Here is a 271,032-nt window from a genome sequence, read left to right as displayed (position 1 = left end):
ACGAATGTAACAGTGCATGCGCAGCACGGATTCCAGCTGCGGTAAGTTAGTGCAGACAGGGAAAAGTATCTGTTTCCTGAAAAGCTGTCATCGCAAAAATGACAGCTTTTTTCGGAATAGATAGTTATGGAGAGGAGGAAAACCTAATTACCTCCATCGAGTTTTAAGGTATGATGAATAGGCCCCTCAATCTGGTATCTACTTTTTAACAGTAGACTTGGAAGAAATAAAACTGATAAGAATTCAAAGAGCAATTTATCTCCTTACTAGCTGAAGTACCCGGCGTTGTCCGGGTTTAAATCTTCAAGTTATTATGTTTTATTATGTAATGTCATCCTAATCCATCCAGTGGAAGGCCCAGAACAGGCTCCGTGGGACAAAGCTCTGCCCGGCGCACTGTGCCGTAAGGTCTGACCTGGACCCCAAACACTCCATAAGGCAATCCAGGCCTATTGCCACCCCTCTGTGAAGTTTTTGTCCAAATCCATCTAGTGGAAGGCACAGAACATGCTCCCCAGGTCAAAGTTCTGCCCAGCATACACCAAGGACTGTCCAGCACAGACAGGAATTCTTTTGTTTACAGGTGGTAGCAGGATCATAGCATCAAGCAGTTGCCTGGGAAGCTTAGCAGAGTATAAAGGCATCTTGTTAAGTGGATATGGGCCAGTTACAGTATGTGACTTGTAATCCACTCATGTGTCACCATCTTTTTTAGGTACACCCCTACTGCTGCCAAGATTTATAGATGATGGCATTAAATAATACAATTTGGATGTGATATCCTTTCCCTTTAAAGAAAACCTTAAAAAACAGCCTACATATTTTCCATTTAAAGGGACTGTGATCTTCCCATTTTTCCTCGCTTAATTTTGTCCAGCACAGGAGAATATATCTGGACAAGGTTTTATGTTATCTCTCTATGTAGGCTAGGGCCATAATTAGGGGTGTGAGCAGTGCCGCCGCCCATGGGGCAGGGCCAATGGGGCAGCACCAACACTCACCCGTGGCACCAGTATTTGGCTTGCATTGTGTCTGGAACGGTACCCTGCAGCCTAGAGGCCCACTCAGAGCATCCTTTGTACACTCTGGGCACCACCACTGATCAACCCGGAATGTCCTGCTATGGGGCCCGGCAAAAGGTGGAATTTTGCTGTGCTATGGCCCTGAGGAAGGCTGTAAGAAAACTTTAGATGTTGTGTCTGCTAGTCCTTTACCTTCTCTCTGTCATATTTATTGTGTCTTTTATGGACCTGGCCACACTCCTCAATGATATAGTTCCTTTATATCCACGCATTGCCATTAGCCCTCACCCATAGATATCTGTATAGTGAGATTATCATTACTCAGTTATACTGACAGAAGAGTTCTGGAAGGTGTTACAGAGATAGCAGAACAATGGAAATGTAGTAAATGGTAATCTCGGCAATCGGCCTTAAGTGGCCCATACATCAGCAGTCTCAAAAAAAATATCACAGATTCTGTGAACTATTTTCCAAATTTAGAGATTCCCCAATCCACCAATCTGCGCCCATACATTACAGATATTTTCCAGTGATTTGCAGATTAATTTCAGCAAATCACAGATCTGGCCATCTTGAAAGGTTCATAATTTTACTAGTAACAATCGGCAAATCATTGCCATACACTAGCAATCTACAGCCTCGATTGAGCTCTGAAGTTAAACATGTTGGACAACCTGATTTAGTGATTCCGATCACTTTTTGAAAGGAATCGGCAATTGGTGAACCCCTATACATTGCTGATTTTTTGGAATAATCATCTGCAAAATGCCCCAATCTGCCCTTTAGTAGCACCTTCATAGACATTACATAGAGAGCCTGATTCTGAGATGGATGCAATGCCAATGTTTTCGCAATGGACAATTTTTAAATTACTGTGCATGCGTCGCAGTCACATGGTGCATGCGTCCCGATAAATTACCGTTTAAGGCAGAGCTGTAACTAGACTTTTTGGTGCCCTGTGTCAGAGAGAGCATTGGTGCCCCCCCCCCTTCATTTTTTTTTAAATAGGGACACCTGAAAAAGGGCCATGGGGAAGGGCCAGGGAAGAGATAGGGGAGGCCAGGAGATGCTGGGGATAAAAGAAGAGGAAGCTACACGTGAGAATGATAATAAACAGGAAAATTGACAGGCCCAAACAGCGCCCCCTGCCCTGCGGTGCTCTGTGCGGTAACACTGGACGCACTACCCTAGTTACAGCCCTGGTTTATGGCCGCAGTGAGAATTTATTTGCAGTGATTGACAGCCAGGGACTGTTTGTGGGCAGCAATGTCGGGGGTGACTCAAATGCAGGTGTGTCATGTGTCAGCATGCTGCTGTGATCACATACGTAGTTGCAAAGACTCCGGCTTCACAGTTCTGTTGGCTATTAAGCGCAACCATAGAGTAATCCAAAACTTTCATACAACTGGACTGTGTCCGATGCTGCGTCTTTGTACGCAATTGGTTGTCTAAATACTGTCCCAGCGGCTGCGACATTTGTATATATTCGCACAGTTGCTGCATAGCAGTTGCTGCATACAAAGACGCAGTTGGGACAGAATTTGCCTCCAACTCTAAATTGGGCCCAAAGTCCTGTAACAAGAATATTTGAATACATTCATCCTTTAATAGTTATCAAGGGAAAGAAATACATTGTTGGGAAAGAAATACATTGTTGACCCTAGTTACGAGATTGTAACCCTTACCACAGTGCAATGTTATCACATTTCCCCGAGGTTAGTAATCCATGTGGGTTTCATACAAATATTGAGTTTAACATCTTCTGAGAGTCACATAATTCATATAATTTTTTTATTTATGGTTTATTCTTATATTTCGGTCAGATTTGTGTTTATTATTGCAAAATGTGACTGGTTCCTCTTTTGATATTTTCCCCTCAACTCACTTGTAAAGGAGAAAAGTGGATAAAAGCAATTACAGTGTAGGACAGCCGTTCCCAAAGTGTGCGCAGCAGCACCCATGGGTGCTGCGGTGCTAATGCAGGGGTGCCGCGGGTGGATGGTCCGACTGCAAGTTAGATGGTCGGGCCGTGCACTGCCTCTATAAGCAGCCATGGCCATTTACACAGTACAGCCGGCCCCATGCCATTCTGCTGACACTCACTGATTGTGAGAGGCCTGCGGCCCCTTCCTCCACTTCCTGGTTTCTACAGCTCTCAGAGTGGCAGATGTATGAAGCTCTGGAAAGTGATAAAGTGCAGAGTGATAAACGACCAACCACTCAGCTCCCAACTGTCATGTTACAGACTGTGAGCTGTATTCAGTTTGAGCAGACCCGCGATACTTTTCCGGCTCCTGGACTTTTCGCCTACATCGCGTGTTTTGTAGGTGGAAAAGTATTGCGCGCGTGCGCGCGTATCCCCTTATTCAATTTGAAAGTAGGCGAAAACGGGACCCGGCGAAACTTAAACAAGCGGAAAGTACTGTCAGATTTGGGGAAATCAGCCTGACACCCACCAAAAGATGCTCTGACATGGGGGTTAGCTATGGTTACCCCCGATTTGGCTTGATGAAGGTATTTGGTGTTTTTAAACGGGCTCAGTAGCTGCTAAATAGCGTTTTTCTATAAGTGGTGCAGAATAGTATTCAGGAGCTTTTTGGAGTACTTGAAAATGGGGGCCAGCATATTTGAAAGTTGCTAAAGTTAAGTTTAAAAAATCGTAAAAAATCCACCTGCCGCAAGCCCCTGCAATGAAAAAAACACCTGGGGCATACTTGGGAAATCCCCAGAGTCTAGTTCGCTAGTTTTTAACTTTGTCCCCCAACATTGTTTTTTTCGCCCCCAAATTCAAAGTGACTTTTTGGGGTCTTCTTAAGTGTTTTTTTTTTTTGACACAGTTTACCCTTGGGGGTCTGTCTGAAGGCTGCACAGGGGCTCCCGCAACGTTGCACCCCAAAACCCAATTCTGCACTTTTTTCCACCAGCTATTCATAGGTGAAACTTTCCGCCTATTACATTGCATTGACTTTCCACCTAGGCTGAAAGTCTTTCAAATTGAATATGGCGATACTTTTCCGCCTGGCGAAATGACGTCATCGATGAAACTTTTCCGCAGATTCCGGCTTTCGCCTCAAATTGAATACGGGCCTGTGTTTGAAAAATGACAGTTGGGAGCTGATTAGTTGGTCGTTTATCACTCTGCACTTTGGGCCTGATTCAGACCCCTTTGCAAGCGCTGTGTGCTCGCAACCAGGTCGATGGTGGGCCATCGTGCGCATGCGCGAGACCCGGATAGTGACGGGCACTCCGTCGCTCCGGGTCTCGCAACAAAGGGGACGTGCTGTCGATGTTGAGTGACAGCTCGCCCCCTTTGGTGGGCGGGCCGGGGGAGTGGCTGCCCAAACGGAGGCGTTCCCATGTGAATGCCTCCGTTTGGGGGCGGCCCCACTGACATCACGAGTGATGTCAGTGGGAGAGATTTCAGCTCTGTTAGAGCCTAAATCTCTCTGGGGCTTGCGGCAATGAGACCCTACTACAAGGGTCTCGTTGCAAGCCCGATGGTCGCGATGGTCTTGACCATCGCGACCATCTTCCTGGCCGCTCGCTATAGCTGTGGGTGGTTACCCACAGCTATGCGAGCGGCCAGGAGGCCGTTCTAAAAAAAAAAAGACTGGCCCTGATTTAGAGCGAGCGCTCTGTCAGAGCGTCCGGCTCTGAATCAGGGCCTTTATCACTTCCCAGAGCTTCATACATCTGCCCCAATGTGATAGGAATCCTGTGATATCTCCAGATAATGTTAGGGACAGTCTGTGGCACATTGTCGGAAGCCCTGAGGTAGTGTAATTGTTAATATCAATTAAAATGTAATATATTTAATTAAAAAAAAAATTGTTATATCATTACATTTTTGATTATCAAATAAGCTGTATATTGAGCACTGGGTAGGGTGGAAGGGAGTATTGCAGACCATGATAAAGCTATTATTATATTTTAAACAGAGATAAAGTGCATAAGTATTTTATGCACTTTATCTTTATTTAAAATACCTATAACAATGTAATAATGTCATTACCATGGTCCTCAGTACTCCCTTCCACTACACACCAGGGCTAATATACAGCTTATTTGTTGCTGTATCTGGGCCTGAGTCAGTGATGGGCGCTATAGCACAGCCGCTGCGTCTCTGAACGCAGCAGCTGTGCTAATATATGCAAAAGCTGCAGGAGGCGTCTTGTATAAATAGACGCCCGCTGCCGGCTTTTGTGATCTGATGCTGCGTCCGATGCTGGTCTAGGGGTGCTGCGGAAAGACTGATGAGGCACTAAGGGTGCCATGAAGTAAAAAAGTTTGGGAACCACTGGTGTAGGACCATATCCCTGATTCTGTAATCAGCAATTTATCATCTGTATATGATGTTGTTATTGACCTGCAATTATTTCTTACTTACATACAAATATAAAGTTTCCCTACCAATTCTTGATCACATATTCCTGCATACTTGCCTACGTTTTGAGTCTCTCCACCGGGAGCAGCACAGAAGAGAGACGCAGCTGATTTGAGGTGGGGGCGGAGCCAGGTGCTATGTGTCACTAAGCGCCGCCCCCTCACTTGAAATGCTGCAAATCGCGGATTAATCGAGTGGGGACGGGGCCAATATGACGTAATTTTTTTTAGAAACACGTCATATTGGCTACGCCCCTTCACTGTTTACCCGTGATTCACAGGATTATCCTCCCTATAGTGCCCACTTTACTAGGAAGTGGGTAAGATATGGGAGGGCTGCCTACTCTTCCAGGGGTGCGGGGGAATGCCGGCAAATCCGGGAGACTCCCGCAACTTCCGGGAGAGTGGACAGGTATGTCTTAGTGGCATTTATCCATTATTATCATTTCTCCATAAACCCTTATATATATTGTCTTCTCTGTCTCTAGGTTCTCAGCCAACACAACTCTCACCTTTTACAATGCTTTATCTAAGCTGAACTTTCATTCTATCAGCCCCCCATAACTACATTACTTTCCATTACCAACTTATATATCATTTACCTGACTAGGCCTCACTCCTGCCCCTTCACATTTCAAGGGAATTAATTTAAAAAATAAAGACAATGACAAACGAAACATATTTAAAAACATATTTATTTTGAGTATTTAACACAAGTAAAATGTAACTTAATTTACTCTGCATTATAAAATAGGGAATTCTGGACCACGATTCGTTCAGGAATCTTGCAAACTTGTCCTGTAAGAGAAACAAGATGTTTGAAGCCTCATGACTCACAAAGAGTCATCCTTCAGCGCTCAGAAGAGGAAAAACCCCCTGTGGGGGAAACCTCTGGGGACCCATGGCTGAAGAATTGCCCGTCCCTCTAGGCATTAGGAGGCCATGCAGAGTTTGCTCAGGACACTTACATTGTGCCCTTCCCCCATATACAGAAACCGTTTGTAGGGTAACATTGTCTGGTGAACACAACTGATCACCAGACAATAAGTTATAAGAGGCCCTAATATTTGATAGAGGTTATCCCCCTCTTTCTAAAATGGGTGCCCCTTAATTATTTGTACCCAGGTTGGGTGAGATAATCACCAATGCCTGGACTTCATTATATTTCTGTAGCACAAGGGGTTAATGTATGGTTATCATTGTGGTCACTAGACATTAGCTTTTAAGTGGGTACAATGTTTGAAAGAAGGGAAACCCCTCTTTCATATGATGTGCCCCCATTCGTTTATGTTTTATGGTGAAAGAGATTATTAATTTTCTTGTTTTTCAATAGTTCTAGATCTACCAGTAAGTAGCAGCTGCATTTGGACCAATTGGGACAAAAGGGGAGATGTATCAAGCTTTACAGGGTGGGATGTACTAAAGGGAAAAATGCGGTAAAACCCTGAAAATGCCATTTTCAGGAGTTTTACTGCATTTTTCCCATTTTGTGGATTTTTTTTATTTTTTGTGTACTTTTTCAGTTACTGTCTGATCATTACCAGACAATAACTACTAAGAGTTGTTTGAAAGAGAAGACTTTTCCCTTGCAAAAATGGGTGCCCACCCTGTTATTATGAAGGTGAAAAGCCAAATAGGGTCTGATTTAGAGTTGTACACTAGTCTGATGTTTATGCAGAATATCGCCAATTTGCACATGCATCTAAGTTGCACAGCACATGTGTCAAGGTACATTACCGTAGCCTGTAACAGCGAGTATTTACTCACATTGTAATTGTCAGGGAGCGTTTGGGGGAGGTAACGGAGTGGCGGCAAAGAACGCAGACCTGTCGTGACCGTTTTCAGGTTATGTCACAGCCTGCGTCTGCAATCTGGTATGCAGTGAAAGTGGCTCCGGCATCTGAGTACACGCAGCCATTCAGTGCGATCATAGAGTCACTCAGAAGTCTGATTATCCGACCGATGCAGCGTCTTTGAATGCAGATGCTTAGATATGCAAAGCTGCAGGTGGGCATCTCAATACATTCCTCAGCACACATCTCTGAATCAGACCCTTAATTAGGAGTACAGGGACTGATTCAGAAATGTATGCTAATGCCATCGCGGCTGCGATTTCGCACACTACGAAATTGCGAAAACATGGTAATGTTTCCAAAGCTTGCCGGAGCAAAATAACGCCCACTATTGCCTTCTCATATCCGTCTGACATCGCGCACCAGCGTAAACATCGTTAACATTGACGCAGATCGGGCAGCCATGCAGCATATGCGGCAAGTCTGTCTCAAACACAGCGCCTCTCCTGACACAGAGAGCTCTCATGCTGTGAAGGAGACCGCAATGGCTAATTTATGTATGTCCATGAAACGGCATTTAAACAGTCTCAATATCATCCCCGCTATGTCATTTGCATATTTTCGCATAGCAGCTGCGTACGGGATCATAGCTGTGGTGGCAATAGAGTAGAACTCTGAATTAGGCCACTAATTCCCAGTCGCAGCACTGTTCCAGTAGGTGTGAGATTTTGTATAAGTATTTATCCAATACTCTTCCGTCCTCAAGTTCATAAGGTCATATATAATAGTAGTCATGCTCCAAGTAGCTCATTCATACCCGGACGGTAAGCTGCGCTCTCTCGCAGCTCAAAGGGGCATCCTCTATGTCTTAGAGAGCGACGGCAGAGCGAACGCACGCCGGTATATAAAGACGTCCACTTAACACACGTCATCTCCAGGAAGTTTATGAACAATCGGAACCATCGAGAGCCATCGGAGCTGCATGCAGCCCTTGAGGTAGACCTTACCCCGTCGCAAGCACTGCGATCACTGAAATACAACCAAGTGACGTTACAATGACGCAACTTTGCTAATTATGCACACCCATAAAACTCAGTTTTGACGGCCAGACATGCCTGCGTTCACAGCACCACTCCCCCGTTCACAAGCACCTTCCCCTGTCACCACCCACAAACGGCACTGTCACTCAAAATAGCATCCAATCTGTGTACTACGAGTGCACGATTACTGGATGCAATGACTGCTTCGCGTATGCGCACTTTGACGCATATGCAAACGTGCGATAATCGCCCATAGCGTGCGTCCACAGCTTATTTTTTTTCTTAAAATTTTTCCTGTCTTAGTTTAAACTAGAATTATACGTTTGCCCAACAAGGGCTACCATTTTTTAAAATAGACATAAATAAGGGAACCCTTTTTTATTTGAAGGAAGATCTGAACTTTAAACCCCCCTATTTTGTGGAAAATTTTATTTTTTGTGTACTTTTTCATTTATTTTCTGGTGATCACCAATCAATAACTACTAATAGAACAGGCTGTTTGCAAGTGGAGACTTCCCTCATTCAAAGCAGTTTAACCCCACGTGTGTGTATGTGGGGCAGTATGGAGTTATACGGTATTGCTGTGCAACACCATACAATTAATACAATTTGCTAATGAAGAAGGAGGCGTCTGAGGTAAAAAGACACCTCTTTACAGCATCGCAGATCCGAGTGCTGCATCCTAAAATGCAGCATCAGATAATCTGCGAGACCACTGGCCATCTGAATAACCCTGAGGTTATTCATATTGCACCATGCAGCTCTGTAGCCAAGGACAGGAAGTCTGCGTCGGAAGATGCAGAACCTGGCCTCAGCACTCCCAGAGAACGGGGGCTCACGTATTCTGGAACCACCACGCCCCCAAACAGCCATAGCCTGTCAATCTGTCTGCAGTTCAGGGGGCAATGCGTGCGACGATGCAGGACCAGTTCTGCACATGGGATCACACAGGTGATCACCAGGCAATAGTTACTAACAGGGGCATATCATTTGATAGAGTGGACTTTCATATGTGGGTAGCCACACATTTACAGATACGCACATACTGTATATGGAAAATGCTTATTTTCCATATCGCAGAGTATTGCTGGCTGGTGATCACAGGTCATCACCAGACAATAGTTATTAGAGGGCCACATAATTTGAAAGACAAAAAATAACCACAAACGCTCTCCTACGGTTATCGAAGTGGTTAGACTTGCCAGATATCAGCCAAAAGGTCCTGATATCATGCAGTAATGTGGGCATTCTCAATAATCAAACCATATTCCCTACAAATTTTTCTGATTACCTCATCCTCCTTGTGGGCAAACATATGCAAATTATTGATCTATGAGCCTGGAAATCGCCAGCTTTCAGAATATCAGGACCTTCCACAGAAAAATCATGCCGATTGTTCGGTCAACCAATAAAAATTGCATAGCGTGTAGCTGTACTGTAGCTTAAGCATGCAGACACGTTGAACTGCACTGTTCTTAGGGCATACTTATTTAGCAGCTTTTAGACCCGATATTTCTAATTCCTTATTGCTGCTATTTGCACCACTAAGAAATAATTATGTTAGCCTGGATGTATTAAGAAACACATCCATGTGTAGATTTACACCAAAAAATCTGCATTATGTCATTTATTGCTAATTTTTCCAGTCTCAAATTATCTCACTATTGGGCCTACTCATTATGTTAATTAGCAGGGTCCCTGATAAATAACACTCCATCTCGCCACGAGCACTGGAGCAATTCATCATTGATCCGGTGCGGAGACAGCTGATCCGTAATTCAGCTGTTTCCCTGAAGTGTTTCACTGCTCCTTTTGGAGCAGTGAGACAAGTGCGCATGCGTGATCTACAGGCCACACATGTGCATAAGAGCCTCAACGTCCAGCAGAAGGAGCTGGACAGGAGCGGAGGGATCCGAAAGGGAAGGAGTGGGTTGCGATACACAAACGGGAGCAATCGGCATCTGAAGATGGCGAATGCTCTCGCAGTCAAGCTCCAAAAGTATTGTATTTTCAGAGTTTGATGAAGTCTGTCCCCATACTAGTATATGGGGACAGCGGACCATTCCGCAAGAGGAAGGTAAGCAGCAGATATCTGTGATATCTCATGTTTTAATAAAAGGAAGGGAAAAGGGAAATGGGAAGTGTCACCGCACAGGTTTGTATTCACATTGTATTAGAATAATTAGTTATATGGAATATATAAAGTTGCTATAAAGCCACTATGTAATTAGTTGTACCCCTCAGGGTGTATATTAGAACGTGGAGGTGCTTCTCAGAGTAATGTAAACATGGAGAAAGAAAGAATGTGGGAGGTGTTACCAACCACAAAAGACTATATAGAGAGCATATAAATTAGCAAATTATCACCAATTATTAAAGCTTAACCTTTAATGGAGTTAATGTAGACCAAATAGAGTAAAATAGGGCTCACAATTACATTTAACAATAACTAACCAATTTAGACAAATTGGAAAAAACTACAGTGAACTGAGATCACCGTAGTTAACTGGTCATACTGTAGGCGAAATAATACATAATTTACATAAATAATTCATTAACAGACAAATTAAAAATTTCTTAGTATAAGAAAAACCAGGTTCAGCAAAATGATTCTGTAATTGGTCCTTATATAGGACATTAAATGACCACTGTCACTGTTTAATCCATAACAAAATGGAAACCTCTAAGAAAAGCAATAAAAGTTGGGTGTATCCAGTAGTGCAACTAGGCTCTGCTGTTCCCTCTCATACAATGCAGAGGGGAGGGAATGAGAGATTTGCTAGTGCAAGCACCCCTTGAAAAGAAGTCAACAGTGATCCACTTCATCATCCCCAATCTCTGCTGTTGGTTGTCTTGCCATACGTATTGGACAAACAATGAGAGGATTCTCAGGTCGGTATGGGAATCACTGGGAAATGAGAATATTGGCATAATAAAGTCTCCAGAAAAATATAGAGAGAAGTCTGGGATAAAGATTCTGACCACAGGCTCTGCTGCTCCTTGAGAGAGAGAGAGAGAGAGAGAGAGAGAGAGAGAGAGAGAGAGAGAGGAGGAGAGAGAGAGAGAGAGAGAGAGAGAGAGAGAGAGATCTCCTGTGCACATTACAGTAATCCCTTAGAAAACGTAAGTAAAGCCATGGTTATTCCTCATCAGCCGAAATCTCTGCTATATAGTGTCTTGCCAAATGGTATAGGACAATATAAACGAGGGTTGAGGAGTTAATATATAACCACTGAGAAAATGTAAGTACAGAAAATGAACAGTGATTGAATAATCACTCTGTGAATGATAATTATCGATTGTGTGTATCAATGCAGTTCTATATTCCTGTATTAGAGGTATTTGTTTGTTGTGGAACAAGAGTACTGTACTTCATAGGTTAAGTATATCATAGCAATATTATTACAATTATAATATGCAAACCAAGAATTTGTTAGAGTATTAGTTGTATGCATAGCCAAGACCAGTAATTATATTTGCTGAAATCAGCTGATCTCCGTGACCAAGCCACACACAGGCAAAACACGCATCAGACCCGGGTGCCCCGTGACTGCGCAGTACGGGACACCCCAACACTAGGTTCAGTCACACCGTTCTTACACTGTATACTCCACGTATGGAGCGGTAATTATGCACAGAGATATTTCATCATCTGTTAGAGTCTAGAGACGATACACACGCTTTCTGGGGTTTGTTAAATAGGATACACCCCTTGGTTTGTGTAGACTCAGAGTATGTTTGCATGATTTCAGCAAATATAATATTCAATTAGGTGTTATGATGGCAAGAATCCCGCACCTGCGAGGCTTTTCCTGCAGGTGCAGGATTTTTGCTATTCAATTAGGTGCAGGGTTTTTTAGATATTGAGCGTCGGGAGGTTTTTTCACGCACCTCCAGAGCAAGTCTGATTTTTTAGGAAAAATCAGCGGAACTCAGGGACCCTGGCGGCACTCCCCCTGAGGACTAATTTAGCAATTGGAAGTTTCCAATTAGCTTAATTAGTCCTTAATTACTCACCTTCTGCAGCACTGTCTTCTTCCTCCAGTGTCAGGACCCAGTCTCCTGCAGCAGCGGTGAGTATGTCAGTGTGTGTGAGTGTTTGTAAGTGTGTATGAGTGAGTGTGTGTGCATGAGTATGTGTGTGTGCGAGTGACCCCTGGTGTATGTGACCCCGCCCATGTGAGTGTGCGCCTCCCAGTACAGGGCGCTGGGAGAACTAGATCTCCCTGCAGCCCTTGCGTCTTCCAGCACCCCCGGAGGCTTCCAGCAGCCCCCTTCTCAGTGACAAGAAGGAGGGGAGCCCACCGGAAGCCGTGGAGACCATCGGACACGTAAGTATCTTTTTTTTTTCCACAAAAACCCAGTGACCACTTTTTTTTATTGGATACCGCGGGTATCTTGAGCACACCTATAGATGGCATTGTCTATCGGGTAGAAGCTTCGAAAAGTTTTGCCTTCTGGAGCTTGACGCATATGGGGAATGCGGTCAAATCTCAGAAAACTGCATTTTTGGAGATTTTCATCATATTTTTGGTGTTGATGCATTCCGCATATTGTCTGGTGATCACAAGACAATAACTACTAAGAGCTTCCCTCTTTCAAAGCAGTTTAGCCCACGTGTGTGTGGGGGCCAGTATTAGGGAGATAAGGCACAATGTGCCATTCTGCCTTCTATGTAAACCTTTTTTTTCTGTAATGCTGGCCAATGTTGTCTGGTGAACACAGGTGATCACCAGACAATGGGCCTAATTCAGCAAGGATCACAATTGCAAAGCTGCACGCAGGCAGATTTGCAATTGCGGTACTTGCTGTTATGCATATGCAGCAAGACGTGGTTCACCATCGGTGGTCGATGGTCGCGAAGGTGGATGGAGCTGGGCCTCTGGTCAGCTGAGTAAGCCTCAGCTTACTCAGGCTGGCCGGCTTGCGAGCCCAGGACACTGCGTTGATCAACACAGATTCTGGACTGGCCACTCCCGGAAAATGGGGTGGACACGCCCCCATTTCCTGGAACGCTGGCCGCCTCTGCACTGCCACTTAATGAGTCCTGCGCACGTGTGTCATCACTGATGCAATCACTTTAATTTCTGCTGCTGGACCCAATGCCGTGCTACTACACATGCGCGGTCATCTGACTACACAGATGTGAGCAACCATTACCATGGAGGGATCCAACAGAGGGCCTGATTCAGAGCCGGACGCTCTGAAGGAGCGCCCGCTCTGAATCAGGGTGTTTTTTTTTTATTTTTGGTGCGTCCTCCTGGATGCTCGCATAGCTGTGGGTTACCACCCACAGCTTATGCGAGCGTCCATGATGATGGTCGCGATGGTCAAGACCATCACCACCATCCGGCTTGCGACGAGACCCTGCAGTAGGGTCTCGCTTCCGCAAGCCCTGGAGTAATTTTGGCTCTATCAGAGCCAAAATCACTCCCACTGACATCACTAGTGATGTCAGTGGGGCCGGACCCAGACCGTAGGCGTTCCTATGGGAACGCCTCCGTCTGGGCAGCCACGCCCCAGCACGCCCACCAAAGGGGGCGTGCTGTCACTCACCATCGACAGCACGCCCCCTTTGTTGCGAGACCCCGAGCGACGGCTTCCCCGTCGCTCGCCGGGTCTCGCGCATGCGCACGACGGAGCTCCCTCCGTCTTGCGCATGCGCATTTGGGTACCATCGACCCGCTTGCGAGCATCCTGCGCTCACGAGCGTGTCTGAATGAGACCCAGAATCCTTTCCCGGTAAATATTTTGCAGTTAGGTTACAACGGCAAACACAATGTAAATATGGCCTTAGCTACAGGGGGCAAGCTCTGCTGGAGCTTGGTAAATTCCACAATATTGAAGACCCCCAAAGAACTCTATGATAGCAGCTATTGTGATTGAAAATAGGGAAACCACTACGGATATCTCTGTTATCTGCTGCAGAATTGCAGAATCCCCATCACATTCTGAGGCTGATGACATGTTCTGGGTTTTCCCTGAAAATGTCAGTTTTCAGGGGATTTCCCACAAAATTAGTTTTTTTTTAAATATGCCACCTTTCTTTGTCGAGTTTCTAACCTTATGTGAGTAACTCTGACAGTGAGCTGTCCCTTGTCGTGCCCCAGATGTGTATGAGAGAGGCAGCAACAGCAAAGCTCTGATACAGGCAGTTCCCATTATGATATCACAGTATGGCCTCACTTACCTCACCAGACAGGCCACGACTAGTTATTTCTGGTTTGAGGCTTCTCTTTGGCATGACTGACATAAGGAAAGTGTGGGGGCAATTTTCCTATTTAAAACTATTACATTAACATCAAGGTATTATAAATTATTTTTATGGCAGGGTTTCCCTGTTAATCACTGGATTTATATGTTATGAACACAATTTTTACTACGGTTGCATTGTTTTTTAATGTTGCAGTGTGTCAGTAATCACCTCGATTAATGATAAAACACTGTTTATGGCACTGACCTCCCCCAGAAGTATTGGCATACTTTTAATTAAACATCATATTGGCCATAAAGCCCAACACCACATTCTCTCCATTCCCTGTTAGACCCTACAGAGCAACTGTAGAAAGTGTTGTCCAATTATCAATCAAACACAATTTATGTATAAAAAAAACAACAGCAATATATTAAAATAATAAAATAATAGTTGTCAAAGCCACAAGGGCAGCAAGTGAACAGATATAAAAAGGTCACCAGAGGCTGGGATTCAGTCACAATATATAGTTTCAATGTTGTGCTTTTGTGTCCACTGGCTGCGGCACTAATACACTACTGTCCATATTAAGACACATAATTGTTCACACCATCAGAGATTGCACCAGCCTCAAGGTGGATCAAAATCTCAGTTTGAACATGGCCACCTATGTCAGTGCAACTGCATCTTTAGATGCAGTTGCTGACCGTGACACGCACGCGACACCAACCAGGATGGTTGCGAGGTATGCCAAAGGCGAGGTCTCAAAAGAAAGGGGCATGGTCACACAATAGTTTCCCCAATTCAAACTAAACCACACAGTAGCACAATCTTATTCACATTACACCGCACATATGACCTAATTCAGACCCGGTCGCTAAGAAGCATTCGCTCGTAGCTGGCCGATTTTCGCATTCTGCGCATGCGTATGCATCCCGGTGCACTTGCGCAAATCCGTGCGAAAGTTCGGGAAGCGTTCGCTCGCCGGGCATAGACAGCCCAGCAGAGTGAGTGACAGGAGAAGCCGTTTGTGGGTGGTAACAGGGCAGGACACTAGAAACGGGGGAGTGGAGGTGTGAATGCAGGCGTGCATAATTAACAGGCAGCGTCATAGTACACGTCACCTGGTTGTATTTCACACTGAAGTGATCGCAGTGCTTGCGGTAGGGTATAGTCAGTGTTCGCTTCTGATGGTACCCAGTGTACCGATGGTTGCATACACTTCATGGAGATGACGTGCGCATGTGGGCGTCTTAAGGCAGGCTGCCCCCAGTAGTAATGCCCCTGTAATAATTGCCCCCAGTCGTAGTGCCCCCAGTAGTAATGCCCCTGTAATAATGCCCCCGTATAATTGCCCCCAGTAGTAATGTCCCCTGTAAAAGTGCCCCAGTACTAATGCCCCCTTTAAGAGTGCTCCAGTAGTAATGCCCCCTGTAAAAGTGCCCCCAGTAGTAATGCCCGCTGTAAAAGCACCCCCAGTAGTAATGCCCCCTGTAACAGTGGCCCCAGTAGTAATGTTCCTGTAATAATGCCCCCAGTATTAATACCCCTGTAATAATGCCCCCAGTAGTAGTGCCCCCAATAGTAATCCCCCCTGTAAAAGTGCCCCAGCAGTAATGCCCACTGTAAAAGTGCCCCAGTAGTAATGCCCCTTGTAAAAGTGCCCCCTTTAAGAGTGCCCCCAGTAGTAATGCCCCCTGTAAAAGTGCCCCCAGTAGTAATGCTCCCTGTAAGAGTGAATTGTGGCTCGGCAGCGGTGGCTAATCACAGCGCCCTCTGCTAGCTGGCGCTCTATGTACCTGCGTAGTCGGCGTAACGGGCGGGCCGGCCCTGCATGTGAGTTTGATTAACCACCCCCAAATTAACTCCCAGGAATGCCCACTGAAATCCCTGGCTACTTCATCCAAGTTTGTTCTCCGTCTACCAGTGGTAACCATTGGGACGCACTCGCCCCTTGTAAATGTGCCCCCAGTAGTAATGCCCCCTATAATAGTGGCCCCAGTAGTAATGCTCCTGTAATAATGCCCCCAGTATTAATACCCCTGTAATAATGCCCCCAGTAGTATTGCCCCAATAGTAATGCCCCCTGTAAAAGTGCCCCAGCAGTAATGCCCACTGTAAAAGTGCCCCCAGTAGTAAGGTCCCCTGTAAAAGTGCCCCCTTTAAGAGTGCCCCCAGTAGTAATGCCCCCTGTCAAAAGTGCCCCCAGTAGTAATGCCACCTGTAAGAGTGAATTGTGGCTCGGCAGTGGTGGCTAATCACAGAGCCCTCTGCTGGCTGGCGCTCTATGTACCTGCGTAGTCGGCGTAACGGGCGAGCCGGCCCTGCATGTGAGTTTGATTAACCACCCCCAAATTAACTCCCAGGAATGCCCACTGAAATCCCTGGCTACTTCATCCAAGTTTGTTCGTCTACCAGTGGTAACCATTGGGACGCACTCGCCCCTTGTAAAAGTGCCCCCAGTAGTAATGCCCCCTGTAATAGTGGCCCCAGTAGTAATGCTCCTGTAATAATGCCCCCAGTATTAATACCCCTGTAATAATGCCCCCAGTAGTAGTGCCCCCAGTAGTAATGCCCCCTGTAAAAGTGCCCCCTTTAAGAGTGCCCCCAGTAGTAATGCCCCCTGTAAATGTGCCCCCAGTAGTAATGCCCCCTGTAAGAGTGAATTGTGGCTCGGCAGCGGTGGCTAATCACAGAGCCCTCTGCTGGATGGCGCTCTATGTACCTGCGTAGTCGGCGTAACGGGCGAGCCGGCCCTGCATGTGAGTTAGATTAACCACCCCCAAATTAACTCCCAGGAATGCCCACTGAAATCCCTGGCTATTTCATCCAAGTTTGTTCTCCGTCTACCAGTGGTAACCATTTGGACGCACTCGCTGTGCACCTCGAAACCATGAGCAGTACATCCAACATCAATCATTAGTCCACAGCCTTGCGTGCACTCAGTGTGCTGCTCTGAATCAGGCTTTTTCTGTTCCCTTATTTTTATAGGCAAAGATCTGGCAAAGCAATCATTCAGACCTGAGGCGAAGCTTATTGCTTTATTGCTCCTCTTAGCATTTATGTAAAAATACAATATTTGAAATATCCACAGCGAGCTCACTGTACAGCTATGTGCCCATCTACAATAAACAGGACAGTATGCCTAACCATCAATGTGTATGTATCGAAAGCAGCATACTGTATGTAAACCATGAATGTGTATGTACCATAAGCAGCATATGTGTGCATCTGTGTGTTTGCCTACAATGTCCATATTTATGCTAAATTAGATGTCACTAATGCTGTGTTAGCTTCTGTCATGTTGAAAACACTATGGGCCTGGATCACAGCTGCATGAAAGTCGATGCCATGCGCATTCAGTCAATGCCTTCATCCGAGTCGCACTGCACATGATGATTAGTGTAGAAAGAAGCAGAACGAATTTGGATGCAAAGAGGCAAGTTAGGTGAACATTCCTAGGAGGTAGTAGATGGGTGGCTAGCCAGATCAGTTGTGTCATGGCCAGCGACTATATCTTTTGCTGCAGTTGCACTGGCATTGGCAGCCATGTTCACACAGACATTCTGCACCTCCATAGGACTGGTGCAATCTCTGAAGGTGAGACCAATGGTGCATCTTTGTATGCACAGTGTTGAATTAGCACTGCGGGAAGTGGGCACCTCAGTAGGAAGCTGTGGCATTACTATAAAGACGCAGGTTGACTGTGGCAAAAGACACAGTTGTGGCTGCAATAGCATGCACCTCTAAATTAGAGTTGAGCCGTTCGGTCTTGGCTTGGATCCTCTCGTCAAGTTTGGATCTCGTTTTGAGATAAGAGCCAAAACCAAACTGCTCATCTCTACTCTGAATCAGGCCCTATGGCCATTTTTTGTGGGTGCTTGGCCATGCCTCTCCCTCAGTTTCTGTGCCCTAGGACGCTCTCAGCAGCCCTGTTTACAGAGTTGACGTATAAGCAGATGCTTAAACTTGTTCTTTCTGATACAGTAAGTCACCCTGTGTCTGCTGAGGTGCAGCTACTGTATCCTCTCCTAGCTTATGCAGAGGCAGCTTTTGTTTACATAGCAGTCTGATATCTATCTGGCAGGAGTGAGAAGATTGTTGTACGGTCACGGTAGACTTTGGGGTTTCTAGGGGAGTAAGAATTCTGGAATAATATTTACTTAATTGAATTTCACCCAAAACTCTATTTTCAGTTTAATGGTGGAACTAGCCTATAATTACTTGCCTTGCCTGTGTTACGGTTCTCGCACGGCTGTGTAAGACCTCTAGAGCCTCCACCAATAACAGCCACCCGCTGTTTCCTTAGTGATTTATTTACACACCGCTACTTAGACGGCCCCCTGGATTTACTCCTCCAGCAGTAGAGGCTTACACAACCGACGAGAGACCGCAGGACTGCTGACCAAGAACATAACAGGAATATGGAGTGGCAGTCCTTCCACTACTGGTTCTAACTGGAGTGTGACCGTGGGTGAATGGTACAAGAATTGATGATAAGAACTCAGTACTCAAGCAGCGACAGATGACAAGATCTCAGGAATGTCTTGGGACTATGGTGCAACTGGGTTGTTTAGAGAAGGAGTGAGGTGACAAACAATACAGGCTGCGCAGCAGGAGTGACCTGAACTGTGATACTGCAGGATTTAGACAGGACTAGAGCAGACAGGACTGGCAAATGAGAAACATAGACTAATCAGGCAAGATAACGACAAGGACAAAACAGGCCAATAACAGACATAAACCAGACATACAAAAAACAAACAAGGACTAGGTATAAGAGGCAGCCTTGAGGGCCGAAGTATGACAGAAACAACACTGAGCGGCCTTGCAGGCCGAGGTACGGCTATGACAGCCGAGATGTGACTTGAGAGCCAATAGATGTACAGGCAGTGATGCTGCCTAGCAGGCCAAGATGCAGGAACCAGATGGCAGACAGGAGCATTCAGACGCAGCAGGAACACAGACTGAAGGGAGCGAGGTAGAGAACACTGCAGGTAGGAATAGCTGGAACCAGACCGACACGGCAGAAGCGGCTGTGGCATGGAAATGCCGCGGGCAGCAGAGAGATTAACTGCAACTGCAGAGTAAGTGTTTTGGAGAGTCCAAACTGTGAGGACATAGACAGATGGATACATGGCTGGAAAACACACTGGCAGGTACAGATCCAACAGACAGGTACAAGATACCAGAACTGCAGAACTAGGAAGACCGGCTAGAACTCAGGCTTCTGAGAACAGACCAACAAACGTAGCATATCAGACAATATAACTGGCATGGAGTGAAGGACTGGCTGTAACTTAAGGAATACAGGGTCCAATCAAAGCCATTTCCTGCAGAGAGCTATTCCTAATCACAGGCTAGTGTGCACCTGAGCTGCACACAGACAGATGGTGATAAATGAGCACCTGAGACAAACACACAGACAGACAGGAATGACAGGCTATGAGCTAAACACAGACAGGACAGGAATCTGGCTGCCTGCAACAGCCGGAACATGGATCAGGACAAGAAGCAGTGTCCCAGTGACAAGTATAGCTGGGACCTGCCACCAAGATGATCCGCTGTTATGGATCCTAACAGCCTGTTCGCATTAAATGCAACCACACCAAGCTGTGCTTTCCCTGACACGGGCACACCTCATGATTAGCTTCCAGCAACTGCCGGGCTCAGCCCACCTGGCTGGCCCCTCAGTTGCAGTGGCAACCGGCCCTAGCGTTCTCTTGCCGGCCAGGGAACAGAAGCCAGTATTCCTGCAACCCAAACTCAGGGGCCTCAGAAAAGCTGTGGCTTCCTTTCTCTCACCAAGCTAAAAACACTTCCGGGGGATGGCTGTGACCAACAGTCCTGATAGGAATGCCCACCAGCTTGGGCTGACTGAGCTGCAGCAGCCCCACCTCTACTGCTCCCCCCTTCCTCGCCAGCAGTGTGTCATGGGCTATCCTTAGGATCACCACATGCTGCTGTGGCTGCTCTTTTTGCAGGAATGTGAAACAAGAGTAATTATGTTTTATATATTTGAAAAAAAGTTAAATGGTATAAAAAAATATTTTTGGACAGATTTTGGGGACATAGGACCTGATTCAGACCCGCTCGCTCTGAGCGATTTTCGCCCATCTGCGCATGTGTATAATTTGCAGTGCGCGTGCGCAAGCCATTCGTTGCAATATGATTTTGGTAGCTCGTAAGCCACTATCAGGTCGCTGCATTGAGTGACAGATAGTGCCATTTGCGGATGGTAACAGGGGAAGGTGCTTGTGAACGGGGGAGTGGATGTGTGAACGTAGGCGTGTCTGGCCGCCAAAACGCCGTTTAAATTAAAGGGCGTGCATAATTAGCAAAGTAGCATCATTGTACACGTTACCTGCATGTATTTCAGCCAGTGCTGATCGCTGTGCTTTCGGCAGGCTAAGGCAACCCCAAGGGCTGCGAGTAGCTCCGATGGCTCATGATGGTCCCGATTAATCCTTCATTTCCCGGAGATGACGTGTGTTGCGAGTGGCAAGGGGGCATCTTCAGACATTTGCGAGCGCACTTTGCCGTAGCTTGCTAAAACATAGTGGGTGTCCTTACGAGACGCAGTGTGAGTGCTTAATTTAAATATCCGGCCCCTTTTTGCCAGCGAGCGATTGCATCTTGCTAGCGGGTCTGAATGAGCTCCATAGTTGGAAAAAATATTAGTCAGTTAAGTGGTTAAATGAGTACCTGACATCACCTGTACTGAATGTCTTCTTACAGAAATGATGATCTGAATACATTTATATTTTGATGTATTTTGTTATGTCTTGTTCTGCTTAAAATCTTTAAATGTTTATGGTTGCAGGGGAGACTTCATGTTACAATTTGTGTAACCAGAGACAATCATGAGTGAGGGGTGTTAGTGAGGAACACACTGAGCTGCCTCAATGTCATACTTGCCGACATTCTGACAGCCCCCTCCACTTCTAAAAACCCACACTTTAGTAAATATACCCCTAGGTCTTATCACACCATATATTTTTTTCCTACTTGTTATGTGGGACCCCCACATACTCTCTGGCAGAATCTAAGAGTTATTGCAAAAAATTAAAAAAATGTTGCCCTCCTACCAGAGAGTGCTGATATGTAAAGTGTACTGACATGCAGACTGCTCATGTAAAACCACATGTATCACTTTAGAATTAAACAAAAAAAAAACAATTTCAGAAATTATATATGCAGAAACTACACAATTTATACCTTGTTTTCTCAGTGTACTTGTAACCTAGAGAAAATAGCATTAGTTTGCTTATTACGTATTACTCCTCGCATGGCATAACCAATGTATCCAAAATAGACAAAAAAGTTGTGAGAACCAACAATCTCCGACTTCACAGCACGCTGAATTGAATAGCTCTGGGAGCTCCCTCCTGCGGCTATTCAACATCGCATTGAATCGAATCGTGCTCCATGTTTGATTCTTCTGGGAACATCAGGATCATGAAATCAATGAACATCATGGCTGTTTCCATAGGCACCAGAGCAGGGGTGCAAGGGTGCGACTTGGCCTCCCACAACATTTCAGTGGTGCGCCAGTGGTACACTGAGTGAATTGCTGGGAGCTGAGTAAGTCCCATAAGACTTAGCACACAAGGTCAGAGAGGCATGTGCTGATTGGCAGAGCTCATCACATGCTTCTCTGAGGAGATTAGCAGCAGTCTCATGGGAGGGATTCATCAGAGCAGAGCAGCAGTGCATGTTGGGCATGTGTAATGTTTGCTGAATGCTGAAGAAGAATGGAGTCCCCTGTAATGAACAGAAGCAGTGAGGTATTTATTATTTGGATAAACATATACAGCTGTATATAACATGTCTGACTTATTAGAGGATAAAGTTTAGGGAAAATTAGTTTGCGATTGAGGTGCACGTGTTATGCAAGGTCTCAGAAATGTCTTGAAAATGTAATGGGCGTTCCTGGGCAGTGGCTTAGCAGATGCACAGAGATGGTCTCTCTTATAAGCGTGTTATGGGAGTGTTGCAGGCTTGTCACTGAAAGCAGTTGCATACAGAGAACCCCAACCGCTCACATAGGAGGCCATACTTGGATGGAGAAACTACAACTACCATAGGGCTTATGCAAGTTTTGTGCGACCGATGGTGCCTCTAGAGAGGCACCAATCAGTTTTTCAGCATGTACAGACGTTGACAGTGGGCGTCTCAGTCCTTGCACATTCATACGCACATCAGGGAAGGGCTGTGTAGCGGCATTTGCAGAAAGTCGCAGGCGGGAACAGTCAAAAGATGCACACAAGCAGGTGGCTGGGTCTGATTCAGCCCCTAAGAGACTGCTTGGCAATATGCAGATACGAGACACGTTCTTTAGTAATGTGTTATAGTCTATCAGCAGGTCACATGACGTGACTACGAATGGAGGCTGGAGGGGGTGTGACCATGTGAGTGAACATGAGGAGAACAAGTGGTCACCATAAAATCAAAGCAGTAAAATTAAACCAGTATATGTATAAAAGGTAGATATAAGGAAAACAAGGTGCAGTATTAGCTATTCTAAAGCAGTACTAATAGACATCAGAGAAAGGGAATAGAGATTTTATATAGCTAAGTTCTAGGCCTGTCACCAACTGGGAGACATAAAGAAAAACTAAATAATGCTTTAAGGCAAATAACGAAGAGCAAAGAAATTTTCAATAGAGCCAGGTACAGAAAGAGTAATGACGTTGCAATAAGCAATTGTACCCTTGTATGCCTGTGAGGTAAAATTGGAAAGCTACAGTATACAGTATAATGCTATGAATCAATAAAACATAGCCAGAGGCATTGGCAGAGCTAAGAAACACAGAGGGGTTGTAAACCCGATGCTTCTGATTGTGTTTATGCCCGATATTTAAAAGGGCAATGCTTTTACTCGCTATGTATTGCTAGTAAATACTGAGCATAAACATGATCAGAAGTACCAGGTTTTACAACCCAACTCTTCGTAAATAAACCCAAACTGGTTAGCCCAGGCCTGGAAATCCCCAGAAAGTGGTGACCTAAAAAATAAAATGGGGTTCCTCCTTCCGAGGATCAGCCAGCTGGGCTGTGTGTCTCCCTGCTATGGCATTACCACCCCGACTGGTTCAGCCTGGTGCTGGTTAATGGAAAATAGGGGGAACCCCACGCTGGTTTTATATTACTGATCTGTGCTGTGCTTCTCCCAAACTCGCTTGTCTCAGGCAGGTCTGTTGTTTGGCCAGGTTTACCGTAGATTTTTAGTAGTTTTACAAACCAACCGTTAGCAAACCTCCAGTTTCTATAGTTGTCTATATAAAAATATTGATTGTTGGTCCAATGTTCTAAACTGTTCTCTAGTCGGATTTTTGGTCAGTTTTGACTGTAGTAAATCTCCAATTCGCAAACTAGACAGCAAAACGTACAAAAATGCAACATCGACCATTAGTAAATTTAACCCTCAGAATCTGTAAAAGCGTCAATTTTGCAGATTTAAAGCAGGAATTTTTTAAAGGGAAAACCTGTTCTTTTTAAAAGTGATTTATTTTTGTTGATTGTAGCATCTTTAAAATAATTTAGACTGATATTTAATGTTTATTGTATAATTTCCCAGTGTTTCCAATAACATTATATTCTCTATTTCAACCTCATGATGGCGATGTTGAGTTATTTTCTAAGGCTATTAATATTTCCATGAGTGTGGGACAAGTGTTGTTGGGAGGAGTTTATGACATTGGTGTGCTGCAGACGATAGCATAGCCTTCTGTCAAACTACCAGGCCATCTTCCTCTGATGAAATATAATGCCCATTATATTACAGAATACAGATATACTGTATAATTCTTTCTATTATGTGTGTGTGGTAGCGTGCTTCTTGGTGTCTTTTGTTATATCTAGAATTTGTAAAGTAAATAACTAGCTGTATATTTTATTTTCTTATTGAGTTACATAGCATGAAGTAGAAAGACCAGTTCAAATTGCTTTAAACATTCTGTGTTTCCTTCAAACTCATACTCCAACAATGGATTCATAGTGTTATAAAGATAAATGTATGCACAGAGGGTATGATTCACTACCGATCACAACTGCGTTTACAAACGCAATTGGCCGATTGTTGCGTTCTGTGCATGTGCAAAGACTCCACTACGATCGGGACTGCGATTGCAGTGACTTGTAGTCAGTGCAATCGCAGCATGGGACTAAAGATAGACTTCTAAGTACCGATGCCTATCATTAGCTCCACAGCGAAATCCCGATGCCTGGCATACCCAATGTAGGTAAGTCGGGCATCTGGAGCTCTTAGCCGCGTGGGGGGGAGGGTTAGGTTTAGGGACCCCCGGGGGGACTTAGGGTTAGGCACCCCCCTGGGAGGGTTAGGCTAGGGGAAGGGGGGGTTAGGGTCAGGCACCCCCTGGGGGAGGTTAGGGTTAGACACCCCCTGCTCGTTCAGTGCAGGCTCATCACAGACTGACAAATGACTGCACGATTACAATGTCGTAATCGTGCAGTCATTTTCAGATCTGCAAGTGGATGGGCACCTTAAGTCTCAATTAGGCCCACAGTTAAGGTGCCCATCCACTTGCAGATCTGAAAATGACTGCACGATACGACATTGTAATCGTGCAGTCATTTGTCAGTCTGTGATGAGCCTGCACTGAACGAGCAGTCGTTCAGTGCAGGGTCATCAATCATCTGCAAACATGATGAATCTGACGATATCGTCAGGTTGACCAGCATGTTTGCACGATGATAGATGTCTAAACGACCAGCGGCCACGTCCATTGCTGGTCGTTTTAGACATTTTTGCAAACGATTTGCAAACGATTGAAAGATCGTTATCGTTCAATCACTCAACTTAATCGTCTAGCAGATGAGCATATGACCGATTTGCAATCAACTTTGCCTCAGGCCCATGATCAGCAAATTATTAGCTGTGCTAAAAGAGGAATTATAAGATGTGGGATGATGAAAACTTATACTCCACATTGCAAGATAAGAAAACGCGTACAGTAATTGCATCCCTTAATGGAGCTCGGCCTATGGATGTTTGATCTGCCTAGTAACAGATAATTCTTGATTGATGTCAGCAACTGTGAGATATATTAAGTGTATTTGAAGAGTTGCATTTTGTTAATGTCTCCTTTCATGAACTGCCAAGGAGCAGCTCTCCCTGACTTTGCACAGCCTGATTCTGTTCCTGTCCTTAATTTTTACCATCGCAACATCTTCATCTATCTGTTTTTATGTTTGTTTCAGAAGCTCCAGCTTGTGGACCAAAGGGATCTGAACTGACAACATTTCACTGGAAAGGATGAAAGCGTGAAAATGATCAAGAGCAGCGGCTCTTCTCTGATCATCAGGGCACCACTTTGATAGAGCCGCCTGCTCTAGTCCCGACTACAATGCTCCCATTCAGGCAATTCCCGGGCACTCATAGTCCCCTTTCTGATTTTCCTTCTGTCTCTTCCTTTTTTCTTTCACAGGCTGTTAGTAACAGTCAGGTCCTTCCTGAAGCATCCTATTTGTGTTCTCGATCGTAGCATAATTAACTTTGGTTTATCCACTTTTTAGTAATACTGCCTTCTTCTGTAGTACAAGAGTAAATGTTATCTCTAACCTGATTTATGTGGAATTGTATTAACTCTTTATACATATATATAAAGGATACTTACAGTCATGTGAAGCACGCCAGCAGAATAGTCTCTGTCCACAGAGGGAGAGCAGATAGGGCATAATGAAGACAAGACTTTACACATAGAGGGCTCAGCATGATGCTGGTACTGTGCTGGAGGTACTGTAGATAAGGAGAAACTGGTCAGACCCTGGTACCATATGGGTTTAGGGGGCTAACAAAAGACAAAAACCTGTTGGATAAGAGCATAAACCATAAGATCTCCAAGCTTATTCTTTTATTTACTGAACGTCAGGAATGCAGTCATATACCAATGCAAATGCTATATACATTTAAAGACAAGGGTATTTTGCACCCAAGTTATTTCCTCTACGTTATCATCCATTTTTCTAAGTAGATGACTTTGATTTACTGTATGATTGTAGTGTACATAATTCTGCTTTCCTCCTGCTCCTAGTACTATAAGAGATGGCCCATTACAGAACCAGTTGATATGTCAATTACCAGAATAGAATTATACTAAACAGATGACAATTGGTGCAACAGAATCATTATTATTATTATTATTTATTACATAAAAAAATATACCAACAAATGAAAATCTCTACATCCAACTATCAAACAAACAGATTTTTACATTTCTTTCTCTAATTCACTGTACGTTGAGAACCGCTGAACAACATAACCTCTTTACGCATGAGTTGTGTCATACAGCATAGTAGTGAATCAAGTTTATGTTAGGTGAAGTGTTATATGGGTGAGTGGATGTACAGTACAGGCCAAACAATTGTTCATAACGGGGGATGATGTAGTGAGGCTTAAGAACAATCCTGGTGCTAATGAACACAAACCATTCTTTTCTCACCCCATCCAGCCTGCACGCCTCCTCCCGCCGCCTCCTCCTGTCCTGGCATCTTTGTCAAAGCCTTAATGAATTCAGCACTTTTATCAAAACGCTTGGGAACTGTCCTTTCCATCCCACAACCCCCTCCTGTGGTCCTGGACACATACAGCTTTGCTAACCATGCTGGGTATTGTTTAACTGTCATCTTCAGAAGAGGCAGAAGTGAGACAAAAGCAGAGGGGAGAGTGAATATACACTAACAGAACATTGCCCGCAGAGAGATAGAGAGGTAAAGGGAAAGAGTGAGGTACTAATGTGAGCAGCCAGTATATAAGAAACAGAAAAGAATAATAGATTTAGAGGGATAGTGAAGGCGAAGAGTACACTCCTCATAGGTACAGTGGAGAAAAGACAAGGGGGATCATCTGAATGAAGATTGGTTGTGACATCAAGAAAGATTTGAATCAAGACAGAGAAGCACAAAAAGTTTCCATTTCAGGTAAAAGAAAGTTGTGATGTATAGAATGCAGCTCCTTTCCTGGACTGTGCTGGCAATGGCATACCTGGCACATCAGCAGATGTACTGTGCTCCCGTGAGTAAGGATCTATACAGATTTCCAGCCAGTGTCCTACAAGGTGAGTTATGGGCAGTAGATGTAGTACATGGAAAGTTCTACTGTCTATGCTGCTGTTTATATAAAAACCCGAGGTGAATTCCATGCTAAGACTGGGCATGGTTATTATGCTCTGTATTAAAATTTGAGGATCAACTTGAACCTGTTTGCTAGACCTACTTGAACATCTTTATGACCTAATCACACAAATGTTTCGGTATCCTAAATTAAGGATCTGAGTGGCGTGTCATTCTAACATTCTAAATAGATGATGATGGGTATATGTTCATCATGACTGCAGCATAATTGACCATATGTATGGTATAAAGGTTTGATGTTTATTTTTAATCCTTCACTATGTGCCTCTCATGCTCTTTTCTCGTCAGCAATTTCCAACAGAGGGACTTTAATTTTGGAAGCTGCCCTTAAAACAGCACTGGAGGCTTTGGATGAGGCTGTTAAAGAAAAGACTCGTCATGAACAGGAGTGTTTAGGATGTGTCCCCTGTCTATTCCCAGAGTGTACCAGCCTAAGTGCGCAGTGTAGAGGTCAGTTCTATTATTTGTGCTATATACACTATCCCAGGAGTTCTCAGTCCTAATCTTCAAGTACCACCAACAGGTCATGTTTTGACCTGTTAATGGTATATGAAATTAGTGGCGGAGAACCATGGATTAATCGTTTAACAGCATCCTAGTAAGTAGAGTGCATAAGTGATATCTACTCAATCTATAGATGTTCTTCCATATGCCAATAATAGAAGAAAAATATGCATAGTGTATACCGTGTATAGACAGGTTCCTATAGTCATGCAATGGTAGCACTCACCTTTTCAAATAATTATAAGCTTCTTGAACAATATTTCAATGGTTTGATGATAAACTATCTTCTTATTTAATGATAGAGTTAGGTGTGCTTTTGACATTTATTTCAACTCCAATGTATGTTGGTGTAAAGGTATGGTGAGCAGTACCCACCTGGTACCTTTTCAATGGAGGCACGCATCTACAGAACAGCATGTTCTCTAATGAAAGTATGAAGTAAATATACTGACATTTTGGATCCAAGGACCTGTTACGTGTTTTGTCATAACTGAGGAGCTTATTCAGACCCAGTCATTAGCTCTATGAGCTCGCAACCGGGTCAATGTTGCTCCAGTGCGCATGCGCACGATGGAGCCGGCTCCGTCGTGCGCATGCGCGAGACCTGGCTAACGACGGGTGATCCGTCGTTAGGGGTCTCGTAGCAGACGGGGCGAGCTGTCGATGTTGAGTGACAGCTCACTCCGTTTGCTGGGCGGGCCGGGGGCGTGCCCGGCCAAATGGAGGCGTTCCTGTCGGAACGCTTGCCATTTGGGGGCGGCCCCACTGACATCATCAGTGATGTCAGTGGGGAGCTTCCTGCTCAAACAGAGCAGGAAGCTCCCTGGGACTTAAGGTTGACGAGACCCTACCTTAGGGTCTCATCGTAAGCCCCGATGGTCGCAATGGTCTTGACCATCGCGACCATCACCCTTAGCGGTCGTTAGAGTTGTGGGTGTTAACCCACAGCCTAACGACCGACATGGAGGTGGCCGTTCAGGATGCAAGCGGCCGCCCTGTTTCAGAACGACCGCTTGCATCCTAAGACTGCCTCTGAATGAGGCCCTGAGTGCCACCCTCCTGCTCATCTACATATGCATTCCTCTATTGGGAAGGCACTAGGTGGGTACTGCACACCATATCATCACAGCAACAGATAACGGGATTGAAAGAAATGTCCAAAGCGCACTTAAATATATCAAAAGATGAGTGAATATTTTATCTGAAAAACCGTCTTATTAAAATTGGTGAATTTCTACTGTTTCCAATTTCTGTCCTTTCCCTGAGCATCTGTTATTACTGAGACATCAGTAAAAGACCAGATTTTCTAAACAAATCACAATGTTGCATTGTCACCTGCTGGCGAACAGCTCTGAAATATTGTACAATGTGTTTCTAATTAATTTAAATAGTGAGTTGTACCATCTCATGACTGTAGTAATTTAATTGTCTATAATCTGTATACACTGTGCACTTTTTCCTTCTTGGCACATGGAAGGACATCTATTGATTGAGGTCAAAAGGTTTGGAGAGTCCTGAGTTATCCCATTTCTTCATATACTGTAGCAAAGAACTCTGGGACTTTTCCAGCATCGATGCTGTGTCCTTGGATGCAGCAGAAATGCTAACATATGCTAATACAGCAGGAGGCTTCTGGAGTAAAAAGAAGATGCCTCCCACATGCTTGTGAGAAGATGAGTAAAGTATGTTCTCTGGGCCTAGAACTCTTAGGAATAACCAGAAAATTAGGAAGGTTGGTAATTTTCCTTCCTCCAGTCCAGGTGTTCATTGTACCTCCAATCAGAAGTACACAGATAGGTCACCTATGCTGAGAATAAAAATGCTTTAATTAAGAGTAATAGAAAATCTGAAATCTGAGGGTGTGATTCATTACCGATCGCAACTGCGATTCCGCACGCAATCGGCCGATTGTTGCGCCCTGCGAAACCGGCCGCTGCGATTGCAGCGACTACGCAGACCCAGAGTGATTGACAGGAAGTGCCGTTTGTGGGTGGTGATGGGGGGGTGATGAAACAAAGGCGTGCCAGTGCGTTTGAACGCCGTTGCATGGGCGTGCATAAATTAGCCACTGCGATGCCGTAAGCAGCCTGAGGTCTCATAGCGTGCAATGAAGTTAGCAATTTCTGAATAAGGTCAGAGCTTGTGCAAATGGGCATGATGCTGCGATGGTACTCGATTGTATCAATGGCTTCGCAGTCTTGCTAAACATTACGGATGTGTGTAAGGTAAAGTGGGCGTCCTTATGTTGTGCTGCGACGGCATAGCGATCGCAATGGATTAGCATACTATCGCAGTGAGACTGTGTGCGTGCAATCACAGTTGCGATCAGTAGAGAGTCAGGCCCTGAGTTGTCTAATCATATAGTCTTGAACCGGAAAATAAATGGCACCTGGCACTAAAGTAATAACTTTAGGAAATTAATAATGTTTCCAAGTTTGAAGCCTAACCCATGCCAAGGGTAGGTGAGTGCAATGGCGTGCTATTGCACTGGCAACTACCTTTAACTTTAAAGACATCAAACGAAAAATGCTTTCTGTTCTCAAGATGGTTTGTGCCCATACCTCATATAACTCTATGGTTTTTTACAAGTCGAAGAACCTTAAACGTAATTTTTAACTCAGATTGAGAAAAGTATCTCTGTAAAGTACAACAGGTTTAACTGCAAACTCAGAGAAATGTGTTGGGAGCTGATTGGATTTGAGCTCCATATCACATACATGTATGATAAAAGTTGTTAATAAATGGGCCGATAGTTATCTAATAATCTGTGCTGGATTCCCTGAAATATAATCTGTGTCTCTAACCTTAGAGCCCTCAAATATACATAGGATTCACTGAGAAGTCCACACAACAACAAAACACATACTAGAAGTACTGTACAACCAACATGAATTTATTCTGTCCCTTAACCACATTAACTGTAGATTTACATAGGAACAGGTGTCCAAAATCTGAACTGTGCTTTCCTGGAGACTCTGGAGTCTGCTTTGAATGATCCTGCTCTACTCCCCCTCAGAGCCGGATTTAGACCTCATGGGGCCCTAGGCAAGCTACCGATTTGGGGCCCCCCACCCTCAAACAATCCTTTGCATATATTACAGTAGATGTCACTGGAGCAGGATACACACATCAAATTATATACACACATCATAATTATATAATATATCGAATGTAGTTATTATACTGAAATGCGGCATCCCGGCGCCAGAATATCCCTACCTGGCTACAAGACCGGCGCCGGAATCCAGACAGTAGGGGACATCTTGATACCAAAATCCCGACAGCCAGGATGCCGAATGTAAGTGTAGCTGGGCTGGTTAGGACTTAGCCGCGGGTGGGGAAGGTTAGGTTTAGGCGTCACTTTGGTGGGGGGCTAAGGGTTAGTGTTAGGATGTAGAAACAGAGGGCTAGGGGGACAAGGGGGAGGGTAAGTATACTTACCCGACCCTTGTCGGTATCCTGGGCATCGGGATGCTGCTGTCGGTATATTGACAGCAGGCACCCTGACTGCCGGGTTTTCATACCAATTCCCAATATATCCTGTGTATGTATGTATGTAGGTATATATATATATATATATATATATATATATATATATATAAATGTGTTTAACTTGATCCAGTGACACTACTGTAATATATGCAGATATTAGCATGGCAAAACATCAAGTATGACAAAGATTCAAACAGCGGTAGAGGGGAGTAAAGGGGGAGCAAACAGAGGTAGAGGGGAGTAAGGGGGGGCAAACAGAGGTAAAGGGGGGGGACAAACAGCGGTAGAGGGGAGTAAAGGGGGAGCAAACTGAGGTAGAGGGGAGTAAAGGGGGGGCAAACAGAGGTAGAGGGGAGTAAAAGGGGGGGACAAACAGGTAGACGGGAGTAAAAGGGGACAGATAGAGGTATATGGAAATAAAGGGGGACAAATAGAGGAAGAAGGAAAAGGGGGAATAACAGGTAGACTCAACGAATTTTATATATATTATACATACAATTTAAGCAGCATATACACACATACAGTATATAGTATATAATATATATATATATATATATATATATATATAAAAAACAAAGGTAGAGCGGTCAAGGCTATTTAAAACAATAGGAATTTTTTTCTCTTCCATTGAAACTTACCCAACTCTCTGTGTCTTAGCTGGGTCTCTCAGTTGGAGGAGTGGATGTCTCCCGCGGTTCCCACATCCAGGGATGCCGGAGGAGGCTGTCTTCTCCATGGAGTGAAGGGGGGGGGGAAGCAGCTTGCTACATTGCGGGTGGGGGGAAGGGGGGGTTCTTGAGAGCAGGCAGCTTGCTAAATTGCGGGGGTGGAGAGGGGGTCGATGCTGGAGGAGGGGGCTGTCTGCTACACTGTGGGGTGGGGGTAGGAGGCAGCACTGTGGGGGGGGAAGCTGAGGTGGTCGATACCGGAGGAGGGGACTGTCTGCCACACTGCGTTGGGGCGGGGAGAGGAGGCAGCTTACCACACTGCTGGGGGGAGGTCGAAGCCGGGGGACGCATGCCACACTGTGTGGAAGGTGACTCGAGGTGGTCGATGCCGGAGGAGGGGGCCATCTGCTGCACTGCGGGGGGGAGAGAGTGAGAAGGTTGCTATACTGCAGGGGCTGTGGTAGAGGAGGATGGCTGCCACTCACTGTGTGACTGCAGCGCAGGCTGCTTGTAGATTGGTTGTTGGGGTAAGAAGGGGCTGGCTAGATGCTAGGGGTAGGGCCTTGGAACATGCTGCTGCTGCTGCGTGTGCCAGCAGCAGTTTAACTTGTTATTAACTCAGCTCGGCACGGCAGGTTCACTCCAGGGCCGGATTCCGAAGGGTGGGGGGCCCGGCCACGGGCGCCTTGGAACCCGACGGGCCCTAGGCGGGTGCCTAGTTTGCCTAATGGTAAATCCGGCCCTGCTCCCCCTCCCCTTAGGTGAGCGTGATACCATTTTTAAAAGATGGGGTGGATTTTTACTTTCCAGTAATCAATATGTATGCTAAGCAATGTTACAGTCCCCATAAATATAAGTACTTAAGCCAATATGGTCACCTTCAATATTAAGATTAGGCACCAACTGAATCCAGATTGGCCTACATATATGTTGGTAACTTTTAATACTTGTACTTCTCTGCCTTCAATATTTAATTTATTTATAAGTAGATGGTTGTTTAGCAATACTGTGGCTAGCCTGCACACAGCTCCCAATGCACTGATCTACCAAATTACGGCCAGCTACTTACATCAGAATGAGCAAGGCTTTGCAGATGTTGCCATCTTGATGTGAAAATTTATGAGACTACCCATAAAAATTGCCACAGATGTTCAGAAATGGATGCTTGATGCCACAATACAATGGCGTGCTACATTTGTGTTGCATCTCTGAAGATTTCCATATTCATATGTTACCTTATTGCCTCATTATATTTAGTATTTGCTTGATACCTTATATTCCTGTTGACATCAACAACAGTATAAACTCATAAATTACTAGTTATCCTGCAGAAGACATGACTAGTTTTGTCTTTTATGGGGCTTCAAGAGAAAAAATTGAAAATTCCAATATAGTTTATTTCTTTCCACTAAATTCCAATATAGATTATTTCTTTTCACTATTAACATTCTTATTTTTCTCATTAAGTGCTGTATTTACTACAATCCACATATTGAATACAGATTGTAGTGTGACATTATCGACTGAATTCGCATTGCGAATTCAGGCAATATCACAGGGATTTACTACAAATCCCTTGCATGGGACAGAGCTTGCGACAAAGCTCTGTCCCTGCGAATCCCCTCCGCACACTAGTCATGGTATTTTAGCAAAAAATACCGTGACAAAGTGCCCGCGCATGTGCCGACCGGCCGCTGCTGCTACCCCCCCGGTGCTAAGCCCCACCCCCATGATCGCGGACCCCCCTCCCCCTTAATAGCACTTACCTGCATGATCCGGACCTCCGGTGATGTCCTCCATGCCTCCGATCGGGTGATCTCCCATACTGCACTGGGACCCGATCACCTGATAACCGGGCCACAGTGCACTATGGGAGACCAGCTGACCGGAGGGGAGACATCACCGGAGGCCTGATCACCGCTCCCTGGAGTCAGGTAAGTAAAAAAAAATTTTGACAAATTTTTTTTATTTTTTTACAGTAATCAGCTTGTGGTCTGTTTAGACCACACAGCTGATTACTGGGACCGTCTCCCGGCTCTGCTATCCCCGTTAGACCAGAGTAGGAGGCCAGTAACCGGGGGAGACCCTGGATAACGCCACCTCCAGGTGGCGTTATTATCACAGGGCTTTCCCCGATATTTTTTTACAATTTATTTTTAGTAACTTTGGCCAGATCATATTTCCCATTACAATTATGGGAAATGCGATCTGATTACTAAAAATAAGTGATACTTAGGGGTTGGAGTAGAATTTTACGAATTCTACTCCAATTGCCCTGTAATAACTATAGGTGATACTAAAATATTGTGAAAAGGGTGTGAAAACACCCTTTTTCACTTTATTTTAGTAAAAATAATGTTAATAAATAGAGACCTAAAGGTTTATTGATAAATCTCTAATCATTGCTGATATGGTGCTACCTCTGCTTAACATCCTCAAGTGCTCCTTGGTAGAGCTCTCAGATTGTAACTCCAGTATTCCAGCTTTCTATAAATATATATGGAATCAGGAAAACTTTAAGTACAGTTTGGTGTAAAACAGTGAACAAATGACTTGCATAAATGTTTTATATATAAGTTATATAGCTCTCAAGTAGTAAGATGATAGCCTAACCCTAAGGCGTACTTCATCCTTGCAACATACATCTCTTTGCTTATCTCAAAATATCTTCAAGCTTGACATCTCCGCTCTGAACAAGATCTGCATCTCTCATCCACACACAGTACCTGCTCCCATTCACTGTTACAATACTTTTTTTGAGCTGCACCCACTCTGTGGAATGCCCTCCCACGGACAATAAGACTTTTCTCTAGTCTCCAAACCTTCAAGCGTTCCCAGAAAACTCTGTAGACAAGCTCATCAAATTTCAGAACCACTCACATAACCTCAATAAGCTACTCTACCCAATTACATCCCCTCTACACAGTCCACGCACAACTTTACATATTTTAATTTTCTTAACTCACACATCCCACTAAACTCCAGGCCACCATTCCTGTGTGACTGGATCATACAGCCCACCAAGAACCTGTGCAATATGGCTACACCTATCCTTGTGTATCAATACCTATTTTTCTATAGAGTGTAAGCTTGCAAGCAGGGCCCTCTTACCTTTTGGCCATTCTACTGCCTTTGTCTTGTACTATACAGAATAGGGCAGACAATTAAAATTAGATGAATGTAAGGTTAATAAAATAAGTGTATTGTTATGCTTTACAATTACTGACTATCGTCACATACTTTCATGTCATTGCCTTTCCAGTAATCTGATAAGGAAAAATCTGCTTAATTCATCCTTATGCTATATTATATGTATGATTTATGTTTTATTTTAGAAAAATAGGTTTTCAAAAAAGCATGATTTTTCTCTTTAAAATGTTTTACTATTTGATACTAAATTACAAGAATTTTCTTGTATCATTATAAATTTATTATATTTCTTATAATGCTAATCACATTCAGGTCATGCCCCGGATGTATTGTGTCTTTTGTGTTCTTTGTAGGCTGACTGGGAATGAGGTCATTACTATGTATTTGGAGGCAGACTGTTCTCTACCTTATATTATGCATTCAGTTTATATTCTATAACTACTTCGAACTAATGGACATAAAATAATAAGGAAAAAAATTACTCTTTATCAAAGACTCATTTTAAAATTAGGAAAATGTCGTTATTTTAAATAATAAAACTCATTCTGTTTAAAATTATATTCCAGGATTTTTTAATGATGGATTCCCTTAACAGTTGAAATATTGTTCTTGAAAGATTCATATGTACAGTTTCTCAGACCCGTTTGTTTAGGAAGCCCACAGCTGTGATATAATTGCAGATATTCTTTATATATGACGTACAAACATTTCAGTCTGTTGTATAAGTGACACTTGTTTATGCCTCTTGCAGAGACAGACAGGGCTGCAGAGACGGAGCCATCGTGTGAAGTTATCCTGAAAGCAGGAAGTAAAACTGATCCTGTGGAAAGAAGTTGGGCTCTGAGTCGGGTGTGTGGCTTTTACCGGCGGTTTTGTACTGAAGTGGAACACACATCAGAGATTTGTATCAAGGCCACAGCAGGACAGTGCCATCTGAAGCTGCAGGAGTGCAGTAAGCCTGAGACTTTAATACAGCAAAAATACCTAGTAAACCTCCAGAAAATGATTATTTAGAAGAACTTGACTGTATAGACTAGGTTTCTATACCATCAGTATTTTACATAAAATTATGCAGAAACTGCAGTTTCTGCACAATGTTATGTATTGTTCCTACCTATATACTAATAGCACAATGCAGGAGATTTCACAGAAATCTTCGGCAAAGTGCTAACTAGCACTGCAGATCGTGGTCCCCATTATTATCAATGGGGACTACGAACTGACCCCTATGTACTAGACTCCAAAAATCTAAGCCCCGGTAGTTTACACCATCTTCAGATGGTGTAAACTACTGTATGTCTATGGGGTCTCTAGGGGAAGGAGAGAGATCTTTCGACCTCTCCCCCGTAGTCCCCGGCCGGCCCCGATAGCTGACGCTGTGCACATGTGCAGTGTCAGCTTCCCCCGGGGAAGTGTATCACTGCTGTGAAAGACTTCTCCTAAATGCCGGGGATATAACTGCAACCGCTGACCCTGCGAGTTCCCGGTAGTACATAGCCCAGATATTTTTATTAAAAAATATTCCCGGTGAGTTGAACCATTAATAATCGTGGCAGTACTGCGATTATTAATACATAGACCTTTAAATGTGAAAAGTAAATAAAGTCAGCAAAAGACAATTAATATGATGTCGCAGCATGAGAAAGCAAATCCCATGCTGATGTGGACATGCCTATAAGGTAAATACGAAACACGTACAGCCTTGGCAATATTACTGATCTTTTAACATAGAAGCATCCATGGGCTTAGCTATAGTGGGTGCAGGGGGTGCCATTGCTATGGGCTCCAAAGGCTTAGGGGGCCATGGACACAGGTCATATAGTTGTCTACCAAGTTCCCAGAATTGGCTTGTAAGCAATTATGCCTGACCCATTGCCAGGCCTAAGTGGGGTGACATTCCATTTTCCGTGAATGATGTGTATAGTGGATGTTATGTGAAAGAGGCCTCTAAGGTGGCATACTCTGAAGTGGATACTGTAATGTGGTATAATATGAACTGGATGGCACTGTAATGTTACATTATATGAACTAGGGCACTATAATGTGGCACAATATAAACTGGAGGCCTTATAGCATGACATAATATGAACAGACGACATTATAATGTGGTATAATATGAACTGAGGGCACAGTAATGTGGTATAATATTAACTGGGGCACTGGAATGTGGCATAATATGAACTGGGGCACTGAAATGTTGCACTATATGAACTGTAAGCACTACAGTGTGGCACAATGTGAAATGGGGGCAATACAATGTAGCATAAAATGAACTGGGTCCACTAATGTGGCATATGAACTGGAGACATTGCAATCTGGCATTATGAACTGAGGACCATTTAATGTGACATAATGTGTACTGTGGACACTATAAGGCATAATGTTGGGGCACTGTGTGGCCTAATGTGTACTGGCAGCATTACTACGTGGTGTACTGTGAACTAGGGCTCTACTATGGGGCATACAATAAACTAGGGCACTACTATGGGACATAAAATTAACTAGGGCACTAGTAACGGGCATAACAGTAACTAGGATACAACAACTAGGATACATACAGTTATCTAGGGCATTGCTATGGGGCATAAAAAGAACAATTGCTGCAGAGAAAGATGTCTATCTAGAAGCAACAGTACAATGTTGCTATGGAGTCCTCAAAGTTCAAATGCCCCTGTGAGCATCCTATATTTTTTTTTATCATTTTGCTTGATTGTTGTGTATGCATTTTAGAAAGTATTTATCTCCCACAAGGCTCAGCCAGCTGCTCTCCATCTTTATGTGGGAAACTATCCTGTTCTCATCTGGTTTTTATTTTTGGCAGAGTTAGAGAGTGACATGGATTACCTGAACACCTCACCTGAAGATGAAAGTCCATGTGAGTACACTGTGCATTTAGGCATTACCTTATATACATAGAGGATAACCAACTGGTAATGAGATAGTTATCTGTTAAGAAAAAGAAGCAAAGCCACAAAGTTGAACTGCTGGATCCAAAAAAGGCCAGTTACTTAGGATATGACATTGTTATCTCACTGCATGAGGGAATCAGAACTTACAGTACTTGTGTGAATGTTTTAACTGTCTCTTAAGATTAGTTTAGTTGTAACTTTAGCAATATCTCCAGGCCTTCCTTAGAATGTGCTTAGAGGTCAGGCCTGAGTTTTTCTCATTCTTGTGAAAGTGTGCAGGTTGCCATTTTGTTTTCTTGCTGGTACAGTTTCTGAATAGGATTTTGCACTGCTGATTCCCAATCTGTAATGTCAGTGAAGTACCAAGGAGATCAGTAGGCCCTCTTTATGGAGTTTTGGAGGTAACGTGTTAAAGTAAAAAGAATACAGAATAATTGAAATACAGATTATTTACAGTGCTTTTTCTATTATCAGTGATCTGTGGGCAGACCAAATCACCCATAACCAACAAGACAGAACCCAAAGGTCGCATTGTTGGAGGAAGCATTACATCACCAGGCTCTTGGCCTTGGTTGGTCAACATTCGACTTAATGGGGAACTTATGTGTGGAGGAGTCCTGCTAGGAGATGTGTGGGTCTTAACAGCTGCTCATTGCTTCAATGGGTATGGAACAAATTATTTTGGTTCTATTACATGGTCACTAGAAACATTCACTGATTCTATAAAGTCGCGTATCCACTTGCAGATATAAATGAGCAAAATCGTTATCGTTCAATCGCTCATTATCGTGCATAAATTGGGCAGATTAATGTCGGAAACGACCAGTAATGCTCGCTCCCGCTGGTCGTTTCCGACATCATTCATCGCCTGAACATGATGGTCAATCTGCCAATAACGACAGATTGGCCATGTTCAGGGATGAGGGAGGGTGCCCGCACTGAACAACATATCATTCAGTGTAGACACTACAGGGGATGAGGAATGACTCTACAATTACAATGTTGTAATCGTACTGTCGTTCCACTATCTGCAAGTGGATACACGGCAAGATTACAAACCTTGTTTTCCGTTAGCTCAGTGACTTTTATTTATTGCCCAGAAAACATTTTCTATCAGATTGCAATGGGCAAATTGAGACATTTGCACTGCCTAGCATTACTTTGAATCATTTTTGCCAGCTGGATTTACGCCTCCAGCAGTAGAGACTTACACAACCAACGAGACACTGCAGGATTGCTGACAGAAACACGGCTGAGGAGTGGCAGTCCTTCCTTTACTGGTACTAGCTGGAGTGAGGCTGCAAGTAATAAGTACAGGAACTGATGTGAGTGACAGGATACTCTAGCAGTGGCAGATGATAGGTATCAGGAACGTCTAGGGACAATGGTGCAGCTGGGTAGTCAGGCAAGAAGCGAGAGGAAAAACTAAGCAGGCTGCACAGCAGGAATGACCAGGACTGTGATACCGTAGGATATCAAGACAAGACTAGACTAGACTAGACAAGAATGGACTGTGACAAGACTGACAGAAAAACAAACAAGGACTGGACAGGCAAGATACATACAAGAACTAGACAGACAAAATGCAGACAAGGACTAGTGGCTGAAGTAACAAAGTTCAAGATGCAGCCTTAAGGGCTGGGGTGCAAGTGGAACCTTAACGATGCGGCCTTGCAGACCATGGTGTGGCTATGACAGCCAAGATGAGATGCAGGCTATGATGCAGCTTTGCAGGCCGTGATGCGGCTATGACAGCCTAGATGAGATGCAGGCTATGATGCGGCTTTGTGGGCCATGGTGTGGCTATGACAGCCGAGATGAGATGCAGGCTATGATGCTGCCTTGCGGGCCATGGTGCAGCTATGACAGCCGAGATGCGGCTTGAGAGCTGAGATGAAATGCAGGCTGAGGTGTGTCTGGAGCAATATGGCAGACAGGTGAACTCTGGCACGACAGGAACACAGGCAGGAAGCAGACTGACATAGCTTGGCTGGACTGGTATGAAAATCCCACAAGCAGCAGAAGGGTATATTTCACAGGCTAATACTAAACAGACAGGCAGGTGCAGGACATTAGAGGAATAACTCAGCATACAGGAACTGTGGAACAAGGTAAGACCGGCAAAGATTCAGACTTCTGAGAACAAACACGCTTCGGACGTCAGACAATATAACCGGCATGGAGTGCAGGGATGGCTGAAACTTAAAGGAAGCAGGGTCCAATCAGAACCAATTCCTGGAGAGAGCACTTCCTAATCAAAGGTATGTGTGCATCTGAGCTCTGCACACAGACAGCTAGTGATTAGTGAGCACATGATACAAAACACACAGACAGACATGACTGACAGGCTATGATTTAAACACAGACAAGGCAAAATTTCCAGCTTCCTGCAAAAAGCATGAACAAGGACAGGACATGGTGCAGTATCCCAGTAACAACTATGACTGGGAACTGCCACCGAGATGATTTGCTAACCGCAAATCCTAACAGTGATAATAATAAAGGAACATACAATCTTAAGGTGAGAGGACTATGCTTTCCAGCAATGTCCTCCTACCTGTATATCCTCAAGAATCATCTAGCATTGATCAGAAACATGCTCTCATTTTTCTTTAAACGAATGGGCTACAAATATTTTCATGAAATAGCGTTGTCTTATGCTGGGTACACACTGCACAATGTGTACCCGGACAATATGGCAACTAACGGGCCGACATATCGTAACCGCAGGTACACATCAGAACGGTGTAATGAACAACGGAACGATCCCTCGTGCCGTCCTTCATTACCTTGCACGGTTCCGCATGCAATATAGTCCAGTAAGCTGTGCTGCATGTTTGACCTGACTAAATCACATGTGACCGAGGAAGCCCGCAGATTGTCCGTACACGCTGGCCATTCCGGATGATATGTTGTACCGATTTGGACTGAAAGAACATATTGGGCTGACATTGTCCTAGTGTGTACCCAGCTTTAGTGTCATTGCCCTTGTGCGGGACCCTCACGTGGTTACAGTAGCAACAACATGTAGTAAACAAATGTGTCAAAGTAGACTATTTGGATAAGACTATTTTCTTCATCAAGAGAGAACGCATATAGAATAGCCTTAGAGATTACATACTGCAACTGATCATCACATGTAATAGAAATCATCATGAGATATTGGGGGGATACATTTGGTATAAAATTTTAAGATTTCCCATAAGAAAGGTTTTGTCTATGGCCAACTATCTCACTACAGGGCCAGATTAAGAGCCACAATGACCTGGAGCGGAAAATCATCAAGAGCCTATTGTGATATGCGGAGGAGGTGTGACCAGTGCGGTGGGGGGGGTGCATACTGCGCATGTGTATGAACCGCATGTCGCCTGTGCAGGAAAGCATTGTGATCGCACTGCGATCACGCACACTGACAGAAAGCCATGGCAGAGTCAGTGACGGGACGTCAGTGTTTGGGGTGGTGAGTGGTCAGAGAAACGCAGGTGTGCCAATCTGTTTGAACACCATTTCCTGGGCGTGCATAAATTAGCATGGCATACGCAGCTCGAGTACTAACTGCATGCAAAGAGACTTGCAATTTCTGAGAAAGGTCAGAGATGCTGTAATCGTGTGAGAGGGGCCGATGTTCTCTGATGTTACCGATGTATACGCAGGATGCGAGGTATTACGGATGTGAGAAGGCAGTACTGGGCGTCTCTATACTGGCTGAGCAGTGGCAGACTTTTTTATTATTATTACCAGTTATTTATATAGCACACACATATTCCACAGCGCTTTACAGAGAATATTTGTCCATTCACATCAGTCCCTGCACCAGTGGAGCTTACAATCAAAATTCCCTACCACATGCACACACACTGACACACTAGGGTTAATTAACCTACCAGTATATTTTTGGAGTGTGGGAGGAAACTGGAGCACCCGGAGGAAACCCACACAAGCACAGGGAGAATATACAAACGCCACACAGTTAGGGCCGTAGAGGGATTCGAACCCACGACCTCAGGGCCTAATTCAGACCCGCTCTCGAGCGCTCGCAAGCGGGTCGATGGTGGGCCAGTGCGCATGCACACGACGGACCCGGCTCCGTCATGCGCATGCGCGAGACCCGGATAGCGACGGCCAAGCCGTCGCTATGGGTCTCGCTACAAAGGGGGCGTGCTGTCGATGGTGAGTGACAGCACGGCCTCATTGGTGGGCGTGCCGGGGGCGTGGCTGGCCAGTGGGGCCGCCCCCAAACAGAGGCGTTCACATGGGAACGCCTCCGTTTGGGCAGCCACCCCCCATCCCGCCCACCAAAGGGGGCGTGCTGCCACTCAACATCGACAGCACGCCCCCGTTGGTACGAGACCCGGAGCGACGGAGTGCCCGTCGCTATCCGGGTCTCCGGCATGCACACGACGGAGACGGCTCCGTCGTGCGCATGCGCACTGGCCCACCATCGACCCGGTTGCGAGCGCACAGCGCTTGCGACCGGATCAGAATCAGGCCCACTATTCATACAGCTGAGATCATAGTAACCATGAAGGTCTCTAAAGATTGCAGGGAATTATTTGAGGAGACTATCATTGCTATAAAATTAAAGAAAAACAAGAGTTCTTGTATATGGTGGGTGATCCTTGAGGAGATAAACAGAAACATATCGAGCTGCAACATTACTACTGAGAAAAACAGTAAATAACATGCAGACTTCAGGCGTAAGTGAAAGATGTTCATTCATTTGTTAGTCTTTACTATCTGAGCCTCATGTGCAAGGCATGTGACGTGTGCACTGCAAAGCACCTTAGTATCTGTGTCAGTGCACCGTGATGATCTGGTCAGCGCTTACCGAGGGGATATATGAACTGTTTTTACTATATGAGGCAATTTTTTTCTGCATGAAGCTTTTTAACATATTACTTGGAGTGCTGAATGCCGGCAAAGGATTCATGGCAGGTGTCAAAATACTGACGCGTATCATAATCCCGACGCCAGAATCCAGGAGGACACGTGGCCGAATGAGGTAAGTACGTCCCCGCGTGGGGGGAAGGGGGGGTTAGGTTTAGGGCAGTTAGCGAGGTTAGTGTTAGGTTTTGAGGGGGGAGGTTAGCATTAGGCACCCCTAGGGGGGAGGGTTAGGGTTAGGCACCCCCAGGGAGAGGTTAGGGATAGGCACCCCCCCGGGAGGGTTAGGTTTAGGGAGCGGTAAGGGGGGTTAGGGTTAGGCAACCCCGGGGGGAGGTTAGGGTTAGGCACTAGGGTGGTCTGATAGGAACATCACTCCACTGAACTCCTCCCCTTGTCCTGTGCATAAGTCTGCTCCTCTGCAAGCATGCTGTTGTACTTTCATCTGCTGCAACTGTTACATTGTTTGTAAATATTGTAATGTTGTGCTAAGTATGTGTTTGTTTCTGCATTACATCTGCTACATTTTACTGACTCAACAGTCACTCGTGATTTTTGAGATTTATTATATTGCAGCTGATCTTTTTTGTTCATCAGGTTTTATGAATATGTACCATCTTTGATACGGTGATGGTACCAGTGATTGGATGCTTGTGCTTCAACAATAATACAGATGCCCCCAAGGGTCTTTATATATATATATATATATATATATATATATATATATATATATATATATATATATAATATATATATTAATGTAAGTCAGTTCTTAAAGTGCTTGTGTGCCTAATCACACCATGGTTTATGCTGCCTTTCTACAATAAAGACTTGAAAGTGATAGATTTCCATGGTAAATCGCCCCATGTTGGATGACGCCTTCATGACAAATACAAGCACAACAACAATAAAAACCAGGCAGGTTGCATTCTCTAGAGCCTCTGATCACATACAGTAGGAGCCACTGACCAGCTCAAGATGACACTTTCATAACAGCACATCAGAGTGTTGTCTAATCATCACATACTTTCTTTACTAGGAATACCAATGAGCTGCAATGGACAGTTGTAGTCGGACAATATGACCTCAGCAAAGAGGAAGATGGAAAAAGAGTCATTCAAGTGAACAGGATTATACTCCATCCCAAGGTATTAAATTAAAAAGAAAATAGTATTTCAATGATAGTAGGTAGATACCTCTGGGTAAATCACATTATTCAATACAATCAGCCAAGAAGGGTTCAGCAACAGAGGGGTTTGTCAAATATTATAGCAATTTTAATAACAGAAATAGTATAAGAACAGGTAGAGTGATAAACATTAGATGGATTTATATCACTGGCATCATGGTTATCATAGTCCTTCAGCATTTACTTGCATAAACTAGATCTGAATTACTGGGATACACTATATGTCCCACTGGGCAAGGACAGTATTCGTTTTTGCTAGTAATCACATAAACGTACCAGTCTTCTCCCAGGATATTAGCTTATTTTACATGTATGGTAGCATGGCAATTAAAACGCAGATAACTGTTATGACCTGATTTATAACAGTAATTAATCTTTGTAGTGCTCTCTTGCAGCAGTGTGCATACTAAGGGGCAGATTCAATTATCTGCAAAGTCTGTATTGTATAGTCCTGTGTTAAACTTCCGCACATATCGCGTGATATCTGATTTCCGTATAGTTCAATTAGCAACAGCATTGAGCTGATGCTGTGCATTAACTCTGCATTGTGTGACCTATGAAACAGTGGGGAATTAATCCTGATTTCTAAAAAAAGGGGCAAATAAGAAGGCTGTTAGTGTCCATAAGCAAAGTATTGGAGGCATGTACTGTACTGTACATGGTGTCAAATGGTTATTTTTGGAAACTTTTAAAAATGATGGAAAAATAATAGCCAGCAAATATAAGTACCTATAGTATAGAGGGGTGTCCGTATAGTGATGTTTAACTGTGTATATAAGCCAGAGCCGTAGCTAGACTTTTTGGTGCACTGTGCCAGAAAGAGCATTGGCGCCCCCCTCATTTTTCAAAGGGACATGATGCACTCAAAAAAGGGGAATTGCCTCATGGGGAAGTGCCAGGGAAGAGATAGGGGAGGCCAGGAGATACTGGGGATGAAATAAGAGAAAGTTATAAGTGAGAATGATAATAAACAGAAATTTGACTGGCCCAAACAGCACCCCCTGACCTGTGGTTCCCTGTGCGATGGCACCGGCCGCATACCATAGCTACGGCCCTGATATAAACATATATAGCCCACATCATTTAACCCATTACTCTGCTTTTCAGAGCAAATGACATCAAAAGAGGCATGTTTTTATTGGTCATAATTTACTTTTACAAAGCTCTAAATATAAGCTCTCACGAGCAGGTCCCTCTTCCCTCATGTACTTTTCCTTCCTTTACATATATTATTATCTACTCTATACTCCTTACAACAGCACCTAACCCTTGACTTCTTCCATCCTGCTACTGTTGCAGCAATATTTATACTTTATATATCATGTACTTGCCCTGCAATGTCTTGTACTGTATGTCACTGTTTTCTTGTTCTGTTCAACTGTTTATGTACTTTGTTAGGTGCTGCAGAACCCTTTTGGTGCCATATAAATAAAAAATAAAAATCATAATAACAATAATAATAATAATATTATTATTAATTTGGGAAGAGTGTCCCAGGGGTACTGCACGGTGTCCTGTCATTTTAACATTAAAATAAGATTTTTTTCCAACTAGTCTGGAGGGTATGTAGTTAGTAGACCGGCGGACGGAATGCCGCCGGTCTGAATCCCGATGCTGGAAGTCCGACACGGGGCTTAAGATAAGTGTTGAAATACCGACGCCTATCTTAATCCCGATGCCGGAACACAGACAGAAGCCAGCCTGAACCAGGTAAGTCTGTGGTGTCTTAGCTGTTAACTATGGGGTACCATGGGGTTAGGTTTAGGTACCATAGCAGGGTTAGCGTTAGGTTTTGGGGGGGGGGGTTAGGGTTAGGCACCCCTAGGCGAAGGGTTAGGGTTAGGCACGACTGGGGGTGGGGGTAGGGTTAGGCACTAAGGGGGGAGGGTTAGGTTTAGGCACAATGGGAGGAGACTTAGGTTGAGGCACTAAGGGGGAGGGTTAGGGTGCGGGAAGGGTTGGGCTACAAGAAGGGAGGGTTACGGTTAGGGAGAGATGTGGGGAGGGTAAGTATATTTACCCGACCCCTGCCGGGATACCATCGGGATGCCGCTGTCTGTATTTTGACAGGAGGCATTACAGACCGTTTCCGTCTGGAGCTGCAAGCTAAGAACTAACTCCCACTGAGAACTACATTACCTTACCGTAGATTTCTAATTAAACTTGCGCGTTAAGCAGTTTAGGGCTTACTTATGGCTAATTAAAATTTGGTCCTCAATGTTTGAAAAAAAGTGATGCCGATAGGTACAATGTAAACAATTAGTATGTGGACAGCGTAATGCTGATGGTATAATGCAGGCGCTGTACTAATGCTAATTAAAGCATTTAAAACATGTTGGCATTAGAACTTTAAACATGATGGAGTAATGTTGAATGCACAAAGACTTCTGACTATTTGGGTGTCAGTTATTGAGACTGAGTAGATATCAGGAATGTCTAACCTGCATCCACAAGAAAGCTTATAAAGTGTGTCAGATACATTACCTCTGTGAGATTTGGTGGTAAACAGTTCAGATCATTCATCATATATATTTCTCTATAGAGATCACTCACCATATATCCATATATCTTTTCCTATAGTTTAACCAGAAAACATTTAATAATGACCTTGCAATGGTGGAGCTGAGCAGCTCGGTGGCAGTGTCTCAGAGAGCAATACCCGTGTGTCTACCTGCAGTATCTGCTGATCCAGCTCCCACCACCAACTGCTACATTGCAGGATGGGGCTCCCTTTACGAAGGTTAGTCTAGTAATTTCTTCTTCATCCACAACATTTAATACCTATAACTAACCATCATTAAGCAGTCTTATGTAATATTCATCAAAAATATTATATAGCATTTTTTATTGTGTCCCAGTCATAAGAAATAGAAATGTTAATTAGATTCATAAATTAAATTTTTCCTACAATTATGGTTAAAAACAAAGAGGAAACAATCTGATTTCTATGGTGGAGAAATTAGTATAAGTAAATGTGCACCAGGATTTGCATGGTATGCCCTCCTTGGCTGCTATTGCAAATCCCCATTATCGCTACAGAGCTCTGTGCCCCTATTCTTAATCACCATGTCCTATCAGTAGGAAACAAATAAAGTCTTAACGCATAATGTAATGTACATAATAGAGAAATGCCCTCTCCCTTCATTGACACCAGAAGTACAAGATACATACACAATAAAGTAAAGGTGAGGCAGCCATACACATGTACAATTCTGCCACCCTTTGTTGTTTTCTACAAAAACAGGTCAGTTCACTGATATTATTCCTATCTCACTAATAACATTTACAGCTACTTTTACCTGTTCTCTTCTGAAAACAGATGGTCCTCCGTCCGATGTTCTAATGGAAGCCCGTGTTCCGCTTCTGACTCAGGAATCCTGCAGGAGCACCCTGGGAAAGGACATGCTGACCAGCACCATGTTTTGTGCAGGCTACCTGACTGGGGGCGTAGACTCTTGCCAGGTAATGTCCGCTAACATCTTTAGAAGAGCAGGGAGACTGATTTCTAGATCTATTACAATGCAGGACATTTACATGTGGATCAGAATGTCATGTACAGTGAAAACCAAAGAGAAGGCATAAATAAGTCTATGATTTTTGTCTAGTTGGCCTCCGCCTGCTGTATCTTTTATGAATAAAGAAAGTGTCAGAGTAGGGTGTATTGGGTATTGGGCGTAGGGGAATAAGTATGTAGAGTGCACAAACTCCCCAATGCTTATGTCAGCACAAAATCTATATAGAGCCGTGATGATAAAAATAGATGTGTACAAATGAGACAGTTTTGGACACATACAGACACAGCTAGGTGCACTGGTGAACAGGTAGTGGTGTAAAAAGGTATTAGAACAACCACTTTTTTCTAGTACAAATAACTTTTGCAGTGTCTTTTAAGATCAAAAGTCTGGTTCTGACAGATTACAGCCATAGGTGTATCTATAATGGACGCACCTATCATTTTTACTTATCTCCTGGCCGTCGCGTACGCAGATGTCTGGCACTAGCTTCGGAAATATGGCACCAGCGCCATATTTCTAGAGTTCTCAACAGAAATATAGCGATGGCGCCTTGCTTTAAAAGACTATGGAGATATGCGCACAAGACTATGGCGCAGTTTCTCATAAGCCGTGCATGCATTGGCACCTGGATTTTTTTCCTAGTGGGAAGGGTCCCACAGAAGTCCACACACTGACCCCTCCCATTTTAATAGACCCCTGGTTACAGCAACTGTTCTGTACAGTTCTCTTAGTGTTTGGTTTCATAATGTAATCCCAAACCGACAGCTCACACAACTGTACACATCATACCATATTGTGGCGCTCTGGTAAATGAATGGTCAGCACCTGCTGCTCTCTTCTTGTTTTCAGATAGGGAATTCTGCTAAATTTCAAAAGGGGAGAGAGAGGCGTGGGGCACATCCAAATTGCTAGCAGTGTGCGTCTCAGCAGCCCCGCTGATGGTAACCTGTTGGTGAATTGAGAAAAGCATTTTTTCTGATGAAAATAGCAGAGAGAGCTTTTTTCAACTTAACAAATATGTGTATGTACACAAGCTCTGGCAAGGTTATAGGGCTAGAAACAGAAGTACATATTTATTTATCTATACCAGAAATATGCTGGGACTACATGTTGTTCTATGATCTTTTTGGTGGTAAAAAAGGGAAGACAAGGCCATTGATAGATGGACAAAAAAAATGTGGAGGTTTACACACAGACAGACTGTGACAGGAGTGAATGGGGGTTAGGGATACTAGGGAGAGGGCTTGGCCAGGATCCATTGCAAATACCAGGGACCCTCTGTACACTCTATGTACTGGCATGCAGCTGTGGGGAGCATACATGTACCTTCTCAGGTCGGAGCCCCCAGATAGGCCTTGGTTCTTTGTACCCACCACCCCTTCCGTCAGCACCCCTGAACCTACACCTTATTTCTGAAGTACAGACAGTCTCGATAGAATTTAACATAGCCTCCTATACATTTTGGGCCTGCAAATTAGCTGATTTGCAGACTTGATGCATAAATATTATCCACTAAATCATAAAGGGTTGTACTGATAGCAAAATGATAACAATGGTGTTATGGATGCTACTTGCAGAGACATTTAGCATATTTCAATTTACCATAATTCCTAATTTCTCTTATATCACAGGGAGACTCTGGAGGACCTTTGACCTGCCAAGATCCTTCCTCTAAGCAATATGTAATATATGGGATCACTTCCTGGGGTGATGGTTGTGGAGAGAGAGGAAAGCCTGGAGTGTACACCAGAGTAACAGCCTTTATTGACTGGATCAGAATTCAGATGAAAAGTAATGAAACTCTTTAATATGTATACAATACATACACATCCCACCTAATGCAGCACCCAATATACTGTAACAGCACTCTCAGCTTTTAACATCGCAGCTTCCTTGTACATTATCACATTGTTTGCTGGACAACATTGACATGTATCACTAAGCTTTATCATCAGTATTTGTCACAAAGGCACCTGTGTTACTGCCTTGTGCCTACTGCCTTGTGACAGGAGCAAGATTTTTTAGCCCCTTCTAGCTTGATTCATAAGCACCATACCTATCTGTACAAAGAACACTAAAAAAAGGCACATGACACAAAAATGGTATTTGTGCTACCTGACAGTACCGTCCTAACATTGGGCAGCTGGGCCAGGGGCATCAATATGGAGTATGCCAGATATCCACGGAGCGTGCATAGGGCAGCCGGCAGAGAAGATGCTCCCTGGCCACTCAGATTTTGTATTTTAAAACAGAGAGCGTCCAGGCAGCATTCTCAACCTGCCTCCCGGGCTGCAGCCAGACAGTGAATGGCTGTCAACATGCTGATTGGTGGATGGCTGGAGCCATCTACCAATCAGAGTGCTGACAGCCATTCACAGTATGGAAGCATGTGAAGAAACGGCATGGGAACGCAGGAGGGGTAAGATATGATTTTATTTTTTTAATTAAGGGCCGGATTTTTTAAAATGTATTTAATGGGAGGGGGTTAGTGGGTGGATTTTATTAATGGGGGGGCAATAAGTGTCTGAACTTTTTGTTTTTGGTCCCCAGAGCATTGCTTTGCCCAGGGCCTACCATACTGTTAAGACGACCCTGCTATCTGACTGCATTTATACAGCTCCACCTTATGACCCTTTAAAGATTATTAGGTATTTTGTCATTAAATGTTTATAAAATGATTCACATGAAACAATTAAGCAGAGTCTGGTAAGGCAGTACATATAAAAGATAGACGGACAGGATTGCACAAAAGCTGGTTCTTGCCATTGTGAAAGCACACTTGAAATGCAAGAAGCAAATCTGGAAACTTTCTTATTAGCAAAATGTATTGTCATCAAGCCCCTTATTTCCAGTTACACTGAACATATATTACTATTACTATACACCACATACACTAAACTTAATTTGTTATCTTATAGTAGGGAATCTTGTTTCTTATACAGAATCCACTCTAAGTCGAGAACCATCATGCTTTGAGCTGCGTACAATGACTGACATAAATCTAAGCAATACAAAGTCAGAAATTAGAACCCTATGTTCCTTCTACAAGCAGTCCTGTCCAGCTCCCCTCAGCACAGCAGCCTGTACGCGTTTCGCAGAGGAGAAATGCAGACAGAAACAGAAAAGATGTGGTGAGTATGCACCAAATTTATGGATGGCCAGGCCATTAACCAAAGTAGTCACCATTGAAGTAGGAGGGCTGTTGAGTGGATTTTGCTTGTTATGATGCTCCTTGCCCCAATAAGTCTATGCGAATAACATATATTAGGAGAACTAAGTAGTAACACCAGTGCTTCTTTTCTGGTGGTACTCAGTGGTTTGCAGTACCGGCATCTTTTTGATGGATCTATTTATAGGTCTTACAACTAGTTCCAGAAACAGAAAGAAATAAGTTACCAAATGTCCGAAATTAATTAAATATGCATCAGAAGACTTTGCTCAGACTATGGAAACTACTATAGAACTTGTATCAACTTGCGATTTTAGGTGAGTGCCAACAGCTTTTTTCATAGAAGAAAGCACCGAGTTTAAGTTTTAAAATCACTCCCTGAAAAGGGTAGTTGTATTTTTCACCAATTTTTTTCAACTTTTTGGAAAACTATGTGTATAGACATGCAACCTGTATTATTAACCTCAATAAAGTATCAGTTTTCATAATTATTATTAGGTCCGCCAAACTATACTTATGTGTGCCGGCACTGCAGGGTTCTCCACTTCTGGTTCGTCCCATCTCAGTAGCTGCGGTGGGAGCCATTTGGGAAGGGGAGCATGAGTGCGTGCTGTCCTTGTGCATGACGGAGTTGGGACAAGTCATAGCACATTATTAAATAAATTCAGATAACCTAATAATTTTTAATTTCATATAGTTCCTCAAATTATTGAGGATTGGAATTCATTAAACTGGTTACAGATCTTAGATCGACATAAATATTAGCAGAGTAATAACACAGATTACCTGGGGCTCAGAACCTATTAGCAGGGTGCTGGTGGTCTGGGCTGGATGTGCAGTGGATGTGTGAGTGGAGGTTATTCCACACAACAAGTAACTTAATCAGGTGAAAGGTTTATTAACCAAGTAGAAACAGGTGGCATTAGACACAGGGTTTATCACAGATACAGGTCATAGATATACTGTAGGGGGGAGATGTATCAACCCTTGGAGAGAGATAAAGTGAAGAGAGATAAAGTACCAACCAGTCAGCTTCTAAGTGTAATTTTTGAAACTCAGGGCTGAATGTACTATGCATCGCATTATGGATGTGATACTTCCCGCCATTTATCAGCTACATACTGGCATTATTAACGCAGGTATTTACCTAGAATTGAGATTAAAATAGCAAAGGACAGCTCTTTCGAAAAGAGCTATGCTTTGCGATGGTTGGACTTTGGGTTTATGACCCAAACGTCCCTTGGGAGTCCCTCTACACATGCATAGTATGATGGGTGTGCCACGAGGGACACTGGGAGGAATCCGACTGGATCTATTAATGGCGTTGCCTAACGGGTCCAAGATCCAGGAAGTGTCACATTCCGTAGCTTGGTACATATGGGGAATACAGCCAGAACTCTGAAAATGGCAGTACATTCCGTCCACATCCTGTAATATGGCAGTTAGAAGCTGATTGATTAGTACTTTATCGCTCTCTCTACTTTATCTCTCTCCAAAATTTGATACATCTCCCCCATGGTGCCAGATGGCACATATACAGTATGCTGGGTGTTGTAGTGCACCAGCTAGTATTAGTGCGTATGCCCAGGTGTGTAGCGGCATGCTCCCTATGGTAAGCAGTGGTGGCACAGGCTATTGGTGCACACTGTAGAGTCTTCTATGGCTCTGTGGAGTGTAGAGTCTCAGGGGCGCATCCCTACAGCATGGGCTCCAATGAAGAAAGATGCACAGTAAAGGTGGACATGTGCAGTATCGCATGTTGGAAGTCAGACCTCCGGGATGAACCATGGCGGGTCCTCATCTAACAAAAAAAGTTTACATCATAAACATCACATAGAATTTGTGTATCTGATTTTCAATATAAATTTGTATTTGTAACTCGCACCCTTTTTTTCAAGTAAGATTTGTAATTACCATCCATAAGAAGTATAAAAATGGGGTCTAAATTATAGGTTCTACAAGGTGGAATGCAATATATTCAGTTATATTATACCCTATAAACCTATAATTTTGGGATGTCAAGATTAATAGGCTTATATATATTAAGGTATTCCTATAAAATTCTATAAGTCTTGTCAGCTGTTCATGGTCCACTTAATTTGATGGTTTTTAACTAGATTTTTTCCCCAGAGGTTAATTGCCACTTTATAGAACATAAAGTCCGGTAGTCAGCAGTTAAAGTGTATGATAATAGTAGCCATTATGAATAATGTAAGAGAGCCTAGTTACAAGTCAGAAACTGAAATAGCGGTGGTAAAGAAGGCTATAAAAATACTGTATATTCCATTAGCATGACTGTATAAAGAAGACTGAGTTCCTCCTTAGAACTCGGCTGTATCAGCTGAAATAAAGCAAGACGGATATCAGGGACTCTCTTGATATTAAGCCCTAGGCTTCCACTACATGTCCCTTACATTACCCTATTTTTATTATTGCAGAGCTCCGCTCTTATCTGCAGATCCTACTGAGCTTGATGCGCAGGGCAGACGGCTTTTTACGTGACAACAGCGATTTCTCATTCTTCACTCACACAATCCCACAGTACATGGAACAAATGTCCAGCGATATGTTTCCCTCTAGAATTCGCAGAGACATCCCAGGTAACTCACTTTGGTACACAATCTAAGATTGTCTTTTACAGTGGCCGTTAAGTAACTCTAAAATGAATGTACTGTAGATATACAACTCCTGGCGGAGTCTGACAGCCAGCATTCTCCTATTGCAAATTTGTAGATGTAGTTTAAGTGCTCATGGGACCTATGTAGCAATAATCATGGCAGTGCCGTAATTATTACCTATCCTGGTCATGTCAGATATGGAATCGGTATGTAATCCCTGCTGTTGGGATGCCTCCTGTCAGAATACCGAGAGCGGCATCCTGATAGCTGGTATCCATTCTTGTAACCTAATCCTAACCCTCCCCATCCCGCACCCTAATGCTCCCTGTTAGTGCCAAAACCTGTCTCCCCCCTTCATGCCTAAACCTAACCCTCCCCCTTTGTGCCTAACCTTAACCCCCCCATTGGTGCCTAAGCCTAACCCTCCCCCCTAGGGGTGCCTAACCATAACCTCCCCCCCTAACCCTAACCTCACTATGCTCCCTAAACCTAACTCCCCCAACCCACGGCTAACGCTAAGGGCTCCCCGGACTTACCTCATTTGGCCTTGCGCCCTTCTGCGTTCCGGCGCCGGGATTAAGATAGGCGTTGGTATTTCACCCCTTGCACCTATGGTAATTACACACATCCACACAGGGCCTTATTTAGATTTGGCCCCTATGTTGTGTTCTGAACATACACCTAAATGGACTGCCATTGATATGCAGCTGCATCACAATATGCTTTAGGCAGTAAAGATATGACAGTCATCATCATCAACAGCTTTATAAGGATGACTGCTCTTTAAGTACAAAATTTAAATAAATTATAATGGAGGGATAAACACATGTCCCTCGTCCTTACTAGTTCTCCTCCAGTCCAGTGCTTATAACTTGGGCTGGAGACCTCTAATGTGGGGGTACACATAGAAGAGGGTCTCCCAGAAAAATCAGCTACTAGTAAAAGATTATGGGGTATATGTACTAAGCCTGGGAAAAAGCTAAAGTGGACAGAGATAAAGTACCAACCAATCAGCTCCTGTCACTTTACAGGCTGTGTTTGAAAAATGACAGTTAGGTGCTGATTGGTTGGTACTTCATCTCAAATCACTTCATCTCTCTCCAAGGCTTAGTACATCAGGTTGAGCATATTATATATATCACACAAAAAAAATTCATATTGAGTGCTAGTCGTTGCCTGGTCAACATGGGGCAAAATTTATATGGAGGTCATGGGCCTGCAAAAAACAAAAATTAAAACCCTGATTGGTGCTAGGAACCTGCTGCTAGCAGAGCTACAACAAGCCAAACGAAAGAATGGAAAGGGGCATGTCCACTGCTAGCCAACCAAAACAGCTTGCCACTGATTTGCTGGAATGTGAGAAGACTGCTTTGATTGGCTGTTGATGTATTGACACTTTGTGACCTATGGAATTATATAATTCCTATTGACAGACAGGTATATCAGGTGTTAGTTTTCTCCTTATTCAAATTATTATTGTACTACTACAGGACAGGAAAAAATAAAAAAAATACATAACTCATTTAGGAACACAATGAAGTGGAGGATTTGAGGATAGGGACATTAGTTATAATATTTCCAGGCTGGTTAGTTTTTTTAATTGTTTTATTTTGTGGATTGAGTGGGGTATGTTTTGTTTTTAAATTATTATTATAATTTTTTTTAATCTAGTAAGGATAGATGCTAATGATGATATCTTCGTTGGCACATAACGTATCTGCATGTCTGCATTAATGTCAAATACTGAAATGATGATATCACAAAGCACCTTTTTGTTGGGTTATGATGTGTGGATATAATTCCATTTGTCATATAGTAAGGTTAAACTCATAAAAGTTCTTACATTCACACAATATGTTGTTCAAGAGTTTACTCTGGAGAATTAGATAACAGACAACCAGGGCCATAGCTAGGCTAGTGCGGCCGGTGCCATCGCACAGGGCACCACAGGTTGGGGCGCTGTCTGGGCCTGTAAAATATCTGTTTATTATCATTCTTGCTTGTAGCTTCCCCTTATATCATCCCCTGGCATTTCCTGGCCTATCCTATCTCTTCCCTATCCTGGCCCTTCCCAGTGAAGCCACAGCCCTTTTTGGATGTATTATGTCCCTTTGAAAAATGAGGGGGACGCCAATGCTCTTTCTGGCACAGGGCACCAAAAAGTCTAGTTACGGCTCTGCAGACAACAAACCAATAAAATAAAACTGCTTATTGATCGGTTAATAAAACAAGGAGTTTATATACATGCATTATATAGTTATGTATTATTTGTTATTCCTCATTGAAAAGTTAGTGAGTGGTCCTTTAATTTATTTTTATAATCTTTGTCAAAGAGCAGAATCCAGAGATGGAACTTTTGGATATAGAAAACAAACAAATTAACTCAGGAGAACCTAAGAGAACAGACAAACAGATTGAAAATGACACAAACAGGTAACCTGGATTTTCATTGTCTATATGGACAGTATATAATGAACAGTATGGGGATGATTTAGAGGTGGACGCATGGGAAGGCCATCGGCCATTGATGGTTAACAATCATTGATGGTTTGCCTCCGATGGTTCTTCACCATCAAAGGCAGAGTGCACAGCGGATGGGTTTTTTCCTTCCCTGATGCATGGTGCACAGAGCTTAGCTCTGCCCCCAGATGCAGCATGCAAAGCGTTGCCACTTTCCTTGCTTGGCCCGCCAAGTCCTGGCTTAGCACAGTGTAGGTGCCGCTGCGCTGATGGCCTTCGTTGGTGGAAACCATTGATGGTTTTCTGTAAACCACTGATAGCATCAGTGATGGAAACCTTCTATAGTAGACCCACTGATACCCATCCCTAGGACACATTTCTTCTAGGGATGGCCATCAGTGAAGTTAAATGTGTATCACAAAAATGGCACATTAACATTTTTATTTTGAGTTGCACATATCCTACAATCTGTCCGAATAAAGATACATTCAAAGACACCATCCATCATCATCAACTGAATGATGATGGGTGTCATTTTAATGGTAAAAAAAATCACTTACACCCCATTTTTTGTTTTCAAGGTGGAACTAACACAGCACATTAGATAGAAGATAGGACCCTTGTTGGTACCCAGTGCATGAATGCTGTCAGGAACACTGTGTGGACCTCAGTCGTGTTTATTATTCTAACTTGAAGCCCTTTTTAAGCAGTTTCATTATTGAAATCTTTTCTTCTCTCATACGAATATAATCTAAGCAGCAATGTCAGGCAGGGATGGTCACACTATGACAATGAAAAAAAATTTGTATGTAACAATTCCAGGCAGCCATAACTGCTTGGGTAGTCTGGCTCTATAAGACCTACAAGTGCAAGCTTACCCATGGCTGTCAAGACATGCTGGTGCTTGTAGAACTATATGCATTAGCATCCTCTGGCATAAGATTGAGAGACACATGTTGAGCAAAAAAGACGCTTGGCGCTGCCAAAAGGGGTTATTTGGCACACTTGAAACAGTAAATAAAGACAAATCTGTACTTGTTTTGAGCTACCTCCTCTTTACTGCTAGAGATATTTAACATATCAGTTACTTGGACGATCTCCTTTAGAAAATTGATCATTCTATTAATGATTCTAGTACAAAGCATTTTGCCATCTAGGAGTAGATAACCCACCACAAGGACCATAACTAGGTATGTGCGAACAGTGGCGCCGCACAGCCCTCTGTGGCCGCTCACCCATGGTCCCACCTGGAGCATCCTTAGTACGCTTCAGACGTGCACACTGCTGCTCTTAAAGGCCTTCCCCCGGAGAATTCTGAGGATCATCCAGGCATTGCTGTCATTCCAGGCAATTGTGACCCCGCCCCTCTGCATGACATCACAAGGGGGTAGAATGCACCGGGCGCACAGTTACGGCATTCCCCACTACCAAAACATACAAGGCCAGGGGGACTGATAGCAACTAACCAATACAGATAGGTGGTTTATTGAACCAATGTATGAATTTATCAATGTTAATTATCTGTATAACTTATATATATTATACACATGATCTGTATACATGGGCAGATGATACTTTAATGTGTACTGGTACTAGACTTTGCCAAGAGGCTGTGTAGTGTTGTCACTACACTTATACGTCCCTTCACTTGTCTTTCAGAGATCTGCACAACACACAATTTGCATTACTGTTTCCAGACCTGGGACCGAGCCTAGATGACTGGGTCTCTCTTCTTCACAGCATAGTTGACCCTGAGTCTGTAATTTCACTAGAGGAGAACCCAGCAGAAAAAGAGAACATGGGTGTGGAAGAGCAGCTTTTCCTGGAGGTAACATATAGAAATATATGCAGTCTCATTGTCCATAGTGTATACAGGGAATGGCTATTTTGCACTAATATTTATGTCTTGTATAACAACTGCATTGCAGCCAGTGTGATTAAATACAAAATGGTCCAGACAGAAAGCCTGACTTGGTGAGGGAGTGAGTTCTAGAGGATATGGGCAGATCAGGAGAAATCTATGAGGCGAGCATGAGAGGAGCTAACCAGGGTCGTGTGGAGGCAGAAACTGGAGGAAGAGTGGAATGAGATATAGATTGTGGACAGAAATGGGGTTGGAGATGTAGGATGGGGCAGAGTTATTGAGTGAGAGTCAGGGGTTTAAATGTATGTAAATGTATTCTAAGGAGAATAGAGGGGTTGTAGTTAGGATCCCCATGGTGACCATCCCAACGGTCACAATACTGTCAAAAGAATCCCGATGGTCAAAATACCATTGAGTTTCGACAGAGCGTGTTAGGGTTAGGTTTAGTGTTAGGCTGCTGTAGGGGATGGTTAGGGCTAAGCTGCCATAGGGGACAGTTAGTTAGGTTGCCAAAGGGGGTGGTTAGGGTTAGACTGCAGGAGGGGTGGTTTATGGTTAGGGTTAAAATTCATCGAGATTTCAATCATCGGGATTCCGCTGCTGGTATTATGACTGCCGGGATATCCTACCCAACCTGAATGGAGAACAGTGAAGCAAGTTACAAAGGGGCAGCTGATGTAGAGATGTAGAAAGGTTAGAAGGGAAAATTAGATGAGCAGTAGAACTATATTGAAGTGGAAAGAGGTGACTAAGAGGGGGGGGGGCAGAGAGGAGCAGGGAACTGTATATTAGGAATTAGTTGATTAGTGTTTTGGTTTTGGTGGCATCAGGTGTGATAAAAGGCCAGATCTTACAGATGTTTCAGAGATGGAAACAGCAAGAATGAGATATAGATTGAATGCATGGGATGAAGGCTAGGGAGGAGTCAAGAAAGACACCCAGACAGCGGCCATGGAGAAATACCGGAAGGGAGATGTTATTGACATTTATTTGTATCTATATCATTGCCTTCAAGTAATACAGCACTGTTTAATATGGAAAAGTGCAGTAAATACTCCATCAAACCTTAGAACAGGAAAGTCAGGGCAAGCTTAAACACTGCATTATATAACAATTATACTGAATGGTCTATCCATACTGTGTTATAGAACAACAGATAACATGTCAAAATACTGAAAGAAAACAATGCAACTAATTAACAATTTTCAGAATTATCTATCAGACCCTTAGGCATTAAGGGGTCTATTTACTAAGCAGTGTTAGGATACAGAGTGAAAAGTGATAAGAAAGTGATAAGGTGCCAACCAATTAGCTCCCAACTGTAATTTTTCTAACACAGCCTGTGAGATGACAGTTGGGAGCTGATTTGCTGGTACCTTATCACTTTCTTATCACTTTTCACTCTGTCTCCTATCACTGCTTAGTAAATAGACCCCTTACTCTAGGTACTTTGCTGCTGGCCCATTATTGCTGCCAGCAATTAGAAAGTAAAGAAATTATTGGAAATGTACTTTCAGGCATGTTGACATATTGTTGTAGTGGTATGTACTGGTGGAACTACTGTAACCCAGTAAATGGAGGCTGTGTTTTGACTCCTTTGGAGCTTGCTTTCTGTCTCCAACAATATATAGTTCTGTAATTAATCTTATGGCTTAAACCTTGATTCAGAATATGACTACTCTCAGCACTGTAAGGCTTTATTCATCCCTTGTGTGCAGTGTTCCCCACAAATCAGTTAGTAAGTCATCTTTTATGGAAGCTAAAATGTTTCTTTCTTGACGTTCCAGAAGAATGATGGTGCAGTGGAAGAACTCAAAGAAGAAGGATGGCAGGTCATTCACAGCCTGAAGTCACAGCTCAGAAGTGAGGGAATCTTCACCGACGACCCTGCAATGTCAGATTTAGGTATAATGATTACTCTGTCATATCACCACGTAACCTGGGCAGTTCCATACAGTATTTACATGGTTGTAGCCTTAAGATAGGAGTATTAAGATACTTTATTTATTCTGAACTGTGTAAATTCTGTAATGAGGTGTAAATCAACAGCTCACATTTGGTGGCACCAAACCATTACTTTATCAACTTGTGTAATCCTATTTAACAGAAAAGAAGTCAACTCCGGGTCATTCCCAGCCACAGAAGAGAGACACCACAAGTGTTACTGGAGAGGCAAAAGAAAATGTTCAAGGTATCACCTTACAATGAGTGGCATATATAACCTGTGCTTATGATTGAAATTGGAGAATTGCTATTGTGAGACTGCTATTGTGACAAATGAATCAATTATATATTGTCATGTATTCTATAAGTAAGAGGTTTTACACTACAGATAATTTAATAATTTTAAGAAATCCCTCTAAATAGCTCATGTTAATGGGAGGTGTTATAGACAAATTAATTGCCAGGTCCATCATGATTATTATTTTACTTCCCATGTAATTATTATCTTCCCCCCAACTTTGTAAGTTAGTGAACAAGATGTCGAGCCGTAGCTAGATATTTCAGTGCCCTGGATGAGAGTGTTCCTGCCCCTATCTCCTGGCCTGAAACAATCGGAACAACAAAATAGTAAAATCCCTTATATCAGAGATTCCAAAACACGGTCCTCAAGGCACCCCAACCGTTCAGGTTCTAGAGCTGTCCATGACTGAGCACAGGTGGTTAAATCAAATTGACCTAGATACTAATTAAGTCACCTGTGGTAGAGGAATGATTGGCACCTGTACTTCTTCAGCCTCTTATTAATTCAACTAGATGGTTGAATAAGGTAATGAGGTTAGTGGAGAGTGCTTATAATCACTTTTACAATAGTAAGTGCTTCAATTAAATTTGATCTTTTAACATTGTGCTCAGGGTGTCATCGTCTTGAAGAGGCACTTAATAAAGTTCAGTCCATTAAAGAGAAGTACAAATGGATTCTACAGGTACCCGAGAGAGAGCTGTCAATGAAGTTCCAGGAGGTGAGAACAATAATTGATAGCATCATCCAGTAAGCTGTTAGCTGATGTAAAAATTATAACGTATATAACTATATATACACATTACATTACCCGAGGGGTCACTTTCAATTGTGCTCAAAAGTTATAATGTACCTATTTATTCCCAGGGATAGCACTGCAATGTAGAGAAGTATACTATTATATTTTTATATTGCTATATAAATATATATCCACATTTTACCATATTCCTGATATAGATAGAGTTCAGTTTAAAAAAAGGATGACATTTCAGACTAAGGTATTCAATTACAGGCGAAAAGTCGGCAAAGTTTCTCCTGTCCGACTTTCCGCCTCATTTGCCTGTTTCAGAGGCAAAATCGTTGCGTGCGCGTCCCCTCTTTTCGACTTATTCAATTCCAAAACAGGTGAAAACGGAAAGTGGCGAATGCGGAACAGGCGAAAAGTACTGAAAGAATTGGGGAAATCAGTCTGTACCCCAGAAAAAGATATATTAACCTAGGGAATCAATATAGAGGTGTACTAATAGCCCTAATAAAACTATTCTGGGTACTTAAGTTGAGTTGTGTAAATTGCTAGCTATTAGCGTCTTTGTAAAAGTGGTGAAGAATGGCATAAAGCAGTATTTTTGGTGAAAATAAATAGTCCAGTCAAATTTGAGGTACTTGAAAATGGGTGTTAGCATATTTTTATGTTTCTAAAGTGAACTTTGAAAAAAAGTGAAAAATCCACCTGCTGCATGCACCTGCAATCCCAAAAACATCTGACCCATCCTTGCAGCCCCCCAAGAAGACAATTTCCCTAGTTTTTATGCTTGTCCCCCCACTTTTTACTTTTTTGCACCAAAAATTACATGTCTTTTTGGGGTGTTCTTAGGTTGTTGTTTTTTGTATTTTTTTGGGCTGGTTTGTCCTTTGGGGGGCTGTTCCAATGGTTCTGAGTCGTTTCCCCACATTTGCACCCCAAAATAAAGATTTTGCACTTCTTTTCACCTGCTGTTCATTGGAGAAACTTTTTGCCTATTACAATGCATCGAGTTTCCGCTTAGGCGAAAAAGACCCGGAATTGAATTAGGAGATAAATCGCAGACAGGCGAAAGGCGCCAATAGACAAAACTTTTTCACCGATTACGGCTTTTCGCGTCTAATTGAATCCAGCCCTAAGGGGCAAATTTATTATAGTATATTTGCAGAGTATCCCGCGAAAACACCGATTTTCAGGTGGTATCTGGAAATATTAAGCATCCCCAGGATTTAAGAAGGAAGAACTGCAGCAGATAGCTGTCTCAGTCTGACACATTTCCGACCACAAAGCAGCCTCTATAGGTTTCTATGTGGGCTGCTATACTGTCAGGGTTACCAAGCTCCGTAATGCGAAGTATTCTGGAGCTTGGCCCCGACCGTTAATGCCATCTGAACATAGGCAAATGCAGGGGGGGGTTTCCGTCTGCCTGGAAACTCCCCTCCCCAGCCCACACCATGACCACAATAGAAATAGTAATGTAATAGGATTTTACTAGTGCTGCATGCTCTTCTCAGTATCACAAATGAAATAATTAGCACCACATGTAGATCTTTTAACAGATCTTGCTGCTATAGAACCCAATATGTACATATATGTCCAGGGCAGTGCTAGGTTATTCTGCTGCTCCCCCAGACTCCCGGACTTGCTCCCATGCTCTGGAATGGTGCCCACATCTAAAATAAAAACATTCAGCTCAGACACGATGGCCCTACTGTCACATCTAATGGCTTACTGTAATCATTGGTCCTGTATATGTTGGAATTATGACACACAATATACTTTGTATGACGTATATTAAAGCTGGTTAAGTGCTAATTCTACCCTCTTCATGGACTGGTGACACTCGCTCTAAAATCAAGCATTTGGAAACCCCCCTCTAGAAATCCTGCGTTTGCCACTGCTGAAGATGGTGTTAGCCTATAGAAGCCTATAGTAATGGATATTATTTCAGAGTGTAATCCCTGGCCAACACCAGTGCATGCAGATGGCGAACACGGAAGCAGAGTGATAGCTCTTTGTCAGGACAGGCTCTTTTGTCTTAGCAAAAAGTTGTTACTAAATTTGCATAAAAATTTTATTTTTGTGTTGCGTATATATAGGCAATATTATCATCTGCATGTAAAATGCAGGATGTGATAAATGCGGGATGTTATGTTTTATATATAGTATCTGTTTGTGGCTTACATGCCAGTGCAGGCTTCCAGTGATATATGCAGTCACCAGCTTCAGCTAATGCTCCAGCAACAAACATAGGAGACAGTCCCATATTATCTGACTTTTTAGCTGGATGTATTTAGATGCTATAATATAAAAGACAAAAATTAAACAAGGTAATCCTTAAACTTCACATGTGCACCCCTGTTCCAGTCAGCCTTCCCTGCTTTATGCCCGGCCCTTGTCTAGTCAGCCTTCCCTGCTTTATGCCTCCCCCCTTTGTCCAGTCAGCCTTCCCTGCTTTATGCCCCCCCCCGGAGGTTAGGGTTAGGCTAGGGGAAGGGCGGGTTAGGTTTAGGCACTTAGAGGGGGGATTAGAGTTAGGCACTTGGGGGGGAGGTTAGGGTTAGGCACCCCTAAGAGAGGGTTAGGGTTAGGGCGGGAATTAGATTAGCATATTTACCTTAATGGACGATCAGGATTTCCACCTCTGTTGTGCTGTCACTGTCAGGATTTGAACTGCCGGCCATGCCGCCGGCGGTAAATCATGCCAATTCCGTCCAGTCAGCCTTCACTGCTTTATCCCTCTGTTACAGCCTTATCTGTCCTGTGTCCCCCCCCCTAGTTCAGCCAACCTTCCCTTCCCAGTCTAGCCAGTCTTCTCAGCCCTGTGCCTCCCCCCCTAGTACAGTCAGCCTTTCCTGTCCCCCTCCTAGTCCAGCCAGCTTACACTTAGTCCAGCCAGCCTACCCTGCCCCCCTCCAAGTCCAGCCAGCCTTCCCTGTCCCCTCCCCCTTGTCCAGCCAGCCATCCCTGCCATGCGTCCTACACTTACCCTTTCTTCTGGCTTTTTATGTGGCTCTGGCTTTTTTTGTGTATTTTATGTGGGTCTGATATATATATATATATTGTGACACAGTTAGGTTAGGGGGTCCCTCTCCTGGGTAGAGGACTCCTTCCTTACACACACACACAGCAGCAGGGAAGCAGCACACCAGTCTGGATGCAAGTACAAGCTGGTCGGCGCCAGTCTTTATTGTACAATGTCAGAAACATAAAGAAAACATAAACGTAAATCCTAGCCCTGTCGGGGCACTAACTTCACAGGTAGTTCCCTCACTACCAGAACCTGGCAGGGCCTAATGCCCTCGCCAGCAACAAAGCACAGCACACTACTCACAGATAGGTTTTCCAAGTGTCTCTGAGCAAACTCCCTGTCTGCTCTCCCAGGTGAGACAATCAGCCCTAAACACACTAGGCTTATATTGGCCACTCTCAGGTGGAAACCTTAACAAGCCTGTTACCAGGTTGCAAGGCCCAAAACCTGGAGTGGCCGTGGGTGGAGCCCTCCCTCTCCTCTCACCCACAACCCCTAGGTCCCAAACCGGCTTTTCAAAAAGCCGAAACTCAAGCCTGCTATACTGCAGACTTTCTCCTGGGGATTTTAAACACATAGGACAGGAATCTGGGATAAATGTCCCTGTCACAGACCACTTTATCAGTGATCCTATCACATATCCCCCCCCTTTGTTTCGACCTATGGGGCGGAACAACTGAAGCCCCCAAACAATGAACGCGTGACAACGCGTCCGCTTTAGACAACAGGCCCCCTGGCCTGTGTTCCACCTAAAATTTTAAAGTTTGTAACGCCCACTTTATGGCCAACGCCTCCTTCTCCACTGTGGCCCCCGGGTAGGCATCGAATTTTGAAACACTGTTCAACTTTCGGAAGTCATTGCAGAAACGCACACTCCCGTCGGGCTTTGGAATCAACACAATGGAACTTGACCATTCACTATGTGATACTTCAATAACTTCTAACTCGAGCATATTTTTAATTTCTTTCGACACCGATGCTCTTTGTGCTACTGGTAACCTATAGGGCTTTAGATTAACCTTAACCCCTGGGTCAGTGATGATGTCATGTTTAACGACCGAGGTTTTCCCAGGTACGTCAGAGAACAGCACCCTATTTCTAACCAGAAACTCCTTGACCTCTCGTTGTTGAATTGCCGACAGGGTTTTTGCCACTGTCACTTCGGGAACTAAGGGCCCTGGACTTACTGGAGGGGCTCGGACGGCCGACAGTACCGTTCTATCTTTCCAGGGCTTTAACAGATTTATATGGTATATCTGTTCCGGCTTTCTTTTCCCCGGCTGGTAAACTTTGTAATTGACCTGTCCCACTCTTTCTAAGATTTCAAAGGGCCCCTGCCATTTGGCCAAAAGTTTATTTTCCACAGTGGGAACCAACACTAACACTCTGTCCCCAGGAGCAAAGCTGCATAACCGAGCATTGCGGTTGTATACCCTCTGCTGTGCCTGCTGAGCCTGTTTCAGGTGCTCTCTCACTATTGGCACCTCTACAATAGGCAATGGAACTAGTGGACCCTTAAAACGTGGTCTGGGAGCATGATACTGACACTCAGGGCAGGATAAATCCTGACACATTGCCATGTGGGGATAGGACAAAGGACTATCAGGGTCTACGGGTTTACCATCAACTACCTTTACATTCTCCCTGGCTTTTACCAAAGTAGGGTCATTCAACTGCTCCATGGCAAAGACCTCTCTTCTGACCTCTAAATTAGGCAGACGATCCACTGGCCCAACAACACTTCCCACCTCAATGGGAGGCACATCAGTTGGTGGGCCACCGTCACGCTCCGCATTCTCTAGTTCGCCAACCATAGTAGGAAAAGGGAATAACTCTGACTAAGAAGAAACTCCCTCCTCCAATATATCGACAACCTTCTCAAGTGGACCGGGGTTGTTCACTTCTGGAACAAAACGGCTTTCCCACAATTTCCAGAAGTGAGCAAAGTCTCTCCCCAATATTGCATCGTACATCAGACCAGGCACCAAACCCACAGAAACTATAGCAGAGCCACATGGTGTCTCGATGTTCACCTCGGCAGTAACATAATATCGATTATCCCCATGTATGCAGGTCACACCAACAGTTTTCCCCTTATGCCTCAAGGGGTTCACCAGCTCAGCTTTTATAAGTGTCACCAAGCTACCAGAGTCTAACAGTGCCTCTACTCGGTTGCCATCTACAGTGAGTACACACATGTGCTTATCAGTCTCAGCCTGCCGGTCAGCCGTACAGGCTGTCTGTGCAAAGAAAGACCCCCTGCGGTAGACATGAGCAGTATCACATTGCATAGGTTCAGTTGTAAGTGAACAATTAGCGGAAATATGGCCGAAGTCACCACACCGGAAACACTGAATCATATTAATGTTTAGTCGTTTATGGGGCAAGAACCTTCCTGGCCTGGCAGGCCTGTCTCCAGGTTCTACACCCTCAGTCTTAGGTACATCCCACCGCCCAGCACCCTTCTCCCCTGGAACAGTCTTACCAGTGTCAATGGGAGTTCGCCGGGGCGCCATCGGGGCTTGGTGGGGCATACTCCTCAGCTCCTCAGCTGCCACATACCTCTCCACTAGCTCGACCAACTGGTCCGCGGTCTTAGGGTCTGCATGGCTCACCCACTTGCGCAGAGTCGCGGGTAATGATCGCAGGTACCGGTCCATCACGACCCTTTCCACAATCTGTGGTCCCGTCAGCGTCTCGGGCTGTAGCCATTTTGAGGACAGATGGACGAGGTCCTGCATTTGTGAACGTGGAGGCTTGTCCATATGGAACTCCCAGCGGTGGACCCGTTGGGCACGAACAAAGGTGGTGACTCCCAAGCGAGTTAGGATCTCCTGTTTTAGTTTTTTATAGTCCTTGGCATCAGCCAGGCATAAGTCGAAATATGCTTTTTGTGGCTCCCCAGACAAAAAAGGTGCCACCAGACTTGCCCACTGCTCCTGGGGCCAACTCTCCCTTTCGGCCGTTCTTTCAAATGCGGCGAGATAGGCCTCCACATCATCGCCCGAAGTCATCTTTTGGAGGAAGTGACTGGCTCGTACGGAGTGAGTGGTGGTGGGAGGACCAGTATTAACATCCCTGGGCCGGGCGACCAGGTGCTGTACCACCTCTCTTAAGGCCTGGCGGGTTTCCTCAATGGAGACCTGTTGGAGTCTGTTAGTCTCCTGCTGAGCTGCTGTAGCTTCCTGCTGAGCCCTGGTAGATTCCCGCTGAGCTGCTGTAGCTTGGAGCAAGGCCTTAATAATGTCCTCCATTTTGTCCTGGGGTGTAGGTTGGAAGCTGAACCTTGCCTCTCTGAGCATTGGCTGACGCCTCCTCTATGGGACTCCAAGGACACAGCGTTATTTCCACACTCACAACTTGGGTGTCTGTCCCTTTAATTTTTAAACGGAAAGTTTTCCTCTTGCTGCAACTTTAGTGTGTGTGGATGCCCGCATTCTCCACCATATTGTGACACAGTTAGGTTAGGGGGTCCCTCTCCTGGGTAGAGGACTCCTTCCTTACACACACACACAGCAGCAGGGAAGCAGCACACCAGTCTGGATGCAAGTACAAGCTGGTCGGCGCCAGTCTTTATTGTACAATGTCAGAAACATAAAGAAAACATAAACGTAAATCCTAGCCCTGTCGGGGCACTAACTTCACAGGTAGTTCCCTCACTACCAGAACCTAGCAGGGCCTAATGCCCTTGCCAGCAACAAAGCACAGCACACTACTCACAGATAGGTTTTCCAAGTGTCTCTGAGCAAACTCCCTGTCTGCTCTCCCAGGTGAGACAATCAGCCCTAAACACACTAGGCTTATATTGGCCACTCTCAGGTGGAAACCTTAACAAGCCTGTTACCAGGTTGCAAGGCCCAAAACCTGGAGTGGCCGTGGGTGGAGCCCTCCCTCTCCTCTCACCCACAACCCCTAGGTCCCAAACCGGCTTTTCAAAAAGCCGAAACTCAAGCCTGCTATACTGCAGACTTTCTCCTGGGGATTTTAAACACATAGGACAGGAATCTGGGATAAATGTCCCTGTCACAGACCACTTTACCAGTGATCCTATCACAATATATATATGTATAGATACATACATACATATATTCATTCATTAGAATCGAGGGTAATTTTTTCCTAAATATATACATATATATATATATATAAATATAATATATATATATATATATTCTGGTTTTGTGTGTGTAAATTAACAGCAATTTTAGGTCTACGCACCAATTGATGTCCCACTCCCCGATGTATCTCCGCCCACCTCTGTCCCATCTCCCAGGGGGGCCCTGCCTATTTTGTCATTACTGGACCCCACAATTTCTGATGGCAGCCCTGTTCCTAACTCCTCAATTTGCACATTACTTGGTTGCTGACGTCCTGCTGCTTGTGTTATGCAGCTATGTGTATAAACCATGTCCTTGTCCTGCATTGTTTTATTTTACTAATAACTGTTTTTCTTGTGTGCTCATTTATGTACTGTGTAAGGCGCCGCAGAACCTTTTTGGCGCCATATAAATAAAGGATAATAATGAAAGGTGCGAGTTGTCGTTTTCTCTGTGAATTTATTTTGCAATCCAATTAGCAACTGGCATTGAACCAGTCAGAGTAAACTCGCATATTTCCATTCGCACCTCCCTGAGGGTGAGAGGTAGTAGGGAAATATTTATTCTAAGGTTTTAATGTTGGGACACCGTGCAGAACGCCTTGGACACCCCCCGTCCTAATGGCTAATTAGGCATTTGGAAGCTTCCAAATGCCTAATTAGCCATTTGGAAGCTTCCAAATAGCTTAATTAGTCCAATAATTACATGTAATTTTTGGGGTGTAAAAAAACATTGTCTCAAATTACACCAAAATCATTTTTTTGTTGCTTTATATACCCCAAATTAAAGTATTTATTTTACATAATTGCCTTTTATTTTTTTACATTTATTTAAAGTCATCTTAAAGTACCCCAAAAGCATATTATTCCAACTTTTTATCCTTTTTTTTTTTGTATAAAAGTAAATGAAAAAAAGTTAGCTTTTTATTCTTTATTTTTTTATTTATTTTTTTAAATGAATAAACCAGCCATTTAACACTGTTTAACAACTTCCAGTACTTTTCATATGCCCACTAACAGCCTTCTGTATGATTCTGCATATGAAATTGACAGGTTTTTGGAGTCCAGGAAGGTTACCCCACTTTTTTATGCACCTCTCTCATATTGCATTTGGCTGACAATTCACATCCCCCTGCTGCAAGTACCGTGAATAGACATTTTTAATTGGATTGGAAAATTCTCAGGTACGCAAATTCATGCGAAGTCTGCAAGTTTCCTGATACAAACTTGCAACTCGCTCCTAATTGGATTGACCCCCATAGTGTTTGTTTTATGTTAATGCTGTTTGAGGGATTTCTTGTATCTTTAGCAGCTGAAGAAAGAAACAGAACTAATTGATGCACAGCTGCGCACGGTAGCCCCGATACAACAACTTGCGATGCTGGCAGGATGCGATGTGCCGTTCCAGAACGTCACATCTCGTTAATTGTGGGAACTGGATGCTCTTTTAGGCATAAAATTAGAATGTAGACGTAATATTAGTCATACCAGTAATACCTGGGTGGGTGTACCATCCAGTTTATAAATGTTATTTTAAGGGGAGTACCATGCAAAGTCCTATGCAATGTAGGCCCAGGGCAAATACCCCTTCGACTACTTGACAGGTAATTAATATAGTATAACTGTATTTATTTTTATTTAAATATCACAGATCTTGGTGGACTTGGGATCAAAGAATGGAAAAGGTCTGTACAAATCTCGAGTTCGAGTGTGCGTGGCTGGGAAATCCACATCTTTGATCAGCCTGGTGGGCCTGGCGAACAGTTCTCTATACCGTACTATGCCAGGACTCATTGCACTCTCAATGGACACACTGAAAACGTAAGAAATTAGCAAGATCACCGAATGGCAAAGATAGAAAAGATCAACAAGATCAGTATGAATGTGGATGCGGGGTCACCAAAAATCCTTATTGTTGTGTTGATCAATCAAGGATCTTAAATGGAAGACTCATATGTCTATGACGACATCCTGCCACAATATGGTGGTAACTGTGGCCAGCGTGATATTACTAAATACACTCACTGGCTCAAAATACATTCTATGTAATGGGGCTGGTAAAAGGGCCTGTGCATTTAAATGAAATAGAAGATATTTCATAATTAAACCAAAAGTAATACGGTGGAAATTGGTATGAAAACTGTATTCTTTGTGTATATCAGAAGATCCCATTGTGATCATCATCCCATCCCATCCCATGTTTTCACAACTATGGGAAAATACTGTGACTTTGTGCAATTTCCCATTTGAATCCTGTCCTCGTGAACAGTAAATCTACACAGATAAATACAATTGACTCTATGTAGCAAGGCAAATGTGGAGAAAAGAGCAGTACAGTCCCATTCTATCCTCCATATTTGCCTTTGGGTGTTGTTTGGTGGTAGATATGTCAGGGGTAAGGAGGGAGGGCAGGTATGCGTGCTATAGATATTGACATCAACTCTTTTCCACTTTGGCCTTCATGTCAATGCTGACGTCTAGTATCTCTCACAGTCCTGTCGTTTTCATCTTAAAAATATTTCCAAGATTAGACCCTTTCTCACTCAGGATGCCACTAAAACCCTCATACACTCACTGGTCATCTCCAGACTGGACTACTGTAACCTCCTCCTATCTGGCCTCCCCAACTCCCTTCTCTCCCCCCTCCAGTCTGTCCTCAATGCTGCTGCTAGGCTAATTTTCCTCTCAAAACACTGTCCATCTGCCTCCCCTCTCCTAGAAGCTCTGCACTGGCCCCCTTCCCTTTTAGACCCCAATTTAAGGTTCTCACACTCACTTACAAAGCCCTCAGCCATTCCTCTCCCATTTACATCTCTGATCTCCTCTCCCTTCACTCTCCTGTTCAACAAATGCACGCCGCCTCTCATGCCAATTGATTTCTTCTTCCCACTCCCGCCTCCAAGATGTTGGCCGCGATGCTCCCCATCTTTGGAACTCTCTCTCGCTTCCCATCAGACTCTCCACCTCTCTTCAATCCTTCAAACGGGCTCTCAAGACCCACTTTTTCATCAAAGCCTTCCAGCTCTCTTCTTAACTTGCTGCTACATACTCCTTCCTCCCTGCCTACCCCATCTGTGTCAACCCCTGTTTGTCTGTCCCTCCCCTTTAGAATATAAGCTCCTATGAGCAGGGCCCTCTACCCTCTTGTGCTTCTCCTTACTCCACCTTCATCTACTTCTTACTCTCTACCAGGGCGCGTAACGCTTGGTTGCTTTGCATTGCTTATCTGGGTGTTATGGTCGCGAATGTAGCAATGTACATTATCCTTGTCCTGTATTGTATTGTACTGTAAGTCACTGTAAATGAACTTATTTGTTTATGTACTTTGTAAGGCGCTGCGGAACACTTGTGGCGCCATATAAATAAACGATAATAATAATAGTGTTAGTGTCAGTAGTAGCAGTCACCACTAGAGGGCAGAAGTCTATTTCGGTTTTGTATTATATGCTACACCACAATATTGCATATTTGTATGGCTCTGCTTCAACAATGGAGCACTGGGGCTCTATGTGTGTGAGTATATAAAGTTCAATGTGGCTGGAGAAACAATGTTGTAAAATGCAATTCAATAAACTACTGTTATCTATTTGTAACCATTGTGTAACCATTATGTCATTATGTGGCCCCATCCTGCATGTGTGACCAAATTTAACATCTAATTATCATTGTAGATGGGTAATATTATATTAGGCAAAACATCAATATAGCTGGATTTTCCTTCACCTCACTAAACAAACAATAATTAAGTAATACACACACATTAGTTTGATGGGATGTTCTGAAATATGTTTACTATTTGTTTTTTAATATCACCAAACCTTTTATACAGGAAATGTATATATTGCTACTGAACTACAAATGCCATTAAGAGAAAAATAAAATGACAAATGTAAGTGTACACCATATACAGTCTGGTCTCACTCCCTCACACCCTCACTCCCTCCCTCTCCAAAAAAGTCAGCACAGCTGGGATCTACGTAACCACTTCCCAAAAGTTCTGGGTCTTGCAGCTGTTGTCCGCTGAGTGTGACATAGTTGGTGGAAAATGTTCTCCCTTTAGTACTATTCTCCCCTGATCTTCAGCACTGACCAAATACAGTATTAAAGCCCTCTATGTCAGTAGCCGGTTTCAGCAGTGGCCGGCCTCTTTCAGCTCAAAATGCTTCAACTACAATATAAAAATATACTTATTTATCTTACAAGTAATATGGCTATTACAGTATACAAGGTGTACAGACATACATTCCAAATGATGGGGATGATACAGAGTTGAACACAAGCCTGTTTTGTGAATGTATCTTGTGTATGTTCATTTTCATTTGGAGGTTTTTTTATTCCTTTGAGTTATTTATCCACACAAACGCTAGGGGAGCACAGCCAGAGTATCTATCCTTAGTTCCTGCATCACACAGGCTGGATTTTTTTCTCTGGTTAAAACATTGCAAATACACTTTTCTAGTTAAACTTGTGCATGGCAACTACATACCCTACAAGCATTTTCATTTGCGTATGCTCCGGGGGCCAAGTGCATCTATTGGATAGTGAGAGTCGTACGCAACACCGTCACATCTCCACTTGTAGCTGATGGTAACTGGGTGGTAATGGGGCGTTTGCACCTAGGCAGACTTTAGCGTGGAAACATTGAAGGGATGTCCATATAACTGCCGGCTATGTAAAGTTGTGCGTTCACATAGATATTCCTGTTATCAGATGTATCTTTTGCACCAGGGATAGTGCTGGTGCCAGTACGCACTGATAATGATGACGGCTATGAAACCAAGGGTATAAGGTAGGGGTGGTGCGTGGAACATAAATGCTTATAGCTCAGCATATAGGCAAATAGCCCAAATTTTCTCCATGCATGCAATGCGCTAGCAGTTACTGCCAACTATGCATCAGTCCCTATATGAGTAAATGTTTTCTTGCCTTGTCAGAATCCAAAGATGCGTTTTCATACTTGTTACACAACCTCCTTCATCCACTATAAACAATGTAATGGTATGACTGGATGTTGCTCATTGCTTAAATAATAATATCAAAGCATGAAAAAACGTTTTAAGAGTAGGACATTCCAGATGTACGTTACTCATAAATAAGAGTGTATATGCCACATAGACCTAGCACTGTACAATGAGCAACTTAGAAAGGATGTTTAGAGATTTATTACATTTGCAGTCAATACTGTGAAGCAGGGGAGGTTATCAGTATTACTAATTTAGAGGCACTTTCATTTTAGCTGGCCTGGAGATCTGCCATTATAGAGAATGCTAGCTAGATTTGTCATAAATACACACTGTATTTAAGATGTCCGTAGGATAACCTAAATCAGGGCCTTCATTTTAGGGTTGGGTAAACTGGATAATTATTATCTAGAGGCCAAAACTTATGGGTGTTCTCAACATCAAAGCCAGTACTATTATAACCTGTAGAAAGTAAACTTAGTAGTCAGCATACTAGCTACTAGAGGAGCAAATACTTTATGTAAAACAGTCAGGTCCAATAATATATAGGGAGGAATTAGATAAGGAATCATTCTCTCATTATTGTCCTTTAATCATTATCAATTTTTCTTTAAAAGGTTACACAAAAGCTTGCAATGGCACACATTTCAGATTAATGGAGAAAGTGAGACAGGGTATGACCCTTATCGCGAGAGTTTACAATCTAGAATAAGGGAGGGCAATAATCGCCCCCCCCAGCTGTTGTAGAACTACACATTCCAGCATGCCCTGCCAGTTTTCCTATTTGGCCATGCTAAAACTTTTGCAAGGCATTTTGGGATGTGTAGTTCAGCAACAGCTGGAGGGCCTCTTATTGCCCACCCTTGATCTAGAAACTTTATAACCACACACATAAGGAAAGGTCCTTAATGCATGTGGCAGGCAAAATAGGTAATTGGATCCTCTAGGTATATTTATTTAAGAATATGATAATGTTATTCCTAACCTGTTAGAATTATAATTTGTGTTTGGGAACTTTACATCTAGTTGTTAGTGGACAAGGACTTGATGATAAGAAGGACCAGGACATGTTAGTCAGAAGAACCAGGACCTGACACTTGAGATCCTTCTTCATTCATTAATGATTTTTGCAGGTCAACCTGAACATTTTTATTATGGGATAATGCTCCCAATTTGTACCAATCAGTGACTATATGCCAGTGCTATATAGTTTATGATTACTTAGCACAAAAGGTCAGAGAGGCATGTGCTGAGCTCTGATTGGTGGACCTCATCAAATACTGTTCTGACCTGTGGTAAAGATCAGCAACAGCCTCATGGAAGTATATCAGTTGGGAACCAGCAATGGTTTCATCCACCATTGTTCGTCTCTGGTTTAATTCTTGCTGGGCAGCAGGCCAATTAGGAAGTGTGGATGGGGCTTTTGTGGGTCATGTCAGGAGGCAGATCTAGTCTCTTTGTCCTGAAACATAGGTGGGGGAACATTGCGTTGCTCTGTGCTAATGATGGAGGAGAACATTTGAATCTATGTCATTGATGGCAAAACCATCGGCCATCATGGTGGTTAACCATAGATGTTTTTTAACCGTTGATGGTTGATAGCCATACCTAGGCAGCTGTGCCTGCAAGACATGTATAATGTTTGCTGAATGCTGAGGAAGAATGGTGCCCCTCGTAATGTAACAGAAGCAGTGAGGTATTTACTATGTTGGATACACATATACAGCTGTATATAACATGTCTGACTTATTAGGGGATAAAGTTTAGGAAAAATACATTTGTATAATTGTTTATTTTTTACCATATTTGCAAACTCACAATACATACTATTGACACCTCCTATAGTATTAGGACTAAACAAAACCAACTTAAATATGCAACTATATATATCCTACTGAAATCTGTGGGTTTGTTTTTCTTATAAGAATTATTTTTGTTGTTGTTTTTAATCATTATAAGGTGAAGTCTGAGCATGTCTTCCTCCTCTGCGTGTAACCAGCCCAGCATAGTGTGTGTAGTGGAGTCTGATAATAATTTCCATGTGTGGCATGAATGCAATGTGTACTGCACCTATTGTGCTAAATTTAATGCATTATTAGTTGTTGCATGAATGTCACAGTGCGCCATACCCCGGCTTCCACTCACCGGGTCCGGCAGCACTGGAATCTGCAGCGGGCAGCAGGCGGGGAGTACCCGGCGCACGCTGCCATGACTTCTTCTCTGGGTCCCCCGCATGCGGGCTGGAACTGCAGGCGGCCGTGGCTCTCCTAGGAGCGTGCGCACCGTCCTGCAAAGTAATTTAAAGGCACAGGCGCGTCAAACGTGAATTCATGTTTAGCGTGAGATTTGAATTTCCTCTATAAGAGGAAGTCTCTGGCACCAGACAGGTGCCAGAGTATAGGCTCCATACCATACTCCAGCGTTCACAGAACTTACCTGTTATCCTGATCTTGACCTTGGCTTGTTTGTGACTCCGATTTCGTCTGACCCCTTGTACTGCTCCTGATATCTGGTTCTGACCTCGACTGCTTCCTGTGACACGTTTTCGTCTGCTCCATGGTACCGTCTCGTCTGTTTGGTTCTGACCCAGCCTGTCGACTACGTTTATTCTTCTGCACCTGATCCTGTGTCCACCAGTACCTGTATAGGGGAACCTAAGTTGAGGGCCGCGACCTGTGTGTTGGACACAGCCAAGTCCATACCTTCTTGCGAGGGTCCCTGGTGAATACAGCCGGCACATTAGACTCCGCCCCTCAGGTATAGGTCAAGCCAATTCCCTAAATACGGGCCGCATCCACATTCCATCCGAGAGTTGTGACAATGAATTTCTGGATTGGAGGGACTGGGAGTCCCTATGTCTGTATTTGGGGAGAGGCTGTCACTATATGTGTGTGTTCATGTGTGTATATGGGGTGCCAGATGGAGCAAAGTTTGTTGCGTTTGATATGTATATTTGTTTTTCATTCTTGATTTTTTTTTATGTTTTATACATATTTGCAGTGGTGTTTGTATAGTACTATAGTACAGGGAACAAAGTGCATATTAGGTGCAGTTAGGGACCTGCGAGCCATTCTCATTGTGAATTTGCATTGCATGATGGTCTTTATAGTCTAAAACGCCAAAGAAGAAAAAAAGCGTTGTCCTGTTTGGCGCACTATTATTAGTGCGCCAAACAGGACGTTTTTTTTCTTCTTTGGCGTTTTAGGTCTTATGGTTGTCAAAAGGCTGCACCCCCTTTAATATACACAAGAATTTGTGGTGAACACTAAGGGGCCAAATCTAATTGGTATAATACTAACAGTGTTGGACTTGTGCAAGGATCCATTATTCCAGTTTTCCCTTTTCCCTGAATTTTGAACCTGGTCTTTATAGTCCTAGAGCAAGGTTTAGTGCACTCTAGCGATAAACACCTAAGCCTCGGCCAAACTACAACTCCCGGCAGCACACAGGTAACAGTCACCTTCTTCTCCCAGTGCTGGTTAGATAACTTTTCTGTACAGGGATGTGCTATCGGCAGCATGTGTTCATGGAGCTGCACAGTAGTGCTGTGTCAGTGTTGTGTCTGTGTGTGAGGAGACTGGGAGAGAGCAGTGATGTCCACTCCACATACAGAGGCGAAATCAGCAAAAGCAAAAACCCCTCAGGCTTACTGATCTCTGTCATCAGGTAGGTGGTGTGGCAGGTTACTCCAGCTGCCACTAAGCGGCGGCATTCAGTGATTTAGGGGCACCATTATGAAAATATATCTTGACCCTCTCCCCCCAACCTAAAAACGTTGTGGCACCTCTTAACGTGACATCATATTAATCTTTTATAATTAAACATGGGTTTTTTTACATGCATGAAAAAACAGCATGGGCATTATCTTCACAAATCTTACTTGAGTAAATAATGACAGGAACTACTGTAAAATGACTCTTACACTGACACTGACAGGTGAGTCAGCTGTCACATGTTGGTGCCTAATACTACAGCATTGCACCAAATGTATCTATTGCTCAATCCCTCGGCATTCCATATAGTGTCCATTAAGCTGCCCACAACTTGTCTGAGAATTTTCCTGGTTTCATATGTGTAACAAATATTATCATCATGATGTCTATTTTTAGTCCACCCGGAGAAAGACATGTACTGTAATGTTCTGGTCCTTATTGCACTAGGTCACATACAACTGCAATTTGTGTAACTTTCTTTACATATAAACCTCCATCCTATCTTTACATATAAACCTCCATCCTATCATTCTAGAAATGTACCCAGGACTTTTGTTACCATACTTTCGATAGTTTTTCTAACATATATATCTGATGATATCTGCAGAAAGGACCCTATGTATAATGAGTGACTTGCCCTTGTATCCAACGAGGCCTCCATGGGTCTTTTTTTCAATGTATTCCTGGCATGTTATTTATTTCCTCGTGTGTTGCACCTGTCTCTGTCTGTCCGCAGTGCAGGGTCACATTTCTGTTCCATAGTCTCTTCCTTAATGGTGGTGGAGGGAGGGCAGCAGTGAGGAGACATTATACAGGCTGAGGAACAGCAGTGGAATTGGGAACTATGGAGTGGTTATGGATCATTATCACACTGAGCTTAGTTTTCTGCTGTTCAGGTAAGATCGTGTTGCACATTACGTCTTCATCTCTCCACTATCTCTGCTTGAACATTTGTTTTCTACCACAGTTCTGCCATTGTCATTAATACACTAATTTCCAGCTCAGAGGGAAAAGTAGAATACACTCCCATCAGTAACTCCCAGAAGTGTTTGTTTGGCTTCTAAATTCAATATGTGATTGTGTTCCCTGCGTTTTCATCTTGTGTATTTTGGGCTTGTATGACATATGTGTTACTTTATATGTGTGTTGTGTGCTCTCTAAAGGTCATTTATGAATATGCAAAACATGCAGGAATGCAGAAATCTCCTATTTGTCTACATATCACATATACAGTATATTATATAGGTGAACAATCACATCCCAGATTTTGCATCTGGAAAATCAAATGCCACCTACTTTTGTGAGTAAAACTACAGATCCAAATAGAAATTGTGGTGAAAGGATCATTTCAAAGTTCAACTCATTGGGTGTGATACAGAGTTGAACTCAAATTGAACGTGTGTTCGCTCATTACCATTACATGTACAGAAATACATGCGTGTTTTCTCCTGTATAGTCTACCTGCCCCTATCCATACACTTGGGGCCCCATTTATTAACAAACCTAAATACCAGCATCATATTTAGTTTTGTATCGCAGTGATACAAACGAATATGCCACTGGTATCCATCACTACTTACCCCTCTGGCGAGGTCCAGCTATGTCCTCCTCGTCGTTGGGGTCCTCAGTTCAGCTGCTGGCAGCCTATCGCTAACGGACTTCTGTGTCATGTACATGCACAAAGGTCAGTCTGTGCATGTATATGGCTGTTTAACCCGGCGGGCACCCGGTAGTGCCTGGAAGGCTTCACTGATGCCGGAAAGCCTGCTGCCGGGTTCCCATTGCTGGCAATGGGGGCAGGGTTGTCTTAACAGCAGTGTGGGCCCTGGGCAAAGCAATGCCCTGGGGCCCCTACCCACCAATTCACAGGAAAAATATGTAAATGGTCAATAAAATTAAACCCTGCTGCATGCCCATCAGACCTCCCACACATGCAGAGAGTCTCTGTCTGACTGGTCTAAAGCCGGCGGATGAAGTGAAACTGGGACTGAGGTGAGTACTCGTCAAGGGGGGGGATGGGGTGGGGAAGGTTAGATTGGAATACAGTGCAACGGCGGCCGGCTTATGAAAATATCACAAATTTACCAACTTGCCGCGGCTGCAGGGGGGCGGGTTGGTGGGCCCCTAAAAGCTTCAGGCCCTTGGGTAACTGCCCAACAAGCCCAGTGGAAGAGATGGCCCTGAATGGGGGCCACATCGCTCTCGCTATCTAAAGATGGTGACAGTGATGCATTGACAAACAGCGGCAATCTTAGATTACAGCTGTTTGTTAAATGTTGAAAGGAGAACATAACCCCTTTAGCAAGTGCTAAAGGGGGATATGCATCGTTGTTAAATGGGGCGATTGGTTTGCTACTCATCATCAGTGTATACTTGCAACAACTTATACTTGATGAAAATGATACACCTCCAAATATATATTCATATGCTGACTCCGAACATTGTATACAGACGTGCCCACTTATACCTATCCTAAAATAACGCCAAATAGCCCAGTTTGGCACGCCGTGGACTTTGCGACTAAGCTGCACCATATTTTCCCCAAAATATTTGCATTGTAACACTCAGGTAGTGAAGTAATAAACAAGGTGCGCTGCCCACAGAAACTCACTTGAACAACCTTGATTTTCTCTTAACTCCTCTTGACCCCAGAGAGGAAAAGACCCCAGGAACAATGGGCCTGATTCAGACCCACTCGCGAGCGGCTGTCAGCTCGCAAGTGGGTCGATGTTCTGGACTGAGCATGCGCACGACGGAGGGAGCTCCGTCGTGCGCATGCGCCAGACGCGACGAGCGAAGGAAAGTCCTTCGCTCGTTGTGTCTGATCAAAGGGGGCGTGCTGTCGATGTTGATTGACAGCACGCCCCCTTTGGTAGGCGTGCCGGGGGCGTTCCCATGGGAACGCCTCCGTCAGAAGCCAAAATCACTCCGGAGCTTGCGGTTGAAAACCTCAACCGCAGGCTCCAGCTCGCAGTTTCGATGGTCGCGATGGTCACGACCATCGCGGCCATCAAAATGCATGCTCGTATAGCCTGTGGGTGGTGACCCACAGCTATACGAGCGTCCAGGAGGACGCTCCATTTTCATGGAGGCCGGCCCTCATTCAGAGCGTGCGCTCTGCTCAGAGCGTACGGCTCTGAATGAGGGCCAATATGCACTAAGGCCACACAGAAATTGCGGATACTACTGAATATTAAATTGTTTCCTTATTAATCAACTACTGGGGATTGTTCTAATATGAACCTAAAAAGTTCTGCCAGTTTTCTTTAAATTAACATTGCGTTAACTCATAGGTGGAGCGCAGTTACAAGACCAATACTGAAATAAAGTAAACATGTAAGAACCCTTTCCTAACACTATGTTCAATAAATATATATACAGTATATTAAAATAATTGTTAGTTAAAAAACATTAAACACCTAAGAACTGAATAAATATGTAGAAGATGCTGCACCTATACACTATTCAGATCCATAAATACCTGTAACCGTTATATGTTATTAACTAAATCATATATATGTTGTGGTTCTCTTCAAGACTCTAGTTAGTAAAACCATGCATATGTACATTTGCAAGTGTAAATCAGTTTGGTACCAGACTTGGGGTGGTGCTCATAATGTCTTCAGGATGTAGTTGGCATCCTGGAGCACAGAGCGCTTAGGGGTTACGGTTAGGCGCTAGGGGGAGAGTTAGGCTTGAGCTGCGGGGGGGGGGGGGGATTTAGGGTTCGGCTTCAAGAGGTGAGGGTTAGGGTTGGTCTATGGGAGAGGTTGGTTAGGGGAAGGATTAAATTACTTATGTCCAGGTGTCAAGATTTCAACTGCTGGGATATCAGTTCCAGGATTCTGACTGCAGGCATTGTATGCACCGGGATTGTGTACCCAACCCTTGTCTTCTTTTTGGTGCGACTGGTAATACTTGTTCCTCTAAAATACACCTAAGTACTTGGCAGGGCCATCAGCCCGGACAGAGAAGGGGCCTGCACCTGGCTCCTACCTAGAGACCAGCCTGGGGGCCAAGGAGATATCTGCCTCCTGGGCCGGTACAATTTTGTTAGTGGGAGGGCAGCCGGCCGCCAGAGACTAATGGCTCCACTCCCTGGCTGTTTGGCCACTGCCATGCTAGAGGTGCCAGGCGATTGCCACGATGTATACGTGAGCTGTGTGCCCGGCTCTCTCTGTCTCCCCGAGTCTCTCCTCCTACGTCAGCGCACTCTGATGCTGAGGGGAGTGAGACGTTAAGACGTTGTGATATCGTTCCGAATCATACACCAGCTAGAATAACAGTAGCCTACAAGAGGAGTCAACACACACCTCCCTGGCCAGCCTGAGCCGAGCCCTAGTAGTGAACAGATGATGAGAAGAGAAGGAGGAGAGGAAGAAACGGAAGCTCTGGTGCTTATAGCACATTAAGCTGATGCAACTAACTGCTGAGATACAAACCAAAGTGTGCTTGAAGCACCAGAGCAGAGAGTGGCACCCCAGGCAGGAAAGAGGAACTGCATGGGGTGTGACAGGTGCAGGGTGCTCACGGGCGCCGAGAGGGGGTGGGGGGAGTACTAATTGCCCAAGCTTGCTGGAGGGGCCTGGTGGGGGCCCGGGTTCGTCACTGCTCCCCTCCCCCCTCTTACATCACAGCAGCTCAGCACACGCGGCTGTGTGCTGGGCTGCACTAGGAGACTGCTCGTGGCTGCTAAGAAGTAGTCTCCTATGCCTGTGAGGGGGAGCAATCCACTGGTTATACGCTGGGCTGAGTTGGCGCCTCCCGTGATTAGGTCACGCCCCCTTTTACCCGGGCTCGGTGCGGCTCTTGGCGGGCCTGAGGGTGCTGCAATGATCACTACCATCTATGGTGCCACGTATCCTTGTGCTTTATCTGCGACTTTATATTAATTATTTTGATACAAGCATAGCAATCTTAAGTGCCCGGGACATTATAATATAAAATAAGTCTGTGAATCACCACCTGTAACAGAGCGTCTAAGTGGCACCAGGTGTCTCATCCCATATTGAGATAAGTGTATCAGGACACATTCTGTAGACTGTAGTTCAGTCATCAGGGCCCTGATTAAACTTTGCATATGGGAGAACTCCCTGCTACAGCCCTGTTACACCTCCTCAGTCGCAAGTGCGATTGAAATACTAATTACTCTGCTTCACCTGTATACTCATTTCCAGATCATGCGCAGTGTGAAAACAAGCAGATACGTTCCACAAACAGTCATACATTCATCTCCACATCAGTCCCATAATGTCTTAAATCAATCATGACATTGGTTCTGTGTTTATTTTGTTACTTTTCTGTGTTTCTCTCTAAAAAGCACTTAAAGGTGCCCTCCAACCAATGTAATAGAAAGCATTCAAAGTTCACCTGTAGGGTGGGAAAGATGTCTTATTGAAAGTATAGGTCAAAGTCTGGTTTAAACAACTTCCACTGATGTGTAAAATGAAACGGCTTTTGTGAGGCTTTGGTGCCCTGTTGAATAGGAATCTTATTTAAAACATTTTGTCCAACAAGCCAAAATTTCTGTGCACAGACTGGAATCAGCAGTGACCAGCTCTTCCTATGAGAAGATGCTCATTTTGCACCCCTGCCGCCATAAGCTGGACGTACACTAGACCAACTTACATCCAACTTACATCCAACCATCCGACTAGTTGGCTGGTTGAGATACAAGAAGAGAAATAGAAGATTGTCTCTTTGTTGGCGCACTGAGAAAATCAATAAAATATAACTTTTATTAGATGAAATTAAAATGACATGCCTCTCCAGTGAAATATTAAAAGCATTTTATTGTATAAATAATAATCGTGAAAAAAGCAAAAGAAAATGTGAATAAAGAGAATTGAAAATAAAGTAGATCTCGCTGTCCAGTGATTTCTTTCTCTATATGTTTCCAATTATTCAGCCGTCGGTATTTCATACCCAACCAGTTCCAACTGTCCTATTTTTGTCGGAACAGTCCCATTTTTTTGAGGACTATCCCGCAGTCCCACAATCAGGATGAACATCCCAAATCACAAGGGTTGGGGTTTATGTACTGTTATGGAGCATACACACGGTCAGATTTGTCAGACTTGTCAGATTTGTCAGATGAACGATTGAACGATTAAACGATTTGAACGATTTGAACGATTTTACCAAAGTTTTGAACGATTTGAACGATTGAACGATTTTTGACTGCATTAAAATGAATGGAATCGTCCAAGTCTGACTGCAAACACATCAGATGTCAGAAATCGTTATCTGACCATCGGGAACGCGCATCGTTGATCGTCCATCGTTCAGGCATGTCAGTTATGAACGATTTTCCTTCAGATATGAACGACTGAACGATTTTTAAATCGTTATCGTTCATATCTGAAGGAAAAATCTGACCGTGTGTATGCACCATTATACGCTGTGAAGCAGCAAGCAGCATAAAAAAGGCATTTTTAGAAAAAGTAAACCGGGGATGAACAATAATGCCCACCAGGGTGAGACCATGGCCAATGTATATGTGTCCATGCCACACAGTGAGCCACGGACACTCCCTCGTCCCGCCGACGAAACCTCCAATGTTAGGAGATGTGTGTATATATAGAAATATAGGTGCAAATGGCATATTCACTGCACATGATTTGCACTGTGAATGACACTGTAATGTCCTATGCTACCACTCACTCTGTTACACCACACATCACCTGTGATTTTGAAGAGACCAAAATGAATCCGATTTTGAGAATTAAGACAACACAGAGAAAAAATTGCAGATGTTGAAAATGAAATGTTTGTCATTTAGTCAGAAAATACTTTTTAATGTACCACGTGGTCTGAACAGTGGCGTAACTTCATCCCAGTCACACAGAGGCAAGATAGATGTTGCCCCCCCCCCCCCCGTTACTCTCACAGTTACAATGGTGTCATACTGCAAAACAAGCAATAAACTAGGGACAGATTTCGTTTTATGGGTATATCCATATGGGATGTGACATCACTGTGAAATTTGCTTGGTGTACTTGAGTGTTTTACATAAACAAGTTTCTGAATGTTTTTACATTTTCCAGGCTCCAGTTCGGAGAGTGAAGAAGAACACCTACTTAGATACCTGTTTGAGGAGAAAGGCTACAGGAAGGATCTGCGCCCAGTTGAACATGTAGATGATACAGTGGATGTGTATTTGTCAATGACCCTGTCTAATCTTATCTCGCTTGTAAGTCTATTCTTTATTAATATATTCTTCTCAATCTAGGGGCTACTCTAACTCTTTGGGGGGAATTCAATTCAATGCGATGTTGAATAGCGACGGGAAGGAGCTCCCGAAAGTATTCAATACACCTCGCTGTTTGGGTGGGCTAAGGATTTCTACTCGCACCCCCCTGGGTATGCGAGGAGAAATCCTGCGCAGCTATTTTTCTGCATAGCGCGGCGCTAACAGCCGCGTGCCCGGCACTTTGGTCAGAGAATGCCAGTTACCGTGCCTTTACACCCTTGTTAAGGCGCAATAACTGGCATTCTCCGACCACACAGCGCACTGAATTGAATAGCTCTGGGAGCTCACTCCCGGCGCTATTCAATTCGCATTGAATTTAATTCCCCCCATTGTGAGTTAACACAACTCATCTGTTACAGCATGTGAAAGGGCATTAAGCTTAGGGCAAAATATTTATTATCTGGTCATAATTTATTTATCTCATGATCCCCTCAATGTGTAACACTGTGTAATATGTCCATGCTTTATAAACAAATAAGATAAATAAAAGGAGTGGCTACAATTGTGCAAATAACATACTCAATATCACAATAATATAATAAATCTACTTTGCTATTACAGTATATTTAAACAAATAGCAATACACTCATATACAATATCTGACAAGACAAACAGCTGTTAAAAAAACCACCGTCATATGGGGGGAATTGTATCACACCTCCTAAAGAGTGTAGAAGTTGCCCATAGCAACCAAACACCACCTGCTAGCATTTATCAAGTACACTCTTTAAACTTATGGGTAGAAGCTGAGTGGTTGCTATTGGCAACTTCTCCACTTGTCCTCTTCTCCACTCTTAAGAAGGTTTGATACATTTCCCTCTATGGGGAAGATGTATCAAATCTTGGAGAGAGATAAAGCAGAGAAAGATAAAAGGCTCTATTTAATGTCAGATTTCCCCAGCGGTGCCCTTAATTAGTGCACGTTTCGCTTCCCTATACACTAGTATGGGGAAAGAAGCCTGCTGCAATTCAGAGAAGCTTAGCTTTCCGTTTGTCAGTCTCCAGGATCTATTGTCAGGCCAGGATGGTGTAATGAGCCTTGCTGTGGAGAAAAGCAGTGAAGATAGTCGACTTCCTGCCTTTCCTGGTCATTGCCCAATAGCAGAGCTCCCATTTCTCACCCCCTTCCCCTCATTACCCATCTCCTGCTTCTGGTATTTATAAAAATCTGATCAGCACTGATCAGAGTGCCAGCAGTGGTAAGACTGGCTAGTCAGGGGGGGGGGGGGGGGCAGGTAAGACTGGCTAGTCAGAGGGGAGGGGGGGGGGGGGCAGTGACAGGGAAGCAGGATCTGGGTTTAATCTCACCTTTTGACAACAGACTGAGGTTCCACTAGCCAAACACCAGTGTGAGCTCCTGACTTTTCTGACATCTGCACGAGGTCAGAGCCAGCGCTGGGTACTGGGCAGAGAGCAGGGAACTGGGTACAGCGCTGGGCAGAGAGCAGGGAAGTATTCAAATTCTCCGCTCTTTCGTTTCCCAGCACAAATTACGATATCCTGAGATAGCGTAATCTGTACACTGCAGAGGATCTTATGAATTGCACTCGACATACAAAAGTATGGTGATGATGCGATTGATCAATAGAACAGGGGTGCCGCTGATGAAGTTAATGAACTTCTCCATAGTAACCCGCTCTGTGAATAGCAGTAAGCAAAGAAAAGCCCTGTTTACCACAAAGCACAGCTTTTCTCTGCTTTATCTCTCTCCAAACCTTGATAAATCTCCCCCCTATATGTCTAACCTTAGTTATGTAAGTATAATGTCATACAGAATAAAATGTCACTGAACAGCTTGAATGATGGGAGACAGGAGATATATCAAACCTTGGAGAGTTAAAGTGGAGAAGCTTCCCATAGCAACCAATCAGCTTCTGTTATTTTAGAGTCTGTGTTAGATAAACGATAGTTAGAAGCTGATTGGTTGCAATGGGAACTTCTCCACTGTATTTTTCTGGAAGGATTGGTACATTTCCCCTATGGGAACATATAAACAATTAATATTTGCAGGAAGACGCCCATTTTCATTTCAGGGGTACATACAAATACTACGTATGACCCTACGGGGGACCACAGCAGTTATCAGTGCTATCTACTGCCAACCTCTGTTTTTGATCACAAAAGCAGCCCCTATAGAAACCTATGGGTGCTGCTTATTTGCCAAATTTACTAAGCTTTGCATTCCTGTGCTTGGCCCCGGTAGCTAACACCATCTCCAGATGGCGCTAGCTGTTGTAGCCTATGGGCTACATTCCGCAAAAAATACCGTAGACTTTCCACTCGCACATGCAGACTGTGCTTACACTCCGGGAGGGGGCAGCTAGGCTAGCACAGTGGGGGGACGTAGCTTGGCATAAGGGCGTTGCAGGGACTTGACACGGCATTGGGGACGGAGTAGGGGTCGTGACTGTGCGATCATGTTATCGTGTCCCATCCCCTCTATACAATGCTGAGATTAACAGTATTGTGAAGCGGGGGGCCAGGCCACAATGATGCGATTCAGCGCAAACTGCATCATCGCCTATCGCTGCATGGGTGTGTGTGGGGGGAGGAGCGGCGTGGAGTATCCGAGGGAAGGCGGCCAGCCAGGAGATTTACCCACTTTTCTGGGCATCCGGGAGTGGCACCCGATTTTTGGGAGCCTGCCGGCTAAGTGTAGGTAAGTATGGCTGGCATTAGCTTTTGTAGCCTATACATTTTTCAGACAGTTTCACAGCAGAGTGATCACTTTCCAGTGACCTATCCAGCTTATACTGGTAGTACTTAATCTGGGTTGGAACCCGTTAGTAAAGTTATATCTTAAACTCTAACTTTACTTTTAACTCTGTGGTAGGGATGGAGGGCTCTAATCATAGCTACTGTCCCTGCAAGAAAATGTTATATGTGCCAATAAGCATTGTCCCTTTTCAGGGCTAAATTAAGAAGGGTCATAACTAAATCACATAGATGTACTTGCTAGCTCAACTCTAAATCGCTGTGTAAAAAAAAAAAAGCTGCCTAGTATTTGTGAGCAACATGCCAATGCACACAATAATTGTTCTGAAATCTGAATGCAAAACAATAAATAAATAAATTTTTGCATTTGTAACATTTATATCTCTTGTTTATTAGGTGTAAATTTTCACCTTTTAGAAGGGTTTGCTCCTAACCAGTGTCGGACTGGGGCATGAATGCAATGGCAGGGGCCCACACAGGCGTGACCAGCCATTGGGTAGATGTAATAATCAACTAGAGGGGACATGGTATAATTGTATAATAATAATCTGTGCCCCTTTTAGTCTATTAATATTTGCCCCCTTTATTAGAATTGTAATCATATGTGCTCCTTTTTAATATTTAAACATAATGGGCCTGATTCAGAGGTACACACCAGCCATATGCAATGCTGGTGTTCACATAATGGAGCGCATGCACAAACTGTTCTGAAAACCCCTATGCCACATGCAGTACCCTAAGTGTACGAATAATGCACTGTTCCATACGGGACCACTGGTATTAGAAATGGGGCTCCTGGGCAGTGACTGGGAGGTTGCCTGAGGTGAACGCAAAAAAAAAATTGTCTCGTGGGTGCGTGTTATCGGAGTGTTGTAAACATGTCCGTGCATGCGGCCACATTATCAGACGCACAGCCGCTTCCAGAGATGCCATGTTCAGACAGAGAAACTGCAACTGCCATAGGGCTGATGCAAGTGTCGATAGTGTACATGATGATGTGCCAATGATGGCGTGTCCAGAACCACCGCCAGTGTTACAGTGTGCACAGGCAAAATGCAGAGCCACAGCAATAGAGCCCATGTTTAGCTGAAGTTCACCATAGCCTGGTGCAAGTGTCGATGGTGGATGCAATAGTCTTCAGATATTGGAGTGTTGACAAGCACAGGCAGAGTTACACTGTCCAGTCACATTGAAAGTGGGCGTCTCAGGGCTTGCACATTCTGGCGCATGCTACACAAGGGGGAGGCTGAATCCAGTATTTGCATATTGTCGCTGCTGCTGTCGCTCCTACGAAAGATGTTAGAGCGTACGCAACAGCGTCTACCTCTGAATCAGGCCCAATGTGCGTCCCAATCAGTTTAATAATAAATACAATGTCCCCTTTATCCTCTCTATCTATATATAGCTAAGTGGTACTAAAAACATAAGTCACCACATGGTGCCTACCTATAAACTTTAGAAAAAATACCTCACTCTGCCCAACCCCCCAATACACATATAAAATATTCTTTCCCCCTCCCCACACATACGCACACACATACATACACATACTGAGCTACACACTGAGCTTCTGAGACAAATTAAATCCACACAGGTACTGGTTACCAGATGGGCAGGTGCACAGTTGCACACTGAGCACATTGAGATGCCTGTGTGCATCTGCCCAATGACAGTGTGAGTGTGACCAGCACACTAACTGATTACGACAGGACTGAGGAGGAGGAGGTACTGTGTCGAGTCTGGCAGAGAGTAAAAATAAGAGACATAAGAGGTAGAAGACTTAAGGTGGGCCGACATATCGTACCGCAGGTACACATTAGAGCAATGTAATGAACGACGGTCCTTCATTACCTGCAATATCGCTGCATGCTCTATCGTCCAGTTGGCCGTGCAGCGCAGCCAACCGGATGACATCGCATGCGACCGCGGGATCATGCAGATTTGGCTTACACACTGTACAACCTGGCCGATAGGTCGTTCCGATTGGGCTGGAAACGACATATTTTGCCGACATCGTCCCAGTGTGTACCTAGCTTTAGGAGCAGGCAGGACAGAGAAGTATAGGAGAGTGACAGGGTGGAAGCAGCATGACATAGAAGGGGAAGAGAAAGGGGAATATATAGAGAGTGTAGCAGGAGAAAAAGAAAGCAGGTAATACAAGTAGACAAAATGGGAGAGAAAAAACAGCGAGGATTGTGAGATACAGAAAGAGAAACAGACAGAGGGGAAAAGAGAGAGATGAGGAAGTAATAGCATGGAAAGAGAGAGATGAGGAAGTAATAGCATGGAAAGAGAGAGATGAGGAAGTAATAGCATGGAAAGAGAGAGATGGAGTAAGAGGGGAGGGGGAAAAAACTGCACTTCAGAAGCACCTAAAAAATACATTGCCCTTGTCAGAGTCTTCTCTTGCTCGGCTTCTCCTACTCGCAGCTTGCCCCTTCCTGGCTTCTTCTCTGACTGCTTCTCCCGGGAGGTGCTTCCCTGTGGTGTCTCTCTCCTGTCTCACTCAGAGTCTCATGCTGACTAGTATGAGCCCGTCCCATGGTGTTTGCACATGATGTCAGGACGAGATCTAGCCACGGGTTGGGTATGGGATAACAGGGTTAGGATACTGACACCTGATGGTAAGTACCCTAAGCCTACCCCTAAACCTAACCCTCCCTCCCCACAGCCTAAACCAAACCCTCCCACCCCCTGCAGCCTAACCCTATCCCTTCCCTAGTGTAGTAGTAGTAGTAGTGCCCATTGGGAAATTACCCAGCTCCTCGGCAGCCCAGTCCGAACCTGGACTGCAGTGCTCAGAGTCATAGACTAGAAGAGCTGCAATGCAGGCTGACAGGCACAGTGACATTCAAGCTGGAAGGGTTATGATTAGGCAGCAACCCACTGGCCCCGCCACCCCACCCTGAACGCAACCTGCTAATGCCCTGGCCCCTTACAGAAAGGGGCATAGCCTGAAATCAGTAGGGCCCCCCGGTAATTACCCGGCTCCCGGGCAGCCTTGTCCAAGCCTGCTCCTAACTGTACATGAGGCCAAAAATAATTAAGCCAACTCTTTTATACATATAAAAATTCTTTATTGTGTAATTTAGCCAATAACCATCTACGGGTCAATCCTATTGGCCGCAAAAGGGACGAGTTGCCATTTTAATGGCGTAGAAAAGCGCCAATCTCTCTGCATCTCACCCCTGTTGTGGCCCAATCTCACCCCAGAATCCCTTTGGACTATAGACAAAAATCTGCAAGTTTGGAGGTACCATAAGTGCGGTATATAGCTGCACTTACTGGAACTGAGAGGGAGCTCACTGATAATAGGACTGACCCCTAAGCTATTATCTAGATACTTTCCTACAAACAATCACAAAGAAACATTTATAAAGAAACACTGGTTTCATTTCTGATTACAAATCACTGATATTTTTATGTATACGTCACCATAATAATAATAACAATATTAATAATAATATTTTATATTATACTTGTATTGCAGAAAGAAGCAGATGAAACTCTGACTACAAATGTCTGGGTTGAGCAAGTAAGTATTTTCTTAATAGCCATTGTTTATTGAAGCATTATATACGATGGTTGCACCAATACTTATCTCATAGTTTTGCTGCTCATAGAGGTCGTAGATTAGAATTGGTGTTACAAATATATACCATCCTGAAAAAGTTCCTTTCACAACCTGTATCATTTTTTGTTAGCACTATAATATTCACATCAATTAGCTTAGAGGCTATTAGGGTGGATGTGGGGTGTCCTATGTTATGCTGAGTAGTAGTTTTCCAGGTATGAAACATACTCTTATGGGCCTCTAGTCATTGGGACCACCAGTGGTCTAAATAATGTGTCACAATATCTCACCTGCACATTCTCTTTACAGGGGTGGTTTGACACAAGACTTTCATGGAACATGACAGAGTTCTATGGCATTGACATACTCAGAGTTCCTCCGGACATGGTGTGGCAACCAAAACTTATCCTGGAGAACAAGTGAGAGTGGTTAGCAGCAACAAGTTTTAAAATTACTGACTATTACTCATCACATTATCATCCTGAAAAGATGAATGTGATTTGGTAATTCCCCTCATGGGTGTGACATTCAAAGCAGGAGATCTTATCTTCATCTGCAGCCGGCCTGTATCGGGGTTGTAAAGCAGCCGGCCTGTATCGGGGTTGTAAAAGTCCCTTGTCTGTTAACTATTCAAGAGGCACACACACTTATGAGGCACACACACTCATGAAGCACACACATTCATGAGGCACACACACTTATGAGGCACACACACTCATGAGGCACACACATTCATGAGGCACACACACTCATGAGGCACACACACTCATGAGGCACACACACTTATGAGGCACACACACTCATGAAGCACACACACTCATGAGGCACACACACTTATGAGGCACACACACTCATGAGGCACACACATTCATGAGGCACACACATTCATGAGGCACACACACTCATGAGGCACACACACTCATGAGGCACACACATTCATGAGGCACACACACTCATGAGGCACACACACTCATGAGGCACACACATTCATGACGCACACTACTCTATGGCGGGACAATATAAGATGTCAGTTGCGTTTACAGAAGCACTTGTATAAACACGTTCTAGCCTTCCTCCCTAGCCCTCATCATATTTCTCAGGTCAACGGAGGTCATCTTAAGTTGCTTTGCAGAACTTGAGACATATATTAGTAGACTGAGCCATTGAGATTTGATAGGCACATTAGACCTTATCCACGCACAGTCAATAGCTTTCCTAGTGTAAAACAACAAGTGATACTAAAATGTCTCTTTCTATAGAGAGCCACATGTAGCCTGTACACCTAGCAGACAGACATCTGAGACATTGGTGCTGGACACACTGGGCCTGATGTTGCATGCATAGAAATAAATGTGCATCTTAGCCTGTATGTGCAGTTGTGTGCATCTTTACTTTCTAACCAGCCCTATCCGTACACTTGGCATCAGGGCGCACATGCACCAGCCTATCCTTAGTGTAAATTATATGCCAGTTAACATGCGGATTTAGACTTTCGTCTAACTATGAGCAACCCCAAGTTGCCTCAACACACTCACACTGAGCAATTAGTCACGTACCATCACTGGAGATTCATGTGAAACACGTAGGTCTCTGCATCACCCAGATTTTCTTACACTTAGTTCTGGAGCATGTGCAATGCAGAAATACATAAAATATGCTCTGCAGACAGGCGTACGTTCAACTCAGCATCAGGAACACGATATCACCAGTCTGTAAGGAAATAGCTCTTCTCAACTCTACATTTGAAACATTAATTTGATCTGTGGATAAGTATGGACATTGAAAGAAACACATTTACATTTGTTTACCTCGTGATGAGATGACTGTGGATAAGTAAGAATCCAGAATCTAGTCAGAGTCATCCTCCATTAAATGACATTAGCTTATAGTGCCGTACATGTTTGAGAATTTATTTTGACATTGGGGTAACATATGAGAGACTCTAGAGACCCATGTATAGTAGGAGGAGTAGGTTTAGCGAAGGTCCTGCTGGGGCTAATGGCATTTTACTGTTCCAGAAAACTATTTCATGCAATAAAATTAAAAGTACATTCAGGGCCAGATTAGACGCAACATAGGCCTGGGGCTGTAAATGATCAAGGGCCTATTGTGAAAAGTGGAGGTGTGGCTAATGCTGGGTGGGTGTGGCCAGTGCTATATGGGCGTGTACATGACCTATACTAAACTATCAGCTGCAATATCTCACAACATTTGTAAAAGTAGAATAATTGCATCATTTTGTGAGGAAAATATACATGCTATTTCAATACTTTTTTATGGCCCATACAATTTAAACAAGTGTCATTAAATAAATCTAATTAGTATCCAGTGTTGTACATGATGTCTCGCAGTTATACAGTAACATTTCTTGTTTTCTAGCAATGATGGCAACTTTGAGGTGGCATATTACAGCAATGTCCTGATATCATCTCATGGCTTTATGTACTGGCTGCCTCCAGCCATTTTCCAAACTTCTTGCTCCATCAATGTCAATTATTTCCCCTTTGACTGGCAGAATTGCTCTCTCAAATTTAGGTAATTATTGTGCGCAGCTAGAGTGGTACCAACTGTCTCATTTATTTTTTTGTGAAGAACTAACCTGATATCTGGAAATTGGAAAACGTTTTAAGCAAATAACAAAAACACAGTTAAATCCCTAAACACACTGACATCCCCTTACAGTGTCTGTTATAGTAAAACTATTGCATAGCTTTCCAAACAATTTGCAACTGGGTAGCAAAGAAGAACCTTTCTTTTCCTATCTTTATTAAAGCTCAGTGCTCTATTTATTAAAGGGGGAAAATTCCTATCTTTGGTGAAATTTGCCATTGTTGCTGGTGATAGGGCTATGAGCGGGTTGGGTACGGGAAGCCGGCACTCAGGATCCCGACGGTCAAAATCCTGATGCCGACATCCCGACAGGGTTAGGATACCGACACCTGCCGGTAGGTATCTTGACCCTCCCTGCTCCCTACCCTAACCCTCCCCCCCCTGGTGACTAAACCTAATCTCCCCCCTAGTGCGTAAAACTAACCTCCCCCTCCCCAGACCCTAGACCTAACCCTCATCCCTAGTGCCTAACCCTAACCCTCCCCCTAGTGCATAACCCTAACTCTCCCCCTAGTGCCTAACCCTAACCCCTAAGCCCACCAGTAAAAAATCCTGATGCTGGCATCCTGACAGGGTTAGGATACCGACAGCTGTCGGTAGGTATCCTAACCCTCCCCCTCTCCTAATCCTTCCTCCCCAGTGCCTGAACCTAACCCTCCTCCCTAGTGCCTAACCCTAACTCTCCCCCTAGTGCCTAACCCTAACCCCTAAGCCCACCAGTAAAAAATCCCAGCGCTGGCATCCTGCCAGGGTTAGGATACCGACAGCTGTCGGTAGGTATCCTGACCCTCCCCCTCTCCCTCTCCTAATCCTTCCTCCCCAGTGCCTGAACCTAACCCTCCTCCCTAGTGCCTAACCCCCCCCCAGTTCCTAACCTTAACCCCGTAACTCTCACCCCAACCCTGCTACTTACCTTGGGGGTAACGGCAGTCAGGATGCTGGTGTCGGGATTCTGACAGGTGTCTGGATTCCAGCGTCGGTATTCTAAGCTCCAGCATCCCCTGTGCCGGGATACTGAAGGTATCCTCGATGGGCCATACCTCAATACAAGCAGAACTAAATAGGTTTCACCGTCAGTGGCTTCTGATGCAGAGTAGCCACAATATTGGTTCTGTTATCACCATCTATGTATAGAGATGACAGAAGAAATTTTATCAAAAATATACTTTATGTTTTGAATAACCATTTCAATGGTCAATATGTTTACATATTTTTATGTGTTTATGTTTACATATTTATATCTATTTTATTATACAGTTATTGCTGATATAGCATTTCCCTTCAGACTGGTCTGGCTAAGCAGTAAGCTAACCCTTACTGCTCGGGACCAGTATCACAGACGCAGCTGAGTATCACTCATACCCCTATTGCCTCAAATTAATTGTAAATTTCAGCAGTAGTGTATTTTCTATATTTGTCAAAAGTGGCGAGAGTAAATTAGTCTTATTGATGCACTTTAATAAATAGGTCTGTCAGTCCTAACCCTTTTCCGTTTGTGCTGCCCATTAAATATGTATCAGGAGGGTACTTAGGAACACCATGGAGGGATAGCTGGAGAGGTTCCCCATCAGCTTCTAGAATGTACTTGATGAATGATACCTAGAAGCTGATTGGTTGCTATTGGCAACTTCTCCACTTGTCCTCTTTAGAAGGTGTTATACATCACCTATTAGGTTTCTTTCAGATAATAAATATTGCATTCTAACTCAGAACCTCCTGTATGTATATTCTAGCTCAGCTATTTATTTCACTATTACACCAAGTTAATGTACATTTTAAAGTCCTGGTTATCACTTGAAGCTCTGGGCTCTGTTGTGTGACAGAGAAACAGTGTTTCCAATTAATCTGTCTGTGACAGAATTGGCCCTCTTGAGAGATTTAAGCTGTGTATACACAGAGGCGTCACTAGGGTTGGTGTCACCCGGTGCTGTAATGCACGGTGACACCCCCCTCCACAAAAAAAAGTCGGGACAAAGGTGCGCAGCTCCGCGAACTCTGCCCCCTTACCAGTCTAGCAGTCACACTGTGCTCCTCCCAGAATGCAAGGCACACCCGGCGGGCGTGATGATGCCACGCCCGATATTCTGGGTAGCAGTGCTTAAATTGGTCCTTGAGACGTGGTGGAACGACCCCCTCCCCCCTCTCCCCCGACGATTTATCAAAAAAAGGACAGCGTGCGCCTAAGGCCTGTGCCACAAAAAAGGGGCGTGATCTCGAAAGAAAGGGGCATGGTCACACAATACTATCCCCAATTCAAATTATGTCACACAGTAGCACAATCGTATCCACATTACACCGCACATAGTGCTCCTGAGTCACATTACACCATCAAGTAGTGTCCCTTATTTATGTTCTGGCACACAGTAGTGCCCATTTTACACAACACCCACATTATTGACACTTATACACAATGCCAACAGTAGTAGTGCCCCTTATACAATGCCCACAGTAGTAGTGCCCCTTATTCAATGCCACCTGTAGTAGTGCCCCTTATGCAATGCCCCCTGTAGCTGTGCCCATTATGCAGTTCCCCCTTTAGTAGTGCCCCCTATAGTTGTGCCCAATATGCAATGCCCCCTGTATTAGAGCCCATTATGCAATTCCCCCTGTATTATATCCCTTTATGCAATGCCTCCTATATTAAAGCCCATTTTGCAATGCCTCCTGTATTAGAGCCCCTTACGCTGTGCCCCCAGTAGTGCCCCCTTATGCAGTGCCATCAGTAGTGCCCCTTATACAATACCCCCAGTAGCTACTCTTATGCAGTGCTCCTTATACAATACCCCCAGTAGTGCCCCTTATGCAGTGCCCTTATACAGTACCCCCAGTAGTGCTCTTATGCAATACCTCCAGTAGTGCCTCCAGACAGTAGTGCCCCCTTATACAGTACCCCCAGTAGTGCCCTTATGCAATACCTCCAGTAGTGCCCCCTTATACAGTACCCCTAGTAGTGCTCTTATGCAGTGCCCCTTATACAATACTCCCAGTAGTGCCCCTTATAGACTATCCCAGGAGCTCCCCTTATGCAGTGCCCCCAGTAGTGCCCTTTTACTGTGCCCCCTTTACATTACCCCCAGTAGTGCCCCATATGATGTGCCCCCAGTAGTGCCCTTATACTGTGCCCTCTATAAAGTACCCCCAGTAGTGCCCCTATGCAGTAGCCCCAGAATGCCCCCAATAATGCCCCTTATGCTGTGCCCCCTCCACTGTGCATTACTACTTACCTTTCTTGAAGATGTCCAGGCTGGTTTGCAGTGAGGTGTCCGGGCGCGGTACTCATCTTCTCGGCTTGCCGCATGCTTGATGACGTCACCGCGACCGGCGTCCGGAGCCACACACAGGCACAGAGAGATACTCTGTGCTTTGTGCCTATGTGTGGCTCTGGACGCCGGCTGCGGTGAGGGAATGAAGTGATCCCCGGCAGCGGCGGCATTCAAGGCCATGATCGGCGGTGGTGCCGGGGAAGGGGGCAGACGTCTCTGTGGATGGGGTGCGGCCACGGGTGTGTGTGCTGCTGTTTTTGGTGTCACCCCCTTGAAGGGTGACACCCGTTGCGGGCCGCACCCCCCGCACCCCCCTTGTGACCCCACTGTGTATACACTTATAGTGCATACACACGGTCAGATCTGTCAGATGAACGATTTGAACGATTTTACCAACGATTTGAACGATTTCAGACAGTATTAAAATGAATGGAATCATCAAAATCTGACTGCAAACACAGACGATGTCAGATATCATTATCAGACATGCGGGAACGCGCATCGTTCATCGTTGCAGACCCACCTGTCAGATTTTCTTTCAGATATGAAAGACTGAACGATTTTTTAAATCGTTATCATTCATATCTGACAACAAATCTGACCGTGTGTATGCACCATTATACGATGATGCGGCCAATCAGCCATCACGCAGACCGAGAGGACAAGTGGTAAGCAATACAGACTTACCAATCTGATCAGACATCAAAGCTGGGCGGACATTTAACTTTGCCAGCCCGGTTGTGATGTCAGTGTCGGCGGTCCCTGCAGCCAGTGTACGCCGGGTGGTCAGCGGGTCACCTGTACACACAGCCAACATTCCAAATTGTACTCACTTTTTACAAATAGATGGTTGCATGAAGCTTCTTTGGGGACACAAGAGATAATGTAGGGCCATAAAATTGATTGATAATATAGTGTGAGGACAAAGAGAGTCACACTACTGTATGCTTCTTCTCTATACATCAGACACACACACATTAAGATGTAAGAAAAACTGTGTAATACAAAATAATTTTTCTTACGTGTGCAAGTAAAACATTGGCATAAATAAAAAAAAACAATATACTGTTGAGTTAAATTCTTTACCATTAATAACAGATGTGATAATTATCAGTATGCTCTCTGAGAAGCAGCCAGTCATTATACGGGTGACGCTGCTTAGCTTGTGGGACCAGCTGACAAGCTCTGAAGGTGACAGAATTATTTTGTACAGACTGCCTCTTGAAGGGTTATTCAAAAGGTCAGGGCAGATAATATCAAAGCAGGTTTGACCATTATCAGATCCTGTAGTAATTGTCTATAAAATGTGGGTCCTGGCTATAGATATCTATAAAAAAGTGGAACAGTTACTTAACGTCACTTCACTTGCAGTAGAAAGTAAGGATAAGACTGATCTATCATAGGCAAACGCAGGGGGGGGTTTCCGTCTGCCTGGAAACCCCCCTCATCAGCCCACACCATGACCACAATAGAAATAGTGATATAATGGAATTTTACTAGCGCTGTATGTTCTTCTCAGTATCGTAAATGAAATAAATAGCACCACCTGTGGATCTTTTAACATGTATCAGCCAGTAATAAATACACCTGTGCACGAATTAGTAGATTTGGAAAACATGCACTGTTAGGGATATGTACATATATGTCCAGGGCAGTGCTAGGTTCTTCTGCTGCTCCCCCAGACTCCCGAACTTGCTCCCATGCTCTGGAATGGTGCCCACATCTAAAATAAAAACATTCAGCTCAGGCAGGATGGCCCTACTGCCACATTTAATGGCTTACTGTGATCGCTGGTCCTGTATATGCTGGAGTTATGACACACAATACACTTTGTATGATGCATATTAAAGCTGGATAAGTGGTAATTATGCTCTCTTCAAGGACTGGCCACACTCTAAAATCAAGCATTTGGAAACCCCCCTCTAGAAATCCTGCGTTTGCCACTGTCTATGTATTTTATATTTATGCTTCGGCTATGAAAATGTACACTTTTGTGTTTACTTGGCTTTTATTTTTTTCTCTTGGCTAGACTCAATATGGTTTATATGCATTTATAGCATGCACGTTTAGACAAACCCTTCTATGTATGGTTGCAGCTCCTTGACTTACAACGCTAAAGAGATCAACTTGCGTCTCAAGGAGGAGCAGGATGATGAAACTAAGAGACAATACTCAGTAGAATGGATTGTCATTGATCGGGCAGCTTTTACAGGTACTGTGTCCACCAAGCTGTATTATACCCTATTCCAGAACAGGAGACTATTATTATGTATAGAAGATCCATCCTCTAGTTATCTTGCTGCAGGACCAGACAGTGTGATTCTTTTTCTGTGTTTTGCAGATAATGGAGAATGGGAGATTGTCCACATTCCAGCCAGAAAGAACATTGACAAGAGTGTGTCTCCCGAGAGCACCAAGTACCAGGACATCACATTCTACCTCATTATTAAAAGAAAACCCCTTTTCTACATTATAAACATCCTGGCACCATGTGTGCTTATTGCTCTGATGGCTAACCTTGTCTTCTATCTGCCAGCTGACAGTGAGTACCACACTAACTACAGATAGGAGCCCGGCATGGCACGATACATGGGATGCCTAATACAGGGGGACTTAAGGGGTGCCAGAATGAAATGTAACACTTATTTCTGCATTACTGATTGATTTGTCACAATCATGTTGGTTAAATGGTTTGAATAACTATAACCACCTATATAATGAAATGACAAAGTACAAAGAGAATTAAATGCAAATCTCAGTCAGTTCTGCTGGAAACTGGTCCTCCATCGGACATGAATGGTCAGGGATCACAGAGTCAGCCTTTGGTTTCACACAGGTACCACACAGTGGCCCTGATTCAGAGCCGGACGCTCTGACAGAGCGCTCGCTCTGAATCAGGGCCGTCCCTCCTTCATTTTGGAGCGGCCTCCTGGCCGCTCGCATAGCTGTGGGTGACCACCCACAGCTATAGCGAGCGGCCAAAATGATGGTCGCAATGGTCAAGACATCGCGACCATCAGGCTTGCGACGAGACCCTGCGGTAGGGTCTCGCTGCTGCAAGCCCAGGAGTGCTTTTGGCTCTATCAGAGCCAAAAGCACTCCCACTGAGATCACTAGTGATGTTAGTGGGGCCGGACCCAGACGGTACGCATTCCCATGGGAACGCCTCCGTCTGGGCAGCCACGCCCCGGCACGCCCACCAAAGGGGGCGTGCTGTCAATCACCATCCACAGCACGCCCCCTTTGGTGCGAGACCCTTAACGACGGCTTGGCCGTCGTTATTCAGGTCTCGCGCATGCGCACGACAGAGCCGCCTCCGTCGTGCACATGCGCACTTGGGCCCCATCGACCCGCTTCCGAGCGCTCAGCACTCGCGAGCGGGTCTGAATCAGGCCCAGTATGTTTATAGAGGAGCATCAAATCACATGATGACAGCAAAGAATCTATCTATGTTTAGGTAACCAATGCTCGGGCTGTGTGAAGTGGGTTACCTAAACTTCAATTGGGTACACACCTGAACGATGTAACATACAATACGATGTTCATTCCAATTTTACTTACAATTATACGATCCCAAGACATGGCATATGATTTTTAGTGTACACACAATGGGCGTAACTACCATAGGTGCAAGGGGTACAGCTGTTATGGGGCCCAGAGATTAGGGGGGGTCCATCTTTCTTGTCAAAGTTACATATGTTATATACATTTTTCACCATTGGGTGGTACATAGGGGCTCTTACAAACTTTTGCTATGGGGCCTTCAAATACCTAGTTACGCCCCTTGCACACACTGGGCCTGATTCAGAGCCACTCGCTATTTGCGGTCGTTCGTTCTAAAACAAGGGGTGGCTATTCAAATGAACCGTTCGCTGTTTGCGGTCTGTTCACGCCTCTATGTCTGAACGAGCGAACAAAACTTGCGTTCGTTTTTTTGAAAAATACGCCCCCTGGCCGCTCGCATCCTACGTCATGTCCGCTATTTATTAGATTAATCGAGTACATCGACAAGGGTATGAACTGCTCGCTATTCTTGAGGTTGGTGTTTGCTACCACAATTTTGCGAGCAGTTCTGACTATAAAATAACCCAGTGACGTGGTCAATGACGCTGCTGTTTTAAATATGCACACCCATAAAACGCCCGTTTTGACCTTTAAGCACGCCTGCGTTCTGATTTCCACTCCCCATTTTCAAGCACCTTCCCCTGTTACCACCCACATACGCCTCTTTCTGTCACTCAAAATAGCAGGCATTCGCTGTTTTGCGAGCACATGAATTTCGGCCGCACTGACTGGTTAGCGCATGCGTATAACGATCCGTACGCATGCGCAGTTGGGCTAACATCGCTCGGAACGAACGAGCGGCCGCTTAGGAGCGGCTCTGAATCAGGCCCACTATGTAATCTTCGGATAGACGGCACAAATTATTGTGTCAGGTGATTGTATCCACCTAATTATTGATCCTGTGCACTATGGGCTTCATTCAGCACGGCCGCCTCGATGTTTGCCCAGTGCGCATGCGCACGAGGGAGCCAGCTCCTTCGTGCGCATGCGTGAGACCCGCTACGGCCGACAGCGCCAGTCGTAGCGGGTCTCTTTCCAAAGGGGGCGAGCTGTCGATGTTGATTGACAGCTCGCCCCGTTTGGAAGGCGGGCCAGGGGGTGGCAGCCCAAACGGAGGCGTTCCCATGGGAACGCCTGCTGTTTGGGGGAGGCCCCACTGACATCACTAATGATGTCAGTGGAGAGCTTCCGGCTCTGACAGAGCCAGAAGCTCTCCGGGGCTTACGACAAGTGAGACCCTACCCTAGGGTCTCGTCGTAAGCCCCGATGGTCGCGATGGTCTATGACCATCGTGACCATCACCCTAGCGGTCGTTAGAGCTGTGGGTGTAAACCCACAGCCTAACAACCGAAACAGAGGCGGCCGGTCAGGATGCAAGCAGCCACCCAGTTTCTGAGAGACCGCTTGCATCCTCCAACCGCCTCTGAATGAGGGCCTATATGTAGTTGTGAGTACACACTACACGATGTGCAGCACATCATACATCACATTGTCCCATCATTGTCCCATCTAACGTGCAGCACATCATACATCGCATTGTCCCATCTGACGTGCAGCACATCATACATCGCATTGTCCCATCTGACGTGCAGCACATCATACATCGCATCGTCCTATCTGACGTGCAGCACATCATACATCGCATTGTCCCATCTGACGTGCAGCACATCATACATCGCATTGTCCCATCTGACGTGCAGCACATCATACATAGCATTGTCCCACCTGACGTGCACCACATCATACATCGCATTGTCCCATCTGACGTGCAGAACATCATACATCGCATCGTCCCATCTGATGTGCAGCACATCATACATCGCATCGTCCCATCTGACGTGCAGCACATCATACATCACATCGTCCCATCTGACGTGCAGCACATCATACATCGCATCGTCCCATCTGACGTGCAGCACATCATACATCGCATCGTCCCATCTGACGTGCAGCACATCATACATCGCATCGTCCCATCTGACGTGCAGCACATCATACATTGCATCGTCCCATCTGACGTGCAGCACATCATACATCGCATTGTCCCATCTGACGTGCAGCACATCATACATCGCATCGTCCTATCTGACGTGCAGCACATCATACATCGCATTGTCCCATCTGACGTGCAGCACATCATACATCGCATCGTCCCATCTGACGTGCAGCACATCATACATCGCATCGTCCCATCTGACGTGCAGCACATCATACATCGCATTGTCCCATCTGACGTGCAGCACATCAGCTGGGATGATGCGCTAAACGCTGTGTGTAACAATTGATTGGGTGTATACACTATACTGTGGTCATGCAGTTTGGTTGCGGATCACATGATAAGCACAATATATCGTATAGTATGTACCCAGCTTAGCTAGACAAGCTAGTGACTACAACAGTACATACCTGTGTTAATTCATTGAACATTGTTACATCAGAATCGGTAGGGAAAAAAGGGACGTTACTTTGGTCAGGAGGGTTGCATGTGGTCACTTGGTCATCCTTTCCCCACAACTGGCCTAAATCTTCACTATTATTATTATTAGTTTTTAACAGTTTTTTTGTAATACCTACATATATTACAAATCACTTTACAGAAAAGATATAATCATTCAGATCAGTACCTGCCCCAGTGGAGCTTAGCCAATCACCCTACTGATAAGTTTTTGGACTGTGGTAGAAAAATTGAGTATCAGGAGGAAATCCATGCAAACATGGGGAGAAAATACATACTCCACACAGATCCACTGTGCTGCCCATAGATATTTAATGACTTTTGAATATATTGTGCTTAATGACTTATGTTAAAGTTGTCTTGTTACATAACCAATAACTATGCAAGAAAATATACAAGAAAATAAAGTATTGTGCCACCAAAGCCTTTTTTAATAAATAAATATATTATAAAACTAAACATATAGGCCCTCATTCAGACCCACTCGCAAGCGGGCGCACGTACGTTAGGCGTACGTACAAAAATATTTAAATTCAATGGCTCGCTCGTATTTTCGTTCGCATCTAAAATTCCTCCCTAAACTCCGGCGACCCCTCCTCTAACTAACGAGCGTGCGAAATAGCGAGCGTACATCCCCGAAATGGCTTGAAGGGAACGCACGCACAAGTGAAACCGGAAGTGGCCTTGTCAGATGTCGATTACCTGCTCCTTTATTCTGCCTACCTCCCTCAATCGTATCATGCCAATCAATGTATCAATTAGCTTAATTGTTTGTTTTTTTTCAATACAATGCAAGAAACTTTACTCTTGTCCGTGTTTGTGTTTACCCGCAGAATACGTACGGATGGAACATTCGCTTTTATTGTTCAAAAAACATGTGAACCACAATTAAACAATTGTTCTATTGCTGTGGATCCCCGCATATTTTCCGGGGTTCATTTCTTTATTTAAATTTGCAAACGCATGTCACTGCATCAAGCCTATCATAACTCTCCAGAGATTTGTGGCCCTGTTGAACACATGACTCATACACTAACCAATAAAATTGCTCCTGTTAATTTCCAAAATACATTAGCCAATCAGAAATTTTGGCCACACTTTATCAAAAATGTTTTGTATGAAAAACTCCATTGCCATCATGAGAGCCTCCGCATTCACCAGGCGCGAGCTGCTGGTGCTTACGGAGGTGATGGATAGGCGGATCACCAGCCAGCCTCCACCCATCACCAACCGGCAGAAGCGCTCCGCGTATGCGGAGGCACGGTCCCGCCTGCGGTCGATGGGTTCACGCCGCAACATCGGGCAGCTTGAGCGCAGGTGGTCAGACCTGCAACGGCGAACGCCCCGCTTGCTGGCATGCTTTCGCATGCAGATCGTTGAAAGTAAGTGTTATGTATTGTGGTTTTCATGTTTGTGTTTGTGGGGCAAACTGCGTGTGCATGTTTTCCTGTCTGTCCTATTAATTATTTGTCCTCATATCTGCGTGTGCATGTTTTCCTGTCTGTCCTATTAATTATTTGTCCTCATATCTGCGTGTGCATGTTTTCCTGTCTGTCCTATTAATTATTTGTCCTCATATCAGCGTGTGCATGTTTTCCTGTCTGTCCTATTAATTATTTGTCCTCATATCAGCGTGTGCATGTTTTCCTGTCTGTCCTATTAATTATTTGTCCTCATATCTGCGTGTGCATGTTTTCCTGTCTGTCCTATTAATTATTTGTCCTCATATCTGCGTGTGCATGTTTTCCTGTCTGTCCTATTAATTATTTGTCCTCATATCAGCGTGTGCTTGTTTTCCCTCTATTTCTGTTTTTTTCATTCTACTCCTTTTTGCATGTTTTTTGTTGCTGGTTTTTTTTTTTTAATTTGGGCCCCGGCTTTGCCCAGAAACTAACCTCAATTTGTTTGACATATTTTAGGAGGACAGCCAAGACTACGCCGTCACCGTCCGGCCAGACGGCGTTCCCGGCCACTATCCCCAACCCCCAGCCAACACTCCACCCCAAATATTTCCCCTATACCCCACTCCTCCCCAGCCTTCCCAGACCCTCTCCCGGAACTGTCGGGCCTCCTTCCCCTCCGTCCCACTTCCCCCTCTCCTCCACCCACCCCTCTTCCAATTACCCCCTCCCCGGAGTCCATCATTACCCCTCCCCGTTCTTTGGGGAATGAAGGCTCCTCCGAGGAGGAACATGGAGGGACTTCCGGAGCTCCCGTTTTGGCTCCCGGTATGTTTTTATTTCTCATTTTTTTTAACCACAAACTGTTTGTATGTAATCATGTGTCGTGCCTTTATTCGTGCTTGTTTGGTTTACTTTTGGTGATTTAGCAGTTTGCCTTTACCTCTTCCTGCTGATTTCAACATACACATATCACACCTGTGTGAATTTGTACATAGGCCTTGTATTTTTGCCAGCACCCCCTTTTTTTTTTTTTTTTTTTTTTTTCGGTTTAGGAGTGATTTCGTTGTGTTTTTGTTTTTTTAATGTGGATTCCCTATTGTTTTATTAATCCACACACTTTTCTCACCCACAGAGGAACAGAGGCGTCGTCAAGAGGTGGAGGATTGTGTTGGCCAGATGCGCCAACATGTAATTGGCCTTCTTGTGGCCCTTGACCGGCTGTCTGGCATCCTTCGCCAGTAGTTTTTTTTTTTTTTTTTCGTTTTGTAAATAAATTTTGTAGTTCTAATATACGTTCTGGCTCATTCTTTTTTTCTAAAACACAAATAGTTTTCCCTGACATAAGTAGACTGTTCCTGCACGGATTTCCATTTTTTAAAAGTTAGATTGTATTTTGTATTTGTATGTTAAACAGCCACAAGAAACACATAACAGTAACAATGTCATTTCCCTTTTTGGGTGTAGTGTCAATTAGATATTTCGCCATTTTACAGGTTCCTAGTTGGTGTGCAAGCTGCTTAGGCCAATCTTCAAAATCCAAAGGTTTGGACAGGCTTCCTTTTGGTGTGGGTTGGGAACCTGCAAACATATTTCAGTTTACATCAACTGGTGTCAGTACTGGATTACCCCTTAGTCAATTGTAAGGTGTGTTAACCTGGTTCCACTTGCTGTTAACGTCCAAAAAAAGGAAGACCATTTCACTCTCCAAACATTTATTCACAACATAAATGAGAAATCAAAGTGGTCAGTCCCAAAACAAAAAAACAGTGATAATCTCAAATACAACACATACAAATAAAATATTTAATTAAAAAAAACAATCAAGAACTGGTTGACGAAGGACCATGCCAACATGATTCCACAAACATGGCGTTGCGATATGGGTTCCAGAATATATGGACAAAATCACCAGATCCAGGTTTGGTAAGGGTAGCAGGAAGTAGTGAGCGTTGGAGTGGCAAAGATTATGTGAACAAACAGAAGATGGTGAAAAAATAAAAAAAATAAGATGTTCGCAAACAAACACAAACACATTAGGTATAAACACTGTAGTTTGGGTCAAACTTACCTAAAAAATCTGGCCATCACATCATCGCGTTATGCCCCCCCACATACTGACCTCCGACCAACCTCGGGGGGGCCATCCTCAGGTAAGGCATCCTCTGGCTGCATTGGGACACCACTCCTTATGGCGATGTTGTGAAATATCCCACACAGGACCACAATTTTCGACACCATATCCGGCAAATACATGAGCTCGCCACCAGAGCGGTGGAGGCATCTGAATCAGCCTTTTAAAAGGCCGATACAGCGCTCCACCACTTGCCTGGTGGCTGTAAGTGCGGAATTATACTCACTTTGTGGGCCTGGTGTGGGAGCCAAATAAGGAGTGAGCAGCCAGGACATGCAAGGGTATCCACTGTCTCCTGTGAAAAATAAGAGACAACATCAGGAACACTGTGTATCAAGCTTAACATTGTTATGTACTAAAGGTCTCCACTTACCCAGAAGCCACGCATCACCAGCTTGTAGGTTGGTTAATTTCTGCCATATCCCTGATTGCCGGATGACGAAGGAGTCATGTGCACTTCCTGGTAACTTAGCATTCAGGGACAGGATCTGGAGGGAGGCATCACATACCACCATTACATTCAGGGAGTGATAGTGTTTCCTGTTTCGAAATATTGCCTCCAGCCGTGCTGGAGGCTGAAGTGGTATGTGAGTACCATCCACAACCCCTATGATGTGTGGGAAGCCAGCTATTTGGTAAAAATTGGCCTTGGCCACACTAAGGGCACCCATATCCAAAGGCATTTGAATAAAATGATGGAGGTGCTTGAAAAGTGCCTCCATCACTGCCCTCAGGATCCGGGAAAAGGAGGATTGGGAGATGCCCGCCACTATTCCCACCGTTGTTTGAAACGATCCTGAGGCACAGAAATGTAACACCGCCATAAATTGCGTCAGTGGTGGTATTGCTGTTGGACTGTCAATTTGCCGCTCAAGATCACTTTCTATTAATGAGAGAGTGTCTATGATGATTTTGGGAGGTAGACGGTAGCGTCTTAAAACCTCATCATCGGGCATTCCAAAAAGGGTGACACGTGTTCGAAATATCTGGGGCCTTGCATGCCTACGATGCCTACGCCTGGGATGAGATTGAGGTTGGTCGGCTTCCGGGAGCATGGCCAGAACAATCCTCCCCAGATCAACCTGAAATTCCAAAATTTAAAAGTAAGGCTTTTGACCCACCCCCAAACTATATTAAAACAACTTAGCTTGATGATACCATCCATTGCTGCTTACATGCCGGGGTATTGTCATGATACGTCCAAACTGAAAATAAACAACAAAATTACTTGACACATTTCACTCTGTGCATTTTTGTGGATACATTTTGTGCTAGACCAAAGTTCAAATATGCCAAACACCCATTTAGCAAAACCGCAAAGCGACATTTAACACAGTACATCAAAACGGGTCGAAATGTTGGCTCAAAAAGCGAAAGCTAAACCATCAAAAAGTTAGAATGATTATTAAGCTGTTTAAAATGCGCTAATTAGTTCGCTAATACAAGTCACAAGAGTAACTACTAAAAATGTGCTAAAGTTCGCTAATACAAGTCACAAGAGTAACTACTAAAAATGCGCTAATTAGTTCGCTAATACAAGTCACAAGAGTAACTACTAAAAATGTGCTAATTAGTTCGCTAATACAAGTCACAAGAGTAACTACTAAAAATGCGCTAATTAGTTCGCTAATACGAGTCACAAGAGTAACTACTAAAAATGTGCTAATTAGTTCGCTAATACAAGTCACAAGAGTAACTACTAAAAATGCGCTAATTAGTTCGCTAATACAAGTCACAAGAGTAACTACTAAAAATGCGCTAATTAGTTCGCTAATACAAGTCACAAGAGTAACTACTAAAAATGCGCTAATTAGTTCGCTAATACAAGTCACAAGAGTAACTACTAAAAATGCGCTAATTAGTTCGCTAATACAAGTCACAAGAGTAACTACTAAAAATGCGCTAATTAGTTCGCTAATACAAGTCACAAGAGTAACTACTAAAAATGTGCTAATTAGTTCGCTAATACAAGTCACAAGAGTAGCTACTAAAAATGCGCTAATTAGTTCGCTAATACAAGTCACAAGAGTAACTACTAAAAATGTGCTAATTAGTTCGCTAATACAAGTCACAAGAGTAACTACTAAAAATGCGCTAATTAGTTCGCTAATACAAGTCACAAGAGTAACTACTAAAAATGTGCTAATTAGTTCGCTAATACAAGTCACAAGAGTAACTACTAAAAATGCGCTAATTAGTTCGCTAATACAAGTCACAAGAGTAACTACTAAAAATGCGCTAATTAGTTCGCTAATACAAGTCACAAGAGTAACTACTAAAAATGCGCTAATTAGTTCGCTAATACAAGTCACAAGAGTAACTACTAAAAATGCGCTAATTAGTTCGCTAATACAAGATAAAAAATGGACTTACCAAGAGCAAATATCTAAGATGCAAAATCAAAAGGTCTTTGGGGTCGAAAATAAACAAAATCTAAAATAGAATAAATTAGGTATCCAAAAATTACAAAATATACAAAACACAATGAAACAACAATTGAACAAAAGTTAGACTTCACAAAACTTACCAAATCAACAAACGAGGTCCCAAAAATATAAACCAACAAAGATAACGGAAAAAAAAAACGCAAATCTAAACAACAAACGATTCTCCAACCTCCAACTCCTTTCTACACAATCAATAAACTCCAGCCAAGATAACCTCCAACAATCCAAAAACGCCACCTCGACTTGAGACACACCAAGCCATAAATAGTGTTTCGTTTCCCGCACAAATTAAGGAGGGATCATAGGGCCGCACAATCAATGATGCGGCCGCAAAATAAGGACGCATGTATAAATATGTCACGAAAACACATTCAAATTCTGGTGTATTTCTTGTTTGGACCGCAGACATGGCGACAGACCAGGGAAAAAATGCCAAAGAGTCAGGCGGTAAGTCTTTCATGCATTTTCTATCAACGATTAATTTGAAACATAAGATGAGGCAAGTTGTGATTTTGTGAATTCTGTAAATTTACACAAATAGGTGAGGAGGATGACATGGAAGAGGCTGCTGGGCCCAGTATTCCGGCCAAAGCGGCCAAAAAAAAAAGGCAGCCACATTTCACAAGAAAGGAGATGGAGGTTTTGATCCAGAAGTGTGTGGACATCCTGCCACAGGCAGACAGGAATATGAGTCTAAGCCAGAAGTGGAGAATGTGGGAAGAGGTAGCCGTTGCTGTCAATACGGTGGGTGATTATGTCCGTCTAGCCCGGGATGTCAAATGGCGGTAAGTAAACCCTTGCCCCCCCTAAAAACAAACCCCATTTTAAACCAAAGGATAATGGCTTCCATTTTTCCCCACAGATGGGGCGACTTCAAATATCGCCTAAAGCAAAAACTCGCGGACAGGGCTAGGCATGCAAGGGGGACAGGTGGGGGTCCCACCCCTGTGTCATTGGAGTTGACGGATTTAGAAGAGCTGGCACAGGGGTGTGTGCAGCCTGTGGAGGTGTTTGGCGTGTCCAACATGGATACGGACATGCCAGACTTTGCGGCTCCTCATGTTGTCCCAGGTAAGTATTGTGATGTCACCAACTCTGAAATGCTATTGTGCCAATATGTAGATTCTAATGTGACTCTTTTCTCATTTTTCCAACAGAGACACAGGCGGATGAGTCTGCTCCAGAGGGAAGCCTTGGCCGCAGAATTTCTGCTGGCTCTGCAGGGGAGGAACCAGTACATCCGGCTGAGGACCCTGCAGAAGCCAGTCCAGGGCGTGCCCCCTCGCAGGCAGTGGGCCTCCTCACAGAACTCAATTTCAAATCGGATTTCCATACGGAGATTCTGCAGAGGATGGACGCCAGTCTGCTACGGGTGGCTGAGGCCCTGGAGCAAAATGCTGCGGCCAACGTGACCATTGGTCAGGCCCTGGCGGAAAATACCAGGGCCAACATCCGCATCGCCGATGCCCTGGAGCAGCTCGTTCGCCAGCACATGGTGGAGCCGACCTCCCTTCCTGCCGGAACATCTGGATCCTCCACCTCTGGCACAACATCAGCCAATCCTCCAAATGTGCCTAGCCCTGTGCCTAGTCCAGAGGCCACAACATCTGCCTCTGGACAGGCCAGCCCGATGGCATCCTGGACCCGGTCTGGCGCCCACCCTCCCCCATCCAAACGGGCGAAAAAACGGTGACAGCAATGGCGACTTTTCCCACACTCCTTCTGTGCTTGGCTCATATTCCTTTCTGGTCAAAACTTCCCTCTCCTTTCTTGTGAAATGTTTTTAAGTTATTTTTGTACGTTTATGTTATCAGTTATTGATTTTTTTTTTTTGATAAAAAGTATCTTTGGCAGAAAAACAAAAAAAAAATATTATGCCAATTGGTTTGTGTTTAAACAATAAACTTATGAAAAAAATCTGACATTGTATTGTGACATTATTGGACAAATGGGTTACATTTAATCCTGGCCCTAAAGGCAAAAAAGGACACCAAAAACCATTTCATTTGTATAAAAAAAAGGCCTCTTGAAGGAACGTTTAAAAAAACACATAACGATGCAAATTGCACATTAAAAAAAAAAAGGGGAGCTAATTAAAACATGATGACATTATTGTCACAATAGGCCATAAACAACAAATTGAGGCCAAAAAAACCCCCAAAAAATGTACGCCAATTGATTGTGTAATCCTGACATTAGCAGGTATGATTTCCACCTGCGTACGGTTTTGTGCTATCCCAATAAACTGCTTTCCAAACACATACCAAGCCGGTTTTCAATACAACACTAATTGCTTTTGTGACCACCCGCGATTAATCGCTGCAACATCGTGGAGTCCCGGGACGGAGGAGAAGGCCATCGCCAATGTGGTCGAGTAATCCAGACCCTAAGCTGTGCGAGCATTTTGAAGGGAAAGAGGATGTTCCAGTGACGTATGTGACGGTCCGAACACATTTGACGTTCGCATCTGCTAATGTATGTACGCCCCAAAAACGCCTCGCCACGCCTGCGTTTTTCCATCTCCACCCCCGTCAACACCCAAAAACGCCCTGTTCTGTCAATCACATTTGACATGTCACTTCCTGTACGCTATTTTAGGAACGACAGATAAAAAGCTCGCAAACTGCCGTACGCACATGCGCAGTGTAACACCGACGCATGCGTGGTTAGTCAACATCGGAACGCAACGAGCGTACTGCTGTTTGCGAGTGGCTCTGAATGAGGGCCATAGTTATGTATATAAAAGCATACAGGCTAAAACCTTGATTCTTATCAGGACTTAGTACATGCTGCCTTAATAATTGCATTTTATAAATCATTCTCTTTCTTGCTAGTTGATTTAAGTTGCATTTTATTTTCAAATCAGCATTAGAGTAGCCTGTGGATAACATCATATTTTCGGCAGGTGGGGAGAAGATGACCCTGGCCATTTCAGTCCTGCTGGCTCAGTCTGTCTTCTTGCTTCTGATCTCACAACGCCTGCCAGAGACCTCCTTGGCAATCCCACTCATCAGCAAGTAAGTCTTTCTCATGTGGTTCATAGTACTTAGTAGTAGTACAGTTCTCTGTGGGCCTGATTCAGCAAGGAACGCAGTTGCTAATACGCACGCAATTGGGTGATTGTTGCATACTGCACACGTATCACAGTGCATGTGCACGAACCGGCTGCTGCGATGGGTCTGCGTAGCCGCTGCGATCATAGTCCCCAAGATTGACAGGAAGTGCCGTTTGTGGGTGGTGACTGGGGGTGGTCGGCAGAACGCAGGTGTGCCGTTGCAGGGGCGAGCATAAATTATCTGCTTCGATTTCATACACAGTGTAAGGTCTCATAGCGTGCGTGGTTGTTAGCAATTCTTGAGTAAGGTCAGAGCCAGGGCCGGCTCCAGGGTTCGGAGCACCCTGTGCCAGCCCTTCAGAAGGCGCCCTAACAGACCAAATTTTGGGGTGTGGCCTAATTACCATAGGCCACGCCACCTGTGTGACGTTATTTTGAGGCGTGCCCGCATGGCACACCTCCAAATAACAGGCTGGGGGTAAAGCCCAGCACTCCGTCACTGGCTGGGCTTGCACCAGCCCTCTCCCGTCAGTGAATGGTTGCCGCACGCATGCGCATGGCTTCCATTCACACTCCGGGGGTCCGGTACCACCGCACAGCTGTGGCGTGGGGGTCCCCAACCTCCCGATTTGACCACCGGCGGGCCACTTCGGCCCGCGGGTGGAGCAGCGGGACAGTATTGTCCCGCTGAAATCGGGATGCTGGGGAGGTGTGCCGCCCCTCTACGGGTGGCACCCTGTGCGACCACACTGGTCGAACACCCCTAGAGCCGGCCTTGGTCAGAGCTTGTGCAAGTGTGCGTGAGGCTGCGATGGTACTCCATTGTACTGATGGTTTCGCTATTCTGCTAAGCATTACGGATGTGTGTAAGGTAAAGTGGGCGTCCTTATGTTGTGCTGAGTTTGCATTGCTAGCGCAGTGGGTTAGCTTGCTATCACAGTTGAACTGCGTGCGGACACAATATTGCAATCGGAATGAATCAGGCCCTGTGTCACTAGGTGCAGAATGGAGCAAACCAGCTTTAAACATAGTGTGCAACCAAAGACTAATGTGTGACATTGCCAATTAGAAACATTTACACATTCATGATTATAAATGTATAACAGCAATAATTTAGGAATTCATATTAATTCGTTTCCATATATACACTAAATAGTTAATACATAGTAGCTAATATATAATTAAATAAGTACTGATCTGTTCAGGGGACAACAAATAAATTTTTGTTATAGGTTACACATTTATGTTTTGTGATACACGGGTTGGGCATGATATCCCGGCTGTCGGGATTCCGCTGGTCAGAATACCGACTGCAGCATCCCGACAGCCAGAATCCCGACACCCATAGAAACGCACGTAAATATTTTCCTAACCCCTACCCTAACACTCCCTCCCCGGTGCCTAACCCTAACCTTGCCCTCCTAGTGCCCCAAGCTTAACCTCCCCATCCCCGGTGCCTAAACCTAACCTTCCCCTCACCGCACCTTAATCCTAACACCCCCTCCCCGGTGCCTAACCCCAACCCTCCCCTTAATGCCTAACCCTAACCCCGCTGCCTAACCCTAACCTCCCCCTAACCCCCCCGATATTTACCTTCGGGATGCCGACGGCCGGGATACTGGTGCTGGGATCCCGACCTGTCGGGATTTCGTCGCCGGTATTCAAACTGTCGGCATCCCGCACGCCAGGATGCAGACTGCATCCCCTGACGCACATTGGGTGTGACACTGTATTGCTGCTGGGAAGGCTGTGCCAATGGAGGATAAATCTTTCCAAATTAAACAGCTTTTGTTTTTAATTTTCTTCAATAATCATGTTGTTTTTTACTGAATAATTCACTAATTAGCTTTTAATTGCTCTTTTTGGTACATGTTCTGGGTACTTTTTCTACCTTTTTAGTATTTTGTAATAGCACATTGATTGTAGAATTATATACTGTAGGTTTGAATTGCACATAAACCTTTGCTGGCATTTGCTCCTGCAATCAGCTTCAATCAGACATTTGCAGAAACCTGTTTGTTTCTCTTAATACAGTAACAATGGATTTTTTTTGTGCTACCATCACACAATTTTCACAAATCTTTGGTACAGTCTTTAGATATGTACAATCAAAATCTTTGGTTGGGGTAAATATGATCTATTAAGTGTAACCTATTAACATAGAATTGCATTGTGAAAATAATGTTTACAGTGTGTGTGTGTGAGATTGACAGATCACCAATTAAATACAAAAATAAAGATTGTAATGCATGGCTACCATTTGTCAATGAGAATCAATGTCTTATTGGTTGCTACTTTAGGGCAGATTTGTGCCATTAATAAATGATAGTAAATAACGAATACCATGAAACTGATATCGATCATTTGATTACAAACACATATATGTCATAATAGCATTAGCTGGTATGACAATAACAGGGGTATTCAATATGGGTGCGATAACATCGTTTTTGCGTTAATATCGCACCTATGACATCATTATCGCAGGTTTTACTTTTACACCCTATTCAATTTCAAAGACTTATCGCAGTTTTGAAATGTCTTTGATAAAAAATGGTGATAACTTTTCCCCATTGAATAGGTGTCGAAAAAAAGTGCAGAATTGGGGTTTAGGGGTGCAGGCTTAAAAAAAATAGCCTGCACCCCTGAGAATGACATTTAAAAAAGAACTGTGTCAAAAAAAGTTTTTTAAAAAAATAGGGACACCCCAAAAAATTTATTTAAAAATTGGGGTGCAAAAAAAAAATGGTAAAAATTTGTTAAAAAATAGGGACATAGGTTCAGGGCTATTCAGCAAGTATGCGGCAGGTGTTTTCTAGAATAGAATTATAGCGGCAGGTGCACAAATGCAGAATTTTTTAAAACTTACTTTAGGGACATCAAAATATGCTAGTACCCATTTTCATGTACCCCAAATTTGATGGGACCACTTAAAAAAACGAAAAAAATAACCTAAGTGCTCTTCTGCATCACTTCTTCAATGTCGGGAAAAAAACACCTGCTGCGGCTATTTAAAGCCCCGACTTTGAATGAAAGGCTAAAACGGGGGTACCCATAGTGTTCCCCCATTATTTTACAACTTTAGGGGGGTCTTACAATTATTTTAAGGAAAAATTCGTAACTTTACGCAAATCCAACTTCGGAGTTTCCCGTTTTCATTCATTTTATATTGAATACGGGGATAAGTGGGAGCGCGCACCAGACTTTAACGCAGAAATAAACTCCGATATGAAACGTTAACTTCGACAGTGAAGTTAACGTTTCATATTGAATACCCCTCCTATAGTCTTCAGTCTTCTATCCTTTAAAATTAGCTATAGATATTTAAATCTGGAGATATCTGTATGTAACTGGTTATGTCATAAAGTTATTGAATTGCATATGCTAATTCTGCTCATTCATTACAATGTACAAAGCAGTCACACACATACAGTAAATGTAGTTTTGTATCAGATTTACAATGTTAGGGCACAATGGATCTGAGCCTTTTCTTTCTGTTCCCCAGATACCTGATGTTTATTATGGTGCTGGTGACAATAGTGGTGGTGAGCTGTGTTGTTGTGCTGAACATGCACTTCAGGACTCCCAGCACACACATCATGTCAGACCGACTGAAAGAGGTAAGTACCAGGATTGTGACTAATACCAGGTCACGGTGCAGTGTAAATAGGCAGGACCAGACTGCCCATATGTCAGTTCTGACAAATGCCAGAAGGGCCGATGGCCAGATGGGCCGGTCCGCCAAGGGGGCATTACTGTGTGGCATAATGTGTTATAAGGGGCAATACTGTGTGGCATGTATAAAGGGCACAACTACTGCATGGCATAATGTACACAGGGCCCCAAAATGTGTAGTTATGGCTTTGTTTTGGTGTGCACAGAAGTATCCTCCTCTTTGTTCAGCACCCCTGCCCTAAAAAAATTCTACAGTAAACACTATCTAATCCTGTACAACTGCTAAGCCATGGCTTGGTCAATTGGGAAAAAATGCCTTCCCTTTCCTTTGTGTGGGACCTACACCAATGAAGTGCCAGCTTTACCTAACAGAACCAAACTACTAACAAATGTCTGACTATGGCACATGTTTGAATCCCCTGCAGAATTTGCTTGTATTTTAATACAGAGTATGATGTATACTTGTATGTTGTTCTAATAATTATGATAATAATAATAATTTGTAAGGCTGGGTACACACCTAAAGATTTTCTGTCCAACCATCTAACTAGTTGATTGGTTGGAATGAAAATCTGGTAAAGTATGAAAGCAAATGACAATCAGCAATTTGCTCCCAAACGCCAGATAATGGACAAAAACTGTTGTTTGAACAAATTATTTAGATCAAACATTTAACAAACTTGTCTGAACGACCATTTTTATCTGTTTTCTGGCATTTAGGAGCAAATTGCTGATCATCATTTACTCCCATACGTTACCAGATTTTCATTCCAACCAATCAACTAGTTGGATGGTTAGACAGAAAATCTTTAGGTGTGTACCCAGCCTAAGAGCATAGACTAAGAAATGGGAGGAGTCAGGAATAGTAAAGGGAGGAGCCTATGCCAGGAGCCAGACGCTGACGCAAGGTGGGCCTGTGTGCTTTAAATGCCAGGGTCTATTTTTAGTCCCAGACTGGCCCTGTAAACAGGTAACCCAGGTCATCCGACCCAGGGCCCATTTACAGCATAGGAAGAGCCGGCACTTGGAGATGATCACATGCACCCATGTGCAGTGACATAGCCGACATGGGAATAAGCCGCCTGTCTGGAAGGGGTCTGAGCCGGATGCATTTGGGTTGGACCCGCATTCAAAATCCCAGGTGCAACCTATCATCTTATAACTCTAGTGATATTATCCTGACTTAAAGCCATCTTTATTTCCTTCTATCTCCCAGCTATTTCTGAACAAACTTCCCCGTTTATTACATATGTCACAACCAGTAGAAACGGACCCTGAGCCGTGGAGTGGGGTGCTTCAGCGTCGCAGCAGTTCAGTGGGGTACATTGCAAAAGCAGAAGAATATTTCAGTGTTAAATCCCGAAGTGAACTTATGTTTGAGAAGCAATCAGAGCGCCATGGTCTGACTAGCCGAGCTACGCCTGCAAGTAAGGACCACACTTTACATTTGCTGTACATAGGATACATGGATGCTGAATGTTACAGGAGGACTTTCCTAAATAAAGGTAGCACATTCTAATTATTTTTCAATTTTCTCCTGTAGGGGTTAATCCACTGAATGCCGGCAATTCACAGGACCAGCTATATGGTGAAATGAAGCCAGCCATAGATGGGGCTAACTTTATCGTCAAGCACATGACAGAAAAGAACAATTACAGTGAGGTAAGTGTAGGTGTTATTATTATATATATTTTGACTTTTATTTACAGGGCTTTTTTTGGTGGAACTATTTTTAGCTTTTTAGTCAGTCACTGTTGGTCACTTCTACAGATTTCTCTTGTAACATGCTCCTATTATTCTGTATTTACACTCAGTATGGTTTTAGCTTATAACATAAAACTAATACAACTAAAGTATGGATACAATACATCAAGAAGAGTGTGTCTTGGGTAATTTGGGGCAACCTTTCTAAATCATATAGTTCAAATGATGTACACTATTTATTAGGGGTGTGTTTTGGTTTTGGATCTGAATCTTTCTTCATGTTTTGGATCTGGATTGGTTTTGCCAAAACCACCCTTCCGTGTTTTGGGTTCTGGGTTTTGTGTTTTGGATCTGTATTTTTTTAAAAAAAAGCATATAAACAGCTAAAATCACAGAATTTGTGGGTTTTTCTGCTCCTATGCTATTATTAACCTCAATAACCTTAATTTCCACTAATTTCCAATCTATTCTGAACACCTCACACCTCACAATAGTGTTTTTATGTCCAAAAGGTTGCACCGAGGTAGCTGGATGACTATGCTAAGCGACACGAGTGGGCGGCACAAACACGTGGCCCATCTAGGAGTGGCACTGCAGTGGCAGACAGGATGGCAGTTTGAAAAACTAGGCCCCAAACAGTACATAATGCAAAGAAAAAAAAAGGGGTGCAAGATGGAATTGTCCTTGGGCCCTTCCACCCACCCTTATGGTTGTATAAATAGGACATGCACACTTTAACAAACCAATCATTTCAGCGCCAGGGTCTGCCACACGACTGTGGCTGAAATGATTGGTTCGTTTGGGCCCCCACAAAACAAGCTGGCAATTAATCTGTCCCTGCACAAACTGGCTCTACAGAGGCAAGATGTCGTCCTCATCCTCCTCATCCACCAATTCCTCACCCTCTTCAGTGTTGTGTACATCCTCATCCTCACAGAGTATTAATTCGTCCCCGCTGGAATCCACAACCACAGGTCCCTCTGTACATTCTGGAGGCTGGTCTCCCTGGAAGAGTTGATAATTCATTTTATGAACATCATCTTCTCCAAATTTTATGGAAGCAACCTCCTACGCCTTTCGCTGACAAGGTTCCCGGCTGCACTAAACACTCTTTCGGAGTACACACTGGAGGGGGGGCAATTCAGGTAAAATAGAGCCAGTTTGTACAGGGGCCTCCAAATTGCCTCTTTTTCCTGCCAGTACAGGTACGGACTGTCTGACATGCCTACTTGGATGCTGTCACCTATGTAATCCTTTAACAGACAGACGCACGCTTGTCGCTACTGCTTTGAGGATGCAGGTGCGGCTACAGCCCACACAATTCACAAAGACAGAAAAAAAAGAAGAATTTTTTATTTTTTTTGGAGCGCACTTTGAGGGTTACACCACCCTTTAACAGACAGACGCACGCTTGTCGCTGCTGCTTTGAGGACAGTATCATATGCAGTGACAGTAGACTTGTCAGAAATTGTTGGCACGTCCTTCAGTCCGGACCAGATGTCCAAACCGGCCCTTGACTTATGACACAGGCGCACGCTTGGCGCTGCTACTGTGTTGATGCACGTGCGGCTACATCGCACACAGGTCACAAACACAGAAAAAAAATGGTTTTTTATTTTTTCGAGCACTTTGGGGGTTACACCACCCTTTAACAGACTTATGGGACACAGGCGAATGCTTGGCACTGCTCCTTTGTTGATGCACGTGCAGCTACAGTGCACACAATTCACAAAGACAGAAAAAAAATAATTTTTAATTTTTTGTGGAGCGCACTTTGAGGGTTACACCACCCTTTAACAGACAGACGCACGCTTGTCGCTGCTGCTTTGAGGATGCAGGTGCGGCTACAGCCCACACAATTCACAAAGACAGAAAAAAAAAAGAAGAATTTTTTTATTGTTTGTGGAGCGCACTTTGAGGGTTACACCACCCTTTAACAGACAGAGTCGCTGCTGCTTTGAGGATGCAGGTGGAATCTAGACGGGATTTGGAACCGGGGACACACTACCTCCATCAATTGTCTAAATCCCACTGCACTAATGGCGGATACCGGACGCACGTCTAATACCAACATAGCATGCAAGGCCTGTGTTATACGTTTTGCTTCGGGATGACTGCTGTCGTACTTCATCCTCCTCGCTAAGGACTGTTGGAGGGTCAATTGTTTAGTAAAAGTAGTGGTGTTCCTACTTCCTCTCTGGGATGATGAACAACTCCCAGCAGCAGCAACAGCACTAGGAGGAAGTGGTTCTTGATCTTTCCCTATTTTATTTTTATCGGAGAAAGTTTGGTCCTCCATTTATGTTATATTGATATATACGTGCGGCTAAGTCGCACACAAACACAGAAAATAATTTTTTATTTTTGTTGGAGACTAGTGCACTTTGTGGGTTACACCACCATTTAAGAAATGAGCCAGCCGGCCCTTTACTTATGGGACACAGGAGCACGCTTCACGCTGCTCCTTTGTTGATGCATGTGCAGCCACAGTGCACACAATTCACAAACATAGAAAATATTTTTTTATTTTGTTTGGAGTGCCCTTTGGGGGTTACAGCACCCTTTAACGGACAAGCCAGCTGGCCCTTTACTTATGGGACACAGGCTCACGCTTGGCACTGCTCTTTTGTTGATGCACGTGCAGCCACAGTGCACACAATTCACAAATACAGAAAATATTTTTTTATTTTGTTTGGAGTGCCCTTTGGGGGTTACAGCACCTTTTAACGGACAAGCCAGCCGGCCCTTTACTTATGGGACACAGGCGCACGCTTGGGTGCTGCTCCTTTGTTGATGCACGTGCAGCCACAGTGCACACAATTCACAAAAACAGAAAATATTTTTTTATTTGGTTTGGAGTGCCCTTTGGGGGTTACAGCACCCTTTAACGGTCAAGCCAGCCGGCCCTTTACTTATGACACAGGCGCTACTTTGTTGATGCACGTACGGCTACTGCGCACACAATTCACAAACACAGAAAAAATATTTATTTTTTTTGCACTTGGGGGGAGCACCCCTGATGGACAGAGCACCCCCTGGACAACACTACAGCATCCCTTTAGGACTGGGACACTGCACAGGACTTTGGAGTGGACACAGCCACTATGGACAACTGACTGCACAACACAGTCCAGCCAGCCCCTATGGACTTTGGAGGAGTTGGCACAGCCCCTATGGACAACAGCAGCACAGCACAACACAGCCAGCCCCTATGGACTTTGGAGGAATGGACACGGCCCCTATGGACAACAGCAGCATAGCACAACACAGCCAGCCCCTATGGACTTTGGAGGAGTGGACACATCCCCTATGGACAACAGCAGCACAGCACAACACAACACTACACTGCACTACACTACACTACACTACACTACACTACACTACACAGCCCAGCCAGCCCTAACTCCCACCCTCCCTCTTCACTGTCCACAGCCGAGTGAGAAAATGGCGCCGATGCGGGTACCTTATATAGAATCCAAAACCCGTGAGACCCGGAAGGCGGGATGATGACGTTTTTTGCCTCGATTTCAGATCCGAGTCAGGCGGGAAAAGTCGAGCCTGACTCGGATCGGCCTCGGATTGGGAGGGCTCGGGGGGGTTCGGATTTCAGAAATCCGAACCCGCTCACCCCTACTATTTATTTTGACTGATGCTATACCATATATTGGCTGACTTCCGGTCTGTAAGAGGGGGGAATTCAATTAGCCATCAAATTCTACCACCTACCCCCTGGCTAATTCAATTAGCCCTGAAGACCGTACTAATCGGGGTTGTGGCTTAATTGCGGTAGGCGTGACAATGCCCCCTTAGGAAAAAGAAACACAAGTGCTGTGCCGCCTGAGGAGAGGGGCGCAATCAGTGTGATCGCTCCCCCACACCCCAGCACAGGGAGAGGAGACTGCTGTTGCTCAGCTGGAGCAGTCACCCTGGTCCCACTGCAGCCCAGCACACAGCAGTGTGCGGGAGGGGCGGTGTGGCTGCAGCGGACCGGGCCTTCAACAAGCCCGGGGCCGGGTAATCCACATCCCTCTCCTATACCCCACCCCCCTCAGTGCCCCTGCTTATCGGGCATTCCTTTTCAGGAGCTCTGCAGGCTACGAAAGAAAATGCCCGATAACTATCACGGATCCTATGTGTATTCTCCCGAAAACAGAAATTTTGGGGGGTAAATAAGATGGGCAGTTCAAGTGTTTACCCTGTTTTATTCGCCCCAAAAACATATCTGGTCTAATTGATCCCTTGTGAGTGTGATAGGAGTAGGCATAAGAGTGCATTACTTTTAGAGGGGTATTCATGTAAGCTTGGAGAGAGATAAAATCCTTGTGGAGAGATAAAATGGAGAAGGATAAGTCCCAGCCAATCAGCTCCTAACTGTCATTTTTAAAACACAGCCTGTAAACTGATACTTAGGAGCTGATTGGTTTGGACTTATCTTTCTCCATTTTATCTCTCCCCAGGGCTTAGTGAATAGACCCCAAAGTACCAACCAATTGGCTCCCATCATTTTTCAAACACAGGCGGCGGTGTATTATCCGGCGTTATGGGGAGTTATGGTGCACACAAATGGGGATCAACAAGCTGGCGCATGCCGCAACTGATCTCCATTGCCAAAAATGACAGCCAAACACGGAAGGGCGCACATCACCAGAGAGGTGATTTAGCACACTCCCACTTCAAAACCTGCACGCATACGGCCGTTAAGAGGAAGCGCTTCACCGCGATCCGGTGGTGAAACTAGTCAACACAAATAACGGCCACTGCGTGCACGTTAATACATCTCCTCCCTAGTTTGTATAGTGACAGTTAACAGCAGATTGGTTGGTACTTTATCTCTCGCCAGGTTTTTATGAATACCCCCCTAATCACTAATGCACTGTTATACAATAATGCTTGGAGTATTGCAACAGAGAAGCACAGCTCTAATAAGGCTTTGCTATCACTTGTGTGACATTAGGTAATTGATATTTGGCTACAGATGTTGTAGATCAAAATGTAAATTTCATTCAGTATATAACATACTAAGGGCCGAATTCAATTAGCCGTGAATAGCCGAACCGCAATGTTTTCGCCGCCTTCGCCTGTTTTGAGGTGAAACTTTTACCCTGCACGCTCTCGCTTATCTCCATATTCAATTCCAAAAGACGCGAAAAGGCAAACAGGCGAAATAAGCGGAAAGCGAAATTGGCGAAAAGTCCCTAAGATTTGGGGAAAATCAGTCTGTACCCCAGAAAAAGCTGCACTAACATTAGAAATCAATATAGAAGTGTCCTAATAGCCCTAATGAAAGTGTTTTGTGTTCTTAAAGTGTCAGAATTGGCTGTTATATGCATAAGTGATGAAAAATGATAGAAAGCAATTTCTTTTGGGAAAAATAAGTACCAAAGTCAAATTTGGGGTACATGAGAATGGGTATTAGCATATTCTGATATCTCTAAAGTGAAGATTTAAAAAAATCTTAAAAATACACCTGCAGCAACACTTTTTTATTTTCACCCCAAAAATTACATGTTTTTTTTTGGACTGAATGGTCAATAGGAGGGGGGGGGGGGGGGAGTTCAAGGGTTCTGGACCATAATCCCAACATTTGCATCTCAAAATAGTGAGTTTGCACTTCTAATTCGCCTGTCTATACATAGGGAAAACTTTTCTCCTGTTTTTTTTTACGCTTAGGCGAAAACTCCTGTAATTGAATATGGAGATACTTGAAAACAGGTGAAAACTCCAAATACTGGAAGACTTTTCTCCAAACGGCACTTTTCGCTGCTAATTGAATACGGCCCTAAGAAAGGAAATCTTGGGCTTACTAACCGCTTTGTTAAAAACAAAAAACAAATGTTGTTACTGTGTTAGGTGAGGTGAAGATGAATTAGTTTGAAATGAGAAAAAAAGAGGATCGAAGGTGCTACCTTTACTAACTATGGCCCTCATTCAGAGCCGCTCGCTAGCGGCCGTATGCTCGTTCCGAGCGATGTTCGCACATCTGCGCATGCGTACGGTTTTTAGTACGCATGCGCGAACCAGTCAGTGCGGCCGAAAATCGTTTGTACGCTATATAGCGAGTGCCTGCTATTTTGAGTGACAGAATGAGGCGTATGTGGGTGGTAACAGGGGAAGGTGCTTGTAAACGGGGGAGTGGAATTCGAACGCAGGCGTGCTTAAAGGTCAAAACGGGCGTTTTAAGGGAGTGCATAATTAATACAGCAGCGTCATTGACCACATCACTTGGTTTTTTTTAACTCAGAACTGCTCGCAAAATAGCGGTTGAAAAAACCAACCACAAGAATAGCGAGCAGTTCATACGCTGTACGATGTACTCGATTAATCTAATAAATAGCGGACATGACGTATGGTGCGAGCGGCCAGGGGGCGTTTTTAACAAAAAAACGAGTGTATGTTTTGCTCGCTCGTTCAGACTTAGAGGTGTGAACAGACTGCAATTTGCGAACGGATCATTTGAATAGCCACCCCTTGTTTTTGAACGGACGACCACAAATAGCGAACAGCTCTGAATGAGGGCCTATGTGTACAGTATAGATAAATGCCAGCAAAGTCGGTGAATGGCGCCAAAGCCTTATAAGTAACTTCGCCGCGAGGCCAGCTCCGTGGCTGCAGCACCGGAAAGGGGAAAGCTGACAGACATGGCCGCCCGAAAGGGGGAAAGCTGACAGACATGGCCGCCCTCCCCTTTTCACACATGGGGAAGCAGGGACCTGTAGGATAGGGCCAGCGCTGGGAGGGAAGGAGCAGGGGTAATAGGAGGAAAGTTATCTGCAGGGGGGGTGGAAGCCCATATCCCGCAGGAGAAGTGAAGGTAAATTACATTGGAATGAGAAAAAAAAGAGGATTGCATGTGCTACCTTTAATATAGTCAGGTGCATAAATATTGGGACATTGACAGAATTTTCATATTTTGGCCTCTATTCACCACCACAATGGCTTTGAAATGAAACAAACAAGATGTGCTTTAACTGCAGACTTTCAGATTTAATTTGAGGGTAATTACATCCAAATCAGGTGAACGGTGTAGGAATTGCAATGGTTTCTATATGTGCCTCCCACTTTTTAAGGGGCCAAAAGTAATGGGACTATCAACTCAAAAGCTATTTCATGGACAGGTCTGGGCTACTCCCTCGTTATTTCATTATCAATTAAGCAGGTAAAAGGTCTGGAGTTGATTCTAGGTGTGACATTTGCATTTGGAATCAGTTGCTGTCGATTCTCAATATGATATCCAAAGAGCTGTCAACTATCAGTGAAGCAAGCCATCATTAGGCTGAAAAATCAAAACAAACCCATCAGAGAGATAGCAACAACATTAGGTGTGGCCAAATCAACTGTTTGGAATATTCTTAAAAAGAAAGAACGCACCGGAGAGCTCAGCAACACCAAAAGACCCGGAAGACCACGGAAAACAACTGTGGTGGATGACAGAAGAATAATTTCCCTGGTGAAGAAAAACCCCTTCACAACAGTTGGCCAAATCAAGAACACTCTCCAGGAGGTAGGTGTATATGAGTCAAAGTCAACAATCAAGAGAAGAGTGAATATAGAGGGTTCACCACAAGATGTAAACCATTGGTGAGCCTCAAAAACAGGAAGACCAGATTAGAGTTTGCCAAACAACATCTAAAAAAGCCATTACAGTTCTGGAACAACATCCCTATGGACAGATGAGACAAAGATCAACTTGTACCAGAGTGATGGGAAGAGAAGAGTATGGAGAAGGAAAGGAACTGCTCATGATCCAAAACATACCACTTCATCAGTGAAGCATGGTGGTGGTAGTGTCATGGCGTGTGTTACGTTCTGGGTTATTTGTGGACCCGGGGTGGTAGCAGGAGCGATCACAGAAGCAGATTTGTAAATAAAACTAGGATTTTTAATAAGTGCTCGAGTGGACATATAATGTGGCAGTAAATAAAAGTCCAGGAAAATATAAATGTGCACAAGAGTTCTGTGGTGGGAGCAAAAGGGTTAATGTCCAGGTAGAAACAATTAGAGCAGTCCAGGTGTGCAGGTAGTGAAACTGAAAATAAACAAGCCAGGTTTGCAGATAGAGAACTGAAAATAAACAAGCCAGGTTTGCAGGTAGTGAACTGAAGCGCAGGATGTCAGCAGGCTCAGGCACTCAGGTATGGGCAAGGGTGATGGAGGTAGCGGGGTAGTCCAGTGGGAACTAGGAGCTGACAGGCAGACTGGCAGACAGCGGATTCACAGGAACAGGAAAGCACAGAGAACTCCCTCTCAGCTAGGCTGAGATACACGTTGCACTGGCAAAGAAGGAAGGCACTGACCCTCCCTAAATACCCCATGCCGTGCTGTTACTGGCCGGAGGGAACATGTGACTCACCAGGATTGGCCAGCCGCATCACATGGCCAGAAGGCAAGATGGCAGCGCCCATGCCAAACGGAATGGAGACGCCGCCAGGCCTTACCAGCGCAGAGTGACAACAGGCCCGCACAACAACGCGTGCAGCCAAAGCCCCCTGCCAGACACCAGCTCCGCCACCAGACAGCCCGCGCCACAATGACCTCACAGGTAACACTCGCCTAGCGCCATGCTGAAATACCCTGGCCATGACAGCGTGGGCATGTATGGCTGCCAATGGAACTGGTTCCCTTGTATTTATTGATGATGTGACTGCTGACAAAAGCAGCAGAATGAATTCTGAAGTGTTTCGGGCAATTTTATATACTCATATTCAGTCAAATGCTTCAGAACTCATTGGACGGCGCTTCACAGTGTAGATGGACATGACCCGAAGCATACTGCAAAAGCAACCAAAGAGTTTTTTATGGCTAAAAAGTGGAATGTTATGCAATGGCCAAGTCAATCCCCTGACCTGAATCCGATTGAGCATGCATTTCACTTGATGAAGACAAAACTGAAGGGAAAATGCCCCAAGAACAAGCAGGAACTGAAGACATTTGCAGAGGCCTGGCAGAGCATCAGCAGGGATGAAACCCAGCGTCTGGTGATGTCTATGCGTTCCAGACTTCAGGCTGTAATTGCCTGCAAAGGATTTGCAACAAAGTATTAAAAAGTGAAAGTTAGATTTAGGATTGTTTAGTTTGTCCCATTACTTTTGGCCCCTTAAAAGTGGGAGGCACATATAGAAACCGTTGTAATTCCTACACCGTTCACCTGATTTGGATGTAATTACCCTCAAATTAAATCTGAAAGTCTGCAGTTAAAGCACATCTTGTTTGTTTCATTTCAAAGCCATTGTGGTGGTGAACAGAGGCCAAAATATGAAAATTCTGTCAATGTACCAATATTTATGCACCTGACTGTATGTAAGTGTATAAATAATAATTGCTAGCTATCAAAGTACTAAGACTACCTCTCCTGGGTTATTTTAAGAGGTGGATTCAACTCCTTGAAAGCTTGCAATGATTTATTATACAAGAACATTACCTATTACAGATACACTATTTTCTTCTTCAAAACTTTTTAAACCTTAATATATAATCCCAATAAAAATATTTAAAACTTAATTTCTAATTGACTTTGGAACCAAGCATTTGTTTGCTAAGACAGTACTAATAATGTTTCTAGAATACATGATATTTGAACATTCTACTCTCTCCGTTACTAATTTGTCTGGACCCCTGTCTCTGTAGGAGAAAGATAACTGGTACCGCGTTGCTCGGACGGTTGACCGATTGTGCCTCTTCATCGTGACACCCGTTATGCTCATCGGAACCCTGTGGATATTCCTAGGAGGTGCTTATAATGTACCTCCACTCTATCCATTTGCTGGTGACCCCTATGACTACAAGGAAGGACACAAAAGATTACTATAGAGCCTGCCAACTCCGTCCAGTTGAAGATATACTCAGTGTCCACCGAGGTTAAGAATTAGAGCAGGGGTTAATGTGAAGACACATTCTTGTGGCTTTTATTATGTTTGTCAGAGTGTAGGGCCTCATGTAAGTATGTGTTTATTGAATCTATTCTATTTCTAAAAAATCCTTTATTGAAACATCTCAGTTTACAACAATGGGAGTTTTACCCCGAATAAAAACAATAAATAGTAAAAAGTATTTTCTAGTATTTAACAATTATTTATGATATTATCTGTCTGTACATTGTATTATTATAATGTATTACAATCTACTTGCTTGTATGTTTTTCTACCGTTGGAGGAACCAAAGCAAAAACAGGAGTAGACACAAACTCCTTCACATAAATGTATTTTTAACCTTAACAGAAGGTTGAAAATTTGATATGACTCACATGAGAATTATTAATGTTAGTTACATATGACACATCTCAGCTACAAGTTTTTTGTGGACTGCAGTTTCAATGTCTCCCTCAGTGGCTTATTATGGGTGATGTTGTTTGCAGTATTGAGCTGATAAGAATTTGGAAGGAAAAATGGTTACATCCAAGTAATCAAATATCCTAAAGATGTGGAAAGTATTACTGAAGCTTTTCCATGTAAATACAGTTACACAATACATTGGACACATTCATTTCTTGACTTTAGTTTTTTATACTTTCTAGAAACACAGATATCGAACAAAAGTACAAATTAGTCTATGGTACAGTACTCAATGAAGTAACCAGTCCGGTTGTTGTTGGTTTTGTGGTAATTTTTGCATCTTTTTTTTTTTACTATTGAGATGCTCAAACAACATATTGGGTATATTTTCCCACTATTTCCTGTGTCAATTAAAAAATTAACCAGGGAGGTAGAGAAAATGCAGGAAAGTTATAGGGAAAACAAATACATTCATGGAGATGTGATATAGACTTCTCTCGGACTTCATTCTATTTTATTCCTCTCTCTCTAATCAGTCGCTCAGTGTATCCTTCTTTGGAACATCTTCCTTCTCAGCTCATCTTTCTCAATCCTGGGGCCACTGCTGTTTCTAGTCTACAATACCTGTTATGGTGGTCTAATGTCATATGGTGGTTTGTGGTGTCATGCCTTTCACAGTGTTCCCAGTAATTACAAATGTAACTGATCTCTACCCCCATTTTCTAGATTTGATTCTAACATTTAAGAGGTGAAGGTGCTGCATGGCACCACTACTAAATCAATTGGTGTAATGTCCTTAGGGATTTAATTGGCCAATAGTAACCAATTAGGGTCACCAGCTCCCTCATCTGTGGGCTACCAGGACATTTCTAGGATCAGAGGAGACATCAGAAAATGATGTTGCCAGGGAGGCAAAGAAGAGGTGAGCATGAATTTAATTTACTACTGGAAACTGTAGTAGCCATTCCCACTACTTGTCACCTTTTAAGGTACTACTATTAATATCCATTCTACAGGCAATTACCCCAATTTGGTAACTTATTTGAAATTACTGTCAGTGAGCACCGTACAGAGCTGATTATTCTCCATTACCGCTTTTGGTTTTTGTATTCTGTAAATCGCTGCGGAATATGTGTGCACTATATAAATAACTTGTAATAATAAATAATGAAATAATTGTACAATTACACCACTAGGACTAGATTATTAAGCATAATAAAAATCTTTATTCACCCAATATGTAGAGTAAACCTTGACCCTTTCCATCTGGCTGCATCATCGTAAGACCCCAAAAAGGAGTAACTGGATATCACAATATGATTCCTATAGGGTGCTATATGTAACATCTGCACACATGTAAATGGAGTTTTGTAGACAGGGTACACTGATACCTGTGCCTCAACCCAAGTCTTTTTGTTGTAGATTAAAGAGGGGAATCCAGCAGGGATCAGCTCAGGAAACCCCCCCTGGTTCAATGCAATGGTGTGGTAAACTATGTCTCACCCCTCCCAACAAATCAATAATATAACAGTGACTGGAAAGGACTTATCCAACAGAGTAAAGTATTTTATTCAAGGATCTCAAGAAGGGTCAGGTATAAAACAACACCCATAATATAACAATTAAAGATTTGATTACCTACTTGAATAGATTGGTAGATATATCTCTTTATATTAAAACTGGTACATCAATTAAACTCCATTCTTAAAATATAGTAAAGTGTTCTATTCTAGGCTTTGCAATGCAATTAATAAGTTACCTTAGCATGTTCAGTAACTGTTCTAAATCATTCTGTGAATTTGCATATACTGTACTATATTGCTTTTAATCCCCTTCTTTGGTGGTATTCAAAAGTTCAACACATACAGTAGGATAACTCCGTATCAGCTGGGTATTGAACCTGCACTGAAGGTGTCATTAGACTGGTCCTTGACAATCAACCTCTCCTTTAGTCTGCAAGTTATCACTTGGTGATGAACCTAAATACCTAGTTTAGTTGTATTTCCTGGGAGCTTGTCGATAATAGGTCTCTTTGGTTTAGTCCTCTTATAAAGTAACTGGTAATATGGCTGTGGCTTTGTTTTACACCAACTGTACAGTGGCCACCGTCAATATCGCACTAACTTTTTGTTGCAACACGCAATGTTGGAAAAGGCAGTCTTTCTGAACTTATCATAACAACACCACGTACCATGTTTTACATTATAACAAAGTCTTGCTGAGTAGGCAACATGTCTAAAGAAGAATATACTTATAAATTGAACCTCCTATTCTCAGAAAACTTGCCACACTAATTGTTATCGAAAAAACGAAAAGTCCCGACCCACGAACTCAGTACCATCCTCTAAGTCCTCTAAGGACGGTACCTCTCGAATGACGGCCTCAGCCGCGGCATTTCCTTAGAAGGTACTGTCCTTAGAGGACAGTACTGAGTCAGTGGGTCGGGACATTTAATTTTTTTATTTTCAGAAGACGGTGGATGCCTACATGGAGAAGAGGACCAGTCCAGGTATTGTAGGTGAGTATGTGTGTAATAAATTTATACTGTCACGTTTTGTGTGTCTTGTCTTTATTTTAACATTTATTTACAGGTAAACTAGAGGTACCAGTGGGTCCTTAATGCCCCGCATGCTGGTACTTTTGGTCCTCCAAGTACCAGCATGCAGGAGAGGCTTACTGGGACCTGCAGTTCTACTGATAAAAACAATGTTTTCACTTATATTTTTACACAATCAACCCGGCACCCACCGCCCTGGGGTGCCGGGGATAGCCCTGGGCTATCAGCCTAGGCCTGGGTTGCCCTGGAGAGGGGGAAACCTTTATTGGCGGGTCCCCAACTCCCCAGGGATCCCCGACCTGGGCTGAGTAGCGGTCAGGCGTAATGCTTTGGCTGGGGGACATTACCCCCTCGCTAGAAATAGCCAGGTGCTGGTTATGGAAATTACAGGGAAATGTTCCCCCTTTATTTACACAACCAGGACTGGCTATGAAAAGTCCGGGGCTGGTAGTGCTTTTAGGGGAGGACCTCACGCCAATTTTGTTTAAATGGACACTTAAGCTTTTTACACTAAGATACATGCATGCATCTCACTGATTTATGGAAAAAAGGAAGGGGATTTGCCCTTCAGCACACTGTAGCAAAATCAAAAATAATTAAATCCTACATGATAATAGAGATTCAGAGGTATTAGTTACATACATTTGCAAATATATGAATAGGCGCCAGGCCAATCATCAAGGCTCCTCAATACTGGCGTCCCTAACATTAAGGGGTTCACGCCCGAGAAGCAAGGCACCCCAAAAAATTCCAGCCAAGGACCATCTCCAGGGCATAACACGAAAAGGAGAAAAAAGATGATAGTGAAGTGTAAAGGATAGATGAGTAAGGATAAATCAATAAGTGTTAATGAAATGTGAAAGAATTAAAATGACATACATAATATACAAACAGTTAGAGAAGTGATAAAAATATTCTATGTGAATTAATTGGTGATGCCATGAGAAAGGTCCAGCCAGAGCAACCCCGGGGGCCCCACTCCCAAACGCTCACCCCAAAATAATTATTGCTACATAATAGTAGCACCCACTCTGGGTCATATAATTACAAATTGGTGTACTGCATGATAACAGCACATGAACTGAGAGCTAACTTACCTTGGAGGTACCCCAAAAAACCTCCACATGGCACTATAAGGATCAGCACCTCCTCCTAATGGTGACTCCCTTCATGCCTCTCCAAACTGCAAACAAAAAATATGGTAGTTGCTCAAATCAGCTTAATGACATACCGCAGGTGCTTGTAAAGGGCAGGGTTTATACTGAACACAGAAAAAAGGGGATTTGCCCTTCAGCACACTGTAGCAAAATCAAACATACTTAAATCCTACATGATAAAAGAGATTCAGAGGTATTAGTTACATACATTTGCAAATATATGAATTAGCGCCAGGCCAGTCGTCAAGGCTCCTCTATACTGGCATCCCTAACATTAAGGGGTTCACGTCCGAGAAACAAGGCATCCCAAAAAATTCCAGCCAAGGACCATCCCCAGGGCATCACATGAAAAGGGGAAAAAAGGTGATACTGAAGTGTAAAGGATAGATGTGTAAGGATAAATCAATAAGTGTTAATGAAATGTGGGTGCTACTATTATGTGAACCCCTTAATGTCCTAAGATGCCCACTTTCCCACGTCATCTCCAGGAAGTGCATGCAACAATCAGTAACATCGAGTAAAATCGGATCCATACGCAGCACTTGTGGCTGACCCTAATCTACCGCAAGCACTGTGAGTGCTTCAGTGTGTAATTCAGCCATGTGATGTGTATTGTGATGCTGCGTCTTAATTATGCACGCCTCTGAAACAGCGTTAAGATGCTCAGGCATGTCTGCATTCGTACCACCACACCACTGTTTCCATCAACAATCCCCTGTCACCACCCATAAACGGCTCGTCCTGTCACTCATTCTAGCGAGGTGGCTATGCGCTGCGAGCGAACGCTTCCCAATTGCATGGTTCGTGCACACTCACTGCATCTTATACGCATGCACATATTGCAAACATCGGCTGGCTATGTGCGAACACAGCCTAGCGAACGGGTCTGAATCAGACCCTCAGATGTGAAACCAGACTGGCTATGAAAAACCAGACTGGCTATGGCTAGAGCGTGTTTTGGATTGCATTTAAGTCCCTCACTTGTGATTTCAGGTATTGTGAATTTTTTAAGAAAACCGAAACCGAACCGAAACACTTGATGGTTTTGCCAAAACCAAAGCACGACTATTATTTAGAACCAAAACCAAATCACGGTGGTCTGCACACATCTCTAATTTTAACCCCTTTGCTACTAAGGGCTTTCTCACTTGTGTTTGTCACATTCCAACATCAATATCACTATTTTTTTCAATGCATTTCAAGACATTTCATTTTCAGAAAATACTATTAGTCTTTTTTCTCCATCTAATACATCAAAATAAAATGGAGCAAATGGCCAAAAAGTGTAACTATTAGGGGTAAATTCACTAACGTGAGAGTTTTTAGAAGTGAGTTTAAAAAGTGATGTTGCCCATAGCAACCAATCATATTGTAGCTATTATCTTCTATAAGGTGCTAGTTAAATGTTAAGTAGAATCTGATTGGTTGCTATGGGAAACATCACTTTTTAAACTCACTTCTAAAAACTCTTAGTGTAACTATTATAGTATGGATAATGGATTTTCTTTTTACAATTTCTTGCAGACGCGATGTAAAGCTTTCAGTGTTTAGGAATAATACATACCGCATTAAAAAAGGGGACCTCCTTTTATTTTACATAAGATAGGGGATATCTGGGCTTCTCTGGGCATTAGATCTCCCTAACCCTGCCATCTATGGAAAGTTTATTTTATGTGTATGGTTTTAGTCATTGCCTGGTAAACACAAGGCAATAATTACTAAGGGGACACATGGTTTAAAAGAGGGGACCCTCTTTCAAACAAGAGTGTTGGCGCCAATGTGATGAGAGATCTTCCCACATCTCTGAACTCCATGATTTTCTATAGTTGAGGTTAGGGTTGCTATAATATACCTTTAATCATGGGCACATGGGAACTACACAGGTTCTGTGGCTGACTAAATCTAGGTGAAATTAATAATGAAGCCAGCCAGTCACAGAACCTGTGTAATTCATATGTATCCCTGTTTAACAGACAATAACTTCAATGGGGGTACCTAGTTTAAAAGTGGGTGCCCCCATCATTCTAGGTAGAATCGAGGGGGAGATATAAAAACAAATTATATATATATTTTTTTTAACAAAAATTTACATGCATGCACAAAATGAACTTGCCAGCTGCCTACAATTCATTGCCAGTCATATAGATTCGCGGCAAAATAATTATTATTATTTAGCTACACCCTCCATTTTGCCCACAGTTTTAATCCATTATTAAAGGTAAACAAAAACAAAAAATATTCACAATTACTTGAAAAAGCACATACCCAGCAGCCATCCCACTGACATTAAACCATCATCAGTCGGACTGGCCCACAGGGGAACAGGGGAAATCCCCGGTGGGCCCCACTGCCTGAGGGCCCACCCCCTCCTCTAGGAGGTATGCTCCAGACTGTGCAAATGTAACATTATAATGCCCAGGATTATGTTGTATTATACTGCACAGGATTACAATGCATTGTAGTTATCAATCTACTATATTATTATGCATGCATTATCATTATTTACTATACATATTTATAAAGACCCTGCACCCTTTAATGGTTGGCCAAGCCTCTGTGGTGGCTGGTCACACCCCCTTAGGAGACTGGTCACACCCCTTAAGCATGGGCCCCTACCACTGCACCCCCCCCGGTGGGCCCTCCATGCCCCAGTCCGACACTGTATGTAGGCGTCATGATATGAGCCAGGATAGCCAGCTATAACACTCATCATATTCATTTTAGCAACACACAGCACTTGCACATGGAGTAAATAGGCATGATGCCTATTTATGAAGACTTAACCCCCCTGTCAGTGTCTAGGGGTGATCTCAGCTCAATTTGAATGCAGTCTATGCACATTTGTAAGTCTATAGAAAGCTACCATTAGGTCATGCCACTGCAACTCTTAGCTGGGGAAGCAGATTGAAAAGAGATGGTCTTACTGGCTAATAGCACCTAGGAGAGATGATGGCTGTCTGATGCCCACCTCTCCTCATGTTACTGACTGGAAGGAACTAGTGACAACAATATGAAGAGCACACATGTGGCTCCCCTATTTGAATTTTGAACTGCGCTGCAGCCCCATCCCTGGAGCCGCCACTGATTCTGACATAAAAAATAATGAACGCTAGTGTAGCTCTATGTGTACATGTGATAGGGAATATAGATTGTAAGTTCCACTGAGGTAGGGGAGCAATTAGCTGGTAAAACACTGCAGACCGAAAGAGCAAAACTGCTGTTTAGAAAATGTAGTAAATTCCCTAGAGCAAATATAAACCTTTCTTATCTTATATCTCCTCCCTTTTGACCTTAATTATAATAAAATCCAGGCATCAAAATCACGTTCTCTTCATTTTTTGTTTATTGTACATATGCATTGAATTACAAACATTGCAATGTAAAAAATAATAATTTCATTTAATTTATCCTCTGCACAGGCTGTTTGCATCTACCTTGATGGTATTTATTTTGATGCTGTTAATAAACAAATAAAAACTCTTTAGCTATGATACCAGTCCAGTAAGCCTGTCTGAGAGTTACTGCCATCTAGTGGCGGGCACAGAGTACATATATGTGACAGGCCTGCAAATGGTCTATTTAGTCACTGGATGTCATAAGTGAAATACCAGCAAAGCTTTCACAAGCCACTCTTCCCACCGTGGAGACTGTGGGGATTCCAGCTGATAACTGGAAGCTCTTACCAAGTGCATAGGAAAGTCTAATTTCAGCAAGACTAAGTGACACACATTATTCTGCAACCAACAGATGGCTGGAGAAGACAAACACAGCTCACATCAGCTGTCTGCTGAGGCATTACATGTGCCAACAACTTAAACCATCCCAAGCTAATGGCAGAGCGTCTGTTTGCATGCTGAAGATCATATGTCTGTCATGTTGTTGATTAAAATAGGGAAATTTACAGATCATAACATTCTGCCTGTAATTCTCTACATATTTTTAAGAACCTCAATCTCAGTGTGCAAGAATGGTGCAAAATATTAAAATCCAAAGACTATGATTTAAAAATCTAAATATATATATAATGGCTATCTTTTAAAATTTTGCATTTGACCCAAAGTGAGAGTTTTTAGAAGTGGAGATGTTTCTCCTTCCGGGAGGGAGCTGAATGTCTGCGCACAGCGGGGGGCGTGGCTGGGTAATGATGCCGCATTGGGGGCGGGGATGCGCAATTGTGTCACCGTAGCCCCGCCCCTTTTCACAATGCCGAAATGTGAAGCAGGGGACGGGACCACGATGACGCGATTCAGCACAAATTGTGTCATCGCCTCCCCCCCTATTTCTATTAGTTTCTATTAGTAGTCGAGGGGTGGGGGGGTGGGCAGCCGGCAGCCGGAGGCTTGTCTGCCTTTCCCGATATTCGGGAGGCTCCTGGCCAAATCGGGAGGGTACGCAAGTCTGGCCCAGAGCAACCAATCAGATTCTACTTAACATTTAACTAGCACCTTCTAAAAGATAATAGGTAAAATCTGAGATGTTGCTATGAGCAACATCTCCACTTATTAAAACTCTCACTTTAGTAAATATAGCCCTAGTCTTTGATTTTAATATTATGACTGACAGTGCAAAGCTCTGCTCACACTAGATAATAAATATTCTAGGCCTAGGGTATCATGGCAGACACCAGTAAAACATGGTAAGAAAAAAAACATGGAAAGAATAAAACATAGTGCTGGTTTACTTCCTGGCAGGGCTTAAAGTGGTCCTGGAAAGATGGTGGAACTCATCTCCCCCGCCGATTACTCCCACCCCTCCACGCTAGGTGGAGCTAGTCTAAGAGGCCAGAAAAGGTGTAAAAACTGTTCTTTCACACACTGTTGTTTACAGGAAACTGTAAAGTGAATGGCGGGTGGCCTAGGAGCTGTTTAGGCCCCCAGAAGCTTTGGGGGCTATGACAGTGTGAAATACATTTTAGATGATTTTTTAGCACTCCTGCCATCAGCTGAGACTACAATGTTAGGTCACTTAAAAATAAAAAAATATGTTCTATATCATCAGTGTAACTCTTAATTGTTTTTCTACTGTGCCTCTGAGTTTTTTTATGGGGCCATGTCACTTGGAGCCCCATGTTTTTTTGCAACCCTTATGTATTGCCTTTGATTGATTCTTTTCTTACCTATATGTTGGTTTCTCTGAAATGAGGAACCTCTGAAGAAATTGACCCTACCTAGGCAGACAGTGTCTTGAGCCAGTATTCAGTATGCATATACTGTAGGAGATCACGTGATACAGTAGTCACCTGTTTGGGTAGGAATAATATTTCATCTTCATACAAGAGGTTCAACTAGATAATACATAGCAATATACGTTTTGGGGTAGGTCAAAATGTGAACTTCCCTGATCAAACATCTTGGAGAGACAACATCCTCCTATGTTTCTTCAGCTTCATCCCCTGCATCTCTACAGTCCCACCCCCCTGCTACTTATCAGCGCCATCCTGCCTGCGTATCACCAGCTTCTTCCCCCGTGCGTCTCTCCAACGCCATCGTCTCACCGTCTCTTCAGCACCATCATCCTGTGTTTCACAAGCATCAACCCCCCTTACATCTCATTAGCACAATTTCTGTGTCTTCACCCTGACACCATCCTCCTGTGTCTCTCAAGCTTACCCCCCTTGTCTCCTTCCAGCAGCTCCCTGCCCCAGCGCCCCCCACCAACGGCTCCCTGCCCCTGTGTCCCCCGCCGGCAGCTCCCTGTCCTGTCTCCTCTCATACCAACAGCTTATACCCTCCCAGGTCCCTTTAGCAGCCTCTCTCTGCCCCTGTCTCCTCTCCCATCAGCAGCTTATACCCCCTGTCCCTCTAGCAGCAGCTCCCTGCCACTGTCTCCTCTCCCACTAGCAGCTTATTACCCCCCATGTCCCTCTATCAGCAGGTTACCTTTGTGCCTGCATCTTCGTGCCTGCCCTGCACCCGCACCTCTTCGTGGCTTCTCAGTGCACTATGCAGTGGCGGTGATGGCATGAGGTCACATACGCCAGGACGCAGGCTAGCGCCACAGACACAGTAGGGTCGGATCAAGGGCGGAGGATTAGGCGGAACATGGAGAAACCAAGGAGAGGTTGGCGGCCACCGCCAGACAGATTGTGGGACTTCTGTGCAGGGACGTGGTGGAGGTGAAACTAGTTCCACCTACCATTAGAGGTACACCCCGTTCCAGCCCACTTTAACCCCTGCTTCCTGGATAGTCCTGAACCCTAATCCTTTAATTTTCAGACTTTCAAGATCTTTATATGGAATTGTGTAGTGTGTATCTTTGTTTGTAGTTACATATATTTTTGTTGTAGTTCCTTTTTTTAATATATATATATGACCAGTATTGTCTTCGTCCACTAGTCCTAGAGGGGGATCAAGATATCTATGTTGGTTGCATGATGTCAATTCCATCTTATTGTTTGCTTTGGTTTGCTATTGTGTTTTTATTTGTTCTCTTGAAATGTTCAATAAAAAAGTACACAATTTAAAAAAAAACAAAACATGGTAAACATTATCTACAAAGCTCTTAACCTCGTCGCTCCATCCCGCCCTCTTGACATTGGCAATGACTGCCACCTACCCTGATCACTGATCACCACTTCCCACTCTCACACGTGCAGGTTTATAGAAGTGGAGATGTTGCCCATAGTAAATTAGTAACCAATAATATTCTACTTACTTATCTACTACCTTCTAGAAGATAATAGCTAGAATTTTATTGGTTGCTATGGGCAACATCTCCACTTCTATAAATATGCAATTTAGTAAATATATCCCCAGACCGTCGGGTGTGCCCTTATAACTAATTTTAGCTTCCCATCTTTATTTTAAACTCTGCAGTCTCTACCCTCTTCTCTCATTGGGCAGGATGCATGAAGCATTGCATTCCGGATGAGATGTATCCCGCCACTCTTCGCATGCATGCCGGCGTGAGTTATCCCTGTATGCATGAACCAAACCACAGAGGACAGCTCTCTCTGTAAGAGAGTCTATGACCCAGAAGTCCCTCTGGTGTCATTCTGTGCATGTGCAGAATGACAGACATGGAACCCTTGTGATACCTTATGAATAAAAGATGATAATAATAATAATAATAATAATAATAATAATAATAATAATAATAATAATAATAATAAAAATAATTTCATCCTAGAGTACCAAAACTCGGGGAGCTCTGGTCACGCCCGCAGAGTGGTGGGAATGGGGGCTATATGTCACACATCAGGGTACAGGTCCCCATTACCAAGTCACCTGACTGCTATCTATGCCCCCACTGCCCGTCTGTGGCATCACTGAAACCTGTGGTCGCTTAACTGTAAATGTGGCTGGAGTTCCACTCCCGGCAGTTCCGGCAGTTCTTGCTGTTCTGCATCATGGCCCTGCCATTTAGGACTATACCACATGATCTATTCTGTCTATCCAGCTCCCAACACTCGGTCACATGTCTCACCCAGTCTATCAGCACTCAGGGTGCCCCATTTAAACCAGGAACTGTTGACAGCACATTATGAATGGCCACCAATGAGCTGTCCAACCAGGGGCATTTCTAGAGAGGAAGGGACCCGTGTGCAGTCATCTCTGTCCGGCGGCCGGCAGCACACTGAGCTGTTCGTGGCCAGCGCCAGAGTTATAGACTCTGGGCCCAGAGGCTATAGAGTAAGCGCAGGTCACCGGGAAAAAGGCCTCGGTGGCCATTTTCCCTGTACTGTGCATGTGCAAACGACGGGAAAATGGCCGCGGCAACAATTTTCCAGTCGTTTTTACAGTGCCGGACCCCCGCACCGACGTGGTACCCCGGAGAGGTAAGTAATACTATGGGTGCAGGGTTTGCGGTGTGGGCGCCCCCTGGACCCACACACCCAGCACCATTATAAATCGGAGCCAGCATGATCATGCTCAATATTATTAGTTTAAATGATTGTTCCTATTTTTTTTACAGTCATTTTTATTACAGTCATTTATGTTAGGTAATACCTATAGTTTTTGTGTGTACTCTATATATATTTTCATTCAGACTTCTGCCTTCTGTTGGATTGCAGCTTCTTTTAACACAGGGGACCTCTTCTTTTTAATTCTTGGTGCTTTGTTTACAGCTATCTTTGTCTAAATGGAGATGCGCTGTCAGACCGGGTAGCGTCCTTATCTACTATAGCAATGTGACACTCCGGGCTCAGTGACGTCATCCAAGTGAGACGCGCTGAACAAACTAGCGAGTCCATCCGCCTCGGTCTTTCTGCATGGATGGCGGGCTTCTACATCTATATTAAGGTAAGCTTTTCACTCATTCTTTGATTCTCACCTCTTTACCTTGACAAAGGGGCATCTGTGCCCTGAAACCTTGGATCTCATTGAGTTCCAGACTTCAGGCTGTAATTGCCTGCAAAGGATTTGCAACAAAGTATTAAAAAGTGAAAGTTAGATTTAGGATTGTTTAGTTTGTCCCATTACTTTTGGCCCCTTAAAAAGTGGGAGGCACATATAGAAACCGTTGTAATTCCTACACCATTCACCTGATTTGGATGTAATTACCCTCAAATTAAATCTGAAAGTCTGCAGTTAAAGCACATCTTGTTTGTTTCATTTCAAAGCCATTGTGGTGGTGAACATAGGCCAAAATATGAAAATTCTGCCAATGTCCCAATATTTATGCACCTGACTGTACTTTATATTCTTCATCAATATCCTTATACCCACAATTCCAGTCTGGCTTGTGTGCTATTCCCCTGTAGTTGCAGTGATATTTATTCAATAAAACATGTGTGTACTGTAAGTGTATAAGTATGAAGTGCTAATTTCCATAGAAGATATTTGCATCACCCTGATACAAATGACATTGCCAGTAACACAGCTGCTCCATTTTATAATTACAATAATTGCAATTATACTCGTTGTAAATTTATTTCAAGCTAACATATATAAGTGTCCTTATTACTTCTAAAAGTAAGGCTAATTTATGTGTTTGGTCCAGTTTCCCTTGCCACACAATCATAGTCAGTGATCTTCTCTGCAGTGTCCAATTCTTGCAATACAATGCAGCCCTCTGCTGTCAGCACATGCTCCTGATCACTACTGCTCAGTAATGTAGAACATTGTTATTTCCCATTGTCCTCTTTGGTATCAACAGCTGACTATTCCTAGGACAGCTGGTGTTAGTGTCCCAGAGGCCTGGTCAGTCCCTAAAATAACCATTCCAGACATTGCAGGAAGGTTTAATCGACTCCACACAGTGGCTATGAGTTACAAGCATGGACAGCGTGGTTGTGTTACTCTCTCTGTGCTTCACAGGTAGGGACCTCCCCAGACTCTTCACTACTCTTTTAAAAAATAGAAACTGACAGTACGCTGTTCATTATTAAAGGTACAATCAGTAATAAGTTGCTTAAATTGTGTTACAATATTAACAATGATCATAGTATTTATAGTTAGAATAATACTGTGTATACATATTGTCTATAGTTTAGACTCACTGATATCATGTTGATAGATAAAAATGCTGGAAGCTCTAATCTAGAATTATTTTTCAGTGGGACTGGTTGCATTTAGAATGACCGGATGCTTATACTAAAGATGTGCAATGTCCAGTATGAAGATGCTATGTGCATACATAACGATTATGTATCACTGTGTACATTTAGAAATAATTTGTGTGGTAATATGAACATCCACTGTCTTATATCAAAGAGTAAAGTAAAATAAACAATATATTTTTTAACAGCAAGGAAGAATCAAGAGATAGGGGGTATATTTACTAATGTGCAGGTTTTAGAAGTGGAGATGATGCCCATAGCAGCCAATCACATTCTACTTAACATTTAACTAGCGCTTTCTAGAAGATACTAGCTAGAATCTGATTGGTTGCTATGGGCAACATCTCCACTTTTAAAAACCCGTACTTTAGTAAATACACCCCCTACTGTAGGAAAAAGCAGGTGTGGCTATCTGACGGGCTAATATTTCAAGCTTATGGAATCTACTTATCAAAGACACAAAGCCCTAAATCCTGCAAAAACTAAATTTTTATGAAATTTAGGGCTTTTGCCAGTTTATCAAACCCATCCTTCTGATTAAGGTTATCGCTTGCTATTATGCAACCATTTTATATTTTTATATGCTATTATGCAACCATTTTATATTTTTTGTGTTCTTGAATTTTTGAACACACATAATTTACTCATATCTATTTTTTTGTGTGCTAAAATTTTGTTCAATCTGGAGCTAGAATTGTAGGCCTCAGTCCGGGCTTCCAGATCCAATAATTTGCCTTGGGCATGTGCTCCTTGACACCTAACGTTCCTGGCAAGCAATTAATGGCTGTTATCGCTGCTGGCCATTGTCGCCGGTCAGCTGATATTCGAAAAGACACATTTTTATCTCTGTGATCTCTTAATAAAGAGACTCCGATATGCTATTTGCCAATCCCTTTAGTTTACAACCTTCAAATGTTTTTCTTTGTGCACTGTTGTAGAAATACAGAGCTAGAAAAGTAAATCATTGTCATTTCTGTAGTTCTGAGAGTTAGGGAATAGTAAATCATAGATATGGCTGCCTCTTGGTGTTTTACTCATATACACAGACGCAAGGTAGAAAAGTGCATTGCCGAACCCTCACAAAAATCAGGGTGGGGGCTGGGTTACAACATTGTATTCTCGGGGGGCCCTCGCTCAGAGCTGAGGCATACTTGCCAACTCTACCTGATTGTCAGAGAGACTGCCAGAAATAGTAGCAATCTCCCTGACTCCCTGAAGAGTCTGAGGGGTAAATTTACTAAAGTGAGAGTTTTTACAAGTGAGTTTTAAAAGTGATGTTGCCCATAGCACAGTGGCGTATCAATAATGGGTGTAGTGTGTGCGGGGCACACGGGCCCCCAGGTCCAGGGGGCCCCCGCACAGCACACATTGCACCCATATTATTTTAGACTTACCTGTCCATGGTCCCACGTCAGGTGTCTGCGCTGCTCAGAACACCGGAAAATGGTGAGTGTGCCCGGACTCTACTGCGCATACACAGAACGCCAGAAAAATGGCCACCACGGACATTGTCCGGCGTTCTGCGCATGCGCAGTAGACTCCGAGCACACTCTAGTGCCCGGAGTCTACTAAGGCTCCGGTGGCTGGCTAGCCACGTCAGTCAGCTGCCGGCCACCAGGGAGAGAGGAGGGGGCCCCGCACAGGGAGTGCACACGGGCCCCCTCCTCTCTTAAGACGCCCCTGCCATAGCAACCAATCAGATTCTACTTAACATTTAACTAGCATTTAACATTTAACTAGCACTAGAAGATAATAGCTAGAATCTGATTGGTTGCTATGGGCAACATCACTTTTAAAACTCTCTTCTAAAAACTCTCACTTTAGTAAATTTAAGTGTAGTAATCTCCCTGATTGCACCTTACCCCGATTATGTAGCTGATATATAAAAAAAAAACAAAGATAGATACATTCAAATGGGATCATTAGTATCATTTCCCTGCATAGGTTATAAGGCACAATTATCCCTATGGCTACATGCATTTTCTGAAAAGTATCAGAATGTTTTAATCAGCAAGTTGATCTTACTAACTGCTTTGGGGCTCATTTATGTATGGATAAAAGTCAATTTTATGACACACCTCTCAGATGTAGCAGTACAGTCCACTTTACCGCCGCGCTCATAGGTGCTGCTTTCACAATCTCCCTGAATGCTTTTTCAAAAGTAGGCAAATATGAGCCCACTTCTGGGCATGCACAGTCTTGGCGCGCTCAATAGAGGTCACCACCCTGCTCTCATTGCTGGGAACCCCTCATTCCCAGGACCCACACCCCCTTAAGTTCATAAGGTATTTCTCTCCAAATTTACTATGAGGAGCCCTGCTATACACTTTAGTCATTTTATACATAGGGGAATGCCAGGGGCAATATGGGGAAAGATATGAGATTGTTTATATGTGTATTAATATAGTTTAGACACAGTTCTACAAATGATGGAAAAACTTTAAAGTATAAAGCACTCTGGAAAATAGAACCCAAACCTGTATAACAAATGTAAAATAGTTTGCAGGATAGTGGTCAATGTATACAGAAGATGCACATTAGGAATATGCCAGGTCCTGTGACCCTAATATGATGCCATCATCTCTCTGTTTCCCAGCTGTCCTGTCTCACAATGGTGAGGAGAAGCTCCTGAATGATCTGATGAAGGACTATAACAAGAACTTGCGTCCAGCAGAAAAAGATGGTGACATTATAAGTGTCAGCATAAAACTTACCCTTACCAATCTTATTTCCCTGGTATGTGTATATCTGCTTGTAATGTCTCTTAAGCTAGAAAACGATCTGTTGTATAAATCCTAACTATAAAGTATGAATGGGATCTCATTGATCTTTTATTTCTTAATCATACCTCCCCAACTATCCCAGGTTAGATGTTACTGATGTGAGGGCCCTGTCCTGTTGCCCCAGCACTTGGCACCTTTGTCTCACCCATTGAAACATGGGGATTATCCCAGATATATGATATGTTCATTGCTGCTCTGTGCAAGAAGAATAGCTGTGAATGGGTACTGCATGCACCTGCCACTGGTGTACAGTGTGTGGCATGCACATGTTTAGAACAGAGGTGTTAGGTGCAGCCTAGCTATCTGATGTATGGTCCTGTTGTGATGTAGTCATGCCCACACTATAATTTGCCATACTCTTTATCATGCAGTGTGCACTCTGGCCCTGATTCAGAGACGGACGCTCTGAAAAGCGCTCACTCTGAATCAGGGCATTTTTTTTGTTGTTGTAGCGGCCTCCTGGCCGCTCGCATAGCTGTGGGTGACCACCCACAGCTATAGCGAGCGGCCAGGTTGATGGTCGCGATGGTCAAGACCATCGCGACCATCGGGCTTGCGACGAGACCCTTGTGGTAGGGTCTCGTGGCCGCAAGCCCCAGAGACCTTCTGGCTCTAATAGAGCCGGAAGCTCTCCCACTGACATCACTGGTGATGTCAGTGGGACCACCCACAAACGGAGCGAAGGAGCACCTGTTGCTAGCCGGGTCTCGCGCATGCGCACAATGGAGCCGGCTCCATCGTGAGCATGCCCAGTGGGCAAACATCTACCCGGTTGCGAGCACTTGCGACCGGGTCTGAATCAGGCCCTCTACACAATATCAGAAAAATTGCGGCGCTCGTCCAGTCTATAATGATGTATAGCTTGCACTCTATCAGTCACTGTGCTGCATAAGTCTCAGACAAGTGTTATTTGGTAAGGCAATCAATATCAAAATCAAAAATGCAATTTAAGTAGAATTGCTAATAAGGATTGGATCAATTAAAATTTATATAGTATAATAGATGTAGATGGAGAAATATCTCCCAGGAGAATAAAACTTCCACGATCCTCACTGTCTCCACACAGCACTGTAATGTTGTTCCAACAAATCCTGTGATATATCCTTATGTTGTCCCACTGTCTTTGATTTAAAGTCCTTAAAGTCCAGTCTTATATCTGGATATATTGTAATCCAATGTCACAAAATCAGTTGAATAGTACTACAGTTCAGTTATCTTGGGATATCTTAGATTCACACACCGGGTCCACCTTTTCCACCTTCTCCAAAAACGCCACTCCGTGCACCAGCACCTTTGATAACAATGATAGGGACAGTATCACCTTCTAGACACTATGTTTTGCAGAGTGGTGGTTGAAATGTACTCACCCAAATAACTCCATCTCTGCTGGTCTTCTCCTCTGCCCAATTCTGTCATGGAGTGGGTGGGGGTATGTGGCCCTAGCAGTGTGTATGGATCACCATGTTATGAAAATACTGGTAACAATGGGTAATTTTAAAATGGATTTAATAAGTATGTACATTGTTTAGCAGACAAGCCTGGGAGGTTGTTTCCCATACCTGTATGTTAGTATATACTTATTAAATCCATTTTAAAATTACCTAGGCGTAACCCTTCCCCTAGTGCTTGACCCTACCCCTCCACTGGCGCAATCAATGTCAACATTATGACTACATTCCCTCTCTCAACAACTGCTGTCTCTCAATGTATCTCTTCAGCTCCTAACTGAGTCTGTCCTGACCAGTGCTTAAAGTGGTCCTAGAGAAGTGGTGGAACTCACCCCCCTCCCTCGGCGCTTTTTAAAAAAAGGGACAATGCGCAGCGAAAAAAAGGGGCGTGGTCTCAAAAGAAAAGGCAGTGGTCACACAATAGTATTCCCAATTCAAATTACACCACACAGATTCACCCCTGATTCACATTACACCACTTAGTAGTGTCCCTTATTCATGTATGACACACACCAGTGCCCCTTTTACACTTGCCCACATTTGTGTCCCTCATACACAATGCCCACAGTAGTAGTGCCCCTTATACATTGTCCACAGCAGTAGTGCCCCTTACACATAATACCCACAGTAGTAGTGCCCCTTATGCAAATGCAATGTCCATTGTAGTGGCCCCTGATGCAGTGCCCCTGTAGTGGTGCCCCTTATGCAGTGCCCCCAGTAGTGGTGCCCCTTATGCAGTGCCCCCAGTAGTGGTAGTGTCCCTTTTGCAGTGCCCTCAGTAGTGGTGTCCCTTATGCAGTCCCCCCAGTAGTGGTAGTACCCCTTATGCAGTGCCGACAGTGGTAGTGCCCCTTATGCAGTGCCCACAGTGATAGTGCCCCTTATTCAGTGCCCACAGTGATAGTGCCCCTTATTCAGTGCCCCCAATAGTGGTGCCCCTTATGCAGTGCCCCCAGTAGTGGTGTCTCTTATGCAGTGCCTCTAGTAGTGGTAGTACCCCTTATGCAGTGCCCACAGTGATAGTGTCTCTTATTCAGTGACCCCAGTAGTGGTTCCCCTTATGCCGTGCCCCCAGGAGTGGTGTGTCTTATGCAGTGCCCCCAGGAGTGGTGCCCCTTTCAGTAATGCCCCCCTATATTAGCGCCCCCAATAGTAATACCGCATAGTAATGACCCCAGTAAGTAGTGCCCCCTATTGTGCCGCTTACAAAAAAACAAAAAACAAACAATACTTACCTTAAGCCCCACTCCTGCGTGCCTCTGGTCCGCCTGGCTGCTCCAAGTGCTCTGAACTATGGAAGAGACGTCATGACGTCTCTCCCATAGTGCCGGTGGGGGGAGCGCAGCCAGAAGACGGAGCTCGAGAGTGAGCTACAGCCTCTGGCTGCCGCTGGCACTGCGGGGAGAGAGCCGGGCATCCGCTGGTAACAAAATATCAGCGGGCACCCGGCAAATGGAGCCTCCCTGTGGTGCCGGGCAAAGGTGGGTCGCAGGAGGTGGAACTGGTTCAGTCTCCAAATAGAAGTGACAGAACGCAGTTCCGCCTCGTTCCAGACCACTTTAACCCCACTGTAACCTCTTGTCCTGACACACAATGGCCTCATTGCCTGCTCAGTGTCTCCTTTGTGGATTCCAGTCTTCCTATCTGTCTTCTGTCATAGATTTCTGTGCTGGTGCGCCTGAGTCCGACCTGGGCTGACTATTGAGCTGTCCTGCCTCCTGCAAAGCTCATATCACCTGCAAGGTCTCTACTGGGCTACCAAGAGATGTGCCAGTAGGAGTGGTCCTACCCTAATATTGTAAAATAATTTACCAAAAATTAATTTTGACTTTACTGAAATAATAATATACCGATTAAGAATAAATAGCTGCCAATGTTTAAGCCCAAAACTAAGGACATACAGGGGCAAATACTATTTCCACTAGAACATAGCAACCAATAAAACATGTGATTACATAAGACAGATATAATCTATGTGTTGATTGCTGGTTGTATTTCAGTTCACCTTCTTCACCTAAATGCAATGCTATGTAAGGAGCCATAAATGATTGCCATTCTGAGCTTGCAATGCTTTTGCTATACATACCCTGTCCCCATGCCTCAGTTGCTTTGAATAAAAAGCCTGCTATTTTGTCTTGTGTTACTCTTTACTAAAATTATAAACTAAATATAAAGAAATTATATGTAACTTCTGCAGCATTAATTATTGCAATAATGCATATCGCCCAACTGTCCCTATGTAGACTGGACAGTGCCAATTTGAGGGTTATGTCCCGCTGTCCTAAGGACAGACACTTTTGTCTGTGCATCTATGTCCCATTCTCTGCTGTTCTGTATAGGCCATTATGAGGTGTACAGCAATGAACGGGGGCTTTACGAGGAAGATACGAGTAATGGTGCGTACACACTACACGATATGCTCCCTGAGCGATATCGTGTAGTGTTGTCCCTGGCAGGCTGTGCTCCATGTCGTTCATGACATTGAGCACAGCCGCTGAACGATATCATTAACGATATCGTTCAGCGCTGGGCTCTCTCCCCCATTCCCCAACATGCAGCAACCTGACGAGATCGTCAGGTTGGCCTGCATGTCAGCCCGATGAACGATGATGACGAACGACCCGCGGGAAAGTGCGTCGTCGTTATCGTTCATCGTTTTGGGGTTAAAAATGGACGATAAAGTGGACGACTGAACGATAACGATATCGTTATCGTTCAGTCGTCCACTTTATCGCCCAGTGTGTACACACCTTAAGGGGCATGCCTAGCACCTCCATAGCACCACCCTCAGGGGCAAACGCAGGATTTTTATGGGGGGGGGTGTTTCCATCTATGTATATCCTATAGATTGTAAGCTTGCGAGCAGGGCCTTCCTACCTATATATCTGTCTGTTATTACCCAGTTTTGTTCTATTAATGCTTACAATTGTAAAGCGAAACGGAATATGCTGCGCTATATCAGGGCCGAAACTAGGATATCTGTCACCCGGTGCAAGGCAGCAATTTTGTGCCCCCTCCCTTCCCGGACCTGGATTTTGTCCTTGCTCCTCCATAAGGCAGTGCACTACTCAAACGTCCCTGGTATAGTGACTTACATTATTCCACACACCATAATGCCCATTACACATTTTGCCACACATTGTAATGCCTATTACCAAAGTGCCACTTACATATTTGCCCAACACTAGTTTATGCCCCACAGTAAGGCTTGTAATTATTTTAAAATGACCTGCTCATTGTCAGGGGTTTTATGCTCATTGCCAGGGGGTTTCGTGCTTGTTGCCAGGGGGTTTCATGCTCGTTGCTATGGGGGTTTATGCTATGGGGGTTTATGCTCGTTGCTATGGGGTTCATGCTCATTGCCATGGGGTTTATGCTTGTTGCCAGGGGGTTTCACGGGAGAAGATGCAGCTTTCAGTGTCTTCTCCCGGCACTTCTTGAAACGCTGTTTGCATTGCGCTGGTCAAACGGACACTAGAGGTCCAATAGGACCTTGAGCATCTATCTCCTCCTTGGCGGCGGCCATTTTTGGATGGCCGTTTTTAGCAGAGTCCATGCGGACGGCTAGTCCACATGGAATCTGCAGAAAATCGCCATCCAAAAATGGCCGACGCCAAGGAGGAGACAGACACTAGAGGTCCAGTAAGGACCTCTAGCATCTGTCTCCTCCTTGGCAGTGGCCATTTTTGGATGGCCATTTTCTGAATCTGCAGCCCCCAAGCCACTGCGAGTCAGCCCTTTTTCACCCCCTGCATTCCGGCACCCAGGAATCTATTTGTGCACGGTATCTATTCTATAGGCGCACGGTATCCTCTGTATAGGGAGAGCCTGGGGGCAGCCCAGCATCTTGGAGAGTGCTGGGCACGCACCCACAGTGATGTGAACAGGGGTGCCACGAGGCTCCACCCCTGTTCACAGAGTCTCTGCCCCCCGCCACTAATTATTTAAATAGTTTTAACCATCAAATTCTTTTGATGTGATGGTTAGTTACCATCACATCGAAAGTTTCAAAGGTGGAAGCCCAGCCATCATTTGATGGTGGGCTTCTGATGTCCATCCCTAGCACAATGTAATTAGACCCCTCGCCCTCACAGCAAAATGCCGTGATTTGCGAGTCAATCAGGAGGGGGAGGGGCCAAATTGACTTGATTCTAATTAAATTGCATCATACTGGCTCCTCCTCCATATTGACCCGCGAATCACCACAATTTGCCAAGAGAGGGCAGGGCTTTAAGAACATGGTGCCTGCACTCCAGTCTGTCAGGGGGGGGTTCTGGGTACTCAATAACCCCCTTGCGTGTACTACTGACCCTTTCTTCTGTGTCCTTTTTATGCTCTGCTAAGTTATGAGGTATGATTAATGGATACTAAACAAATTTAAATGAGACTGCATTGTTGACAAAACATCATAGGAATATAATATGTCTAACTCATCATTCATAGAGACATTAATGACTACTAAGTTGCTGAGCCATCAAGGCTTAATGTCTTTTTAGAGTGCAGCTATGTAATTATTCTCTGTTGTAAATTACAGAATGAGAAAAAAGAGGCCTTGACCACCAATGTCTGGGTTGAAATGGTATGTACATTAAATACAAAGAAAATGTAACTTCTCCATGTAGGGGGCGCTGTAACCTTTGCATCTTCCATGTGACTCCATTGTTGATTGTTATTGACGATCCTCATATGACACTAATGCTCTGAAAACAGACCTTTGACATTACACGAAACTGACTAATTTATTTAGTTAATTAGCAGCATTCTATAGTTCAGGATTTCTAACTTGTTTTATAACTATCATTTTCCCTGTTATTTCAGCAATGGAAAGATTATCGCCTGAGTTGGAATCCCAATAATTACAGTGGCATTGAAATCACACGCATCCCCTCCACCATGGTGTGGCTCCCAGACGTTGGCCTAGAAAACAAGTCAGTAAGATTCCAGAGAATATTAACCTTAGGTTCTAAAACTAGTCATCTACAGCTTTGACACAGAACCCCCAGTTCACATATGCCACAGTGCCCTCTACACTGGTGATGTAGCTATGTGTGTGAGCCTCCTCATGTGTGGGGGGTCCTGGGCGACCGCCCCTTGCCGTCCTGTTAATCCGGCACTAACTACATGGCCCCAACTCCACCACATACTATCTGTGCAACAGTAGGTGGAAGAAACCCCTTATTCATGTATGACACACACCAGTCCCCCACACGCATCCCCTCCACCATGGTGTGGCTCCCAGACGTTGGCCTAGAAAACAAGTCAGTAAGATTCCAGAGAATGTTAACCTTAGGTTCTAAAAGTAGTCGTCTACAGCTTTGAACTTACATTTGCTCCCCTACTCCCTTCATTCAGCAGTCCATACAGGGCCAGAGTAAGGTTTGTGGGGGCCCCAGGGCAACTAACTTTTGGGGGCCCCTACCAATAAAACTATGAATATGATTTTATTAAAAAGTGTAATGTATAAATCCTCCCAGCGCCACAAATGTGTGAATCACACCGTAGGGTCCCCAGCTCACATTATGCCACACTGAACCCCCAGTTCACATATGCCACAGTGCCCTCTACACTGATGATGTAGCTATGTGTGTGAGCCTCCTCATGTGTGGGGGTTCCTGGGCGACCGCCCCATGCCATCCTGTTGTTAATCCGGCACTAACTACATGGCCCCAACTCCACCACATCCTATCTGTGCAACAGTAGGTGGAAGAAACCTTGGCCCTCATTCAGAGCCGTACGCTCTGAGCAGAGCGCACGCTCTGAATGAGGGCCGCCCTCCATAAACTTTAATGGCGCGTCCTCCTGGACGCTCGTATAGCTGTGGGTCACCACCCACAGCCTATACGAGCGTGCAATTTGATGGCCGCGATGGTCGTGACCATCGCGACCATCGAAACTGCGAGCCGGAGCCTGCGGTTGAGGTTTTCAACCGCAAGCCCCGGACTGATTTTGGCTCTATCAGGGAGGCATGCCCCCGGCACGCCCGCCAAAGGGGGCGTGCTGTCAATCAACATCGACAGCACGCCCCCTTTGATCAGACACAACGAGCGAAGGAAAGTCCTTCACTCGTCGCGTCTGGCACATGCGCACGACGGAGCTCCCGCCGTCGTGCGCATGCGCAGAGCACAACATCGACCAACTTGCGAGCGGACAGCCGCTTGCGAGTGGGTCTGAATCAGGGCCCTTGTTTTATCAGCTGCCCAAAAACTTATGTTCCCAGTTTTGGGGACAAGAATCAAAAAATTCTAATCATGAAATGACTGTAGCATTGCCAGTCATGTAGCATTGCCAGTCATGCATTAGGCATGACTGGCAACATGTTGACATTTACATCTATAATTTATTGTCCTTACTATGAACCTGAGTGACGCACAAAGTGTCTGCAAGTGTGGAGGGCCCTGGCAGCCAAATGTACTACCTTATGCTAATGCTATTATATCCATATGGCTAAATGCATATACTCGCACCGTCATCGCTCATTACACCGACCCCATGCTGGGTGCAAAAGATTTGTCAGAAAGAGCCGTTTTGGCAGCATTCACACGTCAGGGGCCAGATTAACAATGGGGTGGATGGAGCTACAGCTCCAGGCCTCCACATAAAAATAAGACCATCATCTTGGCAGCATGATATTGACCAGCCACCAGCTGCCCATACGGTCAGCCATAAATTATATACTTTTACATATTGAGGAAGACAGTGGGCCTGACAGTGTAGGGGGTGGACATGCCCATATGGCACTGGCCACACCCAAACAGCGCTAGCCACACATCCTCCTCTGCTTCTCATAGTAGGCCCTTGAAGATTTTCAGCCCCAGGTCCATATGGCCCTTAATCTGGCCCATTGCACGGAACTCTGGCCAGATGCCCACAACACTCCCACTAGCCAGATCTCATGCATGCATTCACAAGGTAGCCGCTAAGTTGAAACCCAAAAATGGCCATTTCACAGACATAGAATCGGCTGCACACAGAAGGCCTGATTCAGAGCCTCTCGTAAGCGGCTGCTCGTTCGCTCTGAGCGATGTTCGCACAACTGTGCATGCGTATGGGTTGTAATGCGCATGCACAAAATAGTCATTGCGCTTGGAAATCGTGCGCTCGTAAAACAGCGAGGGGCTGCTAATTTGAGTGACAGAATGTACCGTTTGTGGGTGGTAACAGGGGAAGGTGCTTGAAAACGGGGGAGTGGAGATCTGAACGCAGGCGTGCCTAACGGACAAAAGGGCGTTTAAAGGGAGTGCTTAATTAGTAAAGGAGCGTCATCGACCACGTCACTTGGTTGTCTTTTAGCCTGAACTGCTCGCAGTATTAGGGGAAAGAAAATCTTACCACAAGCACTGCGAGCAGTTCAGATGCCTTTCGATGTTCCCAATTAATCTAATAAATACCGGAGATGACGTGTGATGCGAACGGCAAAGGGGTGTCTTTATAAAATGGCGAGCGCATTTTTCGTACGCTCGCTCAGACACAGAGGCGTCAACACACCGCAAAGAGCAAGCGCTCAATTTAAATATCCGGCCCCTTTTTTAGAATGAGCGTCCGCTAATAGCGTCCGGCTCTGAATCAGGCCTAGAGCCTCTTTCAAGTTACATCGCATGCACTGTTTGCTGTATATAAGCTTTTGTGCTTCTTCCGTGTGACTCACTATCAGGTCCAGCATTAATGTGAGTAGATACCTAAATCAAACCGTAGAAATAATGACACCTATTTTATCTATATGGCACAATGTATGGTCCTAGAGACTCTTGTCTGGTAGAATTGATTTGATCTAGGGTTTGATTTAGGTATCTACCAGACAAGAGTCTAGGAACATACATTATACCATATAGATACAATAGGTGTCATTATTATTTGTACTATTATTTATTATTCAAATTTAGCTACAGTATACCATATTTACATATCCTGATCTAAATATCACCATTTACTAGCTCTGCCAGCACACTCATGGCAAAAAAAGAAACAAAGATTCTAGAACTGATTATCCGCACCATATATGTGATGTACAATTATTCAAAAATAATGTGATAAATCTAATTGTTTGCATTCACCTGATATGAAAAACGTACTAAGTACTTCAATATATGGCTTTGTTACAATCCCATCATTGGTTTACATTATATAACAAAGCAGTGGTGGTAATGTAATGAATTGTAGCTGCTGTTATGTTTTAGCAATATTTTCTCTCCATTCTGCAGTGTCGATGGCACCTTTAATATTGCCCTATATACCAACACATTGGTGTCTTCGGATGGCTCGATTTACTGGCTGCCTCCTGCAATCTATCAAAGCAGTTGCCCGATTGTGGTCACATATTTTCCCTTTGATTGGCAGAACTGCTCCATGGTATTTCAGTAAGTCTGGTGTCAACTATTTGTAAAATAATATTAATTAAAAAATATGTAATTAAAATAATGGAAAGTCTTTTATACCTGCGATCACCATGTGCATGCTGATTCCTATGATCCCAAAGTGCATTCTGTCATGAAATATTAGGTTTTCATTTGATAGCATATATCGCTTTTACTTTACATACATGTTTGTATTGCCAATGATAAAAAAAACTCCTTTAAAGTAGGGATGAGCGGGTTCAGATTTACTCGGTTCTTATCTCCACTTTACTGCAAGTTCAGATTAGTTCGGATTTATTTTATTGGCTATCCAAAACACGTTAGCCGATAGTCAATAGAATGCCGTTTTGAGAACCGAGTGAACCGAGTAAATCCAAACCCGCTCATCCCTACTTTAAAGCAATAGCAATCAGGAGAACGGTCGCACGTCTTACATGCTCTGGCTCCCTTTAAAGCCATTCTGCGTGCTTCACCTCTCGCCTGCTTACTTAATCAGAGGCCCAATGTGGTTGGTGTCTCCCGGGGCTGCTCCGACTGACGTCCGGTGCTCGTCCAGCTGCCGCCCACGTTTGGGGACCAGCCACCGCGGAAACCGTGGGCTGCCTTGACTACCGCCCATCTCTGGAGCCGATCCGCGGGTAGTGCCCTGCTCTCCCGCTGACCTGCTCTCCATCTGGGATGCTGAGGGCTCCACCATTCTCTGTAGGAAGGACAAACCTAGCCCTGGTAAGGAGGACTCGGGCCATACTTGCCAACCCTCCCTCATTGTCTGGGAGACTCCCTGAAATAGTAGCAAACTCCCTGTCTCCCTGAAGAGTCTGCCAATCTCCCTAATTCTAAAGCTGTTATGTTAAAAGAAAAAACAAAGATATATACATTCAAATGGGATCATTAGTATACTTCCCTGCATTGGATATAAGGCACAATGATCCCTATGGCTAAATGTATTTTTTGAAAAGTATCAGTGTGTTTTCATCAACAAGTAGATCTTACTAACTACTTTGGGACTTGTTTACATGTGGATGTAAGTCAGTTTTATGACACGCCTCTCAGATGCAGCTGTACACGCCCACTTTACCGCCACACTCATAGGTGTTTCTATCACAATCTCCCTGAAATGCTTTTTCAAAAGAAGGCAAGTATGACTCGAGCCTCACAGCACGCCCGCCATTTTGGAGCTTTGCTTGTCAGGCTCCTTGCTCCTGCCCTTGTCTCCAGTCCCAGGCTATTAAAAGGAGCCCTGTTCCTGTCACAGGGGGCTTAGCTGGACCCCAAGGGTCCCCTCTCTGTACCCCACCTCATAAGGCTGTAGTTACACTTGCCTGAGTGCTCTACACTCATCATCCTGTTGCAGAAATACCCTAACTCCCATCCAGACCCCACAGCTGTCTCCTGGTGGACTCCCTGCAATTCTCCCCCCTGCTGATCCCTGGGGCTGTTTTGGGTGCTGGTTCACCAGGGGACACCTCCTGTGTCTCTGCAGGTTGCAGCCTTCCTTCCCCTTTATAGTCTCAGGTTCACTTGGGATAGTGACCTGGATGACCTCTATTTACATGGACAGCTCCTGCGGCCTGGCCTGGGTTCTAATCAGAAGCAATGGTCCTGAACATTTGTTGCGGGGCTAACTGGTGGTGATTCCCATTAAGATAATATCACCTTCCCCTGCTATATACAACACATGTGCTCCCCTGTCCAACTGGACCCCAGTATTCTCTCCTCAGCACATTCAACCCTGCAGCACCAATCACTTGTGCTACATTATGTTTTTGAGACCCATAGTATTCTCAAGTGTTTTATCTTCAGTATCCCTGACCCCCTTACTTACTTTTTTTTGCTGTTTTAATAATAATTTATATAATGTATACTTAGTGGGCTGCCACCACATCCCCTGGGTGCCCTATGCTCACCCTAGTTTGCTGTTAGTTGCTGCGTTTTATACCCCTTAGTCTATTATGTATCAATTCACTCATTCCATTGGTGCCCCTTATCTGTTTTGAAGAGTATTGTTTTTGTATCACGCACCTGTGTTGGCCCTCTCCACATGCGGAAATCCACCACTAAAACTCCTAAACAAGGGGGTACAGACATATCCCAAAACTTTACGTGGGGTACCAGGTCCATTCAGCACGAGAGTCCTCCTTCTCCAGACATCATGGACATGAGAGGCCCCTTGTCTCCCGTCCCTTCCACCAAGGAAGAAATGGCTTTTTGCTCCCTCATCACAGAATTCAAAGACTCGCATGAGACCAAGTTGGATAAAGCCATTGCATCTATGAAATCGGATATCTCGTCTCTGGCCGCGAGAATTACCAAGCTGAAGTTAAGCCAGGATGACTTTCAAAAAGCCCTAAACATTACTAGTAGGAATTTGGATCATATCATCTCCGAACTTTCCGACCTTCGCACTAAAAATGAAGAACTTGAAAACATAATATCCGCATTCGTAACATTCTGGAATCTGTTTCCCAAGAGCCCTTAGGAGAACCTACCTTTATAGTCTCTTCACTTTCCTGATTCCCTATGTTGGTTCTTGACAATTGCCATTGGAACGAGCATACCGCGCTCTTAGACCTAAGCCCTGGGACGTGGTCATGCGCTTTCTCAGTTTCATGGACAAGGACCTTGTTCTCACCTACACTAGGGGTGAACCCTACATCTACATAACTCTGCCAAGCTCCAATTCTTTCAAGATCTTGCCCTTCTGTCGATAGCCAAGCAAAGAGAATTCCGGGATCTCACCAAAGCCCTTAGAGACAAAGGCATCCAATATAGCTGAAGTTTTTCTTTCAAAGTCATAGTCAACCTCAATGGGAAGACCATCTTAATCAAAGATCTTTGAGAATACAAGGACCTATGAAACTACTTAGAGGAGTCTGGTCTCCCCTCTGGTGGAGCCTCCTCTAAGTCATGACTGACTTTCCTCTCTGACGAGCAGCCTTGTTCCAGTCTCTCCTACACCAATATTGGATGGGGTAATATTTGCTCCATATGACCCCTCTATTACTGCATAATGTTTCTATATTTCCCCTGCTCCTTACCTCAGGTTATACAACTGCTTTTTATTAGATTTCTTGGTGACCCTGTCGAGAGCCTCCCTTTATTTTTTCATGTGTTATTCTGTAGACGCTGACTAGGTTAGTTCTTATTGAATGTACTTTAAGACTGCTACTTATTACTGCATGATTCTCTGTTGTACTTAGTCATACATTTGGTATTTTTTGTTCTTTTGTACTGAATGGTGGGCCTGCGGGGCCCCGGCACACTTAACTAATCTTGAATCCCTCCACCAGCTAATTTTCCTGGTGGACTGCCTGCGCCGGGCTCCCTTCCGGCTTTCCAGCCTAACAGAGGCTCTCTTCTTACCTCAAGTGATTCTGCCATAAATTGTTGGTTCATAAGACGTTTCCCTACCCCTTCTTTATTTCCTCTTTCTCTCATGTTGCTTTTTATCCACCAATCTTTTACTCTTGCATTATGCACCTCTCCACACACAGGGGACATCCGTGACCCTTGCTGCCTCCTTCATTCCCCCCGACTATAGTTCACATTATTATTGATCTTTTGCCCCCACTTCAACTGTGTTCTTAATCCATATTTAGACAAAACTGCCTCTCAGACTGGTCCCTGTGTGGACCCCCTTTCTAGATCCCTATCTACATTTGTCAAAGAGGCCAATCTCTTTGACACCTGGCGTGCTCTCAATTCCTCCTCTAGGGATTACACTTTTTACTCTGCCACCCATTGCTCTTATTCCAGGATTGAGTAGAAAATAGATGGACACTGCGCACTTGGCTACCGATCTGTTGATTGTGGTAAGCTGCTGAATAAAAGGGTGTCCTCCCTTTTGACATATAATACAAGGAATAGAACATTCAGCGCTAAACCTCTCTAGATATGGGAACTGCACTATATGTGCCTTTTACCTGGGATATGCATCCTAGTCAATACATCATGTTCAGACTGTGATTACAAGTACAAAAATGTTTTACTATGTTAATGCATTAAAATCATACAGTATAGTGGCAAACATTCACTATAAACAATATATAATTGATCAACAATAAAGATATATGTGCTAATCTAGCACTTGATTTGTCTGAAAAACAATATCCTCTATAATGCTGCACTTGGTTAACTGTACTGAGACCCTTGTTGGAGGATAGGGATTGATCAAAATGTCAGTGATTACATGTGGGGGGAGAATAACGGCGTCCCTACTCAGGTTTGGCTTTAGAGGAAAATTCCTACAGGCTATTCAAGCATTTTACCACAACCCTTCCACCTCAGTTTTCGCAGGTGGTATCCTCTCAAACACTTTTAGCATTTCAAATGGTACCAGGCAGGGATGCCATTGTCACTGCTTATTTTTGCCCTAGTTATAGAGCCTCTTGCTACTCGGATCCGATCCAACCCAGATATTTCGGGCATCTCTGTTGGGAACTCTCAATACAAACTTTCCCTCTTTGTGGACAATGTCCTCTTTACTCTTACTAAACCTATGACATCCCTCCCTAACCTCAGGAACTTTCTCTTTATGGGCGCTTATCGGGCTATAAAGTCAATCACAATAAATCAGAAGCTTTGCCTCTGCATATATCAAAACCAACTTTGGACCTTCCCCAACTCAACTTTGCCTTTACTTGGTGACAGGACACTATAAAATATCTAGGCGTCTACCTAACAAAGTCTTATGACCACTTATACAAGGCTAATTACCCTCCCCTCTTTCGGGCCATTGAACAGGACATCTTTTGCTGCAAAAATATTTAATACATTGAATAAGTCGCATAAATGCAATAAAAATGAATGTACTCCCTAAATTATTGTATCTCTTCCAGACCCTCCCTATAGTGGTCCCTGTTCATCTAGAACAACAGGACAGCCTGCCTTCGTAGAGATGTTCTTTTCAAGGGTCCCCATCTGGGGGGTCTGGGTATCCTATCGCTCTCTAAATATTATCAGGCTTCTAGACTTAGCAAATTAGTCGCCTGGAATTCTCCTAGGGGTACTAAATGATGGTTTGACTTAGAATCCGACCTGGGTGAAGTTTCTTCTGTCTCCCACCTTCCCTGGCTTCTTCATCAACATAGACCTTCCTCTGCCCTGTCAAATCCCATGGTCGCTTTGATATTGTCTGTCTGGGACTCTCTCATCCCCAAGCTCTCTTTGTACACCTATCCCTCACCTCAAATCTACCTGTGGCACAATCCCTCCTTTCCTATTGACCAATGATCCAGCATGGCTTCTACTTGGACATCAGCTGGAATCACCCGTTTCCAACATACTCTGGGTGACCTTGCCCCACAATCCTTTGCAGACCTTCAGGAGAAGCTTCTACTCCCTCACTCTTCTTTATCAATACCTTCAAATTCGGAGAGTCTTCACCTCTTCTCTTCCTGACTCAGGTTCCCTCCACAAACCCACGGTGATGGAACGACTATGCATTATCAACTCATGGATAGAGGTACTATCTCCCAACTGTATAGCTCCATTTTAACCCCGGACTATCCTCCTTTGGAACACCACAAAACTGACCTTGAGGCTCCTCTAAGCGATAACACTTGGGAAGCTATATGCCTAAACATTTCCAAATGCTCCATAAGTGTCTCTATTAAAGAGAACTCTTACAAAGTCTATACTCTGTGGTCCCAACCCGCCTACACCATATGTACGCCTCCACCTCAAATCTGTATTGGTGGCTTTGTGGCCAGGTCAAATCTTTTTTTTATTCTGGTGGATCTGCCCAACATATCACCCCATTCTGGTCAACAGTCCAATCACTCCTTACATCTGTAAACTCTGCCTGTTCTCTTCTCACTCCAGCCTCAATGCTTCTGTGTGCCCCAGTCTGCCAGCTACCCAAACACTCTAACAAGTTGACTCTACACATAATGTGTGCTGCCAAACTCCAGATTGGCAAACTTCAGCCCTTTCCCCCATCCCGTCAAGAACTATTAAATCACATTTGGTTTGTATCCAAAATGGAATATATTACCAGCCTCCAAAATAACACAGTGGATAAGTTCCATGCGGGGCACCTTGGTATAGAATGCCTAATGCAACCGTCCACGGCCTTGCTTGAACTAGTCATCCCTCTGCTCTACTTTCTGCTGTTCCCCAAACCTGCTTCCCTAACCTTAACCTCACATTCAGCCCTAGCCTTGCACCCTTCAAAGTATCCCCCACTCACTAGACTGCTAATTCAGGTCTCTTTTTTTTGTTTGTTTCTTATACGGATAGCTATGGCCGTACCAGACTCTTTACTTTTAATTTTACTTTTACTTTTAATTTTCCTGTACCGTCTCCAGCTTTTTTCCCCTTCCCCCCCATCTCCTTCAACCTTCTATAAATAATAATAAAAAACTGTGGAATTGTGCCTTTACTGTGGGCATGTGTGATCTTGGGTTCTCATTAGTTACAGATCACTCCCCTGTCGTTTGTGCTTTCATTTGTCAATTTTTCAATTGTCAAGATCATAATACTATGTACACTATTCTACCTTTGAATCCATTTGTTTGTTAATTTCTGTATTATAATTTTATATCTTCAAGAAAATTATTTGAATAATAAAGCAACAGCAATCAGAAATAGAAGTTAGTCTTGAGCAATATTTGGTACAGCTTTGTGCTGTACAATTGGTGTGATTATGTTTTAACTGTATACAGTGCATATGGAAAGTATTCATAGCGCTTCACTTTTTCCACATTTTGTTATGTTACAGCCTTAGGGGCCTATTCATTAAAGGTAAAAATTCAATGGAGATAATTAGCTTTAGAACTCTCATGGAGTTCTAGCTAATTATAGGTGGAATTCATCATTCCACCTCTCCATAAGTATCTATTCCGAAAAGCTGTCATTTTTGCGATGACAGCTTTTCGGGAAATAGATACTTTTCCCTCTCTACACTACCTTATCGCGTCTGGAAACAGTGCTGCGCATGCGCTGTTACATCTGTAAAACCAGCGCATGCGCAGCACTGCCTACAGATGCGGTAAGTTTCGTACCCCCCCCCCTCCACTCACCTCCCCCCCCCGACTTACCTGTCCGCGCAGCAGCCTCCGGCTCCGTCCTGCTGGTCTGTCATGTGGTTTCCCTGCAGACCACATGACAGATTAGAAAAAAAATAATATTTTTTTTTTTCTTTTTCTAAACTTTCTTGTGCTCTGCTGGGGAGCACACATGACTGACCAGCCTCCGGAGCCTGAGGGCGGAGCAGAGCGCCGGAGGGACTCGTCGGGGAACCTGCACACGCTGATACAGGTTAGTGGATTCTGCTATTCGCCACCTAACAGTGGCGAATAGTAACTGCATCAAATTCCGAAAATTTATAATTTTCGGAATTTGATGAATACCATAATTTCCACATCCCATACTAATGTATGGGGAGTGTGGAAATTAACGCAGGGGGACTTAGCAAGGAGATATCTGTGATATCTCCTGTGTTAAGTCTGTTCATGAATACCAAAATAACGTTATTTAAGGAAAATGTCCTTAAAAACGTTATTTTAGTGTTGATGAATAGGCCCCTTAATCCAAAATGGAATAAATTAATTTTTGTCTTCAAAATTCTACACACAATACCCCATAATGACAACGTGTAAAAAGTTTTTTTTAGATTTTTGCAAATGTAATAAAAAAAACAAATTAAGAAATCACATGTACATAAGTATTCACAGCCTTTGCCATGAAGCTCAATATTGAGCCCAGGTGCATCCTGTTACCGCTGATCATCCTTGAGATGTTCCTACAGCTTAATTGGAGTCTACCTGTGGTAAATTCAGTTGTTTGGACATGATTTTGAAAGGCATACACCTGTCTTTATAAGGTCCCACACTTGACAGTGCATGTCAGAGCACAAACCAAACATGAAGTCCAAGGAATTGTCTGTAGACCTCCGAGACAGGATTGTCTCGAGGCACAAATGTGGGGAAGGTTACAGAAAAATATCTGCTGCTTTGAAGGTCCCAATGAGCACAGTGGCCTCCATCATCCGTAAATGTAAGAAGTTCGGTACCACCAGGACTCTTCCTAGAGTTGGCCGGCCGTCTAAACTGAGCGATCATGGGAGAAGGCCCTAGTCAGGGAGGTGACCAAGAACCTGATGGTCACTCTGTCAGAGCTACAGCATTCCTATGTGGAGAGAGGAGAACCTTCCTGAAGGATAGTCATCTCTGCAGCAATCCACCAATCAAGCCTGTATGGTGGCCAGACGGAAGCCACTCCTTAGTAAAAAGCACATGGCAGCCCGCCTGGAGTTTGCCAAAATGCACATGAAGGAGTCTCAGACCATGAGAAACAAAATTCTCTGGTCTGATGAGACAAAGATTGAACTCTTTGGCGTCAATGCCAGGCATTATGTTTGGAGGAAACCAGGCACCGCTCATCACCAGGCCAATACCATCCCTACAGTGAAGCATGGTGGTGGCAGCATCATGCTGTGTGGATGTTTTTCAGCGGCAGGAATGGGGAAACTAGTCAGGATAGAGGGAAAGATTAAAGCAGCAATGTACAGAGACATCCTGGATGAAAACCTGCTCCAGAGCGCTGTTGACCTCAGACTGGGGCGACGGTTCATCTTTCAGCAGGACAATGACCCTAAGCACACAGCCAAGATCTCAAAGGAGTGGCTTCAGGACAATTCTGCGAATGTCCTTGAGTGGCCCAGCCAGAGCCCAGACTTGAATCCGATTGAACATCTCTGGATAGATCTGAAAATGGCTGTGCACCTACGCTTCCCATCCAACCTGGTGGAGCTTGAAAGGTGCTGCAAAAAGGAATGGGCGAAACTGCCCAAAGATAGGTGTGCCAAGCTTGTGGCATCATATTCAAAAAGACTTGAGGCTGTAACTGCTGCCAAAGGTGCATCAACAAAGTATTGAGCAAAGGCTGTGAATACTTATGTACATGTGATTTCTTAGTTTTTTCTTTGATTAAATTTGCAAAAATCTCAAAAAACTTTTTACACAGTGTCATTATGGGGTATTGTGTGTAGAATTTTGACAAAAATGAATTTATTCCATTTTGGAATAAGGCTGTAACATAACAAAATGTGGAAAAAGTGAAGCGCTGTGAATACTTTCTGGATGCACTGTACATGTATACAGTGCTATATTTGGCCTAAGAGCAGCATAAGAAGCACCTTGTGCAATTCATTCAGGATTTAGTTTATCTGTAAGCCGCTATGCTCTATCACCGATGTCAGTGTCTGGATCTAGAACAAACTGAACTGAAGAAGAGACAGCCACCGCTATTCTCAATGCTATATTTTCAAATAATACTAAGGTCAGAGGGCAGGATGCATATTAAAGTCATACTTGCCTACCCTCCCAATTCGGCCGGGAGCCTCCCAAATCTCGGGTGCCACTCCCGGCCCCCCAGAAAGGCAGGCAAGCATCCCGGCCAACGACAACCCTTCTGTATAAACCCCGGCAGCGGGGGGGGGACGCGATTCGAGCTGAATTGTTGAATGATGCAATAGCGCTGTCATGCCCCATGCAACATTGCCTTGCCATGCCCCCTTTTGCCGTGTCACGGCCTCCATGTGGAAGCCAGACAGCTCCCTCCTGGAAGGAGGGAGCTAAATGTCGGCAACCCTGATTAAAGTCGAAGTTGTGTTAATTTTTGTTACCATGGTCTCCTATTTGTCAGTAAACGTAATAATGCATCAGTGTAGCTCATTGTATTACATTTATATCTATAGAATTATGGTGAGCACGGTGCATGTAAGTAAGGTACAATAAACATTTATGAAAGTCCCAAACTAATATCAGTTCCCCTGGTGCTAGTATCATCTACTAGAGGGGATGGAGGCAGGTAGTCAGGGCTGACATGCTTGCAAAGCAAATTGCAGAGCTCAAGGGAGATTGTTTACATACCTGTATGTTCTCCAGCGCATGCTGATATTTTACACATAAATGCAGTTCTCGTAGGGTACAGCAGTGGGTATGCAGCCATAATTTTGGCATTTATATTGCCAACATTCATAATGTCGACACCACAATGTCGACCCCAGCAGTGTTGTGATGTGATTTGGTGCAAAGTGATGCAGCCAAGACTATATTGACTGTGTAAGAAAACTAGGCAAATGCCCTGGGCAGCATTGTTCCGGAGGGCAGTAGATAAAATGTTTCATGCAGATGTTATTTTACACTCAGACTTTCCAGGCAGCTAGCTGTCCCAGTAAAATGAATCGAGCATGGTGTGTAGGATAGATGGGTATGAGTGTACTGGGTGCACACATCTCTAGTAGACACCCAAATTTAGGGCTTCAGAGTCAAATCAAGTCCGACTTTGGGGTATCGAGTCGAACAGAGTCCTAGTTTGGATCTTAATGCAGTTCGGAACTTGGATCTAAAAACCGAACTTGGGTTTTGGATTGCATGCTACCATGTCAAAATGATGTAATTTTAGCTAGGTTTTTTTAAATACCGATTAAAAACCAAAACACAAAGATGAATCTGGATCCAAAACGAAAGACAAAACACGGGATGCGGCGCACATCTCTAATCTCTACTGTAGGGAATTTTCACAGATAATATCTAGAACAGCTCAATCTTGGTTCAGGTTGAAGTGTATGGGTTAAAAATGTAACTAGTTCACTCCTTGCTTCTTTGGAGAAAAACTAGTCACTTAAATATATTGTGGATGCCAGATCACTGTGGAGCTGATTCAGAGTTGGACTCGATGACAATATTCACGCAAATGGTCAATGTTTTTCAAATGCGCATGTGGGTTTATGTACAAAGCCTTGGAGAGAGATAAAGTACCAACCAATCAATTCCTAACTGCCACTTTACAGGCTGTTTGGAAAATGACAGGAGCTGATTGGTTGTTACTTTTTAGTTGGTACTTTTTCTCTCTCCACATTCTCTCTCACCAAGGCTTCTACTTCTGTCTTTAAAAAGTTGCATAGCATATGCGTACCACGGTGTGAATGCACAGAGTCACAGGACCAATTGATATATACAGAGTCTGAAATGTATTGGGTATTCCTGGGCAGTGACTGGAAAGTGGCTATTCAGACACAGGGGGCAGGAGGCACTAATGTTACAAATGCGGTCAAATCCCCGAAAATGCAGTTTTCGGGGTGTCTGATCGCACATCTCATATGCATCATGCCCCGGAATGCTATACATTCCAGGGCTGTGATGTGATGGGCAATGCCGTCTTCAGATGCTGTTGCCCAATAGAAGCCTATGGGCTTCTATTCATGACACTTCCCCTGGAAGGGATCTAATTGGATAATAGACCTGCAAGACTTTCATTCGCAAAGCATAGCACTTACAGGAAGAGCTGTCCTTTGTGGTTTTTAATTAATGCCGGCATGCATGCGAAGGGTGGCGGAATGCATCTCATCCCAAATGCCATGCGTCATGCATCCCGCCCATGGAGATGTACTGTCTGATGGGCGTGTTATAGAAGTGTCATGGGCGTGTCACATAACTGGTTGTAAACCTCCTTTACATTAGAGGCCATACTCTGATGGAGATTCTGCACCTAGTATGGGGCTGGTGCCAGTTTTGATGGTGGGCCGATGGTAGCGCCTAAAGATGCACCAAGCAGGACTGTTTCATGTAAAGACACACAATGTGGGCATTCCAGTCCTTGCACATTCAGACACAAGGATGGGCTTATACTAATATTAACATGAGGTTGTGTGATATGTGGCAATATATAATGTTTCTTACTTGTCTATATGGGATGTAGTTGAGATCCCAGCTATCTGGATGCCAGCGCTCAGAATGCCGGTGCCAGAATCCCGACATCAGCATCCAAACTGCTGGCATCCAGACGGTAAGTATTGTGGTTAGGGGGAGTGTTAGGTTTAGGGTTAGGCACAAGGGAGAAAACTAGGTTTAGGCTGCAGGGGGGGATGGTTAGGTTTAGGCTGTGTGTGGGGGGAAGTTAGGGTAAGGCTGCGGGGGGAAGAGGGTTAGACACTTGGGGAGGAAGGGTTTGGTTTAAGGGTAGAGGTAAGGTTAGAATACTTACCTGCCGGTGTCGGTTTCCTAACTCTGGCGGGATGCCTGCGCCAGGATCCCGTACCCAACCCGTCTGTATTAAGCGTAACTGCTAAATGTATTTTCTTTTTTCTTTGTTTTGCTTTTAGCAACGAAATTCTTGTATCTCTTTTTACATGTCAAAAATAAAATAGATTGATGTACTGTATTACATATGGCATTCTGTAGAACCTACTGCACATGTCACCCAAGAGTTCAAAGCATAAGGTCATTGGCATAGAAGAAAGTACAGTTTGTATATATAGAAGTCATTGACAAGTTGAGTGACCATATAAAGGGACAAAGTTACTGGTCAAGGTGATTTGTATAACTCTTGTACAGAGTACATTATTTTTTATGTTATACAAGTTTCAGTGTGGAACAAGACATTTTAATTTTATGGTTAATAAGGGCTTACCTGTGTTAATAGTTTATATTTTCCATTACAGAACAGAATGTGTCATGTGACAAGTTACCCCACTAAGCACAAAATATAAGTGATACCTCATAGAACTGAACAATTATTACACCTGCAGAATTGTTTAACAATTGTTACTCTTTACCTAGGTCACAAACATATAATGCTAATGAGATTGAGTTGCTCCTGACAGTCAGTGATGGGACGACTATAGAGTGGATTGAAATAGACCCAGAAGCATTCACAGGTAAAATACATCAGCACATAACTAGTGGCGCATGGGGGCTCATTCTGAATTAGAAGCAAAGGAAAAAAAAAGACAATTTTGGGGCCATGGCCAGGAAACTTTGCACCTGGACAAACCATGTGGCAATACAAGGCTTGTCTGGGGGCCCTGAGCCAGTCATGTAGGCGGAGCAATGGCCCCCTCAGCATAATAGCATCCAAGGGCATATTTAACTGGGTGGTTGTGGTCAAGGAGATCAGATAGCACTGCTGCTGGACATAGCTGCATTCAGACAAATCAAAAAGAGTATGTGGGCTAATCAGCTTTATATAACATACCTCTCAACTGTCCTGATTTCAGCAGGACAGTCCTGTTTTACAGGCACTGTCCACCTGCGAGCCCGTGTGTCCTGTGGACAGGGGGAAGTTGGAGAGGACACTCTCACACCGCTGCTCTGCATAGCTGAGCAGCGGTGATTGGTGAATGGATGACGCGCGTGCATGCGCACGTCATCCATTTATACTTTTTCTGTTCGGGAAGGGGCTGGAGGGCTGTCCAGTCGCTCCCAGAGCACTGGGCAAACCCCCAGCATGACAAAACGGGGCGTGGCTCGCAAGTACGGCATGTCCCGCGAGGTCATTCCCATTTGCTGATATTATACTATTTGCAGGCGCTGCCATTTAAGGATGGCCAATGGTAGGGTGGGGCGAAGCTCCGTGTCAGGGGCATAAAAAAAAACAACCATCGGGTTCCACTTTGCCATTAATGGCAGAAGACCATTGGCTCTCTGCCATCGAAGGCAAAACTATCAACCATCTGTAGTAAACCATCGAAATTTGTAAACAAGCAATGGTCGTTGGCCATCCCTACTGGCATTCGGCACGCACAAGTGTCCCTCTTCCTCCACTTGAAAAGTTGGAAGGTATGAAATAAGGCAGCAGGACTGTTAGCATCAGGGAAAAGGAAAATATGGGTTTACTACATCTAATTAGTTTAGAGCTGAGGTGTTGGTTTCTGTGGGTGGGGTGATTGACTCTGGTCCAGCTGACCGATCTGATAGTCAGTTATATTATGTTAGATTAGTGCTAGGTATCGCCAAGAGAAAATGTTTTGTGTATGTGAAAGTTGTCTGCCATCCTGACAAATAAAAGAAACAGTTCCACCAGTGGTAAAGTGTCAGCGTCATCTTGGAGGTGTCCATATCACACCATGTACATTTTCTTGTTGATTGCATTTGCTACTCATAGAGAATGGAGAATGGGTGATAAAACACATGCCAGCTAAGAAGATTGTCGATCATCGACTGTCTCCAGATGACATCAATTATCAGGCGATCGTCTTCTATCTCATCATTCAGAGGAAGCCTCTTTTCTACATCATCAACATCATTGTTCCCTGTGTGCTAATCTCATTCGTCAGTGTGCTGGTTTACTTTCTACCTGCCAAAGGTATCATAATGGCCTTGAATTTTCTGATATAACAGACAGGTTATGCTGTTCCATATACTTGTTTAAGATGTTCTGTTATATTGTAAGAACCTCATCTATTAATGTAATTTGGTGCCATTCATGTTATAATTTGCACAGGTAAATAACTTTATAATGGCAGTTACTAATTAATAATTACATAGATTGATAGGATGAAAAGAAATGTCATAGAGCAACATAGTAAATGGCTATAATAGTATGTAATGATAGTTAACAATTAACATACAAATTTCAAAATAGTAATAGACCCTCTTCTCTTCTTTGCCTTATTCTCAGCTGGAGGTCAGAAGTGCACAGTGTCCATCAACATCCTCCTGGCTCAGACGGTCTTCCTCTTCCTGATTGCTAAAAAGATCCCAGAAACCTCCACAGCTGTACCCCTAATAGTAAAGTGAGCCAAACCTCTGTCCATGTGCTCGGGTGTATGTATGCCTATTTTGCTAAATGAACAATGTTATGTGATACATTATCTCTTAGATGGATGTTTGTTTGTTTTTTTTAATACTAGATAACATGCAATAGGGATGTGTGAGAAAAAAGTACACACCAATTCACACAAAGTTTTGGTTCAGCGTCTCAACCAATTTAGTATGAAAGAACACCCACTTGGTTTTCATCATACCAAGGTGACAGGGCTTTAAGCAAAATAAGCACATGCTTAGGGCATCAAGGAAAGGGAGGCAACATGGACCATATGATGCAAAATTGCAATTGGTGCAGCTGAACCAGGTTCCACAAAAAAAGGGCTAAATACAATAATAAATATAATAATACAATAGTAATAATAGAGGTTAATGATATACATTAATCTTTGGAATACAACAAAATTAGACTCTAGTAACTGGTAAACTGCCACACGGTCCACCGAAGCTCACGTGATCGTTCTTGTCTTGGTCATGTCGGCTGTCCCGTACAGTGTTGCCAGAAGGGGGGTTCACTCCAAATTTGGAGGTTTTTAAAGGCCTTAGTGAGAATTTGAGATAACTTTTCTTTGTGTTTTTTTAGAGAGTAAAATATATATGGGGGCACCAAAATCTTTCAAGTGCTTAGGGCCTCTAAAGGTCTTAATCTGGCCCTGCCAGGTGACCAGTGATAGCTCACCAGGTTTGAATAGTTACAAAATTAGGTGAGAATGGACAGAAGGGTAAGTATGTGTTATTATCCTAGGAATGCAGTGGCCTTAGCACTCTCTTATACCTCTTTTCCACCAAAAACCCATGTCCGACCTGGGTTTTTGGACATGGTTCCAACCCAGGTCAGACACCATTTACACTGCACCTTCGCTCTGGGTTACCCCCAGGTCAGCCCTATTCACACTGAACCCAGGTCTGCCCTGCTAAACCTGTGAGGTCATAAAAAGTGAGAGGTGACTGCTCCACAACCACCAATCAGCTCATTTTAGGCATGACCCAGGTCGGATAACCTGGGTCGCGCCATTTACACTGCACCATTACCAGGGTCTATCCTGGGTTCAACCCTGGTAGCTATCTGGGTTGGATTCCCGGGTCACTTGACCCGGGTTATTTTTCAGGGACCCTTTAACACTGAGCTGCAATCCGGGTATACCCGGCAATAACCCGGGTTTTTGCAGCAGTATAAAAGGGGTAATAGTGAGTTGAAAACTTCATACTAGAGGATGGCAAGATTTACTCTATGGGTTTGAGTTGTGGGGTCCCAATGTACTGCGACCAAGTCTGCACCTTCCATGAGACAACGTGAGAACACAATAATAGCATAAGATACCCCTAATCCACTTTTGCTAATTAATGTAAAATATGAATTCCTGAAACTTTTTTTCTTTTCCTCAGGTATTTGACATTTCTCATAGTGGTCACTATTACCATTGTGGTTAATGCTGTCATTGTTTTAAATGTGTCTCTCCGAACCCCAAACACCCACAGGATGTCGAACACTGTCAGAGAGGTACGGGACTGAGCTGCATGTGCAAGATGATGCATGCCACTTGTAAACATTGTAAAAGTTTCAATAGAAACAACACAATGACTTTGCTTTGAATCCTAGAGCATAGCTTATGTACTGAGAAGGTCCTGGTGACAAAATGATAGATGCTTGTTTTCATAGATCTCTTCTGTACTGTTACTGGAACCAGGGGCGTTGGGAGGCAACATAAAATCAATCCTTCCCTTGTCCCCCCCTCCAACTTACCTGTTGCGCTGGAACACAGTGGACAAGGAACCTGCTGTGGGCGTTGAACCGCATTTTGTCATTTTTCAAACACAGCCTGTGAGATAGCAGTTAGGACCGGATTGGCTGGCACCTTATCACTTTTCACTCCGTCAAGACCATCGCGACCATCGGGCTTGCAACAAGACCCTTGTGGTAGGGTCTCGTGGCCGCAAGCCCCAGAGAGCTTCCGGCTCTAATAGAGCCGGAAGCTCTCCCACTGACATCACTGGTAATGTCAGTGTGGCCGCCCACAAACGGCAGGCGTTCGCTTGGGAATGCCTCCATTTGTGAAGCCAACCCCCGGCCATGCCTCCAAAACGCTGCGAGCTGTCGATTAAAATCGACAGCCACCCCCTTTTGGTGCGAGACCCGGAGCGACGGAGCGCCCGTCGCTAACCGGGTCTCGCGCATGCTCACTTTGGAGCCGGCTCCGGCGTGCGCATGCCTAACATCGACCTCGCAAGCGCATAGCACTTGCGAGCGGGTCTGAATCAGGCCCTGTGTCCCTACTTCATGGCTGCTACTCAGCATCAGGGAAAAGAGCATCAGGTGTGTGAGAGATTTAGGGGTCTATTTACTAAGCAGTGTTAGGAGACTGAGTGAAAAGTGATAAAGTGCCAGCCAATCCGGTCCTAACTGCTATCTCACAGGCTGTGTTTGAAAAATGACAGTTGGGAGCTGATTGGCTGGTACCTTATCACTTTTCACTCTGTCTCCTAACACTGCTTAGTAAATAGACCCCTTAAACCCTTCCTATGCTCCAGTGATTATTCCAGCTGGTTCTGTGTAAATGTGAATTGATGGAATTCCACACCTCCACTGCTAATGCAGAATGCACAGGTTTCACTCCAGGCTCCCTTGGAGGGAGCCGATTCCACCAGAATGTGGGTAATTCAGGTGAGAGACAATCCCTCTCAACACAATATGTATAAAGTTGGCGTGCAATAAATAAAACCTGGTCTACAATGAATCAGCCACGCTGCAGTGACACAAGGATGTTAATTGCAGGTAACCACTTCTCATAGCTGCTCACTGTAGCCCAACCGGGACTTAACATCTTACGAGCGGACCTGTCTATAAGCACAGTCTGGTAAGGGACTCCTCATTTTTTAATTCAAAGGGGATCATGCTAAGCCTGTGAGACTGTAAACTATTTCTAAACCCACAGACCGGGTCGGATTAATTCTCAACACATTGCTGACTGGATCTTAATTTGCATATTGAACATCTACTTTATGCTTTTATTGTAGTCCAGAGATCGAAGGATTTCCAGGCAATGTACTTTTTCAATACAACTTGATTTTTTACCTCAAAAGATTATTTATTGCCTAATAATCTGACCAGGAACATTATGTGATGTTATGTTTCCTTTTGTTGCAATATTATAGTTTTATTTTCTGCACGCCAGCTTTATACATATTATCCCTTTAATGACCTTTTTTCATTTATGTTGGTTTTTGTATATATTTCTGTGGCCACTGTTGTTTTGATTGTGATTTATTCTTTGTTGTTCTACATATTGATGTACTATATACAGATGTGTCTTATAAGCAAGATTGTATTATTACATTTTAAGTATTACCAGCGCTTCCATCATTTTTTGGCTTTGGTTTTTATAGTAGTGGGGGGCTAGCCAACCCTGGTTGGTGAGCTGCTAGTAGCTTTCATGATTATCACACTGATTATTGAAGCGCCCTAATTTTTATTATTTTTATTCCATTTATCCTTCCATTCTTCTGTCCATCTCTGTTACATCTCTCCATCTTCTGTCTCCCCCTTCCATTCAGAAGTGGAAATGTTGCCTATAGCAATCAATCAGATTCTAGATATTATCTTCTAGAAGGTGCTAGATAAATGATAAGTAGAATCTTATTGGTTGCTATGGGCAATACCATACAGTATATACCCCTCAGAATCCACCACACTGTGTGGGTGTAATAGGGATAATTCTCATGTGTGACCCTTCACTCCATTGGGACCACAACAGCTTAATGATTAGGAAATGCTGATTCTTATTATTTTGCAGGTAAGAGGTGGGATGCATCAACTGCACAAACTTAAGGGAGCAATAATTATTTATTACTTTTCTCCATGTTTATTCAGAACTCATTTAGAACTTTGGGCCTGAGTTGTACGCTATGCCGATATTTTTGCAGTTGAGCGATTTTTACTACTGCGCATACAATTGATCCGGAATCCAGAATCTTTGCAGCTCAGGACTTAGGGGCCCATTGATCAATAATCATATACTCAATGCGATCTGGGCGCGATATTAGATCTTAAAGTCGTATTGCTGTATGTGATAATACTGCCGGCATGTATTAAATTGCACATTCATGAAAAGGGCCTCCAAAAAGGAGCCCATATCTGTGGTGTGCTCGGATTGAAATGGCCAAATCAGTGGTCTCTTCTCTCCTATATTGGGACCCCTGTGCATGTTTGGTCTACTGACCATGCATGTGCAGTGGCCATTGCCGGAGGAACCCCCTCCCTGTAAATTTTGCGAAGTGTAGCCCATAGGCTACAGCAGCACAACGCCAGCTTCAAACTCCAGAATGCTTGAATGCTCTGATGGCTTCGCAACCCTCAAAAAACCAATGGGGGTTGCAACTGCTGTCAGAAATGGAGGATACGTAATATTTGCGGGTGTTTTCTGGAAATATGCCGCGTATATTTAATGATAAATAGGCTTTTTTAGGGAAAGTGGGTGTAGCAACATTTGTTCAGTCCGTCGTACATAAATTGCCAAAGTGATCGCAGCCACGAATGCAATCGTGTACAACTCTGAATCAGGCCCTATGATTACTGCCACTGTTTTTGTACAACTCTGAATCAGGCCCTATGATTACTGCCACTGTTTTTGCTGTTTGGAAATGTTTTCTGTTTCTTTGAATCTTCAGCTCTTCTTGAGAAAGGTCCCCCGGCTACTAAGAATGCACCTCCGCCACAGTGATATCGCTCCTCCACCGGCGCCGCTCACACGACGCAGCAGTTCTTTAGGGTTGATCATAAAGGCGGATGAGTACATGATGAGGAAGCCTCGGAGTGAACTCATGTTTGAGAAACAGAAGGAGAGAGACGGTCTCATGAAGATTGTGCTAGACAAAATCGGTATATATGTATTGTACTCATTGCTTTAGCCACAGTTCATACAACCAAGCTATTAGGGTGGGGTATGGTATGTCGACATTCATAATGTCAACTTGAGAATGCTGACATGGTCATAATGAAATGTGGACATGTTAAAATGTCAACATATCGTCCCTGTTGGCCCAGCGGTGACTTACCTGCTCCTGCAGCGTCTTTCGGGTGTTGGTGGTCATGTGAATGCGCAGACATCTGACAGAGCAGCGATTCCGGTGAGTATTCTCCCCCTAACCCTCCCCTTAGTGCCTAACCCTAACCCTCCCGTCCTGCAGCCTAACCCTAAAATGACAACATTCTGACAATGTCGACATGTAGCCTGTTGATATTTTTTTTTTTTATAAATTCTTTATTTTCAGAACAAAAACACATTTTTGTAAACGAAAAATCAATACATAACACGGACTGTATATATAAGAAACATTACACACATATACAGACATATCCTTACATACAGACATCTGTTTTTGTAAAGAGAAAAGAAAAAGAAAAAGAAAAATACATACAATAAAATAAAACAGAGAGAGAGTAAGACAATGGGGGAAAAGGGGGAAGGTATGCAGATAGACCCTGAATGCACCGAAATCCAAAATAAGACAATTTATTTCCTTTTTTCCCATAATTAAGAATGTGGAATGAGGGCTGCATATGAGGCAGATGATTTAAAGTCAATCCATTTGGACCAAATAGCAGTAAACTCAGAGTGTTTCTCAGGGGCTGAATAAAGAACATCATCCATTGTCATATAGAAGTCAAGACGTTGACACCATTCCCAGACTGTAGGAGGGGTCCGGGAGCGCCAATGCACTGGGAGTACCGCCCTTGCCGCATTATTAATATGACTAAGGAGGGACTTTTTGTATAGAGAGATTGGGTCAGATGTATGTGAGAGCAACCAAAAATCCGAGCCAGATGGAACAGTGAAGCCTAAGATCTCCGAAGCCAGGGCTATTATTTTACCCCAGAAGGGGATAATTAGTGGACAATCCCACCAGATGTGCATCATCGTACCCGTTTCCCCAAGACATCTCCAACAGAGAGGAGACACCGTGGGATAGCATTTGTGGAGAATGACCGGGCAACGGTACCATCGTGTCATGACCTTATATTGTGTTTCCAAAACCTCTAAACTGTTGGAGCACGCATTAATAACTAGAAACACTCTGTCCCAATTGATATGTATATCTTTTTTAATAAAATCTCTATCCCAGGCCTTTACAAAAAGAGGGTCTCCAGAAAACATGTTATGTAATAAAATCTTATATATACCCGAGATTATATGTGTAGGAGGTTGCCGATGCGTACACATAGATTCAAAGGATGTCATATCTCTAGCAAATACTGAAGGACCCCCCAGAGAAGAGACAAAATGTCGGATCTGAGTGTAGGCCCAGAGAGATTGGGTTGTAAGAGAGGTATTGGCACATAGATCTGAAAAGGGTACGAGTTTACCTTTGGCCACAAGGTGACCAGCTCTAATAATCCCTGCAGCAGACCATATGGAAGAAAACCGCCCAGAATTCCCAGGAGGGAAAAGGGGATTGTATAAGATAGGGGTAAGAGGAGATATCACTGAAGATATTCCGGGTTTTACTCGCAATTTTCTCCACATTTCTAAAGTAGGGCCCACTGTTGGGTGTGCGGAACGAACAATTTTGGAACACCACGGCAAAGTACTCAGATGAAGATTAGACGATTCTGACTCCAGCTCCACCCACTGCTTACCCACTGTACCCCGAGTCCAATCTAGAACTCTACCGAGTATAATGGCCTGATAGTAAGTGGATATCATTGGTAATTGTTGGCCTCCCTGACTTTTCTGCCTAAAAAGCACTTCATGTTTAAATCTGGGCTTCCTACCTCCCCAGACAAATTTTCGGATGAGGGTATGTGCTTCTGACAAGAAGCTTGAGGGAAGAGCAATCGGTGTGGCCTGCAACAAATATAAGAGGCGCGGAAGAATATTCATCTTGATAATATTTAGGCGGCCTAGCCACGAAAACTTTTGCAAACTCCACTTATCCAATTCTTTACGAATAGAAGTGATCAAAGGCATATGATTAAGGGCAAACAGGTCACATAAACATCTAGGAACAAATATGCCTAAGTATTTAAGAGAAGAAGTCTGCCATTTAAAGGGGAAGGAGGTACCAAGTGCAGACACTGTCTCGACCGAAGCGGTAACATTTAAGGCAACAGACTTACTATAATTAATCTTAAAATTAGAGAGGTCACCAAAACGCTGGAATTCTTTCATTAAATTAGGGAGAGAGGTAACCGGATTAGTTACTATTGCTAGCAGATCATCCGCAAAGAGGGCAAGGCGATAATCCCATGAACCCACCTTAAGACCCGTGATACTAGGATTCGCTCTAATTGCTCTTGCCAAGGCCTCCATGCAAAGTACAAAAACCAAGGGAGAGAGAGGGCAGCCCTGACGAGTACCATTTGATATGTTGACTGGGGCCGACAAGATCCCATTCACTCGTATCTGGGCCGAAGGGGCTCTATATAGGGCCAAAATTTTAGAAAGGAAGCTTGCACCCAACCCTAAGCGATTCAACACCCCTGTCATGAAACCCCAATCCACCCGGTCAAAAGCCTTTTCAGCATCGGTGGAGAGGAGCACCATGGGAATATCAGAGGAGACTGCATGGTGTATTAAATCAAGGACTTTGGTGGTATTGTCCTTCGCCTCCCTACCCGGGACAAAGCCCACCTGGTCAGAATGGATGATAGATGGGAGATGAGGCTTAAGCCGATTAGCTATAAGCTTTGCATAAAGCTTGACATCTACATTTAAGAGAGATATCGGGCGATAACTCGCTGGTAGTGATGGATCCTTGCCCTCCTTAGGGATAACCGTAATGTGTGCTGCAAGCGATTGATCTGAGAAAGGGGTATACTCTGAAACTGCATTACAGGCCCGTAACAAAAGAGGCAAGAGAGTATCTTGGTACGCCTTATAGTATGACAGCGTGAAGCCGTCAGGACCAGGGCTCTTTCCGGATGGGGAAGATTTGATGGCAACAGATAATTCGTCTTCTGTGAAAGGGGAGTCAAGAGCCTGTGTCACCACTTCGGGGAGAATAGGGAAGTCTATTTCTTCCAAATACTTCTGAATCTGCAATACTCGAGCTGCGTGATCTAAATTCGCATTATCCGGACCTACATTATAGAGGGCAGAGTAAAAAGTCTGAAAGACTGCTGCAATGTCCTTGTCGGTATGACAGAGATTACCTGTATGATCCTTGATACGTTGAAGATAAGTCAGGGATCTCTGAGCTCTAAGAGCCCTTGCCAGCATTTTGCCTGGTTTGTTCCCCCAACGATAATATTTATGGCGGCATCTTCGAAACCCTCTCCTAGCCCCTTCATAAAGTAAATCATTAAGAGCGTCTCTAGCCTTTTGAAGTTCTACAAATACATCAGAGGACATAGTAGATTTATGGGTAAGTTCGAGCATCTGGATTTTAGATAACAAAGCATCCCTACACTCAGTTTTCTTTTTTTTGAGATAGGACCCCAACTGAATACATTTCCCCCGGACAACACATTTGTGAGCCTCCCAGATTGAGACTGATGAGACATCGTTGGTGACATTATGAGAGATGTACTCTCTTAGGGTTTCCCCAATTTGATCTTTACAGTAAGAGTCTCGAAGGAATTGCTCGTTAAACTTCCAGTTCCACTGGCGAGAAGGGGGATCACGCAGATACAAGGTTAAAAAAACAGGGGCGTGGTCAGAACCAGTAATCTGCCCAATAGCATCATCTGCCAGGAGATCTAGATGGGAATGATCTACACAAAAATAATCAATGCGTGAATAAGAATTATGAGGGGAAGAATAAAAAGTGTAATCCCTCTCTGATGGATGTAAAAGTCTCCAAGTATCTACCAACTGAAATTCGTGCAGGGTCAGCCTGAATTTCCTAACCTCTCTAAAAGAGGTGCGTGAAGAGCCAGAAGTGGTGTCAAGAGAGGGCTCCAGAGCCCAGTTAAAATCTCCACCAACCACTCGGATGCCCTCCAACTGATCTTCTATCATTTCTAATGACTTGCGTAGAAAGCCAGACTGACCTTTATTGGGTACATATAAATTTACCAGAGAATATTTTTGATTAGCTATGGTAACCTTGACCAATAATCCCCTACCGTCCCCAATATGGACCACTGAGGTATCAGAGAGCACCAAATGTTTAGAAAACAATATGGCCACCCCTCTAGCCTTGGCTTCGGAGAAATCATTGAAGTACCCCACTGGGAAATAACGAGATCGTAAAGATGGCGCCACACCTTTCTTAAAATGCGTCTCCTGGAGAAAAGCTATATCCACCTTATCTATATGTAACGTATGCAGAAGACGGGATCTTTTCTCCGGTATATTAAGACCCTTTACATTGTGAGAAAAAATAGTTAACTTAGCCATATTTAAAGTGTGTAGGAGAGTGTCTCATTTGTCGGATACAAGGAACAGTTACCTGCATGCAGAGAGCGTCTACCAGCAAAAAGATATTGGGAGAAGAGGGGACACATAAGAGCCAAAAGGGAAGGAAGACAGGAAGAAAACAAAGGAAATACAAGGAAAACATGGAACAAATCCTAAAAAACAAAGGACATTGTAACATCAGATTAAATCTCAATTCAAAACTGAATATATTAGTGTAGTAAGAACAGAACTCCGTAATAAAGGCCATGGAAGCCCTTAAGGGGTCCATGGACATTGTATACACAACGGAGTAGGGGGAAATAGGAGGGTAATAGTGAACATGACACCCAAATAGGTCCCTTTTTGTTTTAGGACCTATCTAAATTAGAGTAATATTAAAGCCAAGTATTCGCCTAGATCAGTAAAATATATAAAATCAATAGGAAAACATTAATCTAGAATATTAAAAATTAACATGAAATAATCAGGTTAAACAAGAACTGTTCATGGGCCATTGCGACCCACATAGACATCTAGCAGGATCGCATTTAAATGGAAGTGAAAAAGTGTTAAGTGACCTACAATGTATAGGAAAGACAGCAAAGATCAACAAGTAGACCACAAAAATCATCAAGCATAAAATAAAATGTTACGGACCATAATAACTGTCCTGATCAGGTAGTTTCCTCACTTTCAGCTGTAGGATCTCTTCCCGGTCTACGTCTGGAGCCTCGGGCTTGCAGCCAGAACTGCCTACGAGGTGGCACGGGGGCACTGGTATCCAATAAATCCAGCCAATTGGGGACTGAAATAGTAGGCAGACCCAGAGAAGAGCAAAACTGGGGCAATTCAGCAGGTTCTCGAAGAATATGGAGCTTCCCCTCATACATTACTTGCACACTTAGCGGAAAGCCCCATCGGAATTTAATGTCCCGCTTATGTAGTTCCTCTGTGAGAGGACGGAGAAGGCGCCTCTGTTGGAGCGTTGACCACGAAAGGTCCTGGAAAATCTGTACTGGACATCCATTGAAGTCGATCTCCTTTGTTTGTCTGGCATGTCGTAGAATTTGCTCCTTAACCTTATAATAATGCAATCGGCATATAATGTCTCTGGGTCTTTCAGAGGGCATACCTTGAGGGCGCAATGCCCTATGGGCTCGATCAAAATGAATCCGTGCATCAGGATCAGCATGTAAAAGTTCATTAAATATTTTGGTGAGAGCATCTTCAATTCCCGACTGAGGAATATCTTCAGGAACCCCCCGAATCCGCAGATTATTTCGTCTACCCCTATTATCAATATCGTCCAATCTACGCTGCATCGCCAACAATATACTGGAGTGGCGGGAGAGCAAGGTGTTACATTCGCCAAGCTGGGTATCCACAGATTCCACATGTTATTCCAAGGCAACCACTCTCTCTGCCACATGGGTGAGGTCTGAGCGGATGGAGGAGATATGAGTCTGGACTGTTTCCTGAATCCGTTTTTCTAGGGATTGCAGATCTTGTTGAATGTCCTGCCGAGTCGGTAAGGACCGTAAATGTTGCAGAATCTCCCCTATATCGGACGATTGAGAAGAGGCGGGTGGGGTTAAATGAGGTGAATGAGACTCCTGGTTAGAGCCTCCATCTGAGACCCCGATGCCATGTGTGGAGAGGCTGAACCTGTTGAAGTACCAGTCGGAGGGGCAGAAACAGCAAATAGAGTATGGAATGCAGAGTTAGATGATTTCCTAACTGGAGTGGCGGCCGGGCGTTTAGCTGTATTCTTCTTCCCCATGAGGATACATATCAGAGCGGATTGGCACAATAAGGAAAAGGCGGAATACCAGGCTTAGCAGAGAGTGGGTGTCATATTTCAGGTTCCCCTCAGTGACATGTTGTTATATCATGGTTGAAGCTGTCAGGGCATGCATTGTAGGGCTTAATATCCACAGAGTGCAAGGAGGCCACCAATCCAGCACACAAGCTCCTTTCATGCAGGTTATCAATTTAAGGCTGATTTGGGCAAGACAGAGTCTCCAAGGGCCAGTACAGGGCTAAGCAGATTGGGCAACCTGGTCAGGGCTCATATACACCTGCCTGTGCCACAGGCCTTATTCCGAGGAGCTTCTGATTAGCAGTGTAATGTAATATATAGGAGGCCTCAAAATGGCCGCCACCCGCGATTCGCGGCAATCGCGGCAGCTTCCTAGAGGTCTCAGAGGCTCAGGAGGGGTAAGTATAGTCTACCCTGGGGTCCCGGCAAGGCTGTAGAGGGTAGACAAGCGGCGGGCAGAGCGGCAATTCTCCGCGACGGCACTGGTCCAGGACGCGCCGGCGGGGGGGGCGAAATTTAGCCTGCGGCTTCTGGAGGCGACCTAGGCCGCAGGTGAATCGGCGCCGCGAGTCCGCCCACGGAGCCCAAACAAGAGGGGAGTGGCTCCTCTAGTGAGGAGGAAGAGGCCCAGGCCCCTCAGGGTAACAAGGTGAGACAGGGGGACCTGTATTTAGAGGGACTCTCCAGGGAGCTTAGAGGAGACACACCCACACTGCCCGACAGCTAGGCCACGCCCCCGCCTGTTGATATTTTAACAATGTCAACACCATAACTCAGAGCCGTAACTAGACTTTTTGGTGCCCTGTGCCAGAAAGAGCATTGGCGCCCCCCTCATTTTACAAAGGGACATAATGCACCCAACAAAGAGGAATGGCCTCATGGGGAAGGGCCAGGGAAGAGATAGGGGAGGCCAGGAGATGCTGGGGATAAAATAAGAGGAAGCTACAAGTGAGAATGATAATAAACAGACATTTGACAGACCCAAACAGTGCCCCCTGACCTGTGGTGCCCTGTGCAATGGCACCGGCTGCACTACCCTAGCTACGGCCCTGCCATAACTGTCAACATTATAGTGTTGACATTGTTAAAGTCGACCTAATGACTACATACCTAACTTACATATACTGTAATTACACATCAGTATTTTGGAATCTCTTTAACAAAACATTAACAGCTCCACTACAAGCCCTGAGTAGAATTAGGAAACATCTAACTTAATAAACATAATGTTTCATTCCTTGAAGGCCGAGAAATGGGAAATGGCACTGTACAAGATCTCATCCATAGCCTGAGCCAAGCTGCCCCGGAGATACGAGCCAGCGTAGAAGCTTGTAACCACATCGCCAGAGCTATGAGGGATAAAAACCAGTTCAAAAGTGTAAGTCGCCTCAAATGTGACATGAATGTACCTTTAGTAATCATACTCAGAAGCTACTACTCTACTTAGAGAAATCAGCCTCTTTGATTGAGGTTTATCTGTTCATCCATTAATTAAACCATATAGGTATACAATTTAATTAAACTATTATAAATTAAATTAAATGTAATAATTTGTCAGTTAAATGTATTAATGCTCAAAGTAATTATTACTACACCTGCTATGTTTACATTTTTACTATTAGTTTGCAATTCACTAAATACACCGCCAGTTTTTACAACACAGTTTTTTCCATTTAGACATACAAAAAAATATGAAATAGACCTAATATTTTTGGGCTGACCTATGTGCAGTTGTAGTAGCTAAATGTAATGTAGCTCTATTATTCTTTTTCTATATAGAACTCCAATAGGTCTCAGTGTACACTACTTCTATTATACACAGGACCATGACTAGGGGTGTGTGAGCGGTGTATCTGCCCTGGGCACAGGGCCCTGGAGGCAGCACCGTTGCTGCCCCACCTCACCTACATTTGGCTTGCACGATGCTTCGAAGGGCACCCTCAGCCTGTAGAGCATCTGGAGTGTCCTAAATGTTCTTTTACCAGGTGTTGTGACCAGCCTCCACAGCATGATGTCACATGTTCAGGGGCAGGACAAACACAGGGCAGAAAATCGCCTTCTTCAGCACTGACGATACAGTCATATTTATAGTATGAATAAATAAATCTGGCAAATTGTCCTTTGAAGTATACTGAAATGATTTGTTAAGTTATTAATGGTTTATTGTTAATTTTTCCAGGAGAATGAGGAGTGGATTTTGGTTGGTCGAGTGATAGACCGAGTCTGTTTCTTGATTATGTTCTTTCTATTCATCCTTGGGTCCTTGGGAACCTTCCTGGCTGGCCACTATAACCAAGCACCAGCACTGCCTTTTCCTGGGGATCCTAAACTCTACTTACCACAGTCCCAAGGTTCCAGCTGAAAGGATTACTGTATAATACCTGCCCTTGAGCCAATCACTGTGTCTACCTCTATCACCGGCAAACCTGTAGTAGTTAAAGATTGTGTGAGCCTTTTTGCCCTCATTTTGGGCAGGTTCTCAATATTCTTTATACCAAGAGGTTAAGAAATGTCTTAGAAAAAAGTACATTGACAGTGATCACTGCATAAAAGACACAATACGCCTGAAGAGAATGTGGTCACATCTGAGATAACAATGTTAGGTCCACCCTTTGCCTTGTCCATACTGGAGGAATGTAGAACAACAGAGTTGAAGTATTTTGTCTTATGTATTTCAGGTTTTTTTTCAGGGCTTATTGCCTTATTTGCATATAGACTGGCGGAAGTGGTTGAAAAATGCCTAGAAAATAAATCACTTTGACACCTGTTCTTTGAGGTGCTGGCTGTTATGATGCGATTTTCTAGGAATGCAATATACTGCATTTTTCAGTATGAATTGTCTCAGGGATATTATCTAGCCAGAAAAAGCACATGAAAATATATCAAACATGATTTTTGTAGTGTGCTCATTTACATGCACAAAAAGTAAAAGTTATGCGAGTTCTGTTACGGTATTAAGGATACCCATAGAGGGCAACGAAAGTTAGGTTGTAAACGTTATGAATGGTCAGTGGCACTGACTGCTCCGACAAGTGCAGCTATTGATTTCGCCAGCTCAGGCTGGAGATGGCACACACACAGCACTGTCTCTGGCTGGAGGAATATGCATCCAGGGATTGGGCATACAAAGAAAGAATGTGTTTTTCTATATTAAATTTTACTCTGTCAGCAGGTGCCGCAGGGAAGTTTAGACAGGTGCATGCGCTGAATAACCACAGTAAAAATACTGAAGGAGCGCTAATAAAATGGTGGATAATCCGTATTAAAAAACAGCTGTATAAAGAGATTAGTCAGATCTCTATGGGAAAACATGCAACAACAAAGATAACAGCGCTAGGAAATCTGTTTGAAAATTGCAAAGAGATTATTTAATAACTAATAAATAAAAGCATTAAAATGAATGTGGTCAATACATATAATCATAGGAATAAAAGAACATCATCCAATCCACCATTCAAATGACTAGTCCATGGGTGCTCAGAGGCATATTGTATTCCAATAGTAGCAGTGCTCGTATGCTGTGTTAATAGTCCAAGCCAAATAATGACCAAGTCCAATGTCCAATATGAATTGGGGTCCTAACTAGCAATGCTGGCTGGCTTTTGCATATGTCCAGTCCACATTCATTTTAATATGTTTTTATTTATTAGTTATTAAATAATCTCTTTGCAATTTTCAAATAGATTTCCTAGCGCTGTTATCTTTGTTGTTGCAAAGACGTCGAAAGAGGAAGAGTGCAAATCGCCGGAGAGGTGAGTTAACGCTCTCCCTCTTCGGCAACTGCATTTGTAATACATCCCATCGGTAATTTGTCTTGTTTCGCTAATGACCACGTATTTTAAGATCTTAAAAGGCACGCTTAATGCATCTGCCCCTAAATCTCATGTACCCTTACTCATGTACGTTGAATAATATTTATGAATAGGTGATAAGAGTTAAATATTGCATTCAATTTATTGTATCTTGCACATATAGACTGCAGTGATATAGGTGTCAGATTATAAATTTTAAGATATTTTTTCACTGTCGAACCTGTGAACATTAATCTGTGTGTTCTAGTCACCAATTAATTCACCTATTTGTATAACAACAAAACAGCTTGAATACCAAAGAACAATTAAAGCACCATTTGTATCACCTGAAAACATTCCTTTGTCTTCTATGGACTTAATAGACACTTCATAAAATTGTTTCAGTTTTTCTCTGATATGTATTTGTTATGTTTTATTTTGCCCTGAAATCTCGGCTATGTCACTTTTGAGTTGCGATTGCGCTCATCTTCCCAAAACTAGGATAAGGAGTATGTCTCATTCGTATTCTCTATAGAATGACAAATTATTTCTTTTTACTTGGAAAACCCACTATTCAGTCATAAAGCGGAACTAAATATTTTCATATGTTGCACAGGTGGATAAACTTTTGCATAAGTCCATGATAGTTGTTGAATTGGACTGTAAATAAATAACCTATTGAAAACAACATATGCTGCAGCAATATTTAAACTGTTTATTTTCAGACATACTAGATATTTAAATAAATATTTCTATTGCTAAATAGCTTTTTGCCTTCAGTAAATACTAGAGATGTGAGGGTTTGGTTTTACTCGGATATGTTCGGATCTCAAAAACTGCATGTTATTGGCTATCGGCTATCACGTGTTTTGGATAACCAATAAAATAAATCCGAACTTGTGATCATTTTGGTGAAAAGAACAGAGTAAATCCGAGTAAAACCGGACCCGCACATCTCTAGTAAATACACCAACTAAAGCACCACTTAATATCAAGAGATCATCCAGGCAGCACTTTGCCAGCAACAGCTGTGTTATAAAGCAGGATAAAATAGTCATTTACTGTAATATTTTAACATGTACAGTATGTGTTCTTTATACATTTTTTAGATATATTTTGTGTACCACTTTAAATTGGTTACATCATGCTGTTTGGTTAAAACATTTTTCAAGATCATCTTATCACTCTAACTTTTTACATTTTGCTGGTCCTATTATCCTATACTGTGTCTTAGGGTTTTTTTGTTATAATTTTTTTTTGTAGGTTTTGAAATATAGATCTCTTCTTTGCAAACCTCTGTAAGTTGTTATACACAATAAATACTATGGTTATTACACTTTATCTGTAACTAGATCTCTATTATCTGGCATCACTAAAGGCGCTGACAATGTGAACTTTACTTCACTAGCACCCGGCAGAAACCCACAGAAATCCAATACTCCCGTCCTACTCTGAGACATGTTGGTCCTTAAACAAACATGGGGACCTGTCAGTTGGACGTGTCATGCTGTCAGATAGTAAAGAGAACCTTATTTGGTATCAGATCCAAAGTAAACATTGCAATGAATTCTCCTTCTATTGCCTGTCTGTGGGGTAGAGGGCAGCCAGCCATTGCCTCAATTCCCAGAACTGCTCCTGCAATCTACTCAATAACAGTATTGTTCTTCATTTTCAACACAGGCGATGCAATGCATATCTAACTGCAACTGGCTATTCTGATACCTTATTATGATTCTGCTACACCAACCCAGAAACAGACATACCCAATTATACTCTGTGGGATACATAGAGTTAAAGGCAATGCATTCCCCTAGTATGGCACAGACTGGTGTAAGGACATGTGCACTTAGCATTTGTTTTGTATAGACAAGCAAAGAACGTTACAGTTACAGGGGTGTGAAATCCTCCTGAAAATGAAAAACACTGATTGGATTGACTAAATATAGCAATAAAACAACAGTGCTAGAGTATTACTTCCCCCTTGCAGGGCGATGTGTACATTATTATAGTTTTCTACAGAAGAAAAGTGTTTTTTACATTTGTACTGTACAGTGCGTATTCTAAAATATTAACATTTTGGGTGACGGGCAAAGTTGTAACTACCTGTGATATACTGCACTCGCTACTGTTTGTAATGTATTTTTATAGGAGAATAACAGAAAACTGCTAGAGAAATAAATTGTAAAAATATAAACCAGTTAGATTTGCAGTTCTAGGCCTGGAAAAGGACTGTTCTATAAGATTGACAGTCGTCATGAGCAAAGAATGTCCACTGTCTCTTTTTGTCCTATAATCCCTGCAAGAATTTGGTTGACTTTCACTCTCCCTTTATGCTCACCCATCTCTTGGGATGACAGGCCGGAGAGCCCCCTGCAGAGGATGAGGCAGGATCCGGTTGGTTGGGATAGAAACTACAGAAGGCAGAGGGAAGAGAAATTGATTAAGGACCTAACTGGACTCAGACTCTCACACGTACAAGTTGGGATGACACAGTCACACCACTTAGGAGACTGTAACAGTGGCTTATATTCACCTGCTACCTTACTCAGGGTAGATTTTTAAGATGTCAGTTGTACGTTCCCAACCGCCCCCTTTTGGATACCTCCAGAGAGAGAGACACATTGAGCATCGCACTAGGGTCCCTAAAGACAGAAAGATGTGCAGATGTATGGAACTTTTACAGATGCAGGCTTCTCTGCAACAAGATGATGACCTAAGCAGTTCCTACAGAATAAAAGAAAAGGTTATAGAACAAGAACCACCAAAAATATCTTGTGTTGCTAACAAGGTAAAGTCTACAAGAAAAGGAGGCAGCCGGGTACCATGCGCACCTCCTCTGCCAGCTACGTCGTGTTCTCAGCACAGATCCACAGACACAGAGCAGAGGGTACACAGAGCTCTAACAATTGTGGAAGAATTAGATGAAATCAGTTGTGCAGAGCTGCAGATTTTCGCAGGTGCTCAGCAATTCTGCATAACTTCCAAAGCCAAACCACAAGGTAAGGTGTTCTCCAGAACATTTCTCATTTTTTTTACAATTACTTGGTACTAAGTAGTGCGATACTCAAAACACGCACATTGTGGAGCCAATTCAGATGGACAATTTGTTTGTTAGGAAATAAGTGCCGCTCTAGTCAGTATTGGCCACCTCTATGCGGCTCCCAGCCCCTAACCATCTACTTTTGAAAGTATCATCATTACTGTCAGCAGTCTGCACCAACCCTATCCTTGGTGACAGAGATCTGCTTGATATCAGACAGATCTCTGCATATGCTCATTGTTATTATTAAATTTTATTTATAGGGCGCCACAAGAGGTCCACAGCGCCGTACATACAGTAAAGGGTACACAGAACATTACAATACAGTGACCAAAATATAAACGGAACACAAGTAACAATTAGCAACACAATTCTCCATACACAGTACAGCTCTGAAGGTGAAGGCTGTGAGACAGTGGGGAGGACCCTGCTCCTAGGAGCTTACAATCTAGGTTCATATCTCTGCAATTCCACCGACATGCCCATGACGCACCCTCAGAACATTTAGCTTACAAATAAACACCCATTTGCTGCTTAGCAAGAGCTGCCATCAGAAATTGTGGGGCTCAGGACAAATGAAACAGACAGGGCCTGCTCCTCTCCCTCAAAATTCCTCTACATGTCCCTCAGAACTCTCATTATATAACTTTTCTATCACAGAACTAACTAGCACAACATGGTGCAATATTACATTTATTATACTATCACAAATACTGAGCAGAAAATACAATAGTATCATGGTAACTAATAAGTATAGAATATTATTGGATTTGGTAGTATTTAATAGAAGTGATATTATTTAAAGTGTACAATTAAGGGAGGTGTTAGGTAGTACTGGTCATAACATGATAGCTGTCAAGGAGATTTGTGCACAAAATAAAATAGGCATTGGTGCTATCATGTCTAATAATACACCTGTCAAAACAGAACACACACACTACTGGATATAAATGATTATTTATATTATGTGCCCAGGATCAGAAAATGGTTGATAACCATCCCCATGCAGAGCAGCCCCACCAACCAGTTGGCACACAGCATGATTCATCCTGCGTACAAGAGGCTAACAAGCACTAGGATCCTCTTTCCACATTCTATGCTCCCCTTTGATCACTCTCTCATAACCTACAGTATGGCCCTAGGATCCCCGGGTAGCCATCACAACACCTTCCACTTCAGCAGCCGGTCATCTATGGGGACTATCTTTCCCTTTAGCTCCATACTCTCTTGTCATCACTTCACCCCTACCATTCCAGCCAGCACAGCTAGCCTGGCTTGAACATGTACTAAATGATAAAGGAACGCACCTAACTTACATCTAGGTTTAAGACCAAGGAGAGAACTGCAAGAAGTATCATTGTTAGGAACTCTGCTACTCCTCAACCATCCCAGGACATTAACATCAAACAAGGGAGCTTACCCTATTCAGTCAGGGCCACTTACATCTAAGGCCATAGAGAGTGGTGCCGGGCATGGGTACGACAGGGTGTGTGGCCTAAATGTGCAGGTATGTTCACTCCCCTACAAAAAACTATGAAAAACTATTAATTGTGGTGCCACACAGGGGTTTCTCCTGCTTATCAAGTGTAGGCAGAGGAGACTGCTGTTGAGCTCAGTGGCAGCAGTCTCCTTGGCCCCACTGCAGCCCAGGCTGGGGAGAGAGGCTACTGCCACTGCTAGTTAAGAGGAGGAGGGGGGGCAGACCAAGGCCAAGCCCTGGTAATCAGTACCTGCGCTTCCCCCGCTCTGCATCTCTATACCTATACTCCCCTCCCAATGATGCTCCTGTACCCAGCTACAACCACTCTGCACCAATGGGAGGTGTGTATGACTCGGAACCACCTGTAGTTACTGATAACTAGGAAGCCCGTGCAGTGAGAAAAAAAAATAAAAAATAAAAAATCGCGAAATTTTCTGCAAAAATCGACTTGCTTGCAACTCATAATTGCAGACATTCCGACTGCCCCTCCGACGCCCCCTCTGGCTGCCAGATCAACACAGCAGAAATTGGTGCAGGGGACATGGTGCGGCATAGGAGACAGGGTGGGGGGCATGTAGGTGCAAATGCAACATCGTGGCCATGCCCCTACTATACAAGGTATTGTACAGCAGGGAGGGTGGCTATGTTAGGCAATTTAGTACAAATCGTGTCATTTGACGGCCGGACCGATCACTTCACCTGATTTGCGGGAGGTGCGGGGGAGTAGGCAAATAAGTTGCAGCTATGAATCAGCCATTGAATGTTATATATTAATAACATTGCTGAAAGGTGCAAATCTACACTAGAACTAAAGCTTTTATCTGTTTAATCCAAGTTATGGAAAATGTACACCTTTAAGCAACATTAATAAAAAAAGAAAACTTGTTGTCTATGGGCCTGATTCAGCAGAGGATGCAGTTGAATGGATCATGCAGATTCCCGATGTCTGGGAATCTGCACACGAAGCGCCGCACCCGTACTGCACGTACGCTGTACAGGTCTATGGTCTCACATGCAGTTCAGCAGCAGACTGTCAGTCCATCTCTGAAAGTCTGCTGCTATTTAATTCCCAAAACAGGTTGTGGCATCGCCATTGGGGGGTGGGGTGGGGGCAGCAGTGATGAGGCCAGGATCTGAAGGAGAATTCCTGGCCTCTTTTGTGCATCTAGGGTGACCAGCTTGCATGACCCCATAGGTTACTAAGCCGCCCAAGGGTCACACAGACGATACGATGATGCATTGTCCAACGCAACTCGGATCAGTAATACATGCAAGAGGCAGGATGCCTCCTGCTGCTGCGTTACCATATTAGTGCTATCGCAGCTGCTATCATGTTAACAGCTGCAATATGTGTCCTCTGCTGAATCAGGCCCTATATTAGAGTATGGCACATAGGGCCTGATTCAGCAAGGATCGCTATTCTGCTTATACGCACGCAGCGCAGTTGCTAATATCAGTGGTGATATGTAAATGTGTGCATTCACATTGCGATCACAGCCTGACATAAGGTCGCCCACTTCCCCTTACACACATCCGTATACTTGGCCAACATAGCGAAATAATCTGTAACATCGGACCCATACGCACAGTAAAGGCAGGTCAGACCTCACTCAGGAATTACTTCAGCGCACGCTATGAGGCCTCAGGCTGTGTCTGGTATCACAGTGGCTAATTTAAGCACTGTTACAATAAATGACACAAAAAAATGTCAAAGTAATATATGACTGATGTCATTCAGTGGAGAAATGTAATGTTTCTATTCACATGTATTTCATAATAATGATAAACATAATCCAGGATATGAGCTTTGTGTAGGTGTCTGATCATACCTATTTTGAGAGGGGCAGAATCACCTTCAGACATTTCTAACAACTCTATTACCTGCAAGTCATACAGGTTTCTCTATACAGTCGGTGGCTGGCCACAAACGTACACCCAGCTCAGTGGCACAGGGTAGTGAGTGTGGCATGTGGGTGCAAAAACAAAATTTAATACACTTTTTCTAAGAGGGATTTTTTATATTATTCTTATTGTGAAAATAATTCACTTGAGCAAACCATCCTACCCATAAAGGTCACCTGTTTAGAGACTCAAATTCTCCACCTCCCCGAAAGAATTCATGATTGACATCAGAGTATATTTTTAATAAGGACTCATTGAAGCAAATGTGTATTGAACTTTAACACCATGTTGTCAAATGCAGCCTGCTGCTCTTCAGACAAACATTTAGTCCAACTGCTTGTGCTGTAGAATGAAATCCAATGTTAGCAGGTGATGGAGCGATGGGCATGTATTTGTAGCTCACTCATACAAAATAAAGAACTACACCTGGTATGTATATGCTAGATAATCTCTGCTAGAGAGTTTGTCTAACGAACAATAAAATATTAAGGGCCTGATTCTGAGTGGCATGCAATCTGTGGCCGATGCTGATATTCACGTAGTTCAGCGATTATTTGCAACTGCGCAAGTGGGAAAATTTCTGCAAACCCTTATAGGTTTTAGTGCCTGTTACGGAATGCGACTGCATTCACAGTTACAAACATAGGAGGCTGTGGTCAGATGGAGAGACTGCATCTCCCGTGGGGCTGGTTCATTTTATTGATGGTGCGATCGATTGTGACATATAAGGACGCACTAATCGGTATTACAGTGTTAGCGGGGCCCTAAAAGTATGCATCTCAGTCCTTGCACATTCAGCCACACAGCTGTGCACAAGGGAAGGAGTCTGTATTCCATTTGCATAAGCTTACACATAGGGAACCGCCAATAGACGCTGCTGCATTCGCTTTGCGCACAACTCAAAATCAGCCCCTAAGTAGTTTTGTTGAGTCCATTCTAATGGCCAGTATACAATTCAAACCTAAATTCTAGTAAGAAGTATAGAAAGTAGACATCACTCTTTTGTGCAAGCAGAAAACAAGAGCGCTAAGCCAAATCAGCAGATGTATATTGAAAACCAGAGTGAATATAAATAATATATTGTTATTATCTAACATATCACATGTAATATTAATGTTAAGTATTAATATTAAGCTCCTGGGCGTACAAACAAAATGACAATTAATGAAATCAACAATATAAAAGAAATTGGGCTGAATAGGATGCCAAGTCCCAACTGAAAAAAGCACAGCCAAGTGGGCCACTATAGTTAATCTGTTACCTATAACCCCCATTGATAGCAAGTATAGAAGCATACTGTAATTAATTTATGGGATTACATAATGCAGTCACCCATTTAGTGCAAATTCGTTATCTGGTGATTATCATGCAATGTAGACCCCAATTCTATTGCTTGGAACTGCCAAATTGGATTAGGAGCACACACGACTTTAGGACAGATGCACTGGTAAATGTCCCTGGATGCCACTAGTTCTAGTTAAACTGTAGTGTACTTGTATAAGAATCTAGTTGATGGATCAGGTATGGAACATTGTTTTCAGTACCTCTGACTTAGAGAGGGTACTGCTTGGTTTTATATAGGACATCTCTTATTTCATTAATACCCAATGTTACTGGTATTATTATAAGGGTTGATCCATGGTGAAATCAAGACTGCTTCAGAGTTATTGGAATAAGTGAAAGTTTTCAGCTTTCAACTACAATGTCCTCACAACTATGTAGAGTACTGGGCTAGTTCTTCGTACATATTACATCAATATTTTTTTTTTAACCATGGTACAGAACTGCTATAGAAAGCCCAGTGCCAGAAAATGATCCCCCTCTATATTTTACTTGCACCGTTATACAAAAAAAATAATAAAAATTGTATAGTAAAGGAATAATATACAACATAGAACAGACTGGTAACTACTACATGATGGCTGGATGTTTATGAACAGAAAAAAAACAGCATTATTAAATGATCCCAATTTTCTACACTGATTGCAAAATTAATTTCAAATTACCGTAGTAAAATATCTGAGAAGATTCACAAAATCTAAACATAAAAGTTATGTCATATAAACTGCTCTATATGCTTGGTGGCCTTGGATATTCTGCAGTATCAACATCTTAAAGTGCTACTGTAACAAATTCAATATTGGTTTTAAACAGACTGATTATAAATTTATATTATTCACATCAAATTAAAACTGGGGCTCTTAGACATATTATCTGCACAAATTAGATAACTATGGCCCTTGACAGGTAACAAATATTAATTGTACACAAAGCTGATGATAATGGAGCATAATGTAATTGATGTAGGGCGCTCAGTGCTTTTTCGTGAATACTCACAGAAAGACCTGGTGTGTTTTATATTCATTAACCAAGGGTGCAGATTCATAAAATGGTATGGATGGTGTGAGTTTTGTAATGGTGCATACACACGGTCAGATCTGTCAGATGAACAATTTGAACGATTTCAGACAGTATTAAATGAATGAAATCGTCCAAATCTGACGGCAAACACATCAGATGTCAGATATCGTTATCTGACATGCGGGAACGCGCATCGTTCATCGTTGCAGTCACACGTCAGATTTTCTTTCAGATATGAACAATTGAACGGTTTTTAAAATCGTTATCGTTCAAATCTGAAAGAAAATCTGACCGTGTGTATGCACCATAAGGTGGACTTTATTACTTGGATGGATGTAATTTTTACTTTCTGTTTCAGGATTAAGCTGTCAATCAAAGAAATTATACATTGTTTCCAGTCGCACAGCCAAGCAATTACTTGTGGCCGTTGAAGGTAACTTATTATGTAAATACAACAATGTGTAAAGTATATGAGAGGAATTGAAATCTGTGTTTTTGTCAACGTTATATATTATTTATTATTTATTTATTACCAGTTATTTATATAGCGCACACATATTCTGCAGCGCTTTATATACACAGTTGTTGCAGTTCTAAGCCCTACTGGGGAATATGTATTAAATCAGTAATTGTTCAACCACAAGCTGCTCCAACGCCAGCATTATATTTACTAAAAAGAATATGTGGGTGGCAAAAATCAGGTAAAGAAACAAGAAATAGAACAAAATTAAATACAATTGATGTCTTACTTTTCCCTGTTATGTTGCCCGTGGGGGAAATGCAGTACAACTGTTGTGATTATTTCTATACTATACTGCCGCACACTTAAATATCACCCAACAAGACCGCATTACAATTAAACATAAAAGAGAAAATCAGTCTCCACGGAAAAAGTCCAAAGAAAGTCAATATATGATATTAATATATATAAAATGTTACAGAGGTGTTTGTTCCCATTTAGGAAAATGGTGCTTCTATAACTGAGCAGACAAAGAGAGACTGACACAGCCATACAGTATGTGCTTTGTGGATTCATACACAGGCCGTGCTAGTGATATCACAGCAGCTCAAATTGTAACTACTGTACAGTATTGTAGCTTTTAGATCTGCAGCTGCAGCAGATCCAATTAGGATACTGTCCAAAAGATATAGGAAGTGCTTTAGCTGTCTGTAATGGAGCGTGAGGCTAATACAGATCAAGAACAATGTTTTCTATATTTACAGTTCATGTTTGAAAATTTACATTTTGTGGTTTAATAGTCCTATTACAGTAACAATAAATTTACATGCATATTATAATTATATCCCATTCAAGCTGTTGGCACATTACACCTATTCAGTATAAAATAAAAAGAAATATTTAAGTAGTTGCTGTTTATCCATTTTCTGGAACCTGTTACTCACAATGGTCAGCGTGTTTGGTTCCCCTGTACTAACTTTCTAATGAGAGGTATTTAGCACAAATGTGTTTATAACTGTAAACCTTATATACCTTAGCAGAACCTAGAGGGGCTGTCCATTTAGATATATACTTAAAGTATATTTAGATATATACTTAAAGGGGAGGACTGATTTAATGTATTTTCCCAGCCGCACAAAAATGTCTAATAATTCAGTATGGATAAAGTGGTGAGCAAACGCTGCTTGGCTTTCCTGCTCTGAGCAGATAAGACAGGACTGTCTTCTGCCTCTCTAATGCACTGTTATATGTTCTGTTGCAATCAGTAAAACATTGTTTTGCAAGATGTCACTGTAATGTGCTACTCAATATATCACTTTGCGAGTGAGAGGTGGGTGAGTTGTATGGAGAGAAGGGCCTACAGACACGCCAAATGTATTGCACTCTCCTGGCTTATAGCATGGAGATTTGCTGTGTCTGTACACTGCTCAACAAGCACAAGTGTCCTGTGCATGTGCACTTCTAATCCTGGTGACCTTTGCAAATGTGAACCTGGATGATTTAAAATATTTTTCTAGTCTATTAAAAAATCATAAACTTCTGATCAGGCCATTTTGTTACTAACAGACATAATCTAACTAGTCATTGGTGGTCCTCATAAAATGTGTCAATGCAGATGGTTCTCTTGGATCCCATAAAATAAGTATCGTGTTGCAAACACTTTTTTTCTTTGTTATTAGTTAAACCGTCCCCTGAGAAACTGCTCATTTGGATGTACTCTTATTGCAGAGTCCAGCTGCCTGTGCCTGCAGCTGTGTGGACCTGCCCGTTCCTGTAGCCTGCGCCTCTGTGACCAGCGCAGAGAGGAAGTGCTGAGGTTCTGCAGACCTTACAGGATGGATGTGTGCTGCTTGTTCTGCTGCCTTATGGTCATCAGAGTGTTCTCATCATCTAACAATCTCTTAGGCTTTGTACAGCAGAGGTGAATCCAGAGAATCATTCAGTATGATATAATAATAATAGCTCTGTTCAAGGTGTGTGCAGAAAATAGTATGCAACAACCCAGACATTGACAAATTGAGTACATTGTTTTATTACTAGATTACTAGACATTAAGGATACAACATATTTCCTCCATAAAAATGTATTTGTAATTCTAGAAATGGTGTATATGTCCTCATTCTTAATTAACACTGTAAAAGCTGTACCCTAGTGGCATTTTCCCCAGCGTGTACTGTTATTCTTTATATATAAGACACCAAAATGTTCTGCAGCACCTGCAATGGTGATATTAAGCATAGTAAAGGCTCTACAAGAATAACATGAAAAACATAATCATAATGTAGAACATACGAGGAGGCACAGATAATTCGGTGACAGGGGAGAAGTGGGCTCTGATGGTGAGAACTTACAATCTATTGTGACAATGACTAGATGCAGTGTACTTTATAATACATACATGTTGTCATTTCCTTTTTGCAGAAAAAAACTATTGTATAATTATTAGTAGAATGCTGCATTTAGGATAGTCCCTCCAGATTCACATCACTATTCTCCTGGTTCAGGTGGAGCTTGTTTAGCCCAAGCCTCTCAGTGTATAACTCAGAAGGAAGGAGAACGATGGATATCCATGGCTCCTGGAGTGCAGCTCGTTGTCATTCTGACCAGGAGTTCCAGGTAATTATGTGCCCAGCTTGGAGCGCTGACTGAGCAACATTTCACCAATGATTAGCACAAATTATCAGCTATAATAAACTGGAAGCTGTGTGATTACTGTAACTGAGTCTGGAAGTAGAGCCATGATGCAGCTGTGACCAAGGAGGGACTGGCCCACGGGTGTACAGGGGAAATGCCCAGTGGGCCCTACCACCACTTCTAGTGGTCAGTAACTGTTACTATGTGAGTGCTCATTTTTGGGTTTAATTAAACAAAACCAAATAAGTTTACTTTCCCATTGTACCAGCATCAATTTTTATCTTTTTTTTGTTCTATATTGAAGCACAATATCAAATGGGCTACAGCATAATTAAATTTTTTTTTTATTTTAACACAAATTATACTATTTTGTAAGCAATGTTTTATTTAGATTACTGTATGTTTCTATACAAATGAGCTCTGCCACTGACTAAATGACTTATATCAATACGGTTATAGGTTAATAACAAAAGGTACAAAATACTGTTGCTACTACAATTTAAAATATCATTAAATAATGACAATATTGATGCAAATGCATGAATGTGCCAATCTATGTGCAGGTCACATCGCTGGATGGGGAACTTGTCGCTATCATTTGGAAGAGGTGGCCGGGATTTAATGAGGATTATAACATGGATCATGACTTCTTTGGCCTGGATAGTACGTAAATATTACTGTCCTGTATTATGTACAGTATTAAGGACAAACCTCCTAGTACAGCAATTGCTGTACATGGTATATATCAGAGGTTCCCAAACTCTGTCCTCAGGCACCCTAACAGTCCAGGTTTTAAGGATATCCATGCTAGACTCAATTAGAACCTCAGTCAATTTGATTTAACCACCTGTGCTCAACCATGGATATCTCTAAAACCTGAACTGTTGGGGTTCCTTGAGGACTACGTTTGAGAACATCTGGTAAAAAAATCAGTTCAATTATTAAAGTTCTATATGTGTGCATGGAGAAAGCAGTATGATTTTGTTGCACAGAAAATAGAACCGTATGGTATCAAACAGTGTTTCCCATCCTCGGTCCTCAAGGCACACTAACAATCCAGGTTTTAGTGATATCCTTGCTTGAGCACAGATGGTTTAACCAAAATAACTGAGGTACTAATAAAGACATCTTTGCTTAAGTATGGCTATCCTTAAAACCTGGACTGTTAGTGTGCCTTGAGGACCATGGTTGGGAACCCCTGTTGTAGAATATAGCGATAAAAACCTATATCCATTGTTCAAGCTACAAAGATGTAGACAGAGTATTCACAGATTCCACTCAACAACATAACGGCAATATTATCCAGATGCTCCTGTCTTGGCTGAACTTAGAAAATATATTGCACCCCAGCAGGGGAATGTTTAAAAGGCTAATTTATGTGTTAATGAAAATATAAATAGTATTGCTTGCAGCAGAGAGTGGTTATAAGGAAGGCCCATACATTGCATGGTGCCGCAGTTATTGAGTTGGCTCCTGAAGACACTTTAGCAACCCTAATATTCTGAGATGGGAGAATGTCACCTGGGAAGTGTCTAGTTGGTAGGGAGCTTGTCTCAGGAATTGAGTGATGTGCGGGGGGAGGGGTCATAGATAACAGAACCTCACTGCTATGCTAGTTGAGAAGGGCTTCCAGGAGCAAAAAAGCCGAGTTGGTGTTCTTAAAGTTTACATTGATACTACTGGAGTATCTAGAAAATCTAAATGAACACTGTCACACAGCATTAGTTTTTTTTTACTATTATTATTTTAATTGAATTTAAAATGTAAGTGATATTTGTCATCCAAGATGTTTAAAAAAGCATTCCCTGAAAAGATTAATTTAAAATAATATACCCCCGCATATACCTGTAATGTCATGTTTGGTTTTTCAGTTTCGGCAGCACTCACTCCCACTGACAAGGCGCTTCTATTGGCGGCAACATTTTTGTTGGTAAGATTTATGCACTGTTTTTAAAATACTGTTTTATTTAATATTTATATTTATCAAATATGAAAAGCAACATTTGTTCAGAATGTGCAAGATTGAAATAATATTTTACAATATTTCATTGCAGAATTATATGTTCTTTGAGATGAGCTGAAAAAGGACAAGATAGAATGGGAAGAACCTAGGTCTCAGCAGAGCCGTATGAAAAGATGCACAAAAGTATGCTAAAAAAATCGCTTATAATTAGGTCAAATGTTTTCACATCTGAATGTGTGCAATGTGTCTGTTGTATTTAAGGTAAAGGAAGGTCATGCAGTAGTAACAGTACCTGTGGTCAGGTCTGTATAGGCAAGAACATGGTGTCATTATATGAGATTGTTTAATCATTTAAGCTGCATACACACACAAAGATTTTGTTACCAATGATTTTATGTCAGATTATCTGACAGATTTTTTTAAAGTGTAATTAACGATTTTTTGAACTACAAACGATTTTTGTAACTTCCCTTAATGAAAATAGTTCAGTTGGTCAGTCAGAATAAACTACAAACAGGAACACGCATGAACGATAATCGTTCACCGTTATAACTCAGAAACTGAATGATTTTTTTGAACGATAAGGACGTCGTTATAGTTAAATCGTTACATGTGTATGCACCTTAAGAAATAGAAGTAAAATGGAATAAGATTAAAATTAAGATCTTCATTAAACTATTCTAGTGGCTTTAATGCTGAGTATTGGTGATCAGTCAAGATTTATTATTTACTGCTTGTTGGAATATGATTTTATAAATGTTCACTAAAACAAAGGATTATTGTTCTGCAAATAAAATCTGTTTCTATAGCTTTGTATTATTTGTGCTATAGTACAATACAGTGTATACCATCCAGTTCGATTTACAGTACAGTGCCAGCCAACATTATAAGGTATTCAAATGCTGTGATTTTGACAGTTGCAAAAAAACCCCAACAACATTGGATCTATCAGATGTCTATTGGAGAGGTGATAGATCCTGTCAGATAATGACCATATCTGGCCATGTATGCAGACACTGTCCAACCATCAGAAACAACTATTAGGTCAAATTACAGTACTTTTGAATCTGACTCATTATAATCATTTATTTATATGGCGCCACAAGTGTTCCGCAGCGCCTTACAAAATATGATAATATGATGTCCTGTCCCACCCCCCCCCCCCCCAACAACCACCACCTCTCACGAGGACAGGTGCTCAGTAACTCAGTAATGTGGCAGCACTCCCAGCAACTCTTGCTGACCCAGTGAGTGACAAGTATGCAGGAGGGATCTACTGAAACAAGGGACCCAGTGAAAGAAAAGTATAGAGGGAATTTGTCAGGATGCAGCCTTTACTCACCGCTGAACTGGTGTCTTTAGGCTCCGAGGCGTTCAGGCGCCAGTTGTAGTGATGAGTTATGGCTGAGTATTCTCCCCGGGGCCTGCTAGGGCTTCCATGCTAGTTCATCTCATCTGATCAGTCTCCTCCAATGGCAGTCGTGCGGTCTGTCAGCTGATCTCATGATCCAATGAGCAACTGCCTAGGGGTGTTTAGGTCTGACTCCTGCAACAGGAAGTTGCCTTATCAACTTCGCTCTTCCTGTGATTACTGTGCTCTCTGGTGTTTCCCAAGAGGAACCTACAGTTTGTTGTTGCAGCCCTCACGCTGACCACCAGTGCTACTTATATTAGCTTCCATGCTGTGTGTTACTTCAGCTCTCACAGAACTCCAGTGTGTCTTGTAAATCCTGTTTTGTCTTTTAGTGTGCTGCTGAGCTCTCTAATCACCTCCCTGTGTTCTTGCGGTGTCAGCTTTCATGCTAATTGCTAGTTAGCTTTCACACACGGCCGGTACAGTGAAACTGTGAATGGCTCATTAAAGCTCATTTCGCAGTTGCTATCCGTACTGAATCAGGCCCTTTGTGCAAAAGACACCTTCATAGGTCAGCAGAAAATGGATCACAGTCTGCAGATATTATCGTATCCCCAGTACATACCTGTGTCCATTTCCATTGTGTGTATCTGTGCAAATTAGCACTTGGACCTCTAACAATTCCCAGTACATTCTCGTTAATTTCCAGTGTTCAAGCATTCCGTTCAATACCAGTGTTCAAGCATTTTCAAGTTCATCACCAGTGTTCAAGTATTTACTTCATCTCCAGTGTTCAAGTATTCCGTTCATCACCAGTGTTCAATTGTTTAGTTAATCTCCGGTGTTCAAGTATTCCGTTCAACTCCAGCATTCAAGTATTCAGCTCATCTACTGTACAGTGTTTCCGTATTCAGTTAATCTCCAGTGTTTTAGTATTCGTTTATACTCTATTAATTTAATATAGATCTGGTCTTCAGCCACTCCCAGGTACCTATCCAGAGGGCCGTGACCTGCCCACTTGGTGCAGCAAAACCCAAATCCCAACTGGAGGGGTCACTGGAAAAGACCACCAAATGGGTTAGACTCTGCGCCTCTGGGTACGTCTAGCCAAACCTGGGTTTGGTCGCAGTTAGAAGACTTAGTCATTATCTTCCTGTCATTTACCTCACAGGTTATCCTAACCTCCCCCGGTTCTTGACCTCAACAGAGGTCTTCCTAGTGCTCAAGCGTGACAGAGTTCAAGTGACCCAGTGAGTGACAGGTTGATGACAGCTATAAGGAGGTATATACTGACAACTTGACCCAGTGAGTGACAAGTATACTGGAGGGATATACTGACACAAATTATCCAGTTAGTAACAGGTCATACCCAGTGCACAGGTGGGGATCTGGTAATACACAATTAGAAATCAGTAACTTGCACATTGGATCCAGCCAATGACACACAGGATATGGGGGGGGCAGCATTGTGCAGCAGCACAACTTTACCTTGCCTTAAACTCCACCTTGTGACTCCGCCACCCACTGTCTGCTGCTTCGCTCGGTGTCTCTGCTGACCTCTCACCTGCCCCCCAGCTAAGGCAGAGAGTGCGCTGCTCGGAAATGCTGGAAAGGATCATGTCAGACCCATTCCAGCCCAGAAGGCATGCCCAGTGTGAGGGGTTGGGGGAGGGAGCTGGGGGGGGGGGGGAACAGCCTGACGCTGCGGCTTGAGAAGAAAATATGCAGCACTGACGCGGCCGTCACACTGTCTCCCTTACATAGTGCGGTTTACAAGTGCAGCGGTCAACGCTCTGAATTTACACAGGGGCCAGCCATACACTGCCAGTCTGTGTCACAAAGATAACAGGGCAGTGAGCGGCACCCTTTAGTGGCTGGTGCCAATAGGCAGCTGCCTAATGGTAGCGCCAGCCCTGATTGCTACATTAGCAACCATAACACCCACATAAGCAGCAGAGCTTAAGCAACCAAGTGTTAGGTGCCCTAGTGGGGAGTTAAGCTGGGCATCCACTATACAATTTTCTGTCAGATATCTGTCCAATCTGGCTGGTTGGAATGAAAACCTGGTAATGTATGGGAGCAAATGACAGTCGATCATATGGTTTTAAACACCGAAAAAAGGACAAAACAAAATTGTTCAAATTGGTTAAATTTGTGTGTTTTAACCAATTTGTCTGAACAACCATTTTTGCCTATTTTCCAGTGTTTGTGAGCAAATGGACCAACCTGTACAGGAAAGACTGATTGTCATGGTTAGATCCCTGGTTTCCATATAACAGTGTGTCAGCTTTCTTGAATAACTACCATATGGTTTAAAAAAAAAAAAAAAGTAACTTTTCAGAATAATGTCATGTAAGAGAGGTTTGGTTTCGGTATTCTTAAAATTTTTTATAAAAACAGCTAACATGTAATTTGAACCCGATTTTGTCTCTATAGTATTAATAACATTAATTTCCCATCATTTCCAGTCAATTGTGACCACCTCACAGCACCCGAAATCATGAGGGAGGGACTTTCTTTTAGATCAGAGTTCCAAATTTGTTGAGAAGACCAGAGTCGGGACTTGGTTCTACTCGCAATCCAAAGTTCGGGTGTGTTTGGTTCTCAGCAAGACCAAACCGCTCATCTTTAATTTAAAACACAATAAGTGATGCATTATATTTTTTTGGAAACAGTAATAGTTATTGATTAAATTAACTCTAACTAATACAAATAATCAGCTTGTTATAACAACATCCGAGGGCAGCTGAACATATTGCTTGTTATTCATCCTAGCTTGCTCTAAATTTCATAATTTTACAAAGGGTACCTTTAATTGTACCTCCTTCATTGATTCACAATGTAATTATGATAATCCCACTAACACGTTTCTGTATGCTCTCATCATGACTCCATGTTGAGGTGCATGTACAGGAAAAATTCCATCCATTGTTTACAAGATTGACAGATACATGTTTCCCAGATTACAGAATACTTAAACCACTTTCCACCCCTCCCCTTCTTCCACCCTGCATCCTCCCACCCCAACTTTTTCCCATCACAGAAAAGTTACATGTTCAGTGGCAACGATGGATATCACCCACACATCACAGTGGTTCTTAAGCTTTCTCAGATTGTGGCGCCACAGAGTTAGAACAAGTTTTTTTCTTTTCATGGAGCCCCTAGATGAAAGCTTTCTCTACATGGCATTTATATGCCCATCAGATGCTCCCCTAGATGCCCTGACTTCCTCATGTGCCCCTTACAATACCCATCAAACTCCACACTCGTGTATTTACTAATGTGACACTCTAGTGTGGCGAGTGCTGCCTGAGACGTACCTGTTATCTTCAAGGCTTTCTAAACTCACAGCAGAGAGACAGAGGGTCCCCAATCCCAAATTTAAGCAATAAGGCCAACTGCTAGCCATAAATACCTTAAATAACCATCTTCCCACAGTCAATACTCTTCTTCCTTAGCCAATCTTTCGTCGGTGCACATAGGCGATTCCTTATTTCTAGCAGTAGGATCCTGACCTTTACGGAAGCGAGTAGATTTACTAAGATGGGAGTTCTATTTAAGAAGTGATGTTGCCCATATCAACCAATCAGATTCTACTTCTCATTTATCTAGCACCTTCTAGAAAATAATACCTGGATCTGATTGGCTGCTAAGGGCAACGTCACTTCTTAATAGAACTCCCATCTTAGTATATTTACCCCTAGGAATCAATTAACATGCGAATCCTCCATTAATAGTGTATAACAGTATCTGCAGTCTGAGCTGAGTTAAAGCTGAACAGTGATACTTTGCTGAGCTAGGTAACCACAATCCCCCCTACAGCTGCTCTCTCCCTCTCTGCACTAATGAAGGCTATGAGGGTAGTAGTATTTTGGACAAGTAGTTAATAAAGAGGGGGGTTTCCTGTACCTCTCCTGCCGATCAGCTCTCAGACAGCATCAGTTGCTAAAAGCCGTTCCCACGCACAGCTCTCCTGTCTGTCACTCACTGCTACCAATCTCTGCTCTGATTCAAGTTGCGGGTTACAGGTGTCATTCCTGCTGAGGCCGCCTTAGTCTCTACCCTGTTCAGTATGGAGACCGCGCCTCCAGTCTGCCTCCCTTCCTAAAAGCACTAGGCTGGCCTTTGACTTACTCTGCTCAGCCACTGTGACTGGCTCCACCTCTCCCAACTCAGGCTCAGGCACACTACTGTCCCGTTGGTCTGTGGCTCTCCCTGCTGTCTCCCACAGCCCTCCGGTACTTTCCTCGGCAAGATGTGGTTAGCAGCGGCTCCTCCGGTCCAACGGCCGATCAACAGCGCAGCTCCCATCCTCTCCCAACCGACATCCAACGGCCGGTGAGTCCTCTTTTTAACCCCTACTGTTGAGTTCCCGGATGTTCAACTGCCACAAGTCCCTGCAACTGACGTGTGGGCTCCAGTCTCTCTTAAGGTGCCCATCCACTAGACGATTAAGTTGAGCGATGGAACGATATCGTTCATAAATAGTGTTCAAAAATGTCGAAAACGACCAGCGATGCACGCTCCCGCTGGACGTTTAGACATCTATCATCGGGCAAACATGCTGGACAAGCTGACGATAACATCAGGTTCAGCATGTTTGCAGATGATTGATGATCCCTCGTTCAGTGTAGGCACATCACAGACTTTGAAACAACTGCATGTTTACAATGTCGTAATCGCACAGTCTTTTTGAGGTATGCTAGTGGATGGGCAGCTTAACTTCGCACAAGCTCCTGAAGCCGGCTACAGTTGCCCACACTGGCATCAATGTATTGAAGTTTATTAAAAACATACACATGGGCTGTCTGAGAAGGGGCCACCTTTATGGGGCACAGTTATTTATATAGCGCCAGCATATATTTAATGTGCTTTACAATTTCTTTAGCTATAATGGTTACTACAGCCAGGAGCCCACTTTGGATCCCCTGGAGTGCAGGGGATGGTGGGAGAGAGCACGCTCCTTCACTTCTTCCTCTGCTCAAGTTTAATTGGCAGTGACTGGCGGCTGCCTGCAAAACCTGGTAAAACGGTGTCAGAAAGTCGCCAATCATAATGTTGACAGCATAAGGGCAGCTACCACAGCCTGTCCAAAGGGACAACAATCGCGACCTAAGTGACGATTGTTCCGATGGTGATCCCAAGCTGCGATCTCAGTTGCAGCAAGCAAATGTCCGTTTCCTCAAGACACCTTCCGTTGCATTTGAGATGGACAAAATTATACAGCTGCTTGTGTGCGGCTCTGCAATTCCGTCCAACTCTAAATCAGGCCCAAAATCTTCTTTAGGTATGTATTAAAATTCCTATAGGTGTTGTTTCGCAAAATATTAAACTATTAGCTTGAAGTAAAGTGCAAATGTTGGTAGTGTGAATTAGTAACAGATAGATTAAAATACTTCTTGGTTAAAGTTAATTGTATTGAAATGTAAATTGTATTTGTATTGTGGTATCAGTATATACAGGTTGAGTCTCCCATATCCAAATATTCGGAAAGATGGAATTTTTTTGGCATGACTGAGATAATAAAACCTTTGATTTTTGATGGTTCAATATACACAAAAACTTTGTTTAAGGCACAAAATTATGACAAATATTGTATAAAATTACCTGCAGGCTGTGTGTATATGAAACATAAATGCATTCTGTGTTTAGATTTGGGTCCCATTCCCAAGATATCTCTTTATGGTATACATATATTCCAAAATACGGAATATTTTCCGATATCCAAAATACCCCTGGTCCCAAGCATTTTGGATATGGGAGAGTCAACCTGTATCAATATTTAATGTCTTTCTAGTAAAATCTTGAACAATTCCAATCAGATGGGTGGCATGTCTTTTTATGTATCAGTGTCTATTTCGGAGAGTTAATATACTGTAAATTGCAGTAGTTTGAATCTGCCACAAAATCTTTGGCGGTTCAATCAGTTATGAAGTAGGTTGCACTATAATAAATATATATATTATTGCGGCTGAGACATTTTGCGATTCAATTAGAGAGTCAAAGAGAAAAACTGCTGATTTGTTTTAAAAGTCCTTATTTTAGTGTAAACATGTCAGAATATAGGGCAGTACCACTGGTACACCACTTCTATTGTATAATAATACATTAACAGCTGTTTAATTAGTAAAATATTGCCTATAAAGACAATTAATTTTTCATGTAGTTTTCTCTGAAATGCAGAGAGAGGTTTAATGATGTGGTATGTTGATGTGCAAAAGCATTTTTTCACCTGCAGATGTAACAACAACAAACGAGAACAGTGGTTCTCAAACATGGGGCCTGATTCAGTACAGATCGCAATAGTGATTACGCAAGCAGTCTCACTGCGAAGATATGCTAATGTCTGCGATCGCTATGCCATACGCAGCCTAATATATGGACGCCCACCATACCTTACACACATCCGTAATACTTAGCAAGACTGCGAAACCATCAGCAACATCAAGTACTATCGCAGCCTCACGCACACTTGCACAAGCTCTGACCTTACTCAGGAATTGCGAACCTCGCCGCATGCTGTGGAGTACACATTTGCGTATGGCATTGCAGTGGCTAATTTATACACGCCTCTGCAACGGCTTTTAAATGCACTGGCACGCCTGCGTTTTGGTGATCTACCCTCCCACCCCACACGATATTTCCTGTCACTGCGATCGCAGTCCTGATCGCAGTGGAGCATTCGTGCACTGCGATGCACACGCATAACGCAACAATTGGCTGATTACATGCGTAATCGCTGCTGAATCAGGCCCATGGTCCTCAAGATACCCTAAAAATTGGATTATATTGGTACCTCAATCAGTTTGATTATATTAGGTTTTTTTTTTTCTCTCCAGGTGCTGTGGAACTACACATCCCAGCATATCCTGCCACAGTTTTGCTATTAGGGCATGCTAAAACTATTGCAACTGGAGGGCCGCATAGTGGACACCTCTGGATTATACTATCTGTGCACAAGCATGGATTTCTTTAAAACTAGAACTGTTGAAGTGCACAGCCACTAAGCGACGGGGTAACGACAGTACGATTACATGTTAATCATACAGTCGTTGCCCATCCCCTGCAGTGCCTACACTGAAACGATTTGTCGTTCAGTGCAGGCACCCTCCCTCATCCCTGAACACAGCCAATCTGTTGTTATCGCAGACTGACCGCCATGTTCAGGCGATGATTGATGTCGGAAACGACCAGTGGGAGCGCGCATCGCTGGTCGTTTCCGACATTATAGTGCACAATGGCCCTGATTCAGAGCCAGACGCTCTGACCAGAGCGCTCGCTCTGAATTAGGGCCCACCTCCATAACTATGGAGCGTCCTCCTGGACGCTCGTATAGCTGTGGGTCACCACCCACAGCCTATACGAGCGTGCAGGATGATGGTCGCGATGGTCTTGACCATCGCCAGTGCGAGCAGAAGCCTGCGGTTGAGTTTCTCAACCGCAAGGCCAGGAGTGATTTTGGCTCTATCAGAGCCAAAATCACTCCCACTGACATCACTAGGCTTCTGACGGTAGGCGTTCCCTTGGGAACGCCTCCGTCTGGCAGGCACGCCCCCGGCACGCCCACCAAAGGGGGCGTGCTGTCAATCAACATCGACAGCACGCCCCCTTTGATCAGACACAACGAGCGAAGGAAAGTCCTTCGCTCGTCGCGTCTCGCGCATGCGCACGACGGAGCTCCCTCCGTCGTGCGCATGCGCAGTGCACACCATCGACCCACTTGCGAGCGGACAGCCGCTCGCGAGTGGGTCTGAATCAGGCCCAATGTCCTAATTGTACAATCGCTCATTAAAATCGCCTAGTAGATGTGCACCTTAAGTGTATCCTGAGGACCGAACTTGACAAACACTGGTCTAAACAGTTATTTGCTGAAATACAATTGCTGGTTACCTAAATTCAATTGGTTATTAACGGTGTAAAATTATACAGTGTGGCATTAACAGCCTCCTAAAATTTGCTTACGGCCACTAACACCCTACTATACTATCCGGCTATCTTAGATGATTTCACCACCCTTTCATGTACTTTACATACAGTAGATTGCACACTACAGAGTCAACACACGATACCCACTGGATGGCTGCGATTTCTCATTGAATTGCACCAGCTTTTCCAATTTGTTTGCACCGATCAGACCCCCTGCACATGCCGTCTGACCTCCCCATTTATATGTCCTTCAGACTTTCCGCTTTTCCTTTTCATCCCACAGAGGTGTGCAATAAAGATAACCAAGACTATCTATTGTAATAGACGGAAATGTGCTCAGCTGGACATTGCTTTGATGTCCGGCAACACATGCTCTTACTTTTGTCCATGGGATTTTGTGAAGGAATAAGAAGAATATGTAATGTTTCCGCCTACTAAAAATACAGGTATGATAAAAAGCAAACTAAAAAAAAACAAAACAAAAACCACACACAGGAAGAATGACCCAACAGTTTAATGACGAGCTGCAGCACAGTAGTTGACAATTACATATACAGGCAGCTAAAATGAACATTTATCCTAAATATATATACTAGAATAATACTGATATGTCTCAGTAAAGGGTCTGGTAAGGTGATGATTACTTACTATACACAAAACATTCAAATTCATTCATTCCATTCAAAACATGAAAAGAAACTGACAAAGTGCTGAATATACTGTACATTACAAGGCAAAGTTTGGGAGCATAGTTGCTTGTCATGAAATGAAAGCATGTGTCTCCATCGGCACTGGAGTGGCCACAATTTACACAACAATAAGGACAACCATTAAAAAAAAAAAAAATGTCCCATGTTAATCACCTACTGGCCCTTAAAAAAATAAAATGGCAAATAAAAATATGAATGAAAAATAAAGTTTTGGTGCCTCTACCTCCCAGGAAAGTAGTAGTAGTACTGGGCAGCTCATGAAGCGAAGACTGACGTAGCCTTATTCATCCACATCGCTGACAGAGGCCGGGCAGGCCTTTTTGCCATGAATTGCTGAACTCTGTGGAAGCAGATAGGTTAGTCGTGTCATTACAGCACGAACACTGTCTGATGGTGGGAGTGATGGATTTAAACATAGCAAGTTCAGCACAGAGGGCAATGAAAGGCTTTCACAAGGCAATCTTTGTATTTCGGAAACTCGTTTTGTCCCTGTAATATAAAGGAGAAGCAATAAGCCATAAACACAAAATATTATATACTTCACAAAATGCAAAAGTAAAGCTAATGAACTCATGGAACTTTGTGTCTCAGGAAAACGCTCGCAATGGTCAGTTGTCCATGGAGACCAAGCAGCCACAATGTTTTTTTACTCTTTATAAAAGCAGTCACAGGCACCCTGCCAAAGAGGATCCGAAAAAAGGAGAGAGAGAGACTTTTGGGAAGGAGTAAAACAAAGCTCTACCGCTGGGTGCAGAGGGAGTGGGAGAATACAGGCAGTGGCTGCTGCTGCTCTCCAGGATGTGAAATTCTTCCCAGCCCCTGGGCAACCAAAAGCAAGTAGAAAACAAACTCAGATTTTGTAGTAAGAGGGTGCGAGTTCTTTGAATACTGCATGTGCACATGTATTATGTGTAAGGGACAGAATAAGCTGCTTTTTTAACCTCTTCTTGCCTGGAGGTAGGCTACTTTACACCATAATTTAATCAATATTTGCAATTTTGTGCTACATTGGCTTTGCTAGGAATAACGATTTCTATCTAAGCTATTTTTTTTTATTATTCTCTCAGAAGAGACGAGGCTTTCACTTAATAACTTTTTGCAAGCTTATAAGTCTGGGAGTTTTTTTATTAAAACATATTATAGATCTAATAATTTCTGTCAGATGGGTCCTTGCAGCACATGTGACCATCACAGTCATCCCTGCTTGGGCAGCAGTCATCACAGCAGCTCTAATTAAAAGTGACAGAGGTTCCATCTATGGGCCCTATTCAGTGGTAGACGTTAATGCAGCCGCGTCAGCGTCTTTTTCTGCAGCGCGGCTGCGTCTTTATGCCAATGGCGCAGCTTATGGGATTCGTACAGAGACAGCCACACGCTGCAGCGCTAATCCACCGTTTTCTGTATTAAATTGCACCAGCCCTATAGAGGCGCAGAACGTCCGTCTGTACATGGCGGCCAACATCAGTGCAACTGTGACAAATGCCGCAGTCACTGACCGCGATATGCCCATGCCAGGCTAGCCACCTACCTCTTACCACCCAGGAATGCTCACTGAAATGGTCTCTGTCTGTGTCGAATTTCGTTCTGGGGCTATAGGCGGCAACCATCGGTATGCATGCAGAGTGCAGCTCGGGCGCATGCGCAGACTGAGATCATCATCCACTTGTATGTGGCATCGACTTAGCATTCACCGCTGAATTAGGCCCTAAATGTGCATGTCTGACATTCCTGATGTCAGTAGTGAACGTCCTGCTCTATTAGAGCAGGAAGTTCACGCGGGAACAGAGACCCTACCACAAAGATAATCGCGACCATCACCAGGCCGTCCGCAAAAGCTGTGGGTGGTTACCCACAGCTATGCGAGCGGCCTGGAGGCGGATTTAAAAAAGAAATAAAAATCCGCCCCGATTCAGAGCGAGCTCTCGCAAATAGCGAGTGCCTCTGAATTAGGCCCTTAGTATTGGTAGATACATGACAGCTGCACAGTTCCTGATGTGATATTTCCCTTTCAGTAAACTTGTAATGAGAAGGCTCTTTTTCAACTACCTATTACAAGGTATCAAAGAACAGTACAATACTATATTGGGTGACGAGATTTACAATAACATGAATGCTTCCTCAATCATCTACAATAGAACAAAGGGTAGATTTACTAACCCCCAGTTTGTCAAAGCTCCCGATGATTGGCGGCTTTGACAGATGGATTTAAGGCAGCAACAGAATAAATGCTAAAAAATCCATATTTAGCATAGATTCCTGTTGCCAATTGAAAACTATCTAACCCCCAGGTCTTGGAAATTCAGGAGTATTTGCTAAATACTTGTTATGACACTTATATATAAATAGTCAAGTATAACAATGAAAATGAGGAAGGAAAATAAACTAAAAAAATTTATTTTCATGCTCTCAGAGTAAAGAGCTGTCAGAATGAGCAAATGACCTGGCAGATAAAAGATATGTCCGTTCACACTAAACATTTATTACAATGTTAACCCGTGTCCCTCCTGTCAATCCATGACATCTGCCGTTCAAATGAGGACCACATGGAAAAGCTCTGCATTTCATGCTCTGGTGTGTGTTAAGGCAAAAAGGGGAATTGATCTAATCTGGTACTTTGGTTTTTATGCTACAGACCTTTAGGGTGCCTAGACATGCAGCTTTTTCTCTATTACAGCAGTAGCTTTGAGAAGACTTGGAGCGGTGCATTATCACAATGGATCGGTGTACTCATTACATGCTATAAACATCCGACTCTCTGTTAAAGAGCTGGAAATCGCGTGCCTAAAACATGACACTTCCCGTTATACCTAATCTCTCATCCAATGTGGAATTCGATGATTTAATTAATTCCATTTCCACATTGATTTTTTTTTTTCTCAAGCAGGATGCTATTTTATTTCAGTCACTTATGCATTCGGTTTAATTTTTCTCTAGTGAGAATATAAAATATACATTATTCTGTGTTCGTATATATTTCTAATAAAATGCTGATGTTTTAATAAATATATAATTGTTACATCGGACTCATTTTCAGCAACTTTTTGGTGGAAGATTTTGAACTGACTTTGCTGCTTGCCTTTTTACTGCCATCAGCATGTCTGAGATCTGATAGTCATAACCAGCCGCAGTGGAGTCGGGAAGGTAGATCATCTTCTGAGCAAGTCCACTTTTAAAATATTTAATTTTAGTAGGCGTCTCCTTTAATTACAAAAATCTGCCAAGCCACAATCCGATTCAAATTCCTTTTCCCCAGCATGAACAGTTGCCCGACTGCCACCTATTAGTCTTTTGTAAGCCTGGAAGAATATCACTTTCAAATCAAAAGAAGCAAGATAATTTATACATACTTGATACTGTCTGTGTGCGTTTTATATTCCATAACTGTGTTGGGAGGCAGATTCAGGACTCGGCGTAAAGTGTCCCGGATCCGAGCAGTGGTTGCTTGGTCGCTTGCAGTTTTATTCCAGATGGAGATAATGTCTTCCTAAAACAATAGATCAAGAGATCTTAGCTGCAGACATACAGATGTGTCCTCATACATCTAACCTCAATAAGCCACGCAGTGCGACTTGCCTGGAGTGAGCCGCCAAATACTGTCATTTTTGCCGAAAGAAAGTGCATCTAAGTCGCAATGCGATGCGACTAGGATACACCAGGGGGTAAATTTACCAAAGTGAGAGTATTTAAAAGTGAGCTTTAGAAGAGATGTTGCCCATAGCAACCAATCAGATTCTACTTAACATTTAACTAGCACTTTCTAAAGATGTGTAATGTCCAATATGAAATTGCTATGTGCGTACATAACAATTATGTATCACTGTGTACATTTAGAAATAATGTGTGTGGTAATATGAACACCCACTGTCATATCAAAAAGAATAGAGTAAAATAAAAAATATATTTTTTTTTTAACAGCAAGGAAGACTCAAGAGCTAGGGGGTATATTTACTAAAGTGGAGATGATGCCCATAGCAACCAGTCAGATTCTACTTATCATTTATCTAGCACCTTATAGAAGATAATAGCTAGAGTCTGATTGGTAAATAAACTCTCACTTTAGTAAATTTACCCCCAGGAGTCTGTGTTGAATAATTGATATGTGACACTTGTATATTTGTTTGCGACTGAGAGTGTAACGTGTAAACAGAACTGGAAAAAAGCTGAGGCCGCTGCATAGTAGCACTTTGTATGCTGATTGAGAGACTCAGTCGCACACAGATATACAAGTGTCACATATCAAATTAATCAGCAGTCTCCTGGTGTGTCCTAGTTAAATCGCATTGCATTTTCGGCAAAAAAAGAAGCAAAAAAGACCCCGATGCTAGCAGTCCCTCTCGGGACCAGGCACCCCAGGAGGGACTGTTTGACGCAACTGCAACAAAGACAAGTGAGGATACATCTGTAACTAAATAAACATTGGTTTGTTCCTTTAGATTGCCCCTGGTATGTAAAACCCATACATAAAAGGTCACTGTACTTTTTCATCTCATATTGCAAGAATAAAAAGTCAACTATCCTCTGACAACTAAACAATATGCATGTTGTATAGCATACTTTAAATGTGGAAATCTATTAGAAAGTAAATATTTTTATGTTCCTGCCACAGCCGAGCCCACACATGGGCCCGTACTCAATTAGTTTCGTGTCCGCGATAAAGTTTCGCCTGCCCGACTTTCCACCTACATCGCGTGTTTTGGACGCGGAAACTTATCGTGCTCGCCCACGCTATTCGCCCTATTCAATTCCAAACCATGCGAAAACGGCAAGCCGCATAGTCAGAACAGGAGGAAAATGCTGTCAGAATTGGGGAAATCAGCCTGAACCTCCAAAAACATGCACTAACATTGGGGATCAATGTAGATGTGCCCGAATAGCCCTAATAAGGCAATTTGGGGTACTTAAGTTGTTTCAAATGCCTCTAATTATCGTCTTTGCACAAGTGGTGAAGAATGGCATTAAGCAATATTTTTGGGTGAACATGAGTAGTCCTGTCAAATTTGGGGTACCTGAAAATGGGTGCTAGCATATTTTAATGTCTCTAAAGTCAAGTTTAGATAAAAGTAAAATGCCTCCATCATACAAGCACCTGCAATCCCAAAAACACTTGGCCCCTTCTTAGAGCTCCCCCAGTTTTTGAAGTTGTCCCCTCACTTTGTGCTTTTTTGCCCCAAAAAATGAAAGTACTTTTTTTGGGGTGATCTTAAGTTTTTTCCTGGAATTTTTTGACACAGTTGTCCTTTGCGGGGCTGTTCCAAGGGTTCTGAGTGGTTTCCCCACCTATGCACCTCAAAATAAAAATGTAAGACTAAACCTTAGGAAAAAGTCTGCAGTCTGTGTAAGCAGCCGAAAGACAGGTCTGATGCGAGTGACCTGTGCTATGCATCATTATGCTTTATCTGCCACTTTATACTAATTGCTTTACAGCAAAAAACAAAACAAAAAACTTAAGCATCTAGTACACTATAGGCCTGATTCAGACCCGCTCGCAAGCGCGTCGATGGACGGGCAGTGCGCACCTGAGCGAGTGAGAAATTCACTCGCTCCGGGGCTCGCTACAAACGGGGCAGCTGTCGATGTTGATCGACAGCTCAGCCAGTTTTGTAGGCGGGTCAGGGCGGTGGCTTGCCAAACAGAGGCGTTCCCGAAGGAACGCCTGCCGCTTTGGGGCGGCCCTACTGACATCACGAGTGATGTCAATAGTGAGCTTCCAGGCTCTATTAGTGCCGAAAGCTCACTGGGGTTTACAGCAGATTAGACCCTACCACAAGGGTCTCGTCGCAAGCCCGATGGTCGCGATGGTCTGAATCAGGGCCTACATACGAAGGAACATGTAAAAGTGAGGACAAGGTAGCACAGCACAGGAATTGCACCAGGCGTCTCATGCAATATGGTGCAAAAAAGATAGGTGTATCTGTAACAGAACGGAGCTTTGGATGCACAATGTAACTGAAGTAAGGGAAGAGAATTATTTGCTGTGTGGTATATTCTTGAAACTTACCAAACAAATATAATGGCTACTGTCACCATAAAAACACATACATAACAATACCACTCTAAGCAGGAAATGGCCATTATTATAATGACAACAGATGTTTTATTTCTGAATATATAAGGAACATCAGTACCATTTGCATAGAGAAGGAGAACCCTTTGCACTTGTTAGTTCTCACCTGAAAACGAACAGAGACAACAGCTCCACAGATCTCCTCCCCGACCATGAATTGCTCCCCCAGCATGGCTAGAATAAGGTTTTCCCAGCACCGAGAAGCCAGCCCTTTGCGCAATCGGATTATCCACTTCCCTCCATTCTTGTTTGCATCATCCTACACAGGGGGCAAAGATGAGACAGAGTCATCCTTACTGTGCACACACAACATAACTAAGGATGTTAAATTGGAGATTTATGTTCAAATATAATTTTAAAAATATCTTAATGAACAAGCTGTACCCTATCCTATCTATAACATTTATTTTTAAATGAGAAGTTAAAAATGTGGCCATGGTCACCTACATGAGGACAGATCCCACTGCGTCCTATCAGTTTGGAAGTCACATTACTGGGGATGTTGGTCACAGCAGGAAGACATGGATTTACAAAACAGGACACATCTCTTATCTTACTGAAGACAGGAGGAAATGCCATTACACTGAAGAAAATGTTCTGCATAGCATAATGCCTGCACTGACTTTTTCAGCTTCAACCACTTGCTGACAACAATACATTTATCTACATAATTTTATACTGCACTGGAAATGTACAGGAAATACAGACAGAGGATATATAAAAATGCTGGCTGTGCCTCTTTACATTGCCAATGCTGCAACTTGGCGATCATTGTCAATCTAGCTCCAACCCACTGGTGGGAAACTGAGATTCAGTTCATGGGCACCAAGTCAATAAAACATAGCATTAAATGTGAATGCGTGATTTTAGAATGTGGATAAGGGCTGCTGATATCACTGGGCAATACTACATCAAGTGATTAAAATTATCCTAAATGCATCTATGAATGTATACACAAACATTATATATATATATATATATATATATATATATATATATATATATATATATATATATATATATATATATATATATAGTAAGGCACTCCTCCAACTTATGTGTTACTTGCCCAGGTGCTCCTATGCACAAAATCTGAATAGTACCCAGCATTGGCACTCTGGGAACTTGTGAAAGATGGATCAGCACACCAAGGGTACTTTCCAAAGATTCAGGAAGTAATTATTTCTTGACATACCGCCACTTCAAGACACCGCTGCCTGCGCCGCTGCAGTGATCAACAGGGCGCAGGCATATACTGGAGGATCTGGGGAGGTGGAAGCCACTAAAGCATCCTGCACCAATGGGCGCAGAGCGCAACATCACACTGCACCACTGAAGAGAAGAACCGCTGCCCAGGGAGGATAATAAGCAGTGCTGGGACCTGGAGAGACGGTGGGGGCAGGCTGGAGCGATACTGGGGGCAGGAGCTGAGAGAGAATGGGGGCTGCAGCGACTCTGGGGGTCTGAAGAGGCATTTGGGGGACAGAAGGGGGCAGCGGATGACAAGACAGAAATGGGCAACGGCTGGCGAGACACTGGTGGGTGTGGAGAGACACAATGGGGGATGAGACTAAAGTAAACTGGGGAGGAAGTGCCTGGCAATTATCCACAACTGGCAGGATTAGAAGGAAAATAGGTTCGGGGACAGTAAGCTTCATTAAGGCACTAATTCTAAAGAAACATTACTGATACAAATGGTACCACATTAGCACAAACAGTATAATTATATCAAATTGTTTGATCAGGGGAGTTCACATTTTGCCCTGCACCAAAATTTGTTGCTACATATTATATGGTTAAACATCTGCTATATGATGAGGACATTGGTTATACTCCTATGCAAACAGGCATCTTCCGGACCATGTGATTTCCTATGTGAATACCGTGAGAAACTCCATATAGGGATTTCTCTCCCAAAATCCTGAAAGCTACGGGCGCCTGAGGTGCCCCACTGACCGTTCTATTCAAAATTTCCATACCCCCACATCAGGCACAGTAATATAAATGATACATAAATATATACAGACCCACACATACTATAAGTTATATTAGGCATACACCATTTTGCAGAGTCACAGTTTCTCTTGTTGTGCTATGCCCCACCTCCCACATTGGCTTGATCCCTTCCTTGAACAGATGAAAGTCACTGTGTCCGGTCAGGTCCCCAGGACGAACCATGTGGCTGTAAAACCTCCAGAACTGCTCCACCTGTAACACCAAGAGCAGATATCATTCATTTCATGGCGATCCCATCAATCTGCTTCCCTGGGAACAAATCAACATAATAAGAGAACATTTAGCACAATGCTGATGAGAAATCAGTTAATGGGACTAATTCATGATTTGTGAGCTGTTCTGTTAAAAGGTTTTACACTACCTTGTTATATTAAAAGTCTGAATTACCAGTAAAACAACAGAGAATATAAAATTATAAGTTTTTGCTTCTCAGACATATTGTTCAATTAGAAAAGCAGTGCGCTAAAAAGAGAAGACTCCTCTAACATGCCAAAGGAGAACACACTAGATTACAGAAGTCTTGATTTGTCAACTGAAGGAGAACAACTCTATATGGTTATTCTAGTCATGATTTGTAAAGTGTATTAAATAAGGAGATGTGTGTTCTTTCCTGTTAAATCCTTTTCTTTGGCTCCATAGGGGGCACAGTGTTGACAATAGGTATTGCCAGGAGAGTCTGGATATCAAACAGTTAAAATGTATTTCCCAGCAGCCCAGGCTTCCTCTCCTCTATAAACCACCCCAGCCACTTAAGTTAGCAAGCCCACGGCAAGAAGCAAGGAGTAGGAAACGGAAGACCACACACACATAGGCCTCCACACTTAGGGAAGCTGAGCAGAACTGGTATTAGAGGAACCAAGCCAGTGCTGGGGTCATGGGAGCGGCAGTGAGTGCATCCTACAGGACGCCTTTCACTGCCCACTCAGTTAAAAATAAAAGCAAATTAAAGAAAGTCCTTAGTCCGTAGGCAGCAAACAAACTGCCTGCCAGTAGCTGGGGGCTGTTTTCACGTGAGAGCCGCGCCCTGCCCGATTTTAAAATGCGTCCCTGCCCTTATAGCAGCACAGCGCTAAAGCCGCCTGCCCTATGTCATCTCCACCCGCGGACGGGAAAAGTTGCGGTTTCCGTTGCGGGGGGAAGAAGATGCCGGGCACATGGCATATATTCACAGTAAAGGGAGAGCTTGGAGGTAGCCCAGCACCGCCCCCAAGAGTGATGAATTGGGGACTTGTCACAAGGACACTCCCCCTCCCCGGTCGGCCCAGCCCCATTTTCTGGTGTCAACACTATAGAGGAGAGGGAGCCTGGGATGCTGGGAAATACATTTTAAACTGTTTCGTGCCCAGACTCTCCTTTCCACATTATACCCATTGTCAACCCTGTGCCCCCTTAGTGGAGGATGAAGAAATATTTATTTCCAATAAATTGTTGTCACATGTACTCCATTAAAAGGAATCTACAATTTTTCTATATCTACATTTCCCATTAAATTACTGATGAACACTTGTTGAATAGTACAATGTGTTTCTCCATAGGCGGCAGCTGTATCAGTCATTGATAGATGTGCCTATCTTTACTGTAGCACTCATCCACATTGCTTCATTCACTATAACATTTCCATTTAAGAACAACGTTTTTAGCCTTTGACAAGTTGCAAGAGTCAGTGACAGAATTGTGAGCTTCAAAGTGTACAAAGCAATCTGCTCCATCTGTAGTTTTAAGGAATCACAGCTGTAAGCGCAAATCCCATTCCCTTGAAGCCATGTCTTAAAAATACAACCTTCAGAATAATTAACTCAAATCTTTTCAAAACTTTTTAAGACAAAATGTAATATTTACACCACTAAATATATGTTTTCAATCAGTGATTTTGTCACCGCAGTTTAAAATATTATTAAAATCTTAAACGAATAAAAGCTGTGGTTTCCTTTCTATTAGGTAGATAACGGTAATACATCTCCAGGGTCTGCACCATGGCTGAAAATAGGCACACTAGTAAACAGACACCGGATCAATAACTTTCTTTTTTCTGAGTGATTACTCGCGTTGCTCTAATGGTGTAAACTAATCATAGCCTAACGCCCACTATTGGAAATAAAAAGGGTAGTTGAAGAGAAGCAGAAATGAAGGAGAGAAGATGCCTTGGAAAAAACGTGTCTTTGACACCCTCTGACATTACTGCGGTTTATACAAAGATCGCTGGCTCAATGAAATAAGCAAATTATTATTTAAGTGGGGTCTTTCTAGCATGGCACAAATGGAAAAATTTCACTGCTTGCCTAATCTTTCCCAAGATCTACTGTATATGTGGATTATGTGGGCTGTGGAATTTAATATGGTTTATGAACTTTGATCCAGCAGCTAACTTCTATAACTTGAGTTCCTGGTAGTCCTTTATGCTCATGTCCAACACTACCTGTCAGGTCATCATATGCTGCATTTTCTGGAGCCTTTACTCAGACCTGCATAATCACCCATAACAGCAATCTAGTAACCCAGCAGGCACTCACAGAGGCGAAGGTACCAATCTGCTTGATGTTCTGTTCATAGCTCTGGGAGCTGGTTGGCCTGCCTGGAGTTCTGCGGGAATACCAGAACGTGTAGTTGTACTGCAATGGGTGCTCGGCTGGACCTGGTACAACAGTCTGTGAAATCCAGAACAGATGTATAAATAGCAGGGATATCCTCTGTGAATACTGCGGTTATGCATTGCAATATCAGGTTTTATTTTATACACAAAATGTTTTGTGCTAACCATCAGATTTTGTAAAAAACAATATATATATTTATACAATTGTGCATAATTTTGTTACCCATTTAAGGTTGAATATACAAAGTAAATCCCTAGCTATAACTGTACAGAATGTGTAATGTTTTAACTCTTAGGGGGAATTACATTTTGCTTAGGATCACTTGTTGCTCCAAACGGCCTCGAATACAGAGGGTGCCCGTTAGTTCTGCTCGCACCCTCCTGAGGTGGCTGGCAGAAATGTGCGAAAAGACTGGCTGTTCGCATAGTCTCCTTGTCGAGCCCAATAGTATAGATGGTTTTCGCTGCTTTATGCATCTAAACCCAGTCTATTTCAGCGCACAATACGTGCAAAGCAATAGTCGCTTAGCGCCGGAACAATTAAATATTGCCCCATCTAAAATGATGGCCAATCGTGCGTCCTAAAACAATTGAATCGCCCCCTTGTTGTTATATTAATACATTTCTGAAACTGGGGTAAAATAAAAACCTTGTTTAAATGTTAAATCTACATTTTTTAAATGTTTACTATGTTAATCCATATAACCTATTGCTTCTTTGAATACAAATCACTATCCATCTCCTATACTTCCCAAGTAACAGTTGCAGTAGGACAGAACATTAGCACTGGTGGTCTGAATTCCTGGATGATGGGTATAATGCAGCAGGAGATAACCCCTGTACAACATTTCTTGCTGGTTTTCCATGAAGACAGCTGAGGCATTTACAGAGAACTATCAGTAGCTGTAACTTGAGAAGTATAGATAGTGAGTGGTCGCATTATAAGAAACAATAAGTTGATGAAAATAACACTAAAACAGGATTTTGGTACTTACCGATAAATCCCTTTCTCCGATTCCACAGGGGACACTGGAGTTCAAGACAGTGGGGTATAGACGGTGGTAGAGTAGAGCCTGGCACTTTAAATAATCTAGAAGTGTGACTGGCTCCTCCCCCTCTATGCCCCATCAGCCCCAGTTTAAGAACTGAGCCCGAGAGGAGACGGAGGACAACAGGAAAACGAGGAGAAGGAGAAGACCACAGAACGGAACAATACCGACTGAAGGAGAACAGAGGAAACCACTGCAGGGAACACATGCAGCCACACAACTATATAAAGACCCACAACAGGCAGGTACGCCGCGCCGGGCGGGCGTCCAGTGTCCCCTGTGGAATCGGAGAAAGGGATTTATCGGTAAGTACCAAAATCCTGTTTTCTCCTTCATCCACTAGGGGACACTGGAGTTCAAGACAGTGGGGACGTCCCAAAGCCAACCTCCCGGGTGGGAAGCGCGGAGAACATGCCGACCCTTCGGGCAACCGAACAGGGACCGCATAGAACCGGAGGTTCAACGGAAGGCAAGAGCTGAGAATCAAGTGTCGTGAGCCAGGAGACAACCAGAACTCCGTGCGGAACAGACACAGAATACCACAACGTACAGTAATCGAATGGAATAAGCGGCTAGCGAGAAAACACCCTCAGATGAGAAGCATCAGAACACTGTAAACTCAGCTGAAAACAGACCAAGCCAGACTGTTGGGAGCAGAGAACTCCTACCCGAATCCATAGGAGAAGGGCAGTAACCCGAGAAGAAACCTCGAGGAAACCGTACCAGATTCGGAAACAGGAAGCTGCCACATTTTGCAGATAGCAGAATACCAGCACTGCTGGACATAACTCATATAGATAGAAGTATAACGATACCAATCTACAAAAACAGAGAGTCCACAGACTCCTCACAAAAAGTATAAGGTAAAAGTCAAGGCCGCACAGTCGCCCTGAACCCTTCCGAAAGTCCAACTACTACAAAGTTGTGAACCAGCGGAAGGATGAGACCATAGAAATCTCCAACGAGTGGAGATCACCCTGGGCATGAGGCCGAGGCGGCTTCGAGAAGATTGAGATTACAATACCTTCCAGAGGGTCAGACCGCAGTACAACCCCTTCTGAGAACAGGAATAAACCAGCAACTGAAACCCTGACGCTAAAGAGAAAACAACGGACAACTTCCAACATGATGGAAGTGCATAGGTAGTAGTAACTGCTGGCCTGAACATAGCATGAAAACAACCAGGAAGATACCAGTCAGGTACCTGTCAGTATGATAAAAATATCAACAGCTACTGAACAGGAAACCCACCAGGCCCCCTGAGTGGAACATAGTGACTGTCACACTTCTATGTAAAGATGTGCAGTAGCCCAGAGATGTGCTTTGGTCCATAACGCCAACAGATTCTAGTAGAATTGGTTCTCAATGTTGTAACTATGCACCCACACTCCAGGAAAATTCTAAAGTGTAGAGCCAACTGATTAAAAGAGCGGATGGCTGCTAGGAGGCAGTAAGGGAGAAGAACTCTATGTATGTCAGTTTACATGAAATAGGAGCCTCTACCGAGGCATTAGTGGGTAAGCTCTCACCTGTGAGCGACCAGAAGCCCTCTGGCCCGAAATGTAGAATGTCACTGACCTGTTGTATCGCAAAGCAACCCGCCACATTAGGAATAGAGAGTAGCTTCAGTGGGCTAAGACCAATGCCCTACAGCACGTACTTCAGTCTGGAGATGTGCAGTAGAAAATACTGTGGAAACTAGCAGAATGTTAGTGGAGACAAGAAGGTCGTAAAACAGGACTCTATACCTGAGCCTGTTCCATTAGAGACGTGTATCTGAAGATTATACTTATACCCCCAAAACGGTCTGCTAGTTTAAGTATCCTTACATAAATATTTACAATGTGTATTATGCCCACCAATCTAATATAACCCAGGTCTGTCCCTGCCTAAATCGGTAGGTGGCCCTAGGCCTTCAAGATATGAATTGTACCTAAGGGCCCTTTAGACTCATTCTATTGAGATATAAGACAATAATATGGAGTATCGGAATCGATACTGAGAAGGGTACCTGTACTTAGACATAGAACTCGTTAGTTATCCCAAGCAAAGAAGGGAGATAGCAGTAGTGATAACCCCAGTAGGGTTAAACAGAAAACAGGTTTTTGTTTCCCAATTATTAGGAAATATACATACAAGGAATGGGCGTCTTACCAGTTTGCTACCAAGTGCATCACTGTAATGATAATAGGTCCCCCGAAACGGGGCGCCATAGATATAGACTAACATGAACCGAGCTATATAAGTATATATCCTTATATACATGTGACATGGCTAGGGTCCATACTAGAAGCAATGCCTTAGGGAATTGTGACTATCACTATGTAAGCTGCAGCACATGACTTTAGATTATAGAGCCACCATATAATATGTATGGATATAGCCTACAGCTTCTGGTAATCCCTGGCGGCTTCCCATGCGTGGTATTATAGGTAACCTAATGCTTGTAGAAGTATAGGCCTCCTACACATATACATGTATATACACACAACCCAATCCCCCGGGAGAGATCGTGTTAAGCGGAGTTATTGTACCATCTACCGCATCAGGAGTCCAGCCTCCAATCGCAGCCTTCTATCAATATGCTAGGTATCAGACATAAAACTGATAACAACAGATCCTACCCCTGCTCTTATGGTAAGGATAAGAAGCGATATCCACATATGCATATGCATACCTACATACAAATTTAGTAGGTGACAATAATATTGTAAAATTAGAACATGAGCAAAAATTAAAGCCATGGAAGGAACTGAGCCCAAGGACAAAATTCACTCCAGCATGTATATGTTCTACTGCAGGGCTAGTATAAAATACAATATACATATTACATATATATATATATATATACACACATACATACCATACACGTGGCTTACCCCCACGCAGGGGGACTGCTCATGTACCGCGTGTGGCCGTCACTCTGCTACTGCGCAGGGGCACTGTATGTTAGCTGCGTGCTGTCCCAGACTGGTTTCAATCCTGGGACCCTTCTGTTACAGGTGTACTCGCCTTAGCAGGTGAGCCATTTTAGCGCCAGATTAACCCATTTTTCGAAGTGGGAATCAAAAAGACCACCTCAGTGCTGTGAGGCAGCAATGCCACGTTACTAACCTCTTCCTGTATGTGCTGCCGAAGGGAACACATGATAAATAAATAGATGCACATATGCATACCTTCTAAAGTAAGCACAGAAAACTGGTGAAAGGTTTTAAGACCAGCCTATAATGTAGTATATGTAGTATATGTGCTGCCACATATATGCATGGGAAGATACTGCCCCTCTTTAAGGCGAGCCCATGTGAGGCATAAGCCTGGGGATGGGACGCCAAAATGTGCTAACCCTGGGTGAAGGGTATGCTATAACCATAAGTTCTGGCAGCAGCACCAGAACAGTAGAGCTAGTACACCATGAGGCTATGATACTTCACAAGCTAAGATACCAAGCCATTAGATTAAGCTAGGCGCCCTTTGTTATAGAACGAAGGGAAGCCTGCCAAGCGGCGCTGCATTGGCGGGACTGTCTCGTCAATCCCTCGCTTCTAGCTGTGATGCATCGACTGAACTGGCCTCTTTCAGAACCGCCTAACATGGTGTTATGGTGCAAAAGGGAATTGGGCTAGTTCCCATACAGCTAGCAACCAGCTATGCACTGTAGCTAGCCCTAAACTCCTGTCATACAAGGACAGGGCCTCCCCTACCCTTTGCGCTGAAGCACTCCCAGTGTGGAAGGCGTAAGAGACCCACGCTAAAGCACTCCCTGCTGCAGGTAGTGCACTGAGCTATCATGCTTGTGTGCAGTAGTAACTACAGTCCTTAAAAGGGAAACAGGGGGCGCTGTTTGTACATGAATACCGCGCTGTACGTGTGCAAACGGCTACACTCCAGTTAGCACAGCGCTGCTAGCCCCCTTAATAGTATAAAGCGGTGATGCTGTCCTGCTGTGACAGGAGTGTGAAGGTCATACAGCACTGCATCGGGGAGCCGCATTGTGCTGGTATAACGTAAGGCTATTAGCCCTATGTTATAGCTAACAGGGAAGCCTGCTCAGCCCAGCCAGGAGCTGCGGGACGCGGCATCTCCTCCTGAGATCTAGATGAGGAGCGTTGCTAATTTTTTAAAACCAGCCTAAGCAAAGACAGTGCTGCCTGCACCGGGAGAACATACAAACTCCACACAGCAAGAGCCGTGGAGAGATCCGAGCCCTGCGCTGATACTTATTTGTAGCCAGCCCTATACTCCTATCTCTACTTTTGTGCTAGCAGCACTCCCAGCGTGGGAGAAGGAGGGAGTCGCGTAGGATACCCACGCTAATTAACCCTGTTGCAGGAGTTAGGAGGCAGCCGCGCTCTTCAGGCGCTGGTCTGCACTGCACCTTTAACCAGCGGCAGGCAGTGGTACAGATGGCGCGGCTATTATGCATGACGCGCCCTTCCCTAAAATCCCGGCTATCAGTGTGTGCGCGCGCGCGTGCACTGTTATGCTCGCCTCTGCCCACTTACTAGGAAAGAGTGGGCTGGGCGTAATGTAGGGAAGAAAACCTTCCTCCCGGCCCTGCAGAACGGGGTGCGGGACCAGCAGATACATTTATAAGGCTGGGCCGCTCAATAAGGGAAGCCTCTTTACGCGGGTACTCCTTACCAAGGATCGCGCTGCTTGTCAGCGCTGCAACTGCCTCTGTAGAGGGACGCGTCTGGCCTCCTGAAGCCGGCCATTACACCAGATGGCAGGACCTCGCCTGTGCTGCACTATTTAGTGAGCAGCGGTGCGGCGTCTGTCTTACTCACACCTGGCTGCCCCGCTGGTTGGGCTGCCCCGCAATTAGGGCCGCGAAAGGGGGCGTGGCTTTTCCCCGAGTGCGGCCGCCATTTTAATAATGGGGGGGCTGCTGCTGCCCGCTCTAGACGCGGCAGGATGCCCTCCCAGGTACCTCTGAGGTCCCTTCCCGGGGGGACTAATGCAGAGTATGTCAGCGCAGCAGCGCTAACGGACCGGCAGACCGCGCTGCTCTCAGATGAGGGCTTAGAGCACGAGCCCGACTCCATCCCCTCGTTAATAGGAGGGGGATGGCTAGGAATAAGTCAGTCAGCAGCTCCGACACTACCACTTTCACTGGCAGGGGGAAGGAGCAGTGTGTGACAGCCATGCAGTGTGCGCTGTCCCTGAGCCCAGCGTTTTGGCCCACCACTCCAGCTAGTCAGGAGTAGTGGGATATACTTACGGACTGCTGCGGCCGGGTTGCTGGGCTGGGGGGCAAATGAGGAAACCCGGACACGAACCGGTTTCAGTTGTGGCGGGTCCTCATGGAGTCCGATGACTCTGTTTAAAGTCCCCCCTCAGGGTCACCGGACACAGACTGCAGTAGCCGTGTGGTGCCCTCCCGGCGGCTCCCACGTAGCAGGCAGACTGCCACAGTAAGCAGCCTGCCTGTCCTCAGTGCTTGTATAAAAGCTTAAAATATAATTATATGAGAAAGGCTGGAGACAGCCTGATGTGCGACCGGCTCTCTCGGGCACATTCTAAAAACTGGGGCTGATGGGGCATAGAGGGGGAGGAGCCAGTCACACTTCTAGATTATTTAAAGTGCCAGGCTCTACTCTACCACCGTCTATACCCCACTGTCTTGAACTCCAGTGTCCCCTAGTGGATGAAGGAGAAAAACAGGATTTTGGTACTTACCGATTCCATAGGGGACACTGGAGTTCAAGACAGTCGGCTATAGAGTCTGGCACTTTAAATAATTTAGAAGTGTAACTCGCCCCTCCCCCTTTATGCTCCATCAGCCCCAGTTTAAGAAACTGAGCCCGAGAGGAGACGGAGGACACGGGAAAACAAGAAGGAGAAATCCACAGAACTGAACAAGACCGACTGAAGGAGAACAGAGGAACCCACTGCAGGGAACCCATGCATTCACACAACCATATAATAAACCAAACAAAACGGCAAGTACGCAGCGAAGGACGGGCGTCCAGTGTCCCCAATGGAATCGTGTGTGTGTGTGTATGTGTTTGTATTTACATACACACAGTCAGGTGCATAAATATTGGGACATTGACAGAATTTTCATATTTTGGCCTCTATTCACCACCACAATGGCTTTGAAATGAGACAAACAAGATGTGCTTTAACTGCAGACTTTCAGATTTAATTTGAGAGTAATTACATCCAAATCAGGTGAACGGTGTAGGAATTACAACGGTTTCTATATGTGCCTCCCACTTTTTAAGGGGCCAAAAGTAATGGGACAAACTAAACAATCCTAAATCTAACTTTCACTTTTTAATACTTTGTTGCAAATCCTTTGCAGGCAATTACAGCCTGAAGTCTGCAACGCATAGACATCACCAGACGCTGGGTTTCATCCCTGGTGATGCTCTGCCAGAGATCCGCTTAATGAAATAGCAGCACTATAAGGAGCACACAGAGGCACGGAGGTGCGCGCCGGGGTCTCCTAAACAGTGGGATTACAGTACTCTCTGTTAGTACTACAAAATGGCGGGGCTGCCCTGCAAATTCCCTGCTATGGAAGTAGCGGGATGCCGCGGCCTCCTGTCCACAGAGACCGGGGAGGAGAAGGCGAGCCCGGGGGTTGGATAGTGAACAGGGACTGAGGCGCGTGTGGATGGCCGTTGTCTCCTCCACTGATAACAGAGCAGCCCTCAGACAGTCCACTCCTGCTAGACAGGAAGACTTGTTATTACAGCCCCCGTAAGGCCAGCGCCGGTGCTTAACTCCTAGCTCCCTATTCCTCTCCATAGCTATGGAGAGTGCTGACAGCCGTGAGCAGGGAGTGATGGACTCAGAGCACAGTGCAATTACTGTCACGCTAGAGAGGGAGAGCCCGAATAGTAATGGCGCTGTTTTATATTTAGGACGTGCCCAATAACTACTAGTATTGGCACCAGAAGTTATTGTCCTGACAAATGACAGACGAGTAGGTCACTGAGTCCAACTATACAGTTGCAGTGGTTATACTTACAGACTTCTGCAGCTGGGATGCTGGGCTGAGGGGGCAGCGAGGAACTCGGACACGAGCCAGTGTCAGCTGTGGCGGGTCCTCGCAGGGTCCGATGACTTCCTTTTGTGTGCCCCCTCCTCAGGGTCACTGGACACAGGCTGCAGTAGCCGTGGCGGTGCCCTTCCCGGCGGCTGGAATAGAACCTGGACTCTCCATTTTCTGATAGGTGTTGTAGTAAAGGGAGGGGATCGGCCCACATAGCAGGCAGACTGCCACAGCAAGCAGTCTGCCTGTCCTCAGTGTTTATAAAAAAAAACAATCTAAAAATAAAATAAAAAATATATAGAAAAAGCTGGAGACAGCCTGATGTGCTTCCGGCTCTTTCTCAGGCACAATTTCTAAACTGGGGCTGATGGGGCATAGAGGGGGAGGCGCCAGTTACACTTATAAATTATTTAAAGTGCCGGGCTCTACTCTTCCACTGTCTATACTCCACTGTCTTTAACTCCAGTGTCCCCTAGTGTATGAAGGAGAAAATAACAACATAATGGAGTAAGTTAAACATATAAGTCAAGTCAATGACTTCACAGACAGACAGCCCCGCTCTAAAAAAGGCTTGGGCAGGTTTATCCCACCTTCTTCCTACATGAACTCTGGTTCTTGTCCTTGTCATTTTTTTCCTTCTCACTGTCTTTCTGTGTGCCGTTCTCCTCATTCTGATCGTGATCCCCGCTGTCGTCATCTTTCAGACTAAGCCAGAAGAAATAAAAACAATTAATAGCCTCCCATCATAGGTGGTAGAAGCTAAGACAGTAGAGCAATTTAAACATGCTTGGGATAAGAATATCCTTACAAAGAACTGAGGATCATATAGAGCATGATTCAGTTCAACGCGAATTGAATAGCGCCGAGAGGGAGCTCAATTCAGTGTGCTGTTATGTCGGGGGATGCCCGTTTTCGCGCCTTAAACATGGTGTTTAGTCGCGAGAACCGGCATTCCCGACTAAACTGCCCAGTGCAATGCTGTTTCCGCAGCGATAAGGGCAAAAAACAGCATCGCGCCAGGGTTGAGAGAGGAATCCTTAGTCAGGCTTAACAGCGCCCTGAATTGAATAGCTCCGGGAGCTCCTTTCCGGCGCTATTCAATTTGTGTTGAATTGAATCGTGCCCATAGGGTTGCGGTTACCAAAAAGTAAAAAAAGGGCAGACTAAATGGGCCAAGTGGTTCTTATTTGCTGTCAGATTTTATGTTTAATAAAGGATTTAGTTAAAATACGGTATTTTAAGAAATTAGAAGTGATTGAAAAACAATGGAAATAGCCTCATTGATCACTCGAAAGTAAAAGTATAAGCTCACATGACAACAACAACATATCACTGGCACCTACTTGACAGGACTTTTCCTTTGTTCTCCCCTTCTAGCAGTATCTCACAACAGTGCACCTTCGACCTCATTCAGACCCGCTCACAAGCGGGTCAATGGTGAGGCCCTGCGCACGCACAGCAGCCGCAGTCCGCTAGCTTCGGAGCGAGTGACAAATTCACTCGCTCCAGGGCTCACTACAAAACGGGGCGGCTGTTGATGTTGATCAACAGCTCGCCCCGTTTTGTAGGAGGGGAGGGGGGGTGGCCGGACAAATGGAGGCATTCCTGAAGGAACGCCTGCCGTTTTGTAGGTGGCCCTACTGACATCAGCAGTGATGTCAGTAGGTAGCTTCCTGCTCTGTTAGAGCAGGAAGATACCTGGGGATTGCGGGAGACGAGACCCAACCCCAAGGGTCTCATCGCAAGCCCCGATGGCCTCGACCATTGCGACCATCACCTGGTCACTCGCTAAAGCTGTGGGTGGTCACCCACAGCTTAGCGAGCGGCCAGGAGGCCGGATTTTAAAGAGTAAGCGGCCGCCCTCATTCAGAGCGAGCGCTCGCATTTTGTGAGCGGCTCTGAATGAGGTCCCTTGTTCCCATCTTCCCACTGGCAACTCTAATCCTCTCCATTCAACCACTCAGTGAGCGCCATTTTCCTTCCTTTTCCACATCATTGCTCCTTCTACAAGCCATAGTGAATTGCCCTGCCCCGAGCATTTGGTACTAACCCAGCGTCTATAGTTATCATATGCATTTATATATACCATGCAGCTTAGCCCTGCACGCTGCTTACACCTTTTAAATAAAAAAATATAATAGTAAAGAAAGTTTTACTCAGCAACAAAAATACTATTTCTTATCAAAACAATGGGTAACCATAAATGGTGGATGACACAGTCACACAGATATGTGATCATACAAACATTTATGATTTTTAGAAACATTTATGTCTCCCTAGTATTACAGTACAAGGTTGTGGCACTATCATGCTATAAAGTCCTCATCCTACAATCCAGTTGTTGTGTTTCCAGGCCACCTAGCACAACTGACACATGTTAAAGATCCACAGGTGACCTGGAATACATGAACTGCTTGGGGTCCTACTCCTGAGGTATGTGAACCATCGCTTTAGGCCTGTATGTGTGGCATGCATATTGTATGTATATGTACATTGTATGTATGTCCCAGCGACATAAGGTCTTGGGACAGGCATCACTTTGTCTAGTGCCCCAACATCATCTCATGTATGTGGTGTATGTAGCACACGGGGATCTGATGCTGCACGCACTGCATGTCACACATCCATCCGCCGCATAACATAGTGCGCGATGCTGTGCCGGGCGTTAGTGGGGTGTGTGGTGCTAAATCAGCGCCTGCTATTCCCAAACTCACGCATCAAATTTGTTGTTCATCGTCTCTCTGCTGCTCTCCCCGCCGACACTTCCGCTTCCAGCACAACATTCCTCCACACCTTCACTGCCGCTTCCGGGTACTGCTAGGAACGCTGCTACCGACCGGCTGTTTGTACTCGGACAGACAAGGGCAGTGCACAGTAGTAGTAACACGGGCGGCCATTTTCAGTGTGGTAATAGAGAGTTATGTGTATCTAACTTTATATATTCGCCTATATAGCCACCACAAATGAAAATACATGCTTGCTGTCTGTAATTTCCAGACAGTGACCGAGGTTCTAAGTTTTGACTGGAAATTTTTGTTCCTGACGGTGTTGGTGTTTAGCTGTTTTACATTAACTACTTAAATGGAAAGAGGTATAAAGAAATTTAAGTAACAAATCCCTTAGTGTCTCTAACCAGCAACCTGTCTGTCACTGCCACAACCTGTGAAACTGTGAATGTGAGGAAGGTGAAGGGGATTTAGACATTACCGAGGAAAATGGGAAATGGACACTGGCTGATGACGTCAGGGCCCTCTCCGTGAAGGGGATTTAGACATTACCGAAAAGGTAGAGGTGTAGTCCCCAGACTACCCGGAAGCCGGAAGCACTAGGGGTGTGGGCGTGGCCCTGAGAAGCCTGTGACTGTGTGTTTGTTGATGTGACATGGAAAGTAGTGTCCCCAGCAGTGGAGGACATGGAGATCAGCAGCAGCAGCAGCACCGGCCCGCAGCACCACCACCAGCCCGCAGTGTGAGTCTCACCATCATTACTACATAGAGCTCTGTTACAGTCACTAGCGATGGTTATATAGGGTACAGTGCAGTGCAGTCTCGGGCAGCTGGTACCATCACGCCCCTGCAAGGGAAACCTGTTATTTGCCATCCAGGACATCAGCAATTCTCTCCCCAGTAAGAGTGAGGTATCTGCTGCAGTGTAGTAAGCCAGGGCAGCAGCATATAGCTGTACACCACAGCACACCTCCTGGCCTCTGGTGCTGCATCAGCATTGTGGCAGCTTGGAATGTGATACTCCACTCATTGGTCTGTGACTGTGTTTAGGAGAGAGAAGAGGCTGTTCTGTGCTTTGGGAGTGATAAGCCCACGTGTGGAATAGCTGTCATCATAATATAACTTGAGGGTGATCAGTTTGGACCCCAAAGTGTTATTTTTCTGTTACCGCAAAAGAGGCTCTTCCCAATAGATGTATTACGTGTCTTACAATCAGGTCCCCAAAAAATAGATTGATGAATTTGGGTCCCAGCCCGTAAGTTGCATGTATCAGGGGTTGATTGTAGCTGTGACCTTGTCACCCACGTATCTTGGAATCTGTCAGTTGTTTGACCTATTACATTCCGGAACCAAATTTCATACCAAGAAAGTCTGCAAACATTTTTTATTTTTCCCTCTCATGCTGCGGTTGATGTAAGGGTTCACATGTCTGTTTTAGAGCACTAGTGTGTCATGATGCTACTCCAATTTTTCAGGAAAGATAACACTTGTCAGTGTACCTCAACTGTAGGGATGACTCTTGTGGTTAGGTCACTGTGCTGTTCCCGATGAACAATGTGGATTTTTTAATTTTTTTTTTCTGTGCAGACTTGAATCAGTCCAGTAATACCCCTTTCACACTGCCAGCAAATAACCCGGGTTATTGCACATGAACGTGCAGCAACCCGGGTTACTGCACAGTGTGAAAGAGCCTAGTTGAAATAACCCGGGTTGAGCGACCTGACATTTCAACTTGGGTAACGAGCAGGATTGAACACGAGTTCAACCTGGTTCACAGTACAGTGTGAACTGGTAAAACCGCTCACTGCATAGGGAGAGCCGGCGCTTGGAGACGATCTCATCTCTAAGCACCGGCTCAGCAGTGTTGGCGGTGACGTCATTGCCGTGTCGGGCCACCAGTCTGCAAGGGGTCTCAGCCGGGTCATACCCGAGATCGAAGCGTGTACAAATCCCGGGTGCGACCTGGCATTTGCAATGTGAAAGGGGTCTATTCATCATCACTTAATCTCTACAAAAGCAGGTGAAAATTAACATTTTCACCTGCAGTTGTAGAAATTAAGTGTCCGGGCCATTCATCAAGAAGGTAAAGCAGGAGATATCACAGTTATCCTCCGGCTTACCTTTCTCTCCTGGAATGGCCCGCTGTCCCCATACACTAGTAAGGTGACAAAATTCATCAAGCGCGGAAAATACAGATCAGCTGTCTCCGTGACTGCGCAATGATGAATTGCTCCTACACTTGTGGCAAGTTACTATGTTACAAGTTAGTATGTTTGAGTACAAACTTGGATACTGCTTATCTGTAATGGTTGTGTCATCTGTATCCCAAACTCTCGATTAAGGGGGCCATCCTAAATGAATGATCTATAATCTACTTCACCTCATCAAGAGTTAATTCCCATACAAAAGAAATGTAAAACACATTCATAAATCTTGAATTTTAAACAGCTGATCTGATAGTTATGGTGATTGTAATTCTTTAGGGGTCTATTTACTAAGCTGTGTTAGCAGACAGTGAAAAGTGATAAGGTGCCAGCCAATGAGCTCCCAACTGTCATTTTTCAAACACTGTGAGATGACAGTTGGGAGCTGATTGGTTGGCACCTTATCACTTTCTTATCACTTTTCACTCTGTCTCCTAAAGCTGCATACACACATAAAGATTTTCTGTCCAACCATCCAACTAGTTGATTGGTTGGAATGAAAATCTGGTAAGGTTTGAAAGCAAATGACAATCAGCAATTTGCTCCCACGCAGGAAAATGGACAAAAACTGTTGTTTGTACAAATTATTTACATCAAACATTTAACAAACTTGTCTGATGACATTTTCATCTGTTTTCTGGCATTTAGGAGCAAATTGCTGATCATCAGTTACTCCCATACGTTACCAGATTTTCATTCCAACCAATCAACTAGTTGGATAGAGAATCTTTACATGTGTATGCACCTTTACATTGCTTATGCTGGGCATACACTCTACAATTATCTGTGAAAGAGACCAATTAACCCGCACTGAGATGTACATTAATTTGTCCTCCCTGATCCTTCCTAATATAATGTCTGCAATGTATCAATCAGAGGAGGTGCACCTTGGAATAAGTCATATAATCAAACAAAAGAAAGAAGAAATTCCTTAAATGGGGCACTCGCAGATCAGGACTGTTGTAAATAAAGAGAGCATATCTCAACTAACATAGGGGTGATAGAACAATGGAATAAAATATTACTTTTATTATTTATTGTTAAAATGTCGCGAAATATAAAGAAAGTGATATAATATATAAATAAAATTGTGTGACCACAGTTGAAAGTATTTGGTTATATTTTGTTCTCATCATATGATTTTGTAGCTCATTGTGAGTTCAACATAATAGGGTGTCTGTATAGTAGGGGGACAAATGCCCTCACTTCTGGCAGATTACCAAGATGTGATATCTCAATCGTAAATATGAGATTCCAGATGCATGAAAACAACTCTATACACTCACCATTAGGTGTAATGAATATGTAAATATAGACTTATTTCAATCAGTGCTGCAATGGACTATATTTGTCTCATTTACTTATCACAATGAATAGATATCTTCAAATATTATATTTAATAGGCGTCCCTAATAAAATGATTTTATTAACAGAATTTATTATTTGGTTCTAGCCAATCCCAGTTATAGTGTTAGAGATTCTAAGAGATTCAATCCTGTATTTCAGCATAATGTGACATAATCAAAATATACTCCTACTATCAATATCAGGAGAAGGAAGATACTAGCTGCCTGTATATAAATTAATAGCAGCGTGTTTGTCATATTAGAAGCTATTATACGAGATATGTTCCCCCTATTTTTCAAGGGTAAGAACAAATCTTCATGGGCAGTTTATTAGAATCACATGAAATAATGTCTTTAAAAGTATCTCTGACGTGTTCATACTGACACGCTGTACCCCATATTTCCTTACCTAAGGCAGGTCACACGCGCCTGCTAGCGAATCCCTATTAGGAGAGAGGAGATACCGTCTCCCTATGTATGGGTTAATAGCCCCGTGGTTGTGGTATTTAAGGCTTGTACTCAATATGTACCCCCTATTTCATCCAAGGGTGAGAGCAAATCTACATAGGCATTAAGGTAAAGTCAAATCAGATCATATGAAACAGTGTCTATGTGGCATCACTGACACATTCATACTGATACACTGTATCTCCACTACTCCTAGACTCAGGGTGCCCACACACATAGCGATTTTTTTCCCCGATCTGGCCGATTCCGACACATTGGAAAAAATGCCCAAATTGTGAGTCCCCACTCACGATGCGATGCACGGCCCCGCAGGCCGCAGGAGATCGGATGAAGATTGGACAGCTGATCGTGTGCTGATCGTGTTCTGATCTGCTGGGGAGAATTTCAACCGGCACATCGTCGGATCGTAAGTATATCGGTACGTGTGTGGACACCCTAAGGCAGGTCACATGCACCTGCTGGCAAGTCCCTATGTCTAACAGACACCCTGCGTTTGTATCATAACCAATAAAACAGACATTGTGGTTTCAACACATAACTTAAAAAAGTGTAACTCACGCTGGGAAGTGAATGGCACGTGTCTCCTAACGCACGTTTTGCATCTAGTGCTTAGATAAGTCTATATTTACATATTCATTGCGACATTTAACAATAAATAATAAAAGTTATATTTTATTCCATTGTTCTATCACCCCTATGTTCGTTGAGATATGCTCTCTTTATTTACAACAGTCCTGATCCGCGAGTGCCCCATTTAAGGAATTTCTTCTTTCTTTTGTTTGACTCTACAATTATCTGTCTGGTGGGAAGGAAAATCTGTTCCGTTTTCTAGTGTTTGGGAGCAAATTTCTATTGTCATTTGCTCCCATACATTACCAGATTTTCATTCCAACCAGCCAGATTGGACAGATATCTGACAGATAATTGCATAGTGTATGCCCAGCATTAGTTAATAGACCCGTTAGTCTCTAAGATAAAGATCTCTTGCCAGTGGAAAACCCCTACTTGTTTTCTCTCTGGACCTGGGCATGTTTTTTCTTGTTGGATTATATGTTGTTATACATTAGTGCTTAAACTGCTAATCTTCTGTTCACTTCTTGGACTTAAAGAATAGCACCCATCCCATAAGTAGAAACACAAGGGGGCATGTCCCATACAATACACATTTATTATCTGGACTGTTTTATACCCATTTGAAGTATCTTCATTTGTAGTTTATAAACTAATATCGGGACTTCTGTCTGTTTAATTTTTTTGTAATGAAAGATTTGAGTAGCTGAATATATTGTGTATGTTGGGCCTGATTCAGAGATTTACACTGATGTAATCGCATCTGCATACTCACAGATCACAGTTGCTAACATATGCTAATGTCTTCCAAAGCATAGCCGAGCATAGGGACACCCAATGCTGCCTCCCTACTCTTTCAGATATATCAGGCTTCTGCTATGCTGCACAGTAGATTGGATATGCCTGTGAACGACGTTGTTCCCAGACATATCTCTGTACACGGAATCGGTATGAAATACCGCCGGCCATTCGATTCCCGGCAGCGCCTGGCCGACAACAGCAGAGTTCCCGGCAGCGGAAGCCCAACAGCGCTGGAAATCCCGATCATGGATAGTTAAGTACTAACAAACCTAACCTAACCCCCTAACCCTCCTTAGGGGTGCCTAACCCTAACCTCCCCCCCCAAGTGCCTAACCTTAATCCCCCCTCTAAGTGCCTAACCCTAACCCCCCCCTTCCCCGCTGCCTGAACCTAAGTCCCCCGGGGGGTGCCTAACCCTAAGTCCCCCCCGGGTGCCCTAAACCTAACCCTCCCCCCTGCGGCTGTCCGCTCGCGGCGCCCGGCATCCCTTCGATCGGGATGCCGGTCTCCCGGCGTCAGGGAAATGTCAGGCGTCTACATCTAGACGCCCGGCATTTCATCCCTCGCCGGGATATGACAGTCGGGAAGCCGGCTGCCGGTATTAAGGCAGCCGGCTTCCCGATTGTATACCCTGTACACACGGTATGCAGTCGGGAAGCCGAAGGACCTAATCCCGACAGCCGGCTTCCCGACTGTCATATCCCGGCAAGGGTCTAAAGACGCCTATCATTAGACATACGCCGGGAGCCCGACGCCTGACATCTCGATCAGGGACGCCGGACGCGGATAGCCGCCGTGGGGGGGTTAAAAGGGTTAGGTTTAGGCTTCCCGGATGGGACTTAGGGTTAGGCACCCACCGGGAGGTTAGGTTTAGGCTAAGGGAAGGGGGGGGTTAGCGTTAGGCACCCCCCCCCCCCCCGGGGAGACTTAGGGTTAGGCACCCCCCGGGGGACTTATGTTTAGGCCGCGGTGAAGGGGGCTTAGGTTTAGGCACTGGAGGGGAGGAAGGTTAGGGTTAGGGGGTAGAAATAGGTTAGTATATACTTCCCTTTGACGATCGGGATTTCCTCCTCTGCCAGGATGCTGCCGTCGGGATTCCAACCGCCGGGCATGGGTCCGGCGGTAAATCATACAGATTTCGTACACACCCGGTGAAGCACTATAGATATATATTGCCCGTTCAATGGAATGGGTGATATATCTTTTAGTGTGTACCCAGCTTAAGTGGATAGTGAATAGCACAGATGATCATGATAGGGATCTGTGATCCTTTTATGAAGTTCAGTATGAACTGCACTGTGGTGGTTAAATGGACACAGCTTAAGTGTGGAATGTTGGGGACAGAATACCCATCTGTAGGCACAGTTAGACATTTGTACAGTTGGCTGTTGTGGGCTGTAGATCCTGTGACTCTAAACTCATTATCATTCTGAACCAATATGCTTAGATTCTGCACACTCCCACACATGGCTAGCTTCATATGGGCTTGTAAACAGGCACATTTAGAAGAAGCTACTGTACACAGAAACTGCAAAGTGTAGTAAGATTTAAGTTTTTAGTTAGATTTTCTGGTCGGATAGGTTTAAGGTGGACCTCTCAGCATCACACTATATATGGATGGGACAGTGACCATGTCATTATGCAGTCATGTTTGATAAAGCATTATCAGCAGTATAACTTTAAATGTGATCATAATGTTTAAAGTTCTACTGTCAACCCGTTAAATTTTTTTAAGTAACATTACAACCATGTCTACATAATGTCTCGTCTACACATAGTTTGTTGACAAATTGAGCATGAACAAACTGACTGCATCCCCTTGTGAAGCTATTGATGTTACGGAAGTATTTTATGCTAGGCAATGAAGGTATAATGTATTGGTAGAGCTACACTGTAAAGGTGCATACACATGTAACGATTTTGTAACCAACGATTTTCCCTTGAAAAAGTGAACGATTTTTGAAGTGTAATGAACGATTTTTACAACGATGAACGAAAAATGTTCCTTCCCTTAATGAAAATCGTTATGTTAGACAGTCTGAAATGGACGATGAACGATAACTACAAACTAAAAACGGGAGCGCGCTTGAACGATTATTGTTCATCGTTATAACTCAAAAACTGAACGATTTTTTGAACGATTGAATGTTAACGACAAATCGTTCAAAACATCGTTACGTGTGTATGCACCTTTAGTATGATTGTTTGATGTGAGGTTTATACAATAGTCCAGAAACTAGTAGTGAGATCAGAAATGTCTAATTGCCAAATAGGAGTAAAATGTCAGTATTATTGGATGTGTACGAGACTTCTGACCACTATTCTTCTCTCTGGGCCTGATTCAGCCCCCTGGCCGCTCGCATCATACGTCATGTCCACTATTTATTAGATTAATCGAGTACAGCGTATGAACTGCTCGCTATTCTTGTGGTTGGTTTTTCCTACCACAAATTTGCGAGCAGTTCTGACTATAAAATAACCCAGTGACGTGGTCAGTGACGCTGCTGTATTAATTATGCACACCCATAAAACGCCCGTTTTGACCTTTAAGCACGCCTGCGTTCTGATCTCCACTCCCCGTTTTCAAGCACCTTCCCCTGTTACCACCCACATACGCCTCCTCCAGTCACTCGTATTAGCAGGCCTTCGCTATTTAGCGAACAAACGATTTTCGCCCGCACTGACTGGTTCGCGCATGCGTATTACGATCCGTACGCATGCGCAGTTGGGCAAACATCGCTCGGAGCGAACGAGCGGCCGCTTACGAGCGGCTCTGAATTAGGCCCTCTGTGTTGTGAAAGTGCTTGAGCTTAGCTGGAAAAGTGATATCACAGATAAGGCTTAGTAATAAAAGTTACCATTTCTGATTTAAAGGTTTCTGTGACAAATCCTTACTTGTGTATTGCCATTGTGACAGCCCGTAGATGACCACAAATGAGATACAGTAAATGGATGTTGTAAGAGAAATTTCTGGTGTAAGGAAATGAGTCCAGTGCAACTCTTTTTATTTCCTCTGTCCCTAAAGACCTTTGTGTACAACACTCGGCAGGGATGAGCACTGGAAGCTTCTGGATAATCTGAAAACGACAGTGGAAGGGCTGGTATCGGGCAACAGCCGAAATGTGTGGTCCAAATACGGTGGCCTGCAGAGACTCTGCCGAGATATGAGCAGTATCCTTCAGCATGGTCTCATTTGTGATCAGGTAATACAGTTACTTTCACAAAGGTGTTAGCTGTAGCCTTGTTGTGTGAAATATAGCATGTATTCTAGAAAATCCAATATCTTAATGCCATAACTGTGATATAGTTTACGGTAGGCATACACATTGTGGTAAGGCTATTTAGACTTACAAGTAACGTTTATACCAATAAACATTCATAGATACATAATATACTGTTAATAATTTGCAGTGATAAAACCTGACAGCTAACCTGGAAATCGAGCAATAAGGGAGACAGAGCATCACATTTCTTAAATTAATTAAATGTCATACGAAGGGCTAGTATGAGGAGGGGGTTTCTAACTGTTCTCAGAACTTAGGCCAATTTATGTGATTTTATTTAAAGAAAAGTTCTGACTGCTTGTATTTCCAGGAGTCATCTCACATTATGGAAAATGATATTTGTTCTACACAGTATAGATACTCTTACCAATACTAGCTACAAACCTACGGCCTAACTTCCTGAACACCTGCTGATTGCAGGCAATCTCAGTCCATTCATGCCCATCTCCACTTTATTCCTGTACCTTCTCACTTTTGTGTGCTCAAACACAAAATAACTTCATTGAAAGTTCATGATCATAGTGAAGCTCCCTTTTCTGAGCATGTGAAATAGATCAAATGCATGGGCGTAACTACCATAGGTGCAGGGGGTGCAGCTGCTATGGGGCCCAGAGCTGAGGGGGGCCCATCTTCCTTGTCAAAGTTACATGTGCTATATACGGGATGGGTATGGGATGCCGGTGCTCGGAATCCCTGCGGTCAAAATCCTAACGCCAGCATCCTGCCAGGGTTAGGATACTGACACCTGTCAGTCAGCATCCTAACCCTACTCCAAACCCTCTCCCCCCGCAGCCTAAACCTAACCCTCTCCACTCGCGGCCTAAACCTAACTCCTCCCCCCCCCACCAAGCACCCTAACCCTCCCCCCCCCCCCCCCTCCCCAATACGGAATGATGACGCCAGGTTTCTGACAGGTGTCGGGTTTCCGGCGCCAGCATTCTAAGCTCCGGCATCACGACTGCCTGTATAATGACTTCATCCCTTGGTACATAGGGGCCCTTACAAACTTTTGCTATGAGGCCTTCAACTACCTAGTTACGTCCCTGATCAAATGTATCCAATTAAGATTGTACTATATATAACTTGTTCAAATTAAAAACTGTTAACAGATTTCGCTATTAAATTCCCAACAACGACATGATGTGCTGTTCTGGAATGGCACATCGCTTTCTGCCGGCATCACAGTTTTTTTTAAACCTTTTAGTGTCAGCACAACCATAATTAGGTGATATGTGCACTCTTCCCACAGAATTGAATTCTCCCTATAGAGTCCTCTCCATGTGTTGGTGTGTTTACGCCGATGATCTCTTTATTTTCTGTTGCTAAATGTTACTTTCCCTTTTATATAAAATGTCATGCACTTGCCATAGGTTAGAATTAATTGTAACCTTTATTGACAGGTTTACGGCAAGCAGCAGGATTACTGGAACTTTGTGAAAGGAAGTCAGAGACTGTTTCTTGGATCCTCTCCGCAGGTGGATCAGGTAACTTCAACTGTTTTACATCTCCAAAGTCTTACTATTCATATATGCAAGCTAAGGGCAGTATTCAATTGCTTTGACCCCCTTTGCGCCCGTTGGAGCTATTCAATTGTCGCTCCTGTCAGGCGCCAACAGCTGCCGGCGCACCATTTCAGCTCACTCCCCCCCTGGATTATCAGAGCGATAATTGGCATCAATTGAGTAGCACCCCGCGATCTCCCGTCACTTTAGATGGGAGATCGGGCACGCTAAAACAATTGAATACCCACCCTAAGAGTTTTCCACAGAAATGCAAATATACATACATAAAAGTATTTTGGACCTGTCATTTGCCAGGTCATTAGCTATCATGCCCGGTGATGCACAGTTTTATTTCTCTCTCTGCCCACCTGTAATATAATGTAACATATGGATTATCCTGGATAGATTTGCATAAAGCATAATTAGTGGGTTCCAGTGTAATAAATGTTTGTTTAATGCTGTTGATAGACCCATTCAGTATAGCATATGTAAATGTAAGGGTGTATGTTTTGTGAGAGTCTGTTTGCATCTTTTTGATTCTTTCTCACCTAACTAATGTCTGTGCTGCTCTGTCCAGTTTCTGCTTTTCTATGAGAACAGCCAGAGGAACGGAGATGATACCAGTGAGGACAGAGGAAAGCTTTGGTTACAGCAGAGTCTGCAGTTCCACTGTCTCTCGGCTCAGCTGAAGGTGCTCCTGGGTAACAGGCAATACACCAAGAGGTTCTATGCAGGTAATAATGTCATACAACAATGATACATTGCTTCTAATTAGCTGTTTATGACACATGTGCTTTCTATTCGCAACCACAACGACTATAAAATGTTCAACTTTGCACATAGTACTGTAGGTTGTACTTACACTGTGTTCTTTTTTTTTTTTTTTTTTTTTCCTTGCCTGTCATAGGAAACGTGCTAACACTGCTTTGTACTTGTAGGCCGCTGCCATAATGTCCATCCAGCATTTCAGAGCCAAACTACATTTCATTTATCCCACCGCTTTACGTGTTAGCAACATACACTGGATTAACCTTAAATGGTTCGTCTGGTTCTAGTTTAGACCCACATATACCTATGCACCAAATGCATTATTTTATGAGGGGATATGTAAACTGTATCTTACCCATTACCTTCCTTCTCAACAGAGATAGACATGCAACATGTTCACACATTGTCATAGGGAACTGATTGAGCAAGCAACAGCAGCCATTCAATCATCTGACCTCAACAATGTTACACAGCCCAGTGTACAACACCACTAATAGTTTGATTGAGAGGCTCATGGGCAATATGACTATGTTGGGAAAAAATGTTTTGTTTGCTTAAAGTATTTTTATATTCATATTGTGCACACCTGGGGGTTTATTTACACCCCAGCACTTCTGTTCATGTGTATGCCAGATATTTAAAAGGGTATTGCTTTTACTAGCTGTGTCTTGTTAGTAAAAGTACTGCTTTTTTAATTATCGGACTTAAACACGAACCGACACTTTGTAAATAAACCCCCTGATGTTCATCTTGACCGAGTGGGGTAAACAGATGTTTGATCATTACCTACAATGATAACTTTAACCTTTCTTCATGTGATTACTATATAATTCCAGTGAAAACATTGTTACATTTTTCAAAACTTGTGTGTTGACTTTGAAGTTGCTTGGAATGTTTTGACTGGTAAAGTGCTTTCATGACATGAAATCAATATTTGTCATTGTACTCAGCAGCACATGACACAAGTATGTGACCGAATCCAAACACAACCGTTTTGTGCTTGGCAAAATGGCCCATGGCATTGTTCTTGAGGTGCTATGCATCTCACTGTGTCTGTGCTTCTCCTAGATTTTGCCTTCCTATTGAGTGACACACACATAACAGCCATGTTCCAGTGCCTGGAAGCTGTGGAACAGAATAACCCCAGGCTACTGGCCCAGATAGACACCTCTGTGGTGAGCATTCAAAATCGTCTGTCACTTTAAATGTAGATATTTGCACTGTAATCGTTTTGTTTTTATTGCTGTTAAGAATGATTTTATTTTACATTTTCCCAGCTTGCTGGCAAAAGAGAGTTAATTGTTTCAGGAAAAAGTTTGAGCCTCACAGCTCTGCCTGTTACTCCCATCATTCCATACCCAGGGAAACCGGATCAGTCCCTCTACAGCTCCTATAGCAGCCTGCAAGCTCCGTCCAGTGGCAATGGTAAGGTTTCTGAGGGTGGGGCGCTTATCACTATGACTAGAGTGAATGGCTCTATCCTTAAGGAATTTAGCAGCAAGTGTATATATTTTTATAGACTCTGGAAGGGACACTAAATATCTTTGTTGGAAGCTGTGAGACATACACACAGTGCAAGCACTGACCTCTTTATATCTGTAAAGGATTTGCATTACCTGTTTAACACAATGAAATGTTGAAGAGGGCTAAGAGGTATGAGAATGCATACTTATACGTTTCTAAACTACTTTTAACACATTTCTGTTGGATATGTGATATTCCTTTCTTTAGATTTCGGCTCCAGTTTGATTGATCATCAAAACAACCTGTATACAGGGTGTGAATCCCTGCCTGTGAATGATTCCATCCCTCCTGACCAAGACTTGTCTCCCTGCAAGCCCTTTTCTCCTGTAAGTGAAATGAGCATCAGCACTATGACCAGCAACAGTGAGGAAACAGTCAGCCCAGAGGACGTGCCAAGTGAGGCAGATGATGGGCCTGAGTACCTGGCTATTGGAAATATGAGCCGCAGAGCATCCACTCAGAGCAGTAATAGCTCAAATCTCTTCTCTAGCTCCCAAAAGTCAGACACCTCTGTTCAGACAACTCCGGTTATTCCCAGCCTCACTCTGCTTTCTGTCCCTCGCCGATCCAGTTTCTCAGAAGGTCAAATGAGTAATGGACCAAGTCACATCAAGAAGAGCCACATGCGCTCACATTCCGACACCCGCGTCGCCATAGGCAAAAATAGAGGTAAGCGTAAACGCCTATTCGTGTTTCAGAGTTACATAATAACTTTTATGGCTTATAAGTGACCTGTTGCCCAACTTTCATTCGTCTGTTTCTTGATTATTATTAATACCCTTTATATGGCACCATAGTGTCCGTTGCATCATACAGAGAAACAACTGCATTGAAAACCCAGCCACTTAAATATAACAAGTACAAAAAGAACTGTATAAGGGGATAGCCTAAACCAGTGGTTCCCAAACTTTTTTGAATCCCTATGCCCTAAAGTATCATCATTTTTTTTTCACAGCACCCCTAGGATAAATGTTTGTTATTGAGAAATTCTGCAAAGCTATAAAATTAAGTAAATTGTGCTTATATGTCATCCTTAGGTTCAGTTATGTAGTGGTGGCCAGGGAAGCACTTCTGTTTGTACAAGTATTATGATTGGCAGCCAACAGCTCTAGTTTTGCCTATGACGGGGACCGTAAATAATTTGATTTGGTCCTGGACTACCAACCCATGCTACCCCTGCAAGTGGCCCACTGCACCCAGTTTGGGAATCACTGGACTAAACAGTGAAATAAGAAACCTTGTGAATAACAATAACAGTCTTACCCAGTGCACTGGGGTAGGTAGACAGAAATGATCATTGACAACGATTATGAATGGAAGCGCTCTGAGAACATGGATATTCCGGGTGAGCGCAAAGGGGAGGAGGGGGCCTGCTCCTGAGAGTTTACAGACTCAGGGAAACAAGGTATACTGGAATGTGAACTGGGAGGAAAGAGCCAGAGAACTGACACCTAAGACAATGAGGAGGTGACGGGTTATGAGGAACGGGTATGCTTTAAGGGAGTATTTGAAGCAATGCAGGTTGATAAATCAGCAATTTGCTCCCAAATGCCGGAAAATGGACAAAAACTGTTGTTTGAACAAATTGTTTAGATCAAACATTTAACAAACTTGTCTGACGACCATTTTTATCTGTTTTCTGGCATTTAGGAGCAAATTGCTGATCATCAGTTACTCCCATACGTTACTAGATTTTCATTCCAACCAATCAACTAGTTGAATGGTTGGACAGAAAATCTTTACATGTGTACCCAACCGTAGACTTTCCTGATAAGTTTTGTGATGTAGGCCATGCACCATAGTAGTTGCCCTTCTTTGTATAGTCTCTAATGTATTTATATCCTTCTGGAGATGTGGTCTCCATTTGATTTGTAGTAGGTGGCTTGCTGCAGGGGGAGTACAGTGCCTTTTAGCCCGCATCTCTTTTTTTTTTTTATTAGGTATACAGTATATATATTAGTTGTATATGGTGTGTATGTATTTGGTCACATCCTGGTGTTAATGCGGGGTTGGTTAAAAATGGTGTGATTTCCATACAGAAGCTGCTAGAGTTGGGATATTGGTTCCCGTCCATATCCAATGGTATAATAGTCAATGCTGTGGGGTTTCTAAATGCATTTCATCGTGGAATGGGCCACAACTTCCTCATTAGCAATGCAGCAATAAACAAATTGTTTATCCAACCAAGCAGTGTAAAGATTTAATATAACAAATACATATAATGTATACATATATAGTATATTATACGTTCTATATAAACAATTGTGGTGTTATAATTTAAAGCCACCAGGATTATCAGCGCTGTTAATCTGTGTACAGATTCTAGCTATTATCTTTTAGAAGATGCTAGTTAAATGTTAAGTAGAATCTGATTGGTTGCATTGTGCAACATCTCCATTTCTAAAAACTCTCACTTTAGTACACAGGTTCTCAAACTCTGTCCTCAGGACCCGAAACAGTCTCCTCACAGAATCACAAGTGATATAATTAGCTTTGCCTGTGGATCTTTTAAAATGTGTCAATGAGTAATGACTACACCTGTGCACCTGCTAGGTGACCTGGAAAATGATAACTGTGTGGGGTCCTGAGGACCGAGTTTGAGAACCACTGCTTTAGTAAATATATCCCTAGGAAGTTACAATAGTCCAAGCAAGAGATGGCAAAGGAATGGATACCTGTTGAAGATGAGAGAGAGAGAGAGGTAGAGGTAGATTTGAGTATCATCAGCATAAAGACGGTATTGTAGACCAAAGGAACTGATTAAGGAGATGTATAGAGAGAGCAGTGGACAAAGAACAGAGCTTTGGGGAACACACAGAAAGAGGGGGGTAGTTTGAAATAGAGACAGAAGAAACTGTTAGACATATAGGAGGAGAGAGCCCAGAGTGGGTAATGTTACAGAGCCAAAGAGAGTGGAGAATTTGATGAAGGAAATGGGGGATAAACCGTGTAGAAGGCGTGACAGACCAAGGAGGATGGCATAGTGGCCCTCAGATTCCTGTGTTATTTATTATGAATGTCTTTGAACTGGGTCTTCTTTGTCTTACCTTTTGCTATATATTTTTTGTTAGTAATGTATTTTCTTACTTTAACTCTTTGATTGCTAGCACTAGGAGGTGATCGGAATATCACTATTATAATGGAGCATCCTGTGGCAGGTCCTACATTTGTTATAATTAATAGCAGAAGTACTGGTGATATTGGTGCAATACATTGTTTATAGTGGGGATGCACACCATAACGCCATTGTATTAAAAACTTAGTTTTTTTTTTTATTAGACAATATTCTTTTGAGCTTAATTGATAACTTCACATGGCTTTAATTCAATCATCCTTATTGTTAATAATGTGACATGCAAATCATTATTATTGATTAGGTATCTGCTTCTGTACAGTTAGATGTCCAAATAATTTTTACCCCGCAAATGTGAAAATAAAATGGTCAAAAGTGAACTACCCCTGCCTCCCCATACTGGCTCTATGTATTACAGCAGCCCAGGGCATGCATGCTCATTGTTCCTCCCAGCTGCTAATAAGACGTGATAAGAAACTGACTTCTGCTGTTCTCTGAAACTCAGTGGTTTCTATCCGAAGTCCCCAAAATCATTGATCTTTTCCTGCACGCCTTATATTTCAGTCATCATGCCAGATTATTTATTACCAGTTATTTATATGGCGCACATGTACTCCACAGCGCTTTATAGGAGAATATTTGGCCATTCATGTACCAGTCCCTGACCCAGTGAAGCTTACACTATATAGTTCCTATCGCATGTATGCACAGGTTGGGTACGGGATCCCGACAGTCAGAATCCCGACACCTTGAAGGTATTGTATCCTAACCCACTCTTGCAGCCTAACCCAAACCCTCTCCCTAGTGCCTAACCCTTAACCTATCCCTTACCGCTGGATGCCGGCGCCAGGATTCTGACTGCTGTCGGGATTCCGGGGCCGGTATTCTGAGCGCAGACATCCTGACCGCTGGGATGCCAACTACATCCCGTATGCGCACATGTACTCTAATGGTGGGTACACACTGGGCGATATTACTGAGTGACTGCACGATTACGACATCATAATCGTGCAGTCGCTCAGTAATCGTGCACAAATCGTGCACTTTTTTGTCGGAAACGACCAGCGATGCGCACTCCCGCTGGTCGTTTCCGACATTGTCCATCGCCTGAACATGTAGCACAACCTGACGACCTCGTCAGGTTGCTGCATGTCGGGGAATGGGGGAGAGAGCCCGGCGCTGAACGATATCGTTAATGATATCGTTCAGCGGCTGTGCTCAATGTCATGAACGACATTGAGCACAGCCTGCCGGGGACACACTACACGATATCGCTCAGGGAGCATATCGTGTAGTGTGTACGCACCATTAGATTAATTTTTGTCAAAAGCCAATTAACCTACCAGTATATTTTTGGATTATGGGAGGAAACCGAGGTACCTGGAGGAAAACACACAACCGCAGGAAGAATATACAAACTCCACAGGGCCATGGTGGGGATCGAACCCAAGATGTTGTTTTATTTATTAGTTTTGCTTAATTTTTCATTCTGTCACTAAAGTGTTACTGTATATACAAAGTACTAACATTTTTAATCTCTGAGCAGCACCACCCCCTGAATAACTGTCTTGGTTATGCACGTACCCCACTCTGCTTTGTACTCTGATTGCCTAGCCTGGTGGGTGCCATGCTCCTCCCCTGTCAACTTCAATTGAATGCAAACTGAATGCTGCATCAGAACTTACTTGGTTTGTTTTGGAGTTCATTAACTCTTTCAGCCACTGAAAGCAGCAATGGTAAAAATAGCATAAAAGTGTGGTGTATTTCAGCTATATAACAACACATAAGCTGTAATAATGGTTTGCAAAACATGATAGTTTGGGTAAATGAATTGAATACAAATGTGGAGATCTACTTTTAAAATTGAGACAGCTCAATAATTGACTTTTTATAGTGGTAAAACAATGTTGGTACATGCCATATCAGACCAGTGCTTCTCTGTATCATTAGACTAATCTCTGTATGTTGCATGTGTCATTTATAAAGTAGTCTCTTTTTTTTTCTTCCTCTGTGGGTTTCTTCTATGTGGAATGCATATTTTCTTTGTTAGTCATCATATTTGTAATTGGATTTAATTTTATTCCTTGAATCTGTTTAATAGAATTTTTTGTTGATGGTTTTACAGAGTAATTTAATTTGCATGTATATGTGTAAATGTATCGTAGCATCTAAATGGAGAAAAGATCTGTTACTGTTTAACTCCTTCATTTCTCCTTCCATAGAATCTAATTGCGATCTCTCTAGAAGTAATACAACAGTTAATGGAAAAATAAATACTACCGGCTCACTCTACATTGATTATGGTATGTCATGTATAGGATGCCATTGACGGTAGAGGAAATAGATATACTCTTCTTTCTTCATGAGCTTTTCTCTTGTCTGTCTTACACTGCGTCTGCTAGCTCTATACGTTTACAGCCCTTTTCTAGATTTCTACTGTTGCCACCTGTGCTATCCAATCTACAGATGTGTCCACATATATCTATCCTCAAAGAGTTCCAAATAGTCCCGTTTAGCGGACCACAGACTTTGTAACGTGGCTGCGCCAAAATATTAATCCTAAGTAAATAGTACATTATAAGCAAACTAAGAGGCAAGATTTGGGAAAAAGTAGCACAATAGAGGAAAAGTACACGGGATGTAGTTATAATCCTGACAGTCGGGATGTCTGGCCCGACACCTGTCAGAGTCCCGGTGCTGGCATCCCAACAGTAAGTACTAGAGCTAGGGGAAGGGTTGTGGCCAAGCACTAGGGGGAAGGTTAGGGGAGGGTTAGGGTTAGGCACTAAGGGGGGAAGGTTAGGTTTAGTTAGTGGGGGGGTATTCGGTTTAGGCAACTGAGAGGGAGAGGGTTAGTTTACTGACCGACAGGTATTGGTATACTAACCCTGTCAGGATGCCGGCGTCGAGATTTTGACCGCCAAAAATACAAATTCGAAATAAGCAAAGTAAGATGTAAAAGTGAGGGAAAAGTATGCAGTCCGTGTGTAAAAAGGCAAAAGTCAGGTCCGATATGAGTGACCTGTGCCATATGTCGTATAATTTTTTGCGACTTTATACCAATTTCTCTGCTACAAAGAACAAATGAATCCTAAGTAACTAGTACATTATATGCAAAATTGACAAAAAAAAGTAGCACAGCGCAGGAATCGCACCAGGTGGCTCACGCCACATGGCACAAAACGCATAGCTGTATGACGACACATCTGTAGCTCTTGACCTTTACATCCTGCACTCTCCTTTTTCTCCTTCATCCACTAGGGGACACTGGAGCTTCGTGACAGTGGTGTATAGACGATGGGTTGAGTAGAGCTTGGCACTTTAAGAATATAAAACTGTGACTGGCTCCTCCCCCTCTATGCCCCTTCAGCTCCAGTTTTTAGAATGTGCCTGAGAAGAGCCGATGCACATGGGGCTTTATATTGACATTATTTATATTTTTTTCTATTAACAAGCATGAGGACAGGCAGACTGCTGCTGTGACAGTCTGCCTGCACCGCGGGAGCTGACAGGGAGGGTACTGCCAGTGCTATAGCAGTGTCCGGTCACCCATATGGAGGGGTCTTAAGCTAATTGAGTCCATAGAATCAGTGGGGCCCGTCACAGCTGAAACCGGCTCATGTCCGGGTCCCCCGCTCCCCCCTCGTTGCCGAACACTCTGGCCGCAGCAGCATCAGTGAGTTTACACACCTCTCCTGATTAACAGGAGAGGTGTCACAGTGCGTGTCACTTGCCCAGCTGTACTGTCACTATTAGGTGCTTCCTGTTCACTGCCGTGGCGGACTTGCAGAAAAGCACTGCTGCAGGCTGACCGGGCTGGCTATCAGCGACGACTTGTTTTCCTGCCGCGCGGGGGCTTGTTTTTTTCTCTAAGCTCCGGCGTCTGCTTAAATGGGGGCATTTAGATGCCGCTTGAATGCGGCTATCTGTCATGCCACGTCGGGGCTTTGTTAATGGAGGCACCAGGGTTTAGACACGGGTTCTGAGCCACTTCAGCGCGGCTGTCTGTCTTGCCGCGCCGGTGTTTTAATGATAGAGGCGCCGGCTTTTTGGGGCGATATATACGAGGCCAGGCTCCACAAGTAGGAATAAGTGATCTGAGGAAAGGCGCGGAGCTTACTGACGCCATGGCTCGATACTCAGAGACCCATGCGGCACCGGAATCGGTATGAGATTCCCGGCAGCGGAAGCCCGACATCGCTGGAAATCCCGAAAGTACTAACCTAACCCTCCTTAGGGGTGCCTAACCCTAACCTCTCCCCCTGTGCCTAACCCTAATCCCCCCTTCCCCGCCTCCTAAACCTAAGTCCCCCGGGGGGGTGCCTATCCCTAAGTCCCCCCCGGGGGTGCCTAACCCTAACCCTCCCGTGGGGGTGCCTAACCCTAAGTCCCTCCCGGGTGCCCTAAACGTACCCCTCCCCCCCCCACGGCTGTCCGCTTGCGGTGCCCGGCATCCCTTCGATCGGGATGCCGGGCGCCATTCTTCCAGCGTCGGGGAAATGTCAGGCGTCTACATCTAGACGCCCGGCATTTCATCCCTCGCCAGGATATGACAATCGGGAAGCAGGGAAGGCAGCCGGCTTCTCGATTGTATACCACGACACCTCCTCCTCCTTCTTTACTGCCCAGCGGTATTGGCGTGCTCTGCACACTAGGAGCGGCGCCATCTTCAGCTATAGAGACTCAGGTGTGCTTGTCCTATGCACTGTCAGAGAGACCAGGGAACTTCCAGCTCCAATCTACTAGAGGGTCTATGAGTCTTGCAGTGGGGTAGCATTATTTTTTGATAAACCCTCCTCATCTGTATTGTATAACTTAGTGGGACTATCCACCTTATACATTGAGTAGCATTATTATTGAAATTCTGCTCCTCCCCATCTGTTGCTCTGGCTGCCTCCGTTTACTTTGACAGTATCTACTAAACTGTGTGTGTGTGTGTTTGTCTGTGAGAGGATATCTTCCAAGGCTACAGGCAAGACTGCTTCACATAAACTGTATGCCTGCACTAGGTGCAGAAAGAAATGTACCCATGCTCGCTCTGACGTGCGAACACAGCACATACTGTCACACCCTCTTTAATAGATAGTTTGGCAGGGCTCATGGCAGAGCTTACATCAGAATTATCCGCTTCCCGTAAGGATCGGGAGGCTGCCAGGAATAGTCCTGGCACCTTGATTCTTGCTGGCTGGTTCTTGCTACAGAACCAGCGTGGACTCAGGATCTAGCCCACTCTGTGAATAGCCTTGCCCAGGTTATGGGTTCTTTGTCTAAGTCTCCTGAGGCAGCGGTAAGTCGGCCATCCAAAAAGATGACACTACCGGCAGTTCACTTGACAGATGAGGCTTCTGAAGCAAATCACTCATCTCAGGAGAAGGAGAAAGGGGAGATGCTAAACGATTCCGATATAGAGGCTGCTTCGCAGGAACCTGAAGCAACGCAGGGTATCGAAGCGCTTATCCTGGCTGTGAGGGGAGTGCTTCACGTTTCTGACCTGGAGACTCCAGAATCGTTGGATGAGTCCTTCTTTGCTAAGAAACAGAAGTCTTCGTTAACTTTTCGGCTTCCGGTAAGTTAGGCGAACAGATGGCAGCAGCCTGGCAGAATCTGGACCGTACGTTCCAGATCCCTAGGCGTTTTTTCTTCCTTTATCCTTTTCCTGCAAAGAATAGAAGGTGATGGGAGACTCCGCCACCTGTGGATTCTTCAGTGATTTGTCTGTTGGAAGAAAACCACACATCCAGTTCCAGGAGCTAATACGTTAAAGGAAAACTCAGTGCAGAAATTTGAAGCTACATTAAAATCCATTTATACTGCTGCTGTCACACTTCTCAGGCTGGCCGTGGTTGGTGGTCTCGGCCTTTCACCTGAATCAGCCATTTGTGGTGCTGGCCTTGTTGCACTCTTCCGGGAGTTCTCACTCCCTGGATGTTGTACGGGCGCTTTGAATTTATGTGGCCCGTACTGAATGACTACGTAAATAGGAGGCTCTGTTCGTCCTTTATGACGCCAATCGGCATGGCTGGCCTACGTCTAAACAGACTTTGGCCAGTTGGATTCGTCTGACCATTCGTCGGGCATATGTTGCTTCTGCTCGACCTTCGCCTGTATCCATCTGCATGCATTCTACGCGCTCAGTGTGTGCTTCTTGGGTGGCACGTAGAGGTGCCTCGGCTTCACAGCTTTGTAGAGCAGCTACGTGGTCTTCGGTACATACCTTTGTACATGTATACAGATTTGACCCTTTTGCGCGCCTGCTTCGAGGAGGAAGGAGGGTAACTTTGGGACATCCCCACTGTCATGAAGCTACAGTGTCCCCTAGTGGATGAAGGAGAAAACAGGATTTTGGTACTTACCGTTAAATCCATTTCTCTGATTTCACAGGGGACACTTGACGCCCGTTCAGTGCTTCTTATCTGCTTACCAGTTCATTGTTCTGTTGCAGTTTGGTCTGTTCTAGTTGTGTGACTGTTATATTCCTGCAGACTGTTGTGTTCCTGCAGTGAGCTGGTATGTTAGGACTGCGTGTTCTTCTTCCTATTTTCCTTCTCTGTCGTTATGTCTGTTCTCCTTCTCCTCTCGGGCTCAGTTCTTAAAACTGGTACTGATGGGGCATAGAGGGGGAGGAGCCAGTCACACTTTTAGATTCTTAAAGTGCCAGGCACTACTCAACTACTCAGTGCCAGGCACTGTCATGAAGCTCCAGTGTCCCCTGTGGAATCGGAGAAATGGATTTAACGGTAAGTGCCAAAATCCTGTTTTTGCTCTCTGCCCTTACATCCTGCGCTCTCCTTTTCTTGCTCTCTGCCCTTACATCCTGTGCTCTCCTTTCTTGCTCTCTGCCCTTACATCCTGTGCTCTCCTTTCTTGCTCTCTGCCCTTTCATCCTGCGCTCTCAGTTCTTGCTCTCTGCCCTTACATCCTGTGCTCTCCTTTCTTGCTCTCTGCCCTTACATCCTGGGCTCTCCTTTCTTGCTCTCCTTTCTTGCTCTCTGCCCTTACATCCTGCGCTCTCCTTTCTTGCTCTCTGCCCTTACATCCTGCGCTCTCCTTTCTTGCTCTCTGCCCTTACATCCTGGGCTCTCCTTTCTTGCTCTCTGCCCTTACATCCTGCGCTCTCCTTTCTTGCTCTCTGCCCTTACATCCTGTGCTCTCCTTTCTTGCTCTCTACCCTTACATCCTGTGCTCTCCTTTCTTGCTCTCTGCCCTTACATCCTGGGCTCTCCTTTCTTGCTCTCTGCCCTTACATCCTGCGCTCTCCTTTCTTGCTCTCTGCCCTTACATCCTGCGCTCTCCTTTCTTGCTCTCTGCCCTTACATCCTGCGCTCTCCTTTCTTGCTCTCTGCCCTTACATCCTGCGCTCTCCTTTCTTGCTCTCTGCCCTTACATCCTGCGCTCTCCTTTCTTGCTCTCTGCCCTTACATCCTGCGCTCTCCTTTCTTGCTCTCTGCCCTTTCAGCCTGCAATCTCTCTACCGTTACAGCCTACACTCTACTTTCTAGCTCTCTAAAACTTACAGCCTGTCATAAGTCTGTTCATCCACCAGTATTCCCTGCTATTTCTTTGAGTGGAAAGTCATTAGAGAGGTACACATTGTGACACGAGGAAAGTGCATCAATCTCTCATTTCCGTTGCATGTTACAAAGTTTGTGTGCAGACTAGCCATCTCTTCAAAGGAATCATTGGTTATTTGCTGTTGTTTTATTTTTTTTGCTTCTGTGCATTTTCTTTCTGAAGCTCTGTATACATGGAATGCTTATGTGCATATCCCCCCGCTCGTCGCTGTCTGCTTTTTTAGCCATTTCAGCTTGCTCTCCACAGACTTTCTCTCTACCACTGCAGCTTCCTCTCTTCCTGTTCTAACCATTATTTTAATAGCTATAACCTTTAATACGTATGATTATTTAGTGAATGCTGGTACATTTTGTATTGATTATTTAGATATTTTATTTTCTATCGTTTGCAGACAGCGGTCAATACTTGAATGAAGCTGATGGGATTTTTCGAAGGCCTTCAGAAGGACAATCATTAATCAGCTATCTATCTGAGCAAGATTTCGGCAGCTGTGCTGACTTAGAGAAGGTATAGAGGAAGCCTAATTGGTGATGTTTAGTGTTCCCATGGGTACACTTGGGGGCTCCTTAAGTCCATTTGTAGTGGTGGAAACTTTTCTATTTCTTCAAGCATATTTAGTGAGTTTTTAAATATTTATTTATTTATTAACAGTTTCTTATATAGCGCAGCATATTCCGTTAATAAATGACGTACAAAAGGAATAGCAACACACAACTATCCTAGAAGATCTCAAGAAAAACTTCACGTACCATTGTGCAGAGAATATGCAAAACCTAGTATATAATGTGAAGTTGAGACCTTGCTATTATAAAAATGGTATAAAATGGAAAACGAGAGGGAGAGACCACTCTGCTCTTGAGTAAGTTAATCCATTCCCATAGCACTGGTCCTAACTTAGCCATTCCCAGTCTAGCATGCACAAACTTTGTATGATTTTTATAACCAGTTCTATATGAATTTTTTGAGTCTGTGCTGTCTTATTTTAAAATCTACTGAAATGTAATTCTTAGTTTCTTACTTAGCTTTTTCAGTTGACTTTGAATTATCAGTACCTAATTGTATTCTGTGTAGGAAAATGCTCACTTCAGCATTTCAGAATCTCTGATAGCAGCTATTGAGCTCATGAAATGTAACATGATGAGCCGTCAGCTTCAGGAAGAGGAAGAGGACAGTGACCGTGAGATCCGGGAGCTGAAACAGAAGATCCGTCTCCGCCGGCAACAGATCCGAACCAGGAAGACATCAAGCAATGATGAACAGCCCTGTAGTAAGCAACAAGTTCAGTAGAGAAGGAGAGGACAATCAGACTAACATAATAAAACTTGCTACTGTCTATCGTAACCCACAGATGAGCCACAATCTAGTGCAGGTTTCTGTTAGTGATTTAAATTTAGGATACATAATATTGTGTTATATGTACCATGTTATCTTGAATATAATGGCAAGTCAGTAACTCTGGCTCCATTTTCCATTTTTCTTAAACTATTATTGTATCAATAGTAGGGAAATTATTGGAAGCACTTACAAAAATAAAATAAAAAAATTGTTGACTGTTTAGTGTGCAAAAAATGGCAGGATCCAATTCAACATGAATTTCCTGCCAGGGTACCATGTATATAAATCAAGTGGATTTTTATTGTCGAGCCCTGTTAATAGAAATTGGGAAGGCAACATTTTTTAAATCAAGATGTTTTAAATTAGAACACTTTGGCCTTAAAGGGATATATACTGACAGGTAGCATAAAGCAGTACTTTTGTACTGTAAGGGCGGTTGAGCCATTGGAATAGTCGGCAATCAATTGTGCTAATAAATAGCAAAAATCAAGAATGACTGGGACAAAACGCATTGCTACTTTTAAGATTTAAATGTTAACTATTAAGAAAAATGACTAACACCGTCCCATTCCAAAAAAAGAAAACTCACACAATACAAGAGCAGTCTAGATTGACATCTAGGTACTTTTATTGTAATGGTTTTGTCTGATACCTGATGATTTTAATTGTAACTGAGACATAGATCATAAAAACGTTGCATGCTAATTAATCTAGTGACAGTATATCTATAGTGTGTGAGAGCTTCATCTTTTCCATCAAACCTGTTTTATGGCTTTCTATTACAGGCCTGGGTGTACTGGACTTTAGTTCAGGAGTAATTTCCCATGACTCATCTCGTCTGTCGGATTCTGGCTCCGTAGATGAAGTAGATGATTTTATAGGTATGTTATCTTTGCCATGTAGTTATTATTTTTTTGTTAACATTTAGAGTGAGATTACTGAACTGAGTTAAAATAGTATTTCCAGTTCAACCCAGTGTCACAATTTGTTTAAATTGTTGCTTCTGTGGATTATGGGCTGGTTTATGTAACCTGTATTATGCTGTGTTCTACCCATCATAAATCGATACAGGAAAGTCGCATTTAGTTCTTATCATTTAGGGTACCATGATGTATGTCATAATGACACCCATTTGCTTCTATGGGGAGCTGAGTGAGCTAATGTTTACAATAAAGACTGCTTCATCTGCACAATAATATGACCTTTGATTTGCCTGAGATTCTACAGCCTCTGCATGTACATAATCTATTTTGGCCTAATTGAGATGGCGTACACCGGAGAATCCGCAGCACCGTCTATTGGTGATCACCCTCCTGCGATCTTATACAGATTCTGCTACAAAGTCCGTCCCTTGTGTACATCCATCCATACGGATGTACTGAGATGCCCACTTTCAGCATCTGGAGGTGCAGGTTTTGGTGCATATTTAGCCACCACCATCGGTCGCACCACTGATACTTGCACCAGCCCTGTTATTCCCACGGCTGTGCGTCTGTGTATGCAGCCGCTCTCACTGACATGCCCATTAAACGGACCATCTTTGCATGCATTACTAGCCACCTTCCAGTCACCGCCTGAGAAGACACCTTTGTGAGTACATTCTGTGTAACTCATGCGTCATACCAGTGTTTAGGGAGTTTTGCGCATGCGCATTTGCAAAAAAAATCGCTCAACTATGGAAACATCGTCATTGTTTGACTCTGAATCAAACCCTTTGTCTTTAGTGAGTCATGATTTGTTTTTATATAAAACCATAATTCGCGTTAAACTTTTTCATAGTGAACCCTCTATGGATAAAAAGTTAAATTATGCAGATTTTCATAAGAAACTGTGATGAGGAAAGCTGCATGTTCGAGGCACCCATTTTAGACATTCAAGGTAAGATTGGTGGGTGGGACAGGGACTGCGGGTGACTGAAGAACTAGATGTCAAGCAGTAATAAAAAGTTTATTCCCCCTTTCACCTCATTACCCTGACTACACATTCATACTGAATACAGGCTGGTTTACTCAGAAGAGATTTGTGGAAAATTGATCCAAGAATGGTTTCCATGATGGTTTGTCCTCCCTGCCCAATATGGCTTGTTCCTGTCTGATTTATCAATGAAATTGTCTGTTCAAAATGATTATCTTTCAGTACAGGGAAATCTACCATAATAGGATGATTTTTATATTTTCAACAAATGTTGCAAAAAAAAAAATTGACCATCAATCAGTCATCTTTTAAATAAGTCATTATAAAGATGATGCATGGACCTGGTGTAGCACACTGCCCTTGCTGTATTACCCAGATGGAAATGATGGCTGTAGGCTGATCTGTAATGTATAGGAGGAATGAGCTCTGTCAGTGGCTTTGCTGTTCTCATATTGCATGAAGAGCATTGCTAACAGGTGTTGAGAGCCCACGGCAAATAATCAAATCGTATATCGACACTTTGCAGTCTTCATGGAAAAGCCGGATTGAAGATCTTTCCATCACACTCTGGAGGTCTTCCCATCACACATCACACTTGCCACTAGAATGTGTGTGGAGAAAATGATAGCTTGAATGGATAGGGCATTACAAGGGGGTTGGAGGATGCAAGACCTTTTTGGAGAGAGACTCTTCCAAGTTACATGTTTCTCATAAAATTAGGCAGTCTTTTATCAATATACAACCTATGACCTCCACATGCCTCAGTAAGATCACTCATTCACAATATGTATAGGCAACAGGCCACTCTAACACCAACCCCCTTTGTTTTTATGTTTTGGAACTCCACGTGAGGATCAACTGCTACAAGTCCTTTGCTCTTTGATTCCTGATTTCCAACAATATTGGGACATTAATCTACAGTGCCTCATAATAACAACAGATTAATAATTGTATTAAGAAAGACTGTAATGTTAAGATTTTGTCTGTATTAACTATTCTGTTTTATGTTTTGCTTTTATTTAGAGACCGACTTAAGGAAGTCCACAGGCAGCCAACTAGTTCAGAGCACTGACTCCATGTGAGTGTGATTGTAAACTGGCTTTTTAATCTGGTGGAAACATAACATGTAATGCGATAAACTAACACTTAGGTCCAGGTTCAGATAACCACAATACTTAATGAGGACTTTTAGCCTTAGACTTTAACACCTGGTGATATTCAATCATAAGCCCTTTTTCTCATACGTTAACTTCGCGGCTAACGCTTGTTAACCCACAGATTCCAGGTGCCCTGAGCTATGCATTAACTCATTCACAGTGGCCATGGTAAGGTCAGAAAGCTCAAACCACAGGAGGGGGCGAACAGAAATCGGCATTAAGTGCTGCCTGCGGACTTATCGCAGACTGCAATTGAATGGCCTGGGCATTGCTACAAGCCTGCGTTAATTATTATGGTTAATTGAATCCAGCCCATATACCCTAAAAGTACAAATAAAATTGCTCACTTACAATGTAAATATTATCTGTGTATGGTATCGTGAGCAAATTGTAGCCAATTCATACCCACTAAAGCTATTCACATGCATAATTATTTTGAGCAACTGGTGATTACGGTTTGCCCAGAAACAGTTCTATTTTTCATGCTCTGATGATCCCTGTTTTTTCCATTTTCTGCAGTAAAAGGGGTTATTACTGGTTTGTTTTGCGGTCCTCTGGTTTTCTTTCTTTACTGCAGTGTAGTGTCAATTTATCAAAGTGCGTTGGCTGGTCCACGCCCCTCTCCCTGTAACTCACCCATGCAGCTGAGACCTCCATATTCTCTACACTGCTTAGGTTTCAGCTGTGGAATTGTACTGATGCCGCATTGTGGAGCATTAGGATTGATGCACTCACCTTCCTGTAAGATTCAGTTAATTGCATTATGTGCAAAACATCCCTTTATAAACCTATACAGGGATATTTGCCCATAATGCAATTAATTTACTGTATTAATGATTATCCCATTCGATTAACAATTCACCAATCCCACCTATGATATGGCTGCTTCCAGTCCCAAGGAGACTTTTATGCTCAGACGCATACACACTATGGATATCAATTACAAGAATAAGTCAAGAAGCCTTTCGCTGGGAGAGTAACAACCAACTACAACTTTGCAGGGGGGACATGTTTTTGGATTGGATTGCACAGAGGGTGTAGTTTATTAAATGGTGGTAATGTAACATTCTGCATCTCTGTGGCATAGAGTAATAGACTATTTTAAGTACCACTGCAAACGAAGGATGATAAAAAAAATCCCACAGTTCACAAAGCAGTAACTGTTAAAACAAAATACACCAAGACATTCGGCAGGAAAGGTTAACACCCATGGCTATGACGGAGAAGGAATAGCCCGAATAGAGAGCACACAACTGTATAGATACATAAATTAGAGGGAAGAGGAGCAAGAAAAAGTTCTAAACAAAATCCCTAAAGTTCATCTGCAGTCAAAGAGTTACATTTTTCCGCTTGGTACTTTATCAAAGCTTGGAATGTAATAAAGTACCAACCAATCAGCTCCTGTAATTTTTCCAAACTCAGCCTGTAATGTGACAGAAGTATATTGGTTAGTACGTTATCTCTCTCCAAACTTTGGTAAATCTCCCCCATGTGGTAAACATGTAGAAGTGTATTAAACAGCTCTTGCCATCATATGCCCATTGCATGGATGAACAAACTGTCAGAGTCACTGATGGGGACAAAGGACACTGATTGTGCAAGGGAAAAAAAAGAGGAGTGGGTCCTAGCGCAGAGCTTACATTACATTACAGTTGGAGAGCATGTAATCAACTGATAATACAGTTGAGAATTGAGGAAAACTTTATCCTGAACTGATGAACCTGAAGCTCTTTTGAAGTGTGTGTATTCTGATAAGGTGACAAGTCTAATTACGTTATAATATGTAAAGTGATTGTCTTCAAGAATCAGAATTCAACATGTGAGCCATAATTGAATTTGTTTCTAATCCTATATAAAGGCAATTGTACAAAAGTATATAGAAAATTGGCACTGGCTAAATTTGCGCCTAAAGGCAGCTATAGGTTGCACATCCACCCGGTGTTTAACTTCACCTGAATCAAACATATACATACACTTTATTTGGGTGGCATCCCATTGCGCCTTAAATAACACTTAAAAAAAATAACAGTTGTCTTGTTACAGAAGAAAAGTTGATCTCTTTGGACCGGAATTCTCCACAATATAATGGTTTATGATAATGAATTTTTTATTTAATTCGCAAGGGGGATGCCATCCAAATAAAGTGTATGTAACTGTACAAACGTTGCATCTATAGCCAAGCTTAGACATGTACAAATAAAACTGGTCAGAAAGGATTGTGTAGGTGTAGACCAGCAGTAAGTACACTGACTACCAATAATACACCTATATGGGATGTAGAAAAAGCACAACATTTTTATATTATTTAAAGAAAAACAATATTTTAAAATTAAAATAACATGTAAAGTTAAAGAAACAATTGTGGTAACAAATAAGGAATACAGACAGTGAAAGAACATAACAGGGAAGTATTAACCAAGTGATTGATTTTATCCAGACAAGATCGGGGCTCCAGGGATAATCTGTTTCTTTGGAGTAGTGGAAGGAGTCATTGGTGCAGTGTTCTGAGCCTCCTTCTATCCTATGCCCATAGAACAGGGGTGGCCAGACTTTTGGACTCTGATCTACTTTTAAAACAAAAAAACTTTTGTGATCCAGCCCGAAAAAGTAGGTGTGGTATGCAAAAAGGGGGGCGTGACCTCACAGCAAAGGACGTGGAGTCTGTCCTGCCGAAATCACACATAGTATACCCAATTCAAATTACTACATACAGCAGCACAGTCTTATTCACATTACACCACATAGTAGTCCATTTACGTTACAAAACAGTAGTGCCCCTTATACAGTGACCACTGTATTAGTGCCCCTTATTCAATGCCTCAGTAGTAGTGCCCATTATGCAATGTCCACTGTATTAGAGCCCATTATGCAATGCCCTCTGTATTAAAGCCCCTTATGCTGTGCCCCCAGTAATGCCCCTTATGCTGTGCCCCAGTAATGCCCCTTATGCTGTGCCCCAGTAATGCCCCTTATGCTGTGCCCCCAGTAATGCCCCTTATGCTGTGCCTCCAGTAATGCCCCTTATGCAGTACCCCTTATACTGTGCCTCCTGTAATGCCCCTTATGCAGTACCCCTTATACTGTGCCTCCAGTAATGCCCCTTATGCTGTGCCTCCAGTATTGCCCCTTATGCTGTGCCCCAGTAATGCCCCTTATGCTGTGCCTCCAGTAATGCCCCTTATGCAGTACCCCTTATACTGTGCCCCCAGTAATGCCCCTTATACTGTGCCCCCAGTAATGCCCCTTATGCTGTGCCCCTTCCCCTGTTTAGTACTTACCTCTCTTCACGCTCCCACGTAGTCGCTGACTGCCTGTTGCTGACTGGATCTATCTAGATCCAGCAGGCGCGCAGGCTCACATGGCGGGCGATGCGGTGATGTCATGCATCACTGGGAACGCTAGCCTCTGAAGCGAACAGAGGCTTCTTTAGTCTCTGTTCACTTTAGAGACCAGCGTATCTCAGTTGCTGCAGCAGGCTGGTTGCGATCTACTGGCGGGAGCTCCGTGAGCTACTGGTAGATCGCGATCGACCTATTGGCCAGCCCTGTCATAGAATAACGTTGTTGGCATGGAAGGGTCAGAGAAACCCTTCAAATGCACAGTTATTAAATAACACCTTGATCTATTCTGGAGGTCTTATATGTCTAGACGGAGTCCGAAAACTCTCTTAATGAAGTTATCCTTGACTGAATCCCCAAAATACAATGAATAGTCCTAATTATCATTTGACGTGACTGAGGTTTTTTTTCAGTAGTAATTTGAACAAATTACATAAAAATTATCAGGGTTTTATAGCGGTTTGAAAAACTTCTGTGTGATAACTTCTCTGATCACCCTATTTATGGTACAATACATGTAATGCTCTTCTTTTTTACTGCCAGATCACACTGCCTCCTTCACTCCAACTCCGCTGAAGCCGTAGCCATGGGGCTTCTGAAACAGTTTGAAGGGATGCAATTGCCAGCTGCCTCCGAGCTGGACTGGCTGGTTCCAGAACATGATGCTCCTCAGAAGGTAGGGGCTGTGTCTTGAATTAATGGTCAGTTCATATTGCCATCTTTATCGATCACATGTTGTCCTCGGCAACAATGGATAACAGTCCTATATTTATCTTGGAAGAAAGAAAATGTGTATATGGACTTATGCCTTGTGCTGCTAAGCTTAAAAGATGCAGAATGTGGTTTGAAGTAAATATGGTCACTGGTAGAAAATAAATTCACACAGGATTTCACTCGGCTGATTCCTGTTCTCTTATGACTAGCTTCTTATTCTGGTATTTTATTGTATCTGTATTTACCCTCAGCCGCCCTTGTGCATATTGATTACTGCTGTCCCATTCCTTGACCTAATCTGTATATATTTGCAGCAAAGACTGGTAAGATCCCTCACAACTGTGCACTTATTCCAGCATTCACTTATTGGTTGTAGACAAACCAGCATCCCTTTAAAAAGTATAAAAAGAGAAAACGACTTGCTAGAAAACTAAGACTGGTATGTGAAAAAGTGTAGCAAGTGCAGGGGCTGCATGGCTACCCACTAGCTTTGCCTATTAAATGCATACTTGCCAGTACAGATTCCAGGCACTAGAGATTATGGGGTATATTCACTAAAGTGAGCGTTTTAGTAGTGGAGATGTTGCTCATAGCAACCAAAAAGATTCTAGCTATTCTCTTATAGAAGGTGCTAGTTAAATGTTAAGTAGAATCTGATTGGTTGCTATGGGCAACATCTCCACTTCTAAAAACTCTCACTTTAGTAAATATACCCCTATTGGGTATCAGGGCATAGTGCAAGTTATGTTCTTTTGATGTTCTGATATAATTATGCTCACACAGATCAATAGGAGTTTAATCATACAAAGGAAGCCTATGAGAGGAGGGGGGGGTGCTTGTGTAGTTTCAGTAGTATGTACAGTACATTCTATTATGGCAGTGGTTCTCAAACTCAGTCCTTAGGACCCCACACATGTCACGTTTTCCAGGTCACCCAGCAGGTGCAGGGGTGTATTCATTACTCACTGACACATTTAGAAAAATCCACAGGTGGAGTTAATTATTTCACTTGTGACTCTGTGAGGAGACCTGGAAAACATGCACTGTTTGCGGTCCTGAAGACCGAGTTTAAGAACCTGTGCATTATGGTATCCTGTGAGCAGGAAAAGCCATTACCTGGAGAGGAGAATAGTAAACAATAAGGCCTTTGTCTATGTCTGCTTATAGAGTACTTGAAGATGCTCAGCTGGCACCAAAACAGCAAGTTTATTCAAACAGCCATCTGACCAAAAGTATGTGCAAACCTCAAGCAGGAACAAAGACCAAGACCATATGTTATCTACCTTGACGTAAAATTTATATTTCTACAATAGCTAGAAGTGGCAGAAATCATAGAAATATACCTGACATTTGTGCGCTGGTTAGGCTACATTTGGGGGCATTTAGGGCATATGGTTTGGGAGAAATTGGGTATCTAACCAATCGCACATCCCAAAGCAGTCTTGTTTTCAATAATTTTATAGTTTAAATAGAGATCCATTTGAACATACAATATTTTATGTGACTACTACACAGGGGAAATTATGTACAGTTATGTGTACTTAGGTGAAAAGTGACATAAGCTGTCCTGGCATGAACCCTGGTTCTTAACCGACCAGCCAGTCATCTGGGACTTGGTCATGACCTCATTTAGTTACAGAAATTATTATTTATATCATTTCTGTAACTAAACATTATACAGGTTGAGTCTCCCATATCCAAATATTCCAAAATACGGAATAATTTTGGCATGACTGAGATAATGAAACCTTTGATTTTTGATGGTTCAGTGTACACAAACCTTGTCTAAAGGCACAAATTATTTAAATGATTGTATAAAATTACCTTCAGGCTGTGTGTAGAAGGTGTATATGAAACATAACTGTATTTCATGTATGTACAGACTTTTCTTGAGTCACAAAATTATTAAAAATATTGTATAAAATTACCTGCAGGCTGTGTGTATGAGGTGTGTGTATATAAGACATAAATGCATTCTGTGTGCACATTGGGGTCCCATTCCCAAGATATATCATTATGATATGCACATATTCCAAAATACGGAATATTCCATTATCCAAAATGCCCTTAGTCCCAAGCATTTTGGATATGGGAGACTCAACCTGTACTTCCTTTGCAAATTGTGTTCCTTTATTATTCTATTTTCATATATGCTTCATAACCCAGTCTTTAAAGAAGCTAATCTATCACTAAGGTTATGCTATAACTATTATTGATCGCTAAACACTGGGAGACCAACTAACAGTGCTAGTTTGTGTTGCAGAGACTGCGCAATTGTAATAGTGTGTTAAGGCCCTTGTGGCTCCTTTGTATTTTCCACGGGTGGTGGCAGTAAAGAGAGGTGTATGGTATAACTGGCAGAGTGATAGAATATTAATTGTGAGTATTATATTAGGCTTTGCACCCACTACGTCAGGACTTTGGGATATGCGCAATCGCAGTCCTGACGTTTATCGTCAGCTTAACTGCATAATGTGAAAGTCAAACAGCTACTTTTGGTGATCTGGTGAGCAATATTGGTGTGTCTCAATTCTGCTCCACATCTGTATCATTATCAACGTGGTGTTCTCTGCTCCAGCTCCTGCCAATTCCAGATTCCATGCCGATTTCACCAGATGATGGAGAACATGCGGACATATACAAGCTGCGCATTCGTGTTCGTGGGAACTTAGAATGGGCACCGCCAAGACCACAGATCATCTTCAACATCCACACAGCTCCCACGTATGTTATACAATTGCAGCTCTTGTCTGGGTTACGTTTTGGTAGATATTATAGTATTATATTTGTGCTTCCATTTCAACAGAAAGAAGGTGGCAGTCACGAAGCAGAATTACAGATGTGCTGGCTGTGGAATTAGAATTGAGCCTGGTAAGATCTGTACTATTATATGACTAAGTACATCTGTCTTGTAAGACTTTTACAGCATGACACTGACCTTTTGTTAACGTTGTCCTACTACCTCAATGGTGAGAATTTTTGCTTGCCATATTAAAATCCCTGCAGGTATTGTGATAAAGTGGACCAGTCACACAAGCTGCCATATGGCACTTTATCAGTCACAACTCCCCCACCCCCTCCATTGTATGAGTTTATAAAGAATGAAATATCCAAATACATGAAGACAAAAAGAAGAGTTCTGTTGCAATGCACTGACAGTTATAGTAATTCACATATAACATTTAGTAATACAATCCAGTCTCTGTGGGTTATACATCTAAAAGAAGCAGAATAAATAATAGATAAAGGAAAGTTTGCAGTTAGGTGAGAGGGTATTTATAAAAGTTCTGTCTCTGATACACTCTATATCAGTCATTCATTTGTACACCTTCGTATTCCTCTGTTACATCAATTTAATTCTTACCTCTAAAATTAACTTGGACCTATATGTTGTCTAAATGTATTAATATTTGGGTCATCGTGTCTGCTGTATTCTTATATATAGTCACTCTTATACACAATAGATTGCAATTGTGTGATTGTAATTGCAGCTACATTGTATGCACTTATCAGACAAGTTAAAGTCTGGATTCTCCTGTAATGAGGTCACTGTTATTCCTAATAATATTCTGATCATAGAAATTGGACATCCATACATATAATTATTTAGGTGTACCTCATAATTTTTTCTATGAATAATTTATAGCTTGTGTCATAAAGAAATCATGTTACCCTTTCCCCATACCTCCCAACATTTGCACGTGCTAAACTAGGACAGAATAGGCCCTGCCCAGATCCACCAAACCCCGCCCCAACCTGGTCATAAATGCATGCTTTTGGTAAAAACTCCATTCTTATTGCAGCCAGCTATTTGGGAGTGTCCCATGAAAATCGGGACAATTGGGAGTTATGATGTCACTGCTCTCTGGCTTTAGAACACTACACTTTTCTGGCTTGATAAGCACAGCATTTAAAAACTTGTGTGTTGTTTCGTCCTTTGATTTATTATTTACTTAATTATGTTTCTCTCTTGTTAGATTACATTAAAAGGCTCCGATATTGTGAGTACTTGGGTAAGTATTTTTGCCAGTGCTGCCATGAGAACGCCCAATCTGTTATTCCCGGTCGCATTCTGCGGAAATGGGACTTCAGCAAATATTATGTTAGTAACTTCTCCAAGGACCTTCTCACCAAGATTTGGAGCGACCCACTTTTCAACCTGCATGATATCAACAATGCTATGTACCGAAAAGTGAAGGCTCTGGAGCAAGTCCGGGTAGGTGTCACTTCATGTTAGTATGAGAATGTTATAACCCAGACAGACATTTGACTACAGTAGGCAGGAATGTTGCATATGTAATACAGCCCAAATTGTTGTCCATCCTAATAGAGGCTATTCATTGTTTATTTTTACAGCTCTTAAGAGTCCAGCTGGTGCATTTGAAAAACATGTTCAAAACTTGCAGACTGGCCAAAAGGTTAGTGTTACATTTAAAATGTTAATTGCTTTTTCATAGATGTAGGAAGTAATATTTTGTGACGTAAACCTACTCCAGCTGTCACTCACTTGAGCTAGTCTTCTCCACCGCTGTAATATCTCTGATTTCACTAAATTCACTAAACAATCTTACTCTCCTCTTCTCCCAGTCCTCCAACTTACACAACCTCTTTGTTACCTTTACATCCCTTCTCTGCCCCCCTGCTCATATGTTGCTCTACTTCCTCTCTGCACAGGAATTCACCACCCACTTCACCTGCAGGATCGAAGCGATCTACAGCGCAATCTTCTCTATACAGCCCCACTGTTTCTACCCTCCTTCACCTGCCTTCCCGTCTCTGACCTCCGGGGAGGAAGTCCACAATCTTCCTTTAATGATCTCCACCCTCACCCTTTTGACTCTATACTCTCCCACATTCTTTGGGCTCTCTTCTGATTTATGCTCCAAACTTGCTCATCTCTTCAGCCTTTCCCTCTCTTCTGGCTCTGTCCCACTTCCTTCAAACATGACCTAGTCTCACCCATCCTTGACCCTGATTCTCTCTAACTACAGCTCTCTCTCTTGCCTCCAAGATCCTTGAGAGGATTGTCTATCTACTCCTCACTTTGTTCCTGTCCACCCACTCACTTTCTCACCTCTGTTCAATCTGGCTTTTATTCCCTTCACTCCACTGATATTGCCCTCACCAAGATAACCACTGACCTATTCACCACCAGTTCCAAGGGCCACTTCTCTGTCCTAATCCTCTGCGATGTCTGCAGCCTTCAACACTGTCGCCAACCTTCTGCCTTTCCACATTCTCTGATCTATCTGCCTCCTCAACTCCATCCTATCATGGTGTAACTCCTACTTCACCAACTGCTACATTTCTTTCTCTGCTTCTGTCTCATGCTTCATTGGCTCCCTATGCCACTCAGAATCCAGTTCAAACTACTCACCCTCATGTACAAAGCCTTAAACTACTCCTCCCCTCCCTACATCTCTAACCTCATCTATGTTAAACACTTCCTCCTGCCTTCTCCTCTTACCAGCGCCTCACCTCCACAATGGTCACTACCTATCATACTTGTCTCAAAGATTTTTCTCGAGTTACTCCCATCTCATGGAGCTCACTCCCTTGCCCAGTCAGACTGTCAACCAATCTCCCCAGCTTTAAATGTTCCTTTAAACTCACCTTTTTATTAAAGTGTACCAGCTGTCCTGATAACTCGTTACTATTCTCCTCTACCCCTCCTCAATATACAATTCCCAGTTCATTCTCTGTTTACCACATCCCCTTAGTATGTAGGTCCATACAGGTAGAGGTGTCCACCCTCTTGTTCCTCCCTAGCACTATTCAAGTCACCGGTGCTCTGCTCCCTTGTATATTTCTTCCCTTTCATTGACCTTGGGGGTTATTCAGCACTGGATGGAATTGCAAAGCTGCACGCAAGCAACTTTGCAATTCTGTCCTTGCTATTATTTTAATGCAGCAGCAGGTGTCATGCATTAATGACCTGAGTTGCATCCACTGTTGCATCATTGGATCATCTGCATGATCCTTGGCCAGCTGAGTGACCATGGGGTCACACAGGCTGGCCATCGCAGATGGCGAAAAGATGGCAGGAAATCTCCATCTGCTGACGGAGATCCCGGCCTCTCTCCCCCCCCCCCCCCCCCCAAATGGTGGCAACACGTCTCTGTTTTGGGAAACTGAGGCCATTGCAGCAACCTTCCCGCCCAAAACTGTCAGTCACTGACAGTCTGCTGCCTCTCTGCGTCCAATCATGCAGGACCCGTTCTGCACATGCATATTCCTGACTATTGGACATCTGCATTGAGCAGCACACTACTGTGAGACCTGCTGTTCTATTTGTCCATACATTAGGTATAGGATCGCATAGATTCCTTTCCGCGACTCGTCACTATATGCTCCTGTTATTGTCAGTGCGTTGCCCTACTCTTACCCCTGTTATATATCCTACCAAGTCTGTGATGTGACATTAAGGTTTGGTCTTTATGCTATATACTTATGCTATGTTCTCCCATTGTGTACGGTACTTATGCTCTATTTACCCTGTATGCTATATTTACCCTGTACCGAGCGGTGTACATTTTAAATAAATGTTAATAGTAATAGAACCTAAATGGTTATGTAGCTTCGTTGTACACTCAAGTTCCATCTTATTTTTGTTTTTCACATAGCATACTGGAATTCTACGACAGTGTTCCTGGACACCTGACAGAAGACCTCCATCTCTTTTCTTTGAATGACCTTGCTGCCATAAAGAAGGGGGAATTGGCTCCACGATTGAAGGAATTAGTACGGATTGGAATCTTGCATGTGGATAAATGCATGGTTAGTATCTACAAAATAAAGAACACATTCTTAATGTGCAATTCATATCATTACAATTTTATAGACTAGTGCCTACTTCAAATGCTTTAGAAAGAGCCATATAGTTCTGGAACAACTGCATCTAAGTTCAAATTTTAGTTATTAGAAATGTTTATTAATGTTGTGTTGTAATGTTCTGGTACTGGCTATTAGATCACAGTCTACTTATGTTCCTGCTCTATAGCTGTGCCAGGCCAAGGGCTTCATATGCGAGTTCTGTCAGAATGAAGACATCATCTTCCCCTTCGAGTTGGCAAAGTGTCGAAGATGTGAAGGTATGCTCCACTAGAGCCAGCTACCTTACCATATCATTTAACAGAGTCTTAAGTCTATATCTATATATGGTATATCATATTAGTGTAAGCACAAGATACACTACACAATGCAGGGATAAATGAAAAACTATAAAACGTCCTTGAAAATGAAGTTTTGATTGTATTTAGGAAACTGTTATTAGTAGGTTGCTTTCATGTCCATCATACTGAAACCACTGCAGTTGTAAGTGGATAGTAGATTTGTTGTTTGATGGTAAATGTTGGGAGACTGTCTCCAGACTATATGTATCTTAACCCTATATTTTTATCTCTCCACAACAACAGATTGTAAGGCCTGTTATCACAAGTATTGCTTCCGCTCTGACCACTGCCCAAAGTGTGAACGTTTGCGTGCAAGGAGGGATCAAATGGCCAGACAGAGCCTTGAGTCCTACAATTCTGAACAAGAAGAGGAGGAAACACCACAGGAGAGGAATGCTGATTGAATGCGCTTAAATGAGCATAGGGGGAATGAAGAAATAGAAGACCCTTGTACTTTATAATTGCTTGTACATTATAATTCCCAGGGCCATAAGGAAGCATCATGAACTACATTACACCGCAGCTTGGGTTCCACCAGCAGGATGTTCATGGAAAGGCTACTCCCAAATAGACAGAGTACATTTGCTGCTTCCAATTGTTAAAACTCAATTAATTGTGGAATCAAAATAATAAGTACATTTTTTTTCTGGCAATCAAAATATAGTTCAACTCGCATTTCAGATTTGGAAGCCTTTTATTGTACGATCATTCAAACAAGCCTATTATGTCATGTCAAAGTTTGGAGTTATGAATATTGCAATTATCTCAGGCCCTCCCTAAGATTATCTGATAAGAACCTGCAAGTTTGTGGCCAAATCGGTTTATGATCTTCCCATAATAATCGTTCTACAAGCTCCAAAGATTGTGTGAAGTTCCACAGTGTAGGTGAACAAGTCCATTATTGCCAACAAACATTAGTATTCTCTTTCCTTTAGCACACTATGGATAACTTAAAGGCTACAAGTGGTGCATGGCCTGTTCAATCTCTTTGTTATTGTAGAGCACAACTAGAAAGACTATTGATATAATCGGCAGCATAAGTTTTGTCTGGAAAATGGCGATGCATTACAGCAGGTCTAGGTAATGTGGCTCTACACTTGTCTTTAAACTACAGTTCCCTTTATGCTTTTCCAGTCCGCTTTTGGCAGTGGATGCTGGGAGTTCTAGCTCATTGACAACAATATAACCACAAATTACCTAAACCTGTAGTAAACCCTACTGGACTGGTAGAGTATTTGTTAAATGCCTGGGGAAAAATAACTAACTGGAGCAAATAAAGTTTCATATTAAAGGGAAGCAATGAGCTAACATGATTGAATTGACATTACCATATGATCTTTGGGTCATATGACCGTGTCCTGCTGTATTGCACTAATGTACTAACTGATTGTATACCCAATCACAGTATTGATTTGTTCAATCCAAAGTTTTGAGCAACATTTATTGTCTATTCAGATCTATTATATGTTATTTAACTATATGCACTTTCCTAATCAGCATTTAAGTTGATTTATTTACCTGGAGCCTCAGTGATGACAGTTTGTATCTAAATAACACATGAAAATGTATGCGAGGCACAGGTGGAGTGTTCCTAACATATCCTATATGAAATGGCAGCTCTTGGACACTCTCCTGTGCTTGTGCCTCTTTGGTATCCGCTCTGCACTCACGCTGGACTGACTGCTGTTGGTGTGAAGGTTCTAGTGCAGAGCTGTTTATACTTTGCTCATGTAATTTAGACCTTTCAGCAACTCATCATTAGACAGACATGAGCAAAACACGTCATATTGATCTGCTCAGACTAATGAAAGGGTACTGTGAACTTTTACTTGTAGTATCTGTAATTCATTAGGTAAGAACTATGGAGTATCTAAAGTGCTGTTTAAAGAACAGATGAATGGTTGAATAGTGTGTGGGGTAAAGTGCATGCAGAACAGCCGAGGCAGTGATTTTCGGGTCACAACCAATATTAATAAGAAATTAAATGTAACTCATTAGTTCACTAGGAATTAATGACTTTATTGTGCAGCATTATGCCCACATAACGGCTGCACTCACTGTGGATTCTATAGAAAGACTGCTTTGTTGCAGTTGTATAGTTTAAAAATGAAATAGAATCCAAGCACATTTACCTATACATTCCCACAGGAAACAGATTAGGCCCGTCTCTGTGGCATCTTACCTGTTGCCATCCTGAATGAGTATAGCTGCAGATAACATCCAAGGGAACAACATCATATACGATGCAGGCATAAACAGGACATGCCTCTAAGTTAGTGGCTTGGAGTAGGATTGCGTTGAATTTGTGGCATTGATCTACATATTTTTATGCCCTGTGCTGATTATTACTTTTTTTTTTTTTTTTTTACTTAATTTCAGTCCAGACACTAATCTTATTGTAGTTAGACGTATTTAACAACACTTTCTATCTGCATTCTCATTTTGTGTTCACTTTTATCACAAGTTTGAAAACCTGTCATCAGGTTTCTTACATTAATGCATGTTTACAGTGTCTCCTTAGAGTATTTTAAATAATGAATTAATGCACCTTTGTTCCTGATCTGATACCTGGCAAAACATGCACTTGTTGTGGGGTACCTGATGAGTGATTTAAAGCTCGCTGTGTTAGGTTCTGAATGTGTGCTCTCCGCTTTACTACCTAAATTCTATTCATTTACATTTACAGAGACCCAGATTTGCACTAATATGGCAGCTGTCTTCTCTGCACAGGTTGTATTCCTCCTAGTTTCTTCAGTCTGGGTTTTTTGTCCTTTTATTATTTAATATTTATTTAAACATCTCGTGTAACTGAGCTGTAGGTTCTGCTGCATGCTGTCTGTAATGTTTTGCCACAAGCAAAATGCCTGCCAAAAAGAGCAAAGCACATAGGCATTGTGACATGTTATTACTGCCTCTTTAATACATTATGCATTGCCTACTGTATATCATTGCAGTGATAATGCCCTAATCATCCAGTAGACAGCTTGTAAAGTGAAGTGTTTGACTAACTTGTACATCCTCTATAACGGTCCAGTAACAACAAAGTTTTCTGTATTGTGTATTCAAAAGAATGTTATTGTCAGCAGCGGTTGTTAATTTTGCTCACAGTGATGGCACACTTCATCAAGATAAATACTGTATTAGGCACTGCTACAGGCTCCAGCTAAATAGACCATTCCTCAGTCATAAGTGACTGAAACCTGTACACTGTAAATGTGTTGTGATAACGCTGTAAATACTAACTGTTCCAACTGTATTAATGCCTCAATGTCTGTTGCACAAAATAATTGCAAACATAAGTTTGTCCTAAATAAAATTATCAAATGAAAATGAAAGCCGAAAGTTTTTTTTTTTTTTTTTTTTACTTCGAACTGTAGATATCTATTTAAACATTTTAAAAGATAAATAGAAAAAAACACTTTAGATGCATTAAAAGTTTTGTCAAATAGTAGCAGCACCATGGAATAGATGTTATAATAATGGAACACCAGGTTTACTTATTGTGACATCACAACTGTTTGAAGATTAAGAAGTTGCACTTCTAAAGTGATCTGGAGGGCATAGATTGCAAACAAGATGCACCAACACCTCATGTTTTTTGACATGTTGCCCTACTCTGTAGATATAAAATATTTGTAAATAAATTGTCTCTTGTAGGTAAAAAAGGTGATTTTTGGTTACTTACTGTTTATTCCTTTTCTCTGAATCAGGCTGGGGGACACTGGGCTATGGGGTTGTAGATGGGACTGCAAGGAGCTGGCACTTAACAAAACTCTTTAAACCAAACTCCTCCCCTCTGTAACCCCATGACTGCAGTACAACTTCAAAAGTGCCTGGTAAGGAGCAGTAACTCAGTGACACTGTCATAACAATGACCAAACTAATGGTACCGCCGGGACCGTCGTGGTCAAAATGACCACGCAACACAACTGAGCGTGAGGGAGGGAACACAGTGTCCCCCCAGCCTGATTCAGAGAAAAGGATTCAAGGGTAAGTAAGCAAAAATCCTCTTTTCTCCTTCATCAAGGCTGGCAGACACTGGACCATGGGACGAAAAGCCTCCCCCAGGGGAGGGAACGCTCAGGTTGCCTGACCGGAGAACTGTACGCACAAAGTGGCAAAAACATGAAACCTGTAAACGCGCAAATGTGTAGACAGACCAGGTAGCTGCGCTACAAACCTGTTCAGCCGAGGCCCCGTGGTGCACCCCGCAGTAGGTCACCACAGCCCGAGTAGAATGAGCAGACACCTTGGCAGGTGCCGATTGCCCCGCATTGGAATAGGCCTGAGAGAAAACAGAGCAGAGCTATCTTGCAGTGGTCTGCTTTGTGGCTGTCCAGCCACGTTTCTGGGCGTCGTAAAGAACCATAGTCCATACAACGTAGGGTAGAAGTTCTGTCCAAGTAGATCCGCAGGGCCCAGATGACGGCCAACAGTGATAGATCGTCCCAGTCCCGAGAAGTTTACGATGAGGAAAACACAGGAAAAGACCTGGTTTAGGTGAAAAGCCGAAACAACCTTTGCTTGGAGTGAAGGAACTATTCGGAGAACAGCCCGATTGTCATGGAAGATGAGGAACGGTGGTTTGCAAGACAAAACCCCCAACTCATAGACCTGCCGAGCAGAGGCAATGGCCATAAGGAAAACCAAATTTCCACGTGACAAATCTAAGGTCTACGGAGTCCAAAGGCTCAAAGGGAGCCTGCTTGAGAGCAGATAGGACCAAGGTCAAATCCCATGGAGCCACTGGCGGCTGAAACGGAGGTTGAACCCGCAACACTCCCTACAAAAAAACTCAACCTCTG

At 43.5% G+C, this 271,032-nt stretch overlaps 6 protein-coding genes across 12 annotated transcripts; 5 read left to right on the top strand and 1 right to left on the bottom strand.

Moving 5' to 3' along the window:
• The first annotated feature begins 27,267 nt into the window (after window positions 1-27,267).
• PRSS56 (serine protease 56) lies at window positions 27,268-71,651 on the top strand. The gene is made up of 17 exons (XM_088467435.1): window positions 27,268-27,510; window positions 27,875-28,036; window positions 36,152-36,352; window positions 38,222-38,275; window positions 38,784-38,973; window positions 44,233-44,341; window positions 46,963-47,122; window positions 47,702-47,844; window positions 49,529-49,688; window positions 50,840-51,028; window positions 53,505-53,666; window positions 56,018-56,117; window positions 57,804-57,972; window positions 59,796-59,913; window positions 60,116-60,199; window positions 60,865-60,971; window positions 69,771-71,651. Exons 1-17 carry the CDS (start codon window positions 27,390-27,392, stop codon window positions 69,942-69,944), a joined length of 2,403 nt encoding a protein of 800 aa, XP_088323561.1. The 5' UTR covers window positions 27,268-27,389; the 3' UTR covers window positions 69,945-71,651.
• A 5,892-nt stretch (window positions 71,652-77,543) lies between these two features.
• On the top strand, window positions 77,544-126,688 carry CHRND (cholinergic receptor nicotinic delta subunit). 2 transcript variants are annotated; one of them, XM_088467433.1, is made up of 12 exons: window positions 77,545-77,689; window positions 83,840-83,985; window positions 90,251-90,295; window positions 90,644-90,753; window positions 92,714-92,869; window positions 98,304-98,419; window positions 98,549-98,749; window positions 111,113-111,224; window positions 114,768-114,882; window positions 116,154-116,364; window positions 116,481-116,599; window positions 126,266-126,688. In XM_088467433.1, exons 1-12 carry the CDS (start codon window positions 77,638-77,640, stop codon window positions 126,446-126,448), a joined length of 1,566 nt encoding a protein of 521 aa, XP_088323559.1. In that variant the 5' UTR covers window positions 77,545-77,637; the 3' UTR covers window positions 126,449-126,688. The 2 variants fall into 2 exon arrangements, with proteins under 2 accessions (XP_088323560.1, XP_088323559.1); XM_088467434.1 differs by lacking the exon at window positions 92,714-92,869 and having other exon boundaries at window positions 77,544-77,689.
• Window positions 126,689-138,794: 12,106 nt separating this feature from the next.
• On the top strand, window positions 138,795-181,745 carry CHRNG (cholinergic receptor nicotinic gamma subunit). Of its 4 annotated transcripts, none has more exons than XM_088467464.1 (12): window positions 138,795-138,866; window positions 142,722-142,861; window positions 148,891-148,935; window positions 149,175-149,284; window positions 152,555-152,710; window positions 165,274-165,371; window positions 166,598-166,798; window positions 167,114-167,228; window positions 168,646-168,760; window positions 171,925-172,135; window positions 179,661-179,794; window positions 180,596-181,745. In XM_088467464.1, exons 2-12 carry the CDS (start codon window positions 142,766-142,768, stop codon window positions 180,776-180,778), a joined length of 1,464 nt encoding a protein of 487 aa, XP_088323590.1. In that variant the 5' UTR covers window positions 138,795-138,866; window positions 142,722-142,765; the 3' UTR covers window positions 180,779-181,745. The 4 variants fall into 4 exon arrangements, with proteins under 4 accessions (XP_088323590.1, XP_088323588.1, XP_088323589.1 ...); XM_088467462.1 differs by lacking the exon at window positions 138,795-138,866 and adding an exon at window positions 139,806-139,883; XM_088467463.1 differs by lacking the exon at window positions 138,795-138,866 and adding an exon at window positions 139,884-139,956.
• A 2,956-nt stretch (window positions 181,746-184,701) lies between these two features.
• LOC148542674 (phospholipid scramblase family member 5-like) lies at window positions 184,702-196,768 on the top strand. Its single transcript, XM_088467432.1, has 7 exons — window positions 184,702-185,206; window positions 191,349-191,423; window positions 193,179-193,371; window positions 193,955-194,066; window positions 194,648-194,747; window positions 195,956-196,014; window positions 196,139-196,768. The coding sequence occupies exons 1-7, from the start codon at window positions 184,771-184,773 to the stop codon at window positions 196,163-196,165; spliced, it is 1,002 nt and encodes a 333-aa protein (XP_088323558.1). The 5' UTR covers window positions 184,702-184,770; the 3' UTR covers window positions 196,166-196,768.
• A 9,057-nt stretch (window positions 196,769-205,825) lies between these two features.
• Window positions 205,826-227,582, bottom strand: EIF4E2 (eukaryotic translation initiation factor 4E family member 2). The gene is made up of 7 exons (XM_088467461.1): window positions 227,474-227,582; window positions 225,350-225,464; window positions 216,628-216,762; window positions 214,205-214,309; window positions 212,208-212,360; window positions 209,385-209,521; window positions 205,826-206,526 (listed from the first exon to the last, which is right to left on the bottom strand). Exons 1-7 carry the CDS (start codon window positions 227,491-227,493, stop codon window positions 206,487-206,489), a joined length of 705 nt encoding a protein of 234 aa, XP_088323587.1. The 5' UTR covers window positions 227,494-227,582; the 3' UTR covers window positions 205,826-206,486.
• Window positions 227,583-228,029: 447 nt separating this feature from the next.
• Window positions 228,030-269,556, top strand: RUBCN (rubicon autophagy regulator). 3 transcript variants are annotated; one of them, XM_088467460.1, is made up of 21 exons: window positions 228,030-228,227; window positions 235,900-236,077; window positions 237,559-237,642; window positions 238,238-238,394; window positions 239,497-239,603; window positions 239,706-239,853; window positions 240,160-240,621; window positions 243,060-243,110; window positions 245,248-245,328; window positions 250,989-251,104; window positions 251,669-251,864; window positions 252,718-252,813; window positions 254,870-254,924; window positions 258,885-259,017; window positions 261,634-261,779; window positions 261,862-261,926; window positions 263,033-263,271; window positions 263,412-263,473; window positions 265,679-265,832; window positions 266,056-266,146; window positions 266,471-269,556. In XM_088467460.1, the coding sequence occupies exons 1-21, from the start codon at window positions 228,172-228,174 to the stop codon at window positions 266,629-266,631; spliced, it is 2,838 nt and encodes a 945-aa protein (XP_088323586.1). In that variant the 5' UTR covers window positions 228,030-228,171; the 3' UTR covers window positions 266,632-269,556. The 3 variants fall into 3 exon arrangements, with proteins under 3 accessions (XP_088323586.1, XP_088323585.1, XP_088323584.1); XM_088467459.1 differs by lacking the exon at window positions 243,060-243,110 and having other exon boundaries at window positions 228,032-228,227; window positions 235,924-236,077; XM_088467458.1 differs by lacking the exon at window positions 243,060-243,110 and having other exon boundaries at window positions 228,032-228,227.
• The last annotated feature ends 1,476 nt before the right edge of the window (window positions 269,557-271,032 follow it).

Source organism: Taudactylus pleione, unplaced genomic scaffold, assembly GCF_031769625.1.
Source record: "Taudactylus pleione unplaced genomic scaffold, aTauple2 ptg000010l, whole genome shotgun sequence".
NCBI lineage: Eukaryota > Metazoa > Chordata > Amphibia > Anura > Myobatrachidae > Taudactylus > Taudactylus pleione.
The sequence above is the reverse complement of the archived record's forward strand: the minus strand, read 5'-3'. Positions and strand labels throughout refer to the sequence as shown.

What these genes read in the sequence shown, in the direction of transcription:
- PRSS56 (XM_088467435.1), top strand. Translation starts at nt 27,390, where the DNA reads ATGTATAGAATGCAGCTCCTTTCCTGGACTGTGCTGGCAATGGCATAC. An exon ending in ACCTGAAGATGAAAGTCCAT is followed by an intron (nt 38,276 to 38,783) that starts GTGAGTACACTG and finishes TTCTATTATCAG; the next exon opens with TGATCTGTGGGCAGACCAAA. An exon ending in ATTGAAAATGACACAAACAG is followed by an intron (nt 56,118 to 57,803) that starts GTAACCTGGATT and finishes CTTGTCTTTCAG; the next exon opens with AGATCTGCACAACACACAAT.
- CHRND (XM_088467433.1), top strand. Translation starts at nt 77,638, where the DNA reads ATGGAGTGGTTATGGATCATTATCACACTGAGCTTAGTTTTCTGCTGT. An exon ending in TGATCGGGCAGCTTTTACAG is followed by an intron (nt 98,420 to 98,548) that starts GTACTGTGTCCA and finishes TGTGTTTTGCAG; the next exon opens with ATAATGGAGAATGGGAGATT. An exon ending in CTTCTATCTGCCAGCTGACA is followed by an intron (nt 98,750 to 111,112) that starts GTGAGTACCACA and finishes TATTTTCGGCAG; the next exon opens with GTGGGGAGAAGATGACCCTG.
- CHRNG (XM_088467462.1), top strand. Translation starts at nt 139,844, where the DNA reads ATGGACAGCGTGGTTGTGTTACTCTCTCTGTGCTTCACAG. An exon ending in AACTGCTCCATGGTATTTCA is followed by an intron (nt 152,711 to 165,273) that starts GTAAGTCTGGTG and finishes CTCTTTACCTAG; the next exon opens with GTCACAAACATATAATGCTA. An exon ending in TTACTTTCTACCTGCCAAAG is followed by an intron (nt 166,799 to 167,113) that starts GTATCATAATGG and finishes CCTTATTCTCAG; the next exon opens with CTGGAGGTCAGAAGTGCACA.
- LOC148542674 (XM_088467432.1), top strand. Translation starts at nt 184,771, where the DNA reads ATGTCAGTTGTACGTTCCCAACCGCCCCCTTTTGGATACCTCCAGAGA. An exon ending in TTAGGCTTTGTACAGCAGAG is followed by an intron (nt 193,372 to 193,954) that starts GTGAATCCAGAG and finishes CTCCTGGTTCAG; the next exon opens with GTGGAGCTTGTTTAGCCCAA. An exon ending in TGACTTCTTTGGCCTGGATA is followed by an intron (nt 194,748 to 195,955) that starts GTACGTAAATAT and finishes TTGGTTTTTCAG; the next exon opens with TTTCGGCAGCACTCACTCCC.
- EIF4E2 (XM_088467461.1), bottom strand. Translation starts at nt 227,493, where the DNA reads ATGAACAACAAATTTGATGC. An exon ending in GGATCAAGCCAATGTGGGAG is followed by an intron (nt 212,361 to 214,204) that starts GTGGGGCATAGC and finishes CCCCCTGTGTAG; the next exon opens with GATGATGCAAACAAGAATGG. An exon ending in ACGCACACAGACAGTATCAA is followed by an intron (nt 206,527 to 209,384) that starts GTATGTATAAAT and finishes TTTATATTACAG; the next exon opens with GGACAAAACGAGTTTCCGAA.
- RUBCN (XM_088467460.1), top strand. Translation starts at nt 228,172, where the DNA reads ATGGAGATCAGCAGCAGCAGCAGCACCGGCCCGCAGCACCACCACCAG. An exon ending in AACATCCACACAGCTCCCAC is followed by an intron (nt 261,780 to 261,861) that starts GTATGTTATACA and finishes CCATTTCAACAG; the next exon opens with AAAGAAGGTGGCAGTCACGA. An exon ending in TGGAATTAGAATTGAGCCTG is followed by an intron (nt 261,927 to 263,032) that starts GTAAGATCTGTA and finishes CTCTCTTGTTAG; the next exon opens with ATTACATTAAAAGGCTCCGA.